The 288,358-nt window shown below is 44.8% G+C and overlaps 4 protein-coding genes and 1 pseudogene across 6 annotated transcripts; 3 read left to right on the top strand and 2 right to left on the bottom strand.

Moving 5' to 3' along the window:
* LOC140209595 (protein transport protein Sec23A pseudogene) overlaps positions 1-15,141 on the top strand; it is a 19,347-nt pseudogene extending 4,206 nt beyond the window's left edge.
* Positions 15,142-17,128: 1,987 nt separating this feature from the next.
* c14h15orf40 (chromosome 14 C15orf40 homolog) lies at positions 17,129-36,610 on the bottom strand. The gene is made up of 4 exons (XM_072277887.1): positions 36,535-36,610; positions 29,904-30,027; positions 29,274-29,401; positions 17,129-17,792 (listed from the first exon to the last, which is right to left on the bottom strand). Exons 1-4 carry the CDS (start codon positions 36,559-36,561, stop codon positions 17,697-17,699), a joined length of 375 nt encoding a protein of 124 aa, XP_072133988.1. The 5' UTR covers positions 36,562-36,610; the 3' UTR covers positions 17,129-17,696.
* A 31,599-nt stretch (positions 36,611-68,209) lies between these two features.
* Positions 68,210-147,394, top strand: hacd3 (3-hydroxyacyl-CoA dehydratase 3). The gene is made up of 11 exons (XM_072277885.1): positions 68,210-68,423; positions 71,895-71,937; positions 96,827-96,900; positions 102,586-102,750; positions 102,951-103,005; positions 111,491-111,601; positions 128,816-128,943; positions 130,738-130,850; positions 134,425-134,531; positions 134,696-134,827; positions 142,473-147,394. Exons 1-11 carry the CDS (start codon positions 68,325-68,327, stop codon positions 142,547-142,549), a joined length of 1,104 nt encoding a protein of 367 aa, XP_072133986.1. The 5' UTR covers positions 68,210-68,324; the 3' UTR covers positions 142,550-147,394.
* A 1,166-nt stretch (positions 147,395-148,560) lies between these two features.
* On the bottom strand, positions 148,561-188,830 carry ints14 (integrator complex subunit 14). The gene is made up of 12 exons (XM_072277884.1): positions 188,723-188,830; positions 187,907-188,183; positions 183,676-183,783; positions 182,744-182,899; positions 182,483-182,601; positions 181,799-181,941; positions 173,062-173,154; positions 166,580-166,724; positions 165,319-165,452; positions 165,115-165,233; positions 154,321-154,386; positions 148,561-148,996 (listed from the first exon to the last, which is right to left on the bottom strand). The coding sequence occupies exons 2-12, from the start codon at positions 188,126-188,128 to the stop codon at positions 148,745-148,747; spliced, it is 1,557 nt and encodes a 518-aa protein (XP_072133985.1). The 5' UTR covers positions 188,129-188,183; positions 188,723-188,830; the 3' UTR covers positions 148,561-148,744.
* Positions 188,831-195,904: 7,074 nt separating this feature from the next.
* On the top strand, positions 195,905-209,983 carry LOC140209612 (uncharacterized). Of its 3 annotated transcripts, none has more exons than XM_072277882.1 (2): positions 195,905-195,919; positions 206,817-209,983. In XM_072277882.1, exon 2 carries the CDS (start codon positions 207,145-207,147, stop codon positions 208,438-208,440), a length of 1,296 nt encoding a protein of 431 aa, XP_072133983.1. In that variant the 5' UTR covers positions 195,905-195,919; positions 206,817-207,144; the 3' UTR covers positions 208,441-209,983. The 3 variants fall into 3 exon arrangements, 2 of the variants coding, with proteins under 2 accessions (XP_072133983.1, XP_072133984.1); XR_011889027.1 differs by lacking the exon at positions 206,817-209,983 and adding an exon at positions 203,611-204,080 and having other exon boundaries at positions 195,909-196,328; XM_072277883.1 differs by having other exon boundaries at positions 195,909-196,328; positions 206,951-209,983.
* Positions 209,984-288,358: the final 78,375 nt, after the last annotated feature.

Below are 288,358 nucleotides of genomic sequence, written 5' to 3'. Positions count from 1 at the left end.
CAGCAAAGCGGTCTCAGTCTGCATCGGGTCTCGCCAATATATAAAAGGCCACATCGGGAGCACCGGACGCAGTATATCACCCCAGTCGACTCACAGGTGAAGTGTTGCCTCACCTGGAAGGACTGTTTGGGGCCCTGAATGGTGGTAAGGGAGGAAGTGTAAGGGCATGTGTAGCACTTGTTCCGCTTACACGGATAAGTGCCAGGAGGGAGATCAGTGGGGAGGGATGGGGGCGACGAATGGACAAGGGAGTCGCGTAGGGAGCGATCCCTGCGGAATGCAGAGTGGGGGGGGGGGAGGGAAAGATGTGCTTAGTGGTGGGATCCCGTTGGAGGTGGCGGAAGTTACGGAGAATAATATGTTGGAGCCGGAGGCTGGTGGGGTGGTAGGTGAGGACCAGGGGAACCCTATTCCTAGTGGGGTGGCGGGAGGATGGAGTGAGAGCAGATGTACGTGAAATGGGGGAGATGCGTTTAAGAGCAGAGTTGATAGTGGAGGAAGGGAAGCCCCTTTCTTTAAAAAAGGAAGACATCTCCCTCGTCCTAGAATGAAAAGCCTCATCCTGAGAGCAGATGCGGCGGAGACGGAGGAATTGCGAGAAGGGGATGGCGTTTTTGCAAGAGACAGGGTGAGAAGAGGAATAGTCCAGATAGCTGTGAGAGTCAGTAGGCTTATAGTAGACATCAGTGGATAAGCTGTCTCCAGAGACAGAGACAGAAAGATCTAGAAAGGGGAGGGAGGTGTCGGAAATGGATCAGGTAAACTTGAGGGCAGGGTGAAAGTTGGAGGCAAAGTTAATAAAGTCAACGAGTTCTGCATGCGTTCAGGAAGCAGCGCCAATGCAGTCGTAGATGTAGCGAAGGAAAAGTGGGGGACAGATACCAGAATAGGCACGGAACATAGATTGTTCCACAAAGCCAACAAAAAGGCAGGCATAGCTAGGACCCATACGGGTGCCCATAGCTACACCTTTAGTTTGGAGGAAGTGGGAGGAGCCAAAGGATAAATTATTAAGAGTAAGGACTAATTCTGCTAGACGGAGCAGAGTGGTGGTAGAGGGGAACTGATTAGGTCTGGAATCCAAAAAGAAGCGGAGAGCTTTGAGCCTTGTTTGTGTTTAATATTAAATTCGTTAGATAAAGCCTTTTAGAAACGAAATTGAGTGAACGAAATTAGCCACTTATCACCGATATTCCGGTCGTGATTAACACCCCCCTCCGAACAGAATCGCCAAACACGATTTGTGGAAAAATTATCGGTGCCCGACAAGGCTTCATGGTCATTGTAGTCTTTCTCTGGGTAAACGCAACGTATTTGACTGCTACTCTTGTCCGTTGGCAACCATCCCCCCCCCCCCCCCGAGGGTGAGGTGGGGCATTAGCGGAAGTTAGAGAAGTCGATGTTCATGCCATCAGGTTGGAGGCTACCCAGACGGAATATAAGGTGTTGTTCCTCCAACTTGAGTGTGGCTTCATCTTTACAGTAGAGGAGGCCGTGGATAGACATGTCAGAATGGGAATGGGATGTGGAATTAAAATGTGTGGCCACTGGGAGATCCTGCTTTCTCTGGCGGACTGAGGACAAGTGACAGAAGTCTGTGTAGGGGAGCACTTTGGTTCCAGTGATCATAACACCATTTGTTTCAACTTGATCATGGACAAGGATAGATCTGGTCCTAGGGTTGAGGTTCTTAACTGGAAGAAGGCCAAATTTGAAGAAATGAGAAAGGATCTAAAAAGCGTGGATTGGGACAGGTTGTTCTCTGGCATGGATGTAATCGGTAGGTGGGAAGCCTTCAAAGCAGAAATTTTGAGAGTGCAGAATTTGTATGTTCCTGTCAGGATTAAAGGCAAGGTGAATAGGAATAAGGAACCTTGGTTCTCAACGGATACTGCAACTCTGATAAAGAAGAAGAGGGAGTTGTATGACGTGTATAGGAAGCAGGGAGTAAATAAGGTGCTTGAGGAGTATAAGAAGTGCAAGAAAATACTTAAGAAAGAAATCAGGAGGGCTAAAAGAAGACAGGAGGTTGCCTTGGCAGTCAAAGTGAAGGATAATCCAAAGAGCTTTTACAGGTATATTAAGAGCAAAAGGATTGTAAGGGATAAAATTGGTCCTCTTGAAGATCAGAGTGGTCGGCTATGTGTGGAACCAAAGGAAATGGGGGAGATCGTAAATAGGTTTTTTGCGTCTGTGTTTACTAAGGAAACTGGCATGAAGTCTATGGAATTAAGGGAAACAAGTAGTGAGATCATGGAAACTGTACAGATCGAAAAGGAGGAGGTCCTTGCTGTCTTGAGGAAAATTAAAGTGGATAAATCCCCGGGACCTGACAGGGTGTTCCCTCGGACCTTGAAGGAGACTAGTGTTGAAATTGCAGGGGCCCTGACTGAAATATTTAAAATGTCGCTGTCTACAGGTGAGGTGCCAGAGGATTGGAGAGTGGCTCATGTTGTTCTGTTGTTTAAAAAAGGATCGAAAAGTAATCCGGGAAATTATCGGCCAGTGAGTTTAACGTCGGTAGTAGGTAAGTTATTGGAGGGAGTACTAAGAGACAGAATCTACAAGCATTTGGATAGACAGGGACTTATTAGGGAGAGTCAACATGGCTTTGTGCGTGGTAGGTCATGTATGACCAATCTATTGGAGTTTTTCGAGGAGGTTACCAGGACAGTGGATGAAGGGAAGGCAGTGGATATTGTTTACATGGACTTCAGTAAGGCCTTTGACAAGGTCCCACATGGGAGGTTAGTTAGGAAAATTCAGTCGCTAGGTAAACATGGAGAGGTGGTAAATTGGATTAGACATTGGCTCGATGGAAGAAGCCAGAGAGTGGTGGTAGAGAATTGCTTCTCTGAGTGGAGGCCTGTGACTAGTGGTGTGCCACAGGGATCAGTGCTGGGTCCATTGTTATTTGTCATCTATATCAATGATCTGGATGATAATGTGGTAAATTGGATCAGCAAGTTTGCTGATGATACAAAGATTGGAGGTATAGTAGACAGTGAGGAAGATTTTCAGAGCCTGCAGAGGGACTTGGACCAGCTGGAAAAATGGGCTGAAAAATGGCAGATGGAGTTTAATACTGACAAGTGTGAGGTATTGCACGTTGGAAGGACAAACCAAGGTAGAACATACAGGGTTAATGGTAAGGCACTGAGGAGTGCAGTGGAACAGAGGGATCTGGGAATACAGATACAAAATTCCCTAAAAGTGTCGTCACAGGTAGATAGGGTTGTAAAGAGAGCTTTTGGTACATTGGCCTTTATTAATCAAAGTATTGAGTATAAGAGCGGGAATGTTATGATGAGGTAGTATAAGGCATTGGTGAGGCCGAATCTGGAGTATTGTGTTCAGTTTTGGTCACCAAATTACAGGAAGGATATAAATAAGGTTGAAAGAGTGCAGAGAAGGTTTACAAGGATGTTGCCAGGACTTGAGAAACTCAGTTACAGAGAAAGGTTGAATAGTTTGGGACTTTATTCCCTGGAGCGTAGAAGAATGAGGGGAGATTTGATAGAGGTATATAAAATTATGATGGGTATAGATAGAGTGAATGCAAGCAGGCTTTTTCCACTGAGGCAAGGGGAGAAAAAAAACCAGAGGACATGGGTTTAGGGTGAGGGGGGAAAAGTTTAAAGGGAACATTGGGGGGGCTTCTTCACACAGAGAGTGGTGGGAGTATGGAATGAGCTGCCAGACAAGGTGGTAAATGCAGGTTCTTTTTTAACATTTAAGAATAAATTGGACAGATACATGGATGGGAGGTGTATGGAGGGATATGGTCCGTGTGCAGGTCAGTGGGACTAGGCAGAAAATGGTTCAGCACAGCCAAGAAGGGCCAAAAGGCCTGTTTCTGTGCTGTAGTTTCTATGGTTTCTATAGATCAACCTGACGTAGAAGAGCACAAGAAAATACTGGAAAATAGATTTTGCTTAGATTCTTTATTTTGAATTATGACTGTCTTGCATTAATATTGCACCTTGCCTATATGTTGACATCCTGATTTGATTTTGTTTAATTTTTAGGTATTACTTATTTATAAACCTGCTACATTCCTATTAAAGAAAAATTGTTTATTTCTGACAATCTGTTAATCTTTAATTTATCAATTAATGTCTTTTATATACAAGTTCAATAGCTAATAATAAATAAACTTAAATACAAAAAAAGGAAAAAAAACCATGCTGACTCCTAGTCAGACTCTGTGTATCCAAATGCTGATAGATCCTGTCTCTCAGAATCCCCCCCAGTAACTTCCCCACTAACGACGTCAGGCTGACCAGCCTGTAGTTCTTTGGCTTGTCCTTGCTACCCTTTTTAAACAATGGAACAGCATTAGGGAGTTTCCAAACTTTGAGTACTTCAGCGGTGGCCAACAATAAAGCAACTATATCCACAAGGGTATCTGCAATTTCCTCTCTAGCCTCCCACTTATTCAGTTCTGGAGATTTATCCACCTTAATGCTCTGTAAGGCCGCAGATCCTTCCTCCCTAATGATTCAAAACATCTCCCTTGGTTCCCTTATCTACTGATCAACTAGTCCTGCATTACTCTTGGTGTTTCTGTTATGATTATAACATCCCAGTTTCCAATCTACACTCTTTTGAGTTTGTCTGCCTCAGTTGAACTGAGTGTGCTTCTTTCCATGCCTTGGCTATACTGATTACAAGGCTGCCTTGCATTGGCTACTGCTTTATCCCATCACTTGCTCCGGCTCAGAGTCCCATCTTCTTGTCAATCTAGTTTAAACCCTTTTGTGCTGAAATAGCACATTTTTCTGCAAGGATATTAAGATCATAAGACATAAAAGCAGGATTAGGCCATTCAGCCCACGCAGTCTGCTCTGCCGTTCCATCATGGCTGATAAATTATTCCTCTAAATCTCATTCTTCTGCCTTCTCCTTGTATTATTTGATGCCTTGACTAATCAAGAATCTATCAACCTCCACTTTAAATATACCCATTGACTTGGCCTCCACAGTCATCTGTGGCAATGAGTTCCGCAGATTCACCACTCTCTCGCTGAAGAAATTCCTCCTCATATCTGTTAATGATGTCCCACTATTCTGAGGCTGTGCCCTCTGGTCCTAGACTCTCCCACTATAGCAGAAGTTCCCAACCTGGGGTCCATGGACCCCTTGGTTAATGATGGGGGCCATGGCATAAAAAAGGTTGGAAACCCCTACACCATAGGAAACATTCTCCTCACATCCATTCTATCTAGGCTATTCAATATTCACTTGGTTTCAATGATACCCCCCCCCCTTATTCTTCTAAACTCCAGTAAGTACAAGTTCAGAGACATCAAACATGTGTTTGGAGTCATTGTCCTGCTGCAGAATGAAGTTGGGACCTATCAGATACCTCCCTAATGATATAGCGTGATAGATGAGAATCTGCTTGTACTCTCAGCATTGAGGATTCCTTTAATTCTGACCAGATTACCAACCCCAGTTGCAAAAATGCAGCTCCCAAACCTGTAGGGAACCTCTGTCATGCTTCACTGTTGGCTGCAGACACTCATCCACGAAGCACACTCCATAGAACCATAGAAACTACAGCACAGAAACAGGCCCTTTGGCCCTTCTTGGCTGTGCCAAACCATTTTCTGCCTAGTCCCACTGACCTGCACACGGACCATATCCCTCCATACACCTCCCATCCATGTATCTGTCCAATTTATTCTTAAATGTTAAAAAAGAACCCGCATTTACCACCTCGTCTGGCAGCTCATTCCATACTCACACCACTCTCTGTGTGAAGAAGCCCCCCCTAATGTTCCCTTTAAACTTTCCCCCCCTCACCCTTAACCCATGTCCTCTGGTTTTTTTCTCCCCTTGCCTCAGTGGAAAAAGCCTGCTTGCATTCACTCTATCTATACCCATCATAATTTTATATACCTCCATCAAATCTCCCCTCATTCTTCTACACTCTAGGGAATAAAGTCCTAACCTATTCAACCTTTCTCTGTAACTGAGTTTCTCAAGTCCCGGCAACATCCTCGTAAACCTTCTCTGCACTCTTTCAACCTTATTTATATCCTTCCTGTAACTTGGTGACCAAAACTGAACACAATACTCCAGATTCGGCCTCACCAATGCCTTATACTACCTCATCATAACATTCCAGCTCTTATACTCAATACTTCGATTAATAAAGGCCAATGTACCAAAAGCTCTCTTTACAACGCTATCTACCTGTGACGACACTTTTAGGGAATTTTGTATCTGTATTCCCAGATCCCTCTGTTCCACTGCACTCCTCAGTGCCTTACCATTAACCCTGTATGTTCTACCTTGGTTTGTCCTTCCAACGTGCAATACCTCACACTTGTCAGTATTAAACTCCATCTGCCATTTTTCAGCCCATTTTTCCAGCTGGTCCAAGTCCCTCTGCAGGCTCTGAAAATCTTCCTCACTGTCTACTACACTTCCAATATTTGTATCATCAGCAAACTTGCTGATCCAATTTACCACATTATCATCCAGATCATTGATATAGAAGACAAATAACAATGGACCCAGCACTGATCCCTGTGGCACACCACTAGTCACAGGCCTCCACTCAGAGAAGCAATTCTCTACCACCACTCTCTGGCTTCTTCCATCGAGCCAATGTCTAATCCAATTTACCACCTCTCCATGTATACCTAGTGACTGAATTTTCCTAACTAACCTCCCATGCAGGACTTCGTCAAAGGCCTTACTGAAGTCCATGTAGACAATATCCACTGCCTTCCCTTCATCCACTTTCCTGGTAACCTCCTCGAAAAACTCCAACAGATTGGTCAAACATGACCTACCACGCACAAAGCCATGTTGACTCTCCCTAATAAGCCCCTGTCTATCCAAATGCTTGTAGATTCTGTCTCTTAGTACTCTCTCCAATAACTTACCTACTACTGACGTTAACCTCACCGGCTTATAATTTCCCGGATTACTTTTCGATCCTTTTTTAAACAACGGAACAACATGAGCCATTCTCCAATCCTCCGGCACTTCACCCGTAGACAGCGACATTTTAAATATTTCAGCCAGGGCCCCCGCAATTTCAACACTAGTCCCCTTCAAGGTCCGAGGGAACACTCTGTCAGGTCCCGGGGATTTATCCACTTTAATTTTCCTCAAGGCAGCAAGCACCTCCTCCTTTTCAATCTGTACAGTTTCCATGGTCTCACTACTTGATTCCCTCAATTCCACAGATTTCATGCCAGCTTCCTTAGTAAACACAGACGCAAAGAACCTATTTACCATCTCCCCCATTTCCTTTGGTTCCGCACAAAGCTGACCACTCTGATCTTCAAGAGGACCAATTTTATCCCTTACAATCCTTTTGCTCTTAATATACTTGTGAAAGCTCTTTGGATTATCCTTCACTTTGACTGCCAAGGCAACCTCATGTCTTCTTTTTGCCCTCCTGATTTCTTTCTTAAGTATTTTCTTGCACTTCTTATACTCCTCAAGCACCTGATTTACCCCCTGTTTCCTATACATTTCATACAACTCCCTCTTCTTCTTTATCAGAGTTGCAATATCCCTTGAGAACCAAGGTTCCTTATTCCTATTCAATTTGCCTTTAATCCTGACAGGAACATACAAACTCTGCACTCTCAAAATTTCCCCTTTGAAGGCTTCCCACCTACCAATCACATCTTTGCCAGAGAACAACCTGTCCCAATCCACGCTTTTTAGATCCTTTCTCATTTCTTCAAATTTGGCCTTCTTCCAGTTCAGAACCTCAACCCTAGGACCAGATCTATCCTTGTCCATGATCAAATTGAAACTAATGGTGTTATGATCACTGGAACCAAAGTGCTCCCCTACACAGACTTCTGTCACTTGCCCTAATTTGTTTCCTAACAGGAGATCCAATATTGCATCCCCTCTAGTTGGTCCCTCTATATACTGATTTAGAAAACTTTCCTGAACACATTTTACACACTCCTGCTCTTCCACGGACAAGCTGCCTCCTGCTTGAGCCAAAAATTTCAAATTTTGACTCGTCAGTCCAGAGCACTTGTTGCCACTGTTCAGTAGCCCGGTCCTTGTGTTTTTATGCATAGCTGAGTCTCTTGGCTTTGTTTGCACTTCAGAGGAATAGCTTTTTGGCAGCACCTCTTCCATGGCGACAGCAGTTTAATGGATCTCTTATCTGCTGCACTCGGTTTCCGTGGCCGACCACTGCATTTCTGGTCCTCAACCTTGCCTATTGCATTGTCTTTCTTCAGTAGAGCTTGGACAGCAGATTTTGAAACTGCTGTCTGCCATGAAATTTCTGCTTCGGAGAGAACTTGCTGATACAGGATGTCCAACTTGTGTCTTGTTGCTATGCTTACTCTCGCCATGGCATAAGAATTAATGATTTGAAGGTTAAACTGTCTTATCTTTTAGTTTGGTTGAACTTGCCCAGTTTAATTCCTTCTACACCTGTTTCCGTTTCCATTAATCAGTTTAGTTCATTTAACTCGCTGTCATTGATCATTAGCAATTGTTTATTATCTTTGTTTAAACATGCACTAGACTATATAGCAACAAAGTAATCAAGTTTTTATTTGAAAAATGGTCCTTTACTTAATATGTAATTTTCTTTAACAAAATATAAAAAATTCTCTGTAACATTTAAATTTTTGGAAAATGAATGTCAGTAAATCTAAAATTTGCTATTTTCTACTGACCCACTCATGCAGAAGTAAAAAAAAATCTAGAACAAAATTCATATATAAAAATACTAGAGTGCCTGAGACTTTTACACAGTGCTGTACATTAACTCTTTCCTTCCCAGAATCATTCTTGTGAATCTCCGCTGGACTCTCTTAAATGCAGGACACCTTTCCTTAATTAAAGGCCCAAAACTGCTCAAAACACTCTAAGTGTGGTCTGATAAGGCTTATAAAGTCTCAGCATTACATCCTTGCTTTTATATTCTAGTCTTCTCAAAATGAATGCTAACATTGCATATGCCTTCCTTACCACTGACTCAACCTACAAGTTAACCTGAGGGAATCCTGCACAAGGAGTTCCAAGTCCATTTGGACCTCTGATTTTTCTCCCTGTTTAGAAAATAGTCTATGCCACCATTCCTTCCACCAAAGTGCATGACCATAAACTTCCCAACACTAGATTCCATCTGATACTTTTTTGCCCATTCTTCCAATCTGTCCAAGTTCTTCTGCAGACCCCCTGCTGAGTCAATGCTGCCTGCCCCTCCACCTATCTTTGTGTCATCTGCAAACTTGGCCACAAAGCCATCAATTCAGTCACCCAACTCATTGATATATAACATGAAAAGAAGCAATCCCAACACTGACCCCTACGGAAAACCACTAGACACTGCCAGCCAACCAGAATAGGCCTCCTTTGTTCCCACCGTTGCCTCCTGTCAGTCAGCCAGTCTTCTATCCTTGTTAGTATCTTTTCTGTAATACGATGAGCTCTTATCTTGTTTTTGCAGCCTTATGTACAGCACATTGTCAAAGGCCTTACGAAAATCCAAGTAAACAACACACACTACTCTCCTTTGTCTATCCTGCTTGATATTTCTTCAAAGAAATTACAATAGATTTGTTAAGCAAGATTTCCTCTTAAGGAAACCATGCCGATTTTGGCCTATTCTATCATGTGCTTCTAAGTGCCCCAAAACCTCATAATTAATTATAATAATAATAAATACTGACGCCAGGCTAATTAGCCTATTATTCCCTTTCTTCTGCCTCTCTCCCTTCTTGAATTTCCACTAGAATCATTCCAGAATCCAGTGATTTTTGAAAGATCATTGCTAATGCCTCCACAATCTCTTCAGTTACCTCTTTTAGAACCCTGGGATGTAGTCCAGGAGACCTAACTACCTTCAGATCTTTCAGCTTTCCAAGCACCTTCTAATAATAGCAATAACACTCACCTGCACCCGACACACTCAAATTTCTGGCATACTGCTAGCATCTTCCACAGTGAAGACTGGCACAAAATACTTCTTAAGTTCATTCACCATATCTTTGCCCTCCATTACTACTTGTGTCTATTTGTCTACATCAAACATTCCAAGTCAGCTATCATCCTATTGTCAGGAATCAGGCACTGCAAAAGGCAACAACCTCTGAAACACCAACATAAACTTGGTCCGTGCCTCCTAAGCAGAGGCATTGTTCAACTTTTATTGCTGAGAACTAGTCAGTTAAATATCTGTTTACCTAGGGCTTCTGTCCTTCGGTGAGTTAGATCATAATATAAAGGTCAGCCTTCAAATGAGATTGTGCAACAATGTTTTTACATAAAAGTCATAAACGATTAACTCAGCACCTCAATTCATAGATTTTTCCTCAGTTTGGAGAGCAGTAAAAGTGGGCATGGCTTGAGTTGGCGACTGAGGTTGCATCAAAATGTTCCCCTCATCCTGTCTGGAACATAAAAAATAGAACAGTACAGCACAGGAACAGACCTTTTGGCCCATGATGTCTATGCTGAACATGATGCCAAGTTATTCTTTTCTGTCATATTTAACATTCAAAATCGTAGGAGTATTCACTTGCTGTTAAAAGGGTGTGTTTTGCAATATTCCATTTACTGTAGGTAACACACACAAAATGCCAGAGGAACTCAGCAGGCCAGGCAGCATCTATGGACAAGAATAAACAATTCAATGTTTCAGGCCAAGGCCCTTCATCAGGACTGGAAAGGAAGGGGTCAGAAGCGAGAATAAGAAGGTTGGGAAGAGGAAGGAGTACAAGCTGCCAGATGATAGGTGAGACGAGATTTGGGGGAAGCTAGGTGGATGAGGGAGGAAGGATGAAGTGAGAAACAGTGAGGTGATTGGTGAAAAAGGTAAATAGATGGAGAAGGAGGAATCTGATCGGAGAGAATAGTGCTCCATGGGAGAAAGGGAAGGAAGATGAGGAGAAGGGGTAAGTCGGCAGTCAGAATGGGGAATAGAAAGAGAGAAGTTGGAGGAGGAAGAAATGACCGGAAGTTAGAGAAATCCATGTTCATGCCATCAGGTTGGCAGCTACCCAGTCAGAATATGAGGAGTTGCAACTCCAACCTGAGAGTGGCCTCATCGTAGAGGAGGCAATAGACCAACACAAGACCGTAAGACATAGGAGCAGAAATAGGTCATTTGGCCCATCGAATCTGCTCCGCCATTTAATCATGGCTTATCCTTTCTTCCCTATCGAGCTCCATCTTAAGTACACCCAACAACCTGGACTCCACAACTTCCTGTGGCAATAAATTCCACAAATTCACCACTCTGGCTAAAGAAATTTCTCTGCAACTATATTTTAAATGGATGCCCCCCTTTCCTGAGGCTGTGCCCTCTTGTCCTAGATTCACCCACCATGAGAAGCATTCTTTCCACATCTACTCTGTCTAGGCCTATCAACATTTGAAAGGTTTCAATGAGATCCCCCCTCATCCATCTAAATTCCAGCAAGTACAGGCCCACAGCTATCAAACGTTCCTTGTATGATAACCCTTTCATTCCCAGGATCATCCTTGTGAAACTCTTCTGAACCCTCTCCAATGCCAGCACATCTTTTCTTAGGAACCCAAAACTGTTCATAATACTCAAGGTGAGGCCTCATCAATGCCTTTTAAAGTCTCAGCATCATATCCCTGCTCTTGTATTCTAGACCTCTTGAAATGTATGTTAACATTGCATTTGCCTTCCTCGCCACTGACTCAAGCTGCAAGTTAATCTTTAGGGTGTTCTGCACAAGGGCTCCCAAGTCCTTTTGCCTCTCAGATTTTTAGATTTTCTCCCCTTTAGAAAATAGTCTGCACATTTATTTCTACTACCAAAGTTCATGACCATGCATTTTCCAACATTGTATTTCATTTGCCACTCTCTTGCCCATTCTCCTAATCTAACTCCTTCTGCAGCCTTCCTGTTTCCTCAATACTACCTGCCCCTCCACCAATCTATGTATCATCTGTAAACTTGGCAACAAAGCCGTTGATATACAGCATAAAAAGCAGTTCTGACACTGACCCCTGCGGAACACCATTAGTCACTGGCAGCCAATCAGAAAAGGATAATTTTATTCCCACTCGCTGCCTCCTACCATCAGCCAATGTTCTAACATACTAGTACCTCTTAGCTTGTTAAGCAGCCTCATGTGTGGCACCTTGACAAAGGCCTTCTGAATGTCCAAATACAGAACATCTACTGCATCCCCTTTATCTATCCTACTTATAATCCCCTCAAAGAATTCCAACAGGTTCGTCAGGCAAGATTTTCCCTTAAAGAAACCACACTGACTTTGTCCTATCTTCTCCTGTGTCACCAAGTACTCCATAACCTCAGCTTTAACGATTGACTCCAATATCTTCCCAACCACTGAGGTCAGGCTAACTGGTCTATAATTTACTTTTTGCCCCCTTCCTCCTTTGTTAAAGGGTGGAGTGACATTTGCAATTTTCTAGTCCTCTGGCACCATGCCAGAGCCTAATGATTCTTGAAAGATCATTACTAATCCTCCACATGTCAGAATGGGATTGGGGAGAGGAATTAAAATGAGTGGCCACCATGAAATCCCACCTGTTGTGGTGAATGGAGCAAAGGAGCTTGATACGTGATTCCTCAATTTGCACCAGATCTCACAACCACCTCTGGTATGCATTCCAGGCATCCACCAATGTCTATCTGCTATTTCTCTACTCATATCTGTAATTGATCTATATCCTGTTGTATCCTTGACAACCTTTCCCACTGTCCACAAATCCAGCATCTTTTGTGTTGGCTGCAAACTTAACACTCAGCCAATCTACATCACAAACAAATGAGGTCTCAACACTGATCCCTGGGTTACACCACTGGTCACAAGCCTCTGATCCGAACACGAACCCTACACTACCACTGCCTGAACTTTTTACCAAATTAATTTTGTATCCATTTGGATCCCATGTGATCTCATCTACTATGTGAGACCTTGTCAAGAGTCTAAATGAATTCTATACCTACCACTCTGCCCTCATCCATACTCATGGTCATTTCTTCAAAAAACTCAATCACAATCAGGAGACATGATCTCCCATGCACAAAGTCATGCTAATTATTCCTAATCAGCTAGTTCTGCTTTGTGCACCCATCTGGATCTCAATTTTAACAACTTTGTTACCAACTATTGCTCTGCTCTCAGATTCACTTGGCTGATCTCTGACACCTCTCTCTTCTTTCTTGACCTCTCTGTCTCCATCTCACTGACATCAACTACAAACTCACTGACTCCCACAGCTATCTTGACCACACCTCCTTCTACTATCACTTGCAAGGATGCCATTCCCTTTTCTCAGTTCTTCCATCTATGCTACACTTGTTCTTGTGATAATTTCTTCAACTCTCAGACATCCAAGACGTCCTCCTTTTTCAGGAAATAGGATTCCCACCATCGTTATTGATGGAGCCTCACACACATCTCTTGTTTCCTGCACTACTGCCCTCACCCCACCTCCTCCCCAGGCTCAACAGGAATAGAGTTAGTCTCCACCTACCACCATATGCATCCAACATAACATTCTTCACAACTTCTGCAATTATGATGGAATCCAACCATCATGAACATCTTTCCCTCCCATCCCTGTTCTCTGGAGGAATCACCCTCTGTGTGACATCCTCATTGACTCACGTCCATCCCCACTCCCACAGTTACTCACCCACATAACCACAAACCGCGTTACACCCGTCCCTACAATTACTCTCTAACCCTAACACTAATGGACTCCCTTCTAGTGAGGCAGTCTTTCAAATGTGTATCAACCAGTGTCATTTATTGTATCCAGTGCTACTGGTGTGCCCTCCTCTGTATCGGTGAGACTGAACAGATTGGATGACGGCCGTCATCATGCACTTCGTTCTGTCTTCCACGCTAGCCAGGATCTCCCTGTGGCCACCCATTTTAATTCCACTTCTTATTCTCAAACCACCATGCCAAGTTGAGGCTAAATACATAGTGGTGAAACAGACCCTCATATTCCACCTGGGCAGTCTCTAACTTGGTGGTATGAACACAGAGTTCTCAAACTTCTGTCCTTTCCCCTCCCCGTCTCATTTTCTCCTCTCCTCCTCTCCCCTCCTGATCTAACTGTTCCCTGTTAATGTTCTTTCCTGTCCCCCATCAACTCCATTTTTCCACCCACACACCCTCCCACTATTTCCCCTCTCCACCTCCCTCCCTTTATTCCACGATTGCCTTCCTCTTCTATCAGATTCTATCATCCTCATCCCTTTATCAGTTCCATCCATCACTTCCTTGCTTCGGACATCATTCCCACTCTCTCTGCTCCCTCATTCACCTATCACCCACCAACTCTTGCTCTACCTTTTCCTACTGGCTACCCCTCCTCTTTCTGCCTTGACCCCAGAATGTTGCCTCCCCATTTCCCTCCACAGATGCTGCCTGACTTGGGAGACACTCCAGAACTTGTTCCACATTCCAGTCTCAAATAAAGGCACAATGTTAGATATCCTCTAGTTTTCTGGTACCTCACCTGCAGCTAAGGAGGATACAAAAACCACTGTCAGGGGTTCTCTAACAGCAATTTCCTCCAGGCTTCCCACAACATCTTCAGATGCATTTGATCAGATCTTGGATACTTATACATTTTTTGCACCTCAAGAATGGCAAAATCTCCTCTTTCATAACAATGATAAGCTTCACAACAACACTTTTCCCTAAATTTCCCAGCTCCAGTGAGCTTCTCCACAGTAAATATTGGCAATTAATCATGTCAGACCCCACCCATCTCTTGGGGATCCACATGAACAATTGCACAGATCCTTAACCTGACCAATTATCTACCTAGTTACCAAAATTCTCTACCTAGTTATCCCTTTGTTCTTAACAGAATTACAACAACTATATACAAGAGTAATACCATATAGGTAGCTTTAGTAAACACATATTACTGATTAGTGGAGAAATCAAATGATGGATAATTTCTAGAAACAAAATAGTTCCCTAAGCCAGGGACTGCTGCTGTATGCGTCTGCAGCAGCACAAAGCTCCTTCTCAAGTCTGTATGCTGTCACATTCTGCTTCTGCATCAGACTTGAAAGGTTTGATGTGATTCTGGCCCCCCCTACAGCCACTGCAGCTAAACAAAGCCAAGCACCCCATCAGCCCAGGCTTGAGAATGAGGTTCTGACAATCTGCAGCATGAATATTCATCAGACTATAAACCACCTCAATACTGCACAGTGCTCACGCCCAAAAATCAGAATCAGAATCAGGTTTATTATCACCGCATGTGACGTGAAATTTGTTAACTTAGCAGCAGCAGTTCAATGCAATAAATAGTCTAGCAAAGAGAGAAAAAAAATAAAATACAACATAATAATAAACAAGTAAATCAATTAAGTGTATTGAATAGATTTTTAAAAAATGTGCACAAAAAGAAATACTGTATATTAAAAAAGTGAGGTAGTGTCCAAAGCTTCAATGTCCATTTAGGAATCAGATGGCAGAAGATTACAGAAAGTGGTAGACACAGCCCAGTATATCTCAGGCAAAGTCCTCCCGACCATTGTGCACATCTACAAGGAACACTGCCACAATAAAGTAGCATCCATCATTAAGGACCACCATCCAGGCCATGTCCTCTTCTCATTGCTGCCATCAGGAAGGAGGTACAGGAGCCTTAGGTCCCACACCATTAGGTTCAGGAACAGTTATTACTCTTCAACCATCAGGCTCCTGAACCAGCGTGGATAACTTCACTCACCCGAGACCTGAGCTGATTCCACAATATACAAACTCACTTTCAAGGACTCTGTAACTAATCTTATCAGTATTATCTACTTATTTCTTCATTTTATTTGCAGTTTGCTTTCTTTTGCAATTTAATTGTTTGTTAGTCTTTTGTGTGTAGTTGCACATTGATTCTATTTTATTTGTTTTCCTGTAAATGCCTGCAAGAAAACGAAATCTCAAAGTCGTATATGGAGACAAATAGGTACTTTGATAATAAATGTACTTTGAACTTTGAAAAAAAAACTTGTTTTGTCCAGACACAAAACAAGTAGCACCCTCTATATATTGACTCAGGAAACTTTCCTGGACATAGTTCACAAATTTCACCCCATCTAGACCCTATCTTCTGCCTGTAATACACCCTCAACACATGACAACATATCTTTCTTACATAGTTTCATTTGAGGAGCTTTTTATTCTTCCTCAATAATGAAGTGTTATATTCCTTAACTAACAGTGCAATACTATCTCCTCTATCTTGCTTAAAAATTCTGTACTCTCGGATAATGCATTACTAGTCCTGCCTAGCTTTAAACCATGTGTCAGTGATGGGAACAATGTCGTAGCCCTATGTATTAATTAAAGCTTTTGTTAATCTATCCTGCTGGTTGAAATCCTTGCATTAAAATAGCTGCAATTATCTTTGTATATCCCTCATGTGCAATTACCTTTTCTCCTCTAGGTGACTATACCAACCCATCTGAACTTCTACTTCGAGCGTCATTCCTACAGACATTTATAATACAGGCATCATCAGTCTCCTTGGTTACCTTCTCATAAAAGTCAATCAGATTGTGAAACAATTTCCCATGTGCAATGCATGGTGATACTCCTTAATCAGAGCCTGTCTTTCCAAGTAATCATAAGTCCTATCCCTAAGAATTTTTTCTAATAGCTTCTCTACCACTGACGTAAGGCTCTCAGGCCTGCGGATTACTCGCTTATCCCTACAGCCCCTATTGACTATGAGAACATCATTAGCTCCACTCCAGTCTTCCTGTACCTCACCCATTGCGGAAAATGATAAAAAAAAAAAAAAAATCTCTCAGAGCTTCAGCATTCTCCTTTTTTGCTTCCCATTATAACCTGGAAAAGAATTCATTAGACCCTGGGGAGTCATCTAACCTAATGTCCATAAATATCTCTAACACCACCTCTTTAAAACATTTGAGACACTGCTCTTTAAATAGGTAGCTTGTTCCTCAAACCATATGCCTTCCCTACCTGTGTTGATTCAATGCACCTGGTTTGCTGCCTTGGGCGGACTGCTCTTAGGTGATAGTCCTGTAAATTTATTCTGTCTAACCATTAAGCATATTCCCAAATCCATGACATCAGTACTACAGAGAAATATTTGCATTTTTTAATATATTATCACATTTAAATACCACAACAAATAAATCGGTGTAATGACCTGTTCTGGTGCAGTAACCGCAGTATTCTATCTCAGCCATCTTCCATAAATATCAATGAGATCATCAAAACTGTGTTTTGTTAATTGAGGAAAAAACACTTCCAAGAAATGTCTCTGATGTTCTTAAACCATAGATATTCTTCAATTCCACCAATGCCACAGGGTCAAGCAGTTCAGACTCCGATTAACATTTCATCCACTGTTGACATTACAAAACAGTTTTTCAAATGATGTCATCCAGATGGAATTGAGTTTGGACTGGATTAATTTTCCCATCCTGAGCAATGCAACAATTAGTCTACTCAGTAGCACTTTCCAATCCTGACATTTTAAAAATAAGAACAAAATCATCTGTCTAGAGTTGAACAATGTATACTCAGCTTAGTGGTCAGTATGCCTGTTATCTAAAATCCTTACAATAAGTAAATTGCTGAGGCAGATTATTAGGTGATCTTCTCTACACTGAAGATTTCATTCAATGTTGTGTTGCTCAGGTCCTCAGTGTATCCCATTCATCCCAAAGCCATACTTCTGCATTAGCTTGAGGCAGCTGCATTTCTGAGCCTTTTGTACACCTCTTCTGGGCTCAGCAAAGTTAGAATCTTCACCATCTTCTTATGTGATGCGGAACCCTTTAGAGGTCAGGAGATTAGTAAGAAACCAATAGAACATTAAATACCAGTTGATTACAAAACAATTACAATGAAACTAAAAAGCCCAACTAGAGAAAAAATAACTAATTGAATTGCAAGATTTAATTATACACTCACATCCAATGATCTAATCAAGTGGAAAAAGTAGTTGGTTCACTTATTTGCACAGTTATAATTACCACTTCTGCATCCTGCTCCTAAACTAACCAGTGCTTTGCGTTTTCATCATCCTACTCATGTCTTGAGCTCACAATCCTCATTCCTTGTTTTATCACAAAGATGGGGAAATACTTTTCAAGCTAAGCCCAGTTGTCTTTCCAGAGAAGAAGTTAGGTAAATGAGAATTAGCAATCATGAAGCACCCTGACATCATAACTCCCTTTCATTTCTTTTTGAGCTTTGCACTGCTAACACCTAGGTACCAAGTCCAGTCACACACATCACTGGGCAAAACGCTCTGATTCATGCTCAAGGGGAGGTTGGGGTCAACACTGAAGACTGTGTGCGAGGCCAAAATTGATCTACAGAGAGCATTTGAAATGATATTTAGTACTTTTCCAAATTTATTTTTGATACTACTTGCAATAAATATATTAATTTGCTACTTTGTTAATCTGTGAGCATTAATTAAGGGCTGGATGAAAACCGGAGGAGAGAGGTACAGGATCTGCTGATGAGGGGGGTAGAGGTTGGAGGGAGGTGAATGAAACCTGTCACATAGAGGAGCTGACTGGCTGGCTTCTTCGCTGCACACTGTAATCATCATCTTCACTAATCCCATCGTCAATATCTTCACTAATCCCATCATCCTGAGTCAAAGGAGAGTGTGCTAGTAGAGAGGGGCATCTCTTTTCACTTCCTCAGGTTTTCATTTGAGTTCAGGTAATGCTACAGGAAACATAGAAACATAGAAAATAGGTGCAGGAGTAGGCCATTCGGCCCTTCAAGCCTGCACTGCCATTTATTATGATCATGGCTGATCATCCAACTCAGAACACCGCCCCAGCCTTCCCTCCATACCCCTTGACCCCCGTAGCCACAAGGGCCATATCTAACTCCCTCTTAAATATAGCCAATGAACTGGCCTCAACTGTTTCCTGTGGCAGAGAATTCCACAGATTCACCACTCTCTGTGTGAAGAAGTTTTTCCTAATCTCGGTCCTAAAAGGCTTCCCCTCTATCCTCAAACTGTAACCCCTCGTTCTGGACTTCCCCAACATCGGGAACAATCTTCCTGCATCTAGCCTGTCCAATCCCTTTAGGATCTTATACGTTTCAATCAGATCCCCCCTCAATCTTCTAAATTCCAAGGAGTACAAGCCCAGTTCATATGACCCCTGAATGGAATTCAGAGTGGACCTGCCGGGATGTTCAAACATTACAGTACTTGTGAAAACAAAGCAGTAGTTTAATGTACGAGAAGCTTTTGTGAAGATCTTCCCTCTTGAACTTGTCACATCAATTTGCCAGAAAGGCCAAGGGTGTTAATCCAAACTTAAACGGGAATGGTACCGGAGGATTGGAGGGAGGCGAATGTTGTTCCCTTGTTCAAAAAAGGTAGTAGGGATAGTCTGGGTAATTATAGACCAGTGAGCTTTACGTCTGTGGTGGGAAAGCTGTTGGAAAAGATTCTTAGAGATAGTATCTATAGGCATTTAGAGAATCATGGTCTGATCATGGACAGTCAGCATGGCTTTGTGAAGGGCAGATCGTGTCTAACAAGCCTGATAGAGTTCTTTGAGGAGGTGACCAGGCGTATAGATGAGGGTAGTGCAGTGGATGTGATCTATATGGATTTTAGTAAGGCATTTGACAAGGTTCCACACGGTAGGCTTATTCAGAAAGTTAGAAGGCATGGGATCCAGGGAAGTTTGGCCAGGTGGATTCAGAATTGGCTTGCCTGCAGAAGACAGAGGGTGGTGGTGGAGAGAGTACATTCAGATTGGAAGATTGTGACTAGTGGTGTCCCACAAGGATCTGTTCTGGGACCTCTACTTTTCGTGATTTTTATTAACGACCTGGATGTGGGGGTAGAAGGGTGGGTTGGCAAGTTTGCAGACGACACAAAGGTTGGTGGTGTTGTAGATAGTGTAGAGGATTGTCAAAGATTGCAGAGAGACATTGATAGGATGCAGAAGTGGGCTGAGAAGCAGCAGATGGAGTTCAACCCGGAGAAGTGTGAGGTGGTACACTTTGGAAGGACAAACTCCAAGGCAGAGTGCAAAGTAACTGGCAGGATACTTGGTAGTGTGGAGGAGCAGAGGGATCTCGGGGTACATGTCCACAGATTCCTGAAAGTTGCCTCACAGGTGGATAGGGTAGTTAAGAAAGCTTATGGGGTGTTAGCTTTCATAAGTCGAGGGATAGAGTTTAAGAGTCGCAATGTAATGATGCAGCTCTATAAAACTCTGGTTAGGCCACATTTGGAGTATTGTGTCCAGTTCTGGTCACCTCACTATAGGAAGGATGTGGGAGCAATGGAAAGGGTACAGAGGAGATTTACCAGGATGCTGACTGGTTTAGAAAGTATGCATTATGATCAGGGATTAAGGGAGCTAGGGCTTTACTCTTTGGAGAGAAAGAGGATGAGAGGAGACATGATAGAGGTGTACAAGATAATAAGAGGAATAGATAGAGTGGATAGCCAGCGCCTCTTCCCCAGGGCACCACTGCTCGATACAAGAGGACATGGCTTTAAGGTAAGGGGTGGGAAGTTCAAGGGGGATATTAGAGGAAGGTTTTTTTACTCAGAGTGGTTGGTGCGTGGAATGCACTGCCTGAGTCAGTGGTGGAGGCAGATACACTAGTGAAGTTTAAGAGACTACTAGACAGGTATATGGAGGAATCTAAGGTGGGAGCTTATATGGGAGGCAGGGTTTGAGGGTCGGCACAACATTGTGGGCCGAAGGGCCTGTACTGTGCTGTACTATTCTATGTTCTAAATCAGAAAAGTGAACCACAAAATGCACGAATATTGAGATGACTTTGCCTCAATATCCTCCTCCTTTCTGGCTGAGCAGCCAATGGCTGATGCCCATTTCGTCTTTTTTGAGCAGTAAGTAAGATGTTAAGAGGTCACCAATATTTTCTGTAGTGGTTTCTGTGTGTGTGTGTGTGTGTGTGTGTGTGTGTGTGTGTGTGTGAGAGAGAGAGAGAGATGTCATTATAAATTAGTATTTCTTGAATGTATTTACCATGGAAAGTTAATAGTGATGTCTTGGAGAGAGTCCACAATACAGAAAAGGAGGTGCTGGAGGTCTTAAAACAAGAGCGACCCAGGTTCAATTCTTGATGCTGTCTGTGTGGGATCTGTATATTCTCACCATGACCGTGTGATTTCATCACACATTCCAGTGGAGTATAGGTTAGGAGGTTGATTGGTTATATGCGTGGAACTTGGCGGCATGGACTCATTGGGGTAGAAGGGCCTGTTATTGTATTGTTTCTTTAAATTTAATAAATATACGTTAGATAAATCCCTGGGACTTGGTCAAGTGTATCCCAGGACATTGTGAGAAGCTAGGGAAGAACTGAAGGACTCTTAGGAGAGATATTTGTATCATTGTTAGCCACAGGTAGGTTCCAGAAGAATAGAAGGTGGCTATTGTTATGCTTAAGAACGGGTGTAAGGAAAAGCCTGGGAAATACAGACTGGTGAGCAAATTATTGGAGGGGATTCAAAGACAGAATCTACGTACATACAGAAAGTCGAGGACTAAGTAAGGAGAGTTAATGTGGGAAATTGTGTCTCCTGAATCTGATTAAAAATTTTGAGGGGATGAACCAGAAAATATGAGGGCATTGTGGTAATTGAGTTTAATTGAGATAAATGTGAGGCGTTGCATTTTGTTAAGTCATATGTTAGGGCCTTGGGATGTGTTACAGAACAGAGAAACCTAACGATATAGGTACACTGAAAGTGGCATCTCAAGAGACAGGATGGTGAAGATGATGTTTGTTATGCTGGTCTTCATCAGTCAGGATACTGAGTACAGGAGCTGGAATGTCAGGTTGCAGCTATAGAAAATGCCTGTAAGACCAAATATGGAATATTGGGTATAGTTTTGGTTGTCCTGCTATAAAGGGGATGTCTCTAAATTCGACAGGGTGCAGAATAGATTTACAAAAATGTTGCTGGAACTGGAGGGTTTCAGTAGTAAAGTGAGGCTGGGTAGTCTTACACATTTTCTTCTGTAGAATTAGGGTGACACTATAGAAGTTTATAAAACCATAAGGGGTATAGAAAAGGTGAATAGCCACCATCTTTTTTCCCAGGGTAGTGGGACTCCAAAACTTGTGGGTGTAGGTTTAAAGAGAAAGGGGAAGGATTTAAAGGGACCCAAGAGGAAACTTCTTCACAGAAGGTGGTGTACTAAGAGTGGACAGCCATGGAATGAGCTGCCAGAGAACGTGGTAGAGGCAGGTACAATAACAGCATTTAAAAGAAATTTGGATCGGTACAAAACAGAAAAGATTTAAATGGATATTGCCCAAATTCTGACAATTTGAACTAGCTCAGTTTGTCAATTTGGTCAACAGGAAGGAGTTGAGCTGAAGAGCCTGTTTTCCTGCTGTATAACTCTATGACACAGCAAAGCCGTTCACTGTTCTTGTTAACAGTGACACAGACCTGAAGCAATTCAAAGTTCTGAGTTTGCAAGAAACAAATCAATAAGCAGCTGGCAGTGATTGGTTATCTTAGCTGGATCCTTCCATACCAATATTAAGAATATATCAAAATTTCCATTTGCTTAAATCTTGCTGATGGCATTGGAACAGCTGAAAGGTATGTTGTTGCTATTGAACACAGAATAGCACAACAGGCCTTTCGGCCCACAATATGTGCCAACCATGACACCAAACAAAATGACACAGTTTCCTGCAAAGGTCCATATCCCTTCATCCCCTACTTATTGCTTCTCATATTGCTACCTTTCTGCTTCCATCACCTCCCCAGAAGCACATCCCAGACACCTAACACACTAAATAGACAACAATTGTCTTGTAAATTTTCTTTAAATGTTTATTCTCTCACCATACATTTTCTTCATCACCCTATCTACATGTGTTGCCACTTTCAGGGAACTATGTACTTGTACCCTAAGGTCTCTCAGTTCTACAACACTCCCCAGAACCCTGCCATTTACTGTATGTCTGTGCCTGATGTGTCTTCCCAAAACACATCACTTTGTACTTACCTGAGTTAAATTCTATCTGCCAATCTCTTGCCCATAATCTACCTAATTTTGTAAACCTAGATAACCTTGTTCACTGTGCAGAATACTACTGATTTGGTGTCATTCAAAAACTTACTAATCATGCCACCACTATTCTCATCCAACACATTAGTACACAGTATGTGACAAACAGGGAACCCAGCACTGATCCCTGTGGCGTGATGCATGTAGGTACCAATGAAATAGGAAAAAAGTGACAGGCGGTCCTATAACGCAAACACGAGGAAATCTGCAGGTGCTGGAAATTCAAGCAACACACATAAAAAATGCTGGTGAACGCAGCAGATCAGGCAGCATCTATAGGAAGAGGTACAGTCGACGTTTCGGGCTGAGACGCTTCGTTAGGACTAACTGAAAGAGGAGATAGAAAGTGATTTGAAAGTGGGAGGGCGAGGGGGAGATCCGAAATGATAGGAGAAGACAGGAGGGGGAGGGATGGAGCCAAGAGCTGGACAGTTGATTGGCAAAAGGGATACGAGGCTGGAGAAGGGAGAGGATCATGGGACGGGAGGCCTAGGGAGAAAGAAAGGGGGAGGGGAGGCCAGAGGATGGGCAAGGAGTATAGTGAGAGGGACAGAGGGAGAAAAAGAGAGAGGAAAATAAATAAATAGATAGATAGATAGATAGATAGATACATAAATAAAAAAATAAATAAGGGATGAGGTACGAAGGGGAGGTGGGGCATTAACGGAAGTTAGAGAAGTCAATATTCATGTCATCAGGTTGGAGGCTACCCAGACGGAATATAAGGTGTTGTTCCTCCAACCTGAGTGTGGCTTCATTTTTACAGTAGAGGAGGCCGTGGATAGACATATCAGAATGGGAATGGGACGTGGAATTAAAATGTGTGGCCACTGGGAGATCCTGCTTTCTCTGGCAGACAGAGCTTAGATGTTCAGCAAAACGATCTCCCAGTCTGCATCAGGTCTTGCCAATATATAGAAGGCCACATTGGGAGCACCGGACGCAGTATATCACCCCAGCCGACTCACAGGTGAAGTGTCGCCTCACCTGGAAGGACTCTGGGGCCCTGAATGGTAGTGAGGGAGGAAGTGTAAGGGCATGTGTAGCACTTGTTCTGCTTACAAGGACAAGTGCCAGGAGGGAGATCAGTGGGAAGGGATGGGAGGGGGACGAATGGAAAAGGAAGTCATGTAGGGAGCGATCCCTGCGGAAAGCAGAAGGGGGGGGAGGGAAAGATGTGCTTAGTGGTGGGATCCCGTTGGAGGTGGCAGAAGTTACAGAGAATTATATGTTGGACCCGGAGGCTGGTGTGGTGGTAGGTGAGGACAAGGGGAACCCTATTCCTGGTGGGGTGGCGGGAGGATGGGGTGAGAGCAGATGTGCGTGAAATGGGAGAGATGCGTTTGAGAGCAGAGTTGATGGTGGAGGAAGGGAAGCCCCTTTCTCTAAAAAAGGACATCTCCTTCGTTCTGGAATGAAAAGCCTCATCCTGAGAGCAGATGCGGCGGAGACGGAGGAATTGCGAGAAGGGGATGGCATTTTTGCAAGAGACAGGGTGGGAAGAGGAATAGTCCAGGTAGCTGTGAGAGTCTGTAGGCTTATAGTAGACATTGGTAGATAAGCTGTCCCCAGAGATAGAGACAGAAAGATCAAGGAAGGGGAGGGAGGTGTCAGAAATGGACCAGGTAAACTTGATGGCAGGGTGAAAGTTGGAGGCAAAGTTAATGAAGTCAACGAGCTCAGCATGTGTGCAGGAAGCAGTGCCAACGCAGTCATCAGTGTAGCGAAGGAAACGTGGGGGACAGATACCAGTATAGGCTTGGAACATGGACTGTTCCACATAGCCAACAAAAAGGCAGGCATAGCTGGGACCCATACGGGTGCCCATGGCTACGCCTTTAGTTTGGAGGAAGTGAGAGGAGGCAAAGGTGAAATTATTAAGAGTAAGGACTAATTCCGCTAGACGGAGGAGAGTGGTGGTAGAGGGGAACTGGTTAGGTCTGGAATCCAAAAAGAAGCAGACAGCTTTGAGACCTTCCTGGTGGGGGATGGAGGTATATAGGGACTGGACATCCATGGTGAAAATAAAGTGGTGGGGGCCAGGGAACCTAAAATCATTGAAAAAATTCAGAGCATGAGAAATGTCATGAACATAGGTGGGAAGGGATTGAACAAGGTTGGATAAAACAGTGTCGAGGTATGCAAAAATGAGTTCGGTGGGGCAAGAGCAAGCTGAGACAATGGGTCTACCAGGACAGGCAGGTTTGTCGATCGTGGGTAGGAGGTAGAAACGGGAAGTGCGGGGTGTGGGAACCAAAAGGTTGGTAGCACTGGATGGGAAATCCCCTGAGTTGATAAAGTTAGTGATGGTGTGGGAGACAATGGCCTGGTGCTCCTTAGTGGGGTCATGATCGAGGGGTAAATAAGAGGAGGTATCCGCGAGTTGCGCTGTGCCTCGGCAAGCTAGAGATCGGTATGCCAGACTACAACAGCACCCCCCTTATCGGTCCTATAAGCCAATTTTAGGGAGCCATGAGATAAATTAAAATGTAAAGCTTCAAAAGTGATAATCTCAGGAAAGGATTAGGCAAGTATGGAATGGGACAGGCTGATTTCTGGCAAAGGTGTACTTGGTAAGTGGGAGGCCTTCAAAAGTGAAAGTTTGAGAGTACAAAGGTTGTATGTGCCTGTCAGAATAAAAAAGGTAAAACTAACAGGTGTAGGAACCTGAGTTTTCAAGACATACTGAAGCCCTGGTTAAGAAAAAAAATAAAGAGGTGGAGTACAGGTATAGACAAGTAGGAACAAATGAGGTGTTTATGGAATATAAGAAATGCAAGAAACACTTAAGAAAGAAATCAGTAGAGCTAAAAGAAGGCATGTGGTTGCCTTAGCAGACAAGGTGAAGGAGAATCCTAAAGGATTCTACAGATATATTAAGAACAAAAGGACTGCAAGGGACAAAATTGGCCCTTTGGAGGATTAAAATAGCCAGGGCTGTAGCAGAGATATTTAAATCATCCTTAGCAACAGGTGAGGTAACAGAGGATTAGAGGATAGCCAATGTTGTTCTGTTCTGTTAGCCAATGTTATGTTAGAAAAGCTCTAACATAAACCAGGAAATTATAGGCTGGTGAGCCTGACATCAGTAGTGGGAAAGTTATTGCAAGGTATTCTATGGGACCAGATATATAAGTATTTGGATAGATGTGGACTGAGTAAGGATAGTCAGCATGGCTTTGTGTGTGGTAGGTCATGTATAACCAACCCTTAAGTTTTTTAAGGAAGTTATCAGAAAAGTTGATAAAGGCAAGGCAGTGGATGTTGTCTACATGGATTTTAGCAAGGCATTTGGCATGTCTACATGGGAGGTTGGTCAAGAAGGTTCAGTCGCTTGGCATTCTAGATGAGGTAGTAAACTGGATTGGACATTGGCTTTGTGAGAGAAGCCAGAGAGCGGTAGTAGACAGTTGTGCCTCCGACTGGAGGCCTGTGACAAGTGGAGTACCACATGGATCATTGCTGGGTCTATTGTTGTTTGTCATCTATATTAAAGATCCGGATGATAATGTGGTTAAGTGAATCAGCAAAATTGCGGTTGACACCAAAACTGGGGGTGTAGTAGACAGTGAGGAAGACTATCAAAGCTTGTAGTTGGATCTGGACCACTGGAAAAATGGGCTGAAAAAATAGCAGATGGAATTTAATGCAGATAAGTGAGAGGTATCGCACTTTGGTAGGACCAACCAGGGTAGGTCTTACGCAGTGAATGGTAGGGCACTGAGGAATGCAGTAGAATAAAGGGGTCTGGCAATACTAGTACAGGTCGACCTTCACTAATCTGGCACCATTGGAACCTGAGAAGTGCCGGATTAGTGAAAATGCTGAATTACAGAAGGATCACAATAAACATAATCAGTGCAGGATTATCGAAGGAACCGGATTACAGGTAGTCGGATATAGTGATGGTCGACCTATACATAATTCATTGAAAGTGGTATCACTGGTTGATAGTGTTGTAAAGAAAGCTTTTGGCACATTGGTCTTCATAAATCAAAGTATTTACAGGAGATGGGATGTTATCTTGAAGTTATATAAGACGTCAGTGAGGCCTAATTTGGAGTGTTCACCAGCAACTTTGATGTGCGTTGCTTGAATTTCCAGCATCTGTAGAATTCCTGTTGTTTGGAGTATTGTGTGCAGTTTTGATCACCTACCTACAGGAAAGATGTAAGTAATGTTGAAAGAGTACTCAGAAAATTTACAAGAATTTTGCAAGGTTTGGAGGACCTGGGTTATATGGAAAGATTGAATAGGTTAGGACTTATACATAGAACATATGTTTAAGAAAACTATATTTTAAAAACTTTTTTTTCTACCAGTTATATGGAAAGATTGAATAGATTAGGACTTTATTTCTTGGAATGTAGAAGACTGAGAGGAGATTTGATAGAGGTATACAAAATTATGAGGGGTATAGAAAGGCTAAATGCAAGCAGGCTTCTTCCACTGAGGTTGGATGGGACTACAACCAGAGGCTAAGGGTGAAAGGTGAAAAATTTAAGGGGAACACGAAGGGAAACTTCTTCACTCAGAGGGTCATGAGAGTGTGAAACAAGATGCCAGCTCAAGTGGTGCATGTGAGCCCGATTTCAATGCTTAAGAGAATTTTGGATAGGTATATAGATGGTAGGATAGGGGTATGGAGGGTTATAATCCCGCTTGCAGGTCGATGGGAGTAGGCAGTCTAAATGGCTTGGCATGTACTGAATGAGCCAAAGGGCCTGTTTCTGTATTGTACTTCTCTATGACTCTATGAATCAGGATTGCTACCTGTGCCACCTAGTAGCCAGAGTAGTAAGAACAGCAGATTTAGAATGAATATGTGGATTAAATCGTGATGTAGGAAGGAGAACTTTAAATTCCTGAGGCATTGGAAGCAGTTCTGGGGGAGATGGACCAGTACAAACCGGGCAGTCTATATCTGGGTAGGACTGGGATCAATGTCCCAGGGGCATTGTTTGCTAATATTGTTGGAAAGGGCTTAAACTGATATAGAGGTGGGATGGGATTCCAGGGAGAAAGACAAGAGGGAAGCAATGCAGAGACCAAAACAAAAGTTAAGAAAAATATCAGAGTGGAGTACAGAAAAGTCATATGCAAAGGACACAAATAATACTCTTCTCTAACAGGATAACGAGTGTAAGGATACGTTACCTGATTGCCCATTGATTTCGAAACAAGGTCAATGAACCTGTGGCACAAAGGGGTATGATTTAGTGGCCATTACAGAAACATGATTGCAGGACAGAATTGATTGAGAATTATATATCCAAGGATATCAGGTAACACATTAGGATAGGCAGGAAGATAAGGGAGGTGGGTAGCAATCTTCCTTAAGGATGAGATCACAGTGATAGTGGGAGATAATATAAAATCTGAGCAGGATGTTCAGTCCAATTGGGTAGAGTTTAGGAATAGTAAAGGGGAAAAAAATCCTGATGAAGGATGTCAGCCTTAAGTATCAATTTATTTCCATAGATGTTGCCTGACCTGTTGAATTCCTCCAGCATTTTGTGTGTGTTTCACTGGTGGGAGCTGTCTATAGGCCACCAAATAATAACATTAGTGGCACAGGCAATAAGCAAGAAATATCTGAAACAAGAACGGAATGGCAATTGTCATGGGAACATTAACTTGCACATAAATTGGGCAAATCAATTTAGCTCAGGCAGTCTTAAGGAGGATATTAAAGAATGCATCCATGATAGGTTACTTAAACAATGTGTTAATTAACCTACAAGGGAAAATGCTATGTTAGATTTGGTCCTGTGCAATGAGACAGGTAAAATTAATAATCTTGTAGTTAGGGATCCAATAGCAGATATCTGCTCACAAGATGGTAAATAATCTATTTGTCCTTTTACTTATAATAAAAATCAGGAAAGCAGGTCTGACACTCAGTTGCCCATTCCAAACGGGTTTATGATAGAGCGACACCATCAGACAAGAAAATAAAGTGCATGTGCATTGGAAAAACAATAGCTATACTTTATTTTAAAGTATATGTAATCTCCCACATCACATCAGGTTGATTTGCAATGCTGTGGGACACAAAATGCAACAATAGTATCTCCTGACCATCATTGAGCACAGAGACCACACTCTCACAGTGGAGGTAAATGGAGCCTGTGCCTCTCATGTCGAAGGGGATAACTTACACAGTCTGCATGCAAGATGTTTCTGAATCAAAACTGACCTTGTACAGAACAACTTCACTTTTCCTTAACTGTAACAGCTTGGCAAGGTAGCTAATTAGCTCTGCGTTGGCCTCTCCATCAGACGCTGGAGCTGCAATAGCCACACCAACTGTTTCTTCTGACACATCTGTGGAATACAGGGTGCATTCTGATCACCATTAGCAAGCATTTCCTGTGTCAGCAGGCTACACACTGGGAAACGGCTTTTCGTCTTAAGATGGAAAGGTCTACAAATTACATTAACTAATCAGAACAAAACCAAATGTCAAGATTATTTTACAGAGCTTAAATATGAAGTGCAGAAGTTAGCACCTACTCAGTAGAATTTAAAATGAACCAGTTACTTCCATGCCTATAAATAATCAGAATGTTGCAAAACTTGCCGACTGAAAAATGAAGCCACAGCAGTGCATTCCCTTCGACAGCTTGCCAGAAACACACATGGTGACCAAAAGTTTTAAAACAGAAATAGATTCAGGCCTCATGTCGCTAGAGATCTGTCCTTGGCATCTTCCTTATTCTTGGTTTCACATGCTTTCCCTCCTCACTTATTCTTCCTGAAACTTTTTGCAGCTGTGATGGGAAAGTGTCATGTGCATATTAGAAGTTAGTTATTTAACATAGCTCACCTGTTATAGCACTTATTTTGGCTCCAGGTTTAGCATGAATGGCCACCAGAACAGAACAGCTCTTATCAACCTTCACTGGACCATGAGGTACTGATATTCTGGAGACTTCAGCTTTCTCTTCGTTCTAAGGAATATAATGTGATTTTTATTATTCTACCTTTCAAGATTTGAAATATTTCCAACACAATTCTGTGAATCTGAGATATCTGTATTAATGCCACTATGTAGAACATGAAGGTTTTCTCTGAGGTTTGCTGTTGTGTATTTTGATGAAAATTTTCCACAATGGAATCTCAGTGATGAAGCCATTAGAATAACTGGCACACGACTCTAGGGACTTGTGTTCAATATTGACTTTGGATGTTACCTGTGATGAGTTTGTACACACTCCCTGTAACTGTGTTCAGTGCCTGGATGGGCCCCAGTTCGCCCTCCCATTCCAAAGTGTCAGTAAGTTAAATGGCAACACTAAATTAACCCTTAGTGTAGGTAAGTGGCAAGAATCAAAGGGAAGCTGAGAGGGTTGAATTGCAGAATTATTGTGAATAAGGAGCTGCAGGATGTGATTGATCTACTTTGACCTTTAACATAGTAAATATTAGGAGTTGTAGGATAGGTGACAAAACACTTAATTAAGCTTTAAGATGCCTTAAAGGAAAAAGGTGGGGTAAGGCTTTGTGCCTCCAAGAATCTGTCCCTGTCTTCTTATTTCTCATCTACTGAAGGTATTATCTGTTTCCACTGTACGATACAAGGTCTGCCCCATCACTGTATTTACATTGTCAACAACTCAGAAACTACTGGAAACCCAAATCTTTTGCCCCACTAAAAGTTATGTTCCTGGTGGTTAACCTTTAGGGTATCCTGCATGAGGACCCCCAGGTCCCTTTGCACTTCCGATTTTCGAATCTTCTCCCCATCTAAATAATAATCTACCCGATAATTTCTTCTTCCAAAATGTACAACCATACATTTCTCAACATTGTATTGCATCTGTCATTTCTTTGCCCACTCTCCTAAACTGACCAAGTCTCTCTGCAACCTTTCCGTTTCTTCAACACTTCCTGCTCCTCCCTTATCTTGGTGTCATCCGCAAACTTAGCCACAAAACCATTTAATCCATAATCTAAGTCATCGATATACATTGTAAAAAGAAGCGGCCCCAACGCTGACCCCTGCAGAACACCACTAGTAACCGGCAACCAATCAGAATAGGATCCCTCTATTCCCACCCTTTGCTTTCTGCCTATCAGCCAATGCTCCACCCATTTCAATATCTTTCCTGTAATTCCATGGGCTTCTACCTTACTAAGCAGCCTCTTATGCGGCACCTTATCGAAGGCCTTTTGAAAATCCAAATACACAACATTCACAGCCTCTCCCTTGTCAATCTTATTCGAGATTATCTCAAAAAATTCCAATAGGTTGGTGAGGCAGGATCTTCCCTTCATGAAACCATGCTAGCTTGGGCCTACCTTGTCATGCACCTCGAGGAATTTCATAACTCGTCCTTGAGGATCGACTCCAATAACTTTCCAACTACTGATGTCAGACTAATAGGTCTGTAATTTTCTTTTTGCTGCCTCCCTCCTTTCTTAAACAGTGGAACAACATTTGCGACCTTCCAGTCCTCTGGAACCATGCCAGAGTCTATTGATTCCTGGAAGATCATTTCCAATGCCTCCACAATCTCCAAAGCCACCCCCTCAGAACCCGTGGGTGCACCTCATCCGGTCCGGAAGACCTATGTATTCTTAGTCCATTTAGCTTCCCAAGCACTTTCTCTCTAGTAATCTTGACTGTACCTAATTCTATTCCCTGAGACCTCTGGCTATCAGGCATGTTGCTAATGTCTTCCACTGTGAAGACCGATGCAAAATACTCATTCATTTCCTCTGCCATCTCTTTGCTACCCATTATAATTTCTCCAGCATTATTTTCAATCAGTCCTATATCTACCCGTGTCACTCTTTTACTCTTAATATATTTAAAAAAACCTTTAGTATCCTTTTTTGTTAATTGCCAACTTCCTTTCATAATTCATCTTTTCTTTCCTTTTTTTGGTGTGTGCCTGCGAGCGTGAGTCTGTGCGTGTGCGTCTGCGTGTTCGTGATGATGTCTTTTTCATGGCTTTTACAAGGCGCAGAGCGAGAAAGAGACTGTGTGGCGCGCCACTCCTCATACAGATATTTTCGCAGTATTTTTCCCTTTATTTTACGAGGTCAAGTTGCGATCTCGACACTCAATACTGCACGGATGGAAAGCGTACTCGGGAGCGGACCCGACTGGTTTCCAACCCAGGAACCTCCACTCCCGGGTCCGGCGCCAATGTCATTGCGCCACCAGCCAGCCCCATCTTTTCTTTCCTAATGACTTTCTTAGTTTCCTTCTATAAGTTTTTAAAAGTCGCCCAGTCCTCAGTTTTCCCACTACTTTTTGCTTCCTTGTACATCGTCTCTTTTGCTTTTATTTTAGCCTTAACCTCTCTCGTTAGCCACATTTGTGCCGTTTTTCCATTCATAATTTTCTTTTTATCTTGGAATATATTTTTCCTGCACTTTCCTTATTTCTTGTAGGAATTTCATCCAATTCTGCTCTACTGTCCCTCCACCGAGCTTACTTGGGCCAGTTCCTCTCTCATACCACTGTAATTTCCTTTGTTCCACTGAAATATCGACCTGATATCAGCTTCTCTTTTTCAAATTTGAAATTGAACTCTATCATATTATGATCACTACTTCCAAGGGGTTCCATTACCTCCAGCTTCCTGATCGCCTCAGGTTCATTACACAGCACCCAATCCAAAACAGTTCTTGAGCTGGGTGGGTAGGACCCTTCATGATGTTACTGGCCATTTTCTGTTCAGAATAAACTGAGTACGGAAGGAACAGTCACAAAGAAGAGATTCATTTCAGTAAATTAACTTCAGTGTTATAGTGGAGGCTCCACCACATCCTGAGCAACTTGCAAGGGAACTGTACAGGCCAGAGCCATTTAGTCTGTTTGAAAACCAGGGCAATTTGTGGCCCGAACCAAAGGCAGAGCTAGAACTATGGGGAATAACTTGCAGTTATTACTAAATTGTTAAAAGCTGTGAAAGATTGCTAGGGTATTATATTTTGCAGCATTACTTATTTTATTGAGATACAGTGCAGAATTGACACTTCTAGCCCTTCGAGCTGTGCTGCCCAGCAACCCCTGATTTAACCCTAGCCTATTCATGGGACAATCTACAATGATCAATTAACCGACCAACCGTTTTGAATTTTTTTTATTTTAAATTTATTTAAATCTTGCATCCATCCACAATATGAGGGAGTAAAAATCACTGTGTAAAAACCAGTACGTCTTTGGACTGTGGATGGAAACTCCAGCACCCAAAGGAAACCCATGGGTCATGGGGAAAGCATACAAAATTCCTTATGCATCCTATGATAATCCAATATCATAATCCTTTTGTAAGTTTTTTGCAATATATTATGTTTGTAGCGTAGGATTTTGTGAATAAAATAAGCAAGTCAGTTTACATGTTTAAAAAAACCCATTGCCCTTTACTTCCAATACGAATAAGCCAAAAGCAGTTGCCTTACATTGACATCATTACGTCAGGCACAATAAAGTGGATACAGTAACTCAATGATGGTGTTTGTAAATGATGTAGACCAGTTTCCATTATGAACAATACATGTCAACTGTCACCCATTCCTTGACCCTACAGTACTACTTCATATAATAGTTGCACTGCTTTATATAATAGTTATAGTAGTTTATAGCCTCTGACTATCCACACGATCAATGCCTCTCATCATCTTATACACCTCTATCAGGTCACCTCTCATCCTCTGTCGCTCCAAGGAAAAAAGTTCACTCAACCTATTCTCATAAGGCATGCTCCCCAGTCCAGGCAACATCCTTGTAAATCTCCTCTGCACCTTTTCTATGGTTTCCACATTCTTCCTATAGTGAGGCGACCAGAACTAAGCACAGTACTCCAAGTGGGGTCTGACCAGGGTCCTATATAGCTGCAACATTACCTCTCGGATCTGAAACTCAGTCCCACAATTGATGAAAGCCAATGCACCGTACGCTTTCTTAACCAGAGTCAACCTGCGCAGCAGCCTTGAGTGTCCGATGGACTTGGACCCCAAGATCCCTCTGATCCTCCACAATGCCAAGAGTCTTACCATTAATACTATATTCTGCCATCATATTTGACGTACCAAAATGAACCACCTCACACTTATCTGGGTTGAACTCCATCTGCCACTTCTCAGCCCAGTTTTGCATCCTATCAATGTCCCTCTGTAACCTGTGACAGCCCTCCACACTATCCACAATACCTCCAATCTTTGTGTCATCAGCAAATTTACTAACCTTTCCCTCCACTTCCTCTTCCAGGTCATTTATAAAATTCACAAAGAGTAGGGGTCCCAGAACAGATCCCTGATCACCACTGGTCACTGGCTTCCATGCAGATTATGACCTGTTTACAACTACTCTTTGCCTTCTGTGGATAAGCCAGTTCCAGATCCACGAGGCAATGTCCCCTTGGATCCCATGCCTCCTTACTTTCTCAATAAGCCTTGCATGGAGTACCTTATCAAATGCCTTGCTAAAATCCACATACACTACATCTACGGCTCTACCTTCATCAATGTGTTTAGTCACATCCTCAAAATTTCAATCAGGCTCGTAAGGCACGACCTGCCTTTGACAAAGCCACGCTAACTATTCGTAATCATATTATGCCTCTCCAAATGTTCATAAATCTTGCCTCTCAGGATCTTCTCCATCAACTTACCAACCACTGAAGTATGAGTCTTTGGTCTATAATTTCCTGGGTTATCTCTACTCCCTTTCCTGAATAATGAAACAACATCTGCAACCCTCTAATCCTCCGGAACCTCTCCCGTCCCCATTGATGTGGCAAAGATCATCGCCAGAGGCTCAGCAATCTCCTCCCTCACCTCCCACAGTATCCTGGGGTACATCTTGTCCGGTCCCAGTGACTTATCCAACTTGATGCTTTCCAAAAGCTCCAGCACATCCTCTTTCTTAATATTTACATGCTCAAGCTTTTCAGTCCGCTGTAAGTCATCCCTACAATCGCCAAGATCCTTTTCTGTAGTGAATACTGAAGCAAAGTACTCATTAAATATCCCTGCTATCTCCTCCGGTTCCATACACACATTTCCACTGTCACACTTGATTGGTCCTATTCTCTCACGACTTATCCTCTTGCTCTTCACATACCTGTAGAATGCCTTGGGGTTTTCCTTAATCCTGTCCGCCAAGGCCTTCTCATGGCCCCTTCTGGCTCTCCGAATTCCTTTCTTAAGCTCCTTCCTGCTAGTCTTATAATCTTCGAGCTCTCTATCATTACCTAGCTTTTTGAACCTTTCGTAAGCTTTTCTTTTCCTCTTGACTAGATTTACAACAGCCTTTGTACACCATGGTTCCTGTACCCTACCATCCTTTCCCTGTCTCATTGGAACTTACCAATGCAGAACTCCACGCAAATATCCCCTGAACATTTGCCACATTTCTTCCGTACATTTCCCTGAAAACATCTGTTTCCAATTTATGCTTCTAAGTTCCTGCCTGATAGCCTCATATTTCCCCTTACTCCAATTAAACGCTTTCCTAATATGTCTATTCCTAACCCTCTCCAATGCTATGGTAAAGGAGATAGAGTTGTGATCACTATCTCCAAAATGCTCTCCCACTGAGAGATCAGACACCTGACCAGGTTCATTTCCCAATACCAGATCAAGTACAGCCTCTCCTCTTGTAAGCTTATCTACATATTGTGTCAAGAAACCTTCTTGAACACACCTAACAAACTCCACCCCATCCAAACCCCTCGCTCTAGGGACAAGCCAATCGATATTTGGGAAATTAAAATCTCCCACCGTGACAACCCTGTTGTTATTACACCTTTCCAGAATCTGTCTCCCTGTCTACTCCTCCATGTCCCTGTTACTATTGGGTGGTCCATAAAAAACACCCAGTAGAGTTAGTATCCTTTTCCTGTTCCTAACTTCCACCCACAGAGACCCAGCGGACAATCCCTCCATGTCTTCCTCCTTTTCTACAGCCGTGACACTATCTCTGATCAACAGTGTCACACCCCCACCTCTTCTGCCTCCCTCCCTGTCCTTTCTGAAACATCTAAAGCCTGGCACTCGATGTAACCATACCTGCCCCTGAGCCATCCAAGTCTCTGTAATGGCCAAAACATCATAGCTCCAAGTACTGATCCACGCTCTAAGCTCCTCCGCTTTGTTCATAGTACTCCTTGCATTAAAATAGACTTCAACAAAAATCCTTGGCTCTTGTACTGAATACATTGTTTATGAAGACCAATGTGCCGAAAGCTTTCTTCACGACCCTATCTTTTAATTTCCAATTGTAACTTAAAGTAGCTTTTTTTTGTTTACAGCTACAAAAAAAAACAAATTTCACGCCTTATGTCAGTGATAATAAACCAGATCCTGGGTCAGACATGAGCACCACAGCTCGAGGCCTCACTCCCGCACGCCCTCATATTACAGAATTTCCCCATAGGCAACACTTTATCCGAAAACGGGGACTAACCCATCCAGCAATTCCATCCCGGAACCCCACCCACCATACGCCTTTGCCCGGACCGCGGCATCGCCCTATCACCCAGCTCAGCACGGAGACCCCGAAGCGCGAGGCGCCACCACTGCAGCATCGGCCAGACGCCGGCTCGCGCGTGCACATTGCCGGTGGCGGGCCGGGCCCTGGCTCGCGCGTGCGCAGTGCCGAGCAGCGTCTGTCGTCCTCCTTTCTCCAGCAACCCCGGGTTAATCTAGCACTTGGTGTGTCTTTTTACTCGAGATCCTCTGCAGCCTTTTCTGTCTTCATTCTTTGTATTCAGATTATTTTGAAATTCAGGCCAACATTCTGTTTACCTTCTTAATTTCAAAGCTACACCTGCCTGTTAAATATCCGGTAAAGTATTTCGAAGTTTACTCAAGTTACTCTGACCATTAACGGCATTCAAACGGTCACTATTTAAAAATACTTAAGCATTCCATTTTATCATCAGCAAAATCTCTCCACCAAAAATTTATGGATCATTGAGATCTCTTCCGGGGAAGGTACAGTATGCCCTTACAAGAGGGATCGGTTACACATGAACCCAAGGGGGTCCAATATCCTTGCAGACAGGTTGACTGGAATTGTTTGGGAAAGTTTAAAATAATTTGGCAGGGGGAATGGGAAACGGAGTGATAGTGCTGAGGATGAGGTAGTGATTTACAAACAGGCAATGTGTAGCTATACTCTGAGCAAGAAGTTGCTGATGATAGGGCAAAATTACAGTCAGCAGGATGAGTTGCAATGTAAAAGGCGAACAATTTTGAATAGGGTGAAGGTGTTATATTTAAATGTGCACAGTATGCAGTATAAGGTGATGAACTTGTAGCACAGTTACAGATGGACATGTATGATGTTGTGGGCATCACTGAATTACGGCTGAAAGAAGATTATAGCTGGAGACTTAGTGTCCAAGGATACATTGTATTGAAAGGGCAAGCAGGAAGGCAAGAGGGTGTGGCATTGTTCTGTTGGTAAAAAATGAAATTAAATCATTAGAAAGATGGAACATCGGGTCAGAAGATGTTGAGTTATTGTGGATAGAGCAAAGGAACTGCAAGAGTAAAAATATCCTGATGGGAGTTATATACAAACCCCCAAATAGCAGTAAGGATGTGCTCTACAAATTATAACGGGAGATAGAAAATGCATGCCAAAAGGGCAATGTTACAATAGTCATGAGGGATTACAATATGAAGGTGTATTGGGAAAATCAGGTTGGTGCTGGATCCCAAGAGGGGGAATTTCTAGAATGCCTATGAGATGGCTTTTTTAGAGCAGCTCATGGTTGAGCCCACTAGGGGATCAGCTATTCTGGATTAGGTGTTGTGCGATGAACCAGAATTTATTACATGATCAAATTCCCCTGAAATTTGAGAAGATAAAATCAGATGTATTAGCATTACAGTGGTGTAAAGGGAATTACAGAGGCATGAGAGAAGAGTTGGCCAGAACTGTCTGGAAAAGTACACTGGCAGGGATGATGGCAAAGCAGCAATGGCTAGAATTTCTGGAAACAAATTGGAAGGCACAGGATATATACATTCCAAAGAAGAAGTGGTATTCTAAAGGCCAGATGACACAACTGTAGCTAACAAGAGAAGTCAAGGCCAACATACAAGCCAAAGAGAGGGCATATAATAAAGCAAAAATTAGTGGGAAGTTAGAGGATCGGGGAGCTATTAAAAACATGTCATTAAGAAGCTAAAGTTGAAATACACAAGTAAGCTAGCCAATAATATTAAAGAGAATACCAAAAGTTTCTTCAGATACATAAGGTGTGAAAGAGTGGAAATCAGACCACTGGAAAATGATGCTGGAGAGGTACTAATGGGAGATAAGGAAATGACGGACGAACTGAATAAGTATTTTGCATCAGTTTTCACTGTGGAAGACTAGCAGTATGCCGGAAGTATGAGAGTGTCAGCGGACAGAAGTGTGTGAAGTTGTCATTACTAGGGAGAAGGTTCTTGGGAAACTGGTAAGTCTGAAAGCAGATAAGCAAGAAAGTTTATTTGTATAGCACTTTTCAAACACAGTGCAGTTCAAAGTGCTTTAAATAGAACAAGATATAAAAATCAAACATCAAATTTCAGACAATATATAAGAATATGCAATCATACAAAAAATAGGAATATCCCCTTGGAGGCATGGGATCCTGGGGGACATTGCTTTGTGGATCCAGAACTGGCTTGCCCACAGAAGGCAAAGAGTGGTTGTAGACGGGTCATATTCTGCAAGGAGGTCAGTGACCAGTGGTGTGCCTGAGGGATCTGTTCTGGGATGCCTTTTCTTCGTGATTTTTATAAATGACCTGGATGAGGAAGTGGAGGGATGGGTTCGTAAATTTGCTGATAACACAAAGGTTAGGGTGTTGTGGATAGTGTGGAGGGCTGTCAGAGGTTACAGCGGGACATCAATAGGATGCAAAACTGAGCTGAGAAGTGGCAGATGGAGTTCAACCCAGGTAAGTGTGAGGTGGTTCATTTTTGTAAGTCATGTATGATGGCAGAATATAGTATTAGGGTTAGGGTTAGGCGAATATAGTGTTAAAGTATTGGCAGTGTGGAGGATCAGAGGGATCTTGGAGTCCGAATCCATAGGACACTCAAAGCTGCTGCGCAGTTTGACTCTGTAGTTAAGAGTCTTCATCAATCATGGGATTGGGTTTAGGAGCCGAGAGGTAATGTTACAGCTATATAGGACTCTGGTCAGACACTACTTGGAGTACTGTGCTCAGTTCTGGTTGCCTCACTACAGGAAGGATGTGGAAACCATCAAAAGGGTGCAGAGGAGATTTACAAAGATGTTGCCTGAATTGGGGAGCATGCCTTATGAGAATAGGTTGAGTAAACTCGGCCTTTTCTCCTTGGAGCAGCGGAAGATGAGAGGTGACGTGATAGAAGTGTATAAGATGATGAAAGGTATTGATCATGTGGATAATCAGAGGCTTTTACCCAGGGCTGAAATGGCTAGCACAAGAGGGCACAGTTTTAAGGTATTTAGAAGTAAGTACAGAGGAGATGTCAGGGGTAAGTTTTTTTACACAGAGAGTGGTGAGTGCATGGAATGGCCTGCCAGTGACAGTGGTGGAGGCGGATACGATAGGGTCTTTTAAGGGACTCCTGGATAGGTACATGGAGCTTAGAAAAATAGAGGGCTATGGGTAACCCTAGGTAATTTCTAAGGTAAGTACATGTTCAGCACAGTTTTGTGGGCCGAAGAACCTGTATTGTGGTATAGGTTTTCTATGTTTCTAGAAATGATAAATGTAAGTTACAGTGTAGGAGAGTCTAATTAAAAGCTACAGCAAAAATAAAAGTTTTAAGCCTCGATTTAAAAGAGCTTTAAAAGTCACCTGGACCAGATAGTGTACATCCCAAGGTTCTGAAATATGTAGCTAAAGAGATTTTGTAGGCATTTGTAATGATGTTTCAAGAATCACTGGATTCTGGAATGGTTCCAGACGACACAAAAATTGCAAATGTCCCTCCAGAAGGGTGAGAGGCAGAAGAAGGAAAGTGTAAGCCTCAGTGGTTGGGAAGATGTTGGACTCAATTGTTAAGGATGTGGTTTTGGAATACTTGGAGGCACACAATAAAATCTGCCATGGTCGGTTTGGCTTCCTCAGTGGAAAATCTTACCTGATAAATCTGTTGGAATTCTTTGAAGAAATAACAAGCAGGATACACAAAGGAGAATCAGTTTATGTTGTGTACTTGGACTTTCAGAAGACCTTTGACAAAGTGCCACACATGAGGCTGCTTAACAAGCTAAAAGCCCATGGTATTACATGAAAGATTCTAGCATGGATAAAGCAGTGGCTGATTGGCAGGAAGCAGTGAGCGGGAATAAAAGGAGCCTTTTCTGGTTGTCTGCTGGTGACTAGTAGTGTTTCCCAAGAGTCTGCGTTGAGACTGATTCTTTTTATATTATATGTCAATGATTTGGATGATGGAATTAATGGCTTTGTTGTAAAGTTTGCAGATGATACGAAGATAGGAGAAGGGGCAGGTAGTTTTGAGGAAGTAGAGAAGCTATGCAAGGACTTAGACAGATTAGGAGAATGGGCAAAGGAGCGGCAGACGGAATATAGTGTCAGTAAGTATATGGTCATGCACTTTTGTGGAAGGTTTCTAAATGGTGAGAAAATGCAAAATACTGAGATGCAAAGGGACTTGGAAGTCCTTGTACAGGATTCCCTAAAAGTTAACTTTCAGGCTGAGTTTGTGATGAGGACTGGAAAAGCAAGGAAATAGGTTCAAAGGAGGTTCACAAAAATGGTTCCAGGATTGAATGCCTTGTCATATGAAGCCCACTTGGTTGCTCTGGGACTGTATTCACTGGAATTCTGAAGAATGAGGGGTGACCTAATTGAAATGTATCAAATAGTGACAGGCCTTGATAGATTGGAAGTGGAGAGGATATTTCCGATGGTGAGAGAGTTTAAGACCAGAGGACACAGCCTCAGAATAGAGGAGCAACCTATTAGAAAGGAGATGAGAGGAATTTCTTTAGCCAGAGAGTGGTGAATCTGTGGAATTCATTGCCACAAGCAGCTGTGGATGCCAAGAGCGTAGGTGTTCAGTGAAACGATCTCCCAGTCAGTGATATACTGTGTCTGGTGCTCCCGATGTGGCCTTCTATACCTGTATATTGGCGAGACCCGATGCAGACTGGGAGATCGTTTCGCTGAACACCTACGCTCTGTCCACCAGAGAAAGCAGGATCTCCCAGTGGCCACACATTTTAATTCCACGTCCCATTCCCATTCTGATATGTCTATCCACGGCCTCCTCTACTGTAAAGATGAAGCCACACTCAGGTTGGAGGAACAACACCTTATATTCCGTCTGGGTAACCTCCAACCCGATGGCATGAATATTGACTTCTCTAACTTCTGCTAATGCCCCACCTCCCCCTCGTACCCCATCCGTTATTTATTTATATACACACATTCTTTCTATCTCTCTCTCTCCTTTTTCCCCCTCTGTCCCTTTCACTATACCCCTTGCCCATCCTCTGGGTTTTTTCCTGCCTCCCCCTTTTCTTTCTCCCTGGGCCGCCTGTCCCATGATCCTCTCGTATCCCTTTTGCCTATCACCTGTCCAGCTCTTGGCTCCATCCCTCCCCCTCCTGTCTTCTCCTATCATTTTGGATCTCCCTCTCCCCCTCCCACTCTCAAATCTCTTACTAGCTCCTCTTTCAGTTAGTCCTGATGAAGGGTCTCGGCCCAAAACATCGACTGTACCTCTTCCTAGAGATGCTGCCTGGCCTGCTGCGTTCACCAGCAACTTTGGTGTGTGTTGAGTGGAAGTAGATGGTTGCTTCTCTGAATGAAAGCCTGACTAGTGGAGTGCCACGGGGTTCAGTGCTGGGTCTGTTGTTGTTTGTCATCTATATTAACAATCTGGATGATAATGTGGTTAACTGAATCAGCAAAATTGTAGATGACACCAAGATTTGGGGGTGTAGTGGACAGCAAGGAAGACTATCATGGCTTGGAGTAGGATCTGGTCCAGCTAGAAAAATGGGCTGAAAAATAGCAGATGGAATTTAATGCAAACAAGTGCTAGGTAATGCACTTTGGGAGAACCAACCAGGGTAGGTCTTACACAGTGAATGGTTGGGCACTGAGGATTGCAGTAGAACAAAAGGATCTGGGAATACAATTCATTGAAAGTGGTGTCACAGATAGATAGGGTCATAAAGAAAGCTTTTGGCACATTGGCCTTCATATATCAATGTAATGAGTACAGGCATTGGGACGTTGTGTTGAAATTGTATAAGAAGTTGGTGAGGCCTAATTTGGAGTATTGTGTACAGTTTTGGTCACCTACCAACAAGAGAGATGTAGATAAAATTGAAAGAGTACAAAGAAAATTTACAAGGATGTTGCCAGGAATGGAGGAGCTGAGTTATAATGAAAAATTGAATAGATTAGAACTTTATTACCTAGAACATAGAAGATTGAGGGGAGATTTGATTGAGGTATACAAAATTATGAAGAGTGTAGATAGGGTAAATGCAAGCTGGCTTTTTCCACTGAGGGTGAGTGAGACTACAAATGGAGGTCACAGGTTAAGGGTAAAAGGTGAAATGTTTAAGGGGAACATGAGGAGCAACTTCTTCACTCAGAAGGTTGTGAGAGTGTGGAATGAGCTGCCAGCACAAGTGGTGGATATAATTTTCATTTCAATGTTTCAGATAAGTTTGGATAGGTACATGGAGGTCTATGGTCCGGATGCAGGTCGATGGGACTAGGCATTTTAAATGATTCGACATGGACTAATTAGACCGAAGGACCTGATTCTGTGGTTCAATAGGTACATTTAATGTCAGAGAAATGTATACAATATACAGCCTGAAATTCTTTTTCTTCGCAAACATCCATGAAATCAGAAGAATGCCCCAAAGAATGAATGACAGTTAAATGATAGAATCCCAAAGCCCCCCAGCTCCCCCTCCCACACATAAGCAGTAGCAAAGCAATGACCCCACTCCCCCACCAGCAAAAAAGCATCAGCACCCCTCACTGAGCAGTCAAGTGTGCAGCAAGCATCAATAGAGACAGAGACTTGCAGTACCCCAAAGATTACTTGTTCACCCGATAATTTGACATGCACAGGCTCTCTCTCTCCCTAATAAGGGAAAAGGAGGTGTCCCTGTTTCACAGCAAGAGGGGAGCCAAAACAAAACAACTCACTGATTTATGATTTTAAAACTCTGTTGCGTCCCTTTTCCGAGCTCTGTGCCCAGAGTGTCAGACCCAGGGTGCAGCTCTCCACACACACAACCCATGGCAGCTAACCTGCTGCTCCTGACGTTACGTGTTCTCTTGCGACACTTCATTCAGGGGCACCGGTCTAGAATCAGCACATCTTCAGAACCACAAAAATCTGCCACCCTGGAGACACGCTACTCATCCAAGTCACGTCCTTGGGATAGCAGCCGGTCATGAGGCCTGACAGCGGGTCCCAATCCCGCAAAGAACAGGTCAGAATATAACTCCAAGTAAGGGTCATCAAAAGAACCTTGAAAAGGAAAAAAAAAATCAAAGATAGAAATAAAGCTGTTTCTGAAGATGCAAGCAAAGGAGTCGCTGCTTAGCGCCATCATAACTTCGCTGTGCCTCTGTAGTTTTCTATGACTCTTGAACCAGTGGGGATAACTTCACTCGCTCCATCACAGAACTATCCCCACAACCTATGGACTCACTCTCAATGATTCTTCATCTCATGTCCTCAATCTTAATTGTTTATTTATAATAATCATTTTTTTTGTATTTGTAAAATTTGTTGTCTTTTTCACATTGGTTGTTTGTCCGTCCTGTTGGGTGTGGTCCTTCATAGATTCTATTACGTTTCTTGGATTTACGAAAATGAATCTCAGGGTTGTGGATGAATCTCCAATCAAACTGTAGTTGTCACAGCCAATAATGCCCCCACAATGTCGGTCCTCCTGTATTTACCACTTACAAGCTCAATGTGGCTTGTTGGCTGTTGTATTTCAGTTATGAGTGTCATACATGCTGGAGTTTTCTTTTCTCCAGTATAATTTCTTAGTTAAATAACTGCACACTTCAGTTTGGTATATTTGAAATGCCGTTCAAACTCATTCTGTGGAATGACTGCAACAGCTGAACCAATGTCCAATTCTATTTTAATTAATTTGCCATTCACTTCTGGTTTAAGCTACATTGCTTGTCTATTATTAATTTGCACACTTTCAAGGTCGCACAGTCCTGTGTCTCGCATCGTTATCAGCTTTTTCATCAACAGCTTGCAGATTAGTGCTCTTTTTGAAACTGCAAATTAGATTTTTATCTTTTTCTCTCTTCTGTGCGGTCTATTTATTTTTGACTGTTTCACATGCTCTGTGTGTGTGTCCTACTTTGTTGCAGTCTCTGTCAGTTTCTCCTTTAATTCTGCATTTGTTTGGTGTATGTGAGCCCCTGCCACAATGGTAACACAATTTATTTGGCCAGACAGGTTTCTGTTTAGATGATGGAATTTTGTTTATACTCACTTTCATTCCTGACTGCAACTCAATTGCGTCTCTCTCTCTCTCTGTGCTTTCCATTGAAATATGATTTCCATTGCTCTTTTAAATATAAGCTGTGCCTTCAATATATGAAGCCCCCTCACTGGGCTCATATGGAATCTTGGCTCGTTGCCAGCCCTGCTAACAGCTGTGAGAAGGCCACCTTTCATAGACAATAGGCATCTAGGGTCGGTATGATTTGGGGTTCAACCAAACAGGAACGTCGTGATGTTCCAATAAAAGAAACCTCAATTTGAGCAAATGCTGCGTAAGTACTGTCCATACACAATTGTCGGTTGGCAAGAAATAACAAATCATACACTGCATAAAGTTATAAAGAAAGTATATTTACAAATTTCATCTTTATCAAGCTGTTAATAGGAAAAAGTTAACCTGTTAACCTAGTCCAAATGTGCACATAAAGTTGGAGCTCATCTTGATATTATCTTTTTACTCATGTGCTGTACCCATGGTCAGTGTGAAAACATACATTGCATTCCGAATGTCACTCGAAATCCATCTTGAACAAAGGGGTGCTCTCATTGGGAGTTTTGTCTCTTCCTCCTTGGAACCATTCATCTGTACAAAGCATTTTGTGCAACAGGGACGCTCCTTCTCATGGCATCCTCAACCATCTTTCCTCCTGTCCTCTCCGCAGCTCCCGCCAAAAAAAACCTGCAAACCATACTGTCCGTTACAAATCACTCTCTCTGTACTTTTTCTTAATTCCACCATCCTGATTGGCAAACATAACGTTCCTAATTTGAACATCATAGCCCTTTATCTTTAACCGGAACCAAAACATTCTAACAGCAGAACACAAAACTGCTGAAGTGAAATACTGACAGCATAGCAGTAAACACCTACACCAGAGCATTATTGTACATATACATAAAGACCTGTCCTCCACAGCTGTCTGTGGCAACAAATTCCACAAATTCACGAATGGCTACAGAAATGCCTCCTCATCACTGTTCTAAAAGGACGCCCCTCTATTCTAAGGCTGTGTCCCCTGGTCTTAGACTCCCACCACAGGGAACATCCTCTCCACATCCACTCTATCAAAGTTTTTACCATTTGATAGGTTTCAATCACCTCACCCCTCATTCTTCTGGATTCTAGTGAATACAGGCCCAGAGCCATCAAACACACTTCATATGGCAAGCTGTTCAATCCTGGAATCATTTTTGTGAACCTTCTTGAATCCTCTCTAGTTTCAGCACATTCTTTCTAAGATAAGGGGCCCAAAAACATAAGAAATATGAGCAGGAGTCGGCCATCTGGCCTGTCGAGCCTGTTCTGCCATTCAATAAAATCATGACTGATCTGGCCATGGACTCATCTCCACCTACCTGCCTTTTCGCCAAAACCCTCAATACCCCTACTATGCAAACATCTATCCAACCTTGTCTTAAATATATTTACTGCGGTAGCCTCCACTGCCTCATTGGGCAGAGAATTCCACAGATTCACCACTCTCTGGGAAAAACAGTTCCTCCTCATCTCCGTCCTAGATCTACTCCGCTGAATCTTGAAGCTATATCCCCTCACCTATCTGTGGAAACAACTTTCCTGCCTCTATCTTATCTATCCCTTTCATAATTTTATATGTTCTATAAGTTCTCCTCATTCTTCCGAATTACAGTGAGTGCAGTCCCAGACAACGCAATCTCTCCTCAAAGTCTATCCCCCTCATCTCTGGAATCAACGTGGTGAACCTCTTCTGCACCACCTCAAAGTCAGCATATCCTTCCTCAAGTAAGAAGACCAGAACTGCATGCAGTACTCCAGGTGCGGCCTCACCAGTACCCTGTACAGTTGCAGCATAACCTACCTGCTCTTAAAATTCAATCCCTCTTGCAATGAAGGTCGACATCTCATTTGCCTTCTTGATAGCCTGCTGCACTTGCAAATTAACCTTTTGTGATTCATGCACAAGTACTCCCAGGTCCCTCTGCACGGCAGCATGCTGCAAATTTTTACCATTTAAATAATAATCTTTTGGATCTATTTGGATCTGGGCCATACCCTCCGAATATGTCTCTCGATTTTTTTGCACTACCTTACTTTCCCTTTTCTATTTTCTATTTATGATTTATAATTTAAAATTTTAATATTTACTATTGATTTGTACTCCAGGGAGCACCAAGAGCAGAATCAAATATCGCTGTGATGATTGTATGCTCTAGTATCAATTGTTTGGCAACAATAAAATGTAAAGTATAATCTGCTCTTCCATTTTTCCTTCCAAAGTGGATGACCTTGCATTTACCAATATTGTACTCCATTTGCCAGACCCTTGCCCACTCACTTAACCTATCTATATCTCCCTGCAGACTCTCCGTATCTTCTACACAATTTGCTTTTCCACTCAAATTAGTTATCATCAGCAAACTTAAGATACATTACACTTGGTCCCCTCTTCCAGACATTAATGTATATCGTGAACAGTTGCGGGCCCAGGACTAACCCCTGCGGCACACTGCTCACCACTGATTGCCAACCAGAGTGACACCAATGAATCCCAAATCTCTGCTATCTATTAGTTAACCAATCCTCTATCCATGCTAATACATCACCCCCAACTCTATGCATCCTTATCTTATGGATAAGTCTTTTATGTGGCACCTTCTCTGGGTGTCCTTGTTCATTAGTCTCTGAAAGTAAACATACAGGTACAGCAGGCAGTGAAGAAAGCTAATGGCATGTTGGCCTTCATAACAACGAGAGTTGAGTATAGGAGCAAGGGGGTCCTTCTGCAGTTGTACAAGGCCCTGGTGAGACCACACCTGGAGTATTGTGTGCAGTTTTGGTCTCCAAATTTGAGGAAGGGCATTCTTGCTATGGAGAGAGTGCAGCGTAGGTTCACTGGGTTAATTCCAGGGATGGCGGGAATGTCATATGTTGAAAGATTGGAGTGACTGGGCTTGTATACACTGGAATTTAGAAGGATGAGAGGGGATCTGATTGAAACATATAAGATTATTAGGGGATTGGACACGTTAGAGGCAGGAAACATGTTCCCGATGTTGGGGGAGTCCAGAACCAGAGGCCACAGTTTAAGAATAAGGGGTAGACTATTTAGAACAGAGTTGAGGAAAAACTTTTTCACACAGAGGGTTGTGGATCTGTGGAATGCTCTGCCTAAGAAGGCAGTGGAGGCCAATTCGCTGGATTCTTTCAAGAAAGAGTTAGATAGAGCTCTTAAAGATAGCAGAGTCAAGGGATATGGAGAGAAGGCAGGAACAGGGTGCTGATTGTAGATGATCAGCCATGATCACAGCGAATGGCGGTGCTGGCTTGAAGGGCCGAATGGCCTACTCCTGCACCTATTGTCTATTGTCTATTAACAAAAGCCTTCTGGAAATCCAAGTAAATAACGTCCATCTGTTCCCCTCTATGCACTGCGCTTGTATATCCTCAAAGAACTCCAGTAAATTTGTCAAACAGAACCTGCCTTTGCTGAATCCATGCTGCCCAATAGGTCCATTTCTTTCGAGATGCCTCACTATTTCTTCTTTAATGATAGCTTCAAGCATTTTCCCAATTACAGATGTTAAACTAACTGGCCTATAGTTGCCTGCCTTTTGACTATATCCTGTTTTGAACAGTGGCGTGACATTCATCGTCTTCCAATTCACCGGGACCTGCCCAGACATGCTGAAACTGGGTCGAGGTTAGGTCTTCAGAGATGTTGACACCCAGGAACTTGAAATTGCTCACCCTCTCCACCTCCGATTCCTTTATGAGGACTGTTGTGTGTTCCCTCATCTTACCCTTTCTGAAGTCCACAATTAATTCTTTGGTCTTACTTATGAGTGCAAGGTTGCTTAATTGCTGCAACACCTCTCAAGTTGCTGGTATATCTCACTCCCATATGCCCACTCGTCACTATCTGTGATTCTGTCAACAATGGCTGTATTGTCAACATTTATATATGGTGACATATATGTACTTTGATTATAAATTTACTTTGTTCTTTTAAATCTCATCTCTTTCCTTCCCTCCCACAACAGTCTAGGATATATCCCATCAGGTTCCTAGAGATTCATCAAGCTCTATGTTAAATGAGTGAATCCTTTTGAGGAAGGCCTGTCTGCCATTTATTCTGCTGTTTTGTTTAAATTGTTAAGTACACATAAATGGTATATTGTATACATTTTGTTACTGACAACTGAATCATAAATTAAAGCAATATTTCTATACTTGAGATATTTGTGTTGATATTTTTAAATTGTTCTTGTGTTTTATAACACAAGGCTTTATAAGGTAATGGTGAGGCCTCACCTTGAGTATTGTGAATAGTTTTGGGCCCCTCATCCTAGAAAAGATGTGTTGGTATTGGAGAGGGTTCAAAGGATGATTCCAGGAATGAAAGGGTATTATACAAGGAATGTTTGATAGCTCTGGGTCTGTACTTGCTAGAATTTAGAAGGATGACAGGAATCTCACTGAAATCTTTTGAATGTTGAAAGGCCTAGACAGAGTAGATGTAGAAAACATGTGGGAGACTCTAGGAGAAGAGGGCACAGCCTCAGGATAGAGGGGTGTCCATTTAAAACAGATGCGGAGAAATTTCTTTAGCCAGGGGATGGTGAATTTGTGGAATTTATTACTATAGGCAGCTGTGGAGGTCAGGTCCTTGGGTGAATTTAAGGCTGAGCTTTGATTGGACACAGCATCAAAGGTTACGGGGAGAAGGCTGGGGAGTGGGGCTGAGGAAGCAGAAAAAGGATCAGCCATGATTGAATGGCGGAGCAGACTCGATAGGCCGAATGGCCTAATTCTGCTCCTATATCTTATGGTCTTAAACTCAAAATATTCTGCAGATGCTGGTCTTAGGCTGGGATTCATGACATTTGGGACACAACCAGTTTTGATATTTAAACCAATGAGAAAGTCCTTGTGAGCCTGTTCACATCCACCTTCCTGCTCAATTTTTAAACAGCATATTTTTTTCCAAACTCTGTGCTTTCCCTCTTTATCCATGGGGAAACAGAACAAACATTTCCCGTTTAGGCTCAGGGTTTGAGTGCCGCCTCACCCCGGAGAAAGCTATCCACAGTACCTACACTGGGGTAGAACACATGACGGGTTTGAAGCCTATATGTGCTGTCAATAAAAATAAATGATTTGAGCAACAATCACAGCAGCATTACCGATTGTCAAGCCCAAGCGCCGGGTCCCGCCCCGACACTCATCAGGGCAGTATCGGAAGGCAGTGGACTCCACCTCGACAGGGCTACTGGTCCTGATGCCGTTTACATAACGTGGCTGACAGCGAGCCCAAAGCGGAGGCGCTGAGCCCAGCGGTCCTTCACCATGAATATGAAAACAGTGCGCTCCCGTCTACAGTTACAGTGTGGCGGCATCGAGGTCTTGCTGAGCCCAGGCCTTCAATGCCACGTTACTGACAGTCAATCAAGAATCCTCCCAGACCTCTAAATAAAAAATTTAAAAACCGCACCAAAGCCACTAGATTCACATGGAACGAAAAAAAAATCTATGGATGTTGGAAATCCAAGCAACACACACACAAAATGCTGGAGTAACTCAGCAGGCCAGGCAGCATCTATGCAAAAAAGTACAGTCGATGTTTCAGGCCGAAACCCTTCGGCAGAACTGGAGAGAAAATTCTGAGGAGTAGATCTTGGCCCGAAACGTCGACAGTACTCTTTTTGATAGATGCTGCTTGGCCTGCTGAGATTCGCACGGAACCCCGCGCTCTCTCCCGGAGTTTGCTCTAATGTTCTTAATGTCGTCATCGTCGTGGCTGTCCCTTGAGGTTGAGGATGATGGTCTTCGTTCTAAAGAAGTGGCCCACAGAGTGAAGGCACCTGTGCGTGTATTTGTTTAACATGTACATGATGTTGCACTCCAAGAAGCACACAGTACTTCACAAATCAACCAACTGATTCCAATGGCATGGAAACCACGACGATTGGAGCTAATGGATTTGTTGCAGCCTTCATCCGCCTTCACAGCCATTGAGTTCGAAGTAACTCAATGTAAAGGTATGACTATGAACAAAACAATAAATACTGACTTTCTTCATTAAAAGATAGTGAGGAAAAATTGTACTGTGCAAAAGAGTGGTCGTAATGTTGTAAAAAGCCTGCTCAATCTTGAATTAAATCCAATAAAATATAAAATAAATAATTGTTTTATGAACATTTTGTAGGGAAGATAAGGGATTAGGAATATGGTGAGCCACACAAACAAAAGACTTCTGAGGTTCCACAATATATATTTTAGCCCTCTAGATTTAAAAAAAACACTTGAAAACTCTAGGACAGTTTCTATCCATCTGTTATATAGTCCTAAAAGGACCTCTTGTATGAAAAAGATTAAGTTTTCATTTCTTAATCACCTTATAATGGCCCTTGCTCTTTATTTCTCCACCTCCACTGCCCTTTCTCTGTAAAGGTAATTATTTTTTTGTTATTGTCCATTGTGTTGTATTTTGCTATGGTATTATGTATTTTGTTATTGTCTTTCCCTTTGGATTACCTGGATGTATTCATGTTTTGTAATAATCTGTATGGATGGCTGCAAAGCAAATTTTTTCGCTATGTCTCGGTACATATGATAATAATAAACCAATTACCATTAAGATGAATGAAGGCCTCCTCTTTCAGTGAGTGTCAATTTCACCTCCAACTCTACTGTCATTCTAGAAACTTGTGCACTAAAAAATCTGAGCATAACCAGCAGGTGTTTTGAGGGTTTTATACTGTTAGACGTGGTGTATTTCTGAAAAGTTGTGAAATTTTGCAACTTGGCAGCTTGGATCAAGACCAATCATAAAACAAAATACAGGGAAGAAATAGCAAATATTGTGTCATAATGTCAGAACAACAACCTTAATCTCAGCAAAATGAAAGAACTGGATGCAAGCCTGGTGGGGGGGGGGGGGGGGAGGAGAGGGTTGAACACAACTCTGTCCTCATCAACGAAGCTGCTGTAGAGATGGTCGACAGCTTTAAGTTCCTTGCCATTCATATTGTCAGCATCCTCACCTGGTCACTCCATGATGATGTGGTAATCAAGAAAGCACATCAATCTATATATTATCTACTTCTGAATCCAGGTAGATGGAACTATTGAATTGACTTTATTACTTACATCCTTCATATACATGAGGAGTAAAAATATTTACATTACGTCTCCATCTAAATGTGCGATGTGCAATTTATAGTATTTTGTAATAAATAGTATGTACAACAGGACAGTCAATATAGTATAGAAATACAATTGTATCAACGTGAGTTAATCAGTCTGATGGCCTGGTGGAAGAAGCTGTCCCAGAGCCTGTTGGTCCTGGCTTTTATACTGCGGTACCGTTTCCTGGATGGAAGCAGCTGGAACAGATGGTGGTTGGGGTGACTTAGGTCCCCAATGATCCTTCAGGCCCTTTTTGCACACCTGTCTTTGTAAATGTCCTGAGTAGTGGGCTGTCTGCACCACTCTCTGCAGAGTCCTGTGATTAAGGGAGGTACAGTTCCCATACCAAGCAGTGATGCAGCCAGTCAGGATGCTCTCAATTGTGACCCCATAGAAAGTTCTTAGGATTTGGGGGCCCATACCAAACTTCTTCAACTGTCTGAGGTGAAAGAGGCGCTGTTGTGCTTTTCTCACCACACAGCCGGTATGTACAGCTCACATGAGATCCTCGGTGATATGTATGCTGAGGAACTTAAAGCTGTTCACCCTCTCAACCCCAGACCCATTGATGTCAATAGGGGTTAGCCTGTTTCCATTCCTCCTGTAGTCTAGAACCAGCTGCTTCGTTTTGCGACATTGAGGGAGAGGTTGTTTTCTTGACAGCACTATGTCAGGGTGAAGACTTCTTCTCTGTAGGCTGCCTTGCTATTATATGAGATTAGGCCAATTAATGTCGTATCATCAGCAAATTTAATTAACAGATTGGAGATGTGGGTGGGATGGCAGGACTTTCATATGATGAAAGACTGGATGAACTAGGCTTATACTCATTGGAATTTAGAAGATTGAGGGGGGATCTTATTGAAACGTATAAAATCCTAAAGGGATTGGACAGGCTAGATGCAGGAAGATTGTTCCTGATGTTGGGGAAGTCCAGAAGGAGGGGTCACAGTTTAAGGATAAAGGGGAAGCCTTTTAGGACCGAGATTAGGAAAAACTTCTTCACACAGAGAGTGGTGAATCTGTGGAATTCTCTGCCACAGGAAACAGTTGAGGCCAGTTCATTGGCTATATTTAAGAGGGAGTTAGATATGGCTCTTGTGGCTAAAGGGATCGGGGGTATGGAGGGAAGGCTGGTACAGGGTTCTGAGTTGGATGATCAGCCATGATCATACTGAATGGCGGTGCAGGCTTGAAGGGCCGACTGGCCTACTCCTGCACCTATTTTCTATGACACAGTCATGGGTATACAGAGAGTAAAGGAGGGGGCTTGGGACACAGCCCTGAGGGGCACCTGTATTGACAGTCAGAGGGGCAGAGGTGAGGGAGCCCACTCTTATCACATGCCGACGATCTGACAGGAAGTCCAGGATCCAGCTGCACAAGGCAGGGTGAAGGCCAAGGTCTCTGAGCTTCTTGTCGAGCCTGGTGGGAATTATCGGGTTGAATGCTGAACTGTAGTCCAAGAACAACATTCTCACATAAGCATCCTTCTTCCCCAGATGTGTAAGGACGGTGTGTAGAGCTGTGGCTACTGCGTCATCTGTCAATCGGTTGTGTTGGTAGGCAAATTGTAGGGGATCCATTGTGGGTGGTAGCATGCTGCAGATGTAATCCTTGACCAGCCCCTCAAAGCATTTGCTTATTATGAGGTGAGTGTGACAGGATGCCAGTCATTCAGACTTGTTACCTTGGTCTTTGTAGCTACAGGGACAATGGTGGATATTTTGAAGCAGGAGGGCACTCTACCCTGGGAGAGGGAGAAATTAAGAGTGTCTGCAAACACACCAGCCAGTTGTGTGCACACATCCTGAGTACCCACCCTGGGATGCTGTCCAGACCTGCAGCCTTGCGACTGTCCACACATTGGAAGCACCTGTGTACTTCAGCCTCAGAGATGACCAAGATGCAGGAACTATGCAGAATATATTTTACTCTGGAACATATTTTATTATCTTTTAGTTTATATATAAAGTTGAATGACTTGAAGATTGGGTCATCATAGATTGGATGGCCTTTAGTACTCTATGACTTCCTTCGGCAACTGACAAAATTCAGCTTGTCCATGGGGATTCCCTTCAACTTCTACCAATATACTATTGAAAGTTCAAAGTAAATTTGTTATCGAAGTAAGTATGCTATATGTGACCGTATACTATCCTGAGATTCATTTTCTCGCAGGCATTCACAAGAGGACAAAGAAATACAATAGAATCAATGAAAAATGACATAAAGGCTGACAAGCAAAAGAAGACAAATTGTAAAATGCAAAGAACAAATAATGATAAATAAGTAAATACATAATACTGAGAACATGAGTTGTAGAGTCTTGGAAGGTTGTGGAATCAGTTTTGTGTTCAAGTATGTGAAGTTATCCACGACTGGATAACTTCACACACTCAGGAGCTGGATGCAGTGGATTCGGCCCAGTGTTTCACGGGTAAACCCTACCAACCATTGAATACATCTGCATGAAACACTGCCGTAGGAAAGCAGCATCCATCATCAAAGATTCTCACCACCCAGGCCATGCTCTTTCTCACTGCTGCCATCAGGTAGAAGATACAAGTACCTCAGGACTTGCACCACCAGGTTCAAGAATAGTTACTACCCCTCAATCATCAGGCTTTTGAACAAAAGAGGATAACCACACTCATCTGTTGAGATGTTTCCATAACCAATGATTTCACTCTTTGTTTTGTTATTTCATACTCTCGTTATTTATTGCTATTTATTTAAATTTGCATTTGCACCGTTTGTTGTCTTCTATGCTCTTCGTTCTTTCGTTGATCCCATTTACTGTTACCATTCTATAGATTTGGTAAGTATGCTCGCAGGAAGAAGGCTGTTTGTGGTGACATGTATATACTCTGATAATAAATTTTACTTAAATTTTGATGGTTGAAGGGTAATAACAGTTCCTGGACCTGATGGTGTGGAACCTATGGCTCCTGTACCTCCTAACCAGTGGCAGCAGCCAGAAGAGAGCATGGCCTGAATTGTGGGGGTCCTTGGGAGTTTTAAAAGGATATTGAAGGACTCAAGAATGGAGAGAGGTTGAGCATTTTGGGATTTTTTTTCAGTGTGGGAAAATGAGGGGTGATCTTATACAGGTGTATAAAAATATGAGAAGCATAAACAGAGTGAATGCGCAGACTTTTTCCTTGGGGTGGGGTACTAAGAACTAGAAGTTATATAGAGGTGCTGTCACCATATTCGGATATGGCCCAAGTGTGGAGTGACACTGAAGCAGGCCGATAGTTCACAGACTTTAATGCAGACAATGTTTTCTTTCCAATATTTTTACTTGTTTCTATATAGAAGAATACAGAGTACAAGAAAGTATATATAAAAGGTCAAAGAAGATTTTTAAAAACTTCCAATTACATTATATCTATTCATAATAACAGTCTCATTACCCTGTATTCATGTAAGTTAATCAATAGTTATATTGAAATTTCCTAATTTATTACAAAAAAAAAGAATCTAACCCTACCAAAATCAAAGCTGTTTATTAAGGAGAAAAAAGGTAAAATACCTTCTCGTATAATAAAAAATAATAATAGCCAACATCTGAACTTAAACAACGAATTGAAGGTTTTGAAAATAATTTAGAAGGGGTCCCCACAATGTTTGAAAGTCTTGATGAGATTCAGAAATTGTACAACGAACCTTCTCTAAATCTAAGCATGACATAATGTCATATAACCATTGAGCATGAGTAGGAGGAAAAACATCTTACCACTTAAACAAAAGCGCCCTCCTAGCGATAAGAGAGCTAAAGGCCAAAATATGTAAATCAGATGTCTTCAGCTTGATACCTTGTCCTGCAACAATACCAAATAGGGCTGTCAGAGGATTAGGCTTAAAATTAGCTTTGAAAAGTAAAGAAAAAGTTTGAAAAACTTCCTTCTAATATTTTTCAAGACTTGGACAAGTCCAAAACATATGAATTAATGATGCTTCTCCATTATTACATCTGTCACAGTAGGGAGATATATCCGAATAAAAACGAGATAGCTTATCCTTAGTCATACGAGCTCTATGTACCACCTTAAATTGTATGAGAGAATAGCCAGCACATAACGATGAACCAGTTTAAAAATTTCATTCCAAGTTTCCTCACATATTGATGTCTATAAATCTTGTTCACAGAGATTCTTAATTTTGTCTAAAGGAACATTCTTCGTCTCCAGTAACATGCCATAACTATTAGATATTGAACCATTATGAAAAGGTGTCAAATTGAAAATTACGTCTACTAAGTTCTTATCCGAGCTTATAGGAAATGTGCAAATTGAGATCTTAGACAGTCTCTGATTTGTAAGTATCTAAAACGGTGAGTTTGGGTCAGCTATATTTAGCTGACAATTGCTCAAATGAAAAGAGATTTCCTCCAATAAACAGATCCCAAAAACATTTAATACCCAACCTGTCCCATTCTTTAACAACTAAATCAGCCATGAAGGGTTTTAAAAAAAGGTTAGAATAAGTGGGACTTGAAAGGGAAAATCTCAATAAACCAAATTGTTTTCTAAATTGTATCCAGATCCTCAGAGTATGTTTAACTATTAAATTATCAGTTAGTTTACTTACAGATAAAGGAAGTGAGGATCCAAGAAGAGAAATAATAGGAAATTAATGAACAGAGTTAGCTTCTAAAGAAACCCATACTGGACAGTCTACACGATTACTTGTTACATACACCTGTTAGGGTGCATTCTCCAGATACATTTTTAGGTAACCGTAGCCTTCAACCAGAAGCAGATGTCATCAGGTGGTTCCCAACCTTCACAGAGTGTTTCAACCCTTAACCACGACACTCTCCAGACGGTGGGCCGGCAGTGGTGGCCAAATCACTTCCCATCTGCTCCTGGCTTCCAGCTTCCCTCCTCTCGCCTACTCCAAATCCAACAAGAAGCTCATTCTGCCTCTTCCCCCATCCTACAAGCTGCTTGTTTTTTGCTCCTTTCATCCAGGCCCAGAGCTGACAATAACCATCATGCTGATTTGACCGAGAAACCTCTGCAGCCGATCTCCAAAGGGAACAGCCAAGCCTGCCATCCCTTGTCTTTACACTCCTGCACTAAGGGCTGGTACTTCAAGGCCTTTCTCTCATGGGCCTCTTCCCATCCCTCCTCCCACGGCATAGCCAGCTCAACCAGAATTATTTTCCTGCCTTCAGCTGATCACAGTACAATGTCCGGGCATAAGGTTGTGTGCACCACATCTGGGAACTGCAGCCTCCTTCCCACATCGACCCTCATCTCCCAGGACCTGGCCGTTAGCAGCAGATTGGGCTTTGGTTGTTTGGTTATGAAAGGTCTGGCTCCCTCTTTGATGAAGATGGTGGCCTTCCTCAAATCTGTGCCAGCCGTCCTCTTCTTGCATCTCTCCCGCTCTAGTGTGTCAGCAGGAGCCAGAAGCACCTTATCATGGTGCCACCTATACCGTCCTTGAGTTAGAGCCGTTTTGCACCTGGAAGTATAAGAGCCAGTGTCCATTTCTGACCACAGAGTTTACAGTTCAGGTCCTCTCTCATCCCCCATGTGCACAGATGTAATGGCAAAGGAAGGGTGTCATACACGGATCGCAAGAGAAAGGAAATATGGAAGGGCTCCAGTCTCCATAACTGTGCCCATGAGATCTTGCACTTAGGCAGATCCCATTTTGTCTAAGCACCCTGGGACCCTTGTTCCACTGCCTTTGACATCCGCTTCTCTTCCTCACGGATCCGTACTTCTGCCTGTACCATGCCTTGCCTGTCCCTTATACTTGCGTTTCCCCACTGCTAAAAGTGAACTGAGCCGAGGCCTTGCTGCCCGATGCAGGGATTGCCGATGATATTTCGCAGGCTCAGAGAACATACTGCCTGCTTCACAGCTGCATTGGCTGCCCAGATCTGGTTGTAATGCCTGCTTGCTTTGCCAAGATGTCATTGGAATCTCTCAAGCTTGATAAGGCTCTGCAATTTGCTACCTTGAATTCCTCCACAACAGATGACAGGGGAAGCTGCAGTTGCCCAAATCGAATATAGAGGCCCACTGAAGAGAAGCTTGGGGGAACTCCCAACCACCTCAGCAGGTGCTTGTTGGTTTTCCTCTCGATGCCCTCTACGGCGGTCATGGGGAACTCAAAGTGTGAAGAGCCAGAGAAGCCTGGGCAGAAGGTCGTATTGGTACAGCCAGGTCTTGAATTTACCGGGAAGTCTGGATTTGTCGATCTTCTTCAGACATTCATCTGTCTGCTTCACAGCATTGGTGACATTGGCCCCCTCTGTCAGTGACACATTAAACCACTTCCCCAAAGCATTTTATCGGGTTATCTTTGATGGAAAGGATGACCTCACCCTGAACTTTGAGGCTAAACTTGCTAGTAACTTTGCCCTTTCTGATCACCATGCACCTGGACTTCTTGGCCTTGAAGGACATCCTCGCCCAAGTGGCTACATTGTCCAGGGTTTCCAATACCCATCTTGCTTGGACATGTGACACAGTCGTTATAGTGATCTCGTCCATGAACCCTCGTAGAGCCAGCTGAACAATACCCGACTCCAGCATCGGGCCGCGGGTTATATCATGTGCTGCTGATAATAGGAGGTTCATTCCCATAATAAATAGGGTGGGGGAGATGGTGCACCCTGTTGGAATCCCCTTCTGGAGGTCCTGCCACCTAGTTGTGAAATGGGCTGATGTAAATCTGAGTATGAATCCTCCTAGGTAGCTGGTGATCATGTCTCGAATAGCCACTGGGATATAGTAGTGGATGAGTCCTTCTGGGATGAGGTCATGTGGAATAGACCGGTAGACGTCCGCGAGGTCTAACCAGACAACTGTTAGGTCGCCTTTTTTCTGCTTGGCCTCACGGATCAAATGGCTAATCATTGAGGTGTGTTCCGGACACCCCGAAAAACCTGGAATACCGCCTTTCTGAATGAATGTGTTGATATTGAGGTTCTGCGTCATGTAAGAAGTCAGCCTTCTTGCGAGTACAGAAAAGAAAATCTTACATTCCACATCTAAGAGAGAAATTGTCCTAAACTAATATAAAATAGCCAAAACCTAAGATATCGTACATCAACTGCCCGGTAATAAAATCTAAAATTAGGTAAGGCTAAACCTCAAGACTTTTTAGATTTTTGAAGGTGAACTTTATTTAATCGAGGACGTTTATTTTTCCATATATGAGAAGACAAAATAGAATCAAGAGAGTCAAAAAAGGATTTAGGAATAAACATGGGTAAAGCCTGAAAAAGATATATAAATTTAGGTAGAATATTCACTTTAATAGAATTAATTTGTCCAATCAACGATATTGAAAGAGGTGACCAAATTAATGATATCCTTTTTTACATGGTTCAATAAAGTAAGAAAGTTTTCTTTAAACAGGTGTTTGTAATTCTTAGTGACTGTTAGACCCAAATAAGTAAATTAATTCCTTGCAATTTTGAAAGGGAGGTTATTATTAATTGATACCAAATTATTTAAAGAAAATAATTCACTCTTATGTAGGTTCAATTTATATCCTGAAAACTGGCTAAAATGGGAGAGTAAAGAAAGTACACAAGGTAACAAGGTCTCAACATTAGGGCCTGTTTCTGTGCTGTAGTTTCTAGTTTTAGTTTCTATAAAAAGCAATATCTCATCAGCGTAAAGCGAGATCTTGTGAGTAATACCTCTCCTTAAAATACCACAGATATCATTAGATTCTTGAAAAGCAAAGGCTAGGGGTTCTAAAGCTAAATCAAAGAGCACTCAACGGACAACCTTGTCTAGTTCCGCAGTGAAGTTTAAATGGTTTGGAATTTTGAAAATTAGTAGGAACCTGAGCAGAAGGAGAGAGCTAAAGTAATTTAATCCATTGAATAAACAAACAATGTTAAAGGGAAAAGAAAACAGTAAACACTAGGCCAAACAGGGTTGTTAACTAAAACTCTCAAATGGAAAGTGAAGCCTACACTGTGGCTGTAAGGAACAACTAAGAATAAATGAATACTGCTAGTCTTCAGAGTCAGTTGACTCGACAGTCCAATTTCTCATGCAAGGTGGAATGCAAGAGGCAGCGAAGCGTTGCTGTGTCCAAGTCTCGACAAGTACTATGACAGAACAAATGGCGTTAAATACTGTCAAAATGAAATAATAATTAGTTGACACGTACATATTCACGAGTGCAGTTGCCGTATCTGCTGCGCTGCCAAATCCATGGTTGTGACAGGTTTAAGGTAAGAGGAGAGAGATTTAGAAACATAGAAAACCTACAGCACAATACAGGCCCTTCGGCCCACAATGTTGTGCCGAACATGTCCCTACCTCAGAAATTACTGGGCTTACCCATAGCCCTCTATTTATCTAAGCTCCATGTACCTATTGCAAAAGTCTCTTAAAAGACCCTATTGTATCTGCCTCCACCACCGTTGCCGGCAGCCCATTCCACGCACTCACCACTCTCTACGTAAAAAAACTTACCCCTGACATCTCCTCTGTACCTACTCCCAAGCACCTTAAACCTGTGCCCTCTTGTGGCAACCATTTCAGCCCTGGGAAAAAGCCTCTGACTTTCCACATAATCAATGCCTCTCATCATCTTATACACCTCTATCAGGTCACATCTCATCATCCATCACTCCAAGGAGAAAAGGCCGAGTTCACTCAACCTGTTTTCATAAGGCATGCTCCCCAATCCAGGCAATATCCTTGTAAATCTCCTCTGCACCCTTTCTATGGTTTCCACATCCTTCCTGTAGTGATGCGATCAGAACTGAGCTCAGTACTCCAAGTGGGGTATGACCAGGGCCCTATATAGTTGCAACATTACCTCTCAGCTCCTAAATTCAATTCCATGATTGATGAAGGCCAATATACCGTATGCCTTCTTAACCACAGTCAACCTGCGCAGCTGCTTTGAGTGTCCTATGGACTCGGACCCCAAGATTCCTCTGATCCTCCACACTGCCAAGAGTCTTACCATTAATACTATATTCTGCCAACATATTTGACGTACCAAAATGAACCACCTCACACTTACCTGGGTTGAACCCCATCTGCTACTTCTCTGCCCAGTTTTGCATCCTATCAATGTCCCGCTGTAACCTCTGAAAGCCCTTCAAACTATCCACAACACCTCCAACCTTTGTGTTGTGACGGGATCCTGAATTATCCCTATGAACTGTGCTTTTGAAAAGAGGGAGGGAGAGAGACTGTTTGGAGATGGTGTTATGGTTTCTCCGCAGCATGTTTACACTTCTGCAAGGACACTGGCAGCTTCTAAGTTCTTATAGAGAGAAAAGGGAGGAGCTACTTGATGGACAGCTGGTGTTCAGCACAACAGTATTTAAACCAGCATAATTACTTGTTTCGGAGGACACGCAGACACACTAAGGTGAAGTTACCACTATCCTTTTTAGGTGCCCACAAGTGTGGGACTGTGGATCAATTACAAGGTATCGATCTGTGATTGTTAGTGCGTGAAAGAGCGACCTTGTGGAGTCTACTAGTGTGTCTAACTCTCGCCTGGATTGGTAGACTATCACTCAAAGACGGTGCTCTTAAGTTGGTCAAGTTTGGCTAACTTGGAAGTTTCGGAGGACAACGGGAAGATCAACAGCATCAGCTCACCTGAAGAACCAAGCACCTCTCTCTCTCTCCATCACTACTCAACTTAATACCACGAACTGAACTGAACTTTACTCATCACTGTCAAGGCTGATTTATACTTGTGCATCAAATCGATGTCATAGGTATGGCGCAGTGCCTACACGGATCCCTACGCCGTAGCCTGACGCGCACCTCTCCCAAAATGTAACTACGCATCACTGCAATGCAGACCGCAACAACTGTGATTGGCCCGCTTGGTAGCAACTCATTTCTTCCTATGCTGCAATAGCTTCCCATTGGGCGACTGTAGGGCAAGGAAGCAACTCTGGCTGCAATGCTTTCCATAAAGCTTTACAGACCTCCGAAATTATGGAGGACACATTTCGCTTTTACGAAAAAAGAAGCTCGCTTTAAACTTGTTTACCCCGAGAAAGACTACCATGACCATGAAGCCTTGCACGGGCAGGTGTGTGCACATGCGTGACGTGTGTGAATTGCAGAGCGACGCAGACACACCAACGCACAAGTATAAATGCTCACAATGGCGTTGCTCACTTGTGTAGGCTACGGCGCAAGCTTGTCGCACAAGTATAAAGACCATAAGACCATAAGACAAAGGAGCAGAAGCCGGCCATTCGGCCCATCGAGTCTGCTCCGCCATCTTATCATGAGAGCTGATCCATTCTCCCATTTAGTCCCACTCCCCCACCTTTTCACTATAACCTTTGATGCCCTGGCTACTCAGATACCTATCAACCTCTGCCTTAAATACACCCAATGACTTGGCCTCCACTGCCGCCCGTGGCAACAAATTCCATAGATTCACCACCCTCTGGCTAAAAAAATTTCTTCGCATCTCTGTTCTGAATGGGCGCTCTTCAATCCTTAAGTCATGCCCTCTCATACTAGACTCCCACATCATGGGAAACAACTTCGCCACATCCACTCTGTCCATGCCTTTCAACATTCAAAATGTTTCTATGAGGTCCCCCCTCATTCTTCTAAACTCCAAGGAATACAGTCCAAGAGCAGACAAACGTTCCTGATATGTTAACCCTCTCATTCCCGGAATCATTCTAATGAATCTTCTCTGTACCCTCTCCAACGTCAGCACGTCCTTCCTTAAATAAGGAGACTAAAACTGCCCACAGTACTCCAAGTGAGGTCTCACCAGTGCCTTATAGAGCCTCAACTCTATTCCTCTGGAAATGAATGCCAACATTGCATTCGCCTTCTTCACCACTGACTCAACCTGGAGGTTAACCTTAAGGGTATCCTGTACGAAGACTCCAAAGTCCCGTTGCATCTCAGAACTTTGAATTCTCTCCCTATTTGAATAATAGTCTGCCCATTTATTTCTTCTGCCAAAGTGCATAACCATACACTTTCCAACATTGTATTTCATTTGCCACTTCCTTGCCCATTCTTCCAATCCATCCAAGTCTCTCTGCAGGCTTTCTGTTTCCTCAGCACTACCGGCCTCTCCACCTATCTTCATATCATCAGCAAACTTAGCCACAAAGCCATCTAATCCATAATCCAAATCGTTGATGTACAACGTAAAAAGAAGCAGCCCCAACACGGACCCCTGTGGAACACCACTGGTAACCAGCAGCCAACCAGAGTAGGATCCCTTTATTCCCACTCTCTGTTTCCTGCCAATCAGCCAACCCTCTATCCACATATGTAACTTTCCCGTAATTCCATGGGCTCTTATCTTGTTAAGTAGGCTCATGTGTGGCACCTTGTCAAAGGCCTTCTGAAAGTCCAAATTTACAACATCCACTGCATCTCCCTTGTCTAGCCTACTTGTAATTTCTTCAAAAAGTTGTAATAGGTTTGTCAGGCAGGATTTTCCTTTAAGGAAACCATGCTGAGTTCTGCCTATCTTGTCATATGCCTCCAGGTACTCCATAACCTCATCCTTGACAATCGACTCCAACAACTTCCCAACCACTGATGTCAAGCTAACAGGTCTATAATTTACTTTTTGCTTCCTTGCCCCCTTCTTAAATAGCGGAGTGACATTTGCAATCTTCCAGTCCTCCATAATCAGCCTTCAGACTGTATCCATTTACCCCCAGGCCTGAAGAAGCTTAATTTCTCTATTTAAACACACACACACACACACACACACACACACACACACACACACACACACACACACACACACACACACACATACATATATATTCATTGCTAACCTGTATGATGCATCTGCATTTATATTACTGTATTGCGTAGTTACTAATAAATACCATTAGTTAATAGCAGTACTGGACTCCAAGGTGTTTTCCATTTCTGCTGGTTCTTTAACCCATCACGGGGTACGTGACAGTGTCATCAGCAAACTTACCATCCCTCCACTTCCTCATCCAGGTCCTTCATAAAAATCACGAAGAGTAATGGTCCCAGAACAGATCCCTGAGGCACACCACTGGTCACCGACCTCCATGCAGAATATGACCCGTCTACACCACTCTTTGCCTTCTGTGGGCAAGCCAGTTCTGAAACCACAAAGCAATGTCCCCTTGGATCCCATGCCACCTTACTTTCTCAATAAGCCTTGCATGGGGTACCTTATCAATTGCCTTGCTGAAATCCATTACTGTACACTACTTCTACTGCTCTTCCTTCATCAATGTGTTTAGTCACATCCTCAAAAAATTCAATCAGCTCGTAAGGCACAACCCGCCCTTGACAAAACCATGCTGGCTATTCCTAATCATATTATACCTCTCCAAATGTTCATAAATCCTGCTTCTCAGGATCTTCTCCATCAACTTACCAACCACTGAAGTAAGACTGACTGGTCTATAATTTCCTGGGCTATCTCTACTCCCTTTCCTGAATAATGTAACAACATCTGCAACCCTCCAATCCTCCGGAACCTCTCCCGTCCCCATTGATGTTGCAAAGATCATCGCCAGAGGCTCAGCAATCTCCCCCCTCGTCTCCCACAGTAGCCTGGGGTACATCTCATCCGGTCCCGGTGACTTACCCAACTTGATGCTTTCCCAAAGCTCCAGCAGGTCCTCTTTCTTAATATCTACATGCTCAAGTTTTTCAGTCTGCTGCAAGTCATCACTACAATCACCAAGATCCTTTTCCATAGTGAATACTGAATTAAAAGTATTCAAGTACCTCTGCTATTTCCTCCGGTTCCATACACACTTTCCCACTGTCACACTTGATAGGTCCTATTCTTTCACGTCTTATTATCTTGCTCTTCACATACTTGTAGAATGCCTTGGGGTTTTCCTTAATCCTGCCCACCAAGGCCTTCTCATGGCCCCTTCTGGCTCTCCTAATTTTCTTCTTAAGCTCCTTTCTGTTAGCCTTATAATCTTCTAGATCTCTAACATAACCTAGCTCTCTGAACCTTTCATAAGCTTTTTTTTTCTTCTTGACTAGATTTACTACAGCCTTTGTACACCACGATTCCTGTACCCTCCCATAACTTCCCTGTCTCATTGGAACGTACCTATGCAGAACTCCACACAAATATCCCCTGAACATTTGCCACATTTCTTCCATACCTTTCCTTGAGAACATCTGTTCCCAATTTAAGCTTCCAAGTTCCTGCCTGATAGCCTCATAATTCCTCTTCCTCCACTTTAATAGGAAGTCGAGAAGTATCTTTTTCACTTAGACAGTGATGGATATGGGATGAGCTGCTAATGCAAGTGTTTGAAGCAGGTATATTAACAACATTTAAAAAGTACTTGAAGAGGTTCTAGGATAGGAAAGATTAGAGGGATATGGGCCAAATGTGGGTAAATGGGACTAGCTTAGATGGGAATCTTTGACAGCTGGATCAGCCCAGTCTATGACTCTCATGTCTCTTGCTCTGTTCTGGACCAGTGGAAGCTACAGAAAGAGGTAAACACTGCCCAGTTCATCACAGGCTTATCACATCCTTTCCTCCAGTCTATCTTCAGATGCATTGCTTCAGGAAAGCCAATGGTATTAGCAAAGATGCCTACCACCCTGGCCATTCCCCTTTCTGTCTTCTACTTTCTGAGAGAAGATGCAGCAGCTTGAAAGCCTGGACAGCCAGTCTCACACACAAAATGCTGGAGGAACTCAGCAGGTCAGGGAGCATCTGTGGGAAAAAAGTACAGTTGACATTTCAGCCCAAAGTGTCTACTGTATTTTTTCCCATAGATGCTGCCTGGCCTGCTGAGTTCCTCCAGCATTTTGTGTGTGTTGCTCGGATTTCCAGCATCTATAGATTTTCTCTTGTTTGTGAATAGCCAGCCTCAAGAACAGTTTCTTGACCTGTATGAACTGTATTCAAGATAAGCTTTTCACTTTATCCCTGTGCATGAGAAAATAATGAACTAACTCCAATCCCATTTCCTCTATGCTATCAGGCTTCTAAGCCAATCATCTGTTTCACATTCTCCTTCGTGGTGATGCTGTCATATTCTGGCTCTTTTAATTCTATTGTATTTTGGTTTTTCCATTGTCTGCTCTTCAGCATTTCTTTTTGCACTAAAGATTATTTAGACTTAAATAAGATCATATTTGCACCATTGTGCTGTATTACACACCATTCTGTTGTTTATTATCGTGATATGTACTGTTTAGTCTGTGAGGTTCATGTGAGAAAGGAATTTCATTGCACCCTGGTAGATATGATGTAACAGCTCAGCGTTCAACATAATCATACTCGCAGTTGTAATCAACAAACTCCAGTCTGGGCCTCTGTACCTCCCTCTGCAGATAGATCCTTAATTTACTCACTGGGAGACCACAGTCAATGCTGATGAGATGTAACATTAACTCCTAGCTGACAATCAACACTGGGGCACCTCAAGCATGTGTGCTGAGCCCACTGCTAAACTCTCTCTACACCCACGAATGTATGGCTAGGCGCAGCTAAAATGTCATTTATAAATTTGCTGATGACACAACTAATGTTGGCAGAATTTCAGATGGTGACGAGGAGGAGTACAGGAGTGAGACATAGAACATAGAATAGTACAGCACAGTACAGGCCCTTCGGCCCACAATGTTGTGCCGACCCTCAAACCCTGCCTGCCATATAAGCCCCCACCTTAAATTCCTCCATATACCTGTCTAGTAGTCTGTTAAACTTCACCAGTGTATCTGCCTCCACCACTGACTCAGGCAGTGCATTCCACGCACCAACCACTCTCTGAGTAAAAAATCTTTCTCTAATATCCCCATTGAACTTCCCACCCCTTACCTTAAAGCCATGTCCTCTTGTATTGAGCAGTGGTGCCCGGGGGAAGAGGCGCTGGCTATCCACTCTATCTATTCCTCTTATCAGATCAGCTGGTTGAGTGGTGTCGCAAAAACAATCTTGCACTCAACGTCAATATGACCAAGGAATAGATTCTGGACTTCAGAAGTCATGGGAACACACACAAATCCTCATTGAGGTATCAACAGTGGAAAGGATGAGCAGTTTCAAGTTCTTGGGTGTCAACATCTCTGATGAAGATCTATCCTGAGCCCAACAATTACATCCATAAGGCCAGTGATGTTGTGGGGATGGAACTGGACTCTCTCATGGTGGTGTCTGAAAAGAGTATGCTGTCAAAGTTGCATGCCATCTTGGTCAATGTCTCCTATCCACTACATAATGTACTGGGTGGGCACAGGAGTACATTCAGCCAGAGACTCATTCCTCCGAGATGCAGCACAGATTGTCATAGGAAGTCATTCCTGCCTGTGGCCATCAAACTTTACAACTCCTCCCTTGGAGGGTCAGACACCCTGAGCCAATAGGCTGGTCCTGGACTTATTTCATAATTTACTGGCATATTTTACATATTACTATTTAACTATTTATGGTCCTATTACTATTTATTATTTATGGTGCAACTGTAACAAAAAACAATTTCCCCCAGGATCAATAAAGTATGACTATGACTCTGACTACAAAAAAGGTACAACATATTTCATCAGGGGTTTGAGGAGATTTGGTTTGTCACCAAAGACTTGTAAATTTTTAGAAGTACTGTGGAGATAATTTAATCTCTGTCAGTTGCATCACCATCTAGTATGGAGGGGCCAATGCACTGGATTGGAAAAAGCAGCAGAAAGTTGTAAACTCAGCCAGCTCCATCAGAGGCACTAGCCAAAAAGTTGGCATCCATCATTAAGGACTCCCATCACCCAGGATATACCTCTTCTCATTGTTACCATCGAGGAGATACAGGACCCTGAAGACACACACTCAATGTTTCAGGAACAGCTTCTTCCCCTGGCCATCAGATTTCTTAATTAACAATAGACCCATGAACTCTACCTAAGTATTTCTTTTTTTTTCTCTCTTTTTACATACAATTAAATTTTGTATATAGCTCTTATTGTGAATTATATGTAAGAATAGTATGCATTCCAAAGTACTGCTGCTGCAAAACAACAAATTCCACGACATATGCCAATAATAAGAAACTTGATTTTGATCTGATCTAATGTTTGTTGACCGGCTAATATTCATCCCATGGCCTGTGTCACTATAAGTAGATTATCTGTTCATTACCGCTGCCAGCTTGCTATGCACAGAACAACAGGAATTCTGCAGATGCTGGAAATTCAAGCAACACACATCAAAGTTGCTGGTGAACGCAGCAGGCCAGGCAACATCTGTAGGAAGAGGTGCAGTCCCTTACTCACTCTTCCTTCAGTTAGTCCTGACGAAGGGTCTCGGCCTGAAACGTCGACTGCACCTCTTCCTAGAGATGCTGCCTGGCCTGCTGCGTTCACCAGCGACTTTGATGTGTGTTGCTATGCACAGATTGGTTGCTATTTTGTTCCGTTTCAACATTGACTAAAACGAAAGCTTTTTCTCCCGGAAGGAACTTACTGCAGCGTCCTGGAGCGTGCGCGCACCCACCCCGTGCGACGCGCACGTCAGTCGTTCCGATTGTTCCAGTAAAATAGCAGCGGCGCGGCGAGGACGCTGAGCAATCGGACACGGATCCCTGTTGGTCACCGTGCGCTCTTGCTGTGGTGCGAGATGCCGGGCCAGGGTCACGGCCAGAGCCTGACTCCGCACGTCTATTGGGCGCAGAGGCACGGCGAGCTGTTCCTCAGGGTGGACCTGAGTGATGTGCAGGTGAAGCGAACGGGCGGGCGGACTGGGGGAGGGGTTATCGGCGCGCGTGCACGGTGTACGGCCGTGGTGTGCGACCGCGCGCGGAAGAGGTGGGGGTCGGCGGGGAAAGGGTCCGGTGATGATTAACTTGGGGATGACTGGCACCGGGTGAGGTGGTGGGAAGGATGGTGTGGGGAGGTGGTCGTTCTGATCGGGGTAAATGGGAAGGCAGATGTGGGTCGGTGTGTGGGGTGGATAGTGTGGATGAGATGGACGGGACGGTGAAGGTGAGACATGATGGGCATTCTGACTGAGGTGGTTGGGGTGGGTCAGGATGGACATTCTGATTGAGCTAGGTGGAGTGGGAGGGGTGGATGGGAAGGTAGAGCTGTTTGGGTTAGATGGGACAGTACAGGTGGGACAGGATGGGCATTCTGATTGAGCTAGATGTAGTGGTTGGGTGGATGGGACAGTACAAGTGGGTCAGGATGGGCAGTCTGATTGAGCTAGGTGGAGTGGGAGGGGTGAGCTGTTTGGGTGGATGGGACAGTACAGGTGGGTCAGGATGGGCATTCTGATTGAGCTAGGTGGAGTGGAAGGGGTGGATGGGAAGGTAGAGCTGTTTGGGTTAGATGGGACAGTACAGGTGGGACAGGATGGGCATTCTGATTGAGGTAGATGGAGTGGTTGGGTGGATGGGAAGGTAGAGGTGGGTCAGGATGGACATTCTAATTGAGGTAGATGGAGTGGGGGTGGGTGGATGGGAACGTAGAGGTGGGAGAGGATGAACATTTTTATTGAGGTAGATGAAGTGGTTGGGGTGGACAGGAAGGTGGAGGTGAGTCAGAGCCCTGTGGGCAGATAATGTAATGGTTGTTGCACCAAGAACTGCTTGCATTTCGTGGGTGAATGAGCCAGAACACCTAGTACATTGCTGTAACCCTATGCTTGCAAGATGAGATAAAACTACAATGCCAGCTGCACACTCACCCATAATGATGTATAAATAATATATTCTGTTTGATGACACTAGTGACAGAGAACATTCTGGAAAGTTACTTTGTGCACAATTATATTTTAGACAAATTGGTATTGGTAAGGTCATATTTTTTGGCAGGTGTTGAATATAAATTGATAGAAGGATGAATTAAAGTTCAGGATGAGAGAAGGGTTGAGAGCTTCAAGTTCCTGGGAGTGAACATCACTGGTAGCCTGTCATGGTCCAATCGTGGGTAAGAAAGTGCACCAGCACCCTTCTTCCCTAGGAGGCTAAAGAAATTCACCATGTTCCCATTGTCCCTCACCAATTTTTTATAGATGCACTATAGAAAGCATCCTATTTGGATGCATTACAGCTTGGTGTGGCAACTACTCTTTTTGAGGCCACAAGGAACTGTAGAGAGTTGTGGACACAGTTCAGAACATCACAGAAATTAATCTCCCCTCTATATAGACCCTCTCTACACTTGTGCTGCCTCTGTAAAGAAGCCAGCATAATCAAAGACCCCAACCACCTTGGGCATTCTGTATCCATATGCCCCACCCATTGGGCAGAAGATATAAATCCTGAATGCACGGAACAGCTTCTGTCCCACAGTTAAATGGTTCCCTAGTACAATAAGATGGACTCTTAACGTCACAATTGACCTCTTCATAGCCTTCCACCTTGCTATATGCCTACATTGAACTTTCTCTGCAACTGTAACATTTTATTCTACATTCTGTTACTGCTTTTCTCTTCTAGCTCAATGTATTGATGTGATGAAATGATCTTTATGGATGGCATGCAAAACAAAGTTTTTCACTGCATATACAATCATGAAACCAATTTACCAATATATTGAATGATTGCTGGAAGTATCTAGTCAGTTTGAAACCATTATTTAGAAGCTCTGTCATAAGCCATTTTACTACATATCTAAACTATGTTCTGATCTTGTTTATCTCTGATGTGATGATATTACACTTAATGGTTGTCTGTGTCACTGTGTTCTTCTAGTTACATTTGTGTGACCTCAAAATAAAGTTGAGCAGCACATAAAAAGCTGCAGCATCTCCGCAGGTCAGGCACCAAAGAAGTCAACTGTCTATTTCCCTCCATAGGTGCTGCCTGACCTGCTGAGTTCCTGTAGGTTTTTAGGTGATGCTCCACAACTCAGATCTGCAGTCTCTTAGTCTCAAAATGATGTTGACGTATTGTGAAGGATTGTTTTGAAATGGTGTGTAAAGCATGGCTGAAAATTGCTAATTTGGAAGTAAAAACATGTTGGATAGAGGAATAGGAATAAGTGCTAGAGATTACAACCACTGCTTGTGTAGACATGATCACTAATATGGAGTTTTTTGGCTTAGTTGCCTGCTTCCAAGTTGCACATTTTAATAATAAAATGCTGGTTAGTCTCATTTTGTGAATATTTTATACAGTATTAACTTTATATGTATGATTTTCGGTTAAGTGAACAAACTGGCATTTTATATATTTTTTTGTTTTTACAAAACCAGAATTATGAAACACATCAAATGAGTGTTTAGACTAGTTTTGCAGGGGGTGGGAACCTGAATGATAGAGGATGGGGCAGTTGGTGTACAGGTAGATACAGCATATAGAGAGTCTGTGAGGAACGATAGGTAGTTGATGGGGAAAAATTGCAATAGTGGAATGGGTTGAAGTGTGCCTATTTTAATGCAAGAAGTTTGAGGAACAAGAGTTATGAACTTAGAACATGGGTCAGTACATTGATGTATGATCTTGTTGTTATTACAGATACTTGGCTGTCACAAGGGCAGGAATGGCTGCAGAATATTCTAGGGTTTAGAGTTTCAAAGTGGACAGGGAGAAAGATAAGAGGTTGGAGAGTAGCACAGCTGCACAATGGGAGGGCTCATGATTGGATTGTCTTTTGAGTCAGTGTGTGTGGAAGTTAGAAATAGGAAGGGAGTAATCACTTTATTGAGAGTATTCTGTAGATGCCTAATGACAACAGAAATGCTGAGGAACAGATCAAGAGGTGAATTTTGGAGAGATGCAAAAATAACAGGGTTGTCATGGGGGGCTTCCACTTCCCTGATGTTATTGGCAACTCTTTAGTGCAAAAGATAGGAAGAAAGAAGCTTACTTAAGGAAGGTTTAGAAAGCAAGGATCAGACAGGGGTCCGGAGAGTTGCAAGGTAGCCAGGAAAAAGCTGATGAATGGACTCCAGAGAGCTCGAATTGTGCATGGAAAGGCCTTGATGAATAGCATTAAGGAAAACCCCAAGACTTTGTCCACGTAAGTGAAGAACAGGAGGATGACGAATGAGGGTAGGACTGATCAGGGATCGAAGAGGAAACGTGCCTGGAATTGGAGGAGGTAGGGGGGGCCCTTAATATTTTGCTTCAATATTCATTAGTGAGAGAGAATATTGTAGCACCATTTGCTTTTTCTATAAAATTGCGAGAAATAGTAAACCTTAATCAATACTATCCCTTTTAATTGTTTTCTCTATCAACAGAAACCTGACATCAAGATCATTGAAAATACTCTTTTCTTTAGAGGTAAGATTTTAACCTCTAAATGGGCTTTTTCTGTGCTGTGAACAATTCCATGATAAGGCATCTGCAAACACATTTCCTTTTCTGTTACTAGAAGACAAAATCAATTCAATTCAATTCACTTTATTTTCTGTGAGGAACTTCATTTGTGCAGTGGTAAGACCATCACAGAGCTGAAGATACACAGCACCACACTACATAGAGTTAAACACAATATAAAATACCCACAATATAAAATACCCACAATAGATAATAAATACTAAAACTTAATGCATGTGATTTAAAATACAAATACACATAATAAAACTGTTTTTACTGTCAAAGGTCATCATAACTAAAATTCCTGTTACTATAAAATTCCTTGTCCTAAAATAGGCCTAGCATAACTCTTCAGGTGAGACAGAGTTTCACAATGCAGTTGAGTGGGCTGCTGTTATGATTCAGTACCCATGCCAAATAGGTTTGTACATCATCATTTCTATGCAGATCATTTAATGATATTCTTAAAAAGCGAACATAGTACAAGTTGGTAAGCAGAGGTAGTTGGATCTATTCAGTACAACTTGAGAAACAGGAGACGTGGCAGTGACAGCTTTATAAAGTCCTTGTTTTAACAGTAATTTCTGATAAATGTTGATAGGAATTTATAATTGGAAGAATTTGCTGGAAATTGCATGTAATAAGAGTTTATTTTAGGACAATCCATGCAATTGTAACATTTTTAGTATAGATTTATGAAAAGTAAGGTTTCATTATCTTAGCTGGAACATTTCAACAGTTTTTGGCAAAAGTCCAGTAATTATCTTTGGTGAAGCAACAGTCTGTTCAAGTTTGCACTTCTTTAAGTTCAAAGTACATTTATTATCAAAGTATGTATACAATATACAACTCTGAGATTCGTCTTCTCTAGACAGCCACAAATCAAAGAAAACCATGGAGGCCGTTCAAAGGAAAACATCAACCCCCCCCCCCCACGTGCAAAAACCAAGAAATTGTGCAAATGGCAACAAGAGCATCAAACCCCAAATCTCTTCACAAATATCAAACAAATTGTGCAAATGGCAACAAGCAAAAACACAGAATACAAAACATTAAACTGAAAAAGTCCAAGAGAACTACAAACTAATTCGCAAATTGCAGACCCGGAACTTTGGTATCATCTTCTGACAGCATGGGGGGTGGGGGGGGAAGGCGGGGTGGAGAGAGGGGGAGAAGGAGAGAAGGAGAGAGGCACTGAATACACGCTGACCTTCTACATTTGCCTCGATGTTTTAATTGATTTTCCTCAACGCTTTAATTGGCGAGAAATGGTGTCGGTCATGGGCTTGTGCCTTGATTCTAAGCTTCCAGGCCTCGTGGCTGCTTGCTTCCTGGAATCTTCTTTGAGACGGCGAAGCACCAGATCAGTCATTCAATCTTCAAACTGTGGACCACAGGCTCTAACAGTACCAAAAATGCATTTAAAATAAAAAGAAGACATAGAAGAAGTGAACAAAACAGTTTTGTGGACTATCTGGAAGATGTTGCCCGAGATAGCGTTGTTTGCTGGCACCCTTTTCACCAGCTGTTTAGAGATCGTGGGTGGCTTTGTCCTGTGGTTGGTCAGGGCAACAACTGTTAATGGGGAGAAGGTAGGAGAGATAATCAGCCATGATGGAATAGTGGAACAGATTTGATGGGTCAAATAGCTTAATTCTGCTCCTATGCCTTCAGCAAACCAATGCCATATTTAATTTTGCTGATGAAACTACTGTTATTGGCTGAAACAAAGGTGGTGACATATAGGAGGGAGATTGAAAATCTGGCTGAGTAGTACCACAGCAACAACCTCTCACTTGATGTCATCAAGATCAAGGAGCTGATTATTAATTTCAGGAGGACAGAACTAGAGGTCCATGAGCCAGTCCTTATTGGTGAGCAGAGGTGAGGAGAGTCAGCAACTTTAAATTCCTTGGTGTTATAATTTCAGAGGCTCTATCCCAGGTCCAGTTTGCGAAAGACATCTAAAACTTTGACAAACTTCTATAGTTGTGGTGGAGAGCACATTGACTGGTTGTATCACAGGCTGGTATAGAAACACCAATGCTCTTGAATGGAAAATCCTACAGAAAGTGGTGGATACAGCAGTGTCCATTACAACTAAAGCCCTCCCCATCATTGAACGCATCTACACAGAGCGCTGTTGTAGGAAAATAGCATCCATCATTAAGGACCCCCATCACACAGGCCATGCTGTTTTCTCGTTGCTGCCATCAGGAAGAAGATACAGGGGCCTCAGGATCCACACCACCAGCTTCAGGAACAGTTATTACCCTTCATACATCTAGCTCTTGAATCAGTGGGGATAACATCATTCAATTTCACTCACCCCATCACTGAACTGTTCCCATAATCACTTTCAAGGACTCTTCATCTCATATTCTGAATATTTATTGCTTGCTTGTTTGTTTATTTATTTTGTATTTACACAATTTGTTGTGACTTGCACATTGATTGTCCATCTTGGTGGCTGTGGTCTTCAACAATTCTATTATGTTTCTTCGATTTACTGAGAATACCTGGAAGAAAATGAATTTCAGAGTTGTATATGGAGACATATCGAAGTACATATAATGTATTTACTTTGAACCTTATGGTCTTATGAAATTAACTTGTGAATTCCAGGAATTGGATTGAAGTGAATGTATAAAGCCTTTCAGTTCCTATTGGGTTGTCCACCTAGATCAGAGGTTCCCAGAGTGGATGATATCAACCCCTGGGTTCAGTGGGAGTTTCTAAGGGGGCGATAAAGGGGATGGGGGGGGGTGCTCAGTAGAAAGGACAGGTGCTGAGAGATTACAGGCTTACTTTAAGAAATGAATGACTTATAAGCATTTGATCCTCAGTGCCTCATAATTGATTACAATGATCACGTTATTATCTCATCTCTTGCTAACCCTCCATTCTCTTAGACTTTGCTCGAAGCACGTTATAGTTTTTGAAAAGCAATGTGACATTTCTCTATTTGGCATATCATGAGAAATCTGGATTGAAGAAGTATTATTTCCGGGCCTGGCCCACGCATTATTGCCATTCACTACTGTAGTACAGTGTTAGCTAGTACAATTCCCATACTTTGATTATGCAGTGATGTAGTTCCCCTGTGAATTGGGGTATGAATTGGTTCAAAAAACTAGGTAATGATAGAGATCTAGAAGGTTATAAGGCTAGCAGGAAGGAGCTTAAGAATGAAATTAGGAGAGCCAGAAGGGGCCATGAGAAGGCCTTGGTGAGCAGGATTAAGGAAAACTCCAAGGCATTCTACAAGTATGTGAAGAGCAAGAGGGTAAGATGTGAGAGAATAGGACCAATCAAGTGTTACAGTGGAAAAGTGTGTATAGAACCAGAGGAGATTGCAGAGATACTTAATGAATACTTTGCTTCAGTATTCACTACAGAAAAGGATCTTGGCGATTGTACGGATGACTTACAGCGGATTGAAAAGATTGAGTATACAGACATTAAGAAAGAGGATGTGCTGGAGCTTTTGGAAAGCATCAAGTTGGATAAGTCTCTCAAGACCGGATGAGGTGTACCCCAGGCTACTGTGGGAGGCGAGGGAGGAGATTGCTGAGCCTCTGGCAATGATCTTTGTATCATCAATGGGGATGGGAGAGGTTCCGGAGAATTGAGGGGTTACAGTTGTTCCCTTATTCAAGAAAGGGTGTAGAGATAGCCCAGGAAATTATAGACCAGTGAGTCTTATTTCAGTGGTTGGTAAGTTGATAGAAAAGATCCTGAGAAGCAGGATTTATGAACATTTGGAGAGGCATATTATGATTAGGAATAGTCAGCATGGCTTTATCAAAGGCAGGTCGTGCCTTACGAGCCTGATTGATTTTTTTGAGGATGTGACTAAACACATTGATGAAGGTATAGCAGTAGATGTAGTGTATATGGATTTCAGCAAGGCATTTGATAAGATATCCCATGCAAGGCTTATTGAGAAAATAAGGAGGCATGGGATCCAAGGGGACCTTGCTTTGTGGATCCAGAATTAGGCTTGCTCACAGAAGGCAAAGAGTAGCTGTAGACGGGTCATACTCTGCATGGAGGTCGGTGATTAGTAGTGTGCCTCAGGGATCTGTTCTGGGACCCCTTTTCTCATTGATTTTTATAAATGACTTGGATGAAGAAGTGGTGGGAAGGGTTAGTAAATTTGCTGATGACACAAAGGTTGGGGGTGTTGTGGATTGTGTGGAGGGCTGTCAGAGGTTACAGTGGGATATTGATAAGATGCAAAACTGGGCTGAGAAGTGACAGATGGAGTTCAACCCAGATAAGTGTGAGGTGGTTCATTTTTGTAGGTCAAGTATGATGGCAGAATATAGTATTAAAGGTAAGACTCTTGGCAGTGTGGAGGATCAGAGGGATCTTGGGGTCCGAGTCCATAGGACACTCAAAGCTGTCGCGTAGGTTGACCGTGGTTAAGAAGGCATACGGTGCATTGGCCTTCATCAACTGTGGGATTGAGTTTAAGAGCCGAGAGGTAATGTTATATATAGGACCCTGGTCAGGCCCCCAAGTGGGCCTTGGGTCCACAGGTGTCCCCCGCTTTTCGAACGTTCGCTTTAAGAAACCTCACTGTTATGAAAGACCTACATTAATGACCTGTTTTCGCTAACAGAAGGTGTTTTCATTGTTACGAAAAAAGACAGCGTGCGAAAAAGAAGCAGCGCGCACCCCGAGCAGCCGCTCCTCCCCCGGATTCGGAACTGCATTCTCGCCGGCATTGCTTAAACACGTGCCTGTGAGCAGCCGTTAGCAAGATGAGTTCTAAGGTATTGGAAAAGCCTAAAAGAGCTTGTAAGGGTGTTACACTTAGCGTAAAACAAGACATAATTAAGCGTTTCGATTGTGATGAACGAAGTAAGGAAAAGTGAGTTTGGCTTGTGGAAGTTGATGAAGATGGTGTTAAAGAGGTTTTGGCATCCCATGACCAATAACTGATGGATGAAGAGCTGATGCAATTGGAAGAGGAAAGGATAACGATCGAAATTGAATGCAGTAGCGAATGGACCGAAAGTGAAATCATCCAGGAACTGAACGTGAAGCAAATGTGTGAGATTTTCGCTACAATGATAAAGTACGACTTTAATTTTGAAAGGGTATGGAGGTTTAGGGCATATTTGCAAGATGGTTTGAGTGCTTACAAAGACCTGTAGGATAGAAAAATGCGCGAGGCTAGCAGTCGAGCAAGCCTTCCACATCAGCCACAGCAGATGATGAACCTTGACCTTCGCCATCGAGGCAGGCAGTCATAGGAGAAGATGACCTGCCTGCCCTGATCGATGATGAGGTGACACCCCAGTGTCCCACCACTCCAACCCCCGGGCCGTAGACAGATACCGATTCGCGGAGAATGCAGCAGTAGCCAGGAGGCACACAGCACATCTTTAAGAAAAAAAGCCGAAATAAACATGCGTCGCCTCTGATCTGGGCTGACAATTATGAGCCGGGCGGCACCTAATTAATTAGCATGTTTATTTCAGCTTTTTTCTTAAAGATGTGCTGGGTGTGTTCTGGCTACCGCTGTACCTCTGCTTGCTTCGCAAATTGGTATCGGTCGGCGGCCTGGAGGGTGGAGGCCACTGCACCACCCCAGCCTCCGACGACTCAGCCTAACACACCATCATCAGTGTGCTCTGTGCTGAATTCCCAATTCCGGTAAGTGATACTGCACTGTACGTACATTATTTCTACTTTATATAGGCTGTGTATTTTTATGCATTATTTGGTATGATTTGGCAGCTTCATAGCTTAAAGGTTGCTGGAGAGAGTGTTTTTGCCAACAGTGCTTGCATGAGATTGTCTGCCGAGAGCGCTTGCGTGAGATTTTCGCTACGGAGAACAGTGCAGGCAATGATTGTGGAGAAGTATTTCTACTTTATATAGGCTGTGTATTTATCATATCATTCCTGCTTTTACTATATGTTATGTTAGGTTTTATGTGTTATTTGACATGATTTGGTAGGTTATTTTTGGGTCTGCGAACACTCACAAATTTTTCCCACATAAATAAATGGTAATTGCTTCTTCGCTTTACGGCATTCCGGCTTATGAACCATTTCATAGGAACGCTGTACCTTCGGATGGCGGGGGAAACCTGTACTGTGCTCTGTTCTGGTCACCTCACTACAGGAAAGATGTGGAAACTATAGATAGGGTACAGAGGAGATTTACAAGGATGTTGCCTGGATTGGGGAGCATGCCTTATGAGAATAGGTTGAGTGAACTCGGTCTTTTCTCTTGGGAGCGGCAGAGGATGAGAGGTGACCTGATAGCGGTGTATAGGATGATGAGAGGCATTGATTGAGTGAATAGTCAGAGGCTTTTTCCCAGGGCTAAAATGGCTATCATGAGAGGGCACAGTTTTAAGGTGCTTGGAAGTAGGTACAGAGGAGATGTCAGAGGTAAATTTTTTACGCAGAGAGCGATGAGTACGTGGAATGAGCTGCTGGCGACGGTGTTGGAGGCAGATACGATAGGGTCTTTTTAGAGATTCCTGGATAGGTACACGGAGCTTAGAAAAATAGAGGGCTATGTGGAAGTAAGTACATGTTTGGCACAGCATTGTAGGCTGAAGGGCCTGTATTGTGCTGTAGGTTTTCTATATTTCTAAGACGTTCAATGGGTTAAAGTTCATAATTTGACCTTTCGAATGATCTTGTCTTATCTAGCCCACAGCCCAACTAAGATATTGGCCCACTTTATGTTCTTTCAGGCAGAGAGTCAGGTATTGTCGGAGCTATGGTGACATCATGACTTTCTCCTTTGATTGCAGCGCTTGAGGTTAGACTGAAACAAAAGACAGTTGACCATGGTTATTAATCCATAATGAAAATGGCAGAAGCAGACCAGATGTAACCATAAGACATAAGAGCAGAATTAAGCCATTCAGCCCATCAAGTCTTCTCTGCCATTCCATCATGGCTGATCCTGGATCCCACTCAACACCATACATCTGTTTTCTTGCCACATTCTTTGATGCCCTGACCGATCAGGAAATGATCGACATCTGCTTTAAATATACCCACAGACTTGGCCACCACCACTGTCTGTGGCAGTCATTCCACAGGTTTACTACCATCCAGCTAAATAAAATTTCTTCTTGCCTCTGTTCTAAAAGGTCACCGCTCAATTTTCAGGCTGTGCCCTCTAGTTCTGGATACCCCCACGAGGAAACATCCTCTCTGTATCCACCCCATTTAGTCATTTCAACATTCGGTAGTTCTCTTTCTTTCTTTTTAAATCTTTTTATTGAATAAGTATACAAAAAGGTAAACCATATAGGCATTAATACACTGTTAGAATATAATAAAATTACAGGAGATATTAATACAAAAAAAATGATACAAACAATGTAATTTAAACATAACGTACCAGGGTAACATAATAGTATACTAATTTTTATATATATATCAATAGAGAAAAGGAAAAAAAAACCCAAAAAAACCCACCGTGCAACTAACTAAAAGCAAAGTAACTTAAAATCATGTCCTCAATCCCGACCTCCATTAAAAACAGTAAAAAAAAACAAGAAGGGTATATATTACATTAAATGAAAATATTGAATAAAAGATCTCCAGGTCTGTTCAAATTTAAGTGAGGAATCATAAAGATTGCTTCTAATTTTCTCCAAATTCAAGCATAATATCGTCTGAGAAAACCAAAAAAAGGTAGTTGGAGCATTAGGCTCTTTCCAATGTTGTAAGGTACATCTTTTCGCCATTAAAGTAAGAAATGCAATCATTCTACGGGCTGAAGGAGAAAGATTACTGGAAATTTTAGGTAGTCCAAAGATAGCAGTAATAGGGTGAGGAGAGATATCTATATTCAATACCTTGGAGATAATATTAAAAATGTCTCTCCCAAAAAGTTTCCAGAGTAGGACAAGACCAAAACATATGAGTTAAAGAGGCTATCTGCCCCGGACATCTATCACAAAAAGGATTAATATGAGAATAAAAGCGAGCTAATTTATCTTTGGACATATGTGCTCTATGAACAACTTTAAATTGAATTAGGGAATGTTTAGCACAGATAGAGGAAGTATTGACTAATTGTAAAATCTGCCCCCAGTCATCCACGGAAATGATAGACCCCAATTCCTGTTCCCAATCTACCCTAATCTTATCAAATGGAGCTTTCCTAAGTTTCATAATAATATTATAAATCATAGCCGATGCACCTTTCTGACATGGATTAAGGTTAATTATAGTATCTAAAATGTATGTAGGAGGAAGCATTGGAAAGGAAGAAAGTATAGTACTTAGGAAATTTCTAACTTGTAGATATCTAAAAAAATGTATTCTTGATAAATTATATTTATTAGATAATTGTTCAAAAGACATAAGGGAACCATCTAAAAATAAATCCAAAAACCGTGAAATACCCTTAGTCGGTAGTTCTCAATGAGATCCCCATGCATTCTTCTAAATTCCAGTGAGTACAGGCTCAAAGTTGCCTAGCATAGAAACATAGCACAATACAGGCCCTTTGGCCCACAAAGTTGTGCCGAACATATCCCTATCTTAGAAATTACTAGACTTACTCATAGCCCTCTATTTTTCTAAGCTCCATGTACCTATCCAAAAGTCTCATAAAAGACCCTATCGTATCTGCCTCCACCACCGTTGCAGGCAGCCCATTCCATGCACTCACCACTCTCTGCATAAAAAAAACTTACCCCTGACATCTCCTCTGTACCTACACCCCAGCACCTTAAACCTGTGCCTTCTTGTGCTAGCCATTTCAGCCCTGGGAAAAAGCCTCTGACTATCCACATGATCAATGCCTCTCATCATCTTATACACTTCTAACAGGCCACCTCTCATCTTCCATTGCTCCAAGGAGAAAAGGCCGAGTTCACTCAGCCTATTTTCATAAGGCATGCTCCCCAATCCAGGCAATGTCCTTGTAAATCTCCCCTGCACCCTTTCTATGGCTTCCAAATCCTTCCTGTAGTGAGGTGACCAGAACTGAGCACAGTACTCCAAGTGGGGTCTGACCAGGGTCCTCATATGTTAACCCCTTCATTTCCGGAATCATCTGTGAACCTCCTCTGTCCTCTCCAATGACAACACATCCTTTCATAGATATGAGGCCCAAAACTGTTGACGATACTCCGTGCAGCCTGATTAGTATCTTATAAAGGCTCAGTATTACTTCTTTGTTTTTATATTCTAATCCCCTTGAAATAAATGCCAACATTGCATTTGCCGCCTTTATCACTCTCAACCTGTAAATTAACCACCTGGGAGCCTTGCACGAGGACTCCCAGGTCCCTCTGCACCTCTGATGTCTGAACCTTCTCCCCATTTAGATAATAGTCTGCACTATTGTTCCTTTCTGGATTAGTTCCTGAGGATTGGAGGGTGGCTAATGTAACCCCACTTTTTAAAAAAGGAGGGAGAGAGAAACCGGGGAATTATAGACCAGTTAGCCTGACATCGGTGGTGGGGAAAATGCTAGAGTCAGTTATCAAAGATGTGATAACAGCACATTTGGAAAGCGGTGAAATCATCGCACAAAGTCAGCATGGATTTGTGAAAGGAAAATCATGTCTGACGAATCTCGTAGAATTTTTTGAGGATGTAACTAGTAGAGTGGATGGGGAGAACCAGTGGATGTGGTATATTTGGATTTTCAAAAGGCTTTTGACAAGGTCCCACACAGGAGATTGGTGTGCAAACTTAAAGCACACGGTATTGGGGGTAAGGTATTGATGTGGATAGAGAATTGGTTGGCAGACCGGAAGCAAAGAGTGGAGATAAACGGGACCTTTTCAGAATGGCAGGCAGTGACTAGTGGGATACCGCAAGGCTCAGTGCTGGGACCCCAGTTGTTTACAATATATATTACTGACTTAGATGAGGGAATTAAATGCAGCATCTCCAAGTTTGCGGATGACACGAAGCTGGGTGGCAGTGTTAGCTGTGAGGAGGATGCTAAGAGGATGCAGGGTGACTTGGATAGGTTAGGTGAGTGGGTAAATTCATGACAGATGCAATTTAATGTGGATAGATGTGAGGTTATCCACTTTGGTGGCAAAAACAGAAAAACAGATTATTATCTGAATGGTGGCCGATTAGGAAAAGAGGAGGTGCAACGAGACCTGGGTGTCATTATACACCAGTCATTGAAAGTGGGCATGCAGGTACAGCAGGCAGTGAAAAAGGCGAATGGTATGCTGGCATTCATAGCAAGAGGATTCAAGTACAGGAGCGGGGAGGTACTACTGCAGTTGTACAAGGCCTTGGTGAGACCACACCTGGAGTATTGTGTGCAGTTTTGGTCCCCTAATCTGAGGAAAGACATCCTTGCCATAGAGGGAGTACAAAGAAGGTTCACCAGATTGATTCCTGGGATGGCAGGACTTTCATATGAAGAAAGACTGGATTGACTAGGCTTATACTCGTTGGAATTTAGAAGATTGAGGGGGGGATCTTATTGAAACATATAAAATCCTAAAGGGATTGGACAGGCTAGATGCAGGAAGATTGTTCCCGATGTTGGGGAAGTCCAGAATGAGGGGTCACAGTTTGAGGATAAAGGGGAAGCCTTTTAGGACCGAGATTAGGAAAAACTTCTTCACACAGAGAGTGGTGAATCTGTGGAATTCTCTGCCACAGGAAACAGTTGAGGCCAGTTCATTGGCTATATTTAAGAGAGAGTTAGATATGGCCTTTGTGGCTAAAGGGATCAGGGGGTATAGGGGGAAGGCTGGTACAGGGTTCTGAGTTGAATGATCAGCCATGATCATACTGAATGGCAATGCAGCCTCGAAGGGCCGAATGGCCTACTCCATCTATCTTCTATGTTTCTATGTTTGACCAAAATGCATTATCATACGTTTCTCAACACGGTATTCCATCTGCCACTTTTTTGCCCATTCTTCCATTTTGTCAAAGTCCTGCTGCAATCAGATTGCTTCCTCAGCACTACCTTCCCCTCCACCTATCTTCATCTCATCTGCAAACTTTGTCACAAAGCCATCAATTCCATTATCCAAATTATTGACAAACAATGTGAAAAGTAACGGTCCCAAAACTGACTCCTGAGGAACTCTACTAGTCACTGGCAGCCAACCAGAAAAGGCCCCTTTTATTCCCATTTGCTGCCTCCTGCCTGTCAGCCATTCCTCTGTCCATGCCAGTATCTTTCCTAAGTGCCATAGGATTTTATCTTGTTCAGCAGCTTCATGGGTGGCACCTTATCAAATGTTGTCTGAAAATCCAAGTAAGTGACATCCAATGCTTCACCTTTGTCCACCCTGCTTGTTACTTCCGTGATGAACTCTTAACAGATTTGTCAGGCAAGATTTCCTTTTACAGAAACCACGCTGACTTTGACTTTGATTTGTTTTATCATTATTTTGTCATGAGTGTCTAAGTACCCCAAAACCTCATCCTTAATAATTGACTCCAACAATTTCCGAACCACTGAGATAGGCTAACTGGCCTATAATTTCCTTTCTTTTGCCTTCCTCCCTTCTTGAAGAGTGTAGTGAGGTTTGCAATCTTCCAGTCCTCTGGGACCATCCCAGAATCAAGTCATTCTTGAAGGATCGTGACCAATGCATTTGTTATCTCTTCAGCCACCTCTCTCAGGCCTCTGGTATGTTGTCTATCTGGTCCAGGTGATTTATCCGCCTTAAGACCTTTGAGTTTGCCTAGCATTTTTTCCTTCATAGGAGCAATGGCACTCACACCTGCTCACTGACAATCACGGACCTCTGGCACACTGCTAGTGTCATTCCATGGTGAAGGCATATGCAAAATACCTTTATCATCTGCCATTTCTTTGTCCCCCATTATTACCTCGCCAGCATTATTATTCAGTGGTCCAAAATCAACTCTCACCTCCCTTTTATATAATTGGAAAAAAACTTCTGGTATCCTGATATATTATTGGTTAGTTTGCCCTCATAACCTTTTGTTGGATTTTAAAAGCTTTCTGATTATCCAACTTCCCACTCGCTTTTGCTACCTTATGTGCCCTTTCCTTGGCTTTTATGCAGTCCTTAACTTCCTTTGTCAGCCACGGCTGCCTATCCCTGTCATTTGAGAACTTCTTCCTCTGTGGGACATATCTATCCTGTGCCTTGTGAACTATTTCTAGAAACTTCAACCATCTCTGCTCTGCCATCATCCCCGCCAGTATTCTCCTCCAATATACCAGGGCAAGCTCCTCTCCCATGCGTCTGTAATTCCCTTTATTCTTTTGTGATACCAATACTTGTGACTTGAGCTTCTCCCTCTCCAATTGCAATATGAATTCACTCATATTATGATCACTGCCTCCTATAGGTTCCTTTACATTAAGTTCCCTAATAAGGTCTGGGTTATGACACAACACCCAATCTAAGATGGCCTTTCCCCGCGTAGGCTTAATCACAAGCTGCTCTAAAAAGCCATCGCATAGGCATTCAACAAATTCTCTGTCTTGCGATCTGACAACAACTGATTTTCCCCATCCCCTTGCTTATTGAAGTCCCCAATTACAATCTTGTCATTACCCTTATTACATGCCTTTTCCAGCTCCCTTTGCAATCTCAACCCCACATCTAGGCTACTATTTGGAGGTCTATATATGATTCCCACAATGGTTTTTTTACTCTTGCAATTTCTTGACTCCACCCACAAAGATTCAACATTCTCTGATCCTATGTCATCTTTTTTCTAAAGATGTAATTCCATCTCTTACCAACAGAGCCACACCACTGCCTGTGCCTTCCTGCCTGTCCTATGGATACAAAGTATATCCTTTGTTATAAAGCTCCCAAGAATGGCCTTCATTCAGCCATGACTCAATGATACCCACAACAAGTGAAAAAGAAGATTAGACTGTATAGTGTCGAGTATCTGGAATTGGATTTATACCAGCACTAAGCAGCCAATGTGTCTGTTGTGTGAAATTGTTTTTTTTCCATTGAGGCAATAAAACCATCCAGGCTCCTTGAACATTTGAAGGGAATATACTCTGATAAAGCAAACAAGAGTTTGCTTATTTTCAGTCCATAAGACCATTAGATACAGCAGCAGAATTGGGCCATTTGGCCCATCGAGTCTGCTCCACCATTTCATCATGGTTGATATATCTTTCCTCTCAGCCCCAATCTTCTGCTTTTTCCCTGTATCCCATCCTGCCCTGGCCAATCAAGAATCTGTCAACCTTTGCTTCAAATATACATAATGACCTGGCCTCCACAGCTGTCTGTGGTAACAAATTCCACAGATTCACCATTCTCTGGCTAAAGAAATTCCTCCTCATCTCTGTTCTAAAAGGACACTCCTCTATTCTGAGGCGGTGCCCTTTTGTCTTAGACTCTCTCACCACAGGAAACATTTTCTCCATATCCACTCTATCAAGGTCTTTCACCATTCAATAGGTTACAATTTGGTCACCCCTCATTCTTCTGAATCCTAGAGCAAGGAATTTGCCAATGTATGGCCATTGCTGGAGCGGAATTGGAGCTGATTCTAAGTGGTAGATCTGAGGGGAAGCAGAGTTGAAGGGGTGGAGCCCAGACCTGAGAATGTATCAAAGTGGCAGGGCCCGGGTCCAAGAGTGAGGAGTGACCCCCTGTTTGGCCGATTTAAGTGCCGGGCCAAATTGAAAAGGTTAAGGTGTCATTGCCAGAGGAGAGGAGAGGCATGATGTTCAGCTTGCTGCTCATGAGGTTTAATCATCTTTGCACTAAACTGAGGCTGTGACCTGCAACTAACGTGCTCCTGGACTGACTGTGACTGGCTTCGTATTTTTGGACTTAACTTTCGTGAACTTCAGTTCTGAATGTTAGTTGCTTAATTTTATTGCTTACACAATTTTTTTTTTCCTGTGCATTGGGTGTTTGATGGTCTTTTATTACTGGGTTTGATTGGGTTTCTTTGTTTCATGCCTGCACCTGCCTGTCAGGAGATGAATCTCAAGTTATATATAGTATACATACTTTGAACTTTGAATTTGATCTGCAGTTGGATGAATCAACTTTGCCAGGCACCAAATCTTTCCTTCTTGGTTATGTTCGCTTCATAAAAAATGAAAGCATAGTTCAAGAGTTGTTATTTGCAAGGGGATTAGAAACATATGCAAATGGGGAGTCAATGTTTTTGGTTGTTGAGAGCAATTTTTCAAAGAGAAGAACATCCTACTTGCCGCCCTTCTTGCTTGTGCAACAGATTGGGCACCATCAATGACAGGTCACCATTGTGGAGTAATTGAACATATTTGCCATTTACTGTGTAATTCACAGACAATATCTTGTCGCAAAAAACCTAAGTGATTGGCTGCATAAATCATTAGATGGTGTTATCACAATGGTAAATAAATCAAATTCCATGCTTTTAATTCTCGACTATTTTGAGAGCTCTGTATTGAGAAAGGTTAAGTTTGAACATTTGCTGTTGCACACAGAAATAAGATAGCTCTCAAAAGGAAACTGCCTGACATGCTTTTATGTGCCTTTTGAAACTGAGAAGATGTGAGTGCTTCATTTAGTAATTAATTCAAGAATATTAGGTATTCCATTGCTTATTTGTATGAATTATTCACGAAGTTTAATGAAATAAAACTTCACTTGCAAGGAAATGTGAATCTTATCAACAGCAAATCAGTTGTCTCCACATTTCAGTCCAAGTTAACCCTATTTACGTGCAACATTGGTGGTTGCTCTTTTCCAATTTTCAAGCCTCTATCAACTATAGGTTTCCCCCGCCATCCGAAGGTAGAACATTCCTATGAAACGGTTCGTAAGCTGGAATGTTGTGAAGTGAAGAAGCAATTACCATTTATTTTATGGGAAAAATTTGTGAGTGTTCACAGACCCAAAAAATAACCTACCAAATCATGCCAAATAACACACAAAACCTAAACTAACAGTAGCATATAGTAAAAGCAGGAATGATATGATAAATACACAGCCTATATAAAGTAGAAATACTTTTTTACAATCATTGCCGCACTGTCCACTGTAGCAAAGATCTCGCGCAAGCGCTCTCAGCAGAAACACTCTCTCCAGTAACCTTTAAGCTATGAAACTGCCAAATCATACCAAATAACGCATAAAAATACACAGCCTATATAAAGTAGAAATAATGTATGTACACTGTAGTATCACTTAATGGAATCAGGAAGACAGCACCGAGCACACTGATGATGGTGTGTTAGGCTGAGTTGTTGGAGGTTGGGGTGGTGCAGTGGTCCCCAACTTCCAGGCTGCGGACCAATACTAATCCACGAAGCACGCAGTGATAGCCGGAACGCACCCAGCACATCTTTAAGAAAAAAGCGGAAATAAACAAGCTAATTAATTAGGTGCTGCCTGGCATGTAAGTGTCGGCCCAGATCAGAGACGACGCAATCGGCAATTGCCTCTGATTTGGGCCGACATTTACGTGCCAGGTGGCACCTAATTAATTAGCTTGTTTATTTCGGCTTTTTTCTTAAAGATGTGCTGGGTGTGTCCTGGCTACCGCTGCCCCGCTGCATTCTTCGTGGATCGGTATTGGTTTGCGGCCCAAAGGTTGGGGTGGTAGGATACTGGGGTGTCATCTCATTGTCGTCTGTTTCCATCAGGGCAGGCAGGTCATCTTCTTCTATGTCTACCTGCCTCGATGTCGAAGGTCAAGGTTCGTCATCTGCTGTGGCTGATGTCGAAGGCTTGAAAAACGACAGTATGCTTGACTGCTTAGCCTCGCGCATTTTTCTATCATGCAGTTCTTTGTAAGCACTCAAACCATCCTGCAAATATGCCCTAAACCTACATACCCTTTCAAAATTAAAGTCGTACTTTTCTGCAATGATTGCAGCAAAAATCTCACGCAGTTGCTTCATGTTCAGTTTCTGGACGACTTCATCTTCAGTCCGTTCGGTACTGCATTCAGATCCGATTCTTATCCTTTCCTCTTCCAATTGCATCAGCTCTTCATCTATCAGTTCTTGGTCATGGGATGCCAAAACCTCTTCAACATCATCTTCATCATCTTCCACGAGCCAAACTCACTTTGTCCTTACTTCGTTCACCACGATCGAAATGCTTCATTATGTCTAGTTTTACGCTAAGTGTAACACCCTTACGAGTTCTTTTAGGCTTTTCCGATACCTTAGAACTCATCTTGCTAATAGATGCTTAAAGTAAATGGAGATAAAGCACAGATGCTCACAGGCATGTGTTTAAGCAATGCCAGCTAGAATGCAGTTCGGGGGAGGAGCTTGGCTGCTCGGGGCACGCACTGCCTTTTTTCATAGCAGTGAAAACACCTTCTGTTAGCGAAAACAGGTACTAATGCAGGTCTTTTGTAACAGCGAGATTTTGTAAAGCGAACGTTGGAAAAGCGGGGGACACCTGTGCTTTGCTCACCTGGGTGAGCTGCATAAAGACAAGTCAGAGTTTTCAGGATCTTCTCTTGATCCAAATTGCAGATTGGATAATAAATACATTCCTGAACACTTGTAATAAGGAATTAACAGGAAGGATGGAGGAAGAACTGATCTCACAACAAAATGACTGAACTGAAACTGAAGTCATATCAAGACTTTTGGCTGCAGAAAGAAATCTCTGAGCACTATCCTGCACTGTGAAAAAGGTCAAGATGTTCTTTATTGCCTTTCCAATATCATATTTAGTGGAGAGCAGTTTCACTGTGGTCACCTAACTTCTTTCAGAGCAACAAAACTGACTGCAAATTATTGAATGTGGGGACTTGAGACTCCATCTGCATGACATTCAGCCTGATGTTGAGAAGCTGATATCACCGCACCAAACCATGCATTAACCTCAATGCATCTTATTGAAAGGTGAAAAAGCAATGAAGTAATGAATAGGTGGACTGCCAATGTATGCTCTAAAATTGTTGATGAAAATTGTTTGTACTGTAATTAAAGCAATAGCTTTATTTGTTTTATTAGATAGATTTGAATAACTTTTGCAATTATTTGCCCCTGCTTTGAATTTGTAGTTCCTACTTTCTTTCACTGTGTATCATAAATCAAAATTCTTCATAGATTTTATATAATGGCTAGAAAGGGAGTGGGGCACTAGGGATGTGGTCTAGGAGCCAAGTGGGCGGTAACTCAGAAAGGTTTGGGAACCACTAATCTAGACAAACTGGTAGTTGGCTCCCTCACCTCAAAATTGCTTTGGAGTGTGTTATAAACTCTTTCATTCTGTCTTAAGTGTTTAGAGTCATAGAGCTCTAGTAGTAATGCAATTAATCAAGCTGACTAAGGTCACTCAAATTGAGTAAGATGAGTAAAAATTATTGCGTTAATCACACTTTTTCTTAGAAACTATCTCTGCAATCAATAGCCTGTAACTTCCCTTTCACTGTTGAGCTTTTGAACCCTGTATATGACCTTGCATTTTTGCAGTGTGAACAGAAGTCCCAAGGTTTGGCTGATTTCAGTGTCTGGCCAGATTGAAAAAATCAGAGTGTTAGAGTCGAAAGAGAGGGATGGGCCAGTGTTCAGTTCACAGATCCACGAGGTTGATTTGTCTCTGCACTGAACTGAGGCTGTGGCATGCAACTAACGGGCTCCTGGGTTGGCTGCAGTGATGACTGGCTTCATAGCTGTGGACCCACTTTCATGAACTTCAGTTCTGAATGTTACTTACTTTTATTGCTTGCACAATATGGTTTTATTTTCTGAACATTGGGTTTTTAACCATCTTTCTTTAATGGGTTCTATTGGGTTTCTTTGTTTTGTGAGATGAATATCAAGGTTGTATATACAGGTCGACCTTCACTAATCTGGCACCATTGGGACATGAAGAGAGTGCCGGATTAGTGAAAATGCAGAATTACAGAAGGATCACATTAAGTATAATCAGTGCTGGATTATCGAAGGAACTGGAGTACAGGTAGTCGGATTAGTGAAGTTCGACCTGTAGTATACATACTTTGATAAATAAATCTACTTTGAAATGTTCTCCTAAGGAGGTTGTATGTTTGTGGGTCCTTGGGAGGCTATAGTGGCGGATTTGGGATCCACAGAACACTACAAGACTACAGCACAGAAACAGACCCTTTGGCCCATCTAGTCCATGCTGAATCATTATTCTGTCTAGTTCCATTGAATAGTATATTTGAAGGACAGCTTTGTGAAATCGGTTTATCTTCTGAAGGAACACTTTATGTAAATGTTCTGATTTGTGAAGGCAGTTGAGCAATATTTGGGTATAATTATCCATGCCAAGACCAATTGCTGTTCAGTTTACCTCAGGTCTGGACCAATGACATGGCATTAATATCTCTCATTTCATTTAAGATTGCTGAATTTGGTGGATGAAGAAACGTAACCTGATTTAATGCCACAGCTCAAAGAAAGTTGTTTAATTCTGCATGCTAAATAGTGTGTTAGTTGAAATTTTAAGACCATAAAGTGGAATTGTAGCAGGGAGTACATTCTCAGCATCCAGCTAATCATCATTATATTTGTGTTTCATCTGTAAGCTTTGCAATATGGATACGCTTTTCAATGAACATTTTTGTGTGTCCTGGTACCTGGTTCAAAATAGAAACTCAGAGCTGAGTGTGTTGTCGTATGTACAAGTCCACATATGCACAGTGGAAAAACTTACTTGCAGCAGCATCACAGCCATATAACATCATACTAGCATAATTTATAAGAAAAAAACATAAATATGTATTAATTTACAATAGAAATGCAATTAGAATATATAACGATGGGTTGTAAATGGAGACAGAAGAGAATATGACTGCTAAGCTGTAATAAATAGAAATGTTTATGGCTCTATCTCCATAAAAGCAGAAGGTTGCTTTACCACTACTACTATGTTGACTCAGGCCAAGGGGCCAGCGTCAGGCACGATGACGGACTCTCCATTTCTCCCTCTCCCTCATCAGTGTGTTCAGTTCATCTACATTAGCTGCGCCACTGTCTTCTAGGACTGTGTTGACCATAGTCTTGGGAGGGCGCCCACGGAATGCTTTACCAACAATTGTTAAATTTAAGGGATAAGGGCACAGACTTGTGGATAACAAAACCTTGGCCCTCTCCTGTTCACCAAAATAGCCTCCCAATAAACATTAAAATGCCTGATAATGTTTTCAAAGCTTGAGCACTGACTTGTGAATGTTTAAGTGTTTGTAGGATATTATATTAGCCCACTTTACCAGTTCTATTGAAAGTGCTGAGGGCAGTTAGTTTAACAACTGTTTGGCTGGAAAAAAACTAATATTTAGGGAAGTTGAATATCATTAAACCTAGCCAGCGTGGTTTTATTGAAGGTAAATTTGCTCGGATTCTTTGAGGATGTAACTAGAGAGAGTTCATTAAGGGAACTGTAGGTAGAGTTTAATTAGATTTCCAATTTCCAAAGAGCTTTTACAGGTATATTAAGAGCAAAAGGATTGTAAGGGATAAAATTGGTCCTCTTGAAGATCAGAGTGGTCAGCTATGTGCGGAACCAAAGGAAATGGGGGAGATCTTAAATAGGTTTTTTGCCTCTGTATTTAGTAAGGAAACTGGCATGAAGTCTATGAAATTAAGGGAATCAAGTAGTGAGATCATGGAAACTGTACAGATTGAAAAGGAGGAGGTGCTTGCTGTCTTGAGGAAAATTAAAGTGGATAAATCCCCGGGACCTGACAGGGTGTTCCCTCGGACCTTGAAGGAGACTAGTGTTGAAATTGCGGGGGCCCTGGCAGAAATACTTAAAATGTCGCTGTCTACGGGTGAGGTGCTGGAGGATTGGAGAGTGGCTCCTATTGTTCCGTTGTTTAAAAAAAGATTGAAAAGTAATCCGGGAAATTATAAGCCGGTAAGTTTAACGTCGGTAGTAGGTAAGTTATTGGAGGGAGTACTAAGAGACAGAATCTACAAGCATTTGGATAGACAGGGACTTATTAGGGAGAGTCAACTTAGCTTTGTGCGTGGTAGGTCATGTTTGACCAATCTATTGGAGTTTTTCGAGGAGGTTACCAGGAAAGTGGATGAAGGGAAGGCGGTGGATATTGTCTACATGGATTTCAGTAAGGCCTTTGACAAGGTCCCGCATGGGAGGTTAGTTAGGAAAATTCAGTGGCTAGGTATACATGGAGAGGTGGTAAATTGGATTAGACATTGGCTCAATGGAAGAAGCCAAAGAGTGGTAGTAGAGAATTGCTTCTCTTGAGTGGAGGCCTGTGACTAGTGGTGTGCCACAGGGATCAGTGCTGGGTCCATTGTTATTTGTCATCTATATCAATGATCTGGATGATAATGTGGTAAATTGGATCAGCAAATTTGCTGATGATACAAAGATTGGAGGTGTAGTAGACAGTGAGGAAGGTTTTCAGAAATTGCAGAGGGACTTGGACCAGCTGGAAAAATGGGCTGAAAAATGGCAGATGGAGTTTAATACAGACAAGTGTGAGGTATTGCACGTTGGAAGGATAAACCAAGGTAGAACATACAGGGTTAATGGTAAGGCACTGAGGAGTGCAGTAGAACAGAGGGATCTGGGAATACAGATACAAAATTCACTAAAAGTGGCGTCACAGGTAGATAGGGTCGTAAAGAGAGCTTTTGGTACATTGGCCTTTATTACTCAAAGTATTGAGTATAAGAGCTGGAATGTTATGATGAGGTTGTATAAGGTATTGGTGAGGCCGAATCTGGAGTATTGTGTTCAGTTTTGGTCACTAAATTACAGGAAGGATATAAGTAAGGTTGAAAGAGTGCAGAGAAGGTTTACAAGGATGTTGCCAGGACTTGAGAAACTCAGTTACAGAGAAAGGCTGAATAGGTTAGGACTTTATTCCCTGGAGCGTAGAAGAATGAGGGGAGATTTGATAGAGGTATATAAAATTATGATGGGTATAGATAGCGTGAATGCAAGCTGGCTTTTTCCACTGAGGCAAGGGGAGAAAAAAACCAGAGGACATAGGTTAAGGGTGAGGGGGGAAAAAGTTTAAAGGGAACATTAGGGGGGGCTTCTTCACACAGAGAGTGGTGGGAGTATGGAATGAGCTGCCAGATGAGGTGGTAAATGCGGATTCTTTTTTAACATTTAAGAATAAATTGGACAGATACATGGATGGGAGGTGTATGGAGGGATATGGTCCGTGTGCAGGTCAGTGGGACTAGGCAGAAAATGGTTCGGCACAGCCAAGAAGGGCCAAAAGGCCTGTTTCTGTGCTGTAGTTTCTATGGTTCTATCCTTTCCACAAGATGTTATTTCCAAAACGTTCCTCTTTGCTTGTTCTGTCCTCTGGATATCTCACAGTTGGATCTTTAGTTCAGCTGTACTCACTAGGTGTCAATCACAAGGAAATCTGCAGATGCTGGAATTTCAAGCAACACACATAAAAGTTGCTGTTGAACGCAGCAGGCTTCTTTCTTCTGTGGTTTCTGATACCTTATCCCAGCCAGTAGCTTGTCCTCCTAGAGCCTAGCTGCTAAAGTCCTATTCAGACTGGAAGGAGGTAAATGCCAGTATAAAAACTGCCACAAAGCTATCTAAATCTACTATTTGAAAATTAATGTACCTAACGCTGACCCCTGTGAAATACCAATAGTCACCAGCAGTACCTCCCCCACTTTTCCCACTCTGTGCCTTCAGCTAGTCAGCCAATCCTCTCTCCATGCTCATATATTCCCTGTTATACTATGGGAATATACTATAAACGAAGCCTCATTTGTGACTCCTTGGATTTTCAGAAGATCTTTTACAAGAAAATAATATCCACTGACTCCCCTTTGTCTATCCTGCTTGATATTTCCTCAAAAAATTCCAACAGTTTTGTCAGGGAAGATTTTCCCTTAAGGAAACAAAGCTGAATTTGCCTATTTTATCATGTGCCTCCCAGTACCCTGAACCCTCGTCCTTGATAATTGACTCTAACATCTTCCCAACCATTGAAGTCAGGTCTTTTGGCCTATAATTTTCTTGTCTTCTGCCTCCTTTTTTTAAGAGTGGAGTGACATTTGCGATTTTTGAGTCTTCTGGGATTACTAATATCTCCATAAGCTCTTAAACTACCTCTTTCAAGTGCATGAATTGCAAAAGGCAGTTTCAACAAGTATTTAGGAAGACAAGTAACATTTTAGCCTTCAGTGCAAAGGGTTGGAGTTTTTAAAAATAGAGAAATTCTATTGCGTACAGTGAATTGGCAAGGCCTGATATGAAATTGTTGTGGGTGACTTCAGCTTCTCTGATGTACACTGGGATTTCCTTAGTACAAATGGGTTAGAGAGTAAAATTTACTTATTGCATCCAGAGGAGTTAGTCACTTTGTAGATAGGCCAACTAGAGAATGGCCATAATGGACCTGGTTTTGAGAAATGAGCATGACCAGGTGACTGACCTTTTAGTGGGGGAGCATTTTGGAAACAGTCATCACAATTCAAGTTTTAAGATGGCAATGAAAAAGGATGTACCATGGATGAAAGTATTAAATTGGGTCAGGGAAAATTACCAGATCATTATACAGAAACTAGGGAGAATTAATTAGAACAGCAGTTTTTTGCAAGTCCACAACTGTCATGGAGAGTCTTTAAAGACCAACGGAATACAGGATGAATATGCCCCAGTTAGAAGGAAGGACAAGGATGGCAAGTTAAGGGAATCTTGGATTACGAGGGAGATGGCAAATTTAATTAACGAGGAAAAGGAAACGTGTAAGGTTTAGAATCTACAAATTAACTAGAAAAGGAATTGGGAAAGCCAGGAAAAATCCTTGGCAAAGAAAATCCTAAGACATTGTATTCATATACGAAGAGTAAGAGAATAACAAGGGAGAGGGTAAGACTATTCAAGGATAAAGAAGGGAACATGTACTTGGAGGCAGAGTACGTGGGCAAGGTACTACAGATTCCCAGTTATCTTGATTCTACTTCTTCCCACCCCATTTCCTGTGAAAATGTCTCCCTTTTCTCCATCTGTGCCACAGCTGTTCCTAGGATGTGGCTTTCCTTTCCAGGGCATCAGAGGTGTCCTCCTTCAAGGAACGGGGTTTCCCTTCCTCCACCGTAGATGCCACCCTGGCCTCCATCTCTTCTATTTCCTGAACGTCTGTACTCAATCCCATTTTCCTGCCACCTTAACAGTCATAGTTCCTTTTGTCCTTACCTACCACCTCCAGCGCATCATCCTCAACAACATCTGCCATATCCAAAGGGATTCTGCTACCAAACCTCCTCCCCTCCACTTTCTTGCTGGTGAACGCAGCAGGCCAGGCAGCATCTCTAGGAAGAGGTACAGTCGAAGTTTCAGGCCGAGACCCTGCTGCCTGGCCTGCTGTGTTCACCAGCAACTTTGATGTGTGTTGCTTGAATTTCCAGCATCTGCAGAATTCCTGTTGTTTGCCCTTCCACTTTCTGCAGGGATTGTTCCCTCTGTGATTCCTTTATCCATTCATTCATCCATCCCCACTAATTTCCCTCCAGGCTCTTATCCCTGCAAGTGGCCAAAATGCCACACTTACCTGTTTGTCTCCCCTTGCCTCCATTCAGGATCCCAAACAGTTTGTCCAGGTGAGGCAACACTTCAGTTGTGAATCTGCTGGGATCATCTATTGTGTCTGGTGCTCCCAATGTGGCCTCTCCTACATTTGTGAGATCTTTTGTAAGTTTGGGGACTGTTTTGTTGAGCACCTCTGTTTCATCCACCAAAAGTGGAACTTTCCAATGGCCAAACATTTTAATTTCGATTCCTGTTCGGATATGTTGATTCATGGCCTCCTCTTGTGCCAGGAAGAGGCCACCTTCAGGGAGGAGGAGCAACACCTTATAGATTCTTGTTTGGTCAGGGCATGAAGGGATACAGGGGAGAAGGTAGGAGATGGGGACTGAGGAAAATTTGATCAGCCATGGTGAAATGGCAGAGCAGACTTGAGCCAAATGGCCTAATTCTGCTCCTATATATTATGGTCTTTTATTCCGTCTAGGTACCCTCCAACTTGATGGCATGAATATTGATTTCTCATACTGGTTTTTTAAAAAAATTCTTTTCCTTACCACCCCTTTTCTATTCCCCACTCTGGCTTCTTGCCTCTTCTCACCTACCTATCGCTTCTGGATCTCCTCCTCTTTCTCTTTCTTCTATGGTTCTCTCTCCTTTCTTATCAGATTCCTTTCTCTTCAGCCCTTTGTATTTCCCACTCACCTGGCTTCACCTATCACCTTCCAACTAGCCTGTTTCCCCTCCTACCTTTTTATTCTGGTATCTTCCCCCTTACTTTCCAGTTGTAAGGAAGGGCCTCGGCCTGAATGACGACTGTTCATTCATTTCTATAGATGCTCCATGACTTGCTGAGTTCTTCCAGCATTTTGTGTGTGTCCTAAATAAGTACTTTGTATGGTATTTACCGAGGAGGAAGATGGAGAGATCACCACTCTTAATTCCTGGGATAGAGGTAAAATAGTTTGGGCCTATATCCAGTGGAGTTTAGAAGAATGCAAGGTGATCTTGCTTTCAAATATACATGATCCTCGGGTGCTTGACAAAGTAGAAGTTGGGATGTTTTCACGAGCTGGAAGAGTTTTGAATAAGAGGACATGACTACAAGTAATGAGGCTGGTTGTTTGAAACTGAGGTTCGTAAATTTCTTTTTGCAGAGGGTGATGAATTTCTGGAATTCTCTACCCTGGCAGTGGTGGAAGTTGTGTCATTAGAAACATATAAATTGGAGGTAGATAATTATTTAATAACCAAGGAATGAATGGATGAAAGGTATGAAGAGTAGTTGAGGCCTAATGGTGTGGCAGGATCTAGGGTTTGATGGCCTACTCCTGCTTCTGTTTTCTTCCATTCCCAACTGTAGCCTTGCTTGTGAAAGGAGTTTGGGTGTAATCATTTGTTGCATAATGTCAAGTATATAATAACACTTTTCTTGTACACTTCCAGCACATGGCCATGGGGCAAAAGGAGACCATGCCTATGAATTCTGCTTGGCATTCCTAGAAGCTGTGAGTCCTGAGGTATGTCATTGATGGTTTAAAGCTTGACTGTGATTGCAATTCAGCAACAAACATAATGAAAAGTTCTTTTTACTGCTTGTGTAATTTTGCAGGGAACTATTCCAATTTTAGTCCTTGAGTTTCCAAAATGTTTCTGCACACTCCAGTGAATTTCAGTGATGAAGATTGATTTGTTGCTATTTTCTGAGGCGGTACACCAGCAGGATAACCAGTAATTCTAATGAATCTGTAAGATAACCTTGCTGATACCATAACATCCTTCAGAATGGTTGGTTTCCAGCATATGTTTGAAGGCTAAGCTGATTAGAGTATAGGTCTATAGAGGCTAATAAATGTAAAGAGCACCAAAAATAGTGCTTAGGCTGTTAAAGTAGCAATTTTAAAATGTGATAATTTTAAGATTGGATTATTTTCCTCACAAGCTGTGCATGATTCTGGAATGATCATCATTGAGTGACTTGGTGATAACACAACTGAATCATAGTGTCAAATGGCGTCAAATTGCATGTAGTTGCCAGAACTGTCTCTTAAAGAAATTAGTCAAACATCTTATTTATTTATTCTGGGTGTCCTTGATAAAGAATCAGAGGTGTGAAAGATCTTCATGTTAAATTAGACATGATGTAACATTCACACCACAAAAGTGCCAGGAAATAACTATTTCCAATGGCAGCCTAACCACCTATCTTTGCTGTTCAATGTTGTTACTCTCACAATCCCTATCATCAATATCCTGCGGTCACAGTTAACCAGCAATTGGATCAGATACTGTGGCCTACAAGAGGAAGTTAGAGGTTCGTACCCCACAGTGAGAGACAACAAAGCTTTTTCAAGCCATACAAGGGACAAGTTAATGTAGAATACGATCTACTTACCTGATTATGTTGATGAGAATCAACAACCCTCAAGAAACCCTACAGTAACAAAGCAGCCTGCTTGACTGGAACCCCTTCGACCACCCTAAATATATATTCTTTCCACCACTGGAGCATCTTGTCAGTAGTTGGCATCTGTAAAGTGCACTACAGCCAGTCATGACAGCAGCACCCAAATCTACAACCTCCACCGCCACAAAGAGCAAAGGTGGAAGCCACGTGGGAATATAGCTGATTCCTCTCCCAGTCTTGTAACATCCTGACTTAGAATATATTGCCTGTATGAAAACTGATTGTGGATTTCAGAAAGGGTAAGATGAGGGACGCACACCAGTCCTCAGAGAAGTAGGAAGAGTGAGCAATTTCAAGTTCCTGGCTGTCAATTTCTCTGAGGATCTATCCTGGTCCTAACGTATTGAAGCAGCTATAAAGATGCACAACAGTGGCTATATTTCATTAGGAGTTTGAGGAGATTTGGTATGTCACCAAAGACACTTGCAAATTTCTAGGACATACCATGGAAAACATTTTAACTGGCTGCATCACTGTTTGGTATGGAGGGGCCACTGCACAGGATTGAATAAGCTACAGAGTTATAAACTCAGTCATTTCCATCGTGGGCAGTAGCCTCCATAGTATCCAGGACATCTTCAAGGAACGAAGTCTCATACGAATCCTAATGTCTGTCATTAAAGACCCCCAACCCCCACGTGATGCCTTGTTCTCATTGCGCCCATCAGGAAGGAGGGCCAAAAGCCTGAAGGCACACACTCAGTAATTCAGAAACAGCTTCTTCCCCTCTGCCATCTGATTTCTGAATGGACATTGAACACACAAACACTACCTCACTCTCATTACTTTTTATTTCTATTTTTGCACAGCTTATTTAATTTAGCTGTTTAATATACATACTTACTGTAATTCACTTTTTTTCCTATTATGTATTGCATTGACTGCTGCCGCAAAGACAACAAATTTTACGACATATGCTGGTGGTATTAAACCTGATTCTGATTCAGTTGTTGCTGAGTCCAAATCCTGGAATTCCCCATCTACACTGGGGTGCACCTTCACTGCAGTACGACCATAACACATAGGAACAGAATGAGGCCATTCAGCCCATTGAGGCTGCTCCATCATTACATCATGGCTGATTTATTACCCCTCTCAACCATGTTCTCCTGCCTTCTTCCTGTAACCTTTGACACCCTTGCTAATCAAAAACCTATCAACCTTGCTTTAAATATACCCAATGGCTTGGCAATGAATTCCACAAATATACCACTGTGGCTAAAGAATTCCTTCTCATTTCTGTTCTAAAGGGACATCCTTGTGGTTCATCTCGGGTGTGTGCTTAGCCCACTGCTCTACTCTCTCTGTACCCATGACTATGCGGCTAGGCATAGCTCAAATACCATCTATAAATTCGCTGATGGTAAAACCATTGTTGATAGAATCTCAGATGGTGATGAGAGGGCACACAGGAGCGAGATATGCCAACTAGTGGAGTGGTGTCGCAGCAATGACCTGGCACTCAACATCAGTAAGAAGAAAGAGCTGATAGTGGACTTCAGGAAGGGTAAGATGAACGAACAGATACCAATCCTCATAGAGGGATCAGAAGTGGAGAGAGTGAGCAGTTAGGGTTAGGGTTCATGGGTATCAAGATCTCTGAGGACCTATCCTGATCCCAGCATATCAATGCAGTTATACAGAAGACAAGACAGCGACTGTACTTCATTAGGAGTGTGAAGAAATTTGGTATTTCAATAAATACACTCAAAAACTTATATAGTTGTACCATGGAGAACATTCTGACAAGCTTCATCACTGTCTGGTATGTGGGGGCGGGGGGCTACTGCACAGGACCGAAAGAAGCTGCAGAGGGTTATAGATTTAGTTGGCTCCATCTTGGGTACTAGCCTACAAAGTACCGAGGACATCTTCAAGGAGTGGTGTCTCAGAAAGGCAGCGTCCATTATTAAGGACCTGCAGAACTCAAGGCATGCCCCTTTCTCACTGTTACCATCAGGAAGGAGATACAGAAGCCTGAAGGCACACACTCAGTGAATCAGGAACAGCTTCTTCCCCTCTGCCATCCGATTCCTAAATGGACATTGAACCCTTGAACACCACCTCACTTTTTAAATGTATATCATTTCTGTTTTTTGCACGATTTTTAATCTATTCGATATACATATAGTGTAATTGATTTACTTATTTTTTTTTGTATTATGTATTGCATTGAACTGCTGCTGCTGTTAACAAATTCCACAACACATGTCAGTGATAATAAATCTGATTCTGAACTTTTTATTGGTTCTTCCCAATTGTTAATAACCCAGTTGATCTCAAACTCCACAGAAAGTTCCAACAGGGCCTGCTTGCTTAATCTGGCACTATTCATGACAGTAATTCAAGAACTTATTTCAAGGGGAATAGAATATAAGAGCAAAGAGATATTGCTGAGCTTTTATAAGATACTACTCAGGCCTCACTTGGAGTATAGTCGCATTAGTATAGTCAACAGTTTTGGGCCCATATGTCAGAAATAATCTATTTTCATTGGAGAAAGTCCAGAAGAGGTTCACGAGGATGATTCCGGGAATGAAGGGGTTAACATATGAGGAGGGTTTGGCAGCTTTGGGCCTGTACTCACTGGAATTTAGAAGAATGCTGGGGTACCTCATTGAAACCTACCAAATGTTGAAAGGACTAGATAGGGTGGATATGGAGAGGATGTTTCCTATGGTGAGGGTATCCAGAACTAGAGGGCACAACCTCTAAGTGAGGAGCAACCATTTAGAACAGGGATATGGAAGATTTTTTTAGCCAGAGAGTAGTGAATCTGTGGAAAGCTCTGCCACAGACTGTGGTGGAGGCCAAAGTCCATGTGTAAATTTAAGACAGAAGTTGATCATTTTCTGATAGGTCAGGGTGTCAAAGGATATGGCGAGAAAGCAGGTGTATGGGATTGAGTGGGTTCCAGGGTCAGCCATGATGGAATGGTGGATCAGACTCGATGGGTTGAACGGTCTTATTCTGCTCTTATGTCTTATGGTCCAAGGTAGTTCAGCATTGCTGCCTTAAAGTAATTTAAAGATGGGACATAGTGCTTTGAAAAAGTATTCAGTCCCACAACTATTTTCACATTTTACTGTATCATTTTCTAACTTAAAATATATTGAGGCTGAAGTAGTGTTCATCCCATTTGTAATTACTATGATAACTTTCCTCAAGTGCAATATATTACCATACCAACTCGTCCAATTTGTTGATGTAGAAAATTGGAGGGTCACCTGTTTTCAATGAATTCATAAGAATAAATACCCTCCCTCTCTGTAAGGTCCAACAAAATGGTAGGTTTTCAACAGACCAAACTAAAATGAAGATAAAAGAGCATTCAAGACAAGTCGAGGAAATGATAATAGAGAAGCACAAATCTAGTGAAGGGTACAAGACCACCTCTAAAGATATTGAACATACCTCGGAGCTAGTGCAGCCCATTGTGAAAAAGTGGAAAATATATGAAACGACAGCCACACTGCCTAGGTTACATCACCCCTCTAAACTTAATCACTGGAGAAGAATGGCATAGAAGTCAGTACCTGTAATTGGAGATGATGTTCATGGCTCCACAATCTCTAAGACCTGTTACATAAAGGGTATTTATGGAAGAATGGCAAGGAAGAAACCCTGGCTAAAAAAGAAAAAAAAAAACATATCCTTGATAGTAAAAACTGCAAAGCATCACTTAGAAGATACTGTAAAGGTGTAGAAGAAGGTCTTGTGGTTAGATGAGACTAAAGTGGAACTTTTTGGCCTCAACACTAAGCGGTAGGTGTGTTGTAAATCTAATACTCCGCATCAGCCAGGTAGCACCATCGCTACTGTAAAGTATGGTGGAGGTAGCAGCATGCTGTGAGGACACTTTTCAGCAGCAGGCTCTGGATTGATGGGAAGATTAATGCTGCTAAATACAGAGATATCCTGGATAAAAACCTGCTAGCCTCTGCCAGAAAGCATAAACTTGGGAGGAAATTCAGCAGGACAGGGACCCAAAGCACACTGCCAGAGCAACCATGGAGTGGCTTCAAATGAAGAAAATTTATGTCCTTGAGTGGCCCAGTCAAAGTCTTCACCTTAACCTGATCGAACATTTCTAGCAAGATCTCAGGATTGCTGTTCACCGCCACTTCCCAGCTAACCTGGCACAGCTTGAACAATTTTGCAAGGAGGAATGGCAAATCTTCCCTCATCACGTTGTGCAAAGCTAATAGAGACTTGTCTTAAAAAGATTACTGGCTGAAATAGCTGTGAGAGGTGGCTCATCTCAGTACAGTACTCAGCAAAGGGAGATAAGTACTTTTGAAGTGCTGATGTTTCAGTTTTCGAATTTTTAGTTTTTCATGTTTTACAATTTTCCATTTTGGGGCTCTACTGTGGAAAAGGAGCATGTGATTCACTAGTTGTAATACTCATGTATGTGAATAAAGGGATGGGGGATGAATACTTTTTTTTAAGGCACTGTGATTGATAGCTTTGCCAGAAATGTCCACATTCTGAAACTGAATTTGTGTGTGTTGCTATATAAAAAAAAGTCGTGTTATGATTCTGAAGATTTTAAATCTGATTTGATTTATGAGAATCTTTTGTATCAGGGATATTAAACTTCTCCAATACTATTTATCTATGCAGTTATGTTGTTTCTGTATGAATACATGACTATTGATTTTTTTTAAAAAAAATTTGCAGACTTTGTTCACTAAGTCTCTTGATAGGAAATTTACTTTAAAAATTGTCATGATAGCTGCTGTTCAAAACCACAGAAAGACAAGTAAATATAACAGTGAAGAAAATGAAGAGCAAATGGTGGGACAGACTGACTAAACAAGAAAAGAAACCAATATTCTTGGCTCCTGATTTTGACCGCTGGCTGGATGAATCTGATGCTGAAATGGAACTTAAGGCAAAGGTAAATTCATTGAGAAAGATCTGTGCATTGTATTAGAAAGCTTTCCTTTCTGTTCTTTTACTTGACAAGCAGACAGTGAAGACTTTGCTCTTTGCAGATCTGTTTTCAGATTTTCCCCTCTTTAATGCTTAAAGGGTTATATTATCATCTGGATGATATTTACATACAACTTTATCGTCTGTTCTATTTTACCTTTATAGGAGGAAGCGGAAGAGATTAATAGAATGAGTGTGGAGTCAAGGGTTCGGAAGAACTGTAAGTATAAGAAATTGGAGCAAGAGTGGCTACAGATCGTCTTGAACCTATTCCACTATTCAATATGCATGAGTTGACAGGTATCTGATTCCAATTTCCTGCCCAGTCCAGCATCTTAGATTCAGTGGTTCAAGAATCTATCTCAGGCTAGTAGTATTTAAGAGTGAGCTGAAGAAGAATTTCTTTGCTCAATGTCATGAGTCTTTTCACCAGAGAGATAAACCCTGGAATTTATTTAAAGCTGAGATGGATAGATTTTAATCAATAAGGGAATTAAGGGCTACGGGGAGAGGTGGGGAAAATGCGCTTAATGTCTGAGCATCTACATTTGCGGAAGTACAGAATGCTAAAGATTCAAAATATCAGAAGAAATAGCTTCATCTTCATGGAGGTACTGGGGAACATCTGAGAAGCTGAAGGCCTCATAGATGAGACTTCTACTGAGGTTAAAGTGTCTGCCTATGAAGGCAAAGTACAGGCTTCATTTAGATGTGAGACCTCCAGGTGAAGTACGCTTAGTGCAGGATTCCTTTCTGTAACAAAGATCCCTTTTGAATATTTCTGGGGGTAAATGTTGTAACTGACATAGCAGCAGCAGCACCCAGGACAGTTGCTCTGGGGCTCAGCAGGGAAGAGTAAAGTCAGGCAGAACAACAGTGATGGGAAACTCCGTAGTTATGGTGTAAGGTAATATATTGGATGACAAATGACACAGATTGTTCATAATAGAAACTGTTCTACATAATTTGCAAACACCATCATTGAGCTTGTTGTGTTCACTTTGAAAGACGGTCTGATGTAATGACATCAGTGTAAGGCGACTGCTTTTAAGGTTTATTCGCAATAGAGAATTTGGGCTGCGTAAAGGGCTGCGTCTTTTGTTAAGCACTTTAAAAGATTCACATGTTTTACTCAAAAAATCCTACATTGGTGACCCTTGACACTCTAGGACGATTTCAGAGTTACTGAATGACATGTTGACCAATGCAGTGACTTAAGAGTTGCCGGCGTTATGGAGGCAGCACAGTACCGTGTGGTTTGTACAGATGGAAGGCTACTTTACACTAAGAAACCACCATGAACAATACCAAATTTTACTATGTCATAGAATCGCTAAGTAGTTCCACGGCAGCCAGAGTGGCGAGTCTACGAAAAGACCTGTCTGCATGTGATAAGTACAGTGGTGCTAGAAAGTTTGTGAACCATGTAGAATTTTCTCTATTTCTGTATAAATATGATAAAAAAAATGTGATCAGATCTTCACGTGTCCTAAAACTAGATAAAAAGAATTCAATTAAATAACACAGAAAACATACTTGTTCATTTGTTTATTGAGAAAAAAGATCTAATGTTACATGTATTTGTGGAAAAAGTACGTGAACCTTTGCTTTCAGTCACTGTTGTACAGCAATAACTTCGACCAAGTGTTTCCGGTAACTGTTGATCAGTCCTACACTTTGGCTTGGAGGAATTTTAGGCCTTTCCTCCTTACAAAACTGCTTCAGCTCTAGATGTTAGGCTCTTTTTGCATGAACTGCTTGCTTCAGCTTGTTCCACATTTTTATAGGATTAAGGTCAGGACTTTGACTCGGCCATTCCAAAACACAATTTTTATTCTTTTTAACCATTCAGTTGTTGATTTACTCTTGTCTTTCAGATCATTGTCTTATTGCTTTCTCCAACTTTTATTAACTTCTAGGTGATGGGCTCCTACCATGACATTCTTCTGTAAGTGTCTTGATACAGTTTTGAATTCATCGTTCCCTCAATGATTGCAAGCTGTCCAGGTCCTGAGGCAGCAAAGCAGCTCCAAACCATGATGCTGCTTTCACCATGCTTCACTGTTGGGATGAGGTTTTAGCATTGCTGTTCGGTGCTCTTCTTTTCTCCAAACATAGCAATGTGCATTTCTGCCAAAAAATTCAACTCTTGTCCCATCTATCCCCAGAATATTGTCTCAGAAGTGTTGTGGAACATTGAGGTGGTCTTTTGCAAACTTGACACGTGTAGCAATGTTTTTTTTTTTGGAGACCAGTGGTTTCCTCTGTGGTGTCCTTCCATGAAAGCCATTCTTGTTCAGTGTTTTTCTTATAATGGACATGTGAACAGAGACTTTAGCAAGTTTTAGAGATTTCTGCAGGTCTTTTGGTGTTACCCTTGAGTTCTTTTGCACCTCCTTCAGCATTGCACCTTGTGCTCTTGGAGTGATCTTTGCAGGATGCCCACTCCTACAAAGTACTGAGTAGCAACAGTATTGGGTTTCCTCCACTTGTAGACAGTTTCTCTTACTGTGCACTGATGAACACTCAGGCCTTTAGAAATGTTTTTGTAGCCTTTCCCAGCTTCATCCATCTCTACATTTCATCTCCTAAGGTCTTCTGAAAGTTGTTTTGATTGAGACATGCTGCACATAAACAGATCTTTATTGAGAAGAGCAGGCTCTGTCAGTAACCGGACTTTGTGTGTCTTTTTATACGGCAGGGCACCTCTACAACCCACGCGTCCAATCTCATCTTATAGATTGGAGCACCTGACTCCAAATAACTTTTGTAAAAGGCATTACCTCAGAGCTTCACATACTTTTTCCCACAAATACATGTAATATTGGATCATTTTTCTCAATAAATAAATGAGCAAGTATAATGTTTTTTGTATTATTTAATTAATTGGGTTCTCTTTATCTAGTTTTAGGAAGATCTGATCACATTTTAGGGGATACTTAAGCAGAAATAGAGAAAATTCTACAAGGTTTACAAACTTTCTAGCACCACTGTATGTCACCCTGCAAACTCGCCTATTACAGACTTGGACTGTCTGAGTCTGAGCATGCCAAACATTTGCTTTCCCTGCCCTGCCTTGGTGACGCCAGGCTTTCAGAACTAATAGACAACATGCTATCTCTCCTGGGCATTCACCATCATTGTTTTATTTTTAGATAGATACTTTATTGATCCCAAAGGAAATTACAATGTCACTATAGCATTACAAGTGCACAGATACACAATTATACAGATATTAGAAGGAAAAATAAGAAAGAGCAAAAAATAAGTTACCTCAAGTAGTCTAACAGGAAGGGGCCATCACTTCTCCAGCTATAGATTAACACTTTATAGAGGCTAATGGGTGAGGGTAAGAATGACCTTGTATAGTACTTTTTGGTGTCTTAGTCTATTATTAAAAGTGCTCCTCTGTTCAGCAAAGGTGGCATGCAGAGGGTGAGAAACATTGTCCAGAATTACCAGGATTTTCCATGGGGTCTTTTGTTCTACCACAGTCTGCAGTGTGTCCAGTTTGGCTCTATAACAAAACCAGCCTTTCTAATCAGTTTACTGAGCCTGTTGACATCACCTGTGTTTGTGCCATTGCCCTAGCACACCAGCACATAGAAGATTGCACTGGTAACAACAAACTGGTGGAACATGTGGAGGAGAGGCTTGTATAATCCAAAGGACCTCAGTCTCCTTAGGAAGTAGAGGCAACTCTGGCCCTTCTTGTACACAGTCTCTATGCAACAAATGCCTGATCAAGTTCCAAGTTCACACAGCCCTTGCTAATACACCCATGAAAGACTATAGGGAGCTTGCTAAAATGGCTGATTAATCTACGCTCAGCCAGGCAGAGGTGCATTGTTCTTCCTCCTTTCCCTGTTTCAATAAGCCTGCAGCAGACTCACACCCCCAGCACTAGGTCTATGTTTCTACCATGAACTCCAAGAACGACTCAGGGAGGGCGGGGAGAGCTCCAACTCCAACCACCATGGAGCTTCAACAGTGCCAGCACATTATGACATTGGAGGTCTGAACACCATGGGTTCCAGCTGTCAGGGTTGTCTTTTGTTCATTATGGACACCCTATCAGGGCGATGTTTCCTGTATGACACAGGCGCTCAAATAAGTGTGCTGCCTGCATCATCCATTGATTATAAGGCAGAGAGCAATGGACCCTGACTGGAGGTTGCTAACTTCAACAGGATCCAGACTTGTGGGACGTGGCACATGACAATCTGCCTCAGTGGACAACATTACATATAGACATTGTCTTGGTTAAAGTTGCTAGACTTCTGCTCGGTGCAGATTTCCTGTGCGCCAAAGGACTTGTTAGTAGATCTTAAGAACTGCCAGCTTGTAGATACAAAGGACTTTGGGTTGTTAACCCTGTACTCTCAGTAAGTTTCCCATGAAGACTCTGTCTGGTACATGCACCACCACATATGAATACATTCACCTGCTGGGCAAATTCCCAAACCTCACCAAGCCCACATTTTCCACTAAAGTCACAAAGCATGAGGTTGAACATCCCATTTGCAGAACTGGCTCACCAGTCCACACCCGTGTGTGTAGAGTAGACACAGAAAAACTGGTCAAGAAGGCTGAGTTTGCTAACATGGAAATGCTTGGTTAACATGAGCAAGTCTGCAGATGCTGGAAATCCAAAGCAACACACAAAATGCTGGAGGAATTCAGCAGGTCAGGCAGCATCAATGGAAATGAGTAAACAGTTGACATTTCAGGCCAAGAACCATCTCCAGAACTGAGAAAGAAGGGGGAAGATGTACATTAATGCCCTCTTAAGCCCCCTTACTATGACCCGTTCCACGTTTTGGAATGGGGTGAAAAGACGCTTTTAAAAATTTATTTGTTTACGGGATGTGGGCATTGCCAGCTAAGCCAGCATTTATTGCCCATCCCTAGTTGCCCTTGAGAAGGTGATGGTGAGCTGCCTTCTTGAACCGTTGCAGTCCCTGAGGTGTAGGTACACCCACAGTGCTGTTAGGGAGGGAATTCCATGATTTTGACCCAGCGACAATGAAGGAACAGCGATATGTTTCCAAGTCAGGATGGTGAGTGACTTGGAGGGGGAATTTCCAAGTGGTGGTGTTCCCAGGTATCTGCTGTTCTCGTCCTTCTAGATAGTAGTGGCCGTGGGTCTGGAAGATCCTGCCTTAGTTTACCTCCAACATTTATTGTAGGTAGCAGAATGTGTTTCTTTAGATTGTCTTAAACCGGCCCACAGAGACTTCAATGGTTCCACTACCATGCCCCCTGCAGCACGACATGACCATGTGTATGTCAGCACACCTCAGACGAGCCAGAGGCACCTACTGTTACTCCAAGTTGGGTGGTTTGTACAAGCTTCAGATGACTTTCCCCTTCCTTCTCAGTCCTGAAGAAGGGGCTCTGCCTGAAATGTCAACTGTTTATTCATTTCCATAAATGCCTGACCTGCTGAGTTCCCCCAGCATTTTGTGTGTGTTTCTTTAGAAATGCTTGGTATTGTATACAGCTTGAGTAGCCCTTGGGCTTCACCCCTCCACACGACCCCTAAGCCTGATGGTGGTTGCTGTCCATATGACGATTACCGCTGCCTTAACGAGGACACCACCCCCTGATCATTACCCAGTCCCACATATTCAAGACCCTTCAGCATGTTTAGCTGGAAAGATATTTTTTTCTATATTGGACTTAGTCAGGGGCTTCCATCAGGTGCCTGTGTGTGCTGAGGACATTCTCAAAACTGCAATTATAACCCTATGTGGCCTCTTTGAGTTTCTGCTCATGCCATTTTGGCTGAAAAATACAGCATGGACTTTTCAGCAGTTAGTGGGTTCTGTGTTAGATGACTTGGATTTTCTTTTTGTGTACCTGTTTTGGTGAATTCTGGGCTGGGGGGCATCTGTGTAGGGTAATGTAATGGGTGACAAATAACCATGATAGAAACTGTTCTGCATAATTCACAAATCCCGTCATTGAGTTGTAAACAGGAGAAATTTTGCAGATGCTGAAAATCCAAAGCAACACACACAATGCTGGAGGAACTCAGCAGGTCAGGCAGCAAGTATGGAAATGAATAAATAGTTGACATTTTAGGCCAAGACCCTTCTTAAGGATCATGTGTATGTCAGCACACCACTGGTCAATGAGTTATTGTGTTCACTTTAAGAGACGGCTTCTGACGTAAAGCGCAATGTTACAATAGTCATGGGGGATTTCAATACGCAGGTAGAGAGGAAATTTCTAGAATGCCGATGAGATGGCTTTTTAGGGCAGCTTGTGGTTGAGCCCACTAGGGGATCAGCTAATCTGGATTGGGTGTTATGCAATGAATTGGAATTGATTAGAGAGCTTAACATGAAAGAATCCTTGGGGGAAGTGATCATAATATGGTCGAAATCACCCTGAAATTTGAGAAGCAGGAGCAAAAGTCAGATGTATCAGTATTACAGTGGAGTAAAGGGAATTACAGGGGCATGAGAGTGGAATTGGCCAGAATTGATTGGAAAATAACAGAGCAACAATGACTGGAATTTCTGGAAGCAATTCAGAAGGCACAAGATATATACAACCCAAAGATGAAGTAGTATCCCAAAGGAAAGATGACACAACCATGGCTAACAAGAGAAGTCAAAGCCAACATAAAAACCAAAGAGAGGGTATATAATAGAGCAAATATTAATGGGAAGTTAGAGGATTAAGAAGTTTTAAAAAAAAACAAAAGAAGGTAACTTAAAAAAGTCATTAAAAGGAAGAGATGGAATATTAAAGTAAGCTAGCCAGCAATAATGAAGATACCAAAAAGTTTCTTCAGATACATTGAGTGTATAAGAGAGGTAAGAGTGGATATCGGACTGCTGGAAAATGATGCTGGAGAGGTAGAAAAGGGATACAACAAAATGCAGATGAATTGAGTAAGTATTTTGCATCAGATTTCGCTGTGGAAGATACTAGCAACATGGTGGAAGTTCCAGTGTGTCGAGTCAGAAGTGTATGAAGTTGCCATTAATAGGAAGAAAATTCTTGGGAAACTGAAAGGTCTGAAGGTAGATAAGTCACCTGCACCAGATGGTGTACACCCCAGACTTCTGAAAGAGGTGGCTGGAGAAATTGTGGAGGCATTGGTAATGAACTTTCAAGAATCACTAGATTCTGGGATGGTTCTGGAAGACTGGAAAACTGCAAATGTCTCTCCACTCTGAGAAGGGAGAGAGGCAAAAGAAAGGAAATTGTAGGCCAGTTAGTCTGACCTCAATGGTTGGGAAGATGTTGGAGTTGATTGTTAAGGATGTGGTTTTGGGGTACTTGGAGGCACATGATAAAATAGGCAGTGGCCAGCATAGTTTCTTCAAGGGAAAATTTTGCCTGACAAATCTGTTGGAATTCTTTGAAGAAATAACAAGCAAGATAAAGGAGAATCGGTTGATGTTGTGTATTTGGATTTACAGGAGGCCTTAGACAAGGTGCCACACATGAGGCTGCTTAACAAGTTAAGAGCCTGTGGTATTACAAGAAAGGTACTAGCAGAGATAAAGTAGTGGCTGATTGGCAAGAGGCAAAGAGTGGGTATAAAGGGAGCCTTTTCTGGTTGGCTGCAGGACCAGAGGATACAGACTCATAATAGATGGGCGACCTTTTAGAACGGAGATGATGAGTGTGGTGACTCTGGAATTTGTTGCTACAGGCAGCTGTGGAGGCTAAGTCTTTATGTATATTTAAGGCAGAGGTTGATGGATTATTGATTGGTCAGGGCATAAATAAATACTGGGAGAAGGCAGGAGATTGGAGCTGAAGGGGAAAGTGGATTAGCCATAATGAAATGTAGGAGCTAACCCGATGGGCTAACTGGCCTAATTCTGCTCTTATATCTTATGGTAATGACATCAGTGTAAGGTTATTGCTTTTGGGGTTTGTTCATATTGGAAGTAAAGGGCTATGGCTTTTGTTAAGCACATTAAACAATTCACACATGTTTTATTCACAAAATTGTACAATGGGTCCCGCCATATCTCATTCACTCAGTGGGTTTTGTTTATATGGGTAGAACTCAAAAATAAGAAAGGTACAATCACTCTGATGTGATTATACTACAGATCTATACTACAGCCCTAGGAAATTGAGGAACAGACATGCGGGCAGATTAGGTAATAGTGTGAAAAACAGGGATGACTTCAACTTCACTAATACAGACTGGGATCTCCTTAGTGCAAGAGATTTAGGCTGGGCAGAATTTGTTAGGTATATCCAGGAGGATTTCTTAAATCAATATGTAGATAATCCAACAAGATGTTGAACCTGGTGTTGGGGAATGAGCCTGGTCAAATGACCAACCTTTCAGTGGCAGGACAATTAGGCGATGCTGATCACAACTCCTCAGATTTTAAGATAATTATAGGTAAGAATAAATATTGATTATGAGAGTGAGTATCAAGTTTGAGCGGGCCAAATTATGAGAGTATTTGTCAGGATCTAAGGAGAGTTATTTGAGCACAGCTGATTTCAGGCAAGTCCACATTTGATGTGAAGGGCGTATAAAGTGCAACACTACAAAATACAGTGCAGGTATGTTCTGGTAAGAAGAATGGACAGAGATAGCAAGTTAAAGGAAACTTGCAGGTTGACAAAGGTGATGAATTCAGTCAAGCAGGACAGGAACTAACTTTAGTAGTTATGATGTTTAAAATGCTGAGGGTTTTTAATTTGCTTCCCAACAGCCTTTGTCACGTTGAGGACTGGTTACCTCTTCATGTATAACCTGGTGCAGTTTCTGGGCTTCTCTTGGATTTTTATCAATATGACAGTGAGACTCTTTGTCTTCGGCCAGGGTAAGTGATTTCATTATTGGTAATCCAGAGTTCCTACCTTGCCTCGCTGTGAAATCCTGTTATTCTAGTTATTTCAGTGTTGGAAGTCGGTGGATTTTTAATTTTAAGTCTTGATACTAAGCATGAAACTTTCGCTAGTGTCAGAGTTTGTAGATCAATACAGCATGGATGCAGGCCTTCCAGCCTAACTTGTCCATGCTGATCAAGGCATCCATGTTTGGCTGTTATCCCCTAAATCCTCTCTTATCCATCTATAGAAACATAGAAAATAGGTGCAGGAGTAGGCCATTCGGCCCTTCGAGCCTGCACCGCCATTTATTATGATCATGGCTGATCATCCAACTCAGAACCCTGCACCAGCCTTCCCTCCATACCCCATGATCCCCGTAGCCACAAGGGCCGTATCTAACTCCCTCTTAAATATAGCCAATGAACTGGCCTCAACTGTTTCCTGTGGCAGAGAATTCCACAGATTCACCACTCTCTGTGTGAAGAAGTTTTTCCTAATCTCAGTCCTAAAAGGCTTCCCCCTTGTCCTCAAACTGTGACCTCTCGTTCTGGACTTCCCCAACATCGGGAACAATCTTCCTGCATCTAGCCTGTCCAATCCCTTTAGGATTTTATACGTTTCAATCAGATCCCCCCTCAATCTTCTAAATTCCAATGAGTATAAGCCTAGTTCATCCAGTCTTTCTTCATATGAAAGTCCTGCCATCCCAGGAATCAATCCGGTGAACCTTCTAAACCCCTTTTATCCATATACTTATCCAAGTATCTTTTAACTGTTGTCATTCTATCTGCCACAACCACTTTCTCTGGCAGTGTTTTCTACCCTTTGTGTGAAGAAGTTGTCTGTCAGGTCCCTTGTGAATCTTTCACCTCTCACCTCAAACCTGGGTCCTCTAGGTTTTTGTTCTCCTTCCCTAGTGGAAAAGACTGTGTGCATTGACACTGCTGACATGCCTCATGATTTTATGCATCTCGATAAGATCACTTCTTTGTTTCAAGGAATACCGATCAGATTAGCTGCCTCGAATTCGATCTGTGGTCAGGGACAAGAGGGTGTGACTGTGAGTGAGGAGGGTAGTGGGATCCAAGAGACAGTCATGGTCCATGTGGGTATCAATTACATAGCTAGAATGAGGAAAGAGGTTCTGCTGAGGGAATTTGAGCAGCTAGGGACTAAATTAAAAATCAGAACCAAAAATGTGATAATCTCTGGATTCCTAACAGAGCCCAATGAAAATTGGCACAGGGTTAAGACCATAAGACGTAGGAGCAGAATTAGGCCATCTGGCCCATCGAATCTGCTCCGCCATTCAATCATGGCTGATCCTTTTTTTTACTCCTCCTCAACCCCAGTTCTCAGCTGTCTCCCCAAAACCTTTGATGCCATGTCCAATCAAGAACCTTTTAATCTCTGGCTCAAATATATCCAACGTCTTGGCCTCCACAGCTGCACGTGGCAACAGATTCCATAAATTCACCAGCCTTTGGCTAAAGAAATTTCTCTGCATCTCTGTTTTGAAAAGGTGCCCCTCTATCCTGAGGCTGTACCCTCTTGTCCTAGACTCACCCACAATGGGAAACATCCTTTCCACACCTACTCTGTCTAGGCCTTTCAACATTTGAAAGGTTTCAATGAGATCCCCCCTCGTCCTTCAGAATTCTAGCAAGTACTGACCCAGGGCCATCAAATGTTCCTCGTATGATACCTTTCATTCCTGGAATCATCCTTGTGAGCCTCATCTGGACCCTCTCCAATGCCAGCACATCTCTTCTAAGATGAGGGGCCGAAAACTATTCACAATACTCAAGGTGAGGCCATAACAGTGCCTGAAAGCCTCAGCATCACATCCCTGCTCATGTATTCTAGACCTCTTGAAACCATGTTAGCCTTCCTCACCACCGACTCAACCTGCAAGTTAACCTTCAGGGTGTTCTGCACAAGGACTCCCAAGCCTCTCTGCATCTCAGATTCCTGGATTTTCTCCCCATTTAGAAAATAGTCCGCACATTTATTTCTACTACCAAAGCGCATGACCATGCACTTTCCAACATTGTATTTCATTTGCCACTTCCTTGCCCATTCTCCTAATATTTCTAAGTCCTTCTGCATCCTTCCTGTTTCCTCAACACTAGCTGCCCCTCCATCATTTGTATCATCTGCAAACTTGGCAACAAAGCCACCTATTCCATCATCTAAATAATTTATATACAGTATAAAAAGAAGTGGTCCCAACACCGACCTCTGCGGAACACCTCTAGTCACTGGCAGCCAACCGGAAAAGGATGCTTTTATTCCCATATGCTGCCTCCTACCATTCAGCCAATGCTCTAACTTTGCCAGTAATTTTCCTGTAATACCATGAGTTTTTAACTTGGTAAGCAGCCTCATGTTTGGCACCTTGTCTAAGGCCTTCTGAAAGTCCAAAGATACAACATCCACTGCAGCCCTTTTATCTATCCTACTTGTAATCGCCTCAAAGAATTCCAACAGGTATGTCAGGCAGGATTTTCCCTGAAGAAAACCATACTGACTTTGTCCTGTCTTGTCCTGTCTCATCAGGTACTCTCTCATAGCACTGTAATTTCCCTTACTCACTGAAATACTGCTACATCAGACTTTACTTCCTCTCTATCATATTTCAAGTTGAACTCAATCATATTGTGATCACTGGTTCCTAAGGATTCTTTTACCTTAAGATCCTTGATCGCCACTGGTTCATTACATAACACCCAATCCAATATAGCTGATCCCCTAGTAGGCTCAACAACAAACTGCTCTAAAAAGCTGTCTCTTAGGCATTCAACAATCTTACTCTCTTGAGATCCATTACCAATCTGATTTTCCCAATCAACTTGCACGTTAAAATCTCCCATGACTACCATAACATTGCCCTTTTGACTCGCCTTTTCTATTTCCTGTTGTAACCTGTGGCCCACCTCCCAGCCACTGTTGGGAGGCCTATATATAACTGTCATCAACATCCTTTTACCCTTACAGTTTCTTAACTCAACCCACAAGCATTCAATATCTTCCGATCCTATGTCACATCTTTCTACTGATTTGATGCCATTCTTTACCAGTAGAGCCACACCGCCCCCTCTGCCTACCTTCCTATCCCTCCAATATAATGTGTAACCTTGGACATTCAGCTCCCAACTACAACCATCCTTCAGCCACGATTCAGTGATGACCACAACATCATACCTGGCAATCTGTAATATTACAATAAGATCATCCACCTTAGTTCTTATACTATGCACATTTAGATACAACACCTTGAGTACCATATCCTTTCTGATTCTGCATCCCTAATGATTTGATACTCAGCCAGTTGGCTGCAACTAAGTCCCATCACCTGCCTGCCCTTCTTGACAGTCTGACTGCACGCTATCTTTAATTTTGCCCTATCCTGAGTCCCTTCACTCCGGTTCCTACACCCCCCCCCCAGCCAAATTAGTTTAAACCCTCCTCAAACCTTAACAAACCTGCCTTCGAGAATATTGGTCTCCCTTAGGTTCATGTGCAACCCGTCACTTTTGAACAGGTCATACCTCCCCCAGAAGAGATCCAAGAACCTGAAGCCCTGCCGGTGCACCAGCTTCTCAGCCACGCATTTATCTACCAGATCATCCTGTTTCTACCCTCACTGGTGTGTGGCACAGGCAGCAATCCAGAAATTACTACCCTGGAAGTCCTGCTTCTCAGTTTTCTGCCCAGCTCTCGAAATTCTCTTTTCAGGACCTCATTGCTTTTCCTTCCTATGTCACTGGTACCAATATGTACCAAGACATCTGGCTACTCCCCCTCCCTCTCCAACATGTTGTGGATATGATCTGAGATATCCCTGATCCTGGCACCTGGGAGGCAACATACCATCCGGGTATCCCATTCACGTCCACAAAATCTCCTGTCTGTTCCCCTGACTATTGAGTCCCCTATCACTACTGCTCCCTTCTCCCTCTTTCCCTTCAGCACCACGGACCCACGGTCAGTGCCTGTAACCCAGTTGCCGCAGCATTCTCCCAGGAGGTCATTCCCCACAGAAGTATCCAAAGCGGTGTACTTTTTTTTTGTTTTGTTTTTTTTTGGCACGTGCTTGCGTGCGAGTCTGTGCGTGTGCGTGCATCCGTGGTGATGTCTTTTTCATGGCTTTTTACATGGCGCAGAATGAGAGAGAGACTGTGTGGCATGCCACTCCCCACACAGACATTTTGGCAGTATTTTCCCTTTATTTTATGAGGTCGTGTTGCTATCTCGACACTCAACCCAGCACAGATGGAAAACATACTCGGGAGCGGAGCCGACTGGTTTCGATCCCAGGAACCTCCGCTCCCGGGTCTGGCACCGATGTCATTGCGCCACCAGCCGGCCCAGTGGTGTACTTATTTTTGAGGGGAATGGCCACAGGGGTGCTCTGCTCTAACTGCTTATTTCCATTTCTTCTGACAGTCACCCAGCTACTCGCCACCCACAACTTCGGGGTGACTACCTCTCTGTAACTTTGATCAATTATATCCTCACTCTCCCGTACAAGCCAAAGGTCATCCAGTTGCTGCTCCAGATCCCTAACATGGTCTAACAAGGAGCTGCAGCTGGATGCACTTCACACAGATGCAGTTCCCCGGGAGACTCTAGATCTCCCAGTTCTCCAACATCCAGCACGGAGAACACACCACAGCCATTTAAATGGTACAGTAAGAGAGGAAATAAAACCAAAAAGGAAACCTTAATAGGTGCTTTACACAGAGCCGAAGCTTTTTTTAAGCAAAGCCTATCACTTAACTCGCCACTGGCCTATTCCTGACAATGGCTGCTCTGCTTATCCCTCTGTACTTTTATTTAGTTCATAGAGCTCTGTTGATGCCACTGATAGGCCCTGTACAATGGACAAACGCCTGTGAAGCTCTCTTTTTAAATAACCACTGCCGACCTGCGAGAAATACCTCTTCATAGAGCTCTAGTTAAGATTAGAAACTAAATCATAGCTCAAGGATTGGTGTGGGAGAAGTGGGTTTGAATTCATGAGAAACTGGCACCAGTATTGGGGAAGGAGGGAGCTGTTCCATTGGGACAGGCACCACCTGAACCATGATGGGACCTGGATCCTGGCAAATTGTATAACTAGGGTTGTGGATAGGGCTTTACTCTAAATAGCAGGGGGACGGGTTCAACAGATTGGAGAAATACGGATGAAATAAAAGAGAAAAGTGTGAATAAAGATGAAGTAAGGGTAAAACTTTAAAAAAAGAGAAAAGTAAGGGTGGAATGCAGAAAAGTCAAGTGCAAAAGAGACAAAGATTACTAGATTTTAAAGGCACAATGAGTGTAAGGGCACTTTATTTGAATGGCCGTGGTATTCGTAACAAGGTCAGTGAACTTTTGGCATAAATCAGTACAAAAGGGTATGATTTAGAGGCCATTACAGAGACACGGTTGCAGGGTGGACAGGATTGGGAATTAAATATCCAAGGATATCAGGTAATACGGAATAGGCGGGAAGGTAAGGGAGCTGGGGTAGCGCTCTTAATTAAGGATGAGATCAAGCTGATTGTGAGAGACGATATAAGATCTAAGGAGCAGAATGTTGAATCCATTTGGATAGGGATTAGGAATAGTAAAGGGAAAAAATCACTGGTGAGAGTTGTCTATAGGCCACTGAATATCAATGTTACAGTGGCACAGGCTTAAGCCAAGAAATATCTGAGGTATGTAAGAATGGAACACAGCAGTTTTTGTGGGGGACCTTAACCTACACATTGGGTGAATCAAGTGGGTCGAGACAGTCTTGAAGAGGATAGGGAAAGCTTAGAGAGATATGGGCTGAATACATACAAGTAGGCGCATGGTCAAGTGGTTAAGGCGTTGGTCTAGTGATCTGAAGGTCGCTAGTTCGAGCCTCAGCTGAGGCAGAGTGTTGTGTCTTTGAGCAAGGCACTTAACCACACATTGCTCTGCAACGACACCGGTGCCAAGCTGTATTGGCCCTAGTGCCCTTCCCTTGGACAACATTGGTGGCGTGGAGAGGGGAGACTTGCAGCATGGGCAACTGCCGGTCTTCCATACAACCTTGCCCAGGCCTGCGCCCTGGAAACCATGGTCTCATGAGACTAATTGTGGAGGTTGATGGGTTGGAAGATGAGGACTAGGGGCCTCCATCCTTGTTCTGTCCTGAAGGAAAGAATTGAATGCAGCAAATGGATATGGTGTAGTCAAATTTTGGTCATCTACCTACAGAAAGAGTCCAGAGAAAACTTACAAGGATGTTGCCAGGTCGAGGACCGGAGTTGTAAGGAAAGATTGAATAGGTTCGGGCTTTATTCCCTTGAACATAGAAGACCAAGGGGAGATTTGATAGATGTATACAGTTACGAGGTGTATAGATAAGGTAAACGCAAGCAAGATTTTTCCATTAAGGTCATGGGCTAAAGGTGAAAAGTTTAAGGGGAACATGAGGTGATACCTCACTCAGGGTCATGAGAGTGTGGAACAAGCTGCCAGCCAAGTGGTGCATGCGAGCTCGATTTCAATGTTTAAAAGCATAGAAGCATAGAAAACTTACAGCACAATACAGGCCCTTCGGCTCACAAAGCTGTGCTGAACATGTCCCTATCTTAGAACTACCTAGGCTTTATCCATAGCCCTCTATTTTTCTAAGCTCCATGTAGTCATCCAGGAGTCTCTTAAAAGACCCCATCATTTCCGCTGCCAGCAGCCCATTCCACGCACTCACCACTCTCTACGTAAAAAAACTTACCCCTGCCATCTCCTCTGTACCTACTTCCAAGCACCTTAAAACTGTGCCCTCTCATGCTAGCCATTTCAGCCCTGGGGAAAAGCCTCTGACTATCCACACGATCAATGCCTCTTATCATCTTATACACCTCTATCAGGTCACCTCTCATCCTCCGTCACTCCAAGGAGAAAAGGCCAAGTTCACTCAACCTATTCTCATAAGGCATGCTCCCCAATCTAGGGAACATCCTTGTAAATCTCCTCTGCACCCTTTCTATGGTTTCCACGACCTTCCTGTAGTGAGGCGACCAGAATTGAGCACAGTCCACCAAGTGGGGTCTGACCAGGGTCCTATATAGCTGCAACATTACCTCCCGACTCTTAAACTCAGTCCCGCAGTTGATGAAGGCCAATGCACCGTATGCCTTCTTAACCACAGAGTCAACCTGTGTAGCAGCTTTGAGTGTCCTATGGACCCAGACCCCAAGATCCCTCTGATCCTCCACACTGCCAAGAGTCTTACCATTAGTGCTGTATTTTGCCATCATATTCGACCTACCAAAATGAACCACCTCACACTTATCTGGGTTGAACTCCATCTGCCACTTCTCAGCCCAGTTTCGCATCCTATCAATGTCCCATTGTAACCTCTGACAGCCCTCCACACTATCCACAACACCCTCAACATTTGTTTCATCAGCAAATTTACTAACCCATCCCTCCACTTCCTCATCCAGGTCATTTATAAAAATCACAAAGAGTAGGGGTCCCAGGACAGATCCCTGAGGCACACCACTGGTCACTGGCCTCCATGCAGAAGGTGACCTGTTTACAACCACACTTTGCCTTCTGTGGGCAAGCCAGTTCCGGATCCACAAAGCAATGTCCCCTTGGAACCCATGCCTCCTTACTTCCTCAATAAGCTTTGCATGGTATACCTTATCAAGGGCCTTGCTAAAATCCACATACACTACATCTATGGCTCTACCGTCATCAATGTGTTTAGTCACATCCTCAAGGTATTCAATCAGGCTCGTAAGGCATGACCTGCTTTTGACAAAGTCATGCTGACTATTCCAAATCATATTATGCCTCTCCAAGTGTTGATAAATCCTGCCTCTCAGGATCTTTTCTATCAACTTACCAACCACTGATGTAAGACTCACTGGCCTCTAATTTCCTGGGCTATCTCTACTCTCTTTCTTGAATAAGAGAACAACATCTGCAACCCTCCAATCCTCCAGAACCTTTCCTGTCCTCACTGATGATGCAAAGATCATTGCCAGAGGCTCAGCAATCTCCTTCCTCGCTTCCCACAGTAGCCTGGGGTACGTCCCGTCCGGTCCCGGTGACTTATCCAACTTGATGCTTTCCAAAAGCTCCAGCATATCCTATTCCTTAATATCTACATGCTCAAGCTTTTCAGTCCATTGCACGTCACCCCTACAATTGCCAAGATCCGTTTCCGTAGTGAATACTGAAGCAAAGTATTCATTAAGTACCTCCGCTATTTCCTCCGGTTCCATACACACTTTTCCACTGTCACACTTGATTGGTCCTATTCTGTCATGTCTTATCCTCTTGTTCTTCACATACTTGTAGAATGCCTTGGGGCTTTCCTTAATCCTGTCTGTCAAGGCCTTCTCATGGCCCCTTCTGGCTCTCCTAATTTTATTCTTAAACTCCTTCCTGCTAGCCTTATAATCTTCTAGATCTCTATCATTACCTAGTTCTTTGAACCTTTCGTAAGCTCTTCTTTGCTTCACAACAGCCTTTGTACACCTTGGATCTTGTACCCTACCATCCTTTCCGTGTCTCATTGGAACGTACCTACTCAGAACCCCATGCAAATATCCCCAGAACATTTGCCACATTTCTTCCATACATTTCTCTGAGAACATCTGTTTCCAATTATGCTTCCAAGTTCCTGCCTGATAGCCTCATATTTCCCCTTACTCCAATTAAATGTTTCCCTAACTTGTCTGTGCTTATCCCTCTCCAGTGCTGTGGTAAAGGAGATAGAATTGTGATCACTATCTCCAAAGTGCTCTCCTACTAAGAGATCTGACACCTGACCAGGTTCATTTCCCAATACCCAGTACAGCCTCTCCTCTTGTAGGCTTATCTACATATTGTGTCAAAAAACCTTCCTGAACACACCTAACAAACTCCACCCCGTCTAAACCCCTCATTCTAGAGAGATGCCAATCAATATTTGGGAAATTAAAATCTCCCACCACAATGACCCTGTTATTATTAGTCTTTCCAGAATCTGTCTCCCTATCTGCTCCTCGATGTCTCTTTTATTATTGGGTGGTCTATAAAAAAACACCCAGTGGAGTTTTCCTATTCCTAACTTCCACCCACAGAGACTGCGTAGACAACCCCTCCATGACTTCCTCCTTTTCTGCAGCCGTGACACTATCTCTGATCAGCAGTGCCACGCTCCCAACTCTTTTGCCTCCCTCCCTATCCTTTCTGTAACATCTAAAGCCTGGCACTTGAAGTAACCATTCCTGCCCCTGTGCCATCCAAGTCTCTGTAATGGCCACAACATAATAGCTCCAAGTGCTGATGCACGCTCTTAAGCTCATCTGCTTTATTCATAATACTCCTCGTCTGAGCGCGTCCCTTCTCTATCACCTGCCTATTCTCCCTTTTGCACTGTCTCCAAGCTTTCTCTATTTGTGAGCTAATCTCCCTTTCCTCCATCACTTCAGTTCAGTTCAGTTCTCACCCCCCAGCAATTCTAGTTTAAACCCTCCCCAACAACAAACTTTCTCACCGGGATATTGGTCCCCCTTGGATTCAAGTGCAACCTGTCCTTTTTGTACAGGTCACACCTGCCCCAGAAGAGGTCCCAATGATCCAGAGATCTGAATCCCTGCCCCCTGCTCCAATCCCTCAGCCACGCATTTATCCTCCACCTCATTTTACTCCTATACTCACTGTCACGCGGCACAGGCAGTAATCCTGAGATTACTACCTTTGAGGTCCTGCTTCTCAACTTCTTTCCTTACTCCCTGTAGTCTGTTTTCAGGACCTCCTCCCTTTTCCTACCGATGTTGTTGGTATCAATATGTACCACGACCTCTGGCTGTTCTCCTTCCCATTGTGGACACGATCAAAAAATATAAGAGAAGTTTGGATAGGTACATGGACGGTAGGGGACTGGAGGGTATGGTCCTGGTGCAGGTCGATAGGAATAGACTGTTTAAATTGTTTGGTGTGGACTAAGTGGGCTGAAGGGCCTATTTCTGTGCTATGGCTCTTAAGGGTTTTGTTAGAAATGGTAGAGGGGTTCAGAAAGGGACGCCAGTAATATTCATGTGGGGAGAATCATCACTGGGACAAATATGACAATGACAAAGGAATGAGAATAATAGAATAGAGTCCTTGCAGGAGGCGGGGTGGGATGAAGAGTAGTTGAGATTGCTGTGGGAGTGGGTAAGCTGGAAATGGATGTTAGTAGCTGTCCCATGTCCTGAAATGGAGAAAGAGATTCAAGAAAGAATGTAAGAGATTGACCAGGTGAAGGTGTGTTCATCAAGGCATTGAGTTCAAGATTTGGGAAATCAATATGCAGTTTTACAATTCTTTATCCAAGCAGGAAGGTTTGCTAGTGCTGCACAGGGGTGGGGCCAGGGGTTTAAGAGGGAGTTGTAGGGGGCTGGGAACCAGAATGCTAGAGCAGATAGTGAAGTGGTAGTGAGGAAAGATGTTGTGAAGCCCACATACATGGTCAGGAATCAAATGGCCTAGCACGGTGAGCCCAATGTTCTAAGTTGTGTATATTTCACTGCAGTGGGCATTGTAGGAAAGGCGGATGAGCTTAGAGCATGGATCAACACATGGAATTATGATATTGTAGCCGTGAGACTTGATTGCAGGAAGGGCAGGGCAGGACTGGCAGTTCCATATTCAGGGGTTCCTTTGTTTCAGACGTGATAGAGCAAGAGCGGTAGCATTACTAGTCAGGGAAAATATCTCAGCAGTACTTAGCCAGGACAGACTGGAAAGCTCATCTACTAAGGCTTTATGGGTAGAACTGAGGAATAAGAAACGTATGAGCATGTTAATAAGATTATATTATAGACCACCCAATGGTCCATGGGATTTAGAGGAGCAAATTTGTACAGAGATTGCAGACTGTTGCAAGAAACAAGGTTGTGATAATAAGTGACTTTAACTTTCCACGTATTGACTGGGTCTCCCATACTGTAATAGAGTAGATGGATTAGAATTTGTCAAATGTATTCAGGAAAGTTTCTTCAATCAGCTTTAACCAGCTAGAGAGTGTAATACTAGATCTCCTATTAGGGAATGAGAGAGGACAGGTGACAGAACTTTGTGTAGGGGAACACTTCGCATCTAGTGATCATAATTGTGTATTTGTATTTTCAGAAGGCCTTGACAAGGTGCCACACATAAGGCTGCTTAACAAGTTAAGATCCCATGGTTTTACAGGAAGGATACGAGCACAGATCGAACATTGGCTGATTGGCAAGAGGCAAAGAGTGGGAATAAATGGAGGCATTTCTGGTTGGCTGTCGATGACTAGTGATGTTCCACAGGGGGTTTGTGTTGGGACTGCTTCTTTTTACGTTATATGTCAGTGATTTGGATGATGGAATTGATGGCTTTGTGGCCAATTTTGAGTACGATATGAAGGTAGGTGGAGGGGTAGATAATTCTGAGGACACAGAGAGGCTACAGAAGGACTTGGACAAATCAGGAGTATGGGCAAAGAAGTGGCAAATGCGATACAGTGTTGGGAAGTGTAAGGTCATAAACTTTGGTAGAAGAAATAAAAGGGTAGACTATTTTCTAACTGGAGAGAAAATTCAAAAATCTGAGTTGTAAATTTGCAGATTGGAAGGCAAATTCAATGTTAGCATTCATTTCGAGAAGCTAAAAGTATAAAAGCAAGGATACAATGTTGGGGCTCTATAACACATTGGTGAGGCCTCACTTAGGGTATCGTGAGCAATTTTGGGCCCCTTATTGGGGACGGGAGAGGTTCCGGAGGATTGGAGGGTTGTGGATGTTGTTCCTTTATTCAAGAAAGGGGGTAGAGATAGCACAGGAAATTATAGACCAGTGAGTCTTACTTCAGTGGTTGGTAAGTTGATGGAGAAGATCCTGAGAGGCAGGATTTATGAACATTTGGTGAGGTATAATATGATTAGGAATAGTCAGCATGGCTTTGTCAAGGGCATGTCGTGCCTTACGAGCCTGATTGAATTTTTTGAGGGTGTGACTAAACACATTGATGAAGGAAGAGCAGTAGCTGTAGTGTATGTGGATTTTAGCAAGGCATTTGATAAGGTACCCCATGCAAGGCTTATTGAGAAAGTAAGGAGGCATGGGATCCAAGGAGACATTGCTTTGTGGATTCAGAATTGGCTTGTTCACAGAAGGCAAAGAGTGGTTGTAGACAGGTCATATTCTGCATGGAAGTCGATGGCCAGTGGTGTGCCTCAGGGATCTGTTCTCGGACCCCTTCTCTTCATGATTTTTATAAATGACCTGGATAAGGAAGTTGAGGGATGGGTTAGTAAGTTTGCTGATGACACAAAGGTTGGAGGTGTTGTGGATAGTGTGGAAGGCTGTCAGAGGTTACAATGGGACATTAATAGGTTGCAAAACTGAGCTGAGAAGTGGCAGATGGAGTTCAACCCAGTTAAGTGTGAGGTGGTTTATTTTGGTAGGTCAAATATGATGGCAGGATATAGTATTAATGGTAAGACTCTTGGCAGTGTGGAGGATCAGAGGGATCTTGGGGTCTGAGTCCATAGGATGCTGAAAGCAGCTGCGCAGGTTGACTCTGTGGTTAAGAAGGCATATGGTGTTATTGGCCTTCATTAATCGTGGAATTGAATTTAGGAGCCGAGAGGTAATGTTGCAGGTATATAGAACCCTGGTCAGACCCCACTTGGAGTACTGTGCTTAGTTCTGGTCGCCTCACTACAGGAAGGATGTGGAAGCCATAGAAAGGATGCAGAGGAGATTTACAAGGATGTTGCCTGGATTGGGGAGCATGCCTTGTGAAAACAGGTTGAGTGAACTTGGCCTTTTCTCCTTGGAGCGACGGAGGATGAGAGGTGACCTGATAGAGGTGTATAAGATGATGAGAGGCATTGATCGTGTGGATAGTTAGAGGGTTTTTCTTAGGGCTGAAATGGTTGCCACAAGATGACACAGGTTTAAGGTGCTCGGGAGTAGGTACAGAGGAGATGTCAGGGGTAAGTTTTTTACGCAGAGAGTGGTGAGTGTGTGGAATGGGCTGCTGGCAATGGTGGTGGAGGCGGATACAACAGGGTTTTTTTAAAGAGACTTTTGGATAGGTACATGGAGCTTAGAAAAATAGAGGGCTGTGGGTAAGCCTAGGTAATTTCTAAGGTAGGGACATGTTTGGCACAACTTTGTGGGCCGAAGGGTCTGTATTGTGCTGTAGGTTTTCTATGCTTCTGTGTTTCTTATCTAAGAAAGGATGCTGGCGTTGGAGAGGGTTCAAAGGATGTTCATAGAAATTATTCTGAGACTGAAAGATTTATCATATGAAGAGAGTTTGATGGCTCTGAGCCTGTACTCACTGGAGTTCAGAAGGCGGGGGGGGTGGGGGAGATCTCATTGAAACCTATTGAATGTTGAAGGCCTCGATAAAGTGGTTATGGAGAGGAGGTTTCCTATGGTGGGGGAGTCTAAGACCAGAGGACACAGTCTCAGAATAGAAGGATATCAATTTAGAACAGAAGTGAGGAATTTCTTTGGCCAGAGTGTGGTGAGTATGGAATTTTTTTTGCCACAGGCAGCTGTGAAGTCCAAGTCATTGAGTATATTTAAGGCAGAGGTTGATAGATTCTTGATTAGTCAGGGCATGAAGGGATACGGAGGGACAGCCTACAGGGACGAGGTTCAGCACCTGGCCACGTGGTGTGACAACAACAACCTGGCCCTTAACCCCCAGAAGACCAAGGAGATCATTGTGGAATTCAGGCACGCTAGGAGCCACACTCACGTCCCCATCTACATCAATGGAGCTGTAGTGGAGTGTGTATCAACCTTCAAATTCCTTGGTGTCCACATTTCCAAGGATCTCACCTGGTCCCTGAACTCCTCCATCCTGATCAAAAAGGTGCAACAGCGCCTTTATTTCCTGCAGAGCATCAAGAAAGCTCACCTCTGTCCCAGGATACTGACAGAGTTTTACTGCTGTACCATTGAGAGCATACTCACCAACTGCATCTCAGTGTGGTATGGCAATTGTCCCGTATCGGACCACAAAGCACTCCAGCATATGGTGTAAACTGCCCAGCGGATTATCAGCACCCAATTGCCCACCATTGAGAATATCTACCATAAATGCTGCTTGGGCAGGACGAAATGCATCTCACCCTAACCATGGACTTTTTCTCTCCTCCTATCCGGTAGGCGCTACTGGAGCTTCCACTCCCACACCAGCAGGCACAGGGAGAGCTTCTTCCCTGCGGCTGTGACCCTGTTGAACCTCACATCACAGCACTAAGCAGTATTGCACCCATATTGTACTGTCTCAGTACTTTATTATTTTTGTGCTGTAGCACTTACTTTTTATTCACAGTTATTTTGTAAATAGCGCTATTCTTTGCATTTCTGGTTAGATGATAACTGCATTTCATTGGCTTTGTACCTGTACTTGGCACAATGACAATAAAGTTGAATCTAATCTAATCTAATCCATATGCATCAGCCATGATGAAATGGTGGAGCAGACTTGATGGGCCGAATGGCCTAATTCTGCTCCTATATCGTATGGTCTTATAATGCCATTAGTTTCAAGGTAATTATGGAAAAGGGTAGGTCTGGTCCTTGGGTTGAGATTCTTAAAAAGATCTAACAAGTGTGGATTGGGACACGTTTTCTGGCAAAGATGTTCTTGGTAAATGGGAGGCCTTCAAAAGTGAAATATTGAGAGTAGAGGGTTTGTTTGTTCCTGCAGAATAAGAGCAAGAATAACAATTTTAGGGAACTTTGGTTTTTGTGAGATTTTGATGTCCTGGTTTTAAAAAAAAAAGGAGGTGCCTAGCAGGTATAGAGGGAAACAAATTAGGTACATGAGGAGTATAATAAATGCAATAGAACACCTGAAGAAATCAGGAAGGCTAAAAGAAAGCATGAGGTAGCTCCTGGGGGCTTCTACAGATATTAAGAGCAAAAGGATAGCAACAGTCAAAATTGATCCTCCTGAAGATCAGTGTGGTCATCTATGCATGGAGCCAAAAGAAATAGGGGAGATCTTAAATGGATATTTTGCAGCTGTATTTACTTGGGAGTTATGAGACAATGCAGCAGTAAGGTCATGGACCATATATAGATTACAGAGGAGGAGGTGTTTGCTGTCTTGAGGCATATAAGGGTGGATAAACCACCAGGGTCTGACAAGGTGTTCCCTTGGACATTGTGGGAGGCTAGTACAGAAATTGCAGGGGCCCCAGCAGAGATATTTCAAACATCCGTAGACACGGGTGAGGTGTTCGAGGATTGGTGGATGGGTGATGTTGTTCCATTGTTTAAGAAAAGCTTTAAGAATAGGCCAGGAAATTGTCGGCCTGTAGTGGGAAAGTTATTGGAAGGTATTTTAAGATCTGGACATTTAAGTGTTTGGATAGACACTTATTTCTAGTGATAATGAGAAAACCTCTCCTCTGTAGGCTGACGCCCTGACACAGTGGTGCCAAGATAACAACTGATTAGGGGTAGTCAAAATGGCTTTGTGCATGGTAAGACGTGTCTAAAAAAATCTTAAAGAGTTTTTCGAGGAAGTTACCAGGGAGGTTGATGAAGGCAGTGGAGTAGATGTTGTCAAGGCCTTTGACAAGGTCCCATATGGAGGTTGGTCAAGAAAGTTCAGTCCCTTCATATTCAAGATGAAGTATTAGAACTTATTTAAATCTTGCATCCATCCCACAACGTAAGGGAGTAAAAATCCTTGCATTATGATTCCGTCGCAATGTACAGACGTGAATTTAAAAGTAATGGCTTGTAGAAAGAAGCTGTCCCGTAGCCTGTTGTTCCTGGCTTTAATGCTGCGGTAGCGTTTGCCAGATGGAAGTAGCTGAAACAGTTTATGGTTGAGGTGACTGTGTCCACGATGATTTTCCAGGGCTTCTTCCCGCACCTGCTGCTATATATGTCCTCAGTGGAGAAAAGTTCACATCTACAGATGTGCTGGGCTGTCCGTACCACTCTGCAGTGCCCAGCAATCAAGGTTGGTGCAGTTCTTGTACCAGTCAGTGATACAGCCAGTTAGTATGCTCTCAATGGTGCCCCAGTAGAAGGTCTTGAGGATTTGGGGCCCTATGCCAAACTTCTTCAGTTGCCTGAAGTGGAAGAGACGCTGTTATGCTTTTTTTTGCCACAAAGCCAGTGTGTACAGTCTAGGTGAGATCATCGATGATATGTATACCGAGAAACTTGAAAACTATTCACCCTCTCAACTGCAGACCCATTGATGTTGATGGGGTCGAGCCTGTCTCCGTTTCCCCTGTAATCCACAATCAGCTCGTTTGTTTTTTGGACATTGAGAAATTGTTATCCTGGCACCACTGTGTCAGGGTGTCAACCTCTCCTCTAGGCTTTCTCATTACTGCTTGAAATAAGGCTAATCAAAGTCATGTCATCTGCGAATTTGATCAGCAGATTGGAGCTGTGTATGGCAGTACAGTTGTGGATTAGACATAATAAATTGGATTAGACTGGCTTTGCAGAAGAAGCCAGAGAGTGGTTGTAGATGGTTGCTTCTCTGACTGGAGGCCCTATGAATAATGGTGTGCGGCCAGAATCAGTACTGGGTCCATTGTTGTTTGTCATCTGTATCAGTGATCCGGATGATAGTGTGATAAACTGAATCAGCAAATCTGCAGATGATCCAAGATCCGGTGTGTGAATAGACTGTGACGAAGACTATCAAAGCATCCAGCGGGATCTGGCCTAGTTAGAAAATGTGTCAGCAAATGGCAGATGGACTTCAATGCCCCCAGGTGTGTGGTGTTGCACTTTGGGAGGGCTAACCAGCATAACACTTACACATTTATCCACCTAATGTACTGTAAGACCACCAATACTTCCACTTTGGCAATTTATGGTCCAGGACATCACAACTCATTTGCGTTAATTCCTTTGCCTTTGTGATCTTCTCAATTATCAGTAAAAACTGATGAGAAATACTCACTCATTTCCTGTGGCTCACTCATTCCCTGGTCACCCTTTTACTATTAAAATAAGAGTAAAGGAGATGGAGACATTTGCTAAGGAAAGAGGATGTGGCTATGGAAATGGGTTTTGACTAACAGCTTAACAAAGATGAGAAGGGAAATCCAGAGGCTAGAGAAACAGAAATCCTGTTGGGAGAGCAGAGGGGGTTGCCTGTATTATGTTTAATTGATGTAGCCATGTAAAGTGCTAATTATTTTACTTGTGTTTGTCTGCAGATTCTTTATTTGATACATTCCATGCAGTAGGTGACATGATGAACATTTGTCAGATACTTGCAATAATGGAGGTTATAAACCCGCTGTTGGGATTAGTGAGAACAGCATTGGTACCTGCAATAATCCAGGTATGAATAGGTATTGGATGGGACAGTGGGTAGAAAGAAACCAAGGTAAAGGCAAATTACTACTCCTTTCCTTATGGGAAAATGTTTTGGTGAAAATCATAGAAATACACACTTTGCTTCTTGTTGAGATAGTGTGTGTACAGCTGCCAGTGAAGCCTGTGTTCCAGGATGTGCTTGTATAGAACACTGAACAGTAGAGCACAGGAAAAGACTCTTCATACCACCATGTGTGCTGAGCTAATTCAGCTTATGACACCTAGTCCCTTCTGCCTGTACGTAGTCTATATCCCTTCATCCTCTACACGTTCATGTGCTTACATATATAAGAACCTCTCAAATTCCTCACTCACCACCGTCCTTGCAATACACTCCAGAGACTCATCACACTCTGTTTTAATAAAAAAAACAACTTGCCTTGCCGTGCACATCATCTTTGAATTTTCTTCCACTCACCTCTACTATTAGACATTTTGACCTTGGGGAAAATGATACGGACAGTCTATCTATGCCTCTCATAATTTTATAAACTTCTATCAGATCTCCCCTCAACCTCCACTCTCCAGAGAAAAGAACCCTTGTCTGTCCATCATCTTAAACCACATGTCCTCTAATACATGCAGCTTCCTGGTAAACTACTCTGCACCCTCCCCAAAGTGTCTACAACTTCTTACAATATGGTAACCAGAACTGAATGCAGTACTCGTACTCCAGATGGGGCCTGACATAGGGTTTTGTAAGGTTACAACATAACTTACTGACTCCTAAAATCAATGCCTTGATTAATAAAGGGAAGCATGCATATGCCGCCTTTACTATCCTATCAGCCTGTGCAGCCACTTTCACGGAGCTATAGACCTGGACCCTAAGGTCCCATTGCACTGTGCTGTTAAGGGTCCTGACATTAGCTGTATACTTTCCCTTTATATCTGATCTTCCAAAGTGCAACACCTTACACTTGCCTGATTGAAGACCATCTGCCCATATCTGCAACTGATCTATGTATCATTTTATCCTTTAGCAATCTTCTACACTATCCACTCGCTGTCCTATACATCCATATTTTCATTCAGATGATTATATATATCACACACAGCAGAGGACCCTGTGGAACACCAGTAGTCACAAACCTCCAGCCACAATAAGATGTGTCAACTACTACTCTCTATCCCAATTCTGAACCGAAATGGCCAAATTACCATAAGAACATAAGAAATAGGAGCAGGACTAGGCCATCTGGCCCGTCGAGCCTGCTCCACTCTTCAATAGGTCATGGCTGATCTAGCCATGGACTCATCTCCACGTACCTGCATTTTCCCCATAACCCTTAATTGCCCTGAATCTCACACATCTTAATCTTTTGGTTGAGTCTACCATGACGAATCTTGATAAATGTATCACTAAAATCCATCTATTCAACATTCAATGCTTTACTTTCATTCATCACTTTTGTCACCTCAATGAAAAATCAATTAAGTTTGTAAGACTTGTAACCTGCAGTGAGGAACTGAGTGAAATCCAGTGTTGTCTTCATTTTGTAAGCTGAATGTTCATTTCACATGTAGATTGTTTTCTGTAAGTCAACTTGACTCACTGAAATAAACGTAAACCAGCAATTTGGTTAGGGAGTGAGTTTATTTTTAAGTGCCATTATGTACAAACCAAAGAGGAGCAGAAATATAAATAAAGCGATAAGTATTTAAAACCTTCAAAGCATTTTCATCCTTTGAGATGTAAGTCCTGTTTTTATAGTTGAGACATTTACCAATGTAATCTTTGCTTCAATTGTTTTAACAGGTAATGGGAAGGATCATGATTCTGTTTGTGGTGATAGGGAATCAGGCGGAAATGCAGAATAAAGCAGCAGTTTTTGCCGTCTTTTACCTCTGGAGCATCATTGAAATGTTCCGGTTTGTATTTCACTCATTTTCTTTATCTCAGATTCAACTGATTGTCAAAAGACTGTGGAGCAACAACGATCTACTAGCGGATCTCAGCAGGTCAAGGATTAGCCTCTCGACTTTCAGTAGTAAGGGAAGATGGCCTCTATAAAGAGGGGGAGGGAAGTGATGAGAAAGGAGCTCAACGTGATTACCGGGGCTGAGGATGGGTGTAAGATGAAAGGCAGGTTCTGCCGGATAAGGGAGAGGAGTGGGAGTGGGAATGCAGTTGGGGACCATGGTAGGTGAATGATAGATGGAGGCAGGGAGAGACAGAGAGAAAAATTGAGAGACCGGGCAAGGTGGGGAGAGGAGTGTGCAGGTTGAAGATGGCTGATGGAGAAGGATCAGCAGGAACACAGCTCCCAGTACTGGACTCCGATCAGTAAAGGAGATGAGAATGGGAACCATTCGGGAAGAGGTGAATGGCAGATGGAATCCACATCAGTCAGAGTTTGGGGGGGGCAGTGGGTATTGTCAGCACGGCGGTTGATGTGTGTGGTGCATTGTTGGCAGGGCAGTCGGTGTGTCTGGTGGGTATTGTTGGCACGATGGTCGGTGTGTGCAGTGAGTATTATCGGTGTGTGGTTGGCGGGTGTGTTGGTTGGCTTGTAGTGATGGGTATAGAACCAGAAGGCGAAGATGGGTAGTTGGGTCTGCTGTTGATTTAAATAAATGGAGATGAAAATGGAATGATCAGCAGAGGGCATTGGGAGAGGGGGGAATGAGTTGTAGATTATACAGCCAGCACAAACTATCTGTCACCCCAGGCACCTGCCTCTAAATCTGCTTTCATGTATCATTCAGCTGCCACCATCCCCTAACTCCAAGTTCACGTACTTGCCCTCCCATATCTGGTACAACCTGTTTGTCACCTTACACTCCTCTTGAGTCTTATCCGTCAACACAAAATAATCTGCAGATGCTGTTGTCAAAGGAACACTCTCAATGCGCTGGAGGAACTCAGCAGGTCAGTCAGCATCAGTTGAAAAAATTAGTCGACGATTCGGGCCAAAACCCTTCATCAGGACTGAAGGAAGAACTTTGGGGAGGGTTTGAAGAATGCTGGTAGTTGAAAAAAGGACAAAGGGGTGGGGGAGGGGAAGCAGGGAGGTAATTTTTTTCTTCAGACTAAGGGTGTAGCTATGGGAACTCACATGGGACCCAGCTACGCCTGCCTCTTCGTTGGTTATGTGGAACAGTCTGTGCTCCAAACCTATTATGGTACTGCTCCCCATCTTTTCCTTCGATACATTGATGACTACATTGGTGCTGCTTCCTGCACCCATGCTGAGCTCGTCAATTTCATCGACTTTACTTCAAACTTCCACCCAGCCCTCAAATTCACTTGGTCTATCTCTGACACTTCTCTCCCCTTTCTCGATGTCTCGGTCTCCATCTCTGGAGACAGACTGTCCACTGACATCTTCTACAAGCCCACTGCCTCTCATAACTACCTGGACTATACCTCTTCCCACCCTGCCAAATGCAGAAATGCCATTCTCTATTCCCAGTTCCTCCGTCTCCGCCGCATCTGCTCCCAGGATGAGGCTTTCCGTTCTAGGATATCTCAAATGTCCTCTTTCTTTAAGGATCGTAGTTTCCGTTCTACGGTGATCAATGATGCCCTCACCTGCATCTCCTCCATTTCCCGCACTTCGGCCCTCACCCCATCTTCCCGCCACCACAACCAGGACAGAGTTCCCCTTGTCCTCACCTACCACCCCACCAGCCTCCGGATCTAGCACATTATCTTCCGCAACTTCTGCCACCTTCAACAGGACTCCACCACTTTCCCTCTCCACCCCTCTCCGCTTTCCGCAGGATCGATCGCTCCGTGACTCACTTATCCGCATGTCCATCCCCACGGATCTCCCACCCAGCACTTATCCCTGTAAGCATAAGTGCTACACCTGTCCCTACACCTCCTCTCTTGCCACCATTCAGGGCCCCAAACAGTCCTTCCAGGTGAGGCAACACTTCACTTGCGAATCTGTTGGGGTCATCTATTGCATCCGGTGCTCCTGGTGCAGCCTCCTCTACACCGGTGAAACCGGACGCAGATTGGGGGACTGCTTCGTCAGGCACCTCCACTCCGTCCGCCACAACAGACAGGATCTCCTGGTAGCCACCCACTTCAACTCTGCTTCCCATTCCCATTCAGATATGTTCATACATGGCCTCCTCTACTGCCATGATGAGGCTAAGTTCAGGTTGGAGGAGCAACACCTCATGTACCGTCTAGGTAGTCTCCAGCCCCTTGGTATGAACATAGAATTCTCCAACTTCCGGTAATTCCCTCCCCCTCTGTCCCTATTTCACATCACCTCTCTCATAGTTCTGCCTCCTCCTACTACTGCGCATTGTTCTCCTGCCAATCACCTCCCTGCTTCCCCTCCCCCACCCCTTTGTCTTTTTTTCAACTACCAGCATTCTTCAAACCCTCCCCAAAGTTCTTCCTTCAGTCCCGACAAAGGATTTCGGCTGGAAACGTCGACTAATCTTTTCAACTGATGCTGACTGACCTGCTGAGTTCCTCCAGCGCATTGTGAGTCTTATCGGTCACCTTGAATGCCTATCTCGCTACTTTCCTTCCATTTTTATACAGGCCCCTTTCAGTTCTGATGCAGAGTTTTGAGTGGAAATGTTGGCAATTCCTTTCCTGCCACTGATTTACTACAGCAGATTGATTGGTGCTGGTAGTTCTGACAATGCTTTTAAGAGGCAGATAAATCGGAGCAGGTTTAGTGTTGTGAAATGTGTGGATTTGTGGTAGCAGTCCAGTGCAGGGTTAACAAATTACTATGTTACAATAAAAATACAGTGCAAAAGTAAGAGTATGAAGTTAGTCTTCATGAATCATGGCAGAAGGGAAGAAACTGTTCCTAAAGAATTGAGTGTGGGTCAGTGTGTGGGCTCCTGTACCTGCTCTCTGATGCTTGAAATAAGAAGAACACTTGTTCTGGTGAGGGTGCTTAATGATGGATGCTGCCTTCTTGAGGTGTTACCTCTTGAAGATGTCCTCAATGGTGGGGAGGGGTTATGCCCTTGCATTTGTATGAAGTACAAAATCTCCCCCATCTCCCCCATTTTCTGTGAAGTTGGACTGTGTAATTTGGTTAGGGAGTGAGTCTTACTTCAAAGGGAATAATGACAGGGTCATTAGCAATGTCAAGAAAATGGCAACTCATTTACCACCTTTGTTGTTGCACCACACTTGTTTAATTAACAATCACAGAAGCACAGCCTAGGACAATTCAGTGCATGATAGCTATTGTGCAGCCTTTTATCTATGAGGTATATATGAGGGAGAGGAGAAAGCATCTCTCATGTTCTTTTTGTGCACAGTTGGTGAAATTTAACTTAACCGGCAGGCTTATTTACAAATTACCTGGATTTGGTGGTGCAGTTACATTACCAAATGGACACTTAACTGTACTGAGAAGGTACACTTATCGAGGTAAAACCACATCTGCCTTCTGTGCAGGTTTTGTATGCTACTGAGACAAGGCTATGTACATGAATCATTCTTTTAATGCAACAGGTATCCCCACTACATGTTATCATGTATAGGAACAGAATGGAAAATCCTGACCTGGATCCGATACACCATCTGGATCCCTCTTTATCCACTGGGAGTAATTTCAGAAGGTTGGTTGTTAACTTTTTTAATGTTCTCATTACTGACTTCTGAAATAACTTGCTCTGAGTGGAGTATGAGCTCCTGGCGACTGTCTCTTCCTTTTGGAATCTGCACATAATTGCTGGTTTGTGTTTGTTAACATTCACTTGCATTTCCTTTACTTCTTCCACAGCGGTTTGTGTGGTTCAATCTATTCCATACTTTGAAGAAACTGGAAGATTTACTATCCAGCTGCCCAACCCACTCAACATCTCATTCAGTTTTTCATATTTCCTACGAGGTTACCTTATTATGATGTTCTTGGGTAAGTACCAATTTCTAGTGAAATTTTTGTACGTTTGATTACAATCAGTGGCCACACTATTAGGTACAAGAGTTGAAACATGGTGTGGTCTTCTGGTGCTGTAACTCATCCACTTTAAGATTCAATGTGTTGTGTGTTCAGAGATGCTCCTCTGCACACCACTGTTGTAATGTGTGGATATTTGAGTTACTGTCACCTTCCTGTCAGCTTGAACCAGTCTGGCCATTCTCCTCTGACCTCTTTCATTAACAAGGTGTTTTTGCCTACAGAACTGCTGCTCATTTGATGTTCTTTTGGTTTTTTTGCACCATTCTCTGTAAACTCTAGAGACGTGTATGAAGATCGCAGGAGATCAACTGTTTCTGAGATACTCAAACCACTCTACCTGGCATCAACAATTATTCCACGATCAAAGTCACTTAGAACACATTTCTTCCCCATTATGATGTTTTGGCTGAACAACAACTGAACCTCTTGACCATGTCTATATGCATTGGGTTACTGCTGAGTGATTTGCTGATTAGGTCTTTGCATTAACGGGCAACTGTACCTAATAAAGTGACCACTGATTGTATTTCAGTTGTCAAGCAGTTGATGCATAGAATGCTAAATCAGTTTGGGATGTAAGTGTAAATGGGGTCTCTACATATGGGAGATGAGGTCCAGTGTCTTTTTATACCTTTCTTCTCTCCACCTAATAATAATAAGTACTTTATTGATCCTGAGTGGGAAATTCTTTCGCTACAGCAGCAGCATTTTAAAAACATACCTAGCAGTATGCAGACGTAACTAATAATAAAATACAGAAAAATAATATACACAATACCTACAGTCAATAAATGGTTTGAGTAAAACATCTTAAGAATAATTACAGATAAGAAAATAGAACATTACAGCACATGAAGAGGCCTTTTGGCCTATCCTGTCTCTGCTGACCAAATTTTTTATGCCAATTTCAGTGGAAAATCTACCTACGTGTGGTCTATTTCCCTGTGGTCTCTGGCCATGTGCCTATTAAATGCCACCATTATATCTGCTTCCACTTTCCCAGCAATGCTTTCTAGGCAGAAATGCCATTTATTTTTTTTGTCATTCCCTATGATATAGAGGATTCGAGTACAGGAGCAGGGAGGTACTACTGCAGTTGTACAAGGCCTTGGTGAGACCACACCTGGAGTATTGTGTGCAGTTTTGGTCCCCTAATCTGAGGAAAGACATCCTTGCCATAGAGGGAGTACAAAGAAGGTTCACCAGATTGATTCCTGGGATGGCAGGACTTTCATATGAAGAAAGACTGGATGAACTGGGCTTGTACTCGTTGGAATTTAGAAGATTGAGGGGGGATCTGATTGAAACGTATAAGATCCTAAAGGGATTGGACAGGCTAGATGCAGGAAGATTGTTCCCGATGTTGGGGAAGTCCAGAACGAGGGGCCACAGTTTGAGGATAGAGGGGAAGCCTTTTAGGACCGAGATTAGGAAAAACTTCTTCACACAGAGAGTGGTGAATCTGTGGAATTTTCTGCCACAGGAAACAGTTGAGGCCAGTTCATTGGCTATATTTAAGAGGGAGTTAGATATGGCCCTTGTGGCTACGGGGGTCAGGGGGTATGCAGGGAAGGCTGGGGCGGGGTTCTGAGTTGGATGATCAGCCATGATCATAATAAATGGCGGTGCAGGCTCGAAGAGGTGAATGGCCTACTCCTGCACCTATTTTCTATGTTTCTATGTTTCTAGATACAGAAACTCAGTATCCGTATTGTAGGGAATGGCTAAAAACCAGACATTGACTGCAATGCACTGAGAATCAAATCAGTTCATACTTTGAAATCATTCCTATTGACTCTTTTTGTATAGAGTAAGGCTATATTATTAGAAACATGAGTGACAATCAACAGTTTTGTGGCTATGCATGAAAGTTATATTAATAACTTATGAAAAAAGTGATTTTTAGACATACTGCAGTACTTCCTATCTTTGTCCTAGCTATATTTATCCAATTTGGCACACTATTCTTATGTTATTCCCATGAAGGGAAGGTAATAGGGATATTCCTGAGAATTACAGACCAGTGAGTCTTTCATCAATGGTGGACAAACTATTGGAGAGGGTTCTTAGAGACGAGATTTACGAGCATTTGGAGAAGCATAGTCTGATGAGGGATGGCTAGCAAGACTCTGTGAGAGCCAGGTCATGCCTCACGAGCCTGATTGAATTCTTTAAGGAAATGACATTGTTGAAGGTAGAGCAGTGGATGTGGCATATTCGAATTTTTTTAGTAAAGTGTTTGACAAGGCCTCCCCATGGTAGGCTCATTCAGAAAGTCAGGAGATATGGGGCCCAGGGACTTGGGTATGTAGATACAGAATTGGCTTGGCCATAGAAGACCGGTAGTAGATAGGGCGTATTCTGCCTGGGAGTCTGTGACCAGGGTTAATGATGAAGTTTCAGGGTACTTGGAGACGAATGATAAAATAAGTCAAAGTCAGCATGGTTTATGTAAAGGAAAGTCTTGCCTGACTAATCTGTTAAGAGTTCTTTGAGGAAGTAACAAGCAGGGTGGACGAAGGAGAGGCAGTGGATGTCATTTACTTGGATTTTCAGAAGGCATTTGATAAGGTGCCACACGTGAGGCTGCTTAATAAGATAAAATTGTGTGGGAAAGATACTGGCATGGATAGAGGAATGGCTGACAGGCAGGAGGCAGTGAGTGGGAATAAAAGGGGCCTTTTCAGGTTTGCTGTTGGTGACTAGTGGTGTTCCTCAGGGGGTCAGTATTAGAAACACTACTTTTCACATTGTTTGTCAGTGATTTGGATAATGGAATTGATGGCTTTGTGGCAAAGTTTGCAGATCATACGACGATAGGTGGAGATGTAGGTAGCACTGAGGAAGCAATGCAATTGCAACAGGACATAGACAAAATGGATGAGTGGGTAAAAAAAGTGGCAGATGTAATACAGAGTTGGAAAACTTATGATAATGCATTTTGGTAAAAAGAACTATAGTGTGTACTATTATCTAAATGGGGAGTAGGTTCAAACATCGGAGGTGCAGAGGGACTTGGGAGTCCCACAGAAGATTAATTTACAGGTTGAGTATGGTAAAAAGGCAAATGCCATGTTAGTATTCATTTCAAGAGGTCTAGAATGCAAGAGCAAGGATGTATTGCTGAGGCTTTATAAGGCACTGGTGAGGCCTCACCTTGAGTATTATGAACAGTTTTGGGCCCCTGATCATAGAAAAGATGTGCTGACATTAGAGAGGGTCCAGGGGAGATTCACAAGGATGATTCCAGGAATGAAAGGGTTATCATACGAGGAACGTTTGATGGCTCTGGGTCTGTACTCACTGGAATTCAGAAGGATGACAGTGGATCTCATTGAAACCTTTCAAATGTTGAAAGGCCTAGACAGAGTAGATGTGGAAAGGGTGTTTCCCCTGGTGAGAGAGTATAGGACAAGAGGGCACAGCCTCAGGTTAGAAGGGTGCCCTTTCAAAATAGAGATGCAGAGAAATTTCTTCAGCCAAAGGGTGGTGAATTTGTGGAATTTATTCAGCGGTGGAGGCCAGGTCATTGGGTATATTTAAGGCAGAGATTGGTAAGTTCTTGATTTGACATGGCATTCAAGGTTATGGGGAGAAGGCCAGAAATGGTAGTTGAGGAGGAGATACAAAAAAGGGGATCTGCCATGATTGAATGGCAGAGAGTTACCTGGCCCTGAAACCCCAGGCAAGGTCATTTGATTCCAAACGATTGGTTTATTCATTGTTACAGAATATCTCTCTAGTACTTCCCTCTCCTTCCCCTTTTCCCAACCATGATTCCCCTCTCCTTGCCTCTTTTCCACTCTCAGTCCACATTAGAGACCCATATCAGTATTGGTTTTATCATCACTCACATATGTCATGAATTTTTTTTGCAGCAGCAGTTCAGTGGAATAAATAAAATTACTACAGTACTGTGCAACAGTCGTAGCACCTTGGCTATATATATATATATGCCTATGACTTTTGAACGGTACTGTTAGGTTGATATGGTTGTTAAGAAGGTGTATGGTATATTGTAAACACGAGATTCTGTAGATGCTGGAAATCCAGAGTAACACATACAATATGCTGGAGGAATGCAGTAGGTCAGGCAGCATATATGGAAAGGAACAAACAGTTTGGCCTGCCTTAGTCAGAGGAGATTGAGTTCAAGAACCACAAGGTAATGTTGCAACTCTATATTGTGTCCATTTCTGGTCGCCTCATTATAGGCACCGTCAAGTAAGCTACAGAACCTGGGTCTTTGTACCTCCCTCCTGGGTGTCAAGATCTCTGAGGATCTAACCTGGTCCCATCATATCGATGCAGCAATAAAGAAGGCAAGACAGCAGCTATTATTTCATTCTTCTGAAGGGTCTCAGGCTGAAATGTTGACTGTACTCTTTTCCATAGATGCTGCCTGGCCTGCTGGGTTCTTCCAGCATTTTGTGTGTTGCTTGGATTTCCAGATCCTGCAGAATTTCTCTTGTTTGTGGCTGAGTGGAAAAGCAAATTGTAGAGAGGATGTGGAGAGTCTGCAGAGGGATATAGATAGGTTAAGTGAGTGGGCCAAAGTCTGGCAGATGGAATACAGCGTTGGTAATGCGAAATCATCCTCTTTGGAAGGAATAATAGAAGAGCAGATTTATTATTTAAATGGTGAAAGATTATAGCATGCTGTTGTGCAGAGGGACTTGTGAGTGCTTGTTCAAAAATCACATAAAGTTGGCTTGCAGGTACAACAGGTTATTAAGAAGGCAAATGTAATGTTGACCTTCATTGCTAGAGGGATTGAATTCAAGAGCAGGGAGGTTATGCTGCAACTGTACAGGGTACTGGTGAGGCCACACCTGGAGTACTGTGTGCAGTCCTGGTCTCCATACTTGAGGAAGGATATATTTGCTTTGGAGGCAGTGCAGAAGAGGTTCACCAGGTTGATTCCAGGGATGAAGGGGTTAACCTATGAGGAGAGATCGAGTCGCCTGGGACTATACTCTCTGGAATTCAGAAGAATGAGAGGATATCTTATAGAAACATACAAAATTTTGAAAGGGATAGATAAGATAGAAGTAGGAAAGTTGTTTCCATTGGTAGGTGAGACTAGAACTAGGGGACATTGCCTCAAGATTCAGGGGAGAAGATTTGGGACAGAGATAGGGAGAAACTGTTTTTCCCAGAGAGTGGTGAATCTGTGGAATTCTCTGCCCAGGGAAGCAGTTGAGGCTTCCTCACTAAGTATATTTAAGATACAGTTAGATAAGTTTTTACATCGTAAGGGAATTAAGAGTTATGGGGAAAAGGCAAGTAGATAGAGATGAGATGAGTTTATGGACAGATCAGCCATGATCTTATTGAATGGCGGGGCAGACTCGAGGGGCCGGATGGCCTACTCCTCTTATTTTTTATGTTCTTATGTATATTTCATTAGGAGCTTGAGATTTAGTTTGTCACCTAAAACCCTTGAAAACCTCTACAGATGTACTGTGGGGAGCATTCTGAGAGGCTGCATCACTGTCTGGTATAGGAGAGGGCTACTGCACAGGATCAGTGCATTTTTTTAGTCAGAGGGTGGTGAATCTATGGAATTTGTTGCCATGGGCAGCAGTGGAGGCCAAGTCATTGGGTGGATTTAAGGCAGAGATTGATAGGTATCTGAGTAGCCAGGGCATCAAAGGTTATGGTGAGAAGGCAGGGGAGTGGGACTAAATAGGAGAAAATGGATCAGCTCATGATAAAATGGCGGAGCAGACTCGATGGGCCGAATGGCCTACTTCTGCTCCTTTGTCTTATGGTCTTATGATCAAAAGAAGCTACAGACAGTTGTAAAATTAGCTCCATCTTGGGTACCAGCCTGTGTAGTATCCAAGACATCTTCAAGGAGCAGTGCCTCAGAAAGGTAGCATCCATTGTTAAGGACACCCCCCCCTCCCATTACCCGGGACATACCCTCTTCTCATTGTTACTGTCAGGAAGGAGGTACAGAAGTCTGAAGGTACACACTCAGCGATTCAGGAACAGTTTCTTCCCCTCTATCATCTGATTTCTATATGGACATTGAACCCATGAACACTACCTCATTGATTATTTCTGTTTTTGCACTATTTTTAACTTAACTATTTAATAAATATATAATTCCTCCCCCCCGCTCCCATATTATCATGCATTGCATTGTATTGCTGCCTCTTAGTTAACAAATTTCACGATATATGCTGGTGATATTAAACCTGATTCTGATAGGAGGCTTTAGAGAAGATGTAGAGATTTACCAGGATGCTGCCTGGATAAGATACCATGTCTTATGAAGATAGGTTGAACGAGCTAAGTTTTCTCTTTGGAGCAGAAGATAATGAGAAGTGACTTGATAGAAGTGTACAAGATGATATGAGGCAAAGATCAGCAAATTTGCATGTGACACCAAGATTGGGAATGTAGTGGACTGTGAGTACATCTATCAAAGCTTGCAGCAGAACTGGACCAGCTGGAAAAATGGTAGACAGGTGTGAGGTCACTTTGGGAGAACAAACTAGGGTAGGACATACATGGTGAGTGGTAGAGCACTATGGAGTGCAGAACAGAGAAATCTGGGAATACAGATCCATAATTCCTTGAAAGTGGTGATAGGGTCATGTGTCCAATGTTTGGAAACATTGAAAGTATAGAGTAAAGGAGTGGGATGTTATATTGAAATTGTATAAGACATTTGTGAGACCTAATCTGGAGTATTGTGCGCAGTTCTGATCACATAACAGGAAAGCTATCAATAAGATTGAAAGAGTGCAGAAAAAATTTACAAGGATGTTGTCAGGACTTAAGGACCTGAGTTATAGGGAAAGGTGCATTTATTCCCTGGAATGTAGGAGAATGGGGGAAGATTTAATAGAGGTATAGAAAAGTAGTGAATGCAGGTTTGATTTCAATATATAAGAACAATTTGGATAGGTATATGTATGGATGGGAAGGGTATGGAGGGCCATGGTCCAGGTGCAGGTTATTTGGATGGCAGAATAAGTTTGATGTTGACTATTTGGGCCGAAGGGCAGGTTTCTGTGCTCTGTGACTTGATCTAAAGTGGACAGTGAGTGACTTTTTCCCACAGAGTAGTTAATACAAAAGGGCCTAATTTGAAGGTGATTGGAGAAAAGTATAAGGGGTATGTCAGAGGTAGGTTTTTCTTTTAACTGAGTGGCAGGTTCATACAATGTGCTGCTGGGGTGGTGATAGAGGCAGTTCGTTAGGGACATTTAAGAAACTCCTAGATAGGCACATGGTTGATAAAGAAATGGAGGGCTTTGTGGAAAAGGTTAGATTGATGTTGGAGCAGGTTAAAGGATGTGAGTACTGTTCTATGCTCTTTGTTTAAGTGTTTTATAGTTAATTTGTTTACTTCAAATGGAAATTTTTTTAAAACATGGCACTTGTATAATATCCTTGACCACCACAGGATGTTTCAAAGGGACTTTTTGAAGTGTGGTCAACAGGCAGTAGGTAGTTTAGGTACTGAAAGGAATTTCATGAAATTGCATGACATTTCATGGTAGTATTAGACAAGCTTGGATATGGCAACTTGCTTATCAGGCAGCTGTATTCATTATGATCCAATTCTTCTGTTTTCCAGGTTTACTTGTTAATTGCCGACACCTGTACAAACAACGTTATAAGCGTCTCCGACCAAAGAAGTACAAGATGTATTAGAAGGCTTGACTCAAAGAAACACTTCAATCAATTCAGTGTACCTTCCCTTTCTATTAAAAATATCATTTTGTAGAAAATGAAGAAAGTCACAGTAACCATGTTCTCTTTGGCTGCCACCCTCAGGTGCAGGCACTCACCTCATTGTTGTTTTGCTGCGAATGTGACCAAACCCATTCCTTCATACCTCATTCCAGCTTTATTATTTTCCTTGTATACATGTTTGAAGAAATCCATATCTTGTGTGAGGAAAATTGATTTGTGACTATCATTTTACACTTTGAAAAAATTGCAATTTTTCAATTTGTTTTTGTATTTCACTTTGTTAACTGGCTGATGGACTTAAATGAAGGTGTGAATTCTGGTATCCCAATAATTAGGTGGGCATTATTAGATAAATTAATCTTCACTCTTTCTGGAATAATTAATTTTGAGTATGTGATTTTAATCTTCATTACATCGTTTAAACAAGAAATCCATTACAGGTTGTACACTGAGATGAGTGTAAAGGTACAAACTTACCCTACTGCTGTGCTACCTGAGATTCGTGCTTTAGAATATTTCTCAAAATTCAAGGTAAATTTTATTATGTCACTATATACAACCCTGAGATTCATTTCCCTGTGGACATACTCAGCAAATCTATAGAATAATAACTATAACAGGATCAATGAAAGATCAACCAGAGTGCAGAAGACAACAAACTGCAAATGCAAATATAATAAATAGCAATAAATAATGAGAACATGAGATAGAGTCCTTCAAGTGAGATCATTGGTTGTGGGAACATCTCAGTAGATGGGCAAGTGAGTGTACTTATTTTCTTTTGTTCAAGAGCCTGATGGTTGGGGGGTAGTAACTGTTCTTGAACCTGTTGGTGGGAGTCCTGAGGCTCTTGTATCTTCTACCTGATGGCAGCAGTGAGATCCCTCTTGGTCGTGGATGATGATGATGATGCTTTCCTACAGCACTGTTTCATGTAAATGTGCTCAGTGGTTGGGCTCTTTACCCATGATGTGCTGGGCCAAATCCACTAACTTGCATAGGATTTTCCATTCGAGGCCACTGGTGTTTCCATACTGGTCAATGATGCAGCCAGTCAATACACTCCCCACTACACATCTATAGAAGTTTGTCAACGTTTTAGATGTCATGCTGCATTTCCGCAGACTCCCAAGGAAGTAAAGGTGTTGCTGTGCTTTCTTCACAATTGCACTTGCGTGCTGGGTCCAGGACAGATCCTCTGAAATACTAACACCCAGGAATTTAAAGTTACTAACCCTCTCTTACCTCCAATGAGGACTAGCTCAAGGACCCCTGGTTTCCTTCTCCTGAAGTCTATAATCAGTTCCTTAGTCTTGCTGATAGTTAGTGAGAAGTTGTTGTAATGACACCACTGTGTCATTACTATACTACTGATAGGCTGTGACTTCCTACTGTGTTTTGGACGTGCAATGCAGAAATAGTTGCTTTGGCCCATCAACTCCATATTGAGCATTAAGTGCCTTGTTACATATAGTTTAGTCTCTGCTCTTTTGATTACCATGGCCATGTATCACTGCAGAACTTGGCAGCTTTAAAAAAAATTCTGTCTCTCGTATAGACACACACCTAACTTTTGATCCAGGTCTTAAACATAAGCAAGTGTTATAGCAGCCTAGATAACCTATCTGCTTCAGGTTTAATGTAAGTTTATATATATGCTTTGTTTCTGTCATTCAATCACGTGAATTGAACTGTGTATAACATTATTTGACCTGCACTGAAATCTATTTTATACATTAAAATATTGTTATTGGTTACTGAGGTGGCAAAAAAGTTAACATTTCTGCAGTGTCACTGAACCCTAGAGTTAATGACTGTGCATTCCCTCCTGCTAGTGATTTTTACTAAGTGGGCAGCACCTGTACATTTATGATTGGATTGGAGGGAAGTGATCAAGGTAAATGACACTTAAAAAGGAACATATCTTAGGTGAAATCGCTAGTGGCAGAATAATAATGATATAAACTTTAAGGCTGACATCTATAAAAAAGGAATTTATAAAATAACATTTACTGCACAAAACTTTCTAGCTCTAAACTTAAAGCACATTTAGGCTTTGCCAGTGTTGTGCTTCACAAAAGCCTCTACCCAACCAGTGTAACCAGCACTTTTGTATTACTCTCATCTTCCCAAGGCAGAAGAGCAAAATCAGCTGAAAAATTACAATGATGACTAAAAGACTGGTTAATATAGACTTTGAAAAAATCTTTAGGCAAAGATAAGAGGCTTGAGAAGGCAGTTTTGATTTTGGGACTCTTAAGTAATAGACAGAGGATGAAAGATGCGCCAGATGTTGAACTGAAGAAACATTGTTTTTGGAGTGCTATGTGAATGATGCCAAAGAAGGATGTTATGGACAAAATGGGAGGTGAGGACCTCAATAAAATCACTGTCACTAATGATGAGCAAACTAGAGGGCCTGAAGGTAGATAAGTCCCCTGGTCCTGATAGGATGCATCCCAGGGTGCTGAAGGAATTTGCAGAGTTATAGTAGACATGTTGGTAATCATTTATCAAAACTCTCGACTCTGGGCAGGTCCCAGCGGACTGGAAGACAGCAAATGTCACACCACTTTTTAAAAAAGGATGTAGGCAAAAGACAGGCAACTATAGATAGGCCAGTTAGCTTAACATCTGTAGTTGGGAAAATGCTTGAATCTGTCATTAAGAAGAAATAGCGAAACATTTAGAAAGGAGTGGTTCCATTAGACAGACGCAGCATGGATTCAGAAAGGTCAGGTCCTATTTGACAAACTTACTGGAGTTTTTTGAGGATGTAATGAGTGCAGTGGATAGAGGGGAACAGGTGGATGTCGTATACTTGGATTGCCAGAAGGCGTTCGATAAGGTGCAGCACAAGGGACTTATAAATAAGATACAGATTCATGCATGGAGTCAGAGGAAGTGTATTGGCATGGATAGTGGATTGGTTAACTAATAGAAGGCACAGAGTTGGTATAAATGGGTGTTACTCCGGTTGGCAGTCAGTGGTGAGTGGGGTGCTGCAGGAGTTGGTGCTGGGCCTGCAGCTGTTCACCATTTACATTGATGATTTGGAAGAGGGGACTGAGTGTAGCGTAGCAAAATTTGCTGATGACATTAAACTGAGTGGAAAAGCAAATTGTACTGAGGATGTGGAGAGTCTGCAGAGGGATATAGATAGGTTAAGTGAGTGGGCCAAGGTCTGGTAGATGGAATACAACGTTGGTAAATGCGAAATCATTCACTTTGTAAGGAATAATAGAAGAGCAAATTATTATTTAAATGGTGAAAGATTGCAGCATGCTGTTGCGCAGTGGGACTTGCGAGTGCTTGTTCATGAATCGCAAAAAAGTTGGCTTGCAGGTACAACAGGTTATTAAGGCAAATGGAATGTTGGCCTTCATTGCTAGAGGGATTGAATTCAAGAGCAGGGAGGCCATGCTGCAACTATACAGGGTACTGGTGAGGTCGCAGCTGGAGTACTGTGTGCAGTTCTGGTCTCCATACTTGAGGAAGGATATATTTGCTTTGGAGGCAGTGCAGAAGAGCTTCACCAGGTTGATTCCAGGGATGAAGGGGTTAAACTATAAGAGAAGATTGTATTGCCTGGGACTATACTCTCTGGTATTCAGAAGAATGAGAGGGGATCTTATAGTAACATACAAAATTTTGAAAGGGATAGATAAGATAGAAGTAGGAAAGTTGTTTTTGTTGGTAAGTGAGACTAGAACTAGGGGACATTACCTCGAGATTCATGGGAGAAGATTTAGGATGGAGATGGGGAGAAACACTTTTTCCCAGAGAGTGGTGAATCTGTGGAATTCTCTGCCCAGGGAAGCAGTTGAGGCTTCTTCACTAAATATATTTAAGATACAGTTAGATAGGTTTTTACATAGTTAGGGAATTAAGGGTTATGGGAAAGGCAGGTAGATGGAGCTGAGTTTACAGACAGATCAGCCATGATTTTATTGAATGGCGGGGCAGGATCAATGGGCCGGATGGTCTACTCCTGCTCCTATTTCTTATATTTATGTAGGTTAGAGGCGAATATGGACAAGGCATTGCAGGCCTTTGAAAATGTGATTAGTGGAGTTCTCAGAGAAATCTGATTCTCTGTTAATTGTGAATCAGCATGCAAGGGAACAATGGGTGAATTAGTGAGGATAAGGCAGCAGATGTTTTGGTAAACTGAAATATTTGTACTTTGCATGAAGATATGAAAAATGTAAATGTTATGAAAATAATCTTGCAAGGATGAGATGCATTTCCTATTTTGCTGCAACATTCTTTGTAAGAGATACAGAATTTGCTTACATTTCAAGTACATGGCTGGGAGGGGTATAGAGTGCTAAGGTCCAAGTGAGGGTTGATGGGACTGAGCAGAATGACAGTATCACCTGGACTAGGTGGGCTGAAGGGCATGTTTCTGCATTGTAGTATTCTATGACTGACTTTGGATTTGATACTGAATATTCTCACTAACAAAGCCACTGTTAAACCAACTAGGTTTCACATAAACCAAATGGCCACCCTGGTATTGTTATCAGTCTTGTACAAAGATCTTTGTGTCATTCCTTGTTGGCAGATGCCTTATAGAATGTTATATTAACACTAAGTGATTTAGGTTAATTTGAATCTAGGGTGTTAAAATACAAATAAAGACATGATATGAGTTGGCTTCAGTAGGCTGGGAAACTATTTAAAATGTATGAGAGTAAAACAAGGGCTGATTGTTAAATAATGAATACATAGTTTAAGTAATGTACATCTCCATAGGGTAAAACACAGCACAGTGATCCAGCCAAGACCATCAGTGAGTGGGTAAACAGCTGGTTGTCTTGTCTTATCAACAGTTTAACTTTCAATAAAAGAAGATCCTACAGTTGAACATTTGGAGTTAGGAAGTGTTAGTAAAGCAGGGAATCAGTCTGATGGTGAGTAAGAATATTAGGAAAATCATGGTATGAAATCTGGATGTAGATAAGAACAAGGATCAGAAAAGATTAGCGATGGCTATCTTATCACCCCCAAATATTAGTAATAATGGGTAGAATTCAAAAGGAAATTTACTGAATGATCCTAACATTTATTAAACTCTTTGATCAGTAAATTAATGAGGGCAATAAGAGACAAATCAAAATGTAATGTAATGCAAGTTATAGCAGAGTGTAGCAGAGAGAAAACCTGAGTTCGTTGTACAAATAGGGTTTGGGTAGCTTGAACACATCCATGATGATATTAAACACACTGATGATATTAAATCTGATTCTGTTTCTGATCCTGATCCAGAATAGTTCCAAACTGAAGGATGGAATTCACATAGGATGATTGGAGTCAGAGGATCTTATTAAGGAAAGAGAGAGTGTAAGTTAGTGATATCTCTTAAGACCCCAGGAACCACCTGAAATAGTTCTAGAGGACTCTTGGACTGGAACAATTTGCTGTGTTCAAACCTATGTTCAATCCATGTAGTCTAATTTTCTTCTGTTTAACACAATCTCACACTGAAATATTTAAGTTTGGATTCACAAAAGCTAAACTGCAGAAGGGTAGCAGCTTGCCTTTATCTGAATTTTATTTCGTCAAATAATTGCTGAGCTGGGGGCCTGTACCAATGCAGTACACTTGTTGTTAGAACAATGTCCCATCAGTGTTATATCTCAAACACCACACAAAAATTGTAGAGGAACTCAGCAGGTCATGCAGCATCTATGAAAATGAGTAAACCTTTCTTCAGGATGGGGTGGGGGGAAAGGAAGGAGATCTAGCTAGAAGGTGATGGATGGGAAAGGTGAAGTGTTGGATCTCAGTGGGCAATGAAGTTTTAGGTTAGTGACTACCAATGTCGTACAATACACGTGTCGCTAGAACAAAACACATCAGTGTTAGATCTCAGGGCAATTCAGTTTTGTTCCAGAGGCCATGGACCCGTAGCATTGCAGAGGAAATGAACAGAGTGCCATTACATTTTGAAGATCTTAATCATCTTTAGCAATATCAAAAACTGAAATTTATTTAAAAATAAAGACTTTCTGGTGGTATACTAAGATCCCAGAGAAATCAGGCAACATTTTTTCTTGTAGTCCCATGTCTGTCGCTGTATCCTTGTGCACAGCACTAGAACATCAAAAAAGGTCCTCAAAAGTGAACCAAAAATACCACATAGACCACTCAAATTCTGTCAGTGCTGCTGCTGGAAAAATCTGTCTGCAGTGGAGTGATATTGTGTTCATAAGCTGCATACTCAGAGTTCCCAGTGCCAGCTAACTTGAGCTGCTGGGCAGCATGAGAGAGCTGAAATGCAGCATCAGGATGAGCAGTGTCTGGGAGGAGTGTGCACTCACGGTCCAACATATCTGCCACACCTTTCAGAAGGTCCAAAAATCCAAATGCAAGGGCTGCCTTTCTCAGTCGATTCAATTCCTGTAGAAGGAAGCACAGATTAATGGACTGGATGCTTTTAAAATAGTGTTTACTCAGTAAAGGATTTGATGCTAAGGAGCAGATTATCCAGCCAAGGTGTCCAGCTTTGATATCCATACTCTTTCCTAACGTGCATCCGCACCCCACTATGAGCTTCACCTCAGCTCTCAAACTGTTCAGCCATTATCATCATCTATGTTAATTGCAGCAAGTCTAGACTGGATTTGGTACCCCAGTTACCATCAAGGGATGGGAATAGATGTACAAGGGGCTATGAAGTTGGGATTCAATTGGTAAACAAGATCAACTGGGACCCAAAATGGATTCCCTGCCCCAAGAAATCAATGATTTTAGAATGAAAAAATATCCATTCAAGATCTACGTTAGAATTTCTAACATGAAAGAGGCCGAGAGATAATCCAAGGAATACTTTGCCTTGAAGGGCAGGATAAAGAGGTGAATGTTTGAAAGCTCATGCACTTCATGATTCCACAATCCAATTCCAAGCAAAAATATTTAACCAGTACTGTTCTTAGAAAAAAAGTCAAAATGCAAAACACTTTGCTGAAATAGAAATTTTCCATCGGGGGAAAATTTTTCCATCTACTATATCCAGAGCAGCCTCCTCTACATTGGTGAGACTAATGGAGATTGGGGGACCACTTTGTTGAGCAGTTCGCTCAGACCACCACAAAAGGTGCAGTTTCCCAGTGTCATTCATTTCAATTTGACATCCCATTCACATTCTGACATGTTGGACCATGGCCTTCCCTACTCTCACAATGAAGCCATTCTCAGGTTGGAGGAGCAATATCTCATATTCTGTTTGGGTAGCTTCCAAACTGATGGCATGAATGTAGATTTCTCCGACCTGGTAATTTCTCCCCTTCCCCATTCTGTCTCCTCAGCCCTTCTCTTCTCACCTGCCCATTACCTCCCTCTGGTACCCCTTCTTCTTCCCCATCTCAAGGAAGTCAGAGCCTCATACAGCGGGCAGCGTAGTTTGCGGGCTGCGGAGTGAGCCAGGAGCAGAGTGAAGGCTTAAGGACTTCAGCTCACCGGGCTTAGGCGGAAACGGGCAAGGCGAGGAAGGTTTGGTATTCATTTTTTTTTGTTGTTATTTGAGGAAAGGCGCAGTATGAGTGTGAGGGCAGTTGGTTGTTCTCGTGCCGGATGTGGGAGGCCCTGGAGTCTCCAAGCCTCCTGGATGTCCACATCTGCGCCAGGTGCGCCGAGATGCAGCTCCTAAGGGACTGCGTTAGGGAACTGGAGCTGCAGCTCGATGACCTTCGTCTGGTCAAGGAGAGTGAGGAGTTGATAGAGAGGATTTAAAGGCAGGTGGTCACACCAGGGCCACGGTTAGGAGGGGGAAGGGGAAGAGTCAGGTAATAGAGAGTACCCCTGTGGCTGTGCCCCTTGACAATAGGTACTCCTGTTTGAGTACTGTTGGGGGGAACAGCTTACCTGGGGGAAGCGACAGTGGCCGTGCCTCCAGCACAGAGTCCGGCCCTGTAGCTCAGAAGGGTAGGGAGAGGAAGAGGAGGGCAGTTGTAATAGGGGACTCGATAGTAAGGGGGTCAGATAGGCGATTCTGTGGACGCAGTCCAGATACCCGGATGGTAGTTTGCCTCCCTGGTGCCAGGGTCCGGGATATTTCTGATTGTGTCCAAGATATCCTGAAGTGGGAGGGTGAGGAGCCACAGGTCGTGGTACATATAGGTACCAATGACATAGGTAGGAAAAGGGAAGAGGTCCTGAAAGGAAAATATAGGGAGCTAGGAAGGGAGTTGAGAAAAAGGACCGCAAAGGTAGTAATCTCGGGATTACTGCCTGTGCCACGCGACAGTGAGAGTAGGAATGCAATGAGGTGGAGGATAAATGCGTGGCTGAGGGATTGGAGCAGGGGGCAGGGATTCAAGTTTTTGGATCATTGGGACCTCTTTTGGTGCAGGCGTAACCTGTACAAAAAGGACGAGTTACACTTGAATCCTAGGGGGACCAATATCCTGGCAGGGAGATTAGCGAGGGCTACTGAGGTGACTTTAAACTAGAATGGTTGTGGGGTGGGAATCAAATTAAAGACGCTAGGCGAGAGGAGGTTAGTTCACAACAGGGGGATGGGAACCAGTGCAGAGAGACAGAGGCATGTAAAATGAGGGTAGAAGCAAAAAGTAGTAAGGTGAAAAGTAAAAGTGGCAGGCTGACAAATCCAGGGCAAGCATCAAAAAGGGCCACTTTTCAACATAATTGTATAAGGGCTAAGAGAGTTGTAAAAGCACGCCTGAAGGCTTTGTGTGTCAGTGCAAGGAGCATTCGTAACAAGGTGGATGAATTAAAAGTGCAGATTGTTATTAATGAATATGATATAGTTGGGATCACAGAGACATGGCTCCAGGGTGACCAAGGATGGGAGCTCAACATTCAGGGATATTCAATATTCAGGAGGGATAGACATGAAAGAAAAGGAGGTGGGGTGGCGTTGCTGGTTAGAGAGGAGATTAACACAATAGAAAGGAAGGACATAAGCCTGGAGGATGTGGAATCGATATGGATAGAGCTGCATAACACTAAGGGGCAGAAAACGCTGGTGAGAGTTGTGTACAGGCCACCTAACAGTAATAGTGAGGTTGGGGATGGTATTAAACAAGAAATTAGAAATGTGTGCAATAAAGGAACAGCAGTTATAATGGGTGACTTCAATCTACATGTAGATTGGGTGAACCAAACTGGTAAGGGTGCTGAGGAAGAGGATTTCTTGGAATGTATGCGGGATGGTTTTTTGAACCAACATGTCGAGGAACCAACTAGAGAGCAGGCTATTCTAGACTGGGTATTAAGCAATGAGGAAGAGTTAATTAGCAATCTTGTCCTGAGAGGCCCCTTGGGTAAGAATGACCATAATATGGTGGAATTCTTCATTAAGATGGAGAGTGACATAGTTAATTCAGAAACAAAGGTTCTGAACTTAAAGAAGGGTAAACTTTGAAGGTATGAGACGTGAATTAGCTAAGATAGACTGGCAAATGACACTTAAAGGGTTGACGGTGGATATGCAATGGCAAGCATTTAAAGATCGCATGGATGAACTACAACAATTGTTCATCCCAGTTTGGCAAAAGAATAAATCAAGGAAGGTAGTGCACCCGTGGCTGACAAGGGAAATTAGGGATAGTATCAATTCCAAAGAAGGAGCAGACAAATTAGCCAGAGAAAGTGGCTCATCTGAGGACTGGGAGAAATCCAGAGTCCAGCAGAGGAGGTCATGCTGCATTTAATTAGGAAGGGGAAAAAAGATTATGAGAGAAAACTGGCAGGGAACATAAAAACTGACTGTAAAAGCTTTTATAGATATGTGAAAAGAAAAAGATTGGTTAAGACAAATGTAGGTCCCCTACAGACAGAAACAGGTGAATTGATTATGGGGAGCAAGGACATGGCAGACCAATTGAATAATTACTTTGGTTCTGTCTTCACTAAGGAGGACATAAATAATCTTCCGGAAATAGTAGGGGACAGAGGGTCCAGTGAGATGGAGGAACTGAGGGAAATACATGTTAGTAGGGAAGTGGTGTTAGGTAAATTGAAGGGATTAAAGGCAGATAAATCCCCAGGGCCAGATGGTCTGCATCCCAGAGTGCTTAAGGAAGTAGCCCAAGAAATAGTGGATGCATTAGTGATAATTTTTCAAAATTCTTTAGATTCTGGACTAGTTACTGATGATTGGCGAGTGGCTAATGTAACCCCACTTTTTAAAAAAGGAGGGAGAGAGAAACCAGGGAATTATAGACCGGTTAGCCTGACATCAGTGGTGGGGAAACTGCTAGAGTCAGTTATCAAAGATGTGATAACAGCACATTTGGAAAGCGGTGAAATCATCGGACAAAGTCAGCATGGACTTGTGAAAGGAAAATCATGCCTGACGAATCTCATAGAATTTTTTGAGGATGTAACTAGTAGAGTGGATAGGGGAGAACCAGTGGATGTGGTATATTTGGATTTTCAAAAGGCTTTTGACAAGGTCCCACACAGGAGATTAGTGTGCAAACTTAAAGCACATGGTATTGGGGGTAAGATATTGATGTGGATAGAGAATTGGTTGGCAGACAGGAAGCAAAGTGTGGCAATAAACAGGACCTTTTCAGAATGGCAGGCAGCGACTAGTGGGGTACTGCAAGGCTCAGTGCTGGGACCCTAGTTGTTTACAATATATATTAATGACTTGGATGAGGGAATTAAACGCAGCATCTCCAAGTTTGCGGATGACACGAAGCTGGGCGGCAGTGTTAGCTGTGAGGAGGATGCTAAGAGGATGCAGGGTGACTTGGATAGGTTAGGTGAGTGGGCAAATTCATGGCAGATGCAATTTAATGTGGATAAATGTGAAGTTATCCACTTTGGTGGCAAAAACAGGAAAACAGATTATTATCTGAATGGTGGCCCATTAGGAAAAGGGGAGGGTCAATGAGACCTGGGTGTCATTATACACCAGTCATTGAAAGTAGGCATGCAGGTACAGCAGGCGGTGAAAAAGGCGAATGGTATGCTGGCATTTATAGCAAGAGGATTCAAGTACAGGAGCAGGGAGGTACTACTGCAGTTGTACAAGGCCTTGGAGAGACCACACCTGGAGTATTGTGTGCAGTTTTGGTCCCCTAATCTGAGGAAAGACATCCTTGCCATAGAGGGAGTACAAAGAAGGTTCACCAGATTGATTCCTGGGATGGCAGGACTTTCATATGAAGAAAGACTGGATGAACTAGGCTTATACTCGTTGGAATTTAGAAGATTGAGGGGGGATCTGATTGAAACGTATAAAATCCTAAAGGGATTGGACAGGCTAGATGCAGGAAGATTATTCCCGATGTTGGGGAAGTCCAGAACGAGGGGTCACAGTTTGAGGATAAAGGTGAAGCCTTTTAGGACCGAGATTAGGAGAAATTTCTTCACACAGAGAGTGGTGAACCTGTGGAATTCTTTGCCACAGGAAACAGTTGAGGCCAGTTCATTGGCTATATTTAAGAGGGAGTTAGATATGGCCCTTGTGGCTAAAGGGATCAGGAGGTATGGAAGGAAGCTGGTACAGGGTTCTGAGTTGGATGATCAGCCATGATCATACTGAATGGCGGTGCAGGTTCGAAGGGCCGAATGGCCTACTCCTGCACCTATTTTCTATGTTTCTATGGTTCATTGTCCTCTCTTATCAGATTCCCTCTTCAGCATTTTACCTCTTCCACCTATCCCCTCCCAGTTTCTTATCATCATATCCTTTAGATTTGAATGCCTGAACATAGCTAATGCAAATTTTCCAAAGATCAGCCAGCTACCTTGTAGAATGTCTGTGTCTTTTCTGGAAGCTTTCGGGCGTTTCTTAAAATCTTCTGAACATCAGTCTGAAAACAGGAGAAAAATGTGATCAACAGACCAGCAACGTTCCCTTCACAACATGTTAATACATACTTCAGTTTCTAAAGATATCTATTGATGCTGTGAATCCCTGCAAAGATTATACAGGTGGTTCAATGCTCTATATACTGTGCATAAAGCTATGAAAACGACAAACTGAAATTATCTTCTTCCAGTACATGATCCACATTTCTTTGTTCCCTGTATATTCATGTGTCTATTTAACAACCTCTTAAACACAACTAACAAATCTGCCCGGTCAGTGGGTGGGCGTGGGTGTGTAAAATAAAAACTTGCTCCACACAATTTCTGTAAATTTCTCCTCTCACTTTAAATGCACATCCTCTAGTATTTAACATTTCTACCCTAGGAGAAAGATTCTATTTATGCCTTCCATATCTATAACTATGTATACCAAAATTAAATCCATATCTAAACTACTTCAGCAGCTTCACCAAACCCTCCATATCCTACCTGTAACAGGGTGACAATGCTCTAAGGTGGCTTAACCCAAGTTTCATAACCAACTGCATTTGGATTTATACAAGTTCTGAATTAACCAGGATACTTCAGAAACTGAGAAAAGTCACCAAACAGCCTGCATCATTTACAGTGATTGACTCTACAGCACAGAATAGGCCACAAGAGACTGTAGAAGTTAGTCTCTTGTGGGCCATTTAGAACAGAGGTAAGGAGGAACTTTTTTAGCCAGAGTAGTGGATCTGTGGAATACTCTGCCACAGACTGGGGTGGAGGCCAAGTCCATGGGTATATTTAAAGCAGAAGTTGATAGTTTCCTAATTGGTCAGGGGATCAAAGGGTATGGCAATAAGGCAGGTGTATGGGGTTGAGTGGGATCTGGGATCAACCATGATGGAATGGCAAAGCAGACTCAGTAGGTTGACACACATAAAAGTTGCCGGTGAGCGCAGCAGGCCAAGCAGCCTCTGTCAGAAGAGGAACAGTCGACATTTCGGGCCGAGACCCTTCGTCAGGACTAATTGAAAGAAGAGATAGTAAGAGATTTGAAAGGGGAGGGGGAGATCCAAAATGAATTGAGAAGACAGGAGGTGGAGGGATGGAGCCAAGAGCTGGACAGTTGATTGGCAAAAAGGATATGAGGGAATCATAGGACGGGAGGCCTAGGGAGAAAGAAAGGGGGAGGGGGGAAGCCCAGAGGATGGGCAAGGAGTATAGTGAGAGGGAGAAAAAGGAGAGAGAGAAAAAAATATATATATATATATAATAAATAAATAACAGATGGGATATGAAAGGGAGCTGGGGCATTAACAGAAGTTAGAGAAGTCAATGTTCATGTCATCAGGTTGGAGGCTACCCAGACGGAATATAAGGAGTTGTTCCTCCAACCTGAGTGTGGCTTCATCTTGACAGTAGAGGAGGCTGTGGATAGACATATCAGAATGGGAATGGGATGTGGAATTAAAACGTGTGGCCACTGGGAGATCCTGCTTTCTCTGGCAGACAGTGCGTAGGTGTTCAGCGAAAAAGTCTCCCAGTCTGCGTCGGGTCTCGCCAATATATAGAAGGCCACATCGGGAGCACCAGACGCAGTATATCACCCCAGCCGACTCACAGGTGAAGTGTCACCTCACCTGGAAGGACTGTCTGGGGCCCTGAATGGTAGTGAGGGAGGAAGTGTAAGGGCATGTGTAGCACTTGTTTTGCTTACAAGGATAAGTGCCGGGAGGGAGATCGGTGGGGAGGGATGGGGGGGACGAATGGACAAGGGAGTCGCATAGGGAGCGATCCCTGCGGAAAGCAGGGGGGCGGAGGGAAAGATGTGCTTAGTGGTGGGATCCCGTTGGAGGTGGCAGAAGTTACGGAGAATTGTATGTTGGACTCGGAGGCTGGTGGGCTGGTAGGTGAGGACAAGGGGAACTCTATTCCTAGTGGGGTGGCGGGAGTATGGGGTGGCAGATGTGCGTGAAATGGGAGAGATGCGTTCGAGAGCAGAGTTGATGGTGAAGGAAGGGAAGCCCCTTTCTTTAAAAAAGGATGAATGGCTGAATGGGCTAATTCTGCTCCTATGTCTTATGGTCTTAAAAGTACAGCCCTCCAGTTGAGGCAACCTCCCAGTAAATCTTCCACACTCTCTCCAATAACACCATATTATTCCTGCACCGTGGTGACCGGAACACTAAATACAATCTAACATTGTTTTATGTAACATGACATCCCAATCACGCCTTGGCCTATGAATGCAAGTATACTAAATGCCTTCATTATCCCATCCACACGAGTCAACATTTTCTGAGAGCAACTGGCTTGCATCCCAAGGTCCCTCGGTACATTATCACTTTTAAGGTCCCTACTGTTTATTTGTCCTACCAGAATTAGGGTTCCCCAGATTAAATTCCATCAATCAACACTCTGTCCCTCTTCAGCTGATGTCTTTTGTTGTCTACTTATACACCAGCTTTTTATCAGCAACCTTATGTTCTCTGCAAGTCATTTATACACATTTTAACAACAAAGGTCCCAGTACACCAATTAATACAGACGTCTAGTCAGAATTACCACTACAGCTCCCTACTATCACCAAATCAATTTTGGATCCAATCTGATATCACATTAGGTCCTTGTGCCATAACCTGGACCAGTCTACCAGCTGGGAGATACAGCACAGGAACAGACCCTTTAGCCCACGATGTCTGTACTGACCACGATGCCAGTTTAAACTAATCCTTCTACCTGCACATGATCCAGATCCCTCTATTCTTTGCTTGTACATTTCCCTGTCTAAATGACTCTTAAACATTGCATTATTTACTTCCACCCTGCCCCCACTCACCCTTACAATGGCAGTCCCCTCTCTGTGTAAAATAGCTTGCCTTGCACATTTTTAAATATTTTCCTCTCTTAAACTATAACATCTAATATCTGACGTTACCACCCTGGGGAAAACTGAATTGAATTGACTCTATTTCTTACATCCCTCACATACATGACAACTAAAAATCTATATGTTACGTCTCCGTCTTAATGTGCAATATGCAATCATAGTAATTTATAATAAATAAAACAGTCAATGTAATATAGAGTATACACAAATCAGCATGAGTTAATCAGTCTGATGGCCTGGTGGAAGAAGCTGTCCCAGAGCCTGTTGGTCCTGGCTTTTATGCTGCGGTACCGTTTTCTGGATGGTAGCAGCTGGAATAGGTTATGGTTGGGGTGACTCGGGTCCCCAATGATCCTACGGGCCCTTTTTACCCATCTGTCCTTGTAAATGTCCTGAATCATGGGAAGTTCACAACTAGATACGCTGGGCTGTCTGCACCACTCTCTGCAGAGTCCCGTGATTAAGGGAGGTAGTTCCCATACCAGGCAGTGATGCAGCCAGTCAGGATGGACTCAATTGTGCCCCTGTAGAAAGTTCTTAGGATTTGGGGGCCCATACCAAACTTCCTCAACATTCTGAGGTGAAAGAGGCACTGCTGTGCCTTTTTCACCACACAGCTGGTGTGTACAGACCACATGAGGTCTTCGGTAATGTGGAAGCCAAGCAACTCAAAGCCCCAGATCCATTGGTGTCAATAGGGTTAGCTCATCTCCATTCCTCTTATAATCCACAATCAACTCCTTTGATTTTGCAACATTAGGGAGAGGTTTTTTTCTTGACACCACTGTGTCAGAGAGATGACTTCTTCCCTGTAGGCCACCTTGTTATTGTTTAAGATAAGGCCATCCTATCTATGACTATCCTATCTAAGTCTCTCATAATTTTATAAAATCCTATCTAATCTCCCCTCAGCCTCTGGCTCTCCAGAAGAAACGATCCATGATTGTCCAAACTCCCTTTACTGGCAATACTCTCTAATTCAGTTAATAACCTGGTGAATCTCTTCTGCACTCTCTCCAAAGCCTGTGGAATGGCAACCAGAACTGCACACAATACTCCAAAAATGGTTCAAAGTAACGTTTTATACAGATGCAACATGACTTCCTACCTGTCATGCTCAATTTCTTGACTGATGAAGGCAAGCATTGCTTCTTACCAACCTATTTACTTGTGTTGTCTCCATCAAGGAGCTTATCCTTCAGAATATCAATGCTCTCAACAGTCCTGACATTTATTGTATACTTTCACCTTATATTTTAATTCCCAAAGAGCAATATCCCACACTTGTCTACATTAAACTCCATCTGCTATTTCTCTGTCCACATCTGTGACTAATCTATATCCCACTGTATTCTTTGACAACTTCAATTCCTACAACTTTTTGTGTTATAGAAATGTAGAAAACCTACAGCACAATACAGGCTCTTTGGCCCACGATGCTGTGCCAAACATGTACTTATTTTAGAAATCTGCAAAGTTACTAATCAGCTTAGCATAAGCTTGACTACGAACCATGTAAACAACATATAGCACTCTTTCATCATTTCTTGGGTACCTCCACAAAATAAACTCAATTAAATTTGTGACTCAAGATCTGAATCCTAATCAGGGCTACTTGGTGGCAGGATCCTGAGAAGTGGAGTGGCTCAAAAGAAATCTGGATAATTCTGTAGCTAATGAGAGCTTGTAGTCGTTAGGACATACAGAAGCTCAGTAGAGAAAAGACCATTAGTTAAACTGCATTTATTTCATTGCCAGAGGCTTGACAGGCAAGGTGGATGAACTCAGGGTGTGGATTGTCCCTGGCTACTGGAATATCATACCATAACAGAAGTATGGCCAAGGGAATGGCAGGACTGGATACAGATGCTACAGGTGTGACAGAGGTGCAGGTAAGAAAGAATTTTAATTCTGCTCCTATGTCTTATGGTATTTATTATATTACTGAGAGATTTTAACATTCCTAATATAGACTGGGCCAACTATAGTATAAAAAGCTCAGAGAGAGTGAAATTTGTGAAATGTGTCGAAGGAAGCTTCCTTTATCAACATAAAGATGGACCCACTGGAGAGGATGCAACACTGGACTTTCTCCTGGAATAATAGTTGGGGCAAGTGGTAGAAGTGTCTGTCAGAGAGCAGTTCGGGTCTAGTGATCATGATTCTATTAGTTTTTTAAAAATTATGGAGGATATAACCGGTTCAAAGGTTAAAGTCCTGAACTAGAACAGAGCAAATTCTAGAGCCATTAGTTGGGATCTTGCAGTGGTTGATTGGGCAAGATTGTTTGTGTCTGCTCCTTTAAAGGGAGACCTTCAAATGTGTGATGTCAAAAGTTCAGCACCCGCACGTTCCTGTTAGTGTGAAGTGCAAGGCTTGGGAAACTTAACTGATAAGAGATATTGATGCTCTGGTTAAGAAAGAGTGATGCTTACTCTGTGCATAAACTATTGGAAACTAGTGACTATACTTAAGAGAGGAGTGTGGATGACTAAGAGTGGATATGAGATGAATTTAGCAGATGAATAAGGCAAATTCCAAGAGATTCTAATGGTATATTAATAGTAAAAGGGTGGACAGAGAGAGAATAGGTCCCCTTAAAGATCAGTATGGCTATCGTTGCACAGAACCAAAGAAAATGAGAGAGAGTTTCAACAATTATTTTCCTTCAATTTTAACTGTGGAGGAAATGATGGAGGCCAAGTAAATGGCAGAAATGGATGATATTGCCTTGAACCACATACAAATTAGCAGGGAGGAGTTTTTGAAGCCTTGAAGTGCATTAAGGTGGATAAATTCCCGGAGCCGGACCTGGTGCATTTTCAGATCTACAGTACTGTGCAAAAGTCTTAAGACATATAAAAAATTCTGTAAAAGCAAAGATGCTTTCAAAAATAGTGAAAAGTTTCTGAATATCATTTAGAATATCACCCAGCCCCGGCTGGGTCACCTGGAGGAGGTTGTATGATGTTGAAAGACCCGAAACACCCGATGATTCCAGGAACATCACTGAAGATGTGTCCAGAAGCATCAATAGATGTATTTACACAGTAAATATCAGAAAATTTACCATAAAGAGCAGTACTTAGTAACAAAATAAATCAAGTCAATATTTGGTGTGACCACTCTTTAAAACTGTATCAATTCTCTTTGGTATACTCTAAGAAAATCAGCTGGTAGGTTGTTCCAAGTATCTGGGAGAACTTGACATAGTTCTTCTGCAGACTTTGGCTGGTCTTGCTTGCTTTTGTCTCTCGAAGTAATCACAGACAATTTCCATGACCTCTGTGAAGGCCATACCATCTGAAACCGTATGAAAAATCGAGGCTGGCTTTTGCACATAACTGTAGATCTATAGTAGAGAGGGAGCCAGACTGGAAGGGCAGCAAGAGGAATGGTTGTCATAGACTCATTGAGCACTACAGCACAGAAATAGGCCCTTCTGCCCATCTAGACAGCAACAGCCTAGTTTTCTGCCTAGTCCCATCTATCTGCACTCAGTTTGGATAGGTACATTGTTGAGTGTGGTTTGGAGGGATAAAGTCCAAGTGCAGGTGGATGAGACTAGGCAGAAAATCAGATAACCATCATGGCCAATATAGGCCAAAGGGCCTGCTTCTGTGCTCAAAGAGTCTGTGACTAATAAGTTCCTGACTTTCCCAGTGATCATAAATTTGGTCCCTCAGAATCTTCAATTTCTCTCCCAGTTTCCAAAGACCAAGGGTTAGTAGGTTAATTGGTCACACAGGTCTAATTGGGCTAGATCTCTAAAATTAAAAAAAATATATATATTACACCTTTGGTCCTTGAGGGGACTTACTTTTCCTGAGTTATCCTATTCTTTTATTATTAATTTTAAGATCTATGTATCCATTAGCTAGTGCAATGACTATTGGGAACTCATGAACCTGCAGTCCAGTATCACAACAACCCATAATTAATTTAATTACCTTAACAGTAGGTAATGGAGGCAGCAGTTAGGGCAGTTGAGTGCTCCATTTGCAGTATGTGGGAAGTCAGGGCAAGCACAATTGCCCCTGACAACTATACCTGTAAAAGGTGCATCCAGCTGCAGCTCCTGACAAACCGAGTTAGGGAACTGGAGCTGGAGCTGGATGAACTTTGGATCATTTGGGAGGCAGAGGCAGAAATAGAGAGGAGCTGGGTGACTGTCAGGAGAGGGAAGGGGAAGAGATAGAATGAGCAGAGCACCCCTGTGGCCGTTCCCACCAATAATAAGTACATCGTTTTGGATACTGTTGATGGGGACGACCTAGCAGGGACAAGTTGCAGTGGTTACGTCTCTGGCATCGAGATGGGACCCTCAACTCAGAAGGGAAGGAGGGAAAAGAGGAGAGCAGTAGTGATAGGGGATTCGATAGTTACGGGGACAGATAAGAGGTTCTGTGGAAGGGATCGAGAATCCCGGATGGTCTGTTGGCTCCCTGTTGCCAAGGTCTGCGATATCTCGGATCGAGTTCTTGGTATTCTCAAGAGGGAGGGTGAGCAGCCGAATGTCGTGGTCCATGTAGGGACCAATGCCGTGGGTAGGAAGAGTGTGGAGGTCCTGAAAGGCAAGTTTAGGGAGTTAGGCGCCAAGTTAAAGGACAGGACCTCCAGGATAGCAATCTCAGGATTGCCACCAGTGCCATGTGCAGGCGGGTTTAGAAATAGTAAGATAGTGCAGATCAACACGTGGCTAAAGACATGGTGCAGGAAGGAGGGCTTCAGATTTATAGATAATTGGGCAGTTTTCCGGGGAAGGTGGGACATGTTCCAGTGGGACGGTTTAGATCTGAAATGGAGGGGGACAAATATTCTTGCAGGTAGGTTTGCTAGACAGGCTCCAGTGGATTTAAACTAGATACAAGGGGGGAGGGGAACCAAAGTGTAGGAACAGATGTAGGGGAGAAGGAAGAAAAAGGAGTTAGTAAAGTTGTTTGCACCGTTAGTGGTAAACAGAGAGTAAGAGGTGGAAAATTTCTTAAATGCATCTATTTTAATGCTAGGAACATTGTAAGAAAGGTGGATGAACTTAGAGCACGGATTGATAACTGGAAGTATGATGTTGTAGTTACTAGTGAAACATGGTTGCAGGAGGGGTGTGATTGGCAACTAAATATTCCTGGATTTCGTTGCTTCAGGTGTGATAGAATCGGAGGGACAAGAGGGGGAGGTGTTGTATTGCTTGTCAGAGAAAATATTACAGCGATAGATTAGAGGGCTCGTCTAAGGAGGCTATTTGGGTGGAATTGAGGAATGGGAAAGGTGTAGTAACACTTATAGGGGTGTATTATAGACCACCTAATGGGGAGCGAGAATTGGAGGAGCAAATTTGTAAGGAGATAGCAGATATTTGTAGTAAGCACAAGGTTGTCATTGTGGGAGATTTTAATTTTCCACACATAGACTGGGAAACCCATACTGTAAAAAGGCTGGATGGTTTGGAGTTTGTAAAATGTGTGCAGGATAGTTTTTTGCAGCAATACACAGAGGTACAAACTAGAGAAGGGGCAGTGTTGGATCTCCTGTCAGGGAATGAGATACATCAGGTGACGAAGGTATGTGTTGGGGAGAACTTCGGTTCCAGCGATCACAATGCCATTAGTTTCAATATAATTATGGAGAAGGATAGGTCAGGACCGAGGGTTGAGATTTTTTGTTTGGAGAAAGGCTAACTTTAAGGAGATGCGAAAGGATTTAGAAGGAGTGGATTGGGACAAATTGTTTTATGGGAAGGATGTAATAGAGAAATTGAAGCAATTTAAAGGTGAAATTTTGAGGATACAGGATCTTTATGTTCCTGTTAGGTTGAAAGGAAAGGTTAAAAGTTTGAGAGAGCCATGGTTTTCAAGGGATATTGGAAACTTGGTTCTGAAAAAGAGAGACAGCTACAATAAATATAGGCAGCAGGGAGTAAATGAGGTGCTCGAGGAATATAAAGAATGTAAAAAGAATCTTAAGAAGGAAATTAGAAAAGCTAAAAGAAGATACGAGGTTGCTTTAGCAAGTAAGGTGAAAATAAATCCAAAGAGTCTCTACAGTTATATTAATAGCAAAAGGATAGTGCAGGATAAAATTGGTTCCTTAGAGAATCAGAGTGGACAGCTATGTGTGGAACCAAAAGAGATGGGGGAGATTTTGAACAATTTCTTTTCTTTGTTATTCTCTAAGGAGAAGGATATTGAATTGTGTAAGGTAAGGGAAACAGGTAGGGAAGTTATGGAAACTATGATGATTACAGAAGAGGAAGTATTGGTGCTTTTAAGGAATATAAAAGTGGATAAGTCTCCGGGTTCTGACAGGATATTCCCTAGGACCTTGAGGGAAGTTAGTATAGAAATAGCAGGGGCTCTGACAGAAATATTTCAAATGTCATTAGAAAGGAGGATGGTGCCGGAGGATTGGCATATTGCTCATGTTGTTCCATTGTTTAAAAAGGGTTCTAAGAGTAAACCTAGCAATTATCGGCCTGTGAGTTTGACGTCAGTGGTGGTTAATTTAATGGAAAGTATTCTTAAGAGATGCTATATATAATTATCTGGATAGACAGGGTCTGATTAGGAACAGTCAACATGGATTTGTGCATGGAAGGTCATGTTTGACAAATCTTATTGAATATTTTGAAGAGGTTACTAGGAAAGTTGACGAGGGTAAAGCAGTGGATGTTGTCTATATGGACTTCAGTAAGGCCTTTGACAAGGTTCCACACAGAGGATTAGTTTGGAAGGTCAATCGTTGGGTATTAATATTGAAGTAGTAAAATGGATTCAACAGTGGCTGGATGGGAGATGCCAGAGAGTAGTGGTGGATAACTGTTTGTCAGGTTGGAGGCCGGTGACTAGTGGTGTGCCTCAGGGATCTGTACTGGGTCTAATGTTGTTTGTCATATACATTAATGATCTGGATGATGGGGTGGTAAATTGGATTAGTAAGTATGCAGATGATACTAAGATAGGTGGCGTCGTGGATAATGAGTAGGCTTTCAAAGCTTAAAGAGAGATTTAGGCCGGTTAGAAGGGTGGGCTGAAAGATGGCAAATGGAATTTAATGCTGATAAGCGTGAAGTGCTACATTTTGGTAGGACTAATCAAAATAGGACATACATAGTAAATGGTAGGGCATTGAAGAATGCAGTAGAACAGAGGGATCTAGGAATAATGGTGCATAGTTCTCTGAAGGTGGAGTCTCATGTGGATAGGGTGGTGAAGAAAGCTTTTGGTATGCTGGCCTTTATAAATCAGAGCATTGAGTATAGGAGTTGGGATGTAATGTTAAAATTGTACAAGGCATTGGTAAGGCCTAATTTGGAGTATTGTGTACAGTTCTGCTCACCGAATTATAAGAAAGATGTCAATAAAATTGAGAGAGTACAGAGGAGATTTACTGGAATGTTACCTGGGTTTCAGCACCTAAGTTACTGAGAAAGGTTGAACAAGTTAGGTCTTTATTCTTTGGAGCATAGAAGGTTGAGGGGGGACTTGATAGAGGTACTTAAAATTATGAGGGGGATAGATAGAGTTGATGTGGATAGGCTTTTTCCATTGAGAGTGGGGGAGATTCAAACAAGAGAACATGAGTTGAGAGTTAGGAGGCAAAAGCTTAGGGGTAACACGAGGGGGAACTTCTTTACTCAGAGAGTGGTAGCGAGCTTCCAGCATAAGTGGTTGAGGCAGGTTCGATGTTGTCATTTAAAGTAATATTGAATAGCTGTATGGACAGGAAAGGAATGGAGGGTTATGGACTGAGAGCAGGTTGGTGGGACTGGGTGAGAGTAAGCATTCGGCACGGACTAGAAGGGCCGAGATGGCCTGTTTCCGTGCTGTAATTGTTATATGGTTATAATGCCGACCTGCAGTCCACTAGGTTTAATCCACACTGTTACATTCTGTGCATAACTACGCTTTGTCCGTGGCTGAAGGGGAAATGGGCTCTTGCTGTCATCTTCACCATAAGGGTTTTCTTCAGCATCTAAAACAAATCAAAATAATGATTTTAATGAAATGATGAATCAAGTACGGAGAAGGCCATTTAGACATTCCTACTTCACACTCACCTAAAATGGGCCCCAGCTGTGTCATCTTCCCAAGCCAAGGAAGAGGCTCTGGACCAGGCTCAAACAAGGACATCATCAGATTGGATTTCTTTTTACTGTCAGCCTGAGAGTATAACATCCCATACCAATCAGGCCTGGGAAAATGAGAAACAAATACATCACTATTAGACAAAGTTGAAGGTAAAGTTATTATGAGTACATATATGTCACGATATACGACCATGAGATTCATTTTCTTGTGGGCATTTACAGGAACTACGAAGAATACAACAGAGCCAATGAAAACCACATACAAAAGGTTGGACAAACAACCAATGTGCAGACGACAACAAACTGCAAATACAAGAGAAAAAAACACAAATAGTAATAAATAAATGAACTATAAATATTAAGAACGCGAGATGAGGAGTCCTTCCTTGGAAATGAGTCCATAGGTAGAGGAAGCAGTTCATTGTTGGAGTGAGTGAAATTATCCCAAAACTTCAAGAGCTTGATTAACCAAGTACATCCATCAAGTCCAAAGTTCAAATTTACTGTCACCTGATTGTACATACATGCAACCCAATGAAACAATATTCCTCCAGACCATCGTTTACTCACAAAACATACTGTATAATACATAGTATATTTATGAAGTACAATTCATCATATTGCAGTGAGGAGCAGCAGGACTGATGGGCAAGAGGGAATGAATGAACCATCAGAGGTGGAAATTGAGGCAAAAATGGTATGGGGTGGGGAAAGAAAGAGTACAAAGTCTTCCAAATATCATATTATAATGGTCTTAATAATGGTTACCTAGAAATGAGTCATTATAGGCAGTCAGTCACCTTCTCAATAGTGAATGACATAGAAAGCCAAAACTGAGATGAATAATTATAACTTAAGAATGCTTGTTCTGGAAAACGTACAAAATAAACAAGCTTTGTAGAAGTGACATGGATCAGTAAACAGCGTGGAGCAGAACTGGAGAGGATAGAAGAAATCCTTCTCCCACACAGAACCAATGCATAAAGCTAAAATTCAGGTTTCTCCACAGGAAATTAACTTTTCTCTGCTTCCCTCACGTTCCTGAAAAGGTGAGCATTGGTCTAATATAGTTTATTAAAGAACGCCATGAGGTCCCCATTCACATCCCAACCATTCCATCTGTTGTTGCAAGCAAAAAATTATAACATCTTTCCATGATATTGAATAAGATCTGCTCATTAGTCATTTTTATTTAAGCAATGAGTAACTTCACAGGCATACAGTTCCTCACCCAAGCAGCACAATAGCCACCATCCCCTCTACTTTCAGACTGCCATGCAGCAAGACACAAAACGAAGGCATCTTCCCGGCTATTTGAGAAGCAGAATTCTCATCTTCAGTTTCTTCAGGTAAACCACTCCCCAACTCGTCACCTTCTACCAAACAAGGGAAAACAAATACTCAGTTACCTATTTGCCAGCAGAAACACCAACCCATTAACAAAGCAACACAATTCTTCAAGCAGAAATTGTTCATTTCATTTCCACAGTTGCTAGCTGACCTAATGGATGTCCCAGTATTTTCTGTTCATTTCCCAACCCTGTTAGGCATGTTTTCCACAGAACTCTCTGGTTTCATTCCCAAAACAGTTCAGAGTAAATTTATTATCCAAGTACATATATGTCACCACATACAACTCTGACATTCATTTTCTTACAGGCACACCCAATAAATCCATAATAGAATAACTATAATAGAATCAAAGACAGACCACACCAACTGGGCTTTCAAACAGAGTACAAAAAACAACAAACTGAAATACAAAATGAAGAAATAATAATAAATAAATAAGCAATAAATATAAAGAACATGAGATGAAGAGTCCTTGAAAGTGAGTCCATAGGTTGTGGGAACATTTCGGTGATGGGACAAGTGACGTTGAGTGAAGTTATCCCCTTTGGTTTAAAAGCCTTATGATGGAGGGGTATTAACTTTTCCTTAACCTGGTAGTGTGAGTCCTGAGGTGCCTATACCTCCTTCCCAATGTCAGCAGCAAGAACAGAGCATGTCCTGGGTGGTGGGGATCCCTGATGATGGATGCTGCTCTCCTGCTACAATGCTCCATATAAATGTTCTCAACGGTGGGGTGAGCTTTACCCACGATGCACTGGGCTATATCCACTACTTTTTGTAGAATTTTCCAATGAAGGCTATTGGGGTTTCCATATCAGACCGTCAATATCTCCACCACACATCTACAGAAGGTGTCAAAGTTTCAGATGTCAAGCCAAGTCTTCGTAAACTTCTAAGGAAGTACAAGTAATTGCACTTACGTGCTGGGCTCAGGACAGGTCCTCTGAAATGATAACGCTGAGCAATTTAAAATTACTGACACTCTCCATCTGATCCCCCAAAGAGGACTGGCTCATGGGCCTCTGGTTCTCTCCTCCTGAAGTCAATAATCAGCTCCTTGGTCTTGCTGACATTGAGTGAGAGGTTGTTGCCGTGGCACCACTCAGCCAGATTTCCAGTCTCCCTCCTATATGCTGATTTGGTTAGGCAAGCAACAGTGGTGTCATCAGCAAACAATATTGGAGCTGTGCAGTCATAAGAATAAAGTGAATAGAGCACACAGCCTTGTGGTACACCTGTTTTGACGGAGATTGTGGAGGGGATGTTGTTGCCAATCTGAATTGACAGGGGTCTACAAGTGAGGAAACTGAGGATCCAATTGCACAAGGTAGTATTGAGACCAAGGTTATTGATTCACCTTGTGGATGATGGTACTGAATGCCAAGCTGTGGTCGATACAGAGCATCCTGAATTATGCATCTTTGCTGTCCAGATGTCCCAGGGTTTAGTGAAGAACCAATGAAATGGCATCTATTGTGGAGCTGTTACACTGACAGGCAAATTGGAATGGATTCAGTTGCTTCTCAGGCAGGAATTAATACGTTTCATCACCAACCTCTCAAAACTCTGGACTCTGGCATGGTGCCAGAGGACTAGAAAATTACAAATGTCACTCCACTCTTTACGAAAGGAGGAAGGCAGCAGAAAGGAAATTACAGACCAGTTAGCCTGACCTCAGTGGTTGGGAAGATGTTGGAGTCAATTGTTAAGGATGAGGTGGAGTACTTGGTGAGACAGGACAAGATAGGAGAAAGTCAGTATGGTTTCCTTCAGGGAAAATCCTGCTTGACGAACCTGTTGGAGTTCTTTGAGAAGATTACAAATAGGATAGATAAAGGGGATGCAGTGGATGTTGTATATTTGGACTTCCAGAAGGCCTTTGACTAGCTGCCACCAAGTTAAGAGTCCACAGAATTACAGGAAAGTTACTAACATGGTTAGAGCATTGGCTGATTGGTAGGAGGCTGCCAGTGAATAATGGTATTCCACAGGGGTTGGTGTTGCGACCACTTCTTTTTATGCTGTATATAAATGACTTAGATGATGGAATACATGGTTTTGTTGCCAAGTTTGCAGAGAGTGATGAGGGGCAGGTAGGATGCAGAAGGACTTCGACAGAAAGTCTAAGAAAGTGGCAAATGAAATACAATGTTGGAAAATGTATGGTCATGCACTCTGGCAGTAGAAATAAATGTGTGGACTATTTTCTAAACGGGGAGCAAATCCAGGAATCTGAGAAGCAGAGGCACTTGGGAGTCCTTGTGCAGAACACCCTGAAGGTTAACTTGCAGGTTGAGTCGGTAGTGAGGAAGGCAATGCCATGTTAGCATTCATTTCAAGAGGTCTAGAATACAAGAGCAAGGATGTATTGCTAAGGCTTTTCAGGCACTGGTGAGACCTCACCTTGAGTACTGTGAACAGTTTTCCGCCCCTCATCTTAGAAAAGATGTGCTGGCATTAGAGAGGCTCCAGAGGAGGTTCACAAGGATGATTCCAGGAATGAAAGGGTTATCATACGAGGAAGATTTGATGGCTCTGGGTCTGTACTCGCTGGAATTCAGAAGGACGAGGGGGGATCTCATTGAAACCTCTCAAAATTAGACAGAGTAGATGTGGAAAGGATATTTCCCATGGTGGGAGCGTCTAGGACAAGAGGGCACAGCCTCAGGATAAAAGGGCGCCCTTTCAGAACAGAGATACAGAGAAATTTCTTCAGCGAAAGGGTGGTGAATTTGTGGAATTTGTTGCCACATGCAGCTGTGGAGGCCAGGTCGTTGGGTGTATTTTAGACAGAGATTGATAGCTTCTTGAGTGGACATGGTATCAAAGGTTATGGTGAGAAGGCTGGGAATGGAGCTTGAGGATGAGGTTAAAAAAAAGGATCAGCCATGATTGAATGGTGTTGCAGATTCAATGGGTCAGATGGCCTAATTCTGCTCCTATGTCTTACGGTCTAAAACACTTCATCATTGTGGATGCAAGTGCTACTGGACAATAGTCATTGAGGTAGGTTACACATTCTTCTTGGGCACCAGTATAAGTGAAGTCTGCTTGAAGCAGGTGGGTTGATGCAAGAAATTAAAAATCTCAGTGAACGCTCCAGCCAGATGATCAACACAGGTCTTTAGTAGTTGGCCAGGAACCCCATCCGGGCCAGATGCTTTGCACGGGTTTACCCTCCTGAAGGTTGCTTGTACGTTGGCCTCAAAGACCAAAATCATAATATCATCAGGGGCTGTGGGAGCTCATGATGGTTCCTTTATGTTTTGACGGTCAAAGCAAACATAGAAGACATTGAGGTCATCTGGAAGCGGAGCGCTGTTATCGCACATCGCTGGATTTTACTTTATAAGAGGTGATAGCATTCGAGCCCTGCCACAATTGTCCAGCATCCTCTGTCAATTCAAGTTTCATCCAGAATTGCCACTTTGCTTGTGAGATGGCTTTCTGGACCTCTTAACTTTCTTGGTCACCAAACTTGAATGCCTCTAATCTTCACAAGATTGCAGTTCTCATGGTTCATTCTGGGCTTCTGGTTGGGTAAGACTGAATGATTTTGTGGGGACACACTCATCTACAGGTCCATAACAACCAGTGTGTATTAATTCAGATCCACAGATAATCCCTTGAACATGGCCCAGTCAACTGACTCGAAGGAATCCCATAGCCGTTCCCCCGCTTCCCATGACCACCTCTTTGTTGTCTTACCTCTGAAGCCTTGCTCTTTAACCGCTGCCCGTACGCAGGCTGAAGGACAGCTGAGTGATCAGATTTCCTGAAATGTGGTCTGGGCATAGAATGGTACACATCCCTCATCTTAGTATAACTGGTCGAGTGTGTTGGGACGTCTGGTACTACAGGTTACACGCTGATGGTAATTGAACAGGAATTTATTCAAAGGAACCTGGCTGGAATCATAGAAACATAGAAAACCTACAGCACAATACAGGCCCTTCAGCCCACAATGCTGTGCCAAACATGTACTTACTTAGAAATTACCTAGGATTACCCATAGCCCTCTATTTTTCTAAGCTCCATGTACCTATCCAGGAATCTCTTAAAAGACCCTATCGTATCCGTCTCCATCACCGTTGCCAGCAGCCCATTTCACACACTCGCCGCTCTCTACATTAAAAAAAACTTACCCTTGACATCTCTGTACCTACTTCCAAGCACCTTAAAACTGTGCCTTCTTGTGTTAGCCTTTTCAGCCCTGGGAAAAAGCCTCTGACTAGCCACACGATAAATGCCTCTCATCATCTTGTACACCTCTATCAGGTCACCTCTCATCCTCCGCCATTCCAAGGATAAAAGGCAGAGTTCACTCAACCTATTTTCATAAGGCATGCTCCCCATTCCAGTCAACATCCTTGTAAATATCCTCTGCATCCTTTCTTTAGTTTCCACATCCTCCTGTAGTGAAGTGACCAGAACTGGGCACAGTACTCCAAGTGGGGTCTGACCAGGGTCCTATATAGCTGCAACATTACCTCTCAGCTCTTAAACTCTATCCCACGATTGATGAAGGCCAATGTACCGTATGCCTTCTAAACCACACAGTCAACCTGCGCAGCAGCTCTGAGTGTCCTATGGACTCGGACCCCAAGATCCCTCTGATCCTCCACACTGCCAAGAGTCTTACTACTAATACTATATTCTGCCATCATATTTGACCTACCAAAATGAACCACCTTATACTTATCTGGGTTGAACTCCATCTGCCATTCCTCAGCCCAGTTCTGCATCCTATCAATGTCCTGCTGTAACCTCTGACAGCCCTCCACACTATCCACAGCACCCCCAACCTTTGTATCATCAGCAAATTTGCAAATTTACTAACCCATCCCTCCACTTCCTCATCCAAGTCATTTATAAAAATCACGAAGAGTAGGGGTCCCAGAACAGATCCCTGAGGTACACCACTGGTCACCGACTTCCATGCAGAATATGACCCGTCTACAACTACTCTTTGCCTTCTGTGAGCAAGCCAATTCTGGATCCACAAAACAAGATCCCCTTGGATCCCATGCCTCCTTAATTTCTCAATAAGCCTTGCATGGGGTACCTTATCAAATGCCTTGCTGAAATCCATATACACTACATCTACTGCTCTACCTTCATCAATGCGTTTAGTCACATCCTCAAAAAACTCAATCAGGCTCGTAAGGCACAAGCTGCCTTTGACAAAGCCGCGCTGACTATTCCTGATCATATTATGCTTCTCCAAGTGTTCATAGATCCTGCCTCTCAGGATCTTTTCCATCAACTTACTAACCACTGAAGTAAGACTCACTGGTCTATGCTTTCCTGGGCTATCTCTACTCCCTTTCTTGAATAAGGGAATAACATCTGCAACCCTTCAATCCTCCAGAACCTCTTCTGTCCCCATTGATGATGCAAAGACCATCGCCAGAGGCTCAGCAATCTCCTCCCTCACCTCCCACAATAGCCTGGGGTACATCTCATCCGGTCCCAGAAATTTACCCAACTTGATGCTCTCCAAAAGCTTCAGCACATCCTCTTTCTTAATGTCTATATACTCAAGCTTTTCAATCCGCTGTAAGTCATCCCTACAATTGCCAAGATACTTTTCTGTAGTGAAAAATCCCCAACTATTATTTGAGATGAGTCAATATGGACTGTTTTTGTTTGGAGAAGGCATCATGCCATCTCCAAACAAGAAATTCTGGTTCACAATAGGATTTACACGATTCTGGTTCACACTGCTCTATTCACAAATTGGCCAAAAACCATTCCAGAAAAAAATGGCTCATGAGGATAGTGAATCATAGTTTTCTGTACGAATTAACCAACAAGGTTGGACAAGAGAGTCTGCCCTGTGTAGTGTAGTAATGTTCTGCAGCATCCCTGGTAGGCAACTATTTCACATTTGCAGGATCTTAAGTTTCTGTTTATACCAGAACTGGCTACTTGTAGAGAAGGTTAAAACTTTCCTCATGCCACAGGTACTGCTAATATGCGGGTATTTCTAAAATTCTCCTTTTGGTTCAGTGTCAATATCAACTCTGATATGCATTTAACAGCCTTTACACATCCCTTCATTTATTTTCTCTCCAAATGCGCTCATTAACCTACTGGCTAGATGGCTTATTAAGCACTGGAATCACCTGGCAACTCTGGTGTCATGTCTCAATTATTCCCCTTTGCCCCCATCCTTCCCCAACCTTTGGGCAAATTGTGTGAATTGTTTTCTCATATTTCCGGTTCCAATGAAGGAACTTCAATCTAAAACATGCACTTTGTTTATCTCATCATGAATACTGAATGTTTCTGGCATCTTCTGTTTTTCTACTCAGTCAATGACAGGAGTCTCCATCAAAACTCAGTGCGAGAACTCACCTTTATTCAGAGCAACAGGTAAGACCAAATGCCGAGAGAGAACAGGGGGACTGGCGATATCAGCAATCTTTATAAATCCCACTATATCCAACTCTAGAAAAGAAAAATAAGTGTTTAAAATAAAAAAAGAAACAGATTTTCCCCTCTCCATACAATCCTAGAATTTAGACTGACCAGAGGTGACTAAGGAGTAACTCCTGCAGGGTGTTTGAACTGTTCAAAGTACAGATTGAGAGTTACAATGGATGTACTCAAGACAGTGCCTGTCTCCAGCCATTACGAGAGGGCTGTGGATGCTCAGTAACCGAGGCAATTTGAACTGGAGGTCGATTAATTTTTGTGCTGGAGAATGGAACTAAGGTAAAAGGGCAGAGTTGATCCTGATGAATGGCAAAGCAGGTCTGAGAGGCCTGATTCCCGACAAAAACACAAAAACATACAGCACAATACAGGCCCTTCGGCCCACAAAGCTGTGCCGAACATGTTCCTACCTTAGAACTACCTAGGCTTTACCAATAGCCCTCTATTTTTCTAAGCTCCATGTAGCCATCCAGGAGTCTCTTAAAAGACCCTTTCGTTTCCTCCGCCAGCACTACACACTCAACGCTCTCTGGGTAAAAAACTTACCCCTGACATCTCCTCTGTACCTACTTCTAAGCACCTTAAAACTATGCCCTCTCGTGCTAGCCATTTCAGCCCTGCAGAAAAGCCTCCAACTACTCACACGATCAGTGCCTCTCGTTATCTTGTACACCTCCATCAGGTCACCTCTCATGCTCCGTCGCTCCAAGGAGAAAAGGCTGAGTTGCCTGGATTGGGGATGCTCCCCAATCTAGGCAACATCCTTGTAAATCTCCTCTGCACCCTTTCCATGGTTTCCATGTCCTTCCTATAGTGAGGCAACCAGAATTGAGCACAGTACTCCAAGTGGGGTCTGACCAGGGTCCTATATAGCTGCAACATTACCTCTCGGCTCTTAAACTCAATCCTACAGTTGATGAAGGCCAATGCACCGTATGCCTTCTTAACCACACAGTCAACCTGCGTAGCAGCTTTGAGTGTCCTACAGACTCGGACCCCAAGATCCCTCTGATCCTCCACTCTGCCAAAAGTCTTACCACTAATGCTATATTCTGCCATCATATTTGACCTACAAAAATAAACTGCCTCACACTTATCTGGGTTGAACTTCATCTGCCACTTCTCAGCCCAGTTTTGCATCCTATCAATGTCCCATTGTAACCTCTGACAGCCTTCCACACTATCCAAAACACCCCCAACCTTTGTGCCATCAGAAAATTTACTAACCCATCCCTCCACTTCCTCATCCAGGTCATTTATAAAAATCACAAAGATTAGGGGTCCCAGAACAGATCCCTGAGGCACACCACTGATCACCAGCCTCCATGCAGAATATGACCCGTCTGCAACCACTCTTCGCCTTCTGTGGGCAAGCCAGTTCTGGATCCACAAAGCAATGTCCCCCTGGATCCCATGCCTCCTTACTTTCTCAATAAGCCTTGCATGGGATACCTTATCAAATGTCTTGCTGAAATCCATATACACTACATCTACTGCTCTTCCTTCATTAATGTGTTTAGTCACATCTTCAAAAAATTCCATCAGGCTCGTAAGGCACGACTGACTGTACTTTTTGTATCCCTCCTATTGAGGGAGTGCAAACAGTACCAATATACTCCTCGGTACCTGATTTATGCCCCCATTTCAAATTCCGTATCATCAGGGACACAGAAAGCCACTGCACATGTTCCTTCTTATTGCAAACACAAGAGATTCTGCAGATGCTGGATACAAGATCCTGGAGAAACTCAGGATGAAACATTAATTTTTATTCCTCTCCATAGATGCTGCCCGACCTGCTGAGTTCCTCCAGTATGTGTGTTACTCCTTATTGCTGTGCTTATTTCCACAGTCCTGCAACTTTATCCTCTTACTGTATTCATCCATTGCTGTATGGAATCAGACAGAGTAAGGAATAGTTGTGGACAACAGCCCTTCCACAATTACTGCAATTACATTTCTAGATTTTGATAAATCTTTGAAATTGAGCAGGGTCTCTGAGGAATATAAAGGGCTAAAAGGAGACACAGACTATCCTTTACAAGTAGTTCTGATAAAACATAATCATAACTCTAACATGTTTCCAAACACAATTTATATAGAACACAGTTGTGTGAGAGGACCAGTTAAAGTGGAAGTGGTCCAGCTTTGGCTCAACAGGCTTAGACAAGCACAGTTGCAGGCTCTAAGTAAACTTTCAGTATTTTATTTTCTGTTAGTACATAGCTAATGTGTTGACAATGGGTCCAGAATTAGCGCTATGTTCTTTGTGACAGATGTGGGAACTTTGAGAGACCTCCAGTCTCCCTGTCAATTACTCTTGTGCAAAGAGCGCAGACCTGCAGCTCCCTTACAGACTGTGTTAAGGAACTGGAGCTGCAGCTCAATGACCTCCAGTTCATACAGGGGAATAAGGAAGCTTCAGATAGGAGCTACAGGGAGATCCTCATCTCTAAGTTGTAGGAGTCAGGTACCTGGGTGACTGCCAGGAAAACAAAAGGGAATAGGCAGCTAGTGCAGGGTACAACTGTGGCTGTTCCCTCAATAATAAGTATACCACTCTAGGTCATGTCTGGGGTGGGAGGAGTGTAGACAATGTACGAGGAAGAAGCCATAGTGACCAGGTCTCTGGCACTGAGCCTGGATCTGTGGGTCAGAAGGGAATGGGGGAGAAGAGATGATCTGTACTGATAGGGGGTTCTTTGGTGGGAGTCTCTTAAAAGACCCTATCACTTCTGCCTCCACCACCGCTGCCAGCAGCCCATTCCACGCACTCACCATTCTGCAGAAAAAACTTACCCCAGACATCTCCTCTGTACGTATTTCCAAGCACCTTAAAACTATGCCCTCTCGTGCTAGCTATTTCAGCCCTGGGGAAAAGCCTCTGACTATCCACACGATCAATGCCTCCCATTATCTTATACACTTCTATCAGGTCACTTCTCATCCTCTGTCGCTCCAAGGTACAAAGGCTGAGTTCACTCAACCTATTCTCGTAAGGCATGCTCACCAATCAACATCCTTGTAAATCTCCTCTGCACCCTTTCTATGGCTTCCACATCCTTTCTGTAGTAGTGAGGCAACCAGAACTGAGCACAGTACTCCAAATAGGGTCTGACCAGGGTCCTATATAGCTGCAACATTTCCTCTTCGTTCCTAAATTCAATTGCACGATTAATGAAGGCCAATACATCGTATGCCTTCTTAACCAGAGAGTCAACCTGCACAGCTGTTTTGTGCATCCGCAACATCCGCAACCCTCCAATCCTCCGGAACCTCTCCCATCCTCACTGATGATGCAAAGATCATTGCCAGAGGCTCAGCAATCTCCTGTCTCGCTTTCCACAGTAGCCTGGGGTACACCCCGTCTGGTCATGATGACTTATTCAACTTGATGCTTTCCAAAAGCTCCAGCACATCATCTTCCTTAATATCTACATGCTGAAGCTTTTCAGTCCACTGCAAGTCATCCCTATTATCGCCAAGATCCTTTTCCATAGTGAATACTGAAGTATTCATTAAGTACCTCTGCTATCTCCTACGGTTCCAGAATTTTCTAGATCTTTCTAGAATCAGGAATTGTTCTGGAAGACTGGAAAATTCCAAATGTTATTCCATTCTTCAAAAAGGGAGAGAGGCAGAAAAAAAAAAGGAAATTATTGGCCAGTTAGTCTGCTCTCAGTGGTTGGGAAGGTGTCGGAGTCAATTGTTAAGGATGTGGTTTCAGGGTAGTTAGAGGCACGTGATAAAACAGGCCATAGTCAGCATCACTTTATTAAGAGAAGATCTTGCCTGACAAATCTGTTGGAATTCTTTGAAGAAATGGTCACCAGGATAGACAAAGGGGAAAGCAGTTGATGCGTACTTGGAGTTACAAAACCCTTTGACAAGACGCCACACATGAGGCTGCTTAACAAGCTACAAGTCCATGGTATTACAGGAAAGATTCTTGCACAGATGAAGCAGCAGTTGTTTGGCAGGAGTCAAAGAGTGGGAATAAAGGGAGCCTTTTCTGGTTGGCTGCTAGTGGCTAATGTTATTTCACAGGGGTCTGTGTTGGGGCTGCTTCTTTTTACATTATATGTCAATGATTTGGATGATGGAATTGATGGCTTTTTGAATAGACAATTTTGAAGATAGGTGAAGAGGCAGATAGTTTTGGGGAAGTAGAGAGGCTACAGAAGGACTTTGATTTTGGAGAATAGGCAAAGAAGTGGCAAATGGAACACTGTGTCAGGAAGTGTATGGTCATGCACTTTGGTAGATGAAACGGTTGACTGTTTTCTAAATGGAAAGAAAATTCAAAAATCTGAGGCACAAAGGGAGTCCTTGTGCAGGATTCCCTAAAAGGTTAATTTGCAGGTTGAGTCAGTGGTGAGGAAGACAAATGCAATGTTAGCACTCATTTCAAGAGGACAAGAATATAAAAGCAAGGATGTAATGTTGAGACTTTATAAAGCACCGGTAAGGCTGCAATTGGAGTATTGTGAGTAGTTTTGGGCCCCTTATCTTAGAAAGGATGTGCTGAAACTGGAGAGGGTTCAAAAGAGGTTCACGGAAATGATTCCAGGATTGAATAACTTGTAACATGAAGAGTATCTGATGGCTCTGGGCCTGTTTTTACTGGACTTCAGAAGGATGAGGGTAGACCTAAGCAAAACCAATCGAATGGTGAAAGGCCTTGACAGAGTGGATGTGGAGAGGATATTTCTTATGGTGGGAGTGTTTAAGACCAAAGGACAAGCCTAGGAATAGAATGGAGATGAGGAGAAATTTCTTTAGCTAGAGGGTGGTGAATCTGTGGAATTCCTTGCCACAGGCAGCTGTGGAGGCTGTCTTTATAGAGGTTGATAGATTCTTGATTGGTCAGGAAGGCATGAAGGGATATGGGGGGTGGGGGGGCAAGTAAGTAGATAGGGGCTGAAAAGGAAAAATGGATCAGCCAAGATGAAGTGGCAGAGCAGACTCGATTAGCCAAATGGCCTAATTCTGCTCCTATATCTCATGGTCTTATGTTAAGGGATTCAGAAAGATAAACACCTGTTGGAAATGTCATTGGAGATGCAGCAGATGGAGTTTAATCCAGACAAGTGTGAACTATTGCACTTTGGGAGGTCAAGAGTGAGAGGAAAGTATATAGTAATGGCAGGATGCTAGGGAGCACTGATGTAAAGACGGATCTTGGGGTTCAAGTTCATAATTCCCTGAAAGTGGCAACTCAACTAGAAAGGAAAAAAAAGAAAGCATTTGGTATACTTGCCTTTATCAGTTTGAGTACTGAGTATAAATGTTGGCAAGCCAGTTGAAGCTGGATAAAACTTTGGGCAGGCCTCATCTGAAGTAGTATGTTTATTCCTGGTTGCTTCGTTACAGGAAGAGTGTGGAGATTTGAAGAGGGTGCAGAAAACATTCACCATGACATTGCCTGTATTATAGAGTTTTAGCTACAAGGAAAAATTGGTCCAACTTGGATTGTTTTGTCTGGAGTGTCAAAGGGGCAACCAACAAATCCAAAGGGTTTCTACAGTTATATTAATAGCAAAAGGACAGTGCGGGATAAAATTGGTCCCTTAAGAGAATCAGAGTGGAGAATCAATGTTCTAAATTCTTAAATTGCTTGCTTGGGAATTGGACAGCTATGTGTGGAACCAAAAGAGACGGGGGAGATTTTGAATAATTTCTTTTCTTCGGTATTCTCTAAGGAGAAGGATATTGAATTGTGTAAGGGAAGGGAAACAGGTAGGGAAGTTATGGAAACTATGGTGATTAAAGAAGAGGAAGTATTGGTGCTTTTAAGGAATATAAAAGTGGATAAGTCTCCGGGTCCTGACAGGATATTCCCTAGGACCTTGAGGGAGGTTAGTGTAGAAATAGCAGGGGCTCTGACAGAAATATTTCAAATGTCATTAGAAACGGGGATGGTGCCAGTGACTAGTGGTGTGCCTCAGGGATCTGTACTGGGTCCAGTGTCGTTTGTCATATATATTAATGATCTGGATGATGGGGTGGTAAATTGGATTAGTAAGTATGCAGATGATACTAAGATAGGTGGAGTTGTGGATAATGAAGTAGGTTTTCAAAGCTTGCAGAGAGATTTAGGCCAGTTGGAAGAGTGGGCTGAAAGATGGCAAATGGAATTTAATGCTGATAAGTGTGAGGTGCTACATTTTGGTAGGACTAATCAAAATAGGACATACATGGTAAATGGTAGGGCACTGAAGAATGCAGAAGAACACAGGGATTTAGGAATAATGGTGCATAGTTCCCTTAAGGTGGAATCTAATGTGGATAGGGTGGTGAAGAAAGCTTTCATCTTTTTCCCAGGGTAAAAATGTCAAATACCAGAGGACATACCTTTAAGGTGAAAGGAGGAAAATTTAACAGATATTTATGTGTAAAGTCTATTTGCACAGAGAGTGATAAATGCCTGGAACATGCCACCAGTGGAAGTCATAAAAGAAACTGTGATAGCAACATTTAACAAGCATTTAGACAGGCCACAAACTGGTCAGGAGTGGCGGCTATCCACATACTGGCAGAGGGTATTAGTTTACAATGGCGTCATGATAAACATGGACACTGAGCTGAAGAGCCTGTTCCTTTGCTGCGCTGTTTTATGTTCAATGTTCTAAATTCTTAAATTGCTTGCTTGGGAATTGGACTGCACCCAGTCAGTGAGCTGGAGCACAAGAAGAAGCGGCGATTTCATTTAGGTCCATGGCTGAAGATTAAAAAAGGCAGCACTTCGCGGCAGATTTTTGGAGTTGCACTGCACTTGATCAGTGACCAGGGTTCATCAGAAAAGACAAATAAAAATAAGGCAGGGGCAAAGGAGCAGTCATTATGTGAGTGGGCCAGTGTTGGAGTGACTTTGGCTTATCAGGCTTGTGTGAGGCAAGTATGTGGCAAGTTTCTTTTTCATTCTTCATTCCTTGGCTGTTAGGCTACAGGTAGTGCAGTGAGAATGGCTCCAGGGGCTGTGGCTTGTTCTGTGTGAGAGATGTGGGAATTCTGGGAGACTGGGCTGAGGAGAGGAAAAAAGATTCAGCCATGATTGAATGGCAGAATAGACTTGATGGGCCAAATGGCCTAATTCTGCTCCTATGTCTTATGGTGCACCAAGCTGCAGCTCCTCACAGAACGTGTTAAAGGAACTGGAGCTGCTGCTCAATGACTTTCAGCTCATACAGGAGACTGAGGAAGGAGCTACAGGGAGGTAGTCAACCCCAGGTTGCAAGAGGCAGGTAACTGGGTGACTGTCAAGAGAAAGAAGGGAAGTAGGCAGCCAGTGCAGAGTACTCCTGTGACTGCTCCCCTCAATAATAAGTATACCACCTTGGATATTGTTGAGGGGGACCAGGTCTTTGGCTCTGTGGCTCAGAATAGAGGAGAGGTGAAGAGGACTCCAGTGCTGAGAGGGGATTCCACAGTCAAAGGAACAGAGACGAGATTCTGTGGATGTGATGGAGACACCCAGATGATACGTTGCCTCCCAGCTGCCAAAGTTGGGAATTTCTTGGGTCAAGGCCACGGCATTCTAAAGGGGGAAGGTGAACGGCCAGAAGTCTTGGTACAGGTGAAAAGGTCCTGAACAGAAATTTTAGGGAGCTATGTAGAAAGCTGAAAAACAGAACCTTCAGGGTAGTAATCTCTGGACTGCTGCCTGTGCAAGATGTTAGTGAGGCTGCACTTAGAACATTGTGTTGTTTTGGTCACCCTGCTGTCGGAAAAACACAATTAAGATGAAAAGAGCGTAGAAAATATTCATGAAGAATATGCCATGACTCAAAGGACTGAGTCCATTGTTTTAGCACTAAGGGTCCTGCTTTGTACTATATGCTAATACTCTTCCACTTTCCTCTGAAAGTGTAATTCTTTGTACATGCATCAATTAACCTCCATCTGCCATTTCATCAACTGGTGTATATTCTGCTGAATTCTTCAACACTATCCACGACTCCATCAATTTTCTGAATCATGTTGCAGAATTAGATTAATGTGGACGGATGAAACGGCCCAGGGAATGTACGAATGTTTTCCTTGAAGCAAAGAAAACTGAGAGGAAATTAATCCATCATGCTGAAGGTTTAGACTTACTACTGAAGATGACCCAGTGGGAAGATATTTCAAAGACCATGCCACAGATTCAAAGTGGTGGGCAACATCTATAAGCAGCGTGAGGAATTGCTTTAATGCAAGGAATTCGAATAATCTGAAACTCACTGTCAGTATGGCTAGTAGAAACAGTCAATCAGGGAATTGGAGAGTTGTACTTATAAGGACATAATAATTGGATAGATTAGGTTTGTCTCTCTGGACCACAGCAGTCTTAGAGGAGACCTCACTGAGGTTTATAAAATCATGATTAATAGGATAGTTGGAGACCTTTCCCTAAGAGTGAGGAAATCTAAAACTATAGGGCACCGGTTTAAAGCGAGAGAGGAAAAGTTTAAAAGAGATCTGAAAGGTCAGGAAGCAGTTGAGCCAAATATATTTGTACAGAACAGGTATTTGGAGAAGTAGTTGGATAGGAAAGAATTAGAGAAATACGGGCCTAGTGTAAGCAAATGAGATTAACATAGCTACGCATCGTGATCGGTGTGGACAAGTTAGGCTGAAATACTGTACAGTACAGCTCTAAGACTCTAAATCTTACCTGTGTTGATAGTTTTTGGAATGGGCTCCAGTTCTTCATCAATGACAACAGGTTCTGGTCTCGGAAACATCTGCATGTCAGAAACGAGATGCCCACATTTCAGCACAGCATGGAAAGGAGAGTATGCTTGGTCAATCAGTTTGCTGCAGTGCAAAAAGAGAGACATCATTATGATCCAAAATCCAGAAAAAGTACCAGCAGTGGGACTGATATGTAATCTACAGAGGAACAAACAATACTCTTGGATTATAACTCACACAACCCATTATCAGAATATAGCCCATCCCACTTCATGCCAAAGCAGTCACTCAGATCACAGCATCAATCCATATTCAGAAGACCACAAGACATAGGAGCAGAATTAGGCCATTTAGCTCATGGAGTCTGCTCCACCATTCCCTCAAGGCTGAGTTATTATCTCTCTCTCTCTCTCTCTCACAAACCCATTCTCTTACCTTCGCCCCGTAACATTTTTACGTCCTGATCAATCAAGAATCTATCAACCTCCACTTTAAATATACCTAAATGACTTGGCCTCCACAGCCACCTGTAGCAATCAATTCAGCACCCTCTGGCTAAAGTAAATACCTCCTGATCTTTGTTCTAAATGGACATCCCTCTATTCTGAGGCTGCCACATCCACACTATCTTGTCATGTATCAGATTCATAAGCAATCAACATACCCAAACATAGACTGTACATTTTTCAGGCAAAGAGGGCCATCAATAGTGAAGATCTGCCCCTCACTGTTGTTTAAATCTATCAGACGTTCCAGAACATCCAGTGTGTCTGTGGCCTGAAGCTAGAAAAACAAAGTTGATGTTCGTGAAGTACGCAGAATACAGGGTCACATCAAATAACCATCTCAAATTAATTCCAGACACATTCTTTTCTTTAGGACCTTGTTACTGAAGTGTCCAATTTTCCCCTCAGATATGCCATACCTCCTCTAAGTTGGCAATGCACATAATATATAGTTTTGATGGAAATGGGAAGGGAAGAGGGAACTTGTTCTCCTCGGAACGCTGATGAAGGATGGAGAGCGAATGACGCAGGGATCCTCGACCTATTCCCAGGCTCCCATCTGTTACAAGGATCACCTGAGATAGATAAAACAAACTTACAATCAGATACTTCATCAGAAAATTGCTTCAGTAAGAGAAGGAGCTGAATCAGGAAAATGTAAATGATTTCAGTTTTTAATTACAGGATAAAATATTTTGTTACATATTAGTTTTCCACATTCTCCAACCATTAGAAATGCTTCTAACCTATTAGCTTCAGTGTCATCATAGGACAGCAGAGACAAGAACAGTTGAACAGCATATTTCGTCTAGAACAGGCTGGACCAGATGATGAGGAAACAATCCAACTTCTCTGTTTTATTGAATAATTATACATTTCAAAATCAGGAACGGCTTAAAGATAGTCTCAGATATTCTCAATTACACTCACATATCTCAGGCCACAGAGATCACAATTAATACTCACCATAAGTTGAAATCAAAGAGGCGAAATTTTCATAGTGAACCAGGAATTGTTATGAAACACATTCTGGTAACCAGTCATTTCATTAAAAGATGCAATCAACCTTAGAGTGGGTACTGAAGGTCTCTATAAACTTTCAGAAAACAAGCATACATTGTCCGCAAATTCACACATTCTAAATATGAACTACCTGAAACTGCTATAGCAGGAAAAGTCATTCCTCAGAATCCTCTTTTCCCAACATAATCTGAGAGTAAGAGGCTCCACAGCTTTACCAGCTGCAAGAACATCCAATGTCAAAACTTCTTCTGAAACATATCAGCAAATGTACAAGACAGAAACTCAGGATCAGGTAGACAGTCAAGCTCATAAGTGGACGTGCAGTTACCTGACAGGGAATGCAGGCACCCCACTCATCCTGCACAATATTACTGACCCCCACAAGAGCAGACTCCAGGCAGGTCTTGTCATAGTCATCCATGGTGGTCAGAGCTTCCTGTAAGAGATCCAGTGTGGTGAGAAAATTGAACATTTTAACTGTCAAAGATACTTCATGGAAGTTTGAAAGACACTGAGCTAAAAGAATGCATGAACAATATTTAATGACCTCTCATGAAAGGAGAAAAAGGACAGATGGGTTAACGTCTTGAACACTGCAGCCATTAAAACTGAGAGTAATCAAGAGGGCAAAACTGAAGCAGTGAGATGGTAGACGGTTACAGGCTGGAGCAGATTACAAATGGCAAACCAATGGAGAGATCTGATAAAATAGAGAATTTCAAAGTGGTTGCATTTGGAAGTAATGTAACATTGATGTACCTGACTTGACTAGAGTTGTCTATAGATCACTAAAATTGTAAATGATTCCAATAAGTGATAAGTTACTCCTTGGACATGAGCATGAAATCCAGGGTCCATATACTGCTGGATCTACCACATTTCATCTGTGTTCAAAGGTGCATTTACACACTTCCCAATTCCGGTTAAAGGTCAGAAATTGGAAATGGTTTGGGTGTGGGATCCTTGAGCTGGACGAGTGTGAGTATGTTTGCAGGTTTGAAAAACAGGGATTTGCTGTTTGTTGAAAATGCAAACATAAACAGAGCAATATTATATTTGCTATCCAATATAATGAGAACTGCACAGATCTGTATATCAGTGAGACAAAACAACCACTTCACAAAGGGATGGCCCAACATAGGAGGGCTAACACCTCAGGTCAAGACTCGGATGTATACCTACACCTAAAGGACAAGGGATACGCCTTTGATGACAACAATGTGCACATTTTGGACAGGAAGGACAGGTGGTTTGAAAGAGGGGCTAAAGAAGCCATCCTTGTCAAACTGGAAGACCCATTCCTGAACAGAGGGGGTGGGGTATGACACGACCTATCAGCTACTTACAATGCAGTCCACACATCTCTACCCCAGCGTCTCCAAAACAGTCCACATCTCCAGTCACGCAAAGACTAATAACCCTTCCATAACCTCTATGACTCCTAAAGACCCTCATATGATTGCTCCCCTTTTAAAGAACTCTCAGAGTTTATAAGCTGGAAAACTATTCACAATGAATTAGAACTGATGATGCCTCTTGGATGAGTGATGAAATGTCTTCTAAACAACACAGCAAGTCCAGATGCCTTGATTTACTACTGCTTGATATTTGTAAATCATGTAGTACTTATATAAAAATTTGGAGTGCTCTGTCACTTCATTGCAAGGAGTATGAGAAGGCTTTGCAGAAGGCACAGAAGATGGACACTGTGATTTTCCCTGGATTAAAGAGCATTAACAATAAGGAGAGATTGGAGAACCTTGGATTGTTTTCTCTGGAGTATCAAAAAGTATATAAATATATATACACACAATTATGAGAGGCATAGACAGTCTATTTCACCAAGATAAAATTGTCAAAAACTATATCATATAGATTAGAGTGGGGAAGTTTATAGGGGATTTCTGAGCAAATCATTTAATTTTTACGCAGAGTGGTAGGTACCAGGAACATGCAGCTGGGGGGTGGGGGATGGGGAAGAGGAGGTAGTAAAAGCAGATTTCAGCAGATATGGACCATGAACAGGTCAGGTATGGTACATGGAAATCTACAGCACATTACAGGCCCTTCGGCCCACAATGCTGTGCCGACCACGTAATCTTCTCTAGAAACTGCACAGAATTTCCCCACTGCATAGCACTATTTTCTAAGCTCTATGTACCTATCCAAGATGTCTCTTAAAAGATCCTATTATATCCACCTCTACCACCGTTGCTGGCAGTGCATTCCACACACCCACTACTGTGTGTGTGAAAAACTTACGCCTGACTTCCCCTCTATACCTACTTCTAAGCACCTTAAAACAATGTCCCCTCATGTTAGCCATTTCAGCCGTGGAAAAAAGCCTCTGGGCATCCACACGATCAATGCCTCTCATCATCTCATACACCTCTATCAGGTCACCTCTCATCCTCCATTGCTCCAAAGAGAAAAGGCCAACTTCACTCAACCTATTTTCATAAGGCATGCTCCCCAATCCAGGCAACATCCTTGTAAATTCCTCTGCACTCTCTCTATAGTATCCATGTCATTCCCGTAGTGAGGTGACCAGAACTGAACACAGTACTCCAAGTGGGTTTAACTAAGATCTTATATTGTTTTAACGTTACCTTAACGCTCTTAAACTTAATCCCATGGTTGATGAAGGCCAACACATCATACACCTTCTTAACAACACTGTTAAAACACACAGCAGCTTTGAGGGTACGATCGACATGGACCTCAAGATCTCTCTGATCCTCCACACTTCCAAGAGTATATTCTGTCTTAAAATTTGACCTACCAAAATAAACTGCTTCACATTTATCTGGGTTGAACTCCATCTGCCACTTCCGAGCCCAGTTCTGCATCCAATCAATGTCCCGTAATAACCTCTGACATTTGCGTCTATTGCGTATGATGCTCCCGATGTGTCCTCCTCTACATTGGTGTGAGCTGTTGTAAATTGAGGGACGGCTTCATTGAGCACCTCTGTACCATCTGCCACATGCAGGACTTCCCAGTGGCCAAACATTTAATTCCAATTCCCATTCTGACATGTTGATCCACGGCCTCGTCTTGTGCCAAGATGAGCCCACCCTCAGGGGAGAGGAGGGACACATATTCTGTCAGGGTACCATCCAACCTGAAGGCATGAATATCGATTTCTCCTTCCTGCCCTCCCTTCTCCTCCCCACCTCTATTCCCTACTTTGACCTTTCTATTCAGGTGTCTCACCCCTTCCATCTTAGTCCTGAAGAAGGGTCTCGGTCCGAAACGTTGACTGTTTTTCATTACCATAGATGCTGATTTCCTCCAGCATTTTGTGTGTGTTGCTCTGGACCATGTTCAGTTGAAATGGGAATCATGCTCAGCACAGACATGATGGGCTGAAGCAACACGCACTAAATTCTGGAGGAACTCAGCAGGTCAGGCAAAATCTATGGAAATAAGTAAACAGTTGACATTTCAGGCTGAGACCCTTCATTCATTACTGGTAAGGAAGGGGGAAGACACCAGAATAAAACGGTGGGGGGAGGGGAAGGAAGACTAGCTAGAAGGTGATAGGTGAAGCCAGATGGATGGGAAAGGTAAAGAATATAGAACACAGAATAGTGCAGCACAGTACAGGCCCTTCAACCCACAATGTTGTGCCAACCCTCAAACCCTGCCTCCCATATAAGCTCCCACCTTAAATTCCTCCATATACCTGTCTAGTAGTCTCTTAAACTTCACTTGTGTATCTGCCTCCACCACTGACTCAGGCAGCGTATTCCACGCACCGACCACTCTCCTGAGTAAAAAACCTTCCTCTAATATCCCCCTTGAACTTCCCACCCCTTACCTTAAAGCCATGTCCTCTTGTATTGAGCAGTGGTGCCCAGGGTAAGAGTGGCTGGCTATCCACTCTATCTATTCCTCTTATTATCTTGTACACCTCTATCATATCTCCTCTCATCCTCCTTCTCTCCAAAGAGTAATGTCCTAGCTCCCTTAATCTCTGATCATAATGCATACTCTCTAAACCAGGCAGCATTCTGGTAAATCTCCTCTGTACCCTTTCCAATGTTTCCACATCCTTCCTATAGTGAGGTGACCAGAACTGGACACAGTACTCCAAGTGTGGCCTAACCAGAGTTTTATAGAGCTGCATCATTACATCGCGCCTCTTAAACCCTATCCCTCGACTTATGAAAGCTAACACCACATAAGCTTTCTTAACTGCCCTATCCACCTGTGAGGCAACTTTCAGGGACATGTACCCCCAGATTTTATTTTAACCAGAAGGAGAAATCGATATTCATGCCATCAGGTTGGAGCTACCCAGAGTAAATACAACATTTTACTCCTCCACCCTGAGGGTGGCCTCAGTGTGTCACCAGAGGTGGCCATGAACTGACATGTCAGAACAGGAATGGTAATTACAGTAATGGGCTGGAGGGCCTGACATTGTGCTGTACCAAACTTTGTCTGGCACGAGGGGACTAGTTAGCATTTCCTGCCAACTAGAGACAGGATTATTTCACACAAATAACCTGGCCAGGAATCAGGGTGGACAACTGAAACACGTCAAGTCGCACCTGAAGAGCATTATAATCTCTGGTGAAGGGCACCATGAGTTCCCAGAGAGAAGAGAAAGCCACGAGACAAGTGAACTCCAGTTTGTAACTGGTCGCCATATGTTCAAACAGCATACTGAGTCCATGAGCAGCCAAATGTTTGCGCTGGTATTCCTCGGTGCCTTCCAGAGAGACCGGGCGAGTCATGGAGAGAGAAACATCTAACAGCACCACCGTCGGCATGGCTTCAGAACACCGCGCTTGCTCCTCCACCTCAACAAGGCACAGCACAGACTGCCTACAAACAAGAGACAAATACAGCATTCAGCAACAGCTAATATTTTGAAAAAGAACAGCAGGACAGGCAAGGGGGAAGAATGGGCAGGGGTGGTGCAGAGGGGAAGGAGGAAGGGGTGGTGAGATGGGGAAAGAGGAGGAAGGAGCTTTAGAAGGGGAACGGGAAGGAATGGGTGGTGGGGAGGAGGAGGGGGCGGCGGCAGGAAGGAGGAGGGTGTGGTGGGGGGAAGGAGCAAAGAAGGTGGGGAAGAGGGGAAGGAGTGAAGAAGGGAAGGGGAGGAACGGGTGGTGGGGAGGAGGAGGGGGCAGCGGGGGGAAGGAGGAAGGTGTGGTGGGGGAAGGAGCAAAGAATGGAAGGAGTGGTGGGGAGGAGGAGGAGGAGGAAGGAGCGTAGAAGGGACGGGGGAGTGAAGAAGGGAAGGGGAAAGAGTTAGGAGATTACTGATAAAGGATGAGGAAGTGGAGAACGGTGGCTGAGCTCCCAAATGTAATGACTGGAGGACAAGATTCTGCATTTTTGAATCCGCGCTCTGCACCTACCCGAGTCCGAGGCAGTGCTGCCTTCGACTGTAAATTGCGATCCGAGGTCCTCCGGCACCACCCCGCGCTCGGTCCTCCAAGTCCGGCGCAGCTCCGCTCCGGCTTCGTCTGCTCACTAACAACGTCCGTTCCGGTCTCTCTCTTTTCCTTCAATTAAATAACAGCAGGTTGAATCTTACTATCTAAAATGCCAGTACATTGTAAAATTTACTGCTGCTCACCCCATCTCTTTAACCCCATTTAACGAATTTAATGGGTTTGCCGTTTAAAGCCCCGGCATATGTCGTGAATTTTATTGGTTTGCCGCAGCGGTACATTGCAATCTATTAAAATATAAACTATGAATCGTAAAAAGTACATTTAAAATTAAATAATGAGTGTAAAAAGAGAGAGAACATATTGAGATAGTGTACATAGATTCATTTTTCATTCAGAAATCTGACTGTGGAGGGGGAAAAAGTTGTTCCTGAATCATTAACCATAAACCATAAGTTGAGGAACAGAATTAGACCAATTGGCCCATCGAGTCTGCTCGCCATTTCATAATGGCTGATCCACTTTGCCTCTCAGCCCCAACCAGCCTTCTACCCGTATCTTGTTTAGCTGCCTTATGTGTGGCACCTTATCAAATGCATTCTGAAAATCCAAGTAAATGTTCTCCTTTGTCCATCCTAACCTAATGGGTGGCTCTGCTTGAAACTAGTGTCTCAGATCTCTATTCCTTTTTGCCTGCGCACCCTGGATGTCAAAATATGTTGACAATTCATCAACTGAACTAGATTAGGAAACTCACTACGCAACTTTTAATTAATCAAAACTCACAGTATTATCTCTGCACAAACAACAGCGTAACTAGGTTGACCTCACCTCATACTTGTTGTTTCAAGGTACAGTAATCTGACTGATCTATAACAGATTCCCACTGGATGTAGTCCAAGGGTCTCACAACTTCATGCCTCAGATGACTTCTGTTTTCTTCAACTCAAATTGGATCACTGAGACACTGGACTGAGTTAATGAGATTACTTCTGCAATAATACATTATTATGTATAATGTATTATTACTTCTGCAATAATACATAATACACAGCTTATCTGAGAATGATTTTAGGTTCAGAAGGTCAATACCAGAAATTCCTTGTGTCTACATTCAATTGCTCTGATTAGGTTATCCCGGAGCAAGAATCAGTTCATCAAACAGTTCACAAAATGGAGATTAGAGAGCAGCTTCATGAAGGTGAGGTGAGGTGTCCTTCCACCTCATGACAAGAACAAAGACAATTGGTTTGTCAATTTCCCCCATCCTTGACCCATTCAAGTTTGATGTTTTCTTTGATGAATACTTCCAACGGTGGTGTATTCTAACAACCCAGCAGTATGACACAGAGCCCTTTAGAAGCAGTGAAAATGACCCATAAGCAGGAAGTATGGGCCCAACTATCAAAGTCATTCTTCCTCAGCCCAGAGATTTGGTGGATGAAGAACTGCAGTCCGTGGTGTATTTTAGTACAGAGTAGTCAGGATGAATTCACCTCCAGTAACATGTTGGAACTTGTCACTCCTGACGGATTACCCTGATGAATACATCTGCGGGAGTGCACCCAACTTCAGCTCCTGTCTGAACAGATCAGGGAGTTGGTGCTGGACTTGTAAGGACTCAGGATCATTTGGGAGGCTGACGATGTTACAGAAGAGACCTTTGAAGAGGTGGTCACGCTCAGAATACAGGTTTCAGACAGGAGGTGGGTGAGCACCAGGAGAGGTAAAAGGATTAGGAAGTCAGTGCAGATTTCCCCTGTGGCCATTACCCTCAGCAACAAGTATACCCATAGGAACATGAAACATAGGAACAGAATTAGGCCATTTGGCCCATTGAGTATGCTCTGCCATTCAATCATAGCTGATCCTTTTTTTTCTCCTCCTCAATCCCATTTCCCGACCTTCTCCCCGTAACCTTTGGTGCCATGTCCAATGAAGAATCTAACAATCTCTGCCTTAAATATACCCAACTGCCTGGCCTTCAGAGCTGCACGTGGCAACAAATTCCACAAATTCACCACCCTCTGACTAAAGAAATTTCTCCACTTCTCTGTTTCGAAAGGATGCCCCTCAATCCTGAGGCTGCATCCTTTTGTTCTAGACTCCCACACCATGTGAAACATCCTTTCCACATCTACTCTTATCTAGGCCTTTCAACATTCGAAAGGTTTCTAAGATCTCTTCTAGGATAAGCAGCCCAAAACTGTTCACAATACTCAAGGTGAAGGTTCACCAGTGCCTTATAAAGCCTCAGCATCACATCTCTTCTCCTGTCCTCAAGACCTCTTGAAATGAATGTTAGCATTGCTTTAGCCTTCCTCACCACTAACTCAACTTGCAAGTTAACCTTTAGGGTGTTCTGCACAAGGACTCCCAAGTCCCTTTGCATCTCAGATTTTCGGATATTCTCCCCATTTAGAAAATAGCCTGCACATTTATTTCTTCCACCAAAGTGCATGACTATGATTTTCCAACATTGTATTTCATTTGCCACTTTCTTGCCCATTGTCCTAATCTATCGAAATCCTTCTGCAGTCTACCTGTTTCCGCAACACTACCTGCCCCTCCACCAATCTTCGTATCATCTGCAAAGCCATCTATTCCATCATCTAAATCATTGATATACAGCATAAAAAGAAGTGGTCCCAACACCGAGCCCTGCGGGTCACCACTAGTCACTGGCAACCAACCAGACAGGGATCCTTGTATTCCCACTTGCTGATCCTACCAATTAGCTGATGCCCTAACCATGCGAGTAACTTTTCTGTAATACCATGGACTCTTAATTTAGTAAGCAGCTTCATGTGCATCACCTTGTCAAAGGCTTTCTGAAAATCAAAATACACAACATCCACTGCATCCCCTTTATCTTTCCTACTTGTAATCTTCTCAAAGAATTCCAACAGGTTCGTCAGGCAATATTTTCCCTGAAGAAAACCATGCTAACTTTGTCCTACCTTGTCCTGTGTCACCAAGTACTCTATCACCTCATCCTTAACAATTTACTCTAACATCTTCCCAACCACTGAGGTCAGGCTCACTGAACTATAATTTCCTTTCTGCTGCCTTCCTCCTTTCTTAAAGAGTTGAAAGACATTTGCAATTTTCCAGTCCTCCGGAATCATGCCAGAGTCCAATGATTCTTGAAAGATCATTACTAATACCTCCACAATCTCTACTGCTACCTTTTCTCAGAACCCTAGGGTGCAGTTCATCTGGTCGGGGTGACTTATGCACTTTTAGGTCTTTCAGCTTTTTGAGCACCTTCTCCCTTGTAATAGTAACTGCACTCACATCTCTTCCTCACACCCTTCAATGCCTTGCACACTGCTTGTGTCTTCCACAGGGAAGACTGATGCAAAATACTCATTTAGTTCATCTGCCATCTCCTTGGCCCTGTTATTATTTCTCTGACATCATTTTCTAGTGGTCCTATATCCACTCTCATTTCTTTTTCTATCAACATTGATGTTGTTTGCTAGCTTGCTTTCGTATTTCATCTTTTCCTTCTTAATGATTTTGTTAGTTGCTTTCTGTAGGTTTTTACAAGCTTCCACATCCTCTATGTTCCTGCTAATTTTTGCCTTTGTGTGCCCTCTTTTACCTTCACATTAATTTGACTTCCCCTATCAGCCACAATTGTACTATTTCAGAATACACATATTCTGCACATTCTTCATTTTCCCCAGAAACTCAGGCCATTGCTGTTCTGGTGACATCCCTGCCAGCATCTCTTTCCAATTTACCTTGTACAACTCCTCTCTCATACCACTGTAATTTCCTTTACTCCATTGAAATACTGCTACGTCAGACTTTACTTTATTAAGTTTCAAGTTGAACTCAATCACATTGTGATCACTGCTTCCTAGGGGTTCCTTTACCTTAAGCTCCCTAATCGCTTCTGGTTCTTTGCATAATACCCTATCCAGTATAGGTGATTGCCTAGTAGGCTCAGCAACAAACTGTTCTAAAAAGACATCTCATAGGCATTCAATGAATTCACTCTCTTGAGACCCATTATCAATTTGATTTTCCCAACTTACCTGCATGTTAAAATCTCTGATGACTATCATAACATTGCCCTTTTGACATGCCTTTTCTATTTCCCATTGTAATCTGTGGTCCACATCCGAGCTACTGTTTGGAGGCCTGTATTTAACTGCCATCAGGGTCCTGTTACCCTTGCAGTTTCTTAACTCAACTCACAAGAACTCAACATCTTCCCATCTGATGTCACACCTTTCTATTGATTTGATGCCATTCTTTACTAGCAGAGCCACACCACCCCCTCTACTTACCTTCCTATCCCTCCAATACAATGTGTAACCTTGGATATTCAGCTCCCAATTACAACCATCCTTCAGCCGCGATTCAGTGATGCCCACAATATGTACCTGGCAATCTGTAAAAGGGCAACAGGATCATCCAACTTATTGCTTATACTCTGTGCATTGAGATATAACACTAGTACTAGTACTGTACAACTCTAGCCAACCTGCCGTTGAGAATATTGTTCCCACCCCCCTTGGGTTCAGGTGCAAGAAATCACTTTTGTACAGGTCATACCTCCCCCAAGAGAGATCCCAATGATCCAAGAACCTGAAGCCGTTCCCCTTGCACCAGCTTCTCAGATCTGTGGCATTTAAGTCTGGCGACCCAGGTCTGTATAAGACAACCAGGTATGATTTGTGGAGAGCTACTTCAAGAGCAAAGAAACAATTCTGAGTGAGGTTGGAAGTGACATAGAATGTGCCTCAACTCTGGCAGGGTTTTCAGGCCATTATTTTCTACAAAACAAAACCCAACATCATGAATGGCAGCGTACTTCACTACCAGACAAACTCAATGCCTTTTAGGCTCACTTTGAAAGGGACAATAAAACCACAGCTATGGGGATCTGTGCAGCATCAGGTGGTCCTGTGACCTCTGTCTTGGAAGATGACGTAAGCCTGTTTTTCAAGAGGATCAACCCTCATAAGGCAGCAGGGCCTGATGGAGTACCTGGTAAGGCTCTAAAAACTTGTACCAATCAACTGGCCAGGGTATTCAAAGACATCTTCAATTTCTCAATGCTACAGTTGGAAGTTCTCATTTGCTTCAAAAGGGCAACAATTATACCAGTGCCTAAGAAGAGCGTCGTTAGCTGCCTTAATGACTATCGCTCAGTAGCACTCACATCTACGGTGATGAAATGCTTTGATCTTGGCAAGAATCAACACCTCTCTCTGGAAGGACCTGGACCCTCTGCAATTTGCCTATCGCCACAGTAGGTCTACAGAAGTCGTGATCTCGATGGCTGGATCTCTGCACTGGATCCTTGACTTCCTAACCAGAAGACCATAATAAATTTCCCTCTTAATGACAATTAGCACTGGTGCTCCACTGGGATGTGTGCTTAAACCACTTCTCTACTCTCTCTACACCTATGACTGTGTGGCTAGGCATAGCCCAAATGCCATTTATAAATTTGCTGATGGTACACCATTATTGACAGAATTTCAGATGGTGATGAAGGGCATACAGGAGCGAGATATAACAGCTAGTTGATTGGAGTCATAGCAACAACCTTGCACTCAATGTCAGCAAGACCAAAGAGTTGATTGTTGACTTCAGGAAGGGTAAGGTGAGGGAACACAAACCAATCCTCATTGAGGGATCAGAGTGAAGAGAGTGAGCAATTTCAAGTTCCTGGGTGTCAATATCTCTGAAGACCTAAAATGGACACAACATATTGATGAAGCTATAAAGGAGACAAAACAGTGGCTATATTTCATTAAGAGTTGAGGAGATTTGGTTTGTCAACTAAAGCACTTGAAAACCTTGGCAAATGTACCATGGATGGCATTTTGACTGGCTGCTTCACCCTCTTGTCTGTGGGGGCTACTGCACAAGACTGAAGTAAGTCACAGAACTTTCTAAAATTAGTCAGCTTCATCATGGTTACAAGCCTCTGTAGTGTCCAAGACATCTTCAAGTAGTGGTGCCTAAGGAAGGCGGCGTCATCATTAAGGACCCCTACCTCCTAGGACGTGCCATCTTCTCAATGTTACCGTCGGGAAGGAGGTACATAAGCCTGAAGACACAAACTCAGTGACTCAGGAGCATCTTCTCCCCCTCTGCCATCAGATTCCTAAATGGACATTGAATCCATGAATGCTACCTCACTATTTTTTATTTCTTGTTTTTGCACTACTTGTTTTAACAACTATATACTGTAATTCAGGTTTTTTTCCTCTGTATTTATCATGTATTTCATTGTACTGTTGCCGTAAAGTTAACAAATTTCACAACATATGCTGGTGATATTAAACTTGATTCCGATTCTGAAAGTGGATGAATGCAAGGCTGTAGGTGTTGTCTACACGGACCTTGGCAAAGCATTTTACAAGATCCTGCATGGAGGTTGGTCAAGAAGGTTTGGTCGCTCAGAGTTTCTGTGGAGAGAACAAGATTCCCCAGTAGTATGTTGCCTCCCAGTTGCCAGGGTCTGTCGGCATGACAATGTATCAACGTGTTGGAATGGAAATGGGAATCAAAATTAAAATGTTTGGCCACCAGGAAGTCCCGCCTGTGGCAGATGGTACGGATGTGCTCAACAAAGCGGTAAACCCAACTGATGAGGCCACCCTCAGGGTGGAGGAAAAACACCTTATATTCCTCTGTGTATCTTCCCGCCCTATAGCATGAGTAACGATGTCTCCTTCTGGTGAAAAAACACGCTTCCTCTATCTCCCTCTCTGATTTTACAGTGCTTTTCACCTATTTGTTACTTCTCACTGGGTCCCTCCTCCTTCCCTTTCTCCTCTCCTATCAGATTTTTTCTTCTCCAGCCCCTGATTTTTCCCACCCACCTGGGCTTCTTTATTCCCCCCCCCGCCAACCTTTTTATTCTAGCATCTTCCCCCTTCCTTCTCCATCCTGAAGAAGGGTCTCGGCCCGAAACGTCGATTGTTTATTCTTTTCCGTAGATGATGCCTGAGCTGCTGAGTTCCTCCAGCATTCTGAGTGAGTTGCTTTGGATTTCCAGATTATGCAATCTTTCCAGAGTTCGTTCCAGGCTTCGCCGTCAGTGACTAGGCGATGAAATGCGCATGCGTATAGACCCGAAAATCGCGCGTGCGCTCAATGGACAAAAAGCTTATGGTGAACCAGCAGCAGGTAGGAGCGGGCGGTCGGCACTGGCATCCAAACCGAAAGTGAGGGACAATTATCGTCAGGCTTCGGACACACCGTAGCTCCGCACTCCGGGACAGTCCCGGCTCTTTCCCTCTTTGTCAGCCCCATGATCCGTATCAGGGCCCCAGGGTCGCCGAGACCGTGACGGATAGACCGATCTCTCGCGGCGCGGTGCCGAAGAGACAAACCATTTTCTTTTTTGGTGTGGGTAGTCGGGGGGTGGCCGGAGTGCTCATCCTGTCTGATGTGGAATTCACGATACTTGACGGTTTCCCTGATGACTACATCTGCGGGAAGTGCACCCAACTTCAGCGCTTGATGGACCGGGTCAAGGAGTTGGAGTTGGAGTTTTATGGACTCCGGATCATTCGGGAGGCTGAAGATATTATAGGTGAGACTTTTGAAGAGGTGGTCACATTCAGAATACAGGCTTTAGACAGTAGCTGGGTGACTACCGGGGGAGAGGTAAGGGGATTAAGAAGTCACTGCAGGGTTTTCCTGTGTTATTTCCCTCAGCAACAAGTATACTCCTTTGGATACTGCTGGGGCGTGTTGGGCGGGGGGGGGGGCGGAATGAGCTATCAGATTACGGCGGCGGCGGCAGCGGCAGCCAGGCTGGTGGCATCGTAGCTGGCTCTGAGCCTTGACAGGGAGGGATAAAGTGAAGCCTTGTGGTAGTTGTATAGTTAGGGGGACAGAAGGAGATTCTTTGGCAGCAAAAGAGACATCAGGATGGTGTGTTGCCTCCCTGAATCTAGGGTCCATGATGTGTCGGAGCGGCTGCAGAATATTTTCAAGGGGAACAGCTGTAGTTTGTGGTGCATATTGACACCAATGACATAGGTAGAAAAGGGGAAGAGGTCATTTGCAGTGAGTATGTAGAGTTAGGAAAGAGGCTGAAGAGAAGGACCAATCTGATAGGAGAGGAGAGAGGGAAGGAGGAGGGACCCAGTGAGAAGTAACAGATAGGTGCAATCTCCAGATTACTCATTATTCCACGGGTTAGTGCAGGTAGGAATGGGGTGAGAGCACAAATTAATGAGTGGTTGTGGAGTTGGTGCAGGGGACAGGGTTTCAAGTTCTTGGGTCATTGGAACTTTTTCTGGGGAAGGGGTGACCTGTACAAGAGAAATGGGTTGCACCTGAGCTGGAGGGGAACCAATATCCTGGCCAGGAGGTTTGCTGATGCTACTTGGCAGAGTTTAAACTAGTTTTGCGGGGAGCTGGGAACTGGAGCCCCAGGTCAGTAAGGAAATGATTGGACTGGAAGGTAGATGTCAGGAAAATTAGTGAAAGGCCAAATTGAAATAACAGGTATGATGGGTCAACATGAGGAAATCTGCAGATGCTGGAATTTCAAGCAACACACACAAAAATTGCTGAACGCAGCAGGCCAGGCAGCATCTATAGGAAGAGGCACAATCGACGTTTTGGGCCCAGACCCTTCGTCAGGGTCAGATGGTTTGAAGTTTGTTATATTTTATTTATTTTTATTTTTTGTTGGAAGTTCATCATCAAACAAACATTTCCATAAGATGTATTTCAGATACTGTACATATATTGTATAATCATATTTGTCACAAATCTCCACATAATTATCTGAGGTATACACTTATAGAAAGGAGAGGAAAGAAAGAACAATCGAAAGAAGAAAACTGTGTACAAAGTAGGGAGTGATTTTTTTTTACAACATATTCATTGACTTGTGAGAATAAAATTAGGCCTATGAGGTGTTATGTAGTTAAACCATTTTTCCCCAGTATGAATCAAATTGTTCCAACTTATGATTAACAGATGCTGTTATCTTCTTAATTTTGTAAATGTGCATTATAGTTTCCATCCATACATTTAAAGTAGGGCTGTCCTGTGATAACTATTTCCTGGTAAGGGTCTTTTTACCAGCCACCAGCAGTATATTCATTAAATATTTATCTCTTTTCAACCATTCTTGAGGTAGATACTGTACCCAAAATATATGGTCTTACTCTCTAAGGGTATTTCACATTTAAAGATGTCTTGTAGAGCATTATGTATCCCACTCCAATAGTCTTTGATAACGGGGCATTCCCAGAAAATATGATGATGGTTTGCATTTTGATTTCCACAATTTCTCCAGGACGTTTGTTATATTTTAATGCTAGAAATATTGTAGGTAAGGGTGATGAACTTAGAGCATGGATGTTGTGTCCATTACTGAAACTTGGTTGAGAGAGGGGCAGGAACGGGTGATTAACATACTAGGTTTTTGAAGTTTTAGAAAAGATAGAGGGAGTGGTAAAAGGCGGCGGGGGGGGGTGGAGTTGCACCACCAATCAGGAAAAATATTACATTCAGCGGTGACATAATGGAGGGGTCAAACGCCAAATCCATTTGGGTTGTACTCAGGATTAGGAAGGGTGCAATTACACTGCTGGGATTGTACTACAGAACCCCCAATAGCCACTGGGACATTGAGGAACAGATATCTAATCAGATTAGGGAAATGAATAAAAATAATAGAATTATTTTCATCGGGGATTTTAGCTTCCCAAAATATGAACTGGGATCTTCTTAATGTAAGGGGTATCCAGGAAGGTTTCTGAAATCAGTATGTGGATGGTCCAACAAGAGGAGGGCCATACTGGACCTGGTGTTTGGTAATGAACCTGGTTAGGTGACTGACCTTTCAGTGGATGAACAGTTAGGGAACAATGACCACAGCTCTTTATCTTTCGAGATAGCTATAGATTACGGTTCTTGTCAGAGAGTTTTACATTAGAGTATGGCAAATTATGAGGACATTAGGCAGAACCTAAGAAGGGTTAATTGGGAACACCTTTTCTCTGACAAGTCCACATCAGACACATGGAATGTGTTTAAAAACCGATTACACAGAACACAAGAAAGGTGTGTTCCTGTTACAAGGAAGGACAGGGAAGGAAAGACAAGAGAACCTTGGATGTCCAGAGGTGCTGAATTTAATCGAGATGAATAACGAAAAGTATGTAAAGCTTTGGAAGTCAGGATCAAACAATACATATGAAGAGTATAAAGAAGCCAGTAAAGAATGAAAGAAGGGAATTAAGAAAGCCAGGAAAAGTCCATGGCAAGTAAGGTTAGGGTGAATCCTAAGGCATTCTATACATGCATCCAAAGTAAGAGGATAACTAGGGCGAGAGTGGGACCATCAAGGATAAAGGGGGAGCAGTTGCTTGTGTGAAGATAATGTCATGAGGCACTTTATGAGTACTTTGCTTCAGCATTTACTGAGGAAAAGGATATGGAAGATCAGTGCTGAATGTATAAATACATTAGGGCATTTAGAGATCAAGGAGGAGGAAGAGTTGGGCCTGTTAACGAGTATTAAGGTGGATGTCATCAGGGCCTGATGGGATATACCCCAGGTTATTGAAGGAGACAAGAGATGAGATTGCTGGGTCCTTGACCAGGATCTTAATGTCCTCTCTAGCCACAGGTGAGGACCCGAAGCAGTGGCAAGTGGCTAATGTTGTCCCCCTATTTAAGAAGGGAACAAGTGAAAATCCTGGGAACCATAGACCAGTGTATCTCATCTCAGTTGTAGGTAAATTGCTGGAGAAAATTCTGAGCCATTGGATATATGGGCATTTAGAAACCCATGGCCTAATTAGGGAAACCCAGCATGGCTTTGTACGTGGCAGGTTTTGCCTTAAAAGCTTGATTGAGTTTTTTGACAAGGCGATGAGAGAAATTGATTAGGGTAGGGTAGCAGATGTTGTCTACACGGATTTTAGTAAGGAATTTGACAAATTCCCTCATGGGAGGTGAATCCAGAAGATTAAGAACCATGGAGTCTGTGCCGAATTAGCTGTTTGGATTCAGAACTGGCTTGGACATAGCATACAGAGGGTAGTGGTTGAAGGAGCTTATTCACATTCTTAGAGAAGTACAGCACAGAGGCCCATCGGCCCATCTAGTCCATGCGGACCATTTGAATCGCCTATTCCCATTGACCTGCACCAAGACCATAGCCTTGCATATCCCTTCAAATCTTGATCGTTGAAGTTGAGTTCACGTGCACCATTTGTGCTGGCTGCTGATTCCATACTCTAATAACCCTTCGAGTGAAGAATGTTTCCTTCATGTTCCCTTTAAACATTTCACCTTTCACCCTTAATCCATGACCTCTGATTAATACGACCTCAGTGGAAAAAGCTTGCTTACATTTACCCTACGTATCTATACCCTTCATAATTTTGTATGCCTCTATCAAATCTCCCCTCAATCTTCTACATTTTAAGCGATACAGCCTTAACCTATTCAATCTTTCCCTTTAACTCAGGTCCTCCTGACCCGGCAACAACCTTGTAAATTTTCTCTGTACTCTTTCAACATTGTTTACACCTTTCCTGTGGGTAGGTGAGCAAAATAATACTCCAAATTAGGCCTCACCAACGTCTTAAACAACCTCTAAATAACATCCCTTTTCCGATATTCAGTATTTTGATTTATGAAGACCAATATTCCAAAAGCTTCCCTTATGACCCTATCTACTTGTGATGCCACTTTCAATGAACTATGGACCTGTACTACCACTTGGATGGCTCAGGGACAGGAATGGTTACTTCAAGTGCCAGATTTTAGATGTTTCAGAAAAGACGGAGGGAGGCAAAACAGTTGGGGGCATGGCACTGTTGATCAGAGATAGTGTCACGGCTGCAGAAAAGGTTGACGTCATGGAGGGATTGTCTATGGAGTCTCTGTGGGTGGAGGTTAGGAACAGGAAGGGGTCAATAACTCTACTGGGTGTTTTTTATAGACCGCCCAATAGTAACAGGGATATCAAGGAGCAGATAGGGAAACAGATCCTGGAAAAATGTGATAATAGCAGAGTTGTTGTGGTGGGAGACTTTAATTTCCCAAATATCGATTGACATCTCCCTAGAGCAAGGGGTTTAGATGGGGTGGAGTTTGTTAGGTGTGTTCAGGAAGGTTTCTTGACACAATATGTAGATAAGCCTACAAGAGGGGAGGCTGTACCTGGTCAGGTGTCAGATCTCTCAGTGGGAGAGCATTTTGGAGATAGTGATCATAATTCTATCTCCTTTACAATAGCTTTGGAGAGAGATAGGAACAGACAAGTTAGAAAAGCGGTTAATTGGAGGAAGGGGAATTATGAGGCTATCAGGCAGGAACTTGGAAGCTTAAATTGGGAACAGATGTTCTCAGGGAAAGGTACAGAAGAAATGTGGCAAATGTTCAGGGGATATTTGTGTGGAGTTCTGCATAGGTACATTCCACTGAGACAGGGGATTTATCGTAGGGTACAGGAACCGTGGTGTACAAAGGCTGTAGTAAATCTATTCAAGAACAAAAGAAAAACTTACTATGAAAGGTTCAGAAAGCTAGGTAATATTAGAGATTTAGAAGATTATAACGCTAACAAGAAGGAGCTTAAGAAGGAAATTAGGAGAGCCAGAAGGGGCCATGAGAAGGCCTTGGCGGGTAGGATTAAGGAAAACCCCAAGGCATTCTACAAGTATGTGAAGAGCAAGAGGATAAGACGTGAGGGAATAGGACCTATCAAGTGTGACAGTGGGAAAGTGTGTATGGAACCAGAGGAGATGGCAGAGGTACTTAATTAATACTTTACTTCAGTATTCAGTATGGAAAAGGATCTTGGTGATTGTAGTGATGACTTGCAGTGGATTGAAAAGCTTGAGCATGTAGATATTAAGAAAGAGGATGTGCTGGAGCTTTTGGAAAGCATTAAGTTGGATAAGTCTCTGGGACCAGATGAGGTGTACCCCAGGCTACTGTGCAAGGTGAGGAAAGAGATTGCTGAGCCTCTGGCGATGATCTTTGCATCATCAATGGGGATGGCAGAGGTTCCGGAGTACTGGAGGGTTGCGGATTTTGTTCCCTTATTCAAGAAGGGGAATAGAGATAGCCCAGGAAATTATAGACCAGCGAGTCTTACTTCAGTGGTTGGTAAGTTGATGGAGAAGATCCTGAGAGGCAGGATTTATAAACATTTGGAGAGGCATAATATGATTAGGAATAGTCAGCATGGCTTTGTCAAGGGTAGGTTGTGCCTTATGAGCCTGGTTGAATTTTTTGAGGATGTGACTAAACACATTGATGAAGGAAGAGCAGTAGATGTAGTGTATATGGAATTCAACAAGGTATTTGATAAGGTACCCCATGCAAGGCTTATTGAGAAAGCATGGAGGCATGGGATCCAGGGGGACATTGCTTTGTGGATCTAGAACTGGCTTGCCCACAGGAGGCAGAGTGGTTGTAGATGGGTCATATTCTGCATGGAGGTCGGTGACCAGTGGTGTGCCTCAGGGATCTGTTCTGGGACCCTTACTCTTCGTGATTTTTATAAATGACCTGGTTGAGGAAGTGGAGGGATGGGTTAGTAAGTTTGCTGATGACACAAAGGTTGGGGGTGTTGTGGATAGTGTAGAGGGCTGTCAGAGGTTGCAGCGGGTCATTGATAGGATGCAAAACTGGGCTGAGAAGTGGCAGATGGAGTTCAACCCAGATAAGTGTGAAGCGGTTCATTCTGGTAGGACAAATATGATGGCATAATATAGTATTAATGGTAAGACTCTTGGTAGTGTAGAGGATCAGAGGAAACTTGGGGTCGGAGTCCATACAATGCTCAAAGCAGCTGCGCAGGTTGATTATGTGTTTAAGAAGGCATACGGTGTATTGGCATTGATCAATCGTGGAATTGAATTTAGGAGCCGAGAGGTAATGTTGCAGCTATATAGGACCCTGGTCAGACCTCACTTGGAGTACTGTTCTCAGTTCTGGTTGCCTCACAACAGGAAGGATGTGGAAACCATAGAAAGGGTGCAGAGGAGATTTACAAGGATGTTGCCTGGATTGGGGAGCATGCCTTATGAAAACAGGTTGAGTGAACTCAGACTTTTCTCCTTGGAGTGATGGAGGATGAGAGGTGACCTGATAGAGGTGTATAAGATAATGAGAGGCATTTATCATGTGGATAGTCAGAGGCTTTTTCCCAGGGCTGAAATGGCTGCCACAAGAGAGCACAGGTTTAAGGTGCTTGGGAGTAGGTACAGAGGAGATGTCAGGGGTATGTTTTTTACACAGAGAGTAGTCAGTGCATGGAATGAGCTGCCGGCAACGGTGGTGGAGGTGGATACGATAGGGTCTTTTAAGAGACTTTTGGATAGGTACATGGAGCTTAGAAAAATAGAGGGCTGTGGGTAACCCTAGTAATTTCTAAGGTAGGGACATGTTTTTCACAGCTTTGTGGGCCGAAGGGCCTGTATTGTGCTGTAGGTTTTCTGTGTTTCTATCCCTTTGTTTTACACTCCTCAGCACCCTACTGTTCACTGTGTAAGACCTACCCTGGTTGATCCTACTGAAACCTCACACTTGTCTGCATTAAATCCCATCTGCCATTTTTCCAACTGATGAAAATCCCTCTGCAAGCCGTGATATTCTTCGCTGTGCACTACATCCCCAATCTTGGTGTCATCCACAAATTTGTTGATCCAGTTAACCAGATTATCATAGATGACAAGCAACAAAGGACCCACTACCCTGTGATGTACCCTGTGGCACATTACTAGTCAGAAGACTCCAGTCAGAGGGGGAACCATCTACTACCACTCTCCGACTTCTCCCACAAAGCAAATGTCTAATCCAATTTACTACCTTCTCTTGAATGCCAGGTGACAGAAGCTTCTTGATCAGCCTTCCATGCGGGACCCTGTGAAAGTCCGAAGTCTGTCCAGATGACATCCACTACCTTGCCTTCATCCACTTTCCTGGTAACTTCCTCAAAAAACACTGTAAGATTGGATAGACATGACCTACCATGCATGAAGCCATGCTGACTATCTTTAATTAGTCCATATTTATCCAAATACTTATATATCCAGTCCCTCAATATAACTTCCAATAACTTTTCCACAACTGATGTCAGACTCACCAGCCTGTACCTTCCTGGTTTATATTTAGAGCCTTTCTTAAGCAGCAGAACAGCATTGGCCATGCTCCAATCCTCTGGTAACTCTCCTATCACAAAGGATGATATAAATACCTCTGCTAGCACCCCGGCAATTTTTGCATTTGCCTCCCATAGGGTCTGAGGGAACATCTTGTCAGCTTCTGGGGATTTATCCACCCAGAGTTGCGTCGGGGTAGCAAGCACCTCCTTGGTAATCTGTACAGGGTCTATGAAGTTGATGTCACTTTGCCTCACTTCTATAGACTCTATGTCTGCCTCCTGAGTAAATACAGATATTTTGGCTCCAGTCATGGATTGCCATTCTGGTCTTCCAGAGGACCAATTTTGTCCCTTGCATTTGTTTTGCTCTTAACATACCTGTAGAATTCCTGAGGATTCTCCTTTACCTTGTCTGCCAGAGTAACTTCATGCCTTCTTTTAGCCTTCCTGATTTCTTCTTTAAGTGTTCTCTTGTATTTCTTATACTCCATAAGTACCTCATTTGTTCCTGTAGGCCTTTACCTGCGAGGCACCTCCTTTTTCTCTTTTAACCAGGGCCTCAATATCTCTTGAAAACCAAGGTTCCCTGCACTTGTTATCTTTAGATTTTATTGTGACAGGCATATACTGGCTTTCTACTCTCAAAATTTCATTTTTCAAGTACACCTTTGCCAGAAAACAGCCTGTCCCAATACACACTTGCCAAATCATTGTTGAAACCATTAGAACTGGCCTGTCTCCAGTATGGAATCTCAACCCGTGGACCAACCTATCTTTTTGCATATTTACTTTGAAACTAATGGCATATGGTCACTAGTTACAAAGTCTTCTCCTGCAAAAACTTTTAGCAATTGCCCTGTCTCTTTCCCCTGGTTAACACGGCATGTGTTATCATGGGAGGCTAGGGGTCTGGAATTAGTGGAGTTCTGCAGGGATCTGTGCTGGAACCACTGCTGTTTGCAAAGTATGTAAATGAGCTGGATGAAAATATAGATAGCTGGGTTAGTAAATTTGTGGATGATACAAACGTAGGTGGAATTATGCATAGAGTAGAAAACTGGCAAAGAATACAGCACGGTATATATGAGGTGCTGATATAGGATGAGAAATGACTGATGGACTTTAACCCAGATGATAGGGCAAATACAAGGAGAAGGTACACTGTTAAGGGAAAGGTCATTAACAGTGTTGCTGAGCAGAGAGATGTTGGGATCCAGGTTCATAAGTCCTTGAAAGTGACTACACAGTTGGATAAGGTGGTTTCGAAGGCTGATGGAATGCTTGCTTTTATTAGTTGAGACATTGAGTTCAAAAGTCAGGATATTATGTTTCAACTTTGTAAAGTTCTGGTCATCCCACTGTAGGAAGGATGTTGAGGCTTGGGAGAGGATGCAGAAAAGGTTCACCAGGATGCTACCTGATCTAGAAGGCATGTGCTATCATGAGAGACTGGATAAACTTTGATTGTTTTCTCTGGAGAGTTGGAGGCTGAGGGGAGATCTGATAGAGGTTTATAAGATTATGAGAGACAGAGACAAAATGGGCAGAGAGGTTCTGTTTCCCAGGGTTGAAATGTCTAATACCAGAGGGCATGCATTGAAGATTAAAGGGGATATGTTCAAGGGGCATGTGAGAGTCCTGGATTCCTGGAAAGTACTGCCTGGTATTGTGGTAGATGCAAATATATTAGAGGCTTTGAAGAGATAAGGAAAATGGGAAGGATATGAACATTGTGTAGGTTGGAGGGATTAGTGTTTGGCTGTTTTTGATTTACTTTTTAGCTGGTTTGGCAAAACACTGTGGACCAAATGGCCCATTTCTGTGCTGTACTATGTTCTATATTCCTTTGTGGGGGATTTCTGCATACAGTGGTAGCTATGGGTTACATGTCCAGTGCTTTCCCCGCCAGTACATTGGGTGTGTATGGAAGCATAGGCTAAGGGAATGGCAGTGGTTGGCTATCTAAATCCAAAGATTAGGATCTCGAAACAGAAATAAAGTTCTGAGTTCATCTCAGATGAAGAGTTTACCATAATAAACTTTTCATCTGAGATGAACTCAGAACTATATAGAAGCAGAAATGGGCCATTTGGCCCATCGAGTCTGCTCCATCATTTCATCCTTCTCAGCCCCAATATGCGGGTTTCTGCCCATATCCCTTCATGCCTTGACTAATCAAGAATCCATTAACCTCTGCCTTAAATTTGCCAAATCACTTGGCCTCCACAGCCACCTGTGGCAATGAATTCCACAGATTCACCGTTCTCTGGTTAAAGAAATTCCTCCACAACTCCATTCTGAAAGGACGCCATTCTATTTTGAATTTGTGTCCTCTGGTTAGACTATGTCACCAATGGAAACATTCTCTCCACTTCCACTTTATTGAGACCTTTCAACATTTGATAGGTTTCAATGATGTTCCCCCTCATTCTTCTGAATTCCAGTGAGTAGAGGGCTCAAGGCTATCAAACTCTCCTCATGTGACAAGCCTTTCAATCCGGAAATAATTCTGGTGAACCTCCTATAAATCCTTTCCAATCTCAGCACATCCTTTTTCAGATAAGGGGCGTTAAATTGCTCACAATGCTCTAAATGAAATGACACCAATGCTTTATAAAGCCTCAACAACACATCCTTGCTTTTATATTCTACTCCCCCCAAAATGAATGCTGACACCACGTTTGCCTCCCTCACCACCGACTCACCTGCAAATTAACCTTAAGGGAATTCTGCATGAGGACTTCCAAGCACACTCCATTTAGAAAATGATCTACACTTTTATTTCTTCTACCAAAGTGCATGACCATACACTTCCCGAAATGCTGTCCTTCACCCATTGATATCTTTTTACAGATTAGAAACGGAAAAAAAAATTGTGTATGGGCATCTCAAACACAGTGACACATCAGTTTTGCTCTCTCTGTTCAGATATTTAAGGAGTGACCAGATATTTCCTTTGTAGCACCAATATAACAGTTGTTGACTCTTGGAGATGAAGAAGTATTTCAACCCAGCTGGAAACATGCTGTGTGTCTGAAGTGAAGTTTTCTGTTGTAACTCAGTGAAATCCACTGCATCTGGGAGCTGAGAACACACCAGCATTTGTTCACTGGAGATCAGTTCTTCAAATGCATTGATTGTATGAAGGATTCACTGCGTCTGATAAAGAATTGATAGAGAACTGTGAAAAAGCAGACACACCAGTGATTTCACACCGAGGAGAGGCTGTTCACCCACTCAGACTGTGGGAAGGGAGATGCAGCAGTTGGTTCATACTGGGGAGATGCCATTCACCTGCTCAGACTGTGGCAAGGGATTCAGTCAGTCATATAAACTGAAGATACATCAACGTATTCACACTGGGGAGAGGCCGTTCACCTGCTCAGACTGCGGGAAGGGATTTACTCTATCATCTCACCGACTGGTACACCAGCGAGTTCACACTGGGGAGAGACCATTCACCTGTTCAGAATGTGGGAAGGGATTCACTCAGTCACATAAACTGAAGATACATCAACGAATACACACTGGGGAGAGACCATTCACCTGCTCAGACTGTGGGAAGGGATTTATTCTGTCATATGACCTCCTGGTACACCAGCGAGTTCACACTGGAGAGAGGCCATTCACCTGTTCAGAATGTGGGAAGGGATTCACTCAGTCTTCTAAACTGAAGATACATTTGCGAAATCACACTGGGGAGAAGCCATTCACCTGCTCAGACTGTGGGAAGAGGTTTACGCAATCATCAGAACTGAAGGTGCATCAACGAATTCACACTGGGGATAGGCCGTTCACCTGTTCAGACTGTGGGAAGGGGTTTGCTCAGTCATCAGAACTGAAGGTACATCAACGAATTCACACTGGGGAGAGGCCATTCACCTGCTCAGAATGTGGAAAAGGATTTACTCAGTCATCTAAATTGAAGATACATCTGCGAATTCACACTGGGGAGAGGCCATTCACCTGCTCAGACTGTGGGAAGGGGTTTACTCAGTCATCAGAACTAAAAGTACATCAGCGAGTTCACACTGGGGAGAGACCATTCACCTGCTCAGACTGTGGGAAAGGATTCACTCAATCATATCACCTACTAGCACACCAGTCAGTTCACACAGGGGAGAAGCCATACACCTGCTCAGACTGTGGGAAAGGGTTTTCTTGGTCATCTAAACTGAAGGTACATCAGCGAATTCACACTGGGGAGAGGCCATTCACTTGCTCAGACTGTGGGAAAGGATTCACTCAATCATATCACCTACTAACACACCAGTCAGTTCACACAGGGAAGAACCCATACACCTGCTCAGACTGTGGGAAAGGGTTTCCTCGGTCATCTAAACTAAAGGTACATCAGCGAATTCACACTGGGGAGAGACCGTTCACTTGCTCCGAATGTGGGAAGAGATTCGCTTATTCATCCCACCTACAGAGACACCAGTTAGTTCACACTGGGGAGAGACCGTTCACCTGCTCTGAATGTGGGAAGAGATTCAATCGGTCATCGAACCTTGTGGTGCACTACCGAATTCACGCTGGGGATAAAGTTTAAATAAGATGCATGCTGGATATTTAACCTTCATGGTTGCTGAATGCAGAATTAAGTTCAAAAGTGACTGTTGGTGTTGAGCTCTGCAATTATTGCTGCTGTTCATCAAACCAGTTCTGCACCCTGGTCACTGGACATGGGAGGATTTTCTTCTGCTGATGTTCACCTTTAATAAGACTAGATTTTAATATTTGGATCTATGACAAATAAGTCAGTTCTATTTTAAACTCAATGTTTGATACTTAGTGAATTTATAAAACACCCAGTGTACAGTTGGGAGTCAGTTCAGCCCAGCTGCTCCCTGCCAGTGTTTCTGTTCCTGGATAGTCCTTTTAAATCCATTCTTGCTGTTGACCTATTGCACTCCCTGTGGTGATGGGTTCCAAACTGCTACCACACTGTGGCTGAAGTTTTCCTTTGAATTTCCGGTATGACTTTTGCAGACTGAAGAAGAAGACATGCAAATATGGAAGAAAACATCAAACTTGAAGGGTCAGGGATGGTGGAAGTAGACAAACCGATTGTCTTTGTTCATGCCATGAGATTGAAGGAATGGAGACTGTCTTTTTATGAAGCTGCTCTGTAACCTCCATTTGTGAACTGTTTGATGAACTGATTCTTGCTCTGGGATAACCTAATCAGAGCAATTAAATGTAGACACATGGAGTTTCTGCTATTGATCTTCTGAACCTGAAATCATTCTGTGTTATGTACAATGGCAGGTTTGCAGAAGTAATCACATTATCTTGGTCCAGAGTTTGAGTGACCTGGTTTGACTGTTTTGAAACAGAGTTGAAGAGAACATAAGAAGTCATCTAAAGCATGAAGTTGTTTAACACTTGGACTTCACCCAATGGGAATCTATTATCGGTCAGTCAGATTACCTGGAGCCAACATGAATGAGGTGTGTCGTTTGAACTGATCAGAAGTGTTCAAAAAGTTAGGAGCTTCAAATACAAAGGGGTGATAACTCCAGAGACTAACCATTCCAAGAAGTACCACCATACCAGGGACTGGGAGAAGAAAGGATCAACCATTTGACCAATGGGTGATCCCCTGTTGTGGTGTTATAAATTGGAGAGGTGGTCTGACTGAGTATAAAATTCATGTTTTATGTTGTTGGACTGGGGTTAAAATAGTTGCATTTTTGATTGTGCAGAGACAATAAAGGGTGTCCTTTGATTAATTAAAGAGTTGCATAGTAAGTTTCTAAAACTAGTTGAGTTAATGATTGGTCAACATATTTTGCCATTCTGGGGTACATTTGAAAAGAAGAATAGAGGGCTGGCACCCTAGTTTTGAGTTGAACTACCCACTAGGTTAGGATATTAAAATGGGAAAAGGAAAGGACAAGAATAACCTAGCGGGTTTGGAGGATTAGAGAGATTGCTTTCATAGTTATATATTGAGGAAGTGGCCCAACTTTGAGGGGTGGATAGGAAAGGTTGTGAGTGGAGGGTCTGAGACCCTGGGGGATGCATTGTAGAAAATAGTGAAAAGAAATTACAAGGGATTAAAAAAAAATGTGATATCACTCCGGAGAAACATTGTATCATTTCTTAATGCATGTATCCATTTCTAAATGACAATAAAAGGGGACTGAGTGTTCTCATAATCTAAAAAAATGTTCTAATGGGATGTATGATGGAAGATGTAGTTTAAGTGAAGAGAGAAAGAAATTGGAAGGGGAATAGTGTCAGTGTAGGGAAGAGTCTGAGAGGGGGGAAAGAAAATGAAATCCTGAGGGAGCAGGGTCAGGCGAATTTGATCCACATAGTTTCAGGTTCATTGTGAATGCGTAAGAAGAGAAAAGTAGAAATCTGAGGAGTAGTGTAAACAGATGAATACAGAACAAGAGAAATGGAAAAGTCAGGGCAGGATTTACGGACTGCTATGAATGTTGTGCAGAAATTGGTAGCTGATAAGAAGGCAGTGCCAATTGCAACAAGTGTTTAAAACAGATTGAAAAGCTGCAAAGTCAATTCTCAGCTCAGAGAAGAGTGATAAGTGCATTTGGTGCGAGGACTGATGATGACAGTGGTGTACATTGGAGTGATTTAGTATGAGGCAACACAATGCAATAGTGAGAATGATTGGAGAAATGGCCCGCCTCCCTATTGATCTTTTGAAGAGAGAATAAAAAACTTCAACGCCCACTGCTCCAATGATGCCCATGGTAATGGAGAGAGTTCAGGAGACACCAGGGGACAGGGTTTCAAGTTCTTGGATCATTGGTTTCTGCGGAAGGGGTGACTTGTACAAGTGGGATGGGTTACACCTGGACTGGAGGGGAACCAATATCATAGGAACACTCTACCTTAGCGGGGGAAATACGGGATAAGGGCGGTCCCGTATGGGACAAGCCAATTTAGCCCAATATATGGGATGTCCCAGCAAATACGGGACAGTTGGCAACCCTATGTTCAAGTTCAACAGGGAATGAGGAAAGATGGAGCTGACTCATATCGTTTCCTTGTGGCCCAGTAGCACATGCTTTGCGGCCCGTAACCGGTCCACGGCCCGGTGGTTGGGGACCACTGCAGTAAGGCACTTGATAAGGTTCCCCATGCGATGCTCATTCAGAAAGTAAGGAGGCATGGGATCTTAGGAGACCTTGCTTTGTAGATCCAGAATTGGCTTGCCCAGAGGAGGCAAAGTGTGGTTGTAGATAATTCATATTCTGTATGGAGGACAGTGGCCAGTGGTGTTCTGGGACCCCTCCTCTTTGTGATTTCCATAAATGACCTGGATGAGGAACTAGAAGGGTGGGTTAGTAAGTTTGCTGATGACACAAAAGTTGGGAGTGTTGAGAGTTGTCAGGGGCTACAGCGCAACATCAGTTGGAAGCAGAACTGGGCTGAGAAGTGGCAGATGGAGTTCAACTCAGATAACTGTGAAGTGGTTCATTTTGGTAGGTCAAATTTGAAGACAGAATATAATATTAATGGTAAGGCTCTTCAGTGTGGATGATCAGCGAAATCTTGGAGTCCATGTTCATAGGACACTGGAAACTGCTGCGCAGGTTGACAGTGTTAGGAAGGCGTATGGTGCGATGGCCTTCATCAACCATCAGATTGAGTTCAAGAGCTGTGAGGTAATATTACAGCTATCTTAGACCTTAGTTAAACCCCACTTGGAGTACTGTTTATTTATGGTCACTTCATTACAGAAAGGATGTGGATACTATAGAGAGAGTGCAGAGGAGGTATACACCATAGAAACATAGAAAATAGGTAAAGGAGTAGGCCATTCGGCCCTTCGAGCCTGCACCGCCATTCAGTATGATGGCTGATCATCCAACTTAGAACCCTGTACCTGCTTTCTCTCCATACCCCCTGATCCCTTTAGTCACAAGGGCCATATCTAACTCCCTCTTAAATATAGCCAATGAACTGGCCTCAACTGTTTCCTGTGGCAGAGAGTTCCATAGATTCACCGCTCTCTGTGTGAAGACGTTTTTCCTCATCTCGGTCCTAAAAGGCATCCCCTTGATCCTTAAACTGTGACTCCTCGTTCTGGACTTCCCCAACATCTGGAGCAATCTTCCTGCATCCAATCCCTTTAGAAGTTTATATGTTTCAATAAGATTCCCCCTCAATCTTCTAAATTCCAGTGAGTATAAGCCCAGTTGATCCAGTCTTTCTTCATATGAAAGTCCTGCCATCGCAGGAATCAATCTGGTGAACCTTCTTTGTACTCCCTCTATGGCAAGAATGACTTTCCTCAGATTAGGGGACCAAAACTGCACGCAATACTCCAGGTGTGGTCTCACCAAGGCCTTGTACAACTGCAGTAGAACCTCCCTGCTCCTGTACTCGAATCCTCTTGCTATGAATGCCAGCATACCATTCGCCTTTTTCACTGCCTGCTGTACCTGCATGCCCACTTTCAATGACTGGTGTACAATAACACCCAGGTCTCGTTGCACCTCCCCTTTTCCTAATCAGCACCATTCAGATAATAATCTGTTTTCCTGTTCTTGCCACCAAAGTGGACAACCTCACATTTATCCTCATTAAATTGCATCTGCCATGAATTTGCCCACTCACCTAATCTATCCAAGTCACCCTGCATCCTCTTAGCATCCTCCTCACAGCTAACACTGCCGCCCAGCTTCGTGTCATCCGCAAACTTGGAGATGCTGCACTTAATTCCCTCATCTAAGTCATTAATATATATTGTCGGAATACTTGGGGGTGGGGACTTTTTGAGATAAAAGGTCACAAAATAGGGAATGTCAGAGGTGGACTCGGAAACACGGGCATGGGGCTTGGGAAGTTTTTGGAAGCTCAGCCCAGGATATTGTCATTAGACCAATCTGTTATGGGGTCATGCTGCGACAACCACGAATACTCTAGTTATTGCCAGGGACCTGTCCACCATGAGAAAGACTATTTTCCCTCTCAGGACCTGGAATGCTGGCCATGGCTAAATATATTCAAGAGGAGCTCGCCTTCGGGTTTATCAGACACTCCACATCTCTGGCATGAGCAAGTTTTTTTTTGGTAACCATGTGGTGGACAGGTCTGAGACTTTGCACAGATTATGGGGGCTTAAACAAAATAACAGGTATGAATTGCTACTCCTTGCCCATAATTAACACAGAGTTTGGATTGTTGCAAGGGGCAACTATTCTCACGAAAGTGGACCCGAGGAACACTTATAATTCGTATTCGTAACGAGGATGAGAGGAAGACAGCTTTTAATATCCCGACAGATCATTATGTCGGATCAATGCTCCAGTTGTCTTTCAGACGGTTATTAATGACGTTCTGGGGGAAATACTTAACAAGTTCTTGTTTGTATGCCTCGATGGCATTTTGATTTTTTTGAACTCTTATGGGGAGCATGCAACACCTGTGAATCCAGTTCTTCAGAGTCTGTTAAAGAATCGCCTGTCTGTGAAATTCGAAAAGGAAATCATCTTTTGGACCCTGTGAAAACACGTGTAGTGCGGGACCAGCCTCCACCTACTTCAAGCTTAATCAAATTCAAAGGTGTTTGGGGTTCGCAAGGTTACAGGTTTGTCCGAAATTTTAGCTCAACAGCGGCGTTTCTCAGACGCGGTTCGGTCTCCGTTTCTGTATTGGTCAGCGGGGCTGGCTTTCAACTAAAGCAAGAATCGCGGAAACTGGCCGCTCGTTTAATCGGTCCCTTTAAAGCCATTTGGACAATCAACCCGTTAAAATACAAGTTACAACTTCCCCATTCTATGCGAATTCATCCCACCTTTCTTGATTCCAAATTGGATCCTTTACTTTGTAACCCCTTGACCCCGATTCCCAAACCACCAATTCCCTACCCACCGGCATGGATCATAGACGGTGAAACTGTCTACAGAAACGGTAAACTGTTCAATTTACGGAAAATAGTCATTGTCGTACTTTATTGATCCCGGGGGAAATTGGTTTTCGTTACAGTTGCACCATAAATAATAAATAGTAATAGTAATATTACTATTAGTAAATAGTAATAGTCATAGAAATAATAAATAGTAATAGAATAGTAATAAATAGTTACATAGTAATATGTAAATTATGCCAGTAAATTATGAAATAAGTCCAGGACCAGCCTATCGGCTCAGGGTGTCTGACCCTCCAAGGGAGGAGTTGTAAAGTTTGATGGCCACAGGCAGGAGTGACTTCCTATGACGCTCTGTGCTGCATCTTGGAGGAATGAGTCTCTGGCTGAATGTACTCCTGTGCCCACCCAGTACATTATGTAATGCATGGGAGACATTGACCAAGATGGCATGCAACTTAGACAGCATCCTCTTTTCAGACACCACCGTGAGAGAGTCCAGTTCCATCCCCACAACATCAATGGCCTTATGAATGAGTTTGTTGATCCTGTTGGTGTCTGCTACCCTCAGCCTGCTGCCCCAGCACACAACAGCAAACATGATAGCACTGGCCACCACAGACTCGTAGAACATCCTCAGCATTGTCCGGCAGATGTTAAAGGACCTCAGTCTCCTCAGGAAGTAGAGATGGCTCTGACCCTTCTTGTAGACAGCCTCACTGTTCTTAGACCAGTCCAGTTTATTGTCAATTCGTATCCCCAGGTACTTGTAATCCTCCACCATGTCCACACTGACTCCCTGGATGGAAACAGGGGTCATCGGTACCTTAGCTCTCCTCAGGTCTACCACCAGCTCCTTAGTCTTTTTCACATTAAGCCGCAGATAATTCTGCTCACACCATGTGACAAAGTTTCCTACTGCAGCCCTGTACTCAACCTCATCTCCCTTGCTGATGCATCCAACTATGGCAGAGTCATCCAAAAATTTATGAAGATGACAAGACTCTGTGCAGTAGTTGAAGTCCGAGGTGTAAATGGTGAAGAGAAAGGGAGACAAGACAGTCCCCTGTGGAGCCTCAGTACTGCTGATCACTTTGTCGGACACACAGTGTTGCAAGCACACGTACTGTGGTCTGCCAGTCAGGTAATCAAGAATCCATGATACCAGGGAAGCATCCACCTGCACCGCTGTCAGTTTCTCCCCCAGCAGAGCAAGGCGGATGGTGTTGAATGCACCGGAGAAGTCAAAAAACATGACCCTCACAGAGCTCGCTGGCTTGTCCAGGTGGGTGTAGACACGGTTCAGCAGGTAGACGATGGCATCCTCAACTCCTAGGCAGGGCTGGTAGGCGAACTGGAGGGGATCTAAGTGTGGCCTGACCATAGGCCGGAGCAGCTCCAGAACAAGTCTCTCCAGGGTCTTCATGATGTGGGAGGTCAATGCCACCGGTCTGTAGTCATTGAGGCCGCTGGGGCGCGGCGTCTTCGGCACAGGGACGAGGCAGGACGTCGTCCACAGTACAGGAACCCTCCGGAGCCTCAGGCTCAGGTTGAAGACATGGTGAAGTACTTCACATAGCTGAGGGGCACAGGCTTTGAGCACCCTGGTACTGACACCATCCAGTCCTGCAGACTTGCTTGGGTTGAGACGTTTCAGCTGTCTTCTCACCTGTTCAGCCGTGAAGCCCACCGTGGTGGTTTCGTGTGGGGGAGGGTATAGACATGAGAGCAGGGTGGGGGACTGTGAGGAGGGGTAGGAGGGGAGAGTGGAATATGTGTTGGTTGGGGGCCGACAACAGATGGCTCCTATGGGGGATGGGCAGGGGTTACAATGTCAAATCTGTTAAAGAACAGGTTAAGTTCGTTGGCCCTCAGATAAGGGGAGAACTACAATACCTGGTAGACTGGGAGAGCTGTGGTCCACAGGACTGGTGTTGGGTTCCTTCCAGGGATAGTTTGGATACTAACCTTATTTCAGAATTTCATTGTTTGCATCCACCTAGTCCTGGGCCGTCAGGTGCCGGCCGTAGGTCGTGGGGTTCTGTCACAACATCGGGTCGATGGTACAGTATTCTGAGAGCTTTTTTGTATTCTCTGTGTTTTATTAATTATAATGTATCATTGCACCGGGTTATTTATATGTTGTAGTTTGCATTTAAGTTATTTGGTAAGGCTGCGGAGTTTTGAATGGTTAATCTGGCCCATCCCTTTCATTATCATGGTCCGACACCACTTGGTTCAACGAACAGGGTGTGCACTGGGACATATCATCAGTAATGCATCCTTGGATCCTTGGGTGTTTTGGGTCTTTCATCATTAGACATCCTCCCCGAGGTGACCCAGCCAAGGTTGATCAGGCCCGGCTTGTGTTTTTCCCTGAACCAGGGTAATGAGAGGCATGTAATTTTGAGGGTAATGATATTTTCAAACATCATTACCTGGCATCTGTATGCTTGGGATTGCATGGGTTAATTTGCCAGAGCATTAGAGTTAGGTTGAGAGTATTTGGGCAGTGGGCAAATCAGCCCTCTTGTGCTTTTTGATCTCCTCACTTGAGATTCAATTTCACGCAACCCTGCCACTATCATCTGGGCCACGCCTTCATTAGCCAGGTACAACACTTACCTTCCTGCCTCTCTTGACAAATGTCATCGGGTTTATGGGGGTGTGGCCAGAGTTAATCGGAGTGTGCCTAGGGTTTGTGGGGCTGTGTGCCCCCTTGGACGTTAGGATTAGGTTTGAGTGCCGTGCCGGTGGGTTAGGGTTAGGTCGAGAGTATTCGGGCAGGGGGCAAATCAGCCCTCGTGCTTTTTGATCTCGTCTCTTGAGAAACAGTTTCACGCAACCCTGCCACATTGATCTGGCCCACGCCTTCATTAATCAGGTCCAACACTTGCCTTTCTTGGATCTTGCCCTTCCTGACAAAGGTAATCGGGTTTGTGGGGGAGTGGCCAGGGTTAGTTGGGGTGTGCCTAGGGTTTGTGGGGGTGTGGCATGATAATCGGGATGTGCCGAGGGTTTCTGGGGGTGTGTGCCCCTTGGACGTTAGGATTAGCTTGAGTGTTGGGCTGGTGGATGTATATCTGTGGATGGGAGAGGTAAGGCTGCGGAGTTTTCAGTGGTGAGGTATCAGGTGCTATGCTGGATGGGCTCGTGTGGTGAAGCCAGGTGAATCTGGCCCATGCCTTTCATTATTGTGGTCCAACAGCAATTGGTTCAATGAACCGGGTGTGCACTGGGCCACATCATCAGTAATGCATCCTCGGATCGTTGGGCTTTTCGGGTCTTTTATCATCAGACTTCCTCCCCGAGATGACCCAGCCAGGGTTGATCAGGCCCGGCTTGTGTTTTCCGATGAACCACTATAATGAGGGGCATGTAATTCTGAGGGTAGTGATATTTTTAACATCATTACCTGGAATCTGTATGCCTGGGATTGCATGGGTTAAATTGACAGTGCTTACAGGGTATTCAGTATCAGTCCACCTGAGTTTAGTGGTGACTTGTTTTCCGTAGACCCAGCTTGGGTTTAACTTACTTGTTCTCTCTCGCCTTTTGGGTATCTTGGCTTTTTTATTGGCATTTTGCGGACCGGGAGAATGAAGAGCATGTCACTGTAAAGTTAGGTTGAGAATATGCGGGCAGTGGGCAAATCAGACCTCTTGTGCTTTTTGATCTCGTCACTTGAGATCCAGCTTCACGCAACCCTGCCACTTTGATCTGACCCACGCCTTTATTAACCAGGTCCAACACTTGCCTTTCTTGGATCTTGCGCCTCCTGAGAAAGGTCATCGGGTTGGTGGGGGTGTGGCAGGGTTAATCGGGATGTGCCTTGGGTTTGTGGGGGTGTGTGCCCCTTTGGACTTTAGGATTAGGTTTGATTGTTGGGCTGGTGGATATATCTGTGTGGCTGGGAGAGGTAAGGCTGCGGAGTTTAGAGTGGTGAGCTATGAGGTGCTATGGCGGATAGGCTCGTGTGGTGAAGCCAGGTTAATCTAGCCCTCGCATTAGGGTTAGGTTGAGAGTATTCGGGCAGTGGGTAAATCAGCCCTCTTGTGCTTTTTGACCTTGTCACTTGAGATTCAATTTTACGCAACCCTGCCACTTTGAACTGGCCCACGCCTTCATTAACCAGGTCCAACAGTTGCCTTTCTTGGATCTTGCCCCGCCTGACAAAGGTAATCGGGTTTATGCGGGTGTGGCCAGGGGTAATCGGAGTGTGCCTAGGGTTTGTTGTTGTGTGGTCAAGGTTAATCGGGATGTGCCCAGGGTTTGGGGGGGGTGTGCCCCCTTGGAGTTTAGGATTAGGTTTGAGTGTTGGGCTGGAGGATGTATATATGTGGCTGGGAGAGGTAATGCTGTGGAATTTTGAGTGGTGAGGTATCAGGTGCTATGGCGGATAGACTCGTGTGGTAAAGCCAGGTTAATCTGGCCCATGCCTTTCATTATCATGGTCCGACACCACTTGGTTCAAAGAACCGTGTGTGCACTGGGACACATCATCAGTAATGCATCCTCGGACCATTGGGTGTTTCGTGTCTTTAGTCATTAGACATCCTCCCCGGGTGACCCAGCCATGGGTTGATCAGGCCCGGCTTGTGATTTTTCCCATGAACCAGGATAATGAGAGGCATGTAATTCTGAGGGTAATGATATTTTTAAACATCATTACCTGGCATCTGTATGCCTGGGATTGCATGGGTTAAATTGGCAACGTTTACAGGGTATTCAGTATCAGTCCACCTGAGTTTAGTTGTGACTTTGTGTTCTGTGGACCCAGCTTGGCTTAACTTACTTCTTCTCTCTTGCCTTTTGGGTATCTGGGCTTTTTTTTATTGGCATTTCGCGGACCAGGAGAATGAAGAGTGTGTCACTGTAAGGTTAGGTTGATAGTATTCGGGCAGTGGGCAAATCAACCCTCTTGTGCTTTTTGATCTCCTCACTTGAGATTCAATTTCACGCAACCCTGCCACTTTGATCTGGCCTACAACTTCATTAACCTGGTCCAACACCTGCCTTTCTTGGATCTTGCCCATCCTGACAAAGGTAATCGGGTTTGTGGGGGTGTGGCCAGGGGTAATCGGCTTGTGCCTAAGGTTTGTGGCAGTATGTGCCCCCCCGGACTTTAGGATTAGGTTTGAGCGTTGGGCTGGAGGATGTATATGTGTGGCTGGGAGAGGTAAGGCTGCGGAGTTGAATGGTTAATCTGGCCCATGCCTTTCATTATCATGGTCCGACACCACTTGGTTCAATGAACCAGGTGTGCACTGGGACACATCATCAGTAATGCAACCTCGGATCGTTGGGTGATTTGGGTCTTTAATCATTAGACATCCTCCCCGAGGTGACTCAGCCAGGGTTGATCAGGCCCGGGTTGTGTTTTTCCCATGAACCACGATAATGAGAGGCATGTAATTCTGAGGGTAATGATATTTTCAAACATCATTACCTGGCATCTGTATGCTCATGTTGCACGGGTTAATTTGACAGAGGGTTAGGGTTGGGTTGAGAGTATTCGGGCAGTGGGCAAATCAGCCCTCTTGTGCTTTTTGATCTCATCACGTGAGATTCAATTTCACACAACCCTGTCACTTTCATCTGGCCCACGCTTTCATTAACCAGGTCCAACACTTGCCTTTCTTGGATCTTGCCTCTCTTGACAAAGGTCATCGGGTTTGTGGGGGTGTGGCCAGGGTTAATCAGGATGTGCCCAGGGTTTTTGAGGTGTGGCCAGGGTTAATCGGGATGTGCCTAGGGTTTGTGGGGGTGTGTGCCCCCTTGGACATTAGGATTAGGTTTGAGTGTTGGGCTGGTGCATGTGTATGTTGTCATGTGTGAAGCCAAGCAGAGCTGCGGAAGGGATGATGTTAATGAGAGAGATAACGAGAGACAACGGAGAGCCATTCAAAATGCTAATAAGAGAGAAGAGAGAGAGAGAGATAGAGAGAGAGAGAGAGAGAGAGAGAGGGAGAGAGAGAGACATAATTCAGTATGTGGCGTCTGCCACAGACAGTTTGCCTTGAACCTGAACTGTTCATTAACAATCCTGCTGAGACAATAGGAAGTGTGAAGTTTGATAGACAGGTGATACCCCATCAGGGGGGATAAAAATAGTAGGTTTGCTAAGGCACAATATTCACACCACAAGACCCTGGAAAGAGCATTGTGCCCCACAAGTTGATGGGAGTTTGGAGGACCGATTCGCGGGAATCGGTCAGAGGCTCACAGGGTGTAAAGGTACGACCGGTGGGGACCTGTTGTGTGTCCGCCCTTGCCTGGGTACCAGTTTCACCACGGAAAAACGGTTGCATCCGGAACGGAGGCATCACAGTCAGTGACCACAGAGGGATCAGAAGGCATCGAAAGGTTTGCCTGAAACCTCAACTGTATCTCTCTCTCTCTCTCTCCCCAACAGTACAACAACAGTGATTACTTCAAACTACACTAGACTGAACTGAGCTCTGCTTCACCTTAAGACTGATCATTTTACCCCAAGACTGCGATAGACCTTGGTTGATTCCTGTTACCCTATTTCTGTGTATATGTGTATACTATCATTGCTAACCTGTTACATTTATATCCTTGCTGTTGGTGTACTGTATTACTTATTTTTGTTAATAAAAATTTATTAGTTTCTAGTAATCACAGACTCCAACGAATGTTCCATTTCTGCTGGTTTGACAACCCAGTTACGGGTAACATAAGTGGGGATCTCGTCCTGGGATTTTGAACGCCAAAATTGGGACTGATTAAATTGATTGGGTTAAATTCCCGAATAAAAAAAAAAGGGCAAACAGCAGAAATGGAGATTGAGGAATTACTAAAGGCGCCAACCTTGGAGGCATTAGAGGATGCCAAGAAAGCAGAATTGGCGACTGTTGCAAAATGGTTGAATCTTTTGAAGGGGAAGCAGACAATGAGGAGAGAGGAAATGCACAGAGCCATCGTTGAGTATTATGTATCTAAAGATGTGTTTCCCCACGGGGAGCTGGAGGTGGTGTCTATGAGCAAACCTGATGGGGAGGCGGTGCAGCTGCAGATGGAAAGATTAAGGCTCGAGCATGAGTTCCGAATAAAGCAGCTAGAAAGGGAAGAGAGAGAAAAGCAGCTAGAATGGGAAGAGAGAGGGAGAGAAGCAGCTAGAAAGGGAGGAAAGGGTGTTTGAGCTGGAGAAGTTAAAGATAACGCGAGAGAGGGGCTAAATGCCGGACCAAGGTGGAGGGTTCAGGGCAACCCAGGAGGTTAGGTTGGTTCCCCCATTTGAGGAGGCCGATGTTGATCGGTACTTTCTACATTTTGAAAAAGTCGCTGCAAGTCAGGACTGGCCGAGGGATAAGTGGGCTGTTCTACTCCAGAGTGTGCTTAAGGGGAAGGCTCAGCAAGCTTAGTCAGCGTTGTCAGCAGAAGGTGCCCAGAGGTATGATGTGATAAAAGAGGCTATACTCATGATTTATGAGTTGGTCCTGGAGGCATACTGGCAAAGATTCCGGATTGTGAGGAAGCAGTGGGGCCACACGTATTTAAAGTTTGCCCGTGAGATGCAAATGTATGATGAGCGTTGGTGCGCCTCGAAAGGGGTCACTGGGGATTATGACAAACTGCTACAGCTAATACTGATGGAGCAATTTAAAGGTTGTGTCCCTGAAGGTATGAGGCCCTATCTAGATGAGAAGGAGGCAGAAACCTTAACCACAACTGCTAAGTTAGCGGATGAGTACGCGTTAACACACAAAGCAAAGTTTACCCCGAGTAAGAGCTACCAGAAGGGTAGTCGAGAGGGCGGAGAAAGTCCGCCAGCTAAGCCAGAAAGTAAGCCAGGGACTAGTGAGAAGGATAAGGAAGACGGGAAGCAGTTTGGTAGGAAGTCTCCTGGTTTCGTATGGACAGCCGGTCACATTGCGTCCAGGTGTTTTGCCCCAAAGAAGGAGACGGGGAAAGGAAAAACGATGACTCCGACTGGCTGTATTGAGCCGGCAAACAAACCGCTAGGGAAGAAGAGGTCTGATAGAGTTCAGGAAGAGCGCGAGAAGTTTACTTCGGCCGGATTGGTGTCAGTGAAGGAGGGGTCAAACATTGATCTTAAGGAGGGTGTTAGAATTCAGTGCAGAGACTGAGATTGGGGAGGTCAGTGTGATAAAAGGCATTGGGAAAGGGACTGAAACAGTACCTTTGCACCAGATATACCTGAAAAGTGACTTGGTCTCCGGACCGGTCACGATAGGGGTGAGGTCCGAATTACCGATGGAAGATGTGGAGGTCTTACTCGGTAATGACCTTGCAGGTGGAGATGTGTACCCAGCAGTAAAGCTGACGAGCAAGCCTGCCAGGACTGAGGACCCGCCCATGGATTCACAGGTTTATCCCACTTGCCCAGTAACTTGGCGCATGTCCAGAAAGGCTGCCGAAACGAATGTAGATTTAGCTGAGACGTTTTTACCAGCCTTGTACCAGGAGGGGTTAGAAAGTGAGAAGAAGGAGCATAGTGGAGCGGAAGGAAGTGAGGGAGTTGAGGCAGATTTATCATTAGCAAGGAATGAATTTATACAGGCACAGGAACGAGACGAGGAGCTGATGGTTTCGACGGAGACAGCTCTCTCTGAAACAGAAATAAAAAAGGAGCCAGTGGGCTATTATATGAAGGAGGGAGTACTGATGAGGAAGTGAAGACCAAGTACCGTGCCCGCAGATGAGGAGTTGGGGGTGGTACACCAGGTGGTAGTGCGCAAATTTATAGGGACGAGATTTTTAACCTGGCCCACAAGATACCCCTCGGTGGACATTTTGGGGTGAGAAAAACAGTCGATAGAATTATGAAAGAGTTTTACTGGCTGAACATGAGGAAGGATATTATTGAATATTGTAGACGGTGTCACACCTGTCAGGTGGTAGGTAAGCCGAACCAGGTCCTACCTAAGGCGCCCCTTCAACCGATACCCGCTTTCGGGGAACCTTTTTACCGAATAATTGTGGATTTTGTCGGTCCCCTGCCCAGAACTGCGAGTGGGCGAGAGTATGTGATGACTATGATGTGCGCCGCCACCAGGTTTCCAGAGGCTGTGCTCCTGGCAAGCGTCAAGGCTCCGGCAGTGGTAAAGGCGCTTGTGAATTTTTTCACTACGGTGGGGTCGCTAAGGGAAATTCAGTCAGAACAGGGGAGTGTCTTCACATCTCACACATTCCGACGGATGTTGGATGAGATGGGAGCAAAGAAAATTTTGGCCTCCGCGTACCACCCGGAGTCTCAAGGGAAGTTGGAGAGATTCCACGCAATGTTAAAGACCATGATTAAAACTTATTGTCAAGGGAACGCTAGAGACTGGGATGATGCCTTGCCTCTCTTGTTATTTGCCGTAAGGGACACGGTTCAGGAGTCATTGGGGTTCAGCCCATTCGAGCTCGTCTTCGGTCATAGGCCCAGAGGACCTCTGACCTTACTGAGAGAGCAATGGTCCAGCCCGACGGTACAAGTCAAAGTGATTGATTATGTTTTAAAATTTCGTTAGGGTTAGGATGCGAGTATGCAGGCAGTGGGCAAAATATCCCTCTAGTGTTTGTGGATCTCGTACTGGAGATGCAGTATCACTTTACCCTGCCACTTTGTTTTTGGCCCACATCATCATCATCTCGGTCCCCAACTTTCCTTTACTGAGATCTTCCTCCTCTTCAACCTCCATTCTGGAGTTTAAGTTACAGTAGTGGAGTTATTGGCCCAGGGTTGCTTGTTCTGCCTCTGTCAAACAGTGGCTAAAGTTCAGCTCTGGCACCCAGATACTGGCATTGGGAAATTTTATATGGGTCATTCTTAATAGTTGCTGAAGCTGTTTAGTCCCTGTTGCTGGTTGATGTGACCTATTGTTTATTCCAAAGGAAAGGATCACCCTCTTAGTTTCCAGTTGTGGTTCTAACTTTGTCAGGATAGCAGTGGCATGGGTGAATTTGGCTCCCGGAAAGCTGTCCAATTGAACATCCTTATTAGGGCATCTTATGATCCTGGAAATGTTAGAGTCCCTATAATTAGTATAGGTTTAAGGGGCCTTAGTTCTCAAGTTACATTTTTCTGTTCAGAGTGAGGATGCCTCGTTATTTGACCCTCCTGGTTGCTGCAAGTAGGGGTTACCTGTCGTCTTGTTTGTCCCATGTCCTCCGACTCTCAGGCTGTGTGGTTCCCTGGGGTGGAAGACTTGCTCGGTCCTGGTGTACTGGCTCCCCTTGTCTGTGTGCCCATCCGCACTGGTGTGGGGTGGGGTGCTGATTACTCGGAGTCTTGGGTCGGGGAGGCCGTGTGGGCGGCGGGCTGGGGCTCCCCTGCTCCTAGGTTGGATTGCGTCTTCTCCGAGGGGCTCATCTGGCGTCTTCTCTGTTCCTGTGGCTGGGGCAGTGGTGCCACATCGGCGTCGAGTGGGTTAACTAGTTCCAGCGCCCTCGCGTGGACGGTGCCGGAACGCCCACTGTAAGTGTCGGCGCTGGGAGGACTAACTAGCTCCAGCGCCCTCTCGTGGACGGTGGCGGAACTCCCACTGCGCGTGTCGGCGCTGGGAGGACTAATTAGCTCCAGCGCCCTCCCGTGGACGGTGCCGGAACTCCCACTGCACGTGTTGTTCTCAGGACATGTTGGTCTGAGAGGGTCTCGCAGCACAATTACCGGACTCAAATTCCTTTTACTCGTCGCTGACGGACGGGGTGCAGCCTGGGCGGTCTTTTTCCGGGGCTCGGGTGTGATACGGGTCCGGTCACGGCTGACCCAGAAGCCGTCCCTGGAGGTGGAGGGTCTGTTCCCCTCTCCCCCTTGGGATGCGGTTTCCATTGTCCGTGGGGTCATTGTGGCTGCGTCCGAATTGTGGAGCCCCTCGTGGGCCCGGTCTACCGCGGCCTGCCGTTCTGGCACAGGTCTTGAGACCAGATCAAATATATGCTTTTGGACGGCCTCCAATTTGGTTTGAAATTTTTCCTTTAAATTTCGTTTGTTCCAGATTACGGCTTTGCTGATTGCTTCTGGTAAGCGATCAGTCAGATCCGATTCAATAAATCTTAGTTCCAATTCTTGCAGGCATAATTGGTAGTGACCAATTAAAATATGATGTGTTTGGTTAGCCCAAGCGTCCGCATTGGCAGCAATTTTACGAAGCGTTTCTTGGGAGGGGTTCGCCGGCTTTATGAATTTGGTCAGTCTGTATGCCCGGGTGGTGATCCCCTTCGGTGGCCTGATCATTTGTTCCAAAACCGTTAGGTGGTGCAGGGTCTGGATTATTTTATATATTAACCTAACCGTGGTGGAAAAGGAATCCCTGGGAAACCCAAGGTTTCTGCCGTTACCACGGTGGTCTGATGCGCCATGTGCTGGCAGGCCCCCGGTCCTCTCTCTCCAAATTCTCCTCCACATCGTTAAAGTAAGACGTCTTGCGTTCAGTGATTTCGACTCCAGTGAATTCCTTTAATAAAGCATATTGCCTTTAATACTCTCCAAGTTCTCATCCACATCGTTAAAGTAAGACAATAATCAGAAAACTACAGATGAAGTCCAGTTAATTAATGTCCTTATCACTTGTTCTTCGTCTTGGGTTCATTGATTTCGACTCCTGCGAATTGCCTTCAATAAAGCGTATTTCCCGACTGGGAGAGTCACCAGTTTCGCCTGTTCTCTTTGGCTTCCTTATGGGGAATTCTGTAAAGACTGAGGTGGTCTTCCTTTAAAATGTTCCACTCCAACCCCCGCAGCCCCCCCAGCTCCCACCTCCCACCTCCCACCTCTGTATTGTTTTACCAAACATGTTTACCCATTCCTGCTGCAGCGCCTGGCTGTTGCCGGCCCGCCCTATTTGTTAAGACTCTTAAAGGTAAGTTATCCACTAATCGCGCTGCTCCTTTATATTATTCGACCCTCCCATTCTTATAGCCCCTAATTTTTTATTTCTATTCCTTTAATACCTAGTTAGAGTTGAGATTAAATTTCATCCTATTTCTCGTTTTAGGATTACGTTGTTTAATTGTGACTTAAGTGTACAAACTGTGAATTTACTGTTCTGTGGGTAAAAAGCGGTGGAAGCTTGTGGCTAATGTATGTTGGGGTTGGGGTTTAACCTCAGTAGTCTGTGCCAGCTTCTTGGATTTACTTTAGCTTTTGAGGACCAGGATGATGAGAGACGTGTCACTTCTGGTTAGGATGCGAGTATGCGGGTATTGGGCAAAATATCCCTCTAGTGTTTGTGGATCTCGTACTGGAGATGCAGTATCACTTTACCCTGCCACTTTGTTTTTGGCCCACGCCATCATCATCTCGGTCCCCAACTTTCCTTTACTGGGATCTTCCTCCTCGTCAACCACCATTCTGGAGTTTAAGTTACAATAGTGCAGTTATTGCCTATGGATAGTGTTTTGGATTTGGGGTCTTTTTTATAGGGACTGTGTGCTGTGATCTGGGGGTTGTGCGGTAGCTAATTGAGGGGTGTTGTGGGGAGGGACATGCCCGGGGGTAGAGTTAGGTAATGGGGGATGAGGATTCACGGCGACGGGAGGTGGGGTGGGGTGGCAATTGGCATTGTGGGGGTGGGGGTGTCCCCTGCAGTAGGGAGGAAGGCTGAAATAGGAGCCTAGCTGCTGGTGATATTGGGCGAGTTTGGCCCCTTGATTGGGTAAGGACTTGGGTTTATGGGGGTGTGTAGCAGGGTAGGAGATGTTAGGTTTAGGGGTAGGGTAAAGGACTGTTATATAAGCCCTTTAGTGTGGTGTGGTTTGGGTTATTTGGGGTGCTGTCCGGTTTAGTTGGGGTGTACGGTCCATTGGAAATTAGGGTTAGGGTTAGGGTTAGGTTCAGGGCTGGGGTTAGGATGTGAGTATGTGGGCAGTGGGAATTTGGCCCCTTGCTGGGGTGAGGGTTTGGGTTTATGGGGGTGTGTAGCAGGGTTGGAGGTGTTAAGTTTAGTGGTAGGGCAAAGGATTATTATATAAGCCCTTTAGTGTGGTGTGGTTTGGGTTATTTGGGGTGCTGTCTATTGGGGTGCGCGGTCCCTTGGAAATTAGGGTTAGGGTTTAGTTGGGGTGTGTGGTCCTCCAGATGTTAGGATTAGGTTGGGGGGGTAGGGTCGAGGGGGGCCCGCTGGGCGGCGGGAGGTATAACTGGTGATGTGGGGTGAGTTTGCCCCCCTGGCGAGAAGAGGATCTGTGTTTATGGGGTGTGAAGATGTTAGGTTTCAGGGCAGGGTCATGTTCTGGGGATGTATTCTTCCCCATGGATGGGAAGCTGGGAAGTTGGGGCAAGTGCTGTGTCTGGATTCAACCGGTCGTTACATGTCTGTTCTTCCTAGTGGTTATCTCCTGTAGCATTATAATTTCTAATTTTACTCCTCTCTACTTGGGGAATTAGGTTCTGTTCTGGGGCCTAGTTGTCAGGCTCTATTTCCAAAGTAAGATGAAACTTTCCTATTTAATGGTCCCCTGTCTTACTTTGTTTCAGGGTGGGTGACTGAAGGGGATCTTCCCCTTCTTCCCTACTCTAATTTTCTCAACTTTTTTTAAAAATTACGGGGTGCAGTGTTGGCCCTTCAGTGAGTACATTTTATGTTGCTGGCCTGGTTTTTTAGGCCTCGTTTAGGCCGTTTGGGGAATGCGTCTGTAATCTTTCAATTCATCTCCTCTCTGCTCTTTTTCTTTGGAGGTTTAACCAGTTTATGTTGGTTTCCAGGCCCAGGATTGCTAAGGAGTACATTCCATGCTCCAGGACGTTCCTTCTAACTGGTCTGTTTTGGTTTCCTCTTGTGATATTACTGAGGTGTCCTGTGAGTCTGGTTCTCAGGCTGTTGCCTGTCTCCCCTTATGTATATGATATGGCATTGTTTACACTGGATTGCATATACTACATTCTTTTGTTCGCAAGTTATCCTCTGCTCTATCTCAGCCCACTTCCCTGCAGCTCTGTTGTGTATGCTTTTTGAAATTCTGATGTATATGCACGCCCTGCAGTTTCCCACCTCGCAGTTTGGCGCTGTTCGTACTTTGGTACTGACTAGTATGTCTTTTAAGTTTCTACCCCTTTTGAATGCTGAAACTATGGTGTGTTGTCCCAGTGTCCCCCCTTCCTCCTTTAAATTTTCAAAGTGTGTTTTGACCGTCTTCTGGATATTCACTGCCCTCCCACTGTATCCTGTTATCAAGGGTAGTTTCTGTCTTGTGTTGTCCCGTGGTCGGGGATTTGTGATACTTTTTAAAAAGTCAGATTTGATGTGTCTGAGCCTCCGTCTGCTGTAGCCCCTGTGTCTAAGTGCAGAGAAGAGGATAGTAGTGGCTTGGTGGAAGTCCTCTGCCCTGGTGCAAATGCGGTGAAACCGGGTCAGCTGTCCTTTGACAATGCCTCTGAAGGTGTGTTTGGGATGGTGGCTCCCGGTGTGTAGGAGGGTGTGTGTGTCTGTGGTTTTAAAGAATACTTTGGTGGCTAGTTTCTGGCTGCCGTTTTCTGGTGCGAGTTTAAATACCGTAGTGTCCAGGAAGTCAATTTTCTCCCTATTTGTTGTGGCCTTAACTTTAATGGATGGATGATGAGTGTTTAGGATTTGAATAAATTCCTCTAGTTCTACCTGAGTGTGTCCACACTCCCCAGATGTCATCCAGGTATCTATAGAGACACATGGGTTTTTATAGAGACACTTTGGATAAACTGTTTCCTCCCACTTTGCCATGTATATATTGGCATGGGCTGGAGCAAACTTCTTTCCCATCGCTGTGCCCTTGACTTGTAAGTAGAATTCATTATTGAATTCAAAGTCATTTTTAGTTCGGCTGAGGTGAAGGAGTTCTATCAAGGCCTCGTCTGGTCTCTCTAGCTGAGGGTTCTCCCGAAGGATATCCCTCACTGCCTCTTTACCCCTATCGGTTTCTATATTGGTGTACAGGCTTTCAATGTCCATGGTGAAGAGTATGGCCTCAGGGGGCACTGACATGGAATTGACTATCCGGACAAAGCGGTACGTGTCCTTGATGTAGCTGGAGTGTTTCTGCGATAGTGGGTTAAGGAAGGCATCAATGTACTCTGCTATCCTGTATGACTCACTGCTGCAGTCCGACACGATGGGCCTACCGGGTGGTATTTCTCCCGGAACAGTCCATGAGTCTGGGCTCTTGTGTATTTTGGGGAGGATATAGAACTTTCTTGCTCGTGGCTGTATCCCTGTCAGGTACTCCACTTGCTTCTTCCTGAGGTATCTAGCCCTCTCTAGTTCTCGCAAAATGTTCCTAATCTCTGTGTGTGTTTCCCAGTATATGGGTTCCCTTAGTTTAGTGTAGTGTTCTGTGTTGTTTAATTGTCTGTGTGCTTCAAATAGGTATTGCTGTTTGTCCATGATAACTATGCTGCTCCCTTTATCTGCTGGTTTGATAACAATATCCATATTTTCTCTCAGTTCTTTCAGGGCTGCTCTCTCCTTCCTAGTTAGATTGGGTTTATCCTGTACCTCTCTCTCCCTCTCTATTATCTCATCCAGTGTGCTCTCAAATTGTAAGACCACTTCTGACCTGTACCTCCTCTTGGGCATCCAGTCTGAGGGAGGGGTGAAAGGGGTCTTGCTACATTCTGACTCCCCAAAGAAGTCGGCCAGTAGCAATCTCCTATAGAACTTATCCATGTCCCCCTCAATCTGCTCCTTACGGAGCTTTGCAGTGGGTACAAAAGTGAGGCCCCTGTTCAGAACCTTGTGCTGGGTTTCTGTAGGGATGAATGTACGGGAGAGGTTCATGACGGTCTCTCCCAGTCGTGGACCCTGCCTCTCTCGGCTTTGTCTCCACTCTAGTTTAAAGACTGCATCCACCTCTTGACTATGGTCAGGGCTGTGTTCTCTGTCCAATGGATGTGGTCTGTGTCTACCTTAAACTGCCTCGCCGGGATTGCAGGGATATAATTCTTAGTTCCAATAACCTTGTTTAGTTGGCCCAGGGTTGCTTGTTCTGCCACTGTCAAACAGTGGCTAAAGTTCAGCTCTGGCACCCAGATACTGGCATTGGGAAATTTTATATGGGCCATTCTTAATAGTTGCTGAAGCTGTTTAGTCCCTGTTGCTGGTTGATGTGACCTATTGTTTATTCCAAAGGAAAGGATCACCCTCTTAGTTTCCAGTTGTGGTTCTAACTTTGTCAGGATAGCAGTGGCATGGGTGAATTTGGCTCCCGGAAAGCTGTCCAATTGAACATCCTTATTAGGGCATCTTATGATCCTGGAAATGTTAGAGTCCCTATAATTAGTATAGGTTTAAGGGGCCTTAGTTCTCAAGTTACATTTTTCTGTTTAGAGTGAGGATGCCTCGTTATTTGACCCTCCTGGTTGCTGCAAGTAGGGGTTACCTGTCGTCTTGTTTGTCCCATGTCCTCCGACTCTCAGGCTGTGTGGTTCCCTGGGGTGGAAGACTTGCTCGGTCCTGGTGTACTGGCTCCCCTTGTCTGTGTGCCCATCCGCACTGGTGTGGGGTGGGGTGCTGATTACTCGGAGTCTTGGGTCGGGGAGGCCGTGTGGGCGGCGGGCTGGGGCTCCCCTGCTCCTAGGTTGGATTGCGTCTTCTCCGAGGGGCTCATCTGGCGTCTTCTCTGTTCCTGTGGCTGGGGCAGTGGTGCCACATCGGCGTCGAGTGGGTTAACTAGTTCCAGCGCCCTCGCGTGGACGGTGCCGGAACGCCCACTGTAAGTGTCGGCGCTGGGAGGACTAACTAGCTCCAGCGCCCTCTCGTGGACGGTGGCGGAACTCCCACTGCGCGTGTCGGCGCTGGGAGGACTAATTAGCTCCAGCGCCCTCCCGTGGACGGTGCCGGAACTCCCACTGCACGTGTTGTTCTCAGGACATGTTGGTCTGAGAGGGTCTCGCAGCACAATTACCGGACTCAAATTCCTTTTACTCGTCGCTGACGGATGGGGTGCAGCCTGGGCGGTCTTTTTCCGGGGCTCGGGTGTGATACGGGTCCGGTCACGGCTGACCCAGAAGCCGTCCCTGGAGGTGGAGGGTCTGTTCCCCTCTCCCCCTTGTGATGCGGTTTCCATTGTCCGTGGGGTCATTGTGGCCGCGTCCGAATTGTGGGGCCCCTCGTGGGCCCGGTCTGCCGCGGCCTGCCGTTCTGGCACAGGTCTTGAGACCAGATCAAATATATGCTTTTGGACGGCCTCCAATTTGATTTGAAATTTTTCCTTTAAATTTCGTTTGTTCCAGATTACGGCTTTGCTGATTGCTTCTGGTAAGCGATCAGTCAGATCCGATTCAATAAATCTTAGTTCTAATTCTTGCAGGCATAATTGGTAGTGACCGATTAAAATATGATGTGTTTGGTTAGCCCAAGCGTCCGCATTGGCAGCAATTTTACGAAGCGTTTCTTGGGAGGGGTTCGCCGGCTTTATGAATTTGGTCAGTCTGTATGCCCGGGTGGTGATCCCCTTCGGTGGCCTGATCATTTGTTCCAAAACCGTTAGGTGGTGCAGGGTCTGGATTATTTTATATATTAACCTAACCGTGGTGGAAAAGGAATCCCTGGGAAACCCGAGGTTTCTGCTGTTACCACGGTGGTCTGATGCGCCATGTGCTGGCAGGGCCCCGGTCCTCTCTCTCCAATTTCTCCTCCACATCGTTAAAGACGTCTTGCGTTCAGTGATTTCGACTCCAGTGAATTCTCTTAATAAAGCATATTGCCTTTAATACTCTCCAATTTCTCATCCACATCGTTAAAGTAAGACAATAATCAGAAAACTGCAGATGAAGTCCAGTTAATTGATGTCCTTATCACTTCTTCTTCGTCTTGGGTTCAGTGATTTCGACTCCTGCGAATTGCTTTTAACAAAGCGTATTGCCTTCAATAAAGCTTATTTCCCGACTGGGAGAGTCACCAGTTTCGCCTGTTCCCTTTGGCTTCCTCATGGGGAATTCTGTAAAGACTGAGGTGGTCTTTTTTAAAATTTTCCACTCCACCCCACCTCCCACCTCTGTATTGTTTTACCAAACATGTTTGTCCATTCCTGCTGCAGCGCCTGGCTGTTGCCGGCCCGCCCTATTTGTTAAGACTCTTAAAGGTAAATTATCCACTAATCGCGCTGCTCCTTTATATTATTCGACCCTCCCCATTCTTTTAGCCCCTAATTTTTTATTTCTATTCCTTTAATACCTAGTTAGAGTTGAGATTAAATTTCATCCTATTTCTCCTTTTAGGATTACGTTGTTTAATTGTGACTTAAGTGTTCAATCTGTGAATTTACTGTTCTGTGGGTAAAATGTGGCGGAAGCTTGTGGCTAATGTATGTTGGGGTTGGGGTTTAACCTCAGTAGTCTGTGCCAGTTTTCATAGCTTCTTGGATTTACTTTGGCTTTTGAGGACCAGGATGATGAGAGACGTATCACTTCTGGTTAGGATGCGAGTATGCGGGTATTGGGCAAAATATCCCTCTAGTGTTTGTGGATCTCGTACTGGAGATGCAGTATCACTTTACCCTGCCACTTTGTTTTTGGCCCACGCCATCATCATCTCGGTCCCCAACTTTCCTTTACTGGGATCTTCCTCCTCGTCAACCACCATTCTGGAGTTTAAGTTACAATAGTGCAGTTATTGCCTATGGATAGTGTTTTGGATTTGGGGTCTTTTTTATAGGGACTGTGTGCTGTGATCTGGGGGTTGTGCGGTAGCTAATTGAGGGGTGTTGTGGGGAGGGACATGCCCGGGGGTAGAGTTAGGTAATGGGGGATGAGGATTCACGGCGAAGGGAGGTGGGGTGGGGTGGCAATCGGCACTGCGGGGGTGGGGGTGGGGGTGTCCCCTGCAGTAGGGGTGAGGGCTGAAATAGGAGCCTAGCTGCTGGTGATATTGGGCGAGTGGCCCCTTGAATGGGGTAAGGGCTTGGGTTTATGGGGGTGTGTAGCAGGGTAGGAGATGTTAGGTTTAGGGGTAGGGTAAAGGACTGTTATATAAGCCCTTTAGTGTGGTGTGGTTTGGGTTACTTGGGGTGCTGTCCGGTTTAGTTGGGGTGAGTGGTCCATTAGGGTTAGGTTGAGAGTATGCGGGCAGTGGGCAAATCAGCCCTCTTGTGCTTTTTGATCTCCTCACTTGAGATTCAATTTCACGCGACCCTGCCACTTTGATCTGGCCCACGCCTTCATTAACCAGGTCCAACACTTGCCTTTCTTGGATCTTGCCCTTCCTGACAAAGGTAATCGGGTTTGTGGGGAAGTGGCCAGGGTTAGTCGGGGAGTGCCTAGGGTTTGTGGGGGTGTGGCATGATAATCGGGATGTGCCTAGGGTTTGTGGGGGTGTGTACCCCTTTGGACTTTAGGATTAGGTTTGAGTGTTGGGCTGGTGGATGAATATGTGTGACTGGGAGAGGTAAGGCTGCAGAGTTTTGAGTGGTGAGGTATGAGGTGCTATGGCCAAAAGGCTTCTGTGGCGAAGCCAGGTGAATCTGGCCCATGCCTTTCATTATCGTGGTCCGACACCACTTGGTTCAATGAACCGGGTGTGCACTGGGACACATCATCAGTAATGCATCCTCGGATCATCGGGTGTTTTGGGTCTTTAATCATTAAACACCCTCCCCGAGGTGACCCAGCCGGAGTTGATCAAGCTCGGTTTGTGTTTTCCCATGGACCAGGATAATGAGAGGCATGTAACTATGAGGGTAATGTTGTTTTTAAACATCATTACCTGGCATCTGTATGCCTGGGATTGCATGGGTTAAATTGACAGTGTTTACTGGGCATTCGGTGTCTCTGCACCTGAGTTTAGTGGTGACTTGTTTTCTGTGGACCCTGCTTGGGTTTAACTTTCTGGTTCTCTCTCGCCTTTTGGGCATCTGGGCTTTTTTATTGGCATTTTGTCGACCGGGAGAATGAAGAGTGTGTCACTGTTAGGTTAGGTTGGGAGTATGCGGGCAGTGGGGAAATCAGCCCTGTTGTGCTTTTTGATCTCCTCACTTGAGATTCAATTTCACGCGACCCTGCCACTTTGATCTGGCCCACGCCTTCATTAACCAGCTCCAACACTTGCCTTTCTTGGATCTTGCCCCTCCTGACAAAGGTAATCGGGTTTGTGGGGGAGTGGCCAGGGTTAGTCGGGGTGTGCCTAGGGTTTGTGGGGGTGTGGCATGATAATCGGGATGTGCCGAGGGTTTGTGGGGGTCTATGCCCCGTTGGACTTTAGGATTAGGTTTGAGTGTTGGGGTGGTGGATGTATTTGTGTGACTGGGAGAGGTAAGGCTGCAGAGTTTGGAGTGGTGAGGTATGAGGTGCTGTGGCGCATAGGCTCATGTGGTGAAGCCAGGTGAATCTGGCCCATGCCTTTCATTATCGTGCTCCGACACCACTTGGTTCAGTAAACCGGGTGTGCACTGGGACACATCATCAGTAATGCATCCTCGGATCAAGGGGTGTTTCGGGTCTTTCATCATTAAACACCCTCCCCGAGGTGACCCAGCCGGAGTTGATCAAGCTCGGCTTGTGTTTTCCCATGGACCAGGATAATGACAGGCATGTAACTTTGAGGGTAATGTTGATTTTAAACATCATTACCTGGCATCTGTATGCCTGGGATTGCATGGGTTAAATTGACAGTGTTTACTGGGCATTCAGTGTCTCTGCACCTGAGTTCAGTGGTGACTTGTTTTCTGTGGACCCAGTTTGGGTTTAACTTTCTGGTTCTCTCTCGCCGTTTGGGCATCTGGGCTCTTTTGCTGGCATTTTGTCGACCGGGAGAATGAAGAGCGTGTCACCTTTAGGTTAGGTCGAGAGTATGCGGGCAGGTGGCAAATCAGCCCTCTTCTGCTTTTTGATCTCCTCACTTGAGATTGAATTTCACGCGACCCTGCCACTTTGATCTGGCCTACGCCTTCAATAACCAGGTCCAACACTTGCCTTTCTTGGATGTTGCCCCTCCTGACAAAGGTATCAGGTTTGTGGGAGTGTGGCTAGGGTTAGTCAGGGTGTGCCTCGGGTTTGTGGGTGTGTGGCATGATCATTGGGATGTGCCGAGGGTTTGTGGGGTTGTGTGCCCCCTTGGACTTTAGGATTAGGTTTGTGTGTTGGGCTGGTGGATGTATATGTGTGACAGGGAGAGGCAAGGCGGCAGAGTTAGGGTTAGGGTTAGGTTGAGAGTATGCGGGCAGTGGGCAAATCAGCCCTCTTCTGCTTTTTGATCTCCTCACTTGAGATTCAATTTCACACAACCCTGCCACTTTGATCTGGCCCACGCCTTCATTAACCAGGTCCAACACTTGCCTTTCTTGGATCTTGCTCAGCCTGACAAAGGTAATCGGGTTTGTGGGGGTGTGGGCAGGGTTAGTCGGGGTGTGCCTAGGGTTTGTGGGGGTGTGGCATGATCACTGGGATGTGCCGAGGGTTTGTGGGGGTGTGTGCCCCCTTGGACTTTAGGATTAGGTTTGAGTGTTGGGCTGGTGGATGTATATGTGTGACTGGGATAGGTAAGGCTGCAGAGTTTGGAGTGGTGAGGTATGAGATGCTGTGGCGCATAGGCTCGTGTGGTGAAGCCAGGTGAATCTGGCCCATGCCTTTCATTATCGTGGTCCGACACCACTTGGTTCAGTGAACCGGGTGTGCACTGGGACACATCATCAGTAATGCATCCTCGGATCATCGGGTGTTTCGGGTCTTTCATCATTAGACACCCTCCCCGAGGCGACCCAGCCAGAGTTGATCAAGCTCGGCTTGTGTTTTCCCATGGAACAGGATAATGAGAGGCATGTAACTATGAGGGTAATGACGTTTTTAAACATCGTTACCTGGCATCTGTATGCCTGGGGATGCATGGGTTAAATTGACAGTGTTTACTGGGCATTCGGTGTCTCTGCACCTGAGTTTAGTGGTGGCTTGTTTTCTGTGGACCCAGCTTGGGTTTAACTTTCTGGTTCTCTCTTGACGTTTGGGCATCTGGGCTTTGTTCTTGGCATTTTGTCGACCGGGAGAATGAAGAGCGTGTCACTGTTAGGTTACGTTGAGAGTATGCGGGCAGTGGGCAAATCAGCCCTCTTGTGCTTTTTGATCTCCTGACTTGAGATTCAATTTCACGCGACCCTGCCACTTTGATCTGGCCCACGCCTTCATTAACCAGGTCCAACACTTGCCTTTCTTGGATCTTGCCCCTCCTGACAAAGGTAATCGGGTTTGTGGGGGAGTGGCCAGGGTTAGTCGGGGTGTGACTAGGGTTTGTGGGGGTGTGGCATGATCTCTGGGATGTGCCGAGGGTTTGTGGGGGTGTGTGCCCCCTTGGACTTTAGGATTAGGTTTGAGTGTTGGGCTGGTGGATGTATATGTGACTGGGATAGGTAAGGCTGCAGAGTTTTGAGTGGTGAGGTATGAGGTGCTATGGGGCTTCGGCTTGTGTGGTGAAGCCAGGTGAATCTGGCCCATGCCTTTCATTATCGTGGTCCGACACCACTTGGTTCAGTGAACCGGGTGTGCACTGGGACACATCATCAGTAATGCATCGTCGGATCATCGGGTGTTTCGGGTCTTTCATCATTAGACACCCTCCCCGAGGCGACCCAGCCAGAGTTGATCAAGCTCGGCTTGTGTTTTCCCATGGAACAGGATAATGAGAGGCATGTAACTATGAGGGTAATGACGTTTTTAAACATCATTACCTGGCATCTGTATGCCTGGGGATGCATGGGTTAAATTGACAGTGTTTACTGGGCATTCGGTGTCTCTGCACCTGAGTTTAGTGGTGACTTGTTTTCTGTGGACCCAGCTTGGGTTTAACTTTCTGGTTCTCTCTCGCCGTTTGGGCATCTGGGCTTTGTTCTTGGCATTTTGTCGACCGGGAGAATGAAGAGCGTGTCACTGTTAGGTTAGATTGAGAGTATGCGGGCAGTGGGCAAATCAGCCCTCTTGTGCTTTTTGATCTCCTCACTTGAGATTCAATTTCACGCGACCCTGCCACTTTGATCTGGCCCACGCCTTCATTAACCAGGTCCAACACTTGCCTTTCTTGGATCTTGCCCCTCCTGACAAAGGTAATGGGATTTGTGGGGGTGTGGCCAGGGTTAGTCGGGGTGTGACTAGGGTTTGTGGGGGTGTGGCATGATCACTGGGATGTGCCGAGGGTTTGTGGGGGTGTGTGCCCCCTTGGACTTTAGGATTAGGTTTGAGTGTTGGGCTGGTGGATGTATATGTGTGACTGGGATAGGTAAGGCTGCAGAGATTGGAGTGGTGAGGTATGAGATGCTATGGGGCATAGGCTCGTGTGGTGAAGCCAGGTGAATCTGGCCCATGCCTTTCATTATCGTGGTCCGACACCACTTGGTTCAGTGAACCGGGTGTGCACTGGGACACATCATCAGTAATGCATCCTCGGATCATCGGGTGTTTCGGGTCTTTCATCATTAGACACCCTCCCCGAGGCGACCCAGCCAGAGTTGATCAAGCTCGGCTTGTGTTTTCCCATGGAACAGGATAATGAGAGGCATGTAACTATGAGGGTAATGACGTTTTTAAACATCGTTACCTGGCATCTGTATGCCTGGGGATGCATGGGTTAAATTGACAGTGTTTACTGGGCATTCGGTGTCTCTGCACCTGAGTTTAGTGGTGGCTTGTTTTCTGTGGACCCAGCTTGGGTTTAACTTTCTGGTTCTCTCTTGCCGTTTGGGCATCTGGGCTTTGTTCTTGGCATTTTGTCGACCGGGAGAATGAAGAGCGTGTCACTGTTAGGTTAGGTTGAGAGTATGCGGGCAGTGGGCAAATCAGCCCTCTTGTGCTTTTTGATCTCCTGACTTGAGATTCAATTTCATGCGACCCTGCCACTTTGATCTGGCCCACGCCTTCATTAACCAGGTCCAACACTTGCCTTTCTTGGATCTTGCCCCTCCTGACAAAGGTAATCGGGTTTGTGGGGGTGTGGCCAGGGTTAGTCGGGGTGTGACTAGGGTTTGTGGGGGTGTGGCATGATCACTGGGATGTGCCGAGGGTTTGTGGGGGTGTGTGCCCCCTTGGACTTTAGGATTTGGTTTCAGTGTTGGGCTGGTGGATGTGTATGTGTGACTGGGATAGGTAAGGCTGCAGAGTTTTGAGTGGTGAGGTATGAGGTGCTATTGGGCTTAGGCTTGTGTGGTGAAGCTAGGTGAATCTGGCCCATGCCTTTCATTATCATGGTCCGACACCACTTGGTTCAATGGACCGGGTGTGCACTGGGACACATCATCAGTAATGCATTCTCGGATCATCGGGTGTTTCGGGTCTTTCATCATTAAACACCCTCCCCGAGTTGAACCAGCCGGAGTTGATCAAGCTCGGCTTGTGTTTTCCCATGGAACAGGATAATGAGAGGCATGTAACTATGAGGGTAATGACGTTTTTAAACATCATTACCTGGCATCTGTAAGCCTGGGGATGCATGGGTTAAATTGACAGTGTTTACTGGGCATTCGGTGTCTCTGCACCGGAGTTTAGTGGTGGCTTGTTTTCTGTGGACCCAGCTTGGGTTTAACTTTCTGGTTCTCTCTTGCCGTTTGGGCATCTGGGCTTTGTTCTTGGCATTTTGTCGACCGGGAGAATGAAGAGCGTGTCACTGTTAGGTTAGGTTGAGAGTATGCGGGCAGTGGGCAAATCAGCCCTCTTGTGCTTTTTGATCTCCTGACTTGAGATTCAATTTCACGCGACCCTGCCACTTTGATCTGGCCCACGCCTTCATTAACCAGGTCCAACACTTGCCTTTCTTGGATCTTGCCCCTCCTGACAAAGGTAATCGGGTTTGTGGGGGTGTGGCCAGGGTTAGTCGGGGTATGCCAAGGGTTTGTGGGGGTGTGGCATGATCACTGGGATGTGCCGAGCGTTTGTGGGGGTGTGTGCCCCCTTGGACTTTAGGATTAGGTTTCAGTGTTGGGCTGGTGGATGTGTATGTGTGACTGGGATAGGTAAGGCTGCAGAGTTTTTAGTGGTGAGGTATGAGATGCTATGGCGCATCGGCTCGTGTGGTGAAGCTTGGTGAATCTGGCCCATGCCTTTCATTATCGTGGTCCGACACCACTTGGTTCAGTGAACCGGGTGTGCACTGGGACACATCATCAGTAATGCATCCTCGGATCATCGGGTGTTTCGGGTCTTTCATCATTAGACACCCTCCCGGAGGCGACCAAGCCAGAGTTGATCAAGCTCGGCTTGTGTTTTCCCATGGAACAGGATAATGAGAGGCATGTAACTATGAGGGTAATGACGTTTTTAAACATGATTACCTGGCACCTGTATGCCTGGGGATGCATGGGTTAAATTGACAGTGTTTACTGGGCAGTCGGTGTCTCTGCACCTGAGTTTAGTGGTGACTTGCTTTCTGTGGACCCAGCTTGGGTTTAACTTTCTGGTTCTCTCTTGCCGTTTGGGCATCTGGGCTTTGTTCTTGGCATTTTGTCGACCGGGAGAATGAAGAGCGTGTCACTGTTAGGTTCGGTTGAGAGTATGCGGGCAGTGGGCAAATCAGCCCTCTTGTGCTTTTTGATCTCCTCACTTGAGATTCAATTTCACGCGACCCTGCCACTTTGATCTGGCCCACGCCTTCATTAACCAGGTCCAACACTTGCCTTTCTTGGATCTTGCCCCTCCTGACAAAGGTAATCGGGTTTGTGGGGGTGTGGCCAGGGTTAGTCGGGGTATGCCTAGGGTTTGTGGGGGTGTGGCATGATCACTGGGATGTGCCGAGCGTTTGTGGGGGTGTGTGCCCCCTTGGACTTTAGGATTAGGTTTCAGTGTTGGGCTGGTGGATGTGTATGTGTGACTGGGATAGGTAAGGCTGCAGAGTTTTGAGTGGTGAGGTATGAGATGCTATGGCGCATAGGCTCGTGTGGTGAAGCTAGGTGAATCTGGCCCATGCCTTTCATTATCGTGGTCCGACACCACTTGGTTCAGTGAACCGGGTGTGCACTGGGACACATCATCAGTAATGCATCCTCGGATCATCGGGTGTTTCGGGTCTTTCATCATTAGACACTCTCCCCGAGGCGACCAAGCCAGAGTTGATCAAGCTCGGCTTGTGTTTTCCCATGGAACAGGATAATGAGAGGCATGTAACTATGAGGGTAATGACGTTTTTAAACATGATTACCTGGCACCTGTATGCCTGGGGATGCATGGGTTAAATTGACAGTGTTTACTGGGCATTCGGTGTCTCTGCACCTGAGTTTAGTGGTGACTTGTTTTCTGTGGACCCAGCTTGGGTTTAACTTTCTGGTTCTCTCTCGCTGTTTGGGCATCTGGGCTTTGTTCTTGGCATTTTGTCGACCGGGAGAATGAAGAGCGTGTCACTGTTAGGTTAGGTTGAGAGTATGCGGGCAGTGGGCAAATCAGCCCTCTTGTGCTTTTTGATCTCCTCACTTGAGATTCAATTTCACGCGACCCTGCCACTTTGATCTGGCCCACGCCTTTATTAACCAGGTCCAACACTTGCCTTTCTTGGATCTTGCCCCTCCTGACAAAGGTAATCGGGTATGTGGGGGTGTGGCCAGGGTTAGTCGGGGTGTGACTAGAGTTTGTGGGGGTGTGGCATGATCACTGGGATGTGCCGAGGGTTTGTGGGGGTGTGTGCCCCCTTGGACTTTAGGATTAGGTTTGAGTGTTGGGCTGGTGGATGTATATGTGACTGGGATAGGTAAGGCTGCAGAGTTTAGAGTGGTGAGGTATGAGGTGCTGTGGCGCATAGGCTCGTGTGGTGAAGCCAGGTGAATCTGGCCCATGCCTTTCATTATCGTGGTCCGACACCACTTGGTTCAATGGACCGGTGTGCACTGGGACACATCATCAGTAATGCATCCTCGGATCATGGGGTGTTTCGGGTCTTTCATCATTAAACACCCTCCCCGAGTTGACCCAGCCGGAGATGATCAAGCTCGGCTTGTGTTTTCCCATGGACCAGGATAATGAGAGGCATGTAACTATGAGGGTAATGACGTTTTTAAACATCATTAACTGGCATCTGTATGCCTGGGATTGCATGGGTTAAATTGACAGTGTTTACTGGGCATTCGGTGTCTCTGCACCTGAGTTTAGTGGTGACTTGTTTTCTGTGGACCCAGCTTGGGTTTAACTTTCTGGTTCTCTCTTGCCGTTTGGGCATCTGGGCTTTGTTCTTGGCATTTTGTCGACCGGGAGAATGAAGAGCGTGTCACTGTTAGGTTAGGTTGAGAGTATGCGGTCAGTAGGCAAATCAGCCCTCTTGTGCTTTTTGATCTCCTGACTTGAGATTCAATTTCACGCGACCCTGCCACTTTGATCTGGCCCACGCCTTCATTAACCAGGTCCAACACTTGCCTTTCTTGGATCTTGCCCCTCCTGACAAAGGTAATCGGGTTTGTGGGGGAGTGGCCAGGGTTAGTCGGGGTATGCCTAGGGTTTGTGGGGGTGTGGCATGATCACTGGGATGTGCCGAGCGTTTGTGGGGGTGTGTGCCCCCTTGGACTTTAGGATTAGGTTTCAGTGTTGGGCTGGTGGATGTGTATGTGTGACTGGGATAGGTAAGGCTGCAGAGTTTTGAGTGGTGAGGTATGAGATGCTATGGCGCATAGGCTCGTGTGGTGAAGCTAGGTGAATCTGGCCCATGCCTTTCATTATCGTGGTCCGACACCACTTGGTTCAGTGAACCGGGTGTGCACTGGGACACATCATCAGTAATGCATCCTCGGATCATCGGGTGTTTCGGGTCTTTCATCATTAGACACTCTCCCCGAGGCGACCAAGCCAGAGTTGATCAAGCTCGGCTTGTGTTTTCCCATGGAACAGGATAATGAGAGGCATGTAACTATGAGGGTAATAACGTTTTTAAACATCATTACCTGGCACCTATATGCCTGGGGATGCATGGGTTAAATTGACAGTGTTTACTGGGCATTCGGTGTCTCTGCACCTGAGTTTAGTGGTGATTTGTTTTCTGTGGACCCAGCTTGGGTTTAACTTTCTGGTTCTCTCTCGCCGTTTGGGCATCTGGGCTTTGTTCTTGGCATTTTGTCGACCGGGAGAATGAAGAGCGTGTCACTGTTAGGTTAGGTTGAGAGTATGCGGGCAGTGGGCAAATCAGCCCTCTTGTGCTTTTTGATCTCCTCACTTGAGATTCAATTTCACGCGACCCTGCCACTTTGATCTGGCCCACGCCTTTATTAACCAGGTCCAACACTTGCCTTTCTTGGATCTTGCCCCTCCTGACAAAGGTAATCGGGTATGTGGGGGTGTGGCCAGGGTTAGTCGGGGTGTGACTAGGGTTTGTGGGGGTGTGGCATGATCACTGGGATGTGCCGAGGGTTTGTGGGGGTGTGTGCCCCCTTGGACTTTAGGATTAGGTTTGAGTGTTGGGCTGGTGGATGTATATGTGTGACTGGGATAGGTTAGGCTGCAGAGTTTGGAGTGGTGAGGTATGAGATGCTATGGCGCATAGGCTCGTGTGGTGAAGCCAGGTGAATCTGGCCCATGCCTTTCATTATCGTGGTCCGACACCACTTGGTTCAGTGAACCGGGTGTGCACTGGGACACATCATCAGTAATGCATCCTCGGATCATGGGGTGTTTCGGGTCTTTCATCATTAAACACCCTCCCCGAGATGACCCAGCCGGAGTTGATCAAGCTCGGCTTGTGTTTTCCCATGGACCAGGATAATGAGAGGCATGTAACTATGAGGGTAATGTTGTTTTTAAACATCAGTACCTGGCATCTGTATGCCTGGGATTGCATGGGTTAAATTGACAGTGTTTACTGGGCAGTCGGTGTCTCTGCACCTGAGTTTAGTGGTGACTGGTTTTCTGTGGACCCAGCTTGGGTTTAACTTTCTGGTTCTCTCTTGCCGTTTGGGCATCTGGGCTTTGTTCTTGGCATTTTGTCGACCGGGAGAATGAAGAGCGTGTCACTGTTAGGTTAGATTGAGAGTATGCGGGCAGTGGGCAAATCAGCCCTCTTGTGCTTTTTGATCTCCTCACTTGAGATTCAATTTCACGCGACCCTGCCACTTTGATCTGGCCCACGCCTTCATTAACCAGGTCCAACACTTGCCTTTCTTGGATCTTGCCCCTCCTGACAAAGGTAATCGGGTTTGTGGGGGAGTGGCCAGGGTTAGTCGGGGTGTGCCTCGGGTTTGTGGGGGTGTGGCATGATCTCTGGGATGTGCCGAGGGTTTGTGGGGGTGTGTGACCCCTTGGACTTTCGGATTAGGTTTGAGTGTTGGGCTGGTGGATGTATATGTGACTGGGATAGGTAAGGCTGCAGAGTTTAGAGTGGTGAGGTATCAGGTGCTGTGGCGCATAGGCTCATGTGGTGAAGCCAGGTGAATCTGGCCCATGCCTTTCATTATCGTGGTCCGACACCACTTGGTTCAATGGACCGGGTGTGCACTGGGACACATCATCAGTAATGCATCCTCGGATCATGGGGTGTTTCGGGTCTTTCATCATTAGACACCCTCCCCGAGGCGACCAAGCCAGAGTTGATCAAGCTCGGCTTGTGTTTTCCCATGGAACAGGATAATGAGAGGCATGTAACTATGAGGGTAATGACGTTTTTAAACATCATTACCTGGCACCTGTATGCCTGGGGATGCATGGGTTAAATTGACAGTGTTTACTGGGCATTCGGTGTCTCTGCACCTGAGTTTAGTGGTGACTTGCTTTCTGTGGACCCAGCTTGGGTTTAACTTTCTGGTTCTCTCTTGCCGTTTGGGCATCTGGGCTTTGTTCTTGGCATTTTGTCGACCGGGAGAATGAAGAGCGTGTCACTGTTAGGTTAGGTTGAGAGTATGCGGGCAGTGGGCAAATCAGCCCTCTTGTGCTTTTTGATCTCCTCACTTGAGATTCAATTTCACGCGACCCTGCCACTTTGATCTGGCCCACGCCTTCATTAACCAGGTCCAACACTTGCCTTTCTTGGATCTTGCCCCTCCTGCCCAAGGTAATCGGGTTTGTGGGGGAGTGGCCAGGGTTAGTCGGGGTATGCCTAGGGTTTGTGGGGGTGTGGCATGATCTCTGGGATGTGCCGAGGGTTTATGGGGGTGTGTGCCCCCTTGGACTTTAGGATTAGGTTTGAGTGTTGGGCTGCTGGATGTATATGTGTGACTGGGATAGGTGAGGCTGCAGAGTTTGGAGTGGTGAGGTATGAGGTGCTGTGGCGCATAGGCTGATGTGGTGAAGCCAGGTGAATCTGGCCCATGCCTTAGGTTGAGAGTATGCGGGCAGTGGGCAAATCAGCCCTCTTGTGCTTTTTGATCTCCTGACTTGAGATTCAATTTCACGCGACCCTGCCACTTTGATCTGGCCCACGCCTTCATTAACCAGGTCCAACACTTGCCTTTCTTGGATCTTGCCCCTCCTGCCCAAGGTAATCGGGTTAGTGGGGGAGTGGCCAGGGTTAGTCGGGGTATGCCTAGGGTTTGTGGGGGTGTGGCATGATCTGTGGGATGTGCCGAGGGTTTGTGGGGGTGTGTGCCCCCTTGGACTTTAGGATTAGGTTTGAGTGTTGGGCTGGTGGATGTATATGTGTGACTGGGATAGGTAAGGCTGCAGAGTTTTGAGTGGTGAGGTATGAGGTGCTATGGCGCATAGGCTCGTGTGGTGAAGCCAGGTGAATCTGGCCCATGACTTTCATTATCGTGGTCCGACACCACTTGGTTCAATGGACCGGGTGTGCACTGGGACACATCATCAGTAATGCATCCTCGGATCATGGGGTGTTTCGGGTCTTTCATCATTAAACACCCTCCCCGAGATGACCCAGCCGGAGTTGATCAAGCTCGGCTTGTGTTTTCCCATGGACCAGGATAATGAGAGGCATGTAACTATGAGGGTAATGTTGTTTTTAAGCATCATTACCTGGCATCTATATGCCTGGGATTGCATGGGTTAAATTGACAGTGTTTACTGGGCATTCGGTGTCTCTGCACCTGAGTTTAGTGGTGACTTGTTTTCTGTGGACCCAGCTTGGGTTTAACTTTCTGGTTCTCTCTCGCCGTTTGGGCATCTGGGCTTTGTTCTTGGCATTTTGTCGACCGGGAGAATGAAGAGCGTGTCACTGTTAGGTTAGGTTGAGAGTATGTGGGCAGTGGGCAAATCAGCCCTCTTGTGCTTTTTGATCTCCTCACTTGAGATTCAATTTCACGCGACCCTGCCACTTTGATCTGGCCCACGCCTTCATTAACCAGGTCCAACACTTGCCTTTCTTGGATCTTGCCCCTCCTGACAAAGGTAATCGGGTTTGTGGGGGTGTGGTCAGGGTTAGTCGGGGTGTGACTAGGGTTTGTGGGGGTGTGGCATGATCACTGGGATGTGCCGAGGGTTTGTGGGGGTGTGTGCCCCCTTGGACTTTAGGATTAGGTTTGAGTGTTGGGCTGGTGGATGTATATGTGTGACTGGGATAGGTAAGGCTGCAGAGTTTGGATGTGGTGAGGTATGAGATGCTATGGCGCATAGGCTTGTGTGGTGAAGCCAGGTGAATCTGGCCCATGCCTTTGATTATCGTGGTCAGACACCACTTGGTTCAGTGAACCGGGTGTGCACTGGGACAGATCATCAGTAATGCATCCTCGGATCATGGGGTGTTTCGGGTCTTTCATCATTAAACACCCTCCCCGAGATGACCCAGCCGGAGTTGATCAAGCTCGGCTTGTGTTTTCCCATGGACCAGGATAATGAGAGGCATGTAACTATGAGGGTAATGTTGTTTTTAAACATCATTACCTGGCATCTGTATGCCTGGGATTGCATGGGTTAAATTGACAGTGTTTACTGGGCATTCGGTGTCTCTGCACCTGAGTTTAGTGGTGACTGGTTTTCTGTGGACCCAGCTTGGGTTTAACTTTCTGGTTCTCTCTCGCCGTTTGGGCATCTGGGCTTTATTCTTGGCATTTTGTCGACCGGGAGAATGAAGAGCGTGTCACTGTTAGGTTAGGTTGAGAGTATGCGGGCAGTGGGCAAATCAGCCCTCTTGTGCTTTTTGATCTCCTCACTTGAGATTCAATTTCACGCGACCCTGCCACTTTGATCTGGCCCACGCCTTCATTAACCAGGTTCAACACTTGCCTTTCTTGGATCTTGCCGCTCCTGACAAAGGTACTCGGGTTTGCGGGGGAGTGGCCAGGGTTAGTCGGTGTGTGCCTAGGGTTTGTGGGGGTGTGGCATGATCACTGGGATGTGCCGAGGGTTTGTTGGGGTGTGTGCCCCCTTGGACTTTAGGATTAGGTTTGAGTGTTGGGCTGGTGGATGTATATGTGTGACTGGGATAGGTAAGGCTGCAGAGTTTGGAGTGGTGAGGTATGAGGTGCTATGGCGCATAGGCTCGTGTGGTGAAGCCAGGTGAATCTGGCCCATGCCTTTCATTATCGTGGTCCGACACCACTTGGTTCAATGGACCGGGTGTGCACTGGGACACATCATCAGTAATGCATCCTTGGATCATGGGGTGTTTCGGGTCTTTCATCATTAAACACCCTCCCCGAGATGACCCAGCCGGAGTTGATCAAGCTCGGCTTGTGTTTTCCCATGGACCAGGATAATGAGAGGCATGTAACTATGAGGGTAATGTTGTTTTTAAACATCATTACCTGGCATCTGTATGCCTGGGATTGCATGGGTTAAATTGACAGTGTTTACTGGGCATTCGGTGTCTCTGCACCTGAGTTTAGTGGTGACTTGTTTTCTGTGGACCCAGCTTGGGTTTAAGTTTCTGGTTCTCTCTCGCCTTTTGGGCATCTGGGCTTTGTTCTTGGCATTTTGTCGACCGGGAGAATGAAGAGCGTGTCACTGTTAGGTTAGGTTGAGAGTATGCGGGCAGTGGGCAAATCAGCCCTCTTGTGCTTTTTGATCTCCTCACTTGAGATTCAATTTCACGCAACCCTGCCACTTTGATCTGGCCCACGCCTTCATTAACCAGGTCCAACACTTGCCTTTCTTGGATCTTGCCCCTCCTGACAAAGGTAATCGGGTTTGTGGGGGAGTGGCCAGGGTTAGTCGGGGTGTGCCTCGGGTTTGTGGGGGTGTGGCATGATCTCTGGGATGTGCCGAGGGTTTGTGGGGGTGTGTGCCCCCTTGGACTTTCGGATTAGGTTTGAGTGTTGGGCTGGTGGATGTATATGTGACTGGGATAGGTAAGGCTGCAGAGTTTAGAGTGGTGAGGTATGAGGTGCTGTGGCGCATAGGCTCATGTGGTGAAGCCAGGTGAATCTGGCCCATGCCTTTCATTATCGTCGTCCGACACCACTTGGTTCAATGGACCGGGTGTGCACTGGGACACATCATCAGTAATGCATCCTCGGATCATGGGGTGTTTCGGGTCTTTCATCATTAAAGACCCTCCCCGAGATGACCCAGCCGGAGTTGATCAAGCTCGGCTTGTGTTTTCCCATGGACCAGGATAATGAGAGGCATGTAACTATGAGGGTAATGTTGTTTTTAAACATCATTACCTGGCATCTGTATGCCTGGGATTGCATGGGTTAAATTGACAGTGTTTACTGGGCATTTGGTGTCTCTGCACCTGAGTTTAGTGGTGACTGGTTTTCTGTGGACCCAGCTTGGGTTTAACTTTCTGGTTCTCTCTTGCCGTTTGGGCATCTGGGCTTTGTTCTTGGCATTTTGTCGACCGGGAGAATGAAGAGCGTGTCACTGTTAGGTTAGGTTGAGAGTATGCGGGCAGTGGGCAAATCAGCCCTCTTGTGCTTTTTGATCTCCTCACTTGAGATTCAATTTCACGCGACCCTGCCACTTTGATCTGGCCCACGCCTTCATTAACCAGGTCCAACACTTGCCTTTCTTGGATCTTGCCCCTCCTGACAAAGGTAATCGGGTTTGTGGGGGAGTGGCCAGGGTTAGTCGGGGTATGCCTAGGGTTTGTGGGGGTGGGGCATGATCTCTGGGATGTGCCGAGGGTTTGTGGGGATGTGTGCCCCCTTGGACTTTAGGATTAGGTTTGAGTGTTGGGCTGGTGGATGTATATGTGACTGGGATAGGTAAGGCTGCAGAGTTTAGAGTGGTGAGGTATGAGATGCTATGGCGCATAGGCTCGTGTGGTGAAGCCAGGTGAATCTGGCCCATGCCTTAGGTTGAGAGTATGCGGGCAGTGGGCAAATCAGCCCTCTTGTGCTTTTTGATCTCCTCACTTGAGATTCAATTTCACGCGACCCTGCCACTTTGATCTGGCCCACGCCTTCATTAACCAGGTCCAACACTTGCCTTTCTTGGATCTTGCCCCTCCTGACAAAGGTAATCGTGTTTGTGGGGGAGTGGCCAGGGATAGTCGGGGTGTGCCTAGGGTTTGTGGGGGTGTGGCATGATCTCTGGGATGTGCCGAGGGTTTGTGGGGGTGTGTGCCCCCTTGGACTTTAGGATTAGGTTTGAGTGTTGGGCTGGTGGATGTATATGTGTGACGGGGATAGGTAAGGCTGCAGAGTTTGGAGTGGTGAGGTATGAGGTGCTGTGGCGCATAGGCTGATGTTGGTGAAGCCAGGTGAATCTGGCCCATGCCTTTCATTATCGTGGTCCGACACCACTTGGTTCAGTGAACCGGGTGTGCACTGGGACACATCATCAGTAATGCATCCTCGGATCATGGGGTGTTTCGGGTCTTTCATCATTAAACACCCTCCCCGAGATGACCCAGCCGGAGTTGATCAAGCTCGGCTTGTGTTTTCCCATGGACCAGGATAATGAGAGGCATGTAACTATGAGGGTAATGTTGTTTTTAAACATCATTACCTGGCATCTGTATGCCTGGGATTGCATAGGTTAAATTGACAGTGTTTACTGGGCATTCGGTGTCTCTGCACCTGAGTTTAGTGGTGACTTGTTTTCTGTGGACCCAGCTTGGGATTAACTTTCTGGTTCTCTCTCGCCGTTTGGGCATCTGGGCTTTATTCTTGGCATTTTGTCGAACGGGAGAATTAAGAGCGTGTCACTGTTAGGTTAGGTTGAGAGTATGCGGGCAGTGGGCAAATCAGCCCTCTTGTGCTTTTTGATCTCCTGACTTGAGATTCAATTTCACGCGACCCTGCCACTTTGATCTGGCCCACGCCTTCATTAACCAGGTCCAACACTTGCCTTTCTTGGATCTTGCCCCTCCTGCCCAAGGTAATCGGGTTTGTGGGGGAGTGGCCAGGATTAGTCGGGGTATGCCTAGGGTTTGTGGGGGTGTGGCATGATCTCTGGGATGTGCCGAGGGTTTGTGGGGGTGTGTGCCCCCTTGGACTTTAGGATTAGGTTTGAGTGTTGGGCTGGTGGATGTATATGTGTGACTGGGATAGGTAAGGCTGCAGAGTTTTGAGTGGTGAGGTATGAGATGCTATGGCGCATAGGCTTGTGTGGTGAAGCCAGGTGAATCTGGCCCATGCCTTTGATTATCGTGGTCCGACACCACTTGGTTCAGTGAACCGGGTGTGCACTGGGACACATCATCAGTAATGCATCCTCGGATCATGGGGTGTTTCGGGTCTTTCATCATTAAACACCCTCCCCGAGATGACCCAGCCGGAGTTGATCAAGCTCGGCTTGTGTTTACCCATGGACCAGGATAATGAGAGGCATGTAACTATGAGGGTAATGTTGTTTTTAAACATCATTACCTGGCATCTGTATGCCTGGGATTGCATGGGTTAAATTGACAGTGTTTACTGGGCATTCGGTGTCTCTGCACCTGAGTTTAGTGGTGACTTGTTTTCTGTGGACCCAGCTTGGGTTTAACTTTCTGGTTCTCTCTCGCCGTTTGGGCATCTGGGCTTTATTCTTGGCATTTTGTCGACCGGGAGAATGAAGAGCGTGTCACTGTTAGGTTAGGTTGAGAGTATGCGGGCAGTGGGCAAATCAGCCCTCTGGTGCTTTTTGATCTCCTCACTTGAGATTCAATTTCACGCGACCCTGCCACTTTGATCTGGCCCACGCCTTCATTAACCAGGTCCAACACTTGCCTTTCTTGGATCTTGCCCCTCCTGACAAAGGTAATCGGGTTTGTGGGGGTGTGGCCAGGGTTAGTCGGGGTGTGACTAGGGTTTGTGGGGGTGTGGCATGATCACTGGGATGTGCCGAGGGTTTGTGGGGGTGTGTGCCCCCTTGGACTTTAGGATTAGGTTTGAGTGTTGGGCTGGTGGATGTATATGTGTGACTGGGATAGGTAAGGCTTCAGAGTTTGGATGTGGTGAGGTATGAGATGCTATGGCGCATAGGCTTGTGTGGTGAAGCCAGGTGAATCTGGCCCATGCCTTTGATTATCGTGGTCAGACACCACTTGGTTCAATGGACCGGGTGTGCACTGGGACACATTATCAGTAATGCATCCTCGGATCATGGGGTGTTTCGGGTCTTTCATCATTAAACACCCTCCCCGAGATGACCCAGCCGCAGTTGATCAAGCTCGGCTTGTGTTTTCCCATGGACCAGGATAATGAGAGGCATGTAACTATGAGGGTAATGTTGTTTTTAAACATCATTACCTGGCATCTGTATGCCTGGGATTGCATGGGTTAAATTGACAGTGTTTACTGGGCATTCGGTGTCTCTGCACCTGAGTTTAGTGGTGACTTGTTTTCTGTGGACCCAGCTTGGGTTTAACTTTCTGGTTCTCTCTCGCCTTTTGGGCATCTGGGCTTTTTTGTTGGCATTTTGTCGACCGGGAGAATGAAGAGCGTGTCACTGTTAGGTTAGGTTGAGAGTATGCGGGCAGTGGGCAAATCAGCCCTCTTGTGCTTTTTGATCTCCTGACTTGAGATTCAATTTCACGCGACCCTGCCACTTTGATCTGGCCCACGCCTTCATTAACCAGGTCCAACACTTGCCTTTCTTGGATCTTGCCCCTCCTGACAAAGGTAATCGGGCCTGTGGGGGAGTGGCCAGGGCCAGTCGGGGTGTGCCTAGGGTTTGTGGGGGTGTGGCATGATCTCTGGGATGTGCCGAGGGCTTGTGGGGGTGTGTGCCCCCTTGGACTTTAGGATTAGGTTTGAGTGTTGGGCTGGTGGATGTACATGTGCGACGGGGATAGGTAAGGCTGCAGAGTTTTGAGTGGTGAGGTATGAGGTGCTATGGCGCATAGGCTCGTGTGGTGAAGCCAGGTGAATCTGGCCCATGCCTTTCATTATCGTGGTCCGACACCACTTGGTTCAATGGACCGGGTGTGCACTGGGACACATCATCAGTAATGCATCCTCGGATCATGGGGTGTTTCGGGTCTTTCATCATTAAACACCCTCCCCGAGATGACCCAGCCGGAGTTGATCAAGCTCGGCTTGTGTTTTCCCATGGACCAGGATAATGAGAGGCATGTAACTATGAGGGTAATGTTGTTTTTAAACATCATTACCTGGCATCTGTATGCCTGGGATTGCATAGGTTAAATTGACAGTGTTTACTGGGCATTCGGTGTCTCTGCACCTGAGTTTAGTGGTGACTTGTTTTCTGTGGACCCAGCTTGGGATTAACTTTCTGGTTCTCTCTCGCCGTTTGGGCATCTGGGCTTTATTCTTGGCATTTTGTCGACCGGGAGAATGAAGAGCGTGTCACTGTTAGGTTAGGTTGAGAGTATGCGGGCAGTGGGCAAATCAGCCCTCTTGTGCTTTTTGATCTCCTGACTTGAGATTCAATTTCACGCGACCCTGCCACTTTGATCTGGCCCACGCCTTCATTAACCAGGTCCAACACTTGCCTTTCTTGGATCTTGCCCCTCCTGCCCAAGGTAATCGGGTTTGTGGGGGAGTGGCCAGGGTTAGTCGGGGTATGCCTAGGGTTTGTGGGGGTGTGGCATGATCTCTGGGATGTGCCGAGGGTTTGTGGGGGTGTGTGCCCCCTTGGACTTTAGGATTAGGTTTGAGTGTTGGGCTGGTGGATGTATATGTGTGACTGGGATAGGGTTAGGGTTAGGGTTAGGTTGAGAGTATGCGGGCAGTGGGCAAATCAGCCCTCTTGTGCTTTTTGATCTCCTCACTTGAGATTCAATTTCACGCGACCCTGCCACTTTGATCTGGCCCACGCCTTCATTAACCAGGTCCAACACTTGCCTTTCTTGGATCTTGCCCCTCCTGACAAAGGTAATCGGGTTTGTGGGGGAGTGGCCAGGGTTAGTCGGGGTGTGCCTGGGGTTTGTGGGGGTGTGGCATGATCTCTGGGATGTGCCGAGGGTTTGTGGGGGTGTGTGCCCCCTTGGACTTTAGGATTAGGTTTGAGTGTTGGGCTGGTGGATGTATATGTGTGACCGGGATAGGTAAGGCTGCAGAGTTTGGAGTGGTGAGGTATGAGGTGCTATGGGGCTTAGTGGTGAAGCCAGGTGAATCTGGCCCATGCCTTTCATTATCGTGGTCCGACACCACTTGGTTCAATGGACCGGGTGTGCACTGGGACACATCATCAGTAATGCATCCTCGGATCATGGGGTGTTTCGGGTCTTTCATCATTAAACACCCTCCCCGAGATGACCCAGCCGGAGTTGATCAAGCTCGGCTTGTGTTTTCCCATGGACCAGGATAATGAGAGGTATGTAACTATGATGGTAATGTTGTTTTTAAACATCATTACCTGGCATCTGTGTGCCTGGGATTGCATGGGTTAAATTGACAGTGTTTACTGGGCATTCGGTGTCTCTGCACCTGAGTTTAGTGGTGACTTGTTTTCTGTGGACCCAGCTTGGGTTTAACTTTCTGGTTCTCTCTTGCCGTTTGGGCATCTGGGCTTTGTTCTTGGCATTTTGTCGACCGGGAGAATGAAGAGCGTGTCACTGTTAGGTTAGGTTGAGAGTATGCGGGCAGTGGGCAAATCAGCCCTCTTGTGCTTTTTGATCTCCTCACTTGAGATTCAATTTCACGCGACCCTGCCACTTTGATCTGGCCCACGCCTTCATTAACCAGGTCCAACACTTGCCTTTCTTGGATCTTGCCCCTCCTGACAAAGGTAATCGGGTTTGTGGGGGAGTGGCCAGGGTTAGTCGGGGTGTGCCTGGGGTTTGTGGGGGTGTGGCATGATCTCTGGGATGTGCCGAGGGTTTGTGGGGGTGTGTGCCCCCTTGGACTTTAGGATTAGGTTTGAGTGTTGGGCTGGTGGATGTATATGTGTGACCGGGATAGGTAAGGCTGCAGAGTTTGGAGTGGTGAGGTATGAGGTGCTATGGGGCTTAGTGGTGAAGCCAGGTGAATCTGGCCCATGCCTTTCATTATCGTGGTCCGACACCACTTGGTTCAATGGACCGGGTGTGCACTGGGACACATCATCAGTAATGCATCCTCGGATCATGGGGTGTTTCGGGTCTTTCATCATTAAACACCCTCCCCGAGATGACCCAGCCGGAGTTGATCAAGCTCGGCTTGTGTTTTCCCATGGACCAGGATAATGAGAGGTATGTAACTATGATGGTAATGTTGTTTTTAAACATCATTACCTGGCATCTGTGTGCCTGGGATTGCATGGGTTAAATTGACAGTGTTTACTGGGCATTCGGTGTCTCTGCACCTGAGTTTAGTGGTGACTTGTTTTCTGTGGACCCAGCTTGGGTTTAACTTTCTGGTTCTCTCTTGCCGTTTGGGCATCTGGGCTTTGTTCTTGGCATTTTGTCGACCGGGAGAATGAAGAGCGTGTCACTGTTAGGTTAGGTTGAGAGTATGCGGGCAGTGGGCAAATCAGCCCTCTTGTGCTTTTCGATCTCCTCACTTGAGATTCAATTTCACGCGACCCTGCCACTTTGATCTGGCCCACGCCTTCATTAACCAGGTCCAACACTTGCCTTTCTTGGATCTTGCCCCTCCTGACAAAGGTAATCGGGTTTGTGGGGGAGTGGCCAGGGTTAGTCGGGGTGTGCCTGGGGTTTGTGGGGGTGTGGCATGATCTCTGGGATGTGCCGAGGGTTTGTGGGGGTGTGTGCCCCCTTGGACTTTAGGATTAGGTTTGAGTGTTGGGCTGGTGGATGTATATGTGTGACCGGGATAGGTAAGGCTGCAGAGTTTGGAGTGGTGAGGTATGAGGTGCTATGGGGCTTAGTGGTGAAGCCAGGTGAATCTGGCCCATGCCTTTCATTATCGTGGTCCGACACCACTTGGTTCAATGGACCGGGTGTGCACTGGGACACATCATCAGTAATGCATCCTCGGATCATGGGGTGTTTCGGGTCTTTCATCATTAAACACCCTCCCCGAGATGACCCAGCCGGAGTTGATCAAGCTCGGCTTGTGTTTTCCCATGGACCAGGATAATGAGAGGTATGTAACTATGATGGTAATGTTGTTTTTAAACATCATTACCTGGCATCTGTGTGCCTGGGATTGCATGGGTTAAATTGACAGTGTTTACTGGGCATTCGGTGTCTCTGCACCTGAGTTTAGTGGTGACTTGTTTTCTGTGGACCCAGCTTGGGTTTAACTTTCTGGTTCTCTCTTGCCGTTTGGGCATCTGGGCTTTGTTCTTGGCATTTTGTCGACCGGGAGAATGAAGAGCGTGTCACTGTTAGGTTAGGTTGAGAGTATGCGGGCAGTGGGCAAATCAGCCCTCTTGTGCTTTTTGATCTCCTCACTTGAGATTCAATTTCACGCGACCCTGCCACTTTGATCTGGCCCACGCCTTCATTAACCAGGTCCAACACTTGCCTTTCTTGGATCTTGCCCCTCCTGACAAAGGTAATCGGGTTTGTGGGGGAGTGGCCAGGGTTAGTCGGGGTGTGCCTGGGGTTTGTGGGGGTGTGGCATGATCTCTGGGATGTGCCGAGGGTTTGTGGGGGTGTGTGCCCCCTTGGACTTTAGGATTAGGTTTGAGTGTTGGGCTGGTGGATGTATATGTGTGACCGGGATAGGTAAGGCTGCAGAGTTTGGAGTGGTGAGGTATGAGGTGCTATGGGGCTTAGTGGTGAAGCCAGGTGAATCTGGCCCATGCCTTTCATTATCGTGGTCCGACACCACTTGGTTCAATGGACCGGGTGTGCACTGGGACACATCATCAGTAATGCATCCTCGGATCATGGGGTGTTTCGGGTCTTTCATCATTAAACACCCTCCCCGAGATGACCCAGCCGGAGTTGATCAAGCTCGGCTTGTGTTTTCCCATGGACCAGGATAATGAGAGGTATGTAACTATGATGGTAATGTTGTTTTTAAACATCATTACCTGGCATCTGTGTGCCTGGGATTGCATGGGTTAAATTGACAGTGTTTACTGGGCATTCGGTGTCTCTGCACCTGAGTTTAGTGGTGACTTGTTTTCTGTGGACCCAGCTTGGGTTTAACTTTCTGGTTCTCTCTTGCCGTTTGGGCATCTGGGCTTTGTTCTTGGCATTTTGTCGACCGGGAGAATGAAGAGCGTGTCACTGTTAGGTTAGGTTGAGAGTATGCGGGCAGTGGGCAAATCAGCCCTCTTGTGCTTTTTGATCTCCTCACTTGAGATTCAATTTCACGCGACCCTGCCACTTTGATCTGGCCCACGCCTTCATTAACCAGGTCCAACACTTGCCTTTCTTGGATCTTGCCCCTCCTGACAAAGGTAATCGGGTTTGTGGGGGAGTGGCCAGGGTTAGTCGGGGTGTGCCTGGGGTTTGTGGGGGTGTGGCATGATCTCTGGGATGTGCCGAGGGTTTGTGGGGGTGTGTGCCCCCTTGGACTTTAGGATTAGGTTTGAGTGTTGGGCTGGTGGATGTATATGTGTGACCGGGATAGGTAAGGCTGCAGAGTTTGGAGTGGTGAGGTATGAGGTGCTATGGGGCTTAGTGGTGAAGCCAGGTGAATCTGGCCCATGCCTTTCATTATCGTGGTCCGACACCACTTGGTTCAATGGACCGGGTGTGCACTGGGACACATCATCAGTAATGCATCCTCGGATCATGGGGTGTTTCGGGTCTTTCATCATTAAACACCCTCCCCGAGATGACCCAGCCGGAGTTGATCAAGCTCGGCTTGTGTTTTCCCATGGACCAGGATAATGAGAGGTATGTAACTATGATGGTAATGTTGTTTTTAAACATCATTACCTGGCATCTGTGTGCCTGGGATTGCATGGGTTAAATTGACAGTGTTTACTGGGCATTCGGTGTCTCTGCACCTGAGTTTAGTGGTGACTTGTTTTCTGTGGACCCAGCTTGGGTTTAACTTTCTGGTTCTCTCTTGCCGTTTGGGCATCTGGGCTTTGTTCTTGGCATTTTGTCGACCGGGAGAATGAAGAGCGTGTCACTGTTAGGTTAGGTTGAGAGTATGCGGGCAGTGGGCAAATCAGCCCTCTTGTGCTTTTTGATCTCCTCACTTGAGATTCAATTTCACGCGACCCTGCCACTTTGATCTGGCCCACGCCTTCATTAACCAGGTCCAACACTTGCCTTTCTTGGATCTTGCCCCTCCTGACAAAGGTAATCGGGTTTGTGGGGGAGTGGCCAGGGTTAGTCGGGGTGTGCCTGGGGTTTGTGGGGGTGTGGCATGATCTCTGGGATGTGCCGAGGGTTTGTGGGGGTGTGTGCCCCCTTGGACTTTAGGATTAGGTTTGAGTGTTGGGCTGGTGGATGTATATGTGTGACCGGGATAGGTAAGGCTGCAGAGTTTGGAGTGGTGAGGTATGAGGTGCTATGGGGCTTAGTGGTGAAGCCAGGTGAATCTGGCCCATGCCTTTCATTATCGTGGTCCGACACCACTTGGTTCAATGGACCGGGTGTGCACTGGGACACATCATCAGTAATGCATCCTCGGATCATGGGGTGTTTCGGGTCTTTCATCATTAAACACCCTCCCCGAGATGACCCAGCCGGAGTTGATCAAGCTCGGCTTGTGTTTTCCCATGGACCAGGATAATGAGAGGTATGTAACTATGATGGTAATGTTGTTTTTAAACATCATTACCTGGCATCTGTGTGCCTGGGATTGCATGGGTTAAATTGACAGTGTTTACTGGGCATTCGGTGTCTCTGCACCTGAGTTTAGTGGTGACTTGTTTTCTGTGGACCCAGCTTGGGTTTAACTTTCTGGTTCTCTCTTGCCGTTTGGGCATCTGGGCTTTGTTCTTGGCATTTTGTCGACCGGGAGAATGAAGAGCGTGTCACTGTTAGGTTAGGTTGAGAGTATGCGGGCAGTGGGCAAATCAGCCCTCTTGTGCTTTTTGATCTCCTCACTTGAGATTCAATTTCACGCGACCCTGCCACTTTGATCTGGCCCACGCCTTCATTAACCAGGTCCAACACTTGCCTTTCTTGGATCTTGCCCCTCCTGACAAAGGTAATCGGGTTTGTGGGGGAGTGGCCAGGGTTAGTCGGGGTGTGCCTGGGGTTTGTGGGGGTGTGGCATGATCTCTGGGATGTGCCGAGGGTTTGTGGGGGTGTGTGCCCCCTTGGACTTTAGGATTAGGTTTGAGTGTTGGGCTGGTGGATGTATATGTGTGACCGGGATAGGTAAGGCTGCAGAGTTTGGAGTGGTGAGGTATGAGGTGCTATGGGGCTTAGTGGTGAAGCCAGGTGAATCTGGCCCATGCCTTTCATTATCGTGGTCCGACACCACTTGGTTCAATGGACCGGGTGTGCACTGGGACACATCATCAGTAATGCATCCTCGGATCATGGGGTGTTTCGGGTCTTTCATCATTAAACACCCTCCCCGAGATGACCCAGCCGGAGTTGATCAAGCTCGGCTTGTGTTTTCCCATGGACCAGGATAATGAGAGGTATGTAACTATGATGGTAATGTTGTTTTTAAACATCATTACCTGGCATCTGTGTGCCTGGGATTGCATGGGTTAAATTGACAGTGTTTACTGGGCATTCGGTGTCTCTGCACCTGAGTTTAGTGGTGACTTGTTTTCTGTGGACCCAGCTTGGGTTTAACTTTCTGGTTCTCTCTTGCCGTTTGGGCATCTGGGCTTTGTTCTTGGCATTTTGTCGACCGGGAGAATGAAGAGCGTGTCACTGTTAGGTTAGGTTGAGAGTATGCGGGCAGTGGGCAAATCAGCCCTCTTGTGCTTTTTGATCTCCTCACTTGAGATTCAATTTCACGCGACCCTGCCACTTTGATCTGGCCCACGCCTTCATTAACCAGGTCCAACACTTGCCTTTCTTGGATCTTGCCCCTCCTGACAAAGGTAATCGGGTTTGTGGGGGAGTGGCCAGGGTTAGTCGGGGTGTGCCTGGGGTTTGTGGGGGTGTGGCATGATCTCTGGGATGTGCCGAGGGTTTGTGGGGGTGTGTGCCCCCTTGGACTTTAGGATTAGGTTTGAGTGTTGGGCTGGTGGATGTATATGTGTGACCGGGATAGGTAAGGCTGCAGAGTTTGGAGTGGTGAGGTATGAGGTGCTATGGGGCTTAGTGGTGAAGCCAGGTGAATCTGGCCCATGCCTTTCATTATCGTGGTCCGACACCACTTGGTTCAATGGACCGGGTGTGCACTGGGACACATCATCAGTAATGCATCCTCGGATCATGGGGTGTTTCGGGTCTTTCATCATTAAACACCCTCCCCGAGATGACCCAGCCGGAGTTGATCAAGCTCGGCTTGTGTTTTCCCATGGACCAGGATAATGAGAGGTATGTAACTATGATGGTAATGTTGTTTTTAAACATCATTACCTGGCATCTGTGTGCCTGGGATTGCATGGGTTAAATTGACAGTGTTTACTGGGCATTCGGTGTCTCTGCACCTGAGTTTAGTGGTGACTTGTTTTCTGTGGACCCAGCTTGGGTTTAACTTTCTGGTTCTCTCTTGCCGTTTGGGCATCTGGGCTTTGTTCTTGGCATTTTGTCGACCGGGAGAATGAAGAGCGTGTCACTGTTAGGTTAGGTTGAGAGTATGCGGGCAGTGGGCAAATCAGCCCTCTTGTGCTTTTCGATCTCCTCACTTGAGATTCAATTTCACGCGACCCTGCCACTTTGATCTGGCCCACGCCTTCATTAACCAGGTCCAACACTTGCCTTTCTTGGATCTTGCCCCTCCTGACAAAGGTAATCGGGTTTGTGGGGGAGTGGCCAGGGTTAGTCGGGGTGTGCCTGGGGTTTGTGGGGGTGTGGCATGATCTCTGGGATGTGCCGAGGGTTTGTGGGGGTGTGTGCCCCCTTGGACTTTAGGATTAGGTTTGAGTGTTGGGCTGGTGGATGTATATGTGTGACCGGGATAGGTAAGGCTGCAGAGTTTGGAGTGGTGAGGTATGAGGTGCTATGGGGCTTAGTGGTGAAGCCAGGTGAATCTGGCCCATGCCTTTCATTATCGTGGTCCGACACCACTTGGTTCAATGGACCGGGTGTGCACTGGGACACATCATCAGTAATGCATCCTCGGATCATGGGGTGTTTCGGGTCTTTCATCATTAAACACCCTCCCCGAGATGACCCAGCCGGAGTTGATCAAGCTCGGCTTGTGTTTTCCCATGGACCAGGATAATGAGAGGTATGTAACTATGATGGTAATGTTGTTTTTAAACATCATTACCTGGCATCTGTGTGCCTGGGATTGCATGGGTTAAATTGACAGTGTTTACTGGGCATTCGGTGTCTCTGCACCTGAGTTTAGTGGTGACTTGTTTTCTGTGGACCCAGCTTGGGTTTAACTTTCTGGTTCTCTCTTGCCGTTTGGGCATCTGGGCTTTGTTCTTGGCATTTTGTCGACCGGGAGAATGAAGAGCGTGTCACTGTTAGGTTAGGTTGAGAGTATGCGGGCAGTGGGCAAATCAGCCCTCTTGTGCTTTTTGATCTCCTCACTTGAGATTCAATTTCACGCGACCCTGCCACTTTGATCTGGCCCACGCCTTCATTAACCAGGTCCAACACTTGCCTTTCTTGGATCTTGCCCCTCCTGACAAAGGTAATCGGGTTTGTGGGGGAGTGGCCAGGGTTAGTCGGGGTGTGCCTGGGGTTTGTGGGGGTGTGGCATGATCTCTGGGATGTGCCGAGGGTTTGTGGGGGTGTGTGCCCCCTTGGACTTTAGGATTAGGTTTGAGTGTTGGGCTGGTGGATGTATATGTGTGACCGGGATAGGTAAGGCTGCAGAGTTTGGAGTGGTGAGGTATGAGGTGCTATGGGGCTTAGTGGTGAAGCCAGGTGAATCTGGCCCATGCCTTTCATTATCGTGGTCCGACACCACTTGGTTCAATGGACCGGGTGTGCACTGGGACACATCATCAGTAATGCATCCTCGGATCATGGGGTGTTTCGGGTCTTTCATCATTAAACACCCTCCCCGAGATGACCCAGCCGGAGTTGATCAAGCTCGGCTTGTGTTTTCCCATGGACCAGGATAATGAGAGGTATGTAACTATGATGGTAATGTTGTTTTTAAACATCATTACCTGGCATCTGTGTGCCTGGGATTGCATGGGTTAAATTGACAGTGTTTACTGGGCATTCGGTGTCTCTGCACCTGAGTTTAGTGGTGACTTGTTTTCTGTGGACCCAGCTTGGGTTTAACTTTCTGGTTCTCTCTTGCCGTTTGGGCATCTGGGCTTTGTTCTTGGCATTTTGTCGACCGGGAGAATGAAGAGCGTGTCACTGTTAGGTTAGGTTGAGAGTATGCGGGCAGTGGGCAAATCAGCCCTCTTGTGCTTTTTGATCTCCTCACTTGAGATTCAATTTCACGCGACCCTGCCACTTTGATCTGGCCCACGCCTTCATTAACCAGGTCCAACACTTGCCTTTCTTGGATCTTGCCCCTCCTGACAAAGGTAATCGGGTTTGTGGGGGAGTGGCCAGGGTTAGTCGGGGTGTGCCTGGGGTTTGTGGGGGTGTGGCATGATCTCTGGGATGTGCCGAGGGTTTGTGGGGGTGTGTGCCCCCTTGGACTTTAGGATTAGGTTTGAGTGTTGGGCTGGTGGATGTATATGTGTGACCGGGATAGGTAAGGCTGCAGAGTTTGGAGTGGTGAGGTATGAGGTGCTATGGGGCTTAGTGGTGAAGCCAGGTGAATCTGGCCCATGCCTTTCATTATCGTGGTCCGACACCACTTGGTTCAATGGACCGGGTGTGCACTGGGACACATCATCAGTAATGCATCCTCGGATCATGGGGTGTTTCGGGTCTTTCATCATTAAACACCCTCCCCGAGATGACCCAGCCGGAGTTGATCAAGCTCGGCTTGTGTTTTCCCATGGACCAGGATAATGAGAGGTATGTAACTATGATGGTAATGTTGTTTTTAAACATCATTACCTGGCATCTGTGTGCCTGGGATTGCATGGGTTAAATTGACAGTGTTTACTGGGCATTCGGTGTCTCTGCACCTGAGTTTAGTGGTGACTTGTTTTCTGTGGACCCAGCTTGGGTTTAACTTTCTGGTTCTCTCTTGCCGTTTGGGCATCTGGGCTTTGTTCTTGGCATTTTGTCGACCGGGAGAATGAAGAGCGTGTCACTGTTAGGTTAGGTTGAGAGTATGCGGGCAGTGGGCAAATCAGCCCTCTTGTGCTTTTCGATCTCCTCACTTGAGATTCAATTTCACGCGACCCTGCCACTTTGATCTGGCCCACGCCTTCATTAACCAGGTCCAACACTTGCCTTTCTTGGATCTTGCCCCTCCTGACAAAGGTAATCGGGTTTGTGGGGGAGTGGCCAGGGTTAGTCGGGGTGTGCCTGGGGTTTGTGGGGGTGTGGCATGATCTCTGGGATGTGCCGAGGGTTTGTGGGGGTGTGTGCCCCCTTGGACTTTAGGATTAGGTTTGAGTGTTGGGCTGGTGGATGTATATGTGTGACCGGGATAGGTAAGGCTGCAGAGTTTGGAGTGGTGAGGTATGAGGTGCTATGGGGCTTAGTGGTGAAGCCAGGTGAATCTGGCCCATGCCTTTCATTATCGTGGTCCGACACCACTTGGTTCAATGGACCGGGTGTGCACTGGGACACATCATCAGTAATGCATCCTCGGATCATGGGGTGTTTCGGGTCTTTCATCATTAAACACCCTCCCCGAGATGACCCAGCCGGAGTTGATCAAGCTCGGCTTGTGTTTTCCCATGGACCAGGATAATGAGAGGTATGTAACTATGATGGTAATGTTGTTTTTAAACATCATTACCTGGCATCTGTGTGCCTGGGATTGCATGGGTTAAATTGACAGTGTTTACTGGGCATTCGGTGTCTCTGCACCTGAGTTTAGTGGTGACTTGTTTTCTGTGGACCCAGCTTGGGTTTAACTTTCTGGTTCTCTCTTGCCGTTTGGGCATCTGGGCTTTGTTCTTGGCATTTTGTCGACCGGGAGAATGAAGAGCGTGTCACTGTTAGGTTAGGTTGAGAGTATGCGGGCAGTGGGCAAATCAGCCCTCTTGTGCTTTTCGATCTCCTCACTTGAGATTCAATTTCACGCGACCCTGCCACTTTGATCTGGCCCACGCCTTCATTAACCAGGTCCAACACTTGCCTTTCTTGGATCTTGCCCCTCCTGACAAAGGTAATCGGGTTTGTGGGGGAGTGGCCAGGGTTAGTCGGGGTGTGCCTGGGGTTTGTGGGGGTGTGGCATGATCTCTGGGATGTGCCGAGGGTTTGTGGGGGTGTGTGCCCCCTTGGACTTTAGGATTAGGTTTGAGTGTTGGGCTGGTGGATGTATATGTGTGACCGGGATAGGTAAGGCTGCAGAGTTTGGAGTGGTGAGGTATGAGGTGCTATGGGGCTTAGTGGTGAAGCCAGGTGAATCTGGCCCATGCCTTTCATTATCGTGGTCCGACACCACTTGGTTCAATGGACCGGGTGTGCACTGGGACACATCATCAGTAATGCATCCTCGGATCATGGGGTGTTTCGGGTCTTTCATCATTAAACACCCTCCCCGAGATGACCCAGCCGGAGTTGATCAAGCTCGGCTTGTGTTTTCCCATGGACCAGGATAATGAGAGGTATGTAACTATGATGGTAATGTTGCTTTTAAACATCATTACCTGGCATCTGTGTGCCTGGGATTGCATGGGTTAAATTGACAGTGTTTACTGGGCATTCGGTGTCTCTGCACCTGAGTTTAGTGGTGACTTGTTTTCTGTGGACCCAGCTTGGGTTTAACTTTCTGGTTCTCTCTTGCCGTTTGGGCATCTGGGCTTTGTTCTTGGCATTTTGTCGACCGGGAGAATGAAGAGCGTGTCACTGTTAGGTTAGGTTGAGAGTATGCGGGCAGTGGGCAAATCAGCCCTCTTGTGCTTTTTGATCTCCTGACTTGAGATTCAATTTCACGCGACCCTGCCACTTTGATCTGGCCCACGCCTTCATTAACCAGGTCCAACACTTGCCTTTCTTGGATCTTGCCCCTCCTGCCCAAGGTAATCGGGTTTGTGGGGGAGTGGCCAGGGTTAGTCGGGGTATGCCTAGGGTTTGTGGGGGTGTGGCATGATCTCTGGGATGTGCCGAGGGTTTGTGGGGGTGTGTGCCCCCTTGGACTTTAGGATTAGGTTTGAGTGTTGGGCTGGTGGATGTATATGTGTGACTGGGATAGGTAAGGCTGCAGAGTTTGGAGTGGTGAGGTATGAGGTGCTATGGCGCATAGGCTCGTGTGGTGAAGCCAGGTGAATCTGGCCCATGCCTTTCATTATCGTGGTCCGACACCACTTGGTTCAATGGACCGGGTGTGCACTGGGACACATCATCAGTAATGCATCCTCGGATCATGGGGTGTTTCGGGTCTTTCATCATTAAACACCCTCCCCGAGATGACCCAGCCGGAGTTAATCAAGCTCGGCTTGTGTTTTCCCATGGACCAGGATAATGAGAGGCATGTAACTATGAGGGTAATGTTGTTTTTAAACATCATTACCTGGCATCTGTATGCCTGGGATTGCATAGGTTAAATTGACAGTGTTTACTGGGCATTCGGTGTCTCTGCACCTGAGTTTAGTGGTGACTTGTTTTCTGTGGACCCAGCTTGGGATTAACTTTCTGGTTCTCTCTCGCCGTTTGGGCATCTGGGCTTTATTCTTGGCATTTTGTCGACCGGGAGAATGAAGAGCGTGTCACTGTTAGGTTAGGTTGAGAGTATGCGGGCAGTGGGCAAATCAGCCCTCTTGTGCTTTTTGATCTCCTGACTTGAGATTCAATTTCACGCGACCCTGCCACTTTGATCTGGCCCACGCCTTCATTAACCAGGTCCAACACTTGCCTTTCTTGGATCTTGCCCCTCCTGCCCAAGGTAATCGGGTTTGTGGGGGAGTGGCCAGGGTTAGTCGGGGTATGCCTAGGGTTTGTGGGGGTGTGGCATGATCTCTGGGATGTGCCGAGGGTTTGTGGGGGTGTGTGCCCCCTTGGACTTTAGGATTAGGTTTGAGTGTTGGGCTGGTGGATGTATATGTGTGACTGGGATAGGGTTAGGGTTAGGGTTAGGGTTAGGGTTAGGGTTAGGTTGAGAGTATGCGGGCAGTGGGCAAATCAGCCCTCTTGTGCTTTTTGATCTCCTCACTTGAGATTCAATTTCACGCGACCCTGCCACTTTGATCTGGCCCACGCCTTCATTAACCAGGTCCAACACTTGCCTTTCTTGGATCTTGCCCCTCCTGACAAAGGTAATCGGGTTTGTGGGGGAGTGGCCAGGGTTAGTCGGGGTGTGCCTAGGGTTTGTGGGGGTGTGGCATGATCTCTGGGATGTGCCGAGGGTTTGTGGGGGTGTGTGCCCCCTTGGACTTTAGGATTAGGTTTGAGTGTTGGGCTGGTGGATGTATATGTGTGACTGGGATAGGTAAGGCTGCAGAGTTTTGAGTGGTGAGGTATGAGGCGCTATTGGGCTTAGGCTCATGTGGTGAAGCCAGGTGAATCTGGCCCATGCCTTTCATTATCGTGGTCCGACACCACTTGGTTCAATGGACCGGGTGTGCACTGGGACACATCATCAGTAATGCATCCTCGGATCATGGGGTGTTTCGGGTCTTTCATCATTAAACACCCTCCCCGAGTTGACCCAGCCGGAGTTGATCAAGCTTGGCTTGTGTTTTCCCATGGAACAGGATAATGAGAGGCATGTAACTATGAGGGTAATGACGTTTTTAAACATCATTACCTGGCATCTGTATGCCTGGGATTGCATGGGTTAAATTGACAGTGTTTACTGGGCATTCGGTGTCTCTGCACCTGAGTTTAGTGGTGACTTGTTTTCTGTGGACCCAGCTTGGGTTTAACTTTCTGGTTCTCTCTTGCCGTTTGGGCATCTGGGCTTTGTTCTTGGCATTTTGTCGACCGGGAGAATGAAGAGCGTGTCACTGTTAGGTTAGGTTGAGAGTATGCGGGCAGTGGGCAAATCAGCCCTCTTGTGCTTTTTGATCTCCTCACTTGAGATTCAATTTCACGCGACCCTGCCACTTTGATCTGGCCCACGCCTTCATTAACCAGGTCCAACACTTGCCTTTCTTGGATCTTGCCCCTCCTGACAAAGGTAATCGGGTTTGTGGGGGAGTGGCCAGGGTTAGTCGGGGTGTGCCTGGGGTTTGTGGGGGTGTGGCATGATCTCTGGGATGTGCCGAGGGTTTGTGGGGGTGTGTGCCCCCTTGGACTTTAGGATTAGGTTTGAGTGTTGGGCTGGTGGATGTATATGTGTGACCGGGATAGGTAAGGCTGCAAAGTTTGGAGTGGTGAGGTATGAGGTGCTATGGGGCTTAGTGGTGAAGCCAGGTGAATCTGGCCCATGCCTTTCATTATCGTGGTCCGACACCACTTGGTTCAATGGACCGGGTGTGCACTGGGACACATCATCAGTAATGCATCCTCGGATCATGGGGTGTTTCGGGTCTTTCATCATTAAACACCCTCCCCGAGATGACCCAGCCGGAGTTGATCAAGCTCGGCTTGTGTTTTCCCATGGACCAGGATAATGAGAGGTATGTAACTATGATGGTAATGTTGTTTTTAAACATCATTACCTGGCATCTGTGTGCCTGGGATTGCATGGGTTAAATTGACAGTGTTTACTGGGCATTCGGTGTCTCTGCACCTGAGTTTAGTGGTGACTTGTTTTCTGTGGACCCAGCTTGGGTTTAACTTTCTGGTTCTCTCTTGCCGTTTGGGCATCTGGGCTTTGTTCTTGGCATTTTGTCGACCGGGAGAATGAAGAGCGTGTCACTGTTAGGTTAGGTTGAGAGTATGCGGGCAGTGGGCAAATCAGCCCTCTTGTGCTTTTTGATCTCCTCACTTGAGATTCAATTTCACGCGACCCTGCCACTTTGATCTGGCCCACGCCTTCATTAACCAGGTCCAACACTTGCCTTTCTTGGATCTTGCCCCTCCTGACAAAGGTAATCGGGTTTGTGGGGGAGTGGCCAGGGTTAGTCGGGGTGTGCCTGGGGTTTGTGGGGGTGTGGCATGATCTCTGGGATGTGCCGAGGGTTTGTGGGGGTGTGTGCCCCCTTGGACTTTAGGATTAGGTTTGAGTGTTGGGCTGGTGGATGTATATGTGTGACCGGGATAGGTAAGGCTGCAGAGTTTGGAGTGGTGAGGTATGAGGTGCTATGGGGCTTAGTGGTGAAGCCAGGTGAATCTGGCCCATGCCTTTCATTATCGTGGTCCGACACCACTTGGTTCAATGGACCGGGTGTGCACTGGGACACATCATCAGTAATGCATCCTCAGATCATGGGGTGTTTCGGGTCTTTCATCATTAAACACCCTCCCCGAGATGACCCAGCCGGAGTTGATCAAGCTCGGCTTGTGTTTTCCCATGGACCAGGATAATGAGAGGTATGTAACTATGATGGTAATGTTGTTTTTAAACATCATTACCTGGCATCTGTGTGCCTGGGATTGCATGGGTTAAATTGACAGTGTTTACTGGGCATTCGGTGTCTCTGCACCTGAGTTTAGTGGTGACTTGTTTTCTGTGGACCCAGCTTGGGTTTAACTTTCTGGTTCTCTCTTGCCGTTTGGGCATCTGGGCTTTGTTCTTGGCATTTTGTCGACCGGGAGAATGAAGAGCGTGTCACTGTTAGGTTAGGTTGAGAGTATGCGGGCAGTGGGCAAATCAGCCCTCTTGTGCTTTTTGATCTCCTGACTTGAGATTCAATTTCACGCGACCCTGCCACTTTGATCTGGCCCACGCCTTCATTAACCAGGTCCAACACTTGCCTTTCTTGGATCTTGCCCCTCCTGCCCAAGGTAATCGGGTTTGTGGGGGAGTGGCCAGGGTTAGTCGGGGTATGCCTAGGGTTTGTGGGGGTGTGGCATGATCTCTGGGATGTGCCGAGGGTTTGTGGGGGTGTGTGCCCCCTTGGACTTTAGGATTAGGTTTGAGTGTTGGGCTGGTGGATGTATATGTGTGACTGGGATAGGTAAGGCTGCAGAGTTTGGAGTGGTGAGGTATGAGGTGCTATGGCGCATAGGCTCGTGTGGTGAAGCCAGGTGAATCTGGCCCATGCCTTTCATTATCGTGGTCCGACACCACTTGGTTCAATGGACCGGGTGTGCACTGGGACACATCATCAGTAATGCATCCTCGGATCATGGGGTGTTTCGGGTCTTTCATCATTAAACACCCTCCCCGAGATGACCCAGCCGGAGTTGATCAAGCTCGGCTTGTGTTTTCCCATGGACCAGGATAATGAGAGGCATGTAACTATGAGGGTAATGTTGTTTTTAAACATCATTACCTGGCATCTGTATGCCTGGGATTGCATAGGTTAAATTGACAGTGTTTACTGGGCATTCGGTGTCTCTGCACCTGAGTTTAGTGGTGACTTGTTTTCTGTGGACCCAGCTTGGGATTAACTTTCTGGTTCTCTCTCGCCGTTTGGGCATCTGGGCTTTATTCTTGGCATTTTGTCGACCGGGAGAATGAAGAGCGTGTCACTGTTAGGTTAGGTTGAGAGTATGCGGGCAGTGGGCAAATCAGCCCTCTTGTGCTTTTTGATCTCCTGACTTGAGATTCAATTTCACGCGACCCTGCCACTTTGATCTGGCCCACGCCTTCATTAACCAGGTCCAACACTTGCCTTTCTTGGATCTTGCCCCTCCTGCCCAAGGTAATCGGGTTTGTGGGGGAGTGGCCAGGGTTAGTCGGGGTATGCCTAGGGTTTGTGGGGGTGTGGCATGATCTCTGGGATGTGCCGAGGGTTTGTGGGGGTGTGTGCCCCCTTGGACTTTAGGATTAGGTTTGAGTGTTGGGCTGGTGGATGTATATGTGTGACTGGGATAGGGTTAGGGTTAGGGTTAGGGTTAGGGTTAGGGTTAGGTTGAGAGTATGCGGGCAGTGGGCAAATCAGCCCTCTTGTGCTTTTTGATCTCCTCACTTGAGATTCAATTTCACGCGACCCTGCCACTTTGATCTGGCCCACGCCTTCATTAACCAGGTCCAACACTTGCCTTTCTTGGATCTTGCCCCTCCTGACAAAGGTAATCGGGTTTGTGGGGGAGTGGCCAGGGTTAGTCGGGGTGTGCCTAGGGTTTGTGGGGGTGTGTGCCCCCTTGGACTTTAGGATTAGGTTTGAGTGTTGGGCTGGTGGATGTATATGTGTGACTGGGATAGGTAAGGCTGCAGAGTTTTGAGTGGTGAGGTATGAGGCGCTATTGGGCTTAGGCTCATGTGGTGAAGCCAGGTGAATCTGGCCCATGCCTTTCATTATCGTGGTCCGACACCACTTGGTTCAATGGACCGGGTGTGCACTGGGACACATCATCAGTAATGCATCCTCGGATCATGGGGTGTTTCGGGTCTTTCATCATTAAACACCCTCCCCGAGTTGACCCAGCCGGAGTTGATCAAGCTCGGCTTGTGTTTTCCCATGGAACAGGATAATGAGAGGCATGTAACTATGAGGGTAATGACGTTTTTAAACATCATTACCTGGCATCTGTATGCCTGGGATTGCATGGGTTAAATTGACAGTGTTTACTGGGCATTCGGTGTCTCTGCACCTGAGTTTAGTGGTGACTTGTTTTCTGTGGACCCAGCTTGGGTTTAACTTTCTGGTTCTCTCTTGCCGTTTGGGCATCTGGGCTTTGTTCTTGGCATTTTGTCGACCGGGAGAATGAAGAGCGTGTCACTGTTAGGTTAGGTTGAGAGTATGCGGGCAGTGGGCAAATCAGCCCTCTTGTGCTTTTTGATCTCCTGACTTGAGATTCAATTTCACGCGACCCTGCCACTTTGATCTGGCCCACGCCTTCATTAACCAGGTCCAACACTTGCCTTTCTTGGATCTTGCCCCTCCTGACAAAGGTAATCGGGTTTGTGGGGGAGTGGCCAGGGTTAGTCGGGGTGTGCCTGGGGTTTGTGGGGGTGTGGCATGATCTCTGGGATGTGCCGAGGGTTTGTGGGGGTGTGTGCCCCCTTGGACTTTAGGATTAGGTTTGAGTGTTGGGCTGGTGGATGTATATGTGTGACCGGGATAGGTAAGGCTGCAGAGTTTGGAGTGGTGAGGTATGAGGTGCTATGGGGCTTAGTGGTGAAGCCAGGTGAATCTGGCCCATGCCTTTCATTATCGTGGTCCGACACCACTTGGTTCAATGGACCGGGTGTGCACTGGGACACATCATCAGTAATGCATCCTCGGATCATGGGGTGTTTCGGGTCTTTCATCATTAAACACCCTCCCCGAGATGACCCAGCCGGAGTTGATCAAGCTCGGCTTGTGTTTTCCCATGGACCAGGATAATGAGAGGTATGTAACTATGATGGTAATGTTGTTTTTAAACATCATTACCTGGCATCTGTGTGCCTGGGATTGCATGGGTTAAATTGACAGTGTTTACTGGGCATTCGGTGTCTCTGCACCTGAGTTTAGTGGTGACTTGTTTTCTGTGGACCCAGCTTGGGTTTAACTTTCTGGTTCTCTCTTGCCGTTTGGGCATCTGGGCTTTGTTCTTGGCATTTTGTCGACCGGGAGAATGAAGAGCGTGTCACTGTTAGGTTAGGTTGAGAGTATGCGGGCAGTGGGCAAATCAGCCCTCTTGTGCTTTTTGATCTCCTCACTTGAGATTCAATTTCACGCGACCCTGCCACTTTGATCTGGCCCACGCCTTCATTAACCAGGTCCAACACTTGCCTTTCTTGGATCTTGCCCCTCCTGACAAAGGTAATCGGGTTTGTGGGGGAGTGGCCAGGGTTAGTCGGGGTGTGCCTGGGGTTTGTGGGGGTGTGGCATGATCTCTGGGATGTGCCGAGGGTTTGTGGGGGTGTGTGCCCCCTTGGACTTTAGGATTAGGTTTGAGTGTTGGGCTGGTGGATGTATATGTGTGACCGGGATAGGTAAGGCTGCAGAGTTTGGAGTGGTGAGGTATGAGGTGCTATGGGGCTTAGTGGTGAAGCCAGGTGAATCTGGCCCATGCCTTTCATTATCGTGGTCCGACACCACTTGGTTCAATGGACCGGGTGTGCACTGGGACACATCATCAGTAATGCATCCTCAGATCATGGGGTGTTTCGGGTCTTTCATCATTAAACACCCTCCCCGAGATGACCCAGCCGGAGTTGATCAAGCTCGGCTTGTGTTTTCCCATGGACCAGGATAATGAGAGGTATGTAACTATGATGGTAATGTTGTTTTTAAACATCATTACCTGGCATCTGTGTGCCTGGGATTGCATGGGTTAAATTGACAGTGTTTACTGGGCATTCGGTGTCTCTGCACCTGAGTTTAGTGGTGACTTGTTTTCTGTGGACCCAGCTTGGGTTTAACTTTCTGGTTCTCTCTTGCCGTTTGGGCATCTGGGCTTTGTTCTTGGCATTTTGTCGACCGGGAGAATGAAGAGCGTGTCACTGTTAGGTTAGGTTGAGAGTATGCGGGCAGTGGGCAAATCAGCCCTCTTGTGCTTTTTGATCTCCTGACTTGAGATTCAATTTCACGCGACCCTGCCACTTTGATCTGGCCCACGCCTTCATTAACCAGGTCCAACACTTGCCTTTCTTGGATCTTGCCCCTCCTGCCCAAGGTAATCGGGTTTGTGGGGGAGTGGCCAGGGTTAGTCGGGGTATGCCTAGGGTTTGTGGGGGTGTGGCATGATCTCTGGGATGTGCCGAGGGTTTGTGGGGGTGTGTGCCCCCTTGGACTTTAGGATTAGGTTTGAGTGTTGGGCTGGTGGATGTATATGTGTGACTGGGATAGGTAAGGCTGCAGAGTTTGGAGTGGTGAGGTATGAGGTGCTATGGCGCATAGGCTCGTGTGGTGAAGCCAGGTGAATCTGGCCCATGCCTTTCATTATCGTGGTCCGACACCACTTGGTTCAATGGACCGGGTGTGCACTGGGACACATCATCAGTAATGCATCCTCGGATCATGGGGTGTTTCGGGTCTTTCATCATTAAACACCCTCCCCGAGATGACCCAGCCGGAGTTGATCAAGCTCGGCTTGTGTTTTCCCATGGACCAGGATAATGAGAGGCATGTAACTATGAGGGTAATGTTGTTTTTAAACATCATTACCTGGCATCTGTATGCCTGGGATTGCATAGGTTAAATTGACAGTGTTTACTGGGCATTCGGTGTCTCTGCACCTGAGTTTAGTGGTGACTTGTTTTCTGTGGACCCAGCTTGGGATTAACTTTCTGGTTCTCTCTCGCCGTTTGGGCATCTGGGCTTTATTCTTGGCATTTTGTCGACCGGGAGAATGAAGAGCGTGTCACTGTTAGGTTAGGTTGAGAGTATGCGGGCAGTGGGCAAATCAGCCCTCTTGTGCTTTTTGATCTCCTGACTTGAGATTCAATTTCACGCGACCCTGCCACTTTGATCTGGCCCACGCCTTCATTAACCAGGTCCAACACTTGCCTTTCTTGGATCTTGCCCCTCCTGCCCAAGGTAATCGGGTTTGTGGGGGAGTGGCCAGGGTTAGTCGGGGTATGCCTAGGGTTTGTGGGGGTGTGGCATGATCTCTGGGATGTGCCGAGGGTTTGTGGGGGTGTGTGCCCCCTTGGACTTTAGGATTAGGTTTGAGTGTTGGGCTGGTGGATGTATATGTGTGACTGGGATAGGGTTAGGGTTAGGTTGAGAGTATGCGGGCAGTGGGCAAATCAGCCCTCTTGTGCTTTTTGATCTCCTCACTTGAGATTCAATTTCACGCGACCCTGCCACTTTGATCTGGCCCACGCCTTCATTAACCAGGTCCAACACTTGCCTTTCTTGGATCTTGCCCCTCCTGACAAAGGTAATCGGGTTTGTGGGGGAGTGGCCAGGGTTAGTCGGGGTGTGCCTAGGGTTTGTGGGGGTGTGGCATGATCTCTGGGATGTGCCGAGGGTTTGTGGGGGTGTGTGCCCCCTTGGACTTTAGGATTAGGTTTGAGTGTTGGGCTGGTGGATGTATATGTGTGACTGGGATAGGTAAGGCTGCAGAGTTTTGAGTGGTGAGGTATGAGGCGCTATTGGGCTTAGGCTCATGTGGTGAAGCCAGGTGAATCTGGCCCATGCCTTTCATTATCGTGGTCCGACACCACTTGGTTCAATGGACCGGGTGTGCACTGGGACACATCATCAGTAATGCATCCTCGGATCATGGGGTGTTTCGGGTCTTTCATCATTAAACACCCTCCCCGAGTTGACCCAGCCGGAGTTGATCAAGCTTGGCTTGTGTTTTCCCATGGAACAGGATAATGAGAGGCATGTAACTATGAGGGTAATGACGTTTTTAAACATCATTACCTGGCATCTGTATGCCTGGGATTGCATGGGTTAAATTGACAGTGTTTACTGGGCATTCGGTGTCTCTGCACCTGAGTTTAGTGGTGACTTGTTTTCTGTGGACCCAGCTTGGGTTTAACTTTCTGGTTCTCTCTTGCCGTTTGGGCATCTGGGCTTTGTTCTTGGCATTTTGTCGACCGGGAGAATGAAGAGCGTGTCACTGTTAGGTTAGGTTGAGAGTATGCGGGCAGTGGGCAAATCAGCCCTCTTGTGCTTTTTGATCTCCTCACTTGAGATTCAATTTCACGCGACCCTGCCACTTTGATCTGGCCCACGCCTTCATTAACCAGGTCCAACACTTGCCTTTCTTGGATCTTGCCCCTCCTGACAAAGGTAATCGGGTTTGTGGGGGAGTGGCCAGGGTTAGTCGGGGTGTGCCTGGGGTTTGTGGGGGTGTGGCATGATCTCTGGGATGTGCCGAGGGTTTGTGGGGGTGTGTGCCCCCTTGGACTTTAGGATTAGGTTTGAGTGTTGGGCTGGTGGATGTATATGTGTGACCGGGATAGGTAAGGCTGCAAAGTTTGGAGTGGTGAGGTATGAGGTGCTATGGGGCTTAGTGGTGAAGCCAGGTGAATCTGGCCCATGCCTTTCATTATCGTGGTCCGACACCACTTGGTTCAATGGACCGGGTGTGCACTGGGACACATCATCAGTAATGCATCCTCGGATCATGGGGTGTTTCGGGTCTTTCATCATTAAACACCCTCCCCGAGATGACCCAGCCGGAGTTGATCAAGCTCGGCTTGTGTTTTCCCATGGACCAGGATAATGAGAGGTATGTAACTATGATGGTAATGTTGTTTTTAAACATCATTACCTGGCATCTGTGTGCCTGGGATTGCATGGGTTAAATTGACAGTGTTTACTGGGCATTCGGTGTCTCTGCACCTGAGTTTAGTGGTGACTTGTTTTCTGTGGACCCAGCTTGGGTTTAACTTTCTGGTTCTCTCTTGCCGTTTGGGCATCTGGGCTTTGTTCTTGGCATTTTGTCGACCGGGAGAATGAAGAGCGTGTCACTGTTAGGTTAGGTTGAGAGTATGCGGGCAGTGGGCAAATCAGCCCTCTTGTGCTTTTTGATCTCCTCACTTGAGATTCAATTTCACGCGACCCTGCCACTTTGATCTGGCCCACGCCTTCATTAACCAGGTCCAACACTTGCCTTTCTTGGATCTTGCCCCTCCTGACAAAGGTAATCGGGTTTGTGGGGGAGTGGCCAGGGTTAGTCGGGGTGTGCCTGGGGTTTGTGGGGGTGTGGCATGATCTCTGGGATGTGCCGAGGGTTTGTGGGGGTGTGTGCCCCCTTGGACTTTAGGATTAGGTTTGAGTGTTGGGCTGGTGGATGTATATGTGTGACCGGGATAGGTAAGGCTGCAGAGTTTGGAGTGGTGAGGTATGAGGTGCTATGGGGCTTAGTGGTGAAGCCAGGTGAATCTGGCCCATGCCTTTCATTATCGTGGTCCGACACCACTTGGTTCAATGGACCGGGTGTGCACTGGGACACATCATCAGTAATGCATCCTCAGATCATGGGGTGTTTCGGGTCTTTCATCATTAAACACCCTCCCCGAGATGACCCAGCCGGAGTTGATCAAGCTCGGCTTGTGTTTTCCCATGGACCAGGATAATGAGAGGTATGTAACTATGATGGTAATGTTGTTTTTAAACATCATTACCTGGCATCTGTGTGCCTGGGATTGCATGGGTTAAATTGACAGTGTTTACTGGGCATTCGGTGTCTCTGCACCTGAGTTTAGTGGTGACTTGTTTTCTGTGGACCCAGCTTGGGTTTAACTTTCTGGTTCTCTCTTGCCGTTTGGGCATCTGGGCTTTGTTCTTGGCATTTTGTCGACCGGGAGAATGAAGAGCGTGTCACTGTTAGGTTAGGTTGAGAGTATGCGGGCAGTGGGCAAATCAGCCCTCTTGTGCTTTTTGATCTCCTGACTTGAGATTCAATTTCACGCGACCCTGCCACTTTGATCTGGCCCACGCCTTCATTAACCAGGTCCAACACTTGCCTTTCTTGGATCTTGCCCCTCCTGCCCAAGGTAATCGGGTTTGTGGGGGAGTGGCCAGGGTTAGTCGGGGTATGCCTAGGGTTTGTGGGGGTGTGGCATGATCTCTGGGATGTGCCGAGGGTTTGTGGGGGTGTGTGCCCCCTTGGACTTTAGGATTAGGTTTGAGTGTTGGGCTGGTGGATGTATATGTGTGACTGGGATAGGTAAGGCTGCAGAGTTTGGAGTGGTGAGGTATGAGGTGCTATGGCGCATAGGCTCGTGTGGTGAAGCCAGGTGAATCTGGCCCATGCCTTTCATTATCGTGGTCCGACACCACTTGGTTCAATGGACCGGGTGTGCACTGGGACACATCATCAGTAATGCATCCTCGGATCATGGGGTGTTTCGGGTCTTTCATCATTAAACACCCTCCCCGAGATGACCCAGCCGGAGTTGATCAAGCTCGGCTTGTGTTTTCCCATGGACCAGGATAATGAGAGGCATGTAACTATGAGGGTAATGACGTTTTTAAACATCATTACCTGGCATCTGTATGCCTGGGGATGAATGGGTTAAATTGACAGTGTTTACTGGGCATTCGGTGTCTCTGCACCTGAGTTTAGTGGTGACTGGTTTTCTGTGGACCCAGCTTGGGTTTAACTTTCTGGTTCTCTCTTGCCGTTTGGGCATCTGGGCTTTGTTCTTGGCATTTTGTCGACCGGGAGAATGAAGAGCGTGTCACTGTTAGGTTAGGTTGAGAGTATGCGGGCAGTGGGCAAATCAGCCCTCTTGTGCTTTTTGATCTCCTCACTTGAGATTCAATTTCACGCGACCCTGCCACTTTGATCTGGCCCACGCCTTCATTAACCAGGTCCAACACTTGCCTTTCTTGGATCTTGCCCCTCCTGACAAAGGTAATCGTGTTTGTGGGGGTGTGGCCAGGGTTAGTCGGGGTGTGCCTAGGGTTTGTGGGGGTGTGGCATGATCATTGGGAATGCTGAGGGTTTGTGGGGGTGTGTGCCCCCTTGGACTTTAGGATTAGGTTTGAGTGTTGGGCTGGTGGATGTATATGTGTGACTGGGATAGGTAAGGCTGCAGAGTTTTGAGTGGTGAGGTATGAGGTGCTATGGCGCATAGGCTCGTGTGGTGAAGCCAGGTGAATCTGGCCCATGCCTTTCATTATCGTGGTCCGACACCACTTGGTTCAATGGACCGGGTGTGCACTGGGACACATCATCAGTAATGCATCCTCGGATCATGGGGTGTTTCGGGTCTTTCATCATTAAACACCCTCCCCGAGATGACCCAGCCGGAGTTGATCAAGCTCGGCTTGTGTTTTCCCATGGACCAGGATAATGAGAGGCATGTAACTATGAGGGTAATGACGTTTTTAAACATCATTACCTGGCATCTGTATGCCTGGGGATGAATGGGTTAAATTGACAGTGTTTACTGGGCATTCGGTGTCTCTGCACCTGAGTTTAGTGGTGACTGGTTTTCTGTGGACCCAGCTTGGGTTTAACTTTCTGGTTCTCTCTTGCCGTTTGGGCATCTGGGCTTTGTTCTTGGCATTTTGTCGACCGGGAGAATGAAGAGCGTGTCACTGTTAGGTTAGGTTGAGAGTATGCGGGCAGTGGGCAAATCAGCCCTCTTGTGCTTTTTGATCTCCTCACTTGAGATTCAATTTCACGCGACCCTGCCACTTTGATCTGGCCCACGCCTTCATTAACCAGGTCCAACACTTGCCTTTCTTGGATCTTGCCCCTCCTGACAAAGGTAATCGGGTTTGTGGGGGAGTGGCCAGGGTTAGTCGGGGTGTGCCTAGGGTTTGTGGGGGTGTGGCATGATCTCTGGGATGTGCCGAGGGTTTGTGGGGGTGTGTGCCCCCTTGGACTTTAGGATTAGGTTTGAGTGTTGGGCTGGTGGATGTATATGTGTGACTGGGATAGGTAAGGCTGCAGAGTTTTGAGTGGTGAGGTATGAGGCGCTATTGGGCTTAGGCTCATGTGGTGAAGCCAGGTGAATCTGGCCCATGCCTTTCATTATCGTGGTCCGACACCACTTGGTTCAATGGACCGGGTGTGCACTGGGACACATCATCAGTAATGCATCCTCGGATCATGGGGTGTTTCGGGTCTTTCATCATTAAACACCCTCCCCGAGTTGACCCAGCCGGAGTTGATCAAGCTCGGCTTGTGTTTTCCCATGGAACAGGATAATGAGAGGCATGTAACTATGAGGGTAATGACGTTTTTAAACATCATTACCTGGCATCTGTATGCCTGGGATTGCATGGGTTAAATTGACAGTGTTTACTGGGCATTCGGTGTCTCTGCACCTGAGTTTAGTGGTGACTTGTTTTCTGTGGACCCAGCTTGGGTTTAACTTTCTGGTTCTCTCTTGCCGTTTGGGCATCTGGGCTTTGTTCTTGGCATTTTGTCGACCGGGAGAATGAAGAGCGTGTCACTGTTAGGTTAGGTTGAGAGTATGCGGGCAGTGGGCAAATCAGCCCTCTTGTGCTTTTTGATCTCCTCACTTGAGATTCAATTTCACGCGACCCTGCCACTTTGATCTGGCCCACGCCTTCATTAACCAGGTCCAACACTTGCCTTTCTTGGATCTTGCCCCTCCTGACAAAGGTAATCGGGTTTGTGGGGGAGTGGCCAGGGTTAGTCGGGGTGTGCCTGGGGTTTGTGGGGGTGTGGCATGATCTCTGGGATGTGCCGAGGGTTTGTGGGGGTGTGTGCCCCCTTGGACTTTAGGATTAGGTTTGAGTGTTGGGCTGGTGGATGTATATGTGTGACCGGGATAGGTAAGGCTGCAGAGTTTGGAGTGGTGAGGTATGAGGTGCTATGGGGCTTAGTGGTGAAGCCAGGTGAATCTGGCCCATGCCTTTCATTATCGTGGTCCGACACCACTTGGTTCAATGGACCGGGTGTGCACTGGGACACATCATCAGTAATGCATCCTCGGATCATGGGGTGTTTCGGGTCTTTCATCATTAAACACCCTCCCCGAGATGACCCAGCCGGAGTTGATCAAGCTCGGCTTGTGTTTTCCCATGGACCAGGATAATGAGAGGTATGTAACTATGATGGTAATGTTGTTTTTAAACATCATTACCTGGCATCTGTGTGCCTGGGATTGCATGGGTTAAATTGACAGTGTTTACTGGGCATTCGGTGTCTCTGCACCTGAGTTTAGTGGTGACTTGTTTTCTGTGGACCCAGCTTGGGTTTAACTTTCTGGTTCTCTCTTGCCGTTTGGGCATCTGGGCTTTGTTCTTGGCATTTTGTCGACCGGGAGAATGAAGAGCGTGTCACTGTTAGGTTAGGTTGAGAGTATGCGGGCAGTGGGCAAATCAGCCCTCTTGTGCTTTTTGATCTCCTCACTTGAGATTCAATTTCACGCGACCCTGCCACTTTGATCTGGCCCACGCCTTCATTAACCAGGTCCAACACTTGCCTTTCTTGGATCTTGCCCCTCCTGACAAAGGTAATCGGGTTTGTGGGGGAGTGGCCAGGGTTAGTCGGGGTGTGCCTGGGGTTTGTGGGGGTGTGGCATGATCTCTGGGATGTGCCGAGGGTTTGTGGGGGTGTGTGCCCCCTTGGACTTTAGGATTAGGTTTGAGTGTTGGGCTGGTGGATGTATATGTGTGACCGGGATAGGTAAGGCTGCAGAGTTTGGAGTGGTGAGGTATGAGGTGCTATGGGGCTTAGTGGTGAAGCCAGGTGAATCTGGCCCATGCCTTTCATTATCGTGGTCCGACACCACTTGGTTCAATGGACCGGGTGTGCACTGGGACACATCATCAGTAATGCATCCTCAGATCATGGGGTGTTTCGGGTCTTTCATCATTAAACACCCTCCCCGAGATGACCCAGCCGGAGTTGATCAAGCTCGGCTTGTGTTTTCCCATGGACCAGGATAATGAGAGGTATGTAACTATGATGGTAATGTTGTTTTTAAACATCATTACCTGGCATCTGTGTGCCTGGGATTGCATGGGTTAAATTGACAGTGTTTACTGGGCATTCGGTGTCTCTGCACCTGAGTTTAGTGGTGACTTGTTTTCTGTGGACCCAGCTTGGGTTTAACTTTCTGGTTCTCTCTTGCCGTTTGGGCATCTGGGCTTTGTTCTTGGCATTTTGTCGACCGGGAGAATGAAGAGCGTGTCACTGTTAGGTTAGGTTGAGAGTATGCGGGCAGTGGGCAAATCAGCCCTCTTGTGCTTTTTGATCTCCTGACTTGAGATTCAATTTCACGCGACCCTGCCACTTTGATCTGGCCCACGCCTTCATTAACCAGGTCCAACACTTGCCTTTCTTGGATCTTGCCCCTCCTGCCCAAGGTAATCGGGTTTGTGGGGGAGTGGCCAGGGTTAGTCGGGGTATGCCTAGGGTTTGTGGGGGTGTGGCATGATCTCTGGGATGTGCCGAGGGTTTGTGGGGGTGTGTGCCCCCTTGGACTTTAGGATTAGGTTTGAGTGTTGGGCTGGTGGATGTATATGTGTGACTGGGATAGGTAAGGCTGCAGAGTTTGGAGTGGTGAGGTATGAGGTGCTATGGCGCATAGGCTCGTGTGGTGAAGCCAGGTGAATCTGGCCCATGCCTTTCATTATCGTGGTCCGACACCACTTGGTTCAATGGACCGGGTGTGCACTGGGACACATCATCAGTAATGCATCCTCGGATCATGGGGTGTTTCGGGTCTTTCATCATTAAACACCCTCCCCGAGATGACCCAGCCGGAGTTGATCAAGCTCGGCTTGTGTTTTCCCATGGACCAGGATAATGAGAGGCATGTAACTATGAGGGTAATGTTGTTTTTAAACATCATTACCTGGCATCTGTATGCCTGGGATTGCATAGGTTAAATTGACAGTGTTTACTGGGCATTCGGTGTCTCTGCACCTGAGTTTAGTGGTGACTTGTTTTCTGTGGACCCAGCTTGGGATTAACTTTCTGGTTCTCTCTCGCCGTTTGGGCATCTGGGCTTTATTCTTGGCATTTTGTCGACCGGGAGAATGAAGAGCGTGTCACTGTTAGGTTAGGTTGAGAGTATGCGGGCAGTGGGCAAATCAGCCCTCTTGTGCTTTTTGATCTCCTGACTTGAGATTCAATTTCACGCGACCCTGCCACTTTGATCTGGCCCACGCCTTCATTAACCAGGTCCAACACTTGCCTTTCTTGGATCTTGCCCCTCCTGCCCAAGGTAATCGGGTTTGTGGGGGAGTGGCCAGGGTTAGTCGGGGTATGCCTAGGGTTTGTGGGGGTGTGGCATGATCTCTGGGATGTGCCGAGGGTTTGTGGGGGTGTGTGCCCCCTTGGACTTTAGGATTAGGTTTGAGTGTTGGGCTGGTGGATGTATATGTGTGACTGGGATAGGGTTAGGGTTAGGGTTAGGGTTAGGGTTAGGGTTAGGTTGAGAGTATGCGGGCAGTGGGCAAATCAGCCCTCTTGTGCTTTTTGATCTCCTCACTTGAGATTCAATTTCACGCGACCCTGCCACTTTGATCTGGCCCACGCCTTCATTAACCAGGTCCAACACTTGCCTTTCTTGGATCTTGCCCCTCCTGACAAAGGTAATCGGGTTTGTGGGGGAGTGGCCAGGGTTAGTCGGGGTGTGCCTAGGGTTTGTGGGGGTGTGGCATGATCTCTGGGATGTGCCGAGGGTTTGTGGGGGTGTGTGCCCCCTTGGACTTTAGGATTAGGTTTGAGTGTTGGGCTGGTGGATGTATATGTGTGACTGGGATAGGTAAGGCTGCAGAGTTTTGAGTGGTGAGGTATGAGGCGCTATTGGGCTTAGGCTCATGTGGTGAAGCCAGGTGAATCTGGCCCATGCCTTTCATTATCGTGGTCCGACACCACTTGGTTCAATGGACCGGGTGTGCACTGGGACACATCATCAGTAATGCATCCTCGGATCATGGGGTGTTTCGGGTCTTTCATCATTAAACACCCTCCCCGAGTTGACCCAGCCGGAGTTGATCAAGCTCGGCTTGTGTTTTCCCATGGAACAGGATAATGAGAGGCATGTAACTATGAGGGTAATGACGTTTTTAAACATCATTACCTGGCATCTGTATGCCTGGGATTGCATGGGTTAAATTGACAGTGTTTACTGGGCATTCGGTGTCTCTGCACCTGAGTTTAGTGGTGACTTGTTTTCTGTGGACCCAGCTTGGGTTTAACTTTCTGGTTCTCTCTTGCCGTTTGGGCATCTGGGCTTTGTTCTTGGCATTTTGTCGACCGGGAGAATGAAGAGCGTGTCACTGTTAGGTTAGGTTGAGAGTATGCGGGCAGTGGGCAAATCAGCCCTCTTGTGCTTTTTGATCTCCTCACTTGAGATTCAATTTCACGCGACCCTGCCACTTTGATCTGGCCCACGCCTTCATTAACCAGGTCCAACACTTGCCTTTCTTGGATCTTGCCCCTCCTGACAAAGGTAATCGGGTTTGTGGGGGAGTGGCCAGGGTTAGTCGGGGTGTGCCTGGGGTTTGTGGGGGTGTGGCATGATCTCTGGGATGTGCCGAGGGTTTGTGGGGGTGTGTGCCCCCTTGGACTTTAGGATTAGGTTTGAGTGTTGGGCTGGTGGATGTATATGTGTGACCGGGATAGGTAAGGCTGCAGAGTTTGGAGTGGTGAGGTATGAGGTGCTATGGGGCTTAGTGGTGAAGCCAGGTGAATCTGGCCCATGCCTTTCATTATCGTGGTCCGACACCACTTGGTTCAATGGACCGGGTGTGCACTGGGACACATCATCAGTAATGCATCCTCGGATCATGGGGTGTTTCGGGTCTTTCATCATTAAACACCCTCCCCGAGATGACCCAGCCGGAGTTGATCAAGCTCGGCTTGTGTTTTCCCATGGACCAGGATAATGAGAGGTATGTAACTATGATGGTAATGTTGTTTTTAAACATCATTACCTGGCATCTGTGTGCCTGGGATTGCATGGGTTAAATTGACAGTGTTTACTGGGCATTCGGTGTCTCTGCACCTGAGTTTAGTGGTGACTTGTTTTCTGTGGACCCAGCTTGGGTTTAACTTTCTGGTTCTCTCTTGCCGTTTGGGCATCTGGGCTTTGTTCTTGGCATTTTGTCGACCGGGAGAATGAAGAGCGTGTCACTGTTAGGTTAGGTTGAGAGTATGCGGGCAGTGGGCAAATCAGCCCTCTTGTGCTTTTTGATCTCCTCACTTGAGATTCAATTTCACGCGACCCTGCCACTTTGATCTGGCCCACGCCTTCATTAACCAGGTCCAACACTTGCCTTTCTTGGATCTTGCCCCTCCTGACAAAGGTAATCGGGTTTGTGGGGGAGTGGCCAGGGTTAGTCGGGGTGTGCCTGGGGTTTGTGGGGGTGTGGCATGATCTCTGGGATGTGCCGAGGGTTTGTGGGGGTGTGTGCCCCCTTGGACTTTAGGATTAGGTTTGAGTGTTGGGCTGGTGGATGTATATGTGTGACCGGGATAGGTAAGGCTGCAGAGTTTGGAGTGGTGAGGTATGAGGTGCTATGGGGCTTAGTGGTGAAGCCAGGTGAATCTGGCCCATGCCTTTCATTATCGTGGTCCGACACCACTTGGTTCAATGGACCGGGTGTGCACTGGGACACATCATCAGTAATGCATCCTCAGATCATGGGGTGTTTCGGGTCTTTCATCATTAAACACCCTCCCCGAGATGACCCAGCCGGAGTTGATCAAGCTCGGCTTGTGTTTTCCCATGGACCAGGATAATGAGAGGTATGTAACTATGATGGTAATGTTGTTTTTAAACATCATTACCTGGCATCTGTGTGCCTGGGATTGCATGGGTTAAATTGACAGTGTTTACTGGGCATTCGGTGTCTCTGCACCTGAGTTTAGTGGTGACTTGTTTTCTGTGGACCCAGCTTGGGTTTAACTTTCTGGTTCTCTCTTGCCGTTTGGGCATCTGGGCTTTGTTCTTGGCATTTTGTCGACCGGGAGAATGAAGAGCGTGTCACTGTTAGGTTAGGTTGAGAGTATGCGGGCAGTGGGCAAATCAGCCCTCTTGTGCTTTTTGATCTCCTGACTTGAGATTCAATTTCACGCGACCCTGCCACTTTGATCTGGCCCACGCCTTCATTAACCAGGTCCAACACTTGCCTTTCTTGGATCTTGCCCCTCCTGCCCAAGGTAATCGGGTTTGTGGGGGAGTGGCCAGGGTTAGTCGGGGTATGCCTAGGGTTTGTGGGGGTGTGGTATGATCTCTGGGATGTGCCGAGGGTTTGTGGGGGTGTGTGCCCCCTTGGACTTTAGGATTAGGTTTGAGTGTTGGGCTGGTGGATGTATATGTGTGACTGGGATAGGTAAGGCTGCAGAGTTTGGAGTGGTGAGGTATGAGGTGCTATGGCGCATAGGCTCGTGTGGTGAAGCCAGGTGAATCTGGCCCATGCCTTTCATTATCGTGGTCCGACACCACTTGGTTCAATGGACCGGGTGTGCACTGGGACACATCATCAGTAATGCATCCTCGGATCATGGGGTGTTTCGGGTCTTTCATCATTAAACACCCTCCCCGAGATGACCCAGCCGGAGTTGATCAAGCTCGGCTTGTGTTTTCCCATGGACCAGGATAATGAGAGGCATGTAACTATGAGGGTAATGTTGTTTTTAAACATCATTACCTGGCATCTGTATGCCTGGGATTGCATAGGTTAAATTGACAGTGTTTACTGGGCATTCGGTGTCTCTGCACCTGAGTTTAGTGGTGACTTGTTTTCTGTGGACCCAGCTTGGGATTAACTTTCTGGTTCTCTCTCGCCGTTTGGGCATCTGGGCTTTATTCTTGGCATTTTGTCGACCGGGAGAATGAAGAGCGTGTCACTGTTAGGTTAGGTTGAGAGTATGCGGGCAGTGGGCAAATCAGCCCTCTTGTGCTTTTTGATCTCCTGACTTGAGATTCAATTTCACGCGACCCTGCCACTTTGATCTGGCCCACGCCTTCATTAACCAGGTCCAACACTTGCCTTTCTTGGATCTTGCCCCTCCTGCCCAAGGTAATCGGGTTTGTGGGGGAGTGGCCAGGGTTAGTCGGGGTATGCCTAGGGTTTGTGGGGGTGTGGCATGATCTCTGGGATGTGCCGAGGGTTTGTGGGGGTGTGTGCCCCCTTGGACTTTAGGATTAGGTTTGAGTGTTGGGCTGGTGGATGTATATGTGTGACTGGGATAGGGTTAGGGTTAGGGTTAGGGTTAGGGTTAGGGTTAGGTTGAGAGTATGCGGGCAGTGGGCAAATCAGCCCTCTTGTGCTTTTTGATCTCCTCACTTGAGATTCAATTTCACGCGACCCTGCCACTTTGATCTGGCCCACGCCTTCATTAACCAGGTCCAACACTTGCCTTTCTTGGATCTTGCCCCTCCTGACAAAGGTAATCGGGTTTGTGGGGGAGTGGCCAGGGTTAGTCGGGGTGTGCCTAGGGTTTGTGGGGGTGTGGCATGATCTCTGGGATGTGCCGAGGGTTTGTGGGGGTGTGTGCCCCCTTGGACTTTAGGATTAGGTTTGAGTGTTGGGCTGGTGGATGTATATGTGTGACTGGGATAGGTAAGGCTGCAGAGTTTTGAGTGGTGAGGTATGAGGCGCTATTGGGCTTAGGCTCATGTGGTGAAGCCAGGTGAATCTGGCCCATGCCTTTCATTATCGTGGTCCGACACCACTTGGTTCAATGGACCGGGTGTGCACTGGGACACATCATCAGTAATGCATCCTCGGATCATGGGGTGTTTCGGGTCTTTCATCATTAAACACCCTCCCCGAGTTGACCCAGCCGGAGTTGATCAAGCTCGGCTTGTGTTTTCCCATGGAACAGGATAATGAGAGGCATGTAACTATGAGGGTAATGACGTTTTTAAACATCATTACCTGGCATCTGTATGCCTGGGATTGCATGGGTTAAATTGACAGTGTTTACTGGGCATTCGGTGTCTCTGCACCTGAGTTTAGTGGTGACTTGTTTTCTGTGGACCCAGCTTGGGTTTAACTTTCTGGTTCTCTCTTGCCGTTTGGGCATCTGGGCTTTGTTCTTGGCATTTTGTCGACCGGGAGAATGAAGAGCGTGTCACTGTTAGGTTAGGTTGAGAGTATGCGGGCAGTGGGCAAATCAGCCCTCTTGTGCTTTTTGATCTCCTCACTTGAGATTCAATTTCACGCGACCCTGCCACTTTGATCTGGCCCACGCCTTCATTAACCAGGTCCAACACTTGCCTTTCTTGGATCTTGCCCCTCCTGACAAAGGTAATCGGGTTTGTGGGGGAGTGGCCAGGGTTAGTCGGGGTGTGCCTGGGGTTTGTGGGGGTGTGGCATGATCTCTGGGATGTGCCGAGGGTTTGTGGGGGTGTGTGCCCCCTTGGACTTTAGGATTAGGTTTGAGTGTTGGGCTGGTGGATGTATATGTGTGACCGGGATAGGTAAGGCTGCAGAGTTTGGAGTGGTGAGGTATGAGGTGCTATGGGGCTTAGTGGTGAAGCCAGGTGAATCTGGCCCATGCCTTTCATTATCGTGGTCCGACACCACTTGGTTCAATGGACCGGGTGTGCACTGGGACACATCATCAGTAATGCATCCTCGGATCATGGGGTGTTTCGGGTCTTTCATCATTAAACACCCTCCCCGAGATGACCCAGCCGGAGTTGATCAAGCTCGGCTTGTGTTTTCCCATGGACCAGGATAATGAGAGGTATGTAACTATGATGGTAATGTTGTTTTTAAACATCATTACCTGGCATCTGTGTGCCTGGGATTGCATGGGTTAAATTGACAGTGTTTACTGGGCATTCGGTGTCTCTGCACCTGAGTTTAGTGGTGACTTGTTTTCTGTGGACCCAGCTTGGGTTTAACTTTCTGGTTCTCTCTTGCCGTTTGGGCATCTGGGCTTTGTTCTTGGCATTTTGTCGACCGGGAGAATGAAGAGCGTGTCACTGTTAGGTTAGGTTGAGAGTATGCGGGCAGTGGGCAAATCAGCCCTCTTGTGCTTTTTGATCTCCTCACTTGAGATTCAATTTCACGCGACCCTGCCACTTTGATCTGGCCCACGCCTTCATTAACCAGGTCCAACACTTGCCTTTCTTGGATCTTGCCCCTCCTGACAAAGGTAATCGGGTTTGTGGGGGAGTGGCCAGGGTTAGTCGGGGTGTGCCTGGGGTTTGTGGGGGTGTGGCATGATCTCTGGGATGTGCCGAGGGTTTGTGGGGGTGTGTGCCCCCTTGGACTTTAGGATTAGGTTTGAGTGTTGGGCTGGTGGATGTATATGTGTGACCGGGATAGGTAAGGCTGCAGAGTTTGGAGTGGTGAGGTATGAGGTGCTATGGGGCTTAGTGGTGAAGCCAGGTGAATCTGGCCCATGCCTTTCATTATCGTGGTCCGACACCACTTGGTTCAATGGACCGGGTGTGCACTGGGACACATCATCAGTAATGCATCCTCAGATCATGGGGTGTTTCGGGTCTTTCATCATTAAACACCCTCCCCGAGATGACCCAGCCGGAGTTGATCAAGCTCGGCTTGTGTTTTCCCATGGACCAGGATAATGAGAGGTATGTAACTATGATGGTAATGTTGTTTTTAAACATCATTACCTGGCATCTGTGTGCCTGGGATTGCATGGGTTAAATTGACAGTGTTTACTGGGCATTCGGTGTCTCTGCACCTGAGTTTAGTGGTGACTTGTTTTCTGTGGACCCAGCTTGGGTTTAACTTTCTGGTTCTCTCTTGCCGTTTGGGCATCTGGGCTTTGTTCTTGGCATTTTGTCGACCGGGACAATGAAGAGCGTGTCACTGTTAGGTTAGGTTGAGAGTATGCGGGCAGTGGGCAAATCAGCCCTCTTGTGCTTTTTGATCTCCTGACTTGAGATTCAATTTCACGCGACCCTGCCACTTTGATCTGGCCCACGCCTTCATTAACCAGGTCCAACACTTGCCTTTCTTGGATCTTGCCCCTCCTGCCCAAGGTAATCGGGTTTGTGGGGGAGTGGCCAGGGTTAGTCGGGGTATGCCTAGGGTTTGTGGGGGTGTGGCATGATCTCTGGGATGTGCCGAGGGTTTGTGGGGGTGTGTGCCCCCTTGGACTTTAGGATTAGGTTTGAGTGTTGGGCTGGTGGATGTATATGTGTGACTGGGATAGGTAAGGCTGCAGAGTTTGGAGTGGTGAGGTATGAGGTGCTATGGCGCATAGGCTCGTGTGGTGAAGCCAGGTGAATCTGGCCCATGCCTTTCATTATCGTGGTCCGACACCACTTGGTTCAATGGACCGGGTGTGCACTGGGACACATCATCAGTAATGCATCCTCGGATCATGGGGTGTTTCGGGTCTTTCATCATTAAACACCCTCCCCGAGATGACCCAGCCGGAGTTGATCAAGCTCGGCTTGTGTTTTCCCATGGACCAGGATAATGAGAGGCATGTAACTATGAGGGTAATGTTGTTTTTAAACATCATTACCTGGCATCTGTATGCCTGGGATTGCATAGGTTAAATTGACAGTGTTTACTGGGCATTCGGTGTCTCTGCACCTGAGTTTAGTGGTGACTTGTTTTCTGTGGACCCAGCTTGGGATTAACTTTCTGGTTCTCTCTCGCCGTTTGGGCATCTGGGCTTTATTCTTGGCATTTTGTCGACCGGGAGAATGAAGAGCGTGTCACTGTTAGGTTAGGTTGAGAGTATGCGGGCAGTGGGCAAATCAGCCCTCTTGTGCTTTTTGATCTCCTGACTTGAGATTCAATTTCACGCGACCCTGCCACTTTGATCTGGCCCACGCCTTCATTAACCAGGTCCAACACTTGCCTTTCTTGGATCTTGCCCCTCCTGCCCAAGGTAATCGGGTTTGTGGGGGAGTGGCCAGGGTTAGTCGGGGTATGCCTAGGGTTTGTGGGGGTGTGGCATGATCTCTGGGATGTGCCGAGGGTTTGTGGGGGTGTGTGCCCCCTTGGACTTTAGGATTAGGTTTGAGTGTTGGGCTGGTGGATGTATATGTGTGACTGGGATAGGGTTAGGGTTAGGTTGAGAGTATGCGGGCAGTGGGCAAATCAGCCCTCTTGTGCTTTTTGATCTCCTCACTTGAGATTCAATTTCACGCGACCCTGCCACTTTGATCTGGCCCACGCCTTCATTAACCAGGTCCAACACTTGCCTTTCTTGGATCTTGCCCCTCCTGACAAAGGTAATCGGGTTTGTGGGGGAGTGGCCAGGGTTAATCGGGGTGTGCCTAGGGTTTGTGGGGGTGTGGCATGATCTGTGGGATGTGCCGAGGGTTTGTGGGGGTGTGTGCCCCCTTGGACTTTAGGATTAGGTTTGAGTAGGGTTAGGTTGAGAGTATGCGGGCAGTGGGCAAATCAGCCCTCTTGTGCTTTTTGATCTCCTCACTTGAGATTCAATTTCACGCGACCCTGCCACTTTGATCTGGCCCACGCCTTCATTAACCAGGTCCAACACTTGCCTTTCTTGGATCTTGCCCCTCCTGACAAAGGTAATCGGGTTTGTGGGGGAGTGGCCAGGGTTAATCGGGGTGTGCCTAGGGTTTGTGGGGGTGTGGCATGATCTGTGGGATGTGCCGAGGGTTTGTGGGGGTGTGTGCCCCCTTGGACTTTAGGATTAGGTTTGAGTGTTGGGCTGGTGGATGTATATGTGTGACGGGGATAGGTAAGGCTGCAGAGTTTTGAGTGGTGAGGTATGAGGTTCTATGGGGCTTAGTGGTGAAGCCAGGTGAATCTGGCCCATGCCTTTCATTATCGTGGTCCGACACCACTTGGTTCAATGGACCGGGTGTGCACTGGGACACATCATCAGTAATGCATCCTCGGATCATGGGGTGTTTCGGGTCTTTCATCATTAAACACCCTCCCCGAGATGACCCAGCCGGAGTTGATCAAGCTCGGCTTGTGTTTTCCCATGGACCAGGATAATGAGAGGCATGTAACTATGATGGTAATGTTGTTTTTAAACATCATTACCTGGCATCTGTATGCCTGGGATTGCAAGGGTTAAATTGACAGTGTTTACTGGGCATTCGGTGTCTCTGCACCTGAGTTTAGTGGTGACTGGTTTTCTGTGGACCCAGCTTGGGTTTAACTTTCTGGTTCTCTCTCGCCGTTTGGGCATCTGGGCTTTATTCTTGGCATTTTGTCGACCGGGAGAATGAAGAGCGTGTCACTGCTAGGTTAGGTTGAGAGTATGCGGGCAGTGGGCAAATCAGC

Source organism: Mobula birostris, chromosome 14, assembly GCF_030028105.1.
Source record: "Mobula birostris isolate sMobBir1 chromosome 14, sMobBir1.hap1, whole genome shotgun sequence".
NCBI classification, from domain to species: Eukaryota; Metazoa; Chordata; class Chondrichthyes; order Myliobatiformes; family Myliobatidae; genus Mobula; species Mobula birostris.
This window is presented reverse-complemented; position numbering and strand designations above follow the sequence as displayed.

Coding starts and splice junctions, on each gene's coding strand:
- c14h15orf40 (XM_072277887.1), bottom strand. CDS start 36,561: ATGCCGCGGTCCGGGCAAAGGCGTATG. Junction 30,028..36,534: donor GGTCCGGGCAAAGGCGTATG/GTGGGTGGGGTT, acceptor TATATTCCTTAG/AACGAAGAGAAAGCTGAAGT. Junction 17,793..29,273: donor GTGAAGTTGTTCTGTACAAG/GTCAGTTTTGAT, acceptor TGACCTCTAAAG/GGTTCCGCATCACATAAGAA.
- hacd3 (XM_072277885.1), top strand. CDS start 68,325: ATGCCGGGCCAGGGTCACGGCCAGAGCCTGACTCCGCACGTCTATTGG. Junction 128,944..130,737: donor TGGTACCTGCAATAATCCAG/GTATGAATAGGT, acceptor TTGTTTTAACAG/GTAATGGGAAGGATCATGAT. Junction 134,532..134,695: donor ACTGGGAGTAATTTCAGAAG/GTTGGTTGTTAA, acceptor CTTCTTCCACAG/CGGTTTGTGTGGTTCAATCT.
- ints14 (XM_072277884.1), bottom strand. CDS start 188,128: ATGCCGACGGTGGTGCTGTTAGATGTTTCTCTCTCCATGACTCGCCCG. Junction 173,155..181,798: donor TCCAAAAACTATCAACACAG/GTAAGATTTAGA, acceptor TTTCTTTTCTAG/AGTTGGATATAGTGGGATTT. Junction 166,725..173,061: donor ACCTGTTGCTCTGAATAAAG/GTGAGTTCTCGC, acceptor CTTGTTTGGTAG/AAGGTGACGAGTTGGGGAGT.
- LOC140209612 (XM_072277882.1), top strand. CDS start 207,145: ATGCAGCAGTTGGTTCATACTGGGGAGATGCCATTCACCTGCTCAGAC.